Source organism: Trichosurus vulpecula, chromosome 1 (genome assembly GCF_011100635.1).
Source record: "Trichosurus vulpecula isolate mTriVul1 chromosome 1, mTriVul1.pri, whole genome shotgun sequence".
Lineage (NCBI taxonomy): Eukaryota > Metazoa > Chordata > Mammalia > Diprotodontia > Phalangeridae > Trichosurus > Trichosurus vulpecula.
In genome coordinates, this window is record NC_050573.1 from 361358861 (window position 1) to 361647218 (window position 288358).

The 288358-nt window shown below is 39.5% G+C and overlaps 2 protein-coding genes across 2 annotated transcripts; both read right to left on the reverse strand.

The window, feature by feature from the left end:
• Window positions 1-1772: 1772 nt before the first annotated feature.
• LRRC14B (leucine rich repeat containing 14B) lies at window positions 1773-12655 on the reverse strand. The gene is made up of 2 exons (XM_036742058.1): window positions 11576-12655; window positions 1773-4166 (listed from the first exon to the last, which is right to left on the reverse strand). The coding sequence occupies exons 1-2, from the start codon at window positions 12478-12480 to the stop codon at window positions 3521-3523; spliced, it is 1551 nt and encodes a 516-aa protein (XP_036597953.1). The 5' UTR covers window positions 12481-12655; the 3' UTR covers window positions 1773-3520.
• Window positions 12656-17719: 5064 nt separating this feature from the next.
• Window positions 17720-227963, reverse strand: PLEKHG4B (pleckstrin homology and RhoGEF domain containing G4B). Its single transcript, XM_036765907.1, has 24 exons — window positions 227708-227963; window positions 157110-157307; window positions 124381-125755; window positions 105593-105799; window positions 105199-105322; window positions 95258-95351; window positions 77093-77179; window positions 73688-73807; window positions 71733-71831; window positions 67637-67779; window positions 66738-66876; window positions 65222-65338; window positions 62807-62971; window positions 59602-60470; window positions 52303-52555; window positions 41435-41524; window positions 41080-41304; window positions 35842-36012; window positions 32684-32864; window positions 31635-31751; window positions 30432-30701; window positions 29600-29817; window positions 26999-27058; window positions 17720-19233 (listed from the first exon to the last, which is right to left on the reverse strand). The coding sequence occupies exons 1-23, from the start codon at window positions 227762-227764 to the stop codon at window positions 27017-27019; spliced, it is 5361 nt and encodes a 1786-aa protein (XP_036621802.1). The 5' UTR covers window positions 227765-227963; the 3' UTR covers window positions 17720-19233; window positions 26999-27016.
• Between the last annotated feature and the right edge of the window lie 60395 nt (window positions 227964-288358).

The window sequence follows — 288358 nt, forward strand, 5'->3', positions numbered from 1 at the left end:
AATCAGCTTAGTACAGTGCCTGGCACATAGAAGGTGCTAATAAATACTTTTTGATTGATATATTAATCATTAATATTGAAAGATCTATAGAATCATTGCTTCTTTCTTCCCATCCTTATCTTTAATTTTTTTCTTTTCTAATAATAGAATGCGTATGGCCTTTTGCCTTCCACTCCAAGACATACCAAAGCAGCTGAAAATTGACAATAACTTTTAAAAAGATTATATTTTCATAATCCATGTATAGGTAGGTCCCACCTTAAGAAAATCTGAGCAGCGAGATAGAAATTTGGGGCCAGAATGAAAAACTGGAATATTAGGAGATTTTTCTCCTTGTCAAAAGGTTTTCCTACTTCAGGGATGCCCTGGAGTGAACTCAATAGAACCTCATTTGAACTCAGATCTTCTTGACTACAGGCCTGGGCCTCTCTATCCACTGCACCATCCATCAGCCTTTACATCCTGATTAAGCTCCTTTGGATACTCTTCAGCTTATCAACATCCTTCCTAAGATGCATTCCGAACTGAACATGATATTTCACAAATGTGGTCTTACTATATACTATTCCTTTCTTGGGCAGCTGGGTGAAGTCAGGAAGACTAATTTTCCTGAATTCAAATCTGCTCTCATTTACTAGCTGTGTAATCCTGGGCAAGTCACTTAACCCTGTTTGCCTCAGTTTCCTCATCTGTAAAATGAGCTGGAGAAGGAAGTGGCAAACCTCTCCAGCATCTTTGCCAAGAAAATCCCAAATGAGGTCAGGAAGATTTGGACACAAATGAACAACAACAATGACATTCCTTTCTTAATGCCATCTAAGCTCACATTTGATTTTTTTGGTTGCAATAGCAAACTGTTGAACTTGTAGGTGACTCAGTTCCCAAATCTTTTCCTGGTAGATTGCTATCTACCCACTATTAAAGTGGACTTAAATGAATTAGGGTAATTCCAGTATAGATAGTCACTGTACATTTGCAAGAGACATTTCTGAGTTAAAGTTGGAGATCTTGGAGATCTACAAACCGATTGGATGTGGGGAATGAGGGTGAGGGATGGGGGAGAGTCCATAATCTTCAACTGTCAGCTCCACTCTTCAACAGCTTTCATGGGGAAGACTTTCTGCAGCTTTGACCAGAAAGGATCAGAGCATCGACACATTTGGAAAACAAACACTATATTGGAGAGAAAGTGTTTGAAAAAAAAATCGAACTGAAGTGATGTGAATCTAGAAATTTAGAACAATGACACTTACTGGAAAGGGGGACCACGGCTCTGCCCTAGGGGACTGACAGTTAGAGAATGACAGTTTAATCCATACACTTAGCAAGAAGGTTTAGTAAAAATAGGAAGCTACTATTGTTAGTAACACCCCTTTGTGACATGCTAATAGTAACCAATTCCCCATCCCACTCAAATGATTCTGTCCTAATTACTTCTTGTTCCAGTCCCATATCATGAATCACAAAGCTGAAGGCCCATTTTGAGTTGTTTACTCCAGTTTTTTTTTTTTTTTTGCAGGGAGTTCTCAAATCAATACTTAGGACTTTGGGAATTAACCATGGAGACAATAGGCAATTGCTCTAACAAATAATAGGATCCTAAAATCTCAGAGTTGGATAAGACCTTACAGATGATCTGGTCTAACCTTTACCTGAAACATGGATGCCTTTCTGCTCATACAAAAATAAATATACAAACAAATTAAATTTCAGGACCTCAGATGTTTTTCATTCTGAATTATACTAAAATAAAGAAAGAAAACCACATGATATCAGAGCACACTTATGGTTTATTTCCAGGCAGGTTATTTTTTTGTCACTCAGACCTTGATACAAACCGAATCCTTGTGAGATGAGTTCATGGGAATAGGCCTTTTATTTTGTTACCTGTGATGACCATATCTCTTCCCTCTTAAGTTCACGTGATCTAAATAATATACCATGGACACACTGGTATATTATTCTTGTCCTCAGTATACTGTTCTTCATATGCAGAAAATACTGGAAAATCTAAGCAACTGCAACAAATAATTGAATGAAGAACTGGTGGTGGTGGTGGTGATGCATGGTAGTGGTGAATGGGTTGGGTCTACTTGAAACTGATGTAGTCCCCCTGATTGGAACCAACTGCTCTAGAGTTTAGGGCTTCTCAAATGAATCCTAGAAATGCTCAGATGAAAGGGATTTTCTGAAGGACTAAAACTCAGGGAAGGTACCAAACTTTAAGGTATGGTCCTCAAACATTGGTTTTGGATCCCTTGGCTAATTATGAGTGTTGGAACGAAGAAGTATCAGTCAGAATTATGGAATCTCAGAGGTGCAGGGATCTTAGAGGCCGTGTAGTCCAACTTGTTCTTGACCATGAATCCCAACATCCCTGAGAAATGGTAATATATACTTGAAGACTTTCCGTGAGTGGGAACCTGTTATCATCCCATCTCTCCCAAACAAGGTGCCTGTTCCAGTATTAGAAGATTCTAATGGTAGAGCAGTTTTTCCTTAAATTGATTTGAATTCTACCTTATTCTGGCTTCTCTTTGGACTACTGACTCCATTCCTGCTTCTAATCACTGCAAAACCAAACCAAACAAACAAGCAAAACCCCACCACTGTGTTTTAAGAGAACAATGAGGGACAGAATTAGTAGATTATTAATTCAGTTTAGAAATAAAAGTATAAACACTGTCATATTGTACTGCAAAAGTACTGCATGAGTGCTGCAAAAAACATACTTGCGAACCATTTGGAGGACTTGCAAACCATCTATAGATCGTATCTTGAGAACCAGTTCTATAGAGAATTTGTTGCTAAGAATGAAAGTCTGGTTTGCTTTTCTCATCTTTCTTCTTTCTATTCCTTAGTTAAGTTCATTAGCTTAGTGACTAACTCACTTACTCCTTGTATTTTCTTGTATCTCTGTCTCCTTAATTTTTTATCGCCGATTTCCTTCTCACCCTATCTCATTACACCTCTGTTGACTTGGTGTCTGCTACAATCGCCACCCCCTCCAATCACCTACTGCCTTTCCCCATTTCTATGGTGTGGTCTTTTCCCACACCCAGCACCAAGGAAGTTTGCTTTGTCTGTAGCAGTCCTCCAGAGCAGATTGCCTGATTATAACATCTTTTCTTCAGAATATGCTGGACTGCGCAAAGCAGCTTCTCTGAAGATCTCAGGGATTTTCCATTCTTCCTGTTAACTTCAACCCAGACTCTCAGAACCAACTATGAAGAGTAAAAAAATAGCATTCAGGTGTATTTTGAGTGTGAACTCCAAGAGGGCAGGAACAGTACTAGGTATTCTGCTTTATATGGTACCTAGCCCAGTGCCATGCATAAACAGGCATGTAATGAATGCTTAATGATGATGGTAGTGGTAATGATGCTGGTGGTCATGATAATGATAATGATACTTCATCTTGGTTCCATCCCCAACCCAGGAGTGATCTCCAGAAGGACAAGGAAAGTTGATGCAAGAGCTTCTCACTGTGATTTAGTTTCATGAACTTCTTTTAAGGCACTTAATTCATTTTTTTTAGTGCTGTGGTAAAGTTTTCTAGGGCATCTCTGAAAGATTGAAGCAAGAAGGCTCCAAGCTCATTGCTTGTTTCTTGAATGTCTGGGTCATAGCTTCCAAAGAGAGGTGTAGAAGCCTTGATATCTTCCCGATTGGCCTGAAGTAGGATTGTATGAAGTTCTTCTGTAATCTTCTCATATTTCTGGTGATCAAATTTGGAGAGCGTGGCATCATCCAATGGGTAGTTGACACCATCTGGATAGCAGTCCCTTGGCACTGGGAATTCAATGGATTTCATCTTGGGGAGTTGACAAAAAACATTGAACAGGCATTTCAGTGCTTGTGAAGAAAGTGGGTTCCCGAGAAATTTGAAGACTTGCAGTTTCCGGCAGGGGGTCAAGCCCACAATCATCATGTTAAGGTTTCTGTCCTCAATGTTGCATTCTTCCAATATCAGCACCTTCAGGGTACAGGAGGCTTGGCTGAGCAGTTTGAAGAAGGTTGATGGGTACAGGTTGACCACATTGTGTCCGCTGAGGTCGAGCACCTCCAGATGAGGGGCATGGAGGCAGTTTGCTAAGTAGGCCATATCTGCGTAGTTCAGGGAGCAGTTAGACAGGTCCAGAGTTCTCAGGGGAGTTTTCAAGGGACTGTAGTAAAAAATGCAAAGGAAAGTGGTTGAGAGAAATAAACAAAAATAGGAATCTATTTCTAAAAGCTTCAGGGTGAAACTTGGTCATCTGATGACCTCTACTTGGAATAGTTCCTATCAATAGAAATCCTTCTTCCTATATGATGAACTTTAAGAACTCCGTAGTTGTTATCATGCAACATTTCTGGTGGAAGAAAAGTTCAGTTTGGGGGAAAGGGAAAACTCTTTCCCTTTGGAATAAAAGCCCAAACAGTCTAAGCCTGGAGAAGCTGGAGAGAGGAATTCTCAGAGTCTCTCTGCTTCTCCATATTCCATCTCTTGGATTGATTCGGACAGATACGAGGGAAAGAGCCATAGAGGCACATTATGGCTCATATTATGTGTATTAGGAGATTCAATGTGTCTTACTGAGTGCTACAGTTCTGGGAATGAAAATGGGTGAGTTCCAAACCCAGTAAGAAAGAGGTGGGAGAAGGGATGATTAGGAGGGGTTGGTTTTGAAAAGGCCTTTGTCTCTATAAGAGAAATTAAACTTTCTAAGCTCACTAATAAAGACCTCTGTTGGATAAAAGACAAAATGAGAGGGAATGGACTTGTGAGGGTGCCCTCCCCCTACCCATGCAGGGCAGCTCCTTCTCTGCAATTTACTGTCTCAGAGAGTCACCTACAACAGTAGTTTCATTCTCAGAAACAGGGGCTTCTAAACTCTATTTAAGAATCCCTTCTGAGCTGCATATGGACTCAGGAAACCACAAATGTTTATATTTCTTTTTTTATTAATACATCAACACATTAAAATTGGTTAGGGCCTACATTTTAATCTGGTTTGGGTGCATGTGGGAGTGTTGCAGGGGGGCATGTTTCCCTGAGAGGTTCAGTGACTACTCTAAGGTCAATATGTATCAGAGGCAAGATTTTAACTCCTGGTCTTCCTAGTCTTTTTTTTTTTTTTTTTTTGAGGCAGTTGGGGTTGAATGACTTGCTCAGAGTCACATAAACTAGTAAGTGTTTTGAGGCCACATTTGAACTCAGGTGCTCCTGACTCTAGGGCTCATACTCTATCCACTGTACCACCTAACCACTCCTCTTTCTAGTCATGAGGCCAGGTCTCTACTCATTGTGCTGCCCTATCTCTCTAGGGCAGGGCGGTCCAACCTTAGGTTTTTATTGAAACAATAGACAATATATTTTGATTTGCCATTTTAGGGAGAGTCCTGCAGGAGCTTCCTTTACTAAAGCATTTATGTAAATTTGTAGGCAGGCCGCATGGACAGCCCTCTTCTAGGGCATGGAAAAGAATCTAAAATGTTTAGACAGTCTCAAAGCTGGAAGAACCCTCAGAGGTCTTCTAGTTGAAGCCCTAAGCTAAACCATGTATTCCTTCTACAACAGCTCCTATACTTGGTCATCTAGCCTCTCCTGGAAAACTTCCAGTGATGGCATCCCACTAATTCCCAGAGGAGTCATTCTGTTTTGGGGCTGTTCTAATTGGTAGTAGGTTCTTCCCAGTGTCATGCTGTAATTTATCTCTCTGAAGTTTTTCCTCACTTCTTTTAGCACTATCCTGTAGCATCAAGGAAAACAAAACTAATCCCACTTCTTTGTGATAGCTCTTTAAATACTTGAAGACATCAATAAAGTTCTTCTTAAGTCTTCTTTAGGCTAACCATTTCCCATCTGGCATAGTTTCACTTCACCATCCTGGTTACCCTCTGGATACACTACTTTTTACCAATATCCTTCTTAAAATGTGGTGCCCAGATCAGTATACAACATTTTTGATGTGTTCTAATTAGAGCAGAGTATCAGCAGCGCTGTGATCTCCCTCGTTATAGGCCTGGCTTTCTTCTTCTGATACATACCAAGATCATACTTGTCTTTTTGACAACTAGACCATTGGGTTAATTCTAGTCATCTTGCAGTCCATGAAAAGCCTGAAATCTTTTATTCATATGAACATTTGTTTCCCCCATCCGATATTGGTACAGTTTTTTTTTTGTTTGTCTTTTGAACCCAAAGACGGGACTTTGCATTTATTACTGTTACATTTCATCTTACTTCAGCCCCAGCATCCATTGACATCTTTTTGGATGTCAATTTTGTCATTTAGTATATTAGCTGTCCCTTCTAGTGTTGTATCCTCTACGAATTTGATAAGCAATGGTTTCTCTGTCTTCATCTAAGTCATTGATGAAAATGCTTGACATACATAAACGCGCACACACACACACACACACACATTCCAACTTCATAAAACTGGGTAGAAGAACCAGAGGGTCCCCAAAACAACAATAATCATTTATTAAGCGCCATCTGCTATGAGCCAGACATTGAGCTAGGTGATGGGGATGTTAGTACAAAGAATGAAATGATTCCTCCTCAAAATGAGCTTATACTCTAACTAAAGATTGAGGGACAGTGCCCTGGGAGGAAGGAATATAAATTTATTTATGCTAATTTAAATGGTGTGTGTGACTAGGAAGTCTCAGAGTTTCAGTAGACATCAATAAACAAGTTAAACTTGGCCTAGGATGACCCTCATGCCTTGTTCTCTCTTTGTCTGCAAGCTGGATTTAGATGTAACCGTATCCTAGGCTGGCATTTAATTCCAAAACCAAGTTGCAGTTGTTGTTTTAAAAGTTTGTTTTGTTTTCATTACTTTGATTTGGTATTTAATCAATGTGGGAGCTTCTTACAGTAGCCCTTCCATGTCTCAGGAGGCAGTTTATGAATTGTGGCCAAATATTTGTCACCCAGTGACAATTTTGTGGTCAGGAGCTTGTGTTCCCTATGATCTAGGCTAATGTGCACATAAAAGACACATTCTGTCCCAAGACCCAAACCTGAAGTCTTTTTAGCTGGGTAGGACCAGCAATAGCCTTTGAGGACCCAGAATCGGCTCCATACCACAATAGACAACTGAGCTATTGCCTGAGTGGAGAAAACTTTTTTTTTTAAATAATATCTACTAATGTTAACTCTAAGGGGGCTAGTTTGAAATGAGCACAGAGGCGAAGAATGTGCACAGTGCTCAATATATCTCTTTGTTGGTTAATTTTAGACCATACCTTTGGCAATCAGGATTTATCTACATGCAAAGGAATATTGGGTAAGGATGACATCTTTTGGAGCAATTCTGAGAAGGAACATTTGAGCTGTTAGCCTTCGGCCCACTGCGTCAGAATGACACATCATTTAAAACCCAACACGTGTTAAATGAAAGAGGAAAATACATGGCATTGGCAGACAGGTCAGAGAAGTGTCTGGTTTCTCAGGCAGAGACAACTCCCTATGTGAGTTAAATATTCTAATGATCCCAAATATTACCCCAAAAGGGAAAGGAAAGAAAAAAAATTCATAATGCCAAAAGGTGGAGAGGTATATTTTTGTTATTTTCACTACACAAAGCACCAGAAATGTGCTAAGATGACATGATGTTTAATTCATTTCTCTGTGTTATCCTTTTCAAATAATTTCCCTGACCATATCCTGCCTTCCTTTCAGTGTCTGGATCTGTAGGACTAAGGAAAGGACAGTCTGTTGATAACACTTAGCATTTAGCGAGATTGTGTGTGGGGAGAAGCAATCACCGGTGCAGAATGTGTGTACTCCTATACAGGAATTATAGACATTTGTCAGTTAGCCAATCTCTTTGGACCTGATTTGCAACATCTGAAAAATTAAAGGGGTCAAACCAGGTGGTCTCCAAGACTCCATTTATCTCTAGATCTATGAGACTACATAGTGCTTTAAAGACCCTCTTTTGCCTAACAACAATGTTTTTCAGGTGAGTGCATTGCTGGGGGCAGGTGTGTGATGTCTAAAATAGGTAGGAGAAATATGTGCATGGTCATGGAAAAGGTGTCATTTTAGAGTATGAAGACACATGATGAAAGGTGGTCTAATAGAAATTGGGACTTGTCAAGGAAAAGGAATAGTGGGGACAGCTGCCTAATAGGCTGATTTGATGAGAAAAAGAACATCTTGTCATCTATCAGGTCTTACCATAGTTATTATTATTTATTTTGATGGTGTTCATGAGCTTTGCTGATAGTGTGAAGTCTGTCAGAATTCTGTCAGGAGAATGATAGAATTTGTGATAGAGAATCATGCCATGACTACCAATGACTCAACCAGGTTGAATACATCTTTAAGAATATACATCTCCAAAATAGAATAAATGGGGGGTGAGATAGGATGGAGGGAAATATAGTTAGTCTTTCACAACATGACTTATGGGCGTGTTTTGCATAATGAAACATGCATAACCTATATCCAATTTCTTGCCTTCTCAATGAGGGCGGGTGGGGAGGGAAGAAGGAGGAGAATTTGGAACTCAAAGTTTTAAAAACAAATATTAAAAGTTTTTTTACATGCAACTGGAAAATAAGATATACAGGCAATGGGGTATAGAAATTTATCTTGCCCTACAAGAAAGTAAGGGAGAAGGGGAAAAGGGGGTGGGTGGGGTGATAGAAGGGAGGCAGACTGGGGAAAAGGGCAATCAGAATGTATGCCATCTTGGGGTGGGGGGAGGGGAGAGATGGGGAGAAAATTTGTAACTCAAAATCTTATGGAAATGAATGTTGAAAACTAAAAATAATTAATCTAAAAAAAAAGAATATACATCTCCACCTGGGAAGACTTACATGAACTGATATAAAGCAAAGTGAGTAGAACCAGGAGAACACTGCGCACAGTAACAGCAATATTATAAGGATGATCAACTGTGAAAGATTTAGCTACTCTGATTGAGGCAGTGATCCAAGACAATTCCAGTTCTTATGATGAAAAATCCATCTACCTCCAGAGAGAGAACTGATGAAATTTGAATGCAGATTGAAGCATACTTTTTTACTTTATTTTTTTGTTTTTGTTTTTGTCTGTTTTCTTTTGCAACATGACTAATATGGAAATATGTTTTGCATGACTTCTCATGTATAATTGATGTAAAATTGCTTGCCTTCTCGATGAGGGGGAAGGGGTGGGAGAGAATTTGGAACTTAAAATTTTAAAAAATGAATGTTAAAATTTGTTTACATGTAATTGGAGATATTTGACAAAATAAATAAAATGTATTTTAAAAAAGAAAATATATCTTCAAGCTCATTAGTTTCAGAGATTGCAAAGAGAGTTCAGTTCATACAAACACAGGATGTTGGAGCTGGAAGGGATCTTTGAGGGGGTAGTGTGTGGGCTATCTAGTCAAACTCTCTCATTTTATATATAAAGAAACTGAGGTCAAGAGAGGGGAAATGATTTTTTTTCAGTGTCTCGTGGGTAATAAGTAGAAGAGCCAGGTATCGAAGTCAGGTATTCTGTTTATCAACATTTTTGTAAATTTGCTCTATATGCTAACTCTTGTTAACTTTGGTAATTTTAAAAAACTAATCACCTTGTATTCATAAGTTTAGAGGCAGCTAGGTGGCTCAGTGGATAAGAGTGCTGGATCTGGAGTCAGAAAGACCCGAGTTCAAATCTGACCTTGGATACTTACTAGCTGTGTGACCCTGGGCAAGTCAATTGTTCTATGTTTTCAGTCGTGTCTGACTCTTGGTGATCCCATTTGGGGTTTTCTTGGCAGAGATGCTAGAGTGGTTTGCCATTTCCTTCTCCAGCTCTGTGAAAGTGATTTTCCTTAAGTGTACATCTGACCATGTCATTCTCTTCTTCTCAATAAACTCCGTTGGCTCCCTACTGCCTCTAGGATAAAACATAAGCTTCTCTTTTTATATTTTAAAGCCCCAACCTGTCTTAGTTTCACTGGACAGTACTCATTCTCCATCACTTCTCAACTGAGCCAAGCCAGTCTTCCCTCTGTCAGTCACATATAACTCTCTATCTCTGTCTCTGTGCCTTAAGACTGGTCCTCCCCCCATGCCTGGAATGCATACACACACACACACACACACACACACACACACACACACACACACACACACTCTGGACCTCACAGAATCCCTCTCTGGTTTTAAGATGCAGTTCAGACATCATGTATCACATGAAGTCTTTCCTGATCCTCCCAACTGATATCTTGGTCCTTCCAAAACCATCTTATGCTTAACTTACTTTGTTTCATTCATTGCATTTGTATACCTAGGGCCTAACACAGTGCCTGGCACATAGTGCATATAGTCAATTCTCTTCTTTCACAGGGGTAATATTCCTAGAAAATGACACAAAGGTAAAAACCACAAATATTAATACATTGAACCTTTGGAGAATAGTGTGTTATTTTCTCTCGACCACCAAAAACTATAATCTTTCACTAGAGATTGTGAAAATACACTTTGCACCTATTAAGCTCTCAATTTTCTTTACTGCATATAGCCATGAATGTGCATGGTTGCTGAAAGTGCAAACGAGGTTACAAATAAAATCACACAAGTGTGGGCGAATCCTGAGGATTGATTGTGCTTAATTGATTATATTGATCGGTTAATTCATTGATTGGGGCAAACACTTAGCAAGGATTTGTAATACCTAGCAAAGAATGCACCTCAGAAACTATCACATATAGAATTAGAGCCGCAGGTCACAACTAGCCACCACACTCCCCTGCTTTAGTTCTTCCTCTAGCTAGGAGGTGGAAGTAGCCCAGAATTGTTCTTTTACGAGCTTACTTGAGATTTACCAGCCTACCACAATGCTTTTCTCAGCCTGTTTTCCGCTGGAAAATGGGACATCTTTCACTTGCTCAGGGTCTGAGAGGTTATGAGTGTGACTGCTTGAACAGAACACTAATGAGTGCCCAGTGACATCACTTGGCCGAGTATTCCAAAGGAAATCACTGCATCTCTATCATGGTCTCTGTTTGCTCTGGGTGACTTCTTGACCTCTTCTGCCATCCCTTCTCTTAGAGGGAGGGAGAGAGCTCATTGCTCTGACCTCTTGCTTCAGCTGCTGTTGCCTCCGCCTCCAGTTTTTGCTTAGATTTAGACTTGGCAATGTGGTTGGGATGTATCTGACTCAAAACTATGAAATTTTGAACTTGGCCCAAAAGCTTGAAGATATTAAAAAAGATATAGATGCTAAAGAGTAACCTCTTAGGCCTTAATGCCAACATCTGGTAATATTGTCTGGATGGTTTCCTGATAGAAACAAAGCTCCTACTCTCCAGGACTAGATGACTTTCTTCATGCTGGGATACACTGATCTGCCTTTGAGCTAAAATATACTCACAGTACTAAAGCTACCCTTTATTTCTACCTCATCTTCCCTGCCCCAGACTCCTCTGAGCCCTATACCTGCATGGGAGATTCTGCTACTTGAATCATGTTGCTCGACTAGGAAATAATCGTTTTGATTAGTAGGCTCTCCCATTACCTTTTAAATTGTGGATTTCTAGTAATTTTTCTATAACCTGACCATCCCAGGTTATAAAACCTGCCAGGATCAGTATCTCACCTGAGCAGCTTCCGAGTTCTCCCCGTCAGTATGGAAAAGGCCAGGCTTAGCTCCCTGAGCTGGGACATCTGGCTCAGTTTCTCCCCAATGGTAGTGAGGATTGCTTCATCTTCTCCTTGCAGCCGGCGCACATTGAAGGCTCTTGCAGGCAACGTGAGTGAGACCAGCCGGGGGAAGTCCAAGTGGTTGAGTAACACCTGTAGGTGCTCCATCTCCATGTGTACATTGTGGACAATCTCCAGCTTCTCCAGAGAGTCGGGCTCCACCAGGCGCAACATATAGAAGAGCTTCTTGAGGCCCAGGCTGTCAGCCCGGAAGGCCACACAGCGCACCTTCAGTGGGGAGTGGCATCTCACCATCAGGGCTTGCAGTGCACACTCATAGTTGCCCTCTGTGACAAAGAAGTTGATGAAGACATTGATGCTGGTATCCAAGATGCTCGGGTTGAATGGTCTCCTCTGCAGCTCTACCAGCAGATCAAAGCAGAGTCTGGCTAGGAGGCCCGTCCGGCCCCACCTTCCCAGAGATGTCTGGCATTTGCACAGCTGAACTTCCACATCTTGGATGCCCGTGAGATCAGCTGTTCTCAGCCTTTTGGTGTAAGTTGGGGAGTCATTCAGCACATAGTCTTTGAGCCCCACTAGACAGGCCTCCAGGCAAATCTTGCAGGCCCGAGTGCTGAGGTCTTCTGGGTAGTCTGCTGTTGGCCTCAACAGGTTTCCAAGGTTGAATTCTGCTAGTGGCCAATTTTCCAATAGGTCGTGAACCACTTCTCCTTGTTCCAGCAAATAGCTGGCTTTAAACAGGAGGGGGTAGAGGTTATAGGCCACATTTTTCAGACTCTCCCTGGTCACCTGGGCATTGGACACCAGGGCTTCTGCACTCGCAAACCTCAGAGACTTCATGACACTTCTGGGTGCCCACCAGTATGGAGGGTATAACTCCGTGGTGTTGCTCAGACTGTGGGGCTGCCTCTTCTTTCCTTCTATTTTTAGTAGCAGCTGCTACCGGGTCCTGATGGTGCTGGATCTTTGGGACAGGGGTGAGTGAGCAATCACATGCTGCCATCTGAGTTCTATTTTGGTCCCAGCTTCAGATTCTGTCCAGGCTAAAGTACTTGGATTTGTTTGTCCAAAGTATCTCTTTACTTTTGGTTTACTGTTGTATTCAGGCAGGCTATTGCAATATGAAAGCAAGGTTAGTTTACTTTTTGGGTTTAAAGGCCTTTTTAAGCAGAGGCTGCTTGGCAACAATTTGTGGGGCTGTGGTATCAAGAGGGACCTTGGAACTTTACAGAGGCAAGGTCACCTAAGCTGGGCCTCAAGGAAGATAAGGGGTTCAACAAGAAACAATATCAGGGAAAAACGTTCTCTGAAACCATGCCGTAGAAGGAATGCTTAAATTCATACCTGTGAAAGGGCACAAGACCATTAGATTTAGATCTGAAAAACCTGGATTTAAATGAACTGATGCAAGGTGAAACAAGCAGCACCAGGAGAACATCGTACATAGTAACAGCAGTATTGTGTGATGATCAACTGTGAATGATTTAGCTATTACCAGCAATACAATGATTCAAGACAGTTCTGAAAGACTTATGATAAAAAATGCTATCCACCTCCAGAGAAAGAACTGATGGAATCGGAATGCAGATTGAAGCATCCTTTTTTTTTTTAAAAGTTTTTCTTGTTTTTTTTTTCATAACATGATTAACATCAAAATATATTTTGAATAACTGCACATGTATAACCTACATCAAATTGCTTGCCTTCTCAAGGAGGGTGGAGGGGAAGAACGGAAGGAGAGAATTCGGAACTCAAAATTTAAAAAAAATGTTAAAAATTACTTTTACATGTAATTGGGGAAAAAATAAAATACTAAATAAATATTTAAAAAACGATTTGGATCTGAAAGGAACCTCATCTTAAAAACAAGGACAGGTTATGAGTATTTAGGAATCTGGTGAATACAACCAACCAAGGAAAGTATACAAGGACAGAGCCTGAGAAGCATATTAATGGAAGGACGTCATGTTAGGTAAGAGGGTCAAGTGTCTCTTTTTGGTTGAAATTCACTTGGAAGAAGCAGCAATTGGTTGAGTGGAAAAACATGTCCTTATGAACCAACACATGTCTTTCTAATACTGCCAGGTTGGTCTTTGTGTGGAATCAAATCTAAACTCTCTTCACCATCCATAAGTACATTTTTAGCATCTGAAATAGAAAGTAGATGATCTTAGTTCCTACCACACGAGGGAGCCATTGTCAAACTTTGCACAGTGGTGAACAAAACTTCACACCAAGCCCTGGAAAAACTGAGGAATCAAAAACCATAATAGGCTTTGCATGGGATAGGATTGGGTACTCTACAGGTAAGCTCAGGGACTAGCCTGGTGGGCCCAAGTGTGGGCTGGAAGGATTGACTGATGGTGATACTGGGTTAAGGCTGGAGCCAGGGGTCAGCGGCCAGATGAGCTGCAGTTAGATAGCAGGGGATTTGATCCAAGGATAAGTAAGGGAAGGCCAAGATTAGAGGCCTTGACAAGGGAAGATATGGGCTGCGACTTTTAACTGAAAGGGGGGCAAATCAAATGGGCAGAAGTGAATTCATCCCCGGGGTATGAAGCCGGGAGATAGGAAGAATGAGTAGAGACCTGGTCAGTGAAATGTCCAAGCTGGAAAAACTGAGAAATCATGCAGGGACAGGGAGCCAGGCTAATATCAAAAGCAATAGCTGGAACTTTCCTCAGGAAGACAACTCTGTCTTTGTGTATAGCATTAACTTCAAATGAGTAAATGGATGAATGAATGAAAGAAAAAGCATTTATTGAGCAGTTAATATGTAGGAAGCACTGGGTTAAGATCTAGTGAATCAATTAGAAAAGCAAGGCAGTCTCTGATCTCAGTGTGTGCTCCCTCACATTCCAAGGAGGGAGACAACAACCAAAGAAGGTTTTAGCCTTAGATGAAAATTTCCAGTGCAGGGTACAGTGGCATAGCAGACTGTAATTCATCTTTTTTTGTGTCTTTTCTTTTAATAAAACCGTATCTGTTCCTAATTTTGAACCATTTGAGTGTGCCAAGGATTTTTGTGGTGAGACATTTCTTTTTTGGGTCTTCAGAATCTGTGGCTATAATACCTGAGGATGAAGTTACCCAGCCACGTCTTCACAAGGGTTGACTATGACTTGGAGGCCAAGCTGAAGTCAAGGCCAGTGGTCTGTGGGTACTGCCGTTCCCAAGATTAATCTTCGGTTGGTTGGCCAGCAATCAGTATTGGGGAAGGGGATCAGAAGAGGTTTTCTCTATAAGGACTGCTCGCCTTGATGATGGCTGCAGCATCCAAGCTGGAAGCAGGGTTGTTGGTCTGGGCTCTTGGGCTTAGGACTCTCTCTCTCGTGAGGGCCATGAGGTGGTGGTTGAAGTGGTTTGACCCACTTGGTATATGTTATCTTATGTCTCTTCCTAGGCTGCTCCAGCTAGGTTGGTGTGCCTTCCCCACCAGTGGTGGTTAGTCAGTAGTCGGTGTTAGTCAGGATGGTGTGCCCCTTTTCCACAAGGGTTTCTCCCTTTATGATGGCTGCACGAGCCAGGATGGAAGCAAAGCAGTTAGTTGGGGGAGTGCTGTTACTCCCAGTGGTCTTGGACTTACCTGTCCAAGAGATAAGGGGAGACATATAAAAGGGAGACTTCTCAGGTAATTTTGCTTTGGCTATAATGGGGACTGACCATCTGAGAGAACTGAGTGAGGAAAACAGCACCTTTATCTCCCTTATATTAGGACCTATTCATGGCAGGATCAGGAGACAGTATTATAGCCCCAGGACTAGGATAGATGAAGACTTTCCATGCCAGGTCAATTAAATAAACATCTGTAATAGTAACAGTCATGCAATAAATTTCCACTCTGATCTGTCATCACATAGTTGTTTCTCAAACCCTAACAAACTAGAAAGGTTTTGAGGAAAGGCCTATGCATATATGTATGTGTGTATGTTCATATGTGTGTGCAAGTACATACACACACACACACACACACTCACTCAGTGTTAAAAATCTATCTTGTTGTGGTTCCCCTGACCACTCCCTCCCCTGCTAGTCAGTATAATAAATAAGATTATAAGTGGCCAGAGTAGGAAACAAGATTGCAAATGGGAACTTGGAAGTCATGTCCCAACTGTCCCAAAGATCAAAGAAGCATAATTTACAAATTGTATCATATATTAACTAAAATTCACATCCTGATAATATGTGCTGAATAAGGAGAAACCATCTAGGTGCTGCTTGTCAAGGTTCTGGTCCTGAGATACGCAAATTCCAGATATAATCTAGACCTCCACAAATCCGGATCAGCAGAACTTCCAAAAGGTGCTTATAACTTTGGGATGAGGACTTTGAAGTTGTACTGATAACTTTAAGATGATATGGATAAGTTAATGAACTAACCCTGATGTGGTACAGATGGTTGTTGGTCTGTTTCCCCCCAAACCCCTATAAAAATGAGACCTTAAACTCCTGTAGCTCGAGCCCTCTTCCATCTCCTTGGTGTCCAGACTGCCCAATGCTCCAAACTCTAGTCCATGGTTACTTGAGTGATGCTCTCTGCCTCTCCCTCTGGTGATTCTCTTCCCCAACTCTCCCTTCCTTCCCTGCACCACCCCATCTCTTGTCCCCAGGCCATCTGCCACTATATCCCTCTCCATTTTTTGCCTTATTAAAGTGTGATCGCTGCAGTAGTTTCTGCATTTTTCCTCCCTTCCCCTCCCAACAAACTTTCCTTTGTACCAAAGATCAAAAAAGAAAGAGGAACAAAAGGAGCTCAGCAGGAGCACCAACAGACGTAATGAATCTATCTTTAATTGTTTGCCTTGAAATCTATTTTAACTTTGTAGGATAGGGGATAGGGAATAGACTTTGGATATTCTTGGTACAAAGAACTCCTAAATGGGGAGATTCCTTCTGCTGACGCATCACATTTGCTGTGCTGCCTAGAGGAGTGAGAATTTAAGTGACTTGCCCTAGATCACTAACCAGCATATGTCAGAAGTGGGACTTGAATCCAGGTCTCACTGGGCCTACACCAGGCTCTCTTTGGATTATACCATGCTGCATCTACCATTAACATTGTCAACAATCTCACATACTTTGCACAAGTATTGTTGTATAGTCATTTCAGTCGTGTCTGACTCTTTGTGACACCAATTTGGGTTTTCTTGGCCAAGATACTGCAGTGGTTTGCCGTTTCCTTCTCCAGTGGATTGAGGCAAAGAGAGGTTAAACGACTTGCCCAGGGTCACACAGTTAGTGTCTGAGGCTGGGTTTGAAGTTAACTCTTCCTAACATCAGGCCCAGCACTCTATCTACTGAGCCACCTAGCAGCCTCCTCTTCTGCAGAGAAAGTGAGGAGGAAAAGAGAAGGTGAATAGAAGGTAAGGAGAATGAAAACAGAGAGAGCAAAAGATGCCCATGACAGGGAGTGGAAGGGTGCCATCCGCTACGACGTTAGACATGGCTAGCCCTAGGCAAGACTGTAAAATTGAAAGGGCGATTCCCCTCCGCCCCCCCCACCCCTTTCTGAGCCCTTTCCCCCTACTCTGTGGAGTTTCCGCAACACCTAACGTGCTCAATATCCTCATGTTCTATTCCACGTTCCCACTTATAAAAACCCATTCTCAGGCTGATAAACTTCACATAAGTGACTCATAAGGGCTAATGCACGATTCTCTCTCGGGGCATTTATATCATAACAAGGCAAAAGAACTCATAACTTGAGGTATCATCAAGCTGGAAAGCAGGATTTTTTTTTCAGATAGGGATTTTTTTTTTTTTTGAAAATCCCACCATGTGAAGCTGGCCCTGACATTGTGGACCTCGGGTCATAGGTACATTATCTAAGCCAGAGGCAGAGAATGTGAAGAGGAAATGCCTCAGTGGAAGTCAGCCTGCAGTCATCCTAATGCTTGGGCTTCATGTCTTGTTTTATTTCAAGTTCACAGATTCATTTTGCTAAACTTCTTTCTGTGGGAGAAAATACAAGTCAAGTGCAATAGATTCATGAGTAGAAATGAAACTAGGAAGTATGCTAACTCTTCAATGTTCGTAGGTCCCCAGTAAAAGTCATTTCCATTTATACCAGCGAAGAAATGTGATACGGTAGAAAAATGTTCTGTTTATTTTTTTTAAGTATTAAACAAGCCTGTATTGAAACAAAGTAACAAAAGTAAACTGTTATCAACAGCTGACAGGTAATGAAATGTTTTCATATTTGATCTCTGAAAAAGTGGTTGAAAATACTTTTAAAAAACCATTACTAAAATCATTATCATTTTGTAAAATGATAATACATTTCTATCTATACACATTGTCTCTGTGGACCCTAACAGAAGATGCTACTACTTTTAAAAGACAAGACCATGTCCTAGCTATGGAAATTTTAAAAGTGAGGCCCCATAGTACTATTTACAAAAGCTTCCAGCTCTGTTTGCACCTTTTTTGCTTTTGTTCACTCCTTAGGGTTGTCTACCTTGACTGGATTGCAAAATACCAAGTGGAGTCAACTTGAGATTCTCCTAGCATGCATTGTTGGGAGCATGGCACTATTAGTTTGACTTTGCAGGAAAACTGGCCAAGGCAAGTGGAGTTATAATGCTGGCCTGGTTGTGTGGAGTTTCAGTGGCATTCAAACACCTGCACCACTTGGTTTCCTTTCCATGGTGCGGCTAATCAGAAGATGACTGTAACTTCTAATATGCCTCCTAAGCTATTTACATAGAACTTGCTAGAAAAGAAAGAAAAGATTTAAAGTTCTTAGCACCCACACAGACTTGTGCACAAACATACATATTTAGGGCCAGTCTCTGCTCCCTTAACTCAATGGCAAGCATACCTCAAGGTACCCACTCCTTCAGTCAGAATTTAGCCCATGTTTTGGCTCTGCAGGTTAGGTATGCTACTAACAAAGCATTTAAAAATGAAATTAAAACATTTGTTACCAAAACCTAAGCCAATTATCATTTGAAAGATGTGGAAGGGCAAGTAAGTGGGTGGTGCAGGGACAAAAGCATCCCCAGCTGGGACCAAGTCATGATTTTGGTGTTTGTAGTACCTTTGTCCCATGCAATCCTGAAGGCTGAATTTATGTGTCCCTCAGAATAGAGGAAGTAGCTGTGTCTTTTCAAGAAAGAAATATTTCTGTCTCCGTGGTGACTTATCATCACTACTCAGCTCCCTTTGCTTCCATCTTGAAGGGCTGGTTGCCTTTCTTTGGACTCATATTTGGTCAGTCTGGAGTGGGATTGAGTCTAAAAGCTCTTCAGCCTTCTCCCTGACACGTGGGAGCAAAGTCAGGGAGAAGAAAGGTTCAAAATGGTGGCCGATCTGGGGTGAAGTGAGTGTTGAAATGACGTACAGGTCTAAGTTGGAGTGATCATCAAAGAAGAGGTAACTTCTAGGGCTTAAGCAGCTCTACTGATCCTTGTAATGTGGGGACTGTTGGCCCATCAGACATGGCTCTGCCTTGATCCTTTTCTTCCTGTCGTCATGTTGTAGCAGACATGCAGTCCCGGTTTTCTTCTTGAGCATACATTCCCATGTATGGATCAGAAGAGTGTTGAGATGTTTGTTGCGTGGCAAATGTCACCAAGTTCAAATCCATCACAGCTGTCAAAACAGTGACTGTTGTTAATATAATAGTTACTTGCTCTTTTGGAGACCTCAATATTGTAGGAAAACACTGGTGATTGATCTCACCCTCCACTCCCTCTCCTCCCTTCCCTGTTCCCTCTAGATGATAGACAGAACACTGAATCATTTTGACAAAAGAATCCAAAGCCACTCAGAGAGAAAGCCTCAAGAAAAGAGCAGTGTCTTTACATCACATTAAGATGCTGTCAAAGAAAAATGACCACCAACCATGCAATGCAACATGCCTTACCCATGGCCTCCAAGCCTGCAGCAGCCCCTTCCTGGAAGTCAGAGTGCATTTTCCCCAATATCACTATTTTCAGGACCATACACCACTCCCCTTCTTCCTCTCCCTACCAGTTTCTTCCCCCAACGATAGTCATAGAGTAGGGCAGGGGCACAGGGAAAAGGTGGGTAGGTTTGAGAAGGGAGGCCCAAAGCAAAATGGAAAGGAAACTCAGTGGAGACAGAGTTGAGAAGAGTGTGAAGATGTGAGGAAACTGGTCAGGTAACACAGGCAATGGTCTGTGTACTTAATGAACAGGTGGTTTTTCTTAGTGTCAGCAGGGGAGTGCATGAATGGCTTTGCAACATGGCATCTGCTAAAAAAAAAAGCATTGCTATTTCTACCCATTATCCTGCAATATGGCAAAGAGATGCTCATTAAGGTCCCTTCCAGCTCTGAAATCCAATGATCCTCTGATCTTATGAACAGAGAAATATTCAATATTTATACTCCATCTACTGCCCTGGTACCTAATCATCTCCAGATTCCACATGAAGCAAAAGGGAAGCTCTTAGCAGGACCTAGCTGCCATAATGGATAGAGTGCTAGCCTTGGAGTTAGGAAGATCCGAGTTTGAATCCCTCCTTAGACACTTACCAGCTGTGCTGCACTCACTTGGAATCAGGAAGTCTTGAATTCAAATCTTGTCTCAGACACTTACTGGCTGTGTGACCCAAGGCAAGTTGCTCAATCTCTGTCTGCCTCAGTTTCCTCACTGGTAAAATGGGGATCATAATAGCACCTAACTCCCAGGGTTGTGATAAGGATCAAATGAGATAATATGTGTAAAGAGCTTTGCAACCCTGAAGTGTTATGTAAATGTTAGCTATTATTATGATAACATGTTTACATGCACATATAGATATGGCTGCAAATGTATATAGATATAGATATGTGTATACTATACAGATTTATATAGATTGCATGTACACCTAAATGTACACCAAACATCTTTCACTAGGATCTTCCCATGTTGCCTCACTGTGGCATGAAGGTAACACTGGATTCTCAAAGAGCATTCCAACACAGTACAAGCCCTACCAGGTCATACCAAGATGGAAAGACCAGAGTGACTGATGACTGGCTGGAGACAGATGATACTGTATTGCTTAACATAGAAGAAGTTCATCACCAGAAGACTGGCCATCAAGATATGACCCCCCTGCCCCCCGCACCCCCCACCCCTGCCTTTTAGCAAACTATGAAAACACTTAAGTTTGGGTTGGGGGCTGTAATCTGCATCAGTGGAGGGAGTATTCACATGGATGAAGTTCCTTATCTTCTGAAGTATTGCAGTCAGTTAATGAAGTGAATGTTTTTCAGTAACTCTTCCTTTATCATTGTAAGGTCCTTAAATCAGTCTAGGGGCTTAGTCTGAGGCATAAATGTTCACATGAAAATTTAACAATCAGCTCTCATGAGTAGGTTTGAGCTGGCTACAGCACACCCCTGGAGGAATGCCATATGGAACATGTGTCTGAAATTTCATTGAGGTATCTGACACAATCTCTCATGATATCCTTGTGAACAAGATAGAGAAATACAGGCTGAACGATAGCTCATTTAGGTGAATTTTTAACTGGTTATACATCTAGACCCAAAGAGTGGTGATTAATACATTGAGATCAGTGAGTGAAGTTTGTAGCAGAACACCACAGAGTCCTGTTTGTTGATCAGTGCTTTCAATGAAGGCGGCATCCTTATCACCTTTACAGATAACATGAAGGTAGGTAGAAGAGACAACTAACTCATTGAATGACAGAATTGAGATGCAAAGAGATTTCAACAGGCCATAACTATGGGTCAAAGCAAACATGATGAAGATGAGTATAAAGTTTTATATTTGTAGCCAATAGGCATAGGATTTGAGAAATATGGCCAGACAATAGTTTAGAAGAAAAAACCGTGCAGGTTTGAGTGGACTAGAAACTCAATATGAGCCAATAATGTAACATACAGACAAACAAGCAACTGTGAGCTTAGGCTAATAGGAGACTAGGGTCCAGAATGACGGAGGTTATTATCCTACAGGGTCATCTAGGTGGCGCAGTAGATAGAGTGGTGGACCTGGAGTCAGGATGACTTCTCTTCATGAGTTCAAATCTAGCCTCAGACATGTGCTAGCTGTATGACTTTGGGTAAGTCACTTAACCCTGTTTGCCTCAGTTTCCTCATCTATAAAATGAACTGAAGAAGGGAATGTCAAACCACTCCAGTGCCTTTGCCAAGAAAGCTCCAAATGGGGTCACAAAGAGTCAGGACTGAAACAACTGAACAACAATAAATTATCCTACAATCTAGTCCACTACACAACTGGATGGTGCTCTCACTTTAAGGGACCACATCTGGGAAAGGATACTGGTCAGCTGGAGGACATCTGGAGGAGGGCAACCAGGACAGCTACATGCTATACAAGAATCAGCTGTAGGAATGGGAGATAATTAGATTTTAGAAGAGAAAACTCATGGAGAACATGATCATGGGATCAAAGCTCTAGAGCTGGAAATGACTTCAGACATCATCTAGCCCAACTCTCTCATTTTACAGATCAGGAAACTGAGGCCCAGCGAAGTCACTTCCCAATCATATACAAGTAGAAAACGACAGAGTTGAGATTTGAACCTAGGTCCTTTTACTAGAGAGATAGTGTTCATTTCCATTCCACTCTGCTGCTGAAATCTCCAAATATTTGGAGGTTTAGATGTGGAAGATGAATCTAACTTGTTCAGCTTGACCCTAACTAACATGTACAAATAGGACTAATGGATACTGTGGGGAGGATGACTTTGGCCCAATCGAAGAAAAATCTCTTAAGAGAGCCCCTCAGAATTGCAATGGATATCCTCAGGAGGTAGTGATTTCCCCATCACTGAAGCTCCTTAAAGAATTGTTTGGATGACCACTTGTAGAAGAGAAGATTCCTTCCTCGGAATCCTGTCTAAATTGATTGCCTTCTGAGGTCCCTTCCTTGAACTCTTGAGTTTTTATGTTGTTTCCCCCCTCTTTCACCAGGTATAACTTCACCCATAACATCCTCATAGGCTCTCAGTGAAGTCTGCATGCCTCAGGGTCCCAGGCATAAAGTGACATGCCAACATCAAAGGGGAGTTTCAGTGGGCAAAATAGTCATTGCATAAGATGTGGTTCTAGAAATGGTCAAGGGATGTGAACAGGCAGTTTTCAGAGGAAGAAATTAAAGATATCTGTAGTCATTTGAAAAAAAAATGCTCTAAATCTCTATTGATTAGAGAAATGAAAATCAAAACAACTCTTAGGTACCACATCTCTTCTGTCAGATTGTCTAACATGACAAAACAGTAAGATAATAAATGCTGGAGAAGATGTAGGAAAATTGGAACACTAATGCATTGGCGGTAGAGTTGTGAACTGATCCAACCATTCTGGAGAGCAATTTGGAACTATAAAAATGTGCATACCCTTTTGACCCAGCAATAGCGCTTCTAGGGCTGTATCCCAAAGAGATCACACAAGTGGGAAAGAAATCAGTATGTACAAAAATATTTATAGCAGCTCTTTTTGTGGTAGCAAAAATTAGAAATCAAAGGGATGCCCATCAATTGGAGAATGGCTGAACAAGTTGTGCTATATGAATGTAATGGAATACTATTATACTATAAGAAATGAGGAGCAGACGGACTTCATAATAACCTGGAATGACTTATATGAACTGATGCTGAGTGAGGGGAGCAGAACCAGGGAACATTATACACAATTACAGACACATTGTATCTGTGATGACTAACTTTGATAGATTGGGCTCTTCTCAGCAAGGTAAGGTTTTAAGACAGCTCCAAAAGACTCATGATGGAAAAAGCTATCCACATCCAGAGAAAGAACTATGGAGTCTGCATGCAGATTGAGGCAAACTATTTGCTCTCTCTCTCTCTCTCTCTCTCTCTTTTGTTTCTTCTTTCTCATGGCTCATTCCATTGGCTATAATTCTTCTTTACAACTTGACTACTGTGAAAATAAGTTTAATGTCAATGTATATGTAGAACCTATATCAGATTACATGCTGTCTTGGGTGGAAAGGGGGGAAGAGAGGGAGGGGGAGAAAATTTGGAACTGAAAAACTTGTGGAACTGAGTGTTGTAAACTAAAAATAAAAAATAAATTAAAAAAAGATGTGGTTCTAGGTTTGTGATGGTGACCCTACAATGACAGGGTAACTCTATTAATAAGCATGTTTGCAGGAAATGCTTCCCTGAGGGACGTTGTCACAGATCAGCCTGGAGTAACCCCAGGTTGGCAGCGGCAGGCACAGCAGTGATGGCCTCATCTGGCTTCACCTGGCATGAGACTGGATCTCATTGCTCTTAGGATCCTGGATTCAGAGCAGGGACCATCTAATCCAAATCCCTCCTTTCACAGATGGAGAAACTGAGATCCAGAGAAATTAAATCACTTGTCCAATGTCAGATACATGTTAAGTGTCAGAGGTGGGATGAACCAAAGCATTAACATGGATGAAACCATTTGCTTTTATAGTGTTTCAATTCATCGAACTTGGGTTTATTTTTTTTCTAAACATGTGGGCGTATAAATTCCTTAATTAGTTCTGGGAAAGTATCTATGACAAAACTTTGCTCATTTAACAGTACCATTAGTGAGAAGTGAGTCTGTTTAATTTAAAATGTTTTTTGAATGGGTGTTGGTCCAACCTGATTTATTTTTTTTTACACAATAAGTTTATTGTCACTGACTGGTCCACATCAGAACAGTTGGAGCCCTCCAAATTCTCATGAATTTTCTTTTGTTACATACCATAACACTGGTGAAGACCTTGGCTAAGCCAAGTAAGCCATTCTGGCTGCCAATCCCTGCAGATATACCCAGGTCCTGATTAGCGAGAACAACGAATAAGGAATAGAGTGAAGTGGTAGCATTATTTGAATTCACACTATTTAGAGTTATATTACATATAAAATATGGTAATTGTTCCATCCTGATGGAAATAGTTCAAATTCGAATAATTCGACCATTCATGAGATCCATTATTTACACTAATGGGGACTTACCTGTACTCTACTCTTTTGGGAGGGAAGAGGCCCCCTTTCCTACTGAGGAGAGAAGTATGGTGTAGTAACATGGCATTTTAGGAAAAAGCATGGGATTCAGAATCAAGAGGCTCTGCTGCTTACAACCTGTGTGACTCTGGGCACATAAGATCACCTTTCTGGGCCTCAGTCTCTCATCTGCAAAATGAGACATTTGGAGATCACCTCCAATAGTGTCCTCCAGCTCTAAATCTTACAAATCTCCCTTTTCTTTTTAGGAGACTAATTTCTCGGTAATGATATTTTCTCCTTCAGATATCACAGAGAACTCGTATTTGACTTGCATTTCTCACATATTATGTTGTCCTATGGTTATTTGTATGTTATATCCTATGACCAAAGTACAAGTTCCACAAAAGCAGGGCCTGTATTTCATCTACACTTTGTTTATTCTCAGCCTCTAGCCAGGTGGGCACCAGCAGGGTGAGCTAGCTCTTTCATATACTTGGATATAGAAATAAAGAAGTCTCTTTATGTCAGGAGAAATGAATTTAAAGAGATACTATGATGACCCCAATGTGTGCCAGGTATCAGGTAGATTGGGATGGTGCTTTGGGGGTATTATGTCATCAGAGCGTAAAGAGAAGCAGTGTGTATGGAACTAGGGACATGGGCCAGCCAGGGATTCAACTGTCAGAGGAGACCTTCTGTGGAGGCAGAGGGTCCTCTTTTCTCTAAGTCAGAGCACACCCTAGCCCAAGAGCAAGATAGGCCGTCAGTTCATTGTACCACAAAGATTTTCCTGGGGAGGCCAGAACTGTAATTTTAATAGTATAAAGAATTAGCTGTGAGGAAATTCTATCTCCCAATGCAGATCAGCACCTGTTTTGTAATTTATGGGCCTGAAAGGTTGCTTGAGGTTAAGCCGGATCATATAGTCAGTAGGTACCAGAGTAGATACTCAGGTCTTCCCTATTTCCAGCTCTCTATCTACTAGGTCACGCTACCTTTTAGCATAAGGTATGTCCTGAAATTTTATTTTGAGGAAATAAGGGTTAAATGACTTGTCCAGGATCACACAGCTAGTAAATATCTGAGAATGGATTTAAACTCAGGTCTGGCTGGTGCTCTGTCCACTATACCATCTAGCTGTCCCCTGAAAAATGTTTTTTTTTGTTTTAAACTAAGGGATGTACTGGCTCAAGCCGAAGGCCGTGAGAGCCAGCAAAGCTTAGAGATTCTTCATGGATGAAGACACATAAGAATGCCTCAGGGAGCCTAGTTGGGAGTAAGCTTCCAGACGGGCTAAGAATTCTGCTTTGACGCTCTCTTGGTTTGCTTCTTTTCAAAATTCCGCAGTATATTATTTGTGGGGTCTTGCCTTTGATTCACGTGTTGGGCAGCACTGTCCACTATAAATCTTCCTAAGTGGAACTCTCCTCACTTCCTGGGATCAGCTGGCTAGAGGAAGCAGGATGTAGGATGTTCCTAGGGGATCCCTGAATGGAGCAGCAGACTGGGCTTTCCCCTCCTATCAAGGCGATCCCTTTCTATCAGCCTGCTCTGTACAGCATTTGAGCATCTATCATGAAAACTGTGTACTTTAACAGCTGCTGGAAAGTCATTCCTTGAAAAGGCTGGGTGGTCTAGGTAGGTGGATAAGGGAAGAGAGGAGAAGGGAAGAGAGAGTACAGGAAGGAATAGGTGAAATGTAAAGGGAAAGAAAGAAAGCAGTAGGGGGAATAGAACAAAGATGATTGTCCTATTCTCTAATTCCTAGTAATCTCTGAATCCCAGGAGAGTTACTTAATAGCTATTTCTTTCCCTCAGAAGCTCCTTATGTACCTACTATGGCACAAATGTTTGGCAGACAGCTTGTCTAGGCATGCTATTGACTTATTCTCAAAATAAGTCATGGGGCGTGGTGTTTTTGTTATTTTTATTTTTAAACTTCTGGTTGGGTTAACCTATGCCAGGTTCTCCACTCATTCATCCTGGTTGTAGGCAGTTTGTAAAGCTGATGATAAATAGGACAGGATTAGAACTGTCATATTTTATTGCATTTCCTAAGTGAAAATATTGTCCACACTCCTATTGGGTGGAGTTTGGCTGCTATAAAAGTCACCTTTCTGTTACAGTGCAATCCATCCCCCAAGACAAGAAGCGGCCGGACGCACGATACACGGAGGGGAAAATTCAGTGAAGAAGCAGCAGCAGAGAGCAGGGTTACATTACCTTTCTGGCAGGAAGGAAGCATTGTTAATATCAGGCAATGCCATTAAGCTTCCAGTGCTCTTTTAATATGGTTAGACATGCAAATCAGCCTGGAGAAATGTCTGCATGCTCCAATTTAATTGATTGTTAACTTTGACACAGATGTGGCATCTCAAAGCAACCCTCTCCTCCCAGTGTTGAGCTGAAAAAACCAGTTACTTACTGAATGTTTGCCTGCCAGTCAAACCACTGTTGAGAAGCCTAATACATGAGAAGTTTTGTTCTGACAAAAAAGGGAGGGAAATCAACTAATTAAAACCAATATCATTGCTTATCCTGGACATTTTTGGGCATATAATTTCCCCTGAACCAACTGACTATTCCAAGACCTATTGTCCATCCTCTTGACTCAGAGTACATTAAAATGGGTCCTTATGCCTGGCACATAGTAAGTGCTTAATAAATGCTTTTTGGCTGACTGACTGACTTGTAGGTCAATTCATTCCCCCTGCTACCTTCTTGCTAGATCTTGGGAGGGACATGACTATGGAAAAAGAGGTATGTATTATGAGTTAGACAGGATGGGGCCTGAGCCCCATTGGTAACATTCTAGGAAAAGACTCTAAGACCGAATTAACCTTCAAAAGCCACTACATGTTTTCTTCTCCCTGCCTCACCATGTCTACTCACCCTCTTCTCTCACTAGCTCTCATTGTAGCCCCATGTCACCAGGCAGACTTTCTTTGCTGCCATCTTTGTGTTTTTCTCCATCTCTGCTTCTATTTTTGCTTTTCCTTCCTTGTAGGATGTCTTCTTTCTTTTCAGTTTCTATACTTCAAACTGTTTGACATTTGATCCAACTGCTAGGGACCTCCTTTCTAAACTACTTTATATTTAACTATTTTGTACCTATTTTCCATTTATTCTCTCTCTATTTGCAGATGTTCACTCCCATAGAAGGTCCTGGCAAACAGGGATTTTTTTCATTGTTATTTTATTTTATTTTATTTTATTTTTGTGTTTGCATCCCCATCACCTAACACAGTGACTGGACCATGGCTGGCCAAACGAAATGATTATTGACACTCTGATCAGTGTCTTCCTTTGCATTTCTAAGCCCTTGTACATTGTTGGTCTTACATTATCTTAAAGCCTTTATGTCCTGTTGTGATTGCTAATGCTCCTCTTTTTAGCCTAATTACACCATAAGTTCCACTTGAAGGGCCAAATCTGTTACTTCTCTTATATTCCCCACAGCAACTACTACCTAGAAAGGGTAATTAACAAAATCTTGGTGAATGAATGGATTGTTTATTTGCTAATTATCTTTTCTATGAGCATCCATTGTCATCTAAGCTGTTGAGTTTAGTTTTAATACCCCCAATTCTTCACTGCCTAACTATTTAACTATGTTAGTGGTTCTTAATACATTGGAGAGATCTGCTAAAGAGAATTTAGGGAAAAACAAATATTAAATGAGAAGGGGTGGAAGGGTTGTGATCTGTACCAATGGAGGGAGTACCACTCTCAAGAGATCACAGATTCATCGTACCATGAAGTATGTAGTTGGCTAAAAGACCAGCAATGGTAGTGCATGTACCCTATCTCTTGATCTCCCATCTGTCAGAACTGGAGAAGCTACTTTCTCCTCCCTCAGAACAGAACAAACAGATTTTTTAAATCTTTAATTTTTAAATCAACATTAGGGAGGTTTGATAATATTCTGGAACCTTGTGTTTAAGACAGAACAAATTGTTGTACTATCAGAGTACGATTAGCTTTTCTTTGGGAAAAAAGGTGATGCATTACATTTGTCTTTAGTTCATTGCCTTGATTTTTCAATTTCACATTCTTGTCCCCCTTTTTCCATGATCAATTTTAATTTTTAATTCTTGGCATTGTGACATTGCTTCATCTAAGTCTGGTTGCCCCGGCTAGATCGAAAGTCATTTAATTTTTTTAAATCCTCCACGATGAGATTAAGTCTCCCTTCCCAAACCAGTGTTATCATCCTTAACAAGGAGGGATGGTAGTATAAAGGTCAGAATCACATAGTGGGACCTAAGAGACCCAGATTCTCATCTCTGCTCTTCCTTTGCTAGGTAACCTTTGACAAGTACTTTAATTTTCCTGGGACTCAACTTTCCTCATTTAGAAAATAAGAGGGTTGGGCCCAATGATGTCTAAAGTACCCTCAAGCTCTAAAAATCTATGAATCTTGAGGGCAGAGGAAGGAAAGGTCCTATTGTTTCTCTTGTATTGCCCTTAGTGCTCAACTGATAGGTTGTGAATAGACCTAGGCTGAGTTACTGATCTGGAAGCCCCTTCGTGAAATTTCTTCTGAAATTCTTTTGTATGGACTTAGCTGTGTACATGTTTCCCCTGGAAAACTTCTTGAAATTAGGATTATCTTACTTTTATTTGTGTATTCTCAGAGACTAAAATAGTGCCTAATACATAGCATAGCAAGGGCTCAAAAATCCTTATTGAGTTGAAATGATTTTCTCTGAATGTATATTTGTATTAATTCTCTGATTACTAATATTAGTCTTTTCTGATTCCCCTCCACAATCCCTGACTGTCACCCTCCCTCCAAATTATTTTAAATTTACATAATGTATCCCTCAATAGAATGAAAGTCTCTTGAGTGAAGGGAGAATGAAAGGACTGTTTTTTGGCTTTTCTCTTTGAATCCCCTGCACCCACCACAGTGGCTCACGCATAGTATGTCTTTATTAAATGCTTGCTGAATTGAACTAGGATGAATTCAAAGTCAACAGATAACATGGATATCGTATGAATTTATTAAAGAACAAATACTTACTGTTGTAATATACTGATTACTATCATGTTTCAGCCTGGAATTCTTCCCAGGGAGAGCTGGTGATGTGCACTGGGAGGGGGGTTTGGAGCCAGGATTTGAAGCACTTTCATCCGAAAATGTGTCTGGAAGAAGTTGAGACAGCCCAGGGTGGGCTGAGCTGCTAAGGCCACTGATGCTCTCACCAGAGGTGCACTGTGATGACTCAGAACTCTCGGTAACTACAGACCAGGAGGAATAATAATAATGCAGTTTAATCAAACATTAATCAGTTTATTAACTTACAGAACATAAATGCCCCAACTTCTTGTGTTTCAAGTCTAATTTCTTTTGATATTGGAAAGCCTAAATTATAACATTCTCTGCATATTAATTCCCTTTCATCATCATCAATTCTTGCAGTCCCTGCTGGTGGCTAGGAAATACTAGAATAACTGCTAAATTGGAGCTATTGTAATAACTGCCAACTTTCTACTTTTCCTTGGATCTTTATGTTTGATAAATACTTTAAAAATCACTTACAAAGTGAAAAGTTAGGCTATCTTTTCATTGATTTTTGTCATGTCTCTTTCCCTGATTATAAATACTCTATGGTGTATATTTATATTTTTAAATTAAAGTGAATTAACTTTGAGAATTTCATAGCAACACTTGCAATAATCAGAAACACTTCAAGACATATCCAAACTCAATGGTCTAGCCAGCTGAGATATTTCCCTCTCACTCAGTGAGTTGGAACACTTCCGAACTGGTCTTATCAGTAAACTTCCCTCCCCTACTGCACTACTGGCACATCATTTTAACCTTCTTTAGTACCATGTAGAGATCCACTTACTCATTGATGGCTGGCTTCCTGTTTCCTGTTCTAGTTCATCTTCTTCGATACAAGTTTTAATGTCATAAGTCCAGTGATAGAAAGGAGGGCTTAGTAGACCTGAATAAGACGGACTAGAATAAACATGCAGGTTTAGCGACCCCAAAATTGAAGACGAGGACTGGCTGCTTGAGGAAGAGGTGCTGCTGTTGGAGATGGTAGAGTGGGGCCTTTTGAAGGGCGTTGAGTGATCAAATGAAGATACAGCTATAGATGCCCTAGACCTCGACTCTAGAAACAAAAAAATTAAAGGTGAGTCTTGCCTCTTTTTCCTGTTATTATCCAAGCCACTGACAGATTAATCTTATCCCATCTCTTCCCTTGCTCTTCTTTCCCTTCTCTTCCCTTCCATGGCCTTCCCTTTTTTAGGTCTTCTATCTTTCCCTAGGCTAGAAGTGCAGGGGTTGCTCCCTTTTATTGATTGGCAAAGCAGCTTTGACCTGCTTTGTTTCCAATCTGGGCCAGTTCACCCCTCTTTGGTGGCCTGATAGTCTCCAACTCTAGGGGCTCATCATATCAGTTCTGGTCTTAGGGTCAAGTACTACAACTCAGAAAACCTGAGTTCCCTGGCAGCAGGGATTATATCCATACACCATCATGGTCAGTCTCAGGTTCACCTTCATAATGCACAACTCTACTCAAATTATTCACTTGCTCAAAACCCAGAACTTCAAAGTTGGAAGAAACTCAGAGACCAAAATATAACTTGATAGTGATTAGGAAACTCCTCTATAACATAACCAATGTGTGGTTATCACCTTGGATATGAATGCTGTGAGAGGAAGCCTGTTCCCACCCAAGGCAGCCCAATCTTCACTTTGAGATAGCCGCAGTAATTAGGAAGTTTTCCCCCGTTATTTCCCCAGTAAATTTTTAATAATTCCCTATTGCCTCCTAAATAAATGAGTGCTTAAGTGGGATGTGAACATATGAGCCTGGTAATACAACTACCACATATTAGAAAATTCATTATTTTGCTTCTCCCTCATTTTCAATGAGGGGATCATTCATTGACCATGAGACCTTACTGGACATGAGGACTGTTATACAGAGAATCCTTGACCCTAAGCCACCAAAGTTGATACTCCCAAATCTGATGTTTTATTTTTGAAGTCGAATTTCTCCAGAAGAGGAGAGAATGAAGAGCAAAGTAACAAGTGGTACCTGTTCCCTTCATGATATAATCTATTGCCCGGTCACTTATGGCTGCATCGCTGGGCTTGATATCCATGAATGGTTTGTTGCCTATCCCCATAGATACCATTTCTTGCATCCTGAGTTCTAAAATAGAAAAATATGCAACACTTGAGAGAGAAGCTTCATAGAATTATATATTTTCAACTGCAAGGAATGTTAGGAGACATCTTGCCCATTCTGTCTTTTCTCCAAGGACGTCGTGCCTAGAAAGGTCATGTGACTCCTCCAGATTGCAAACAACAGAGCCAAGATTTGATGGCAGATCCTTTGACTCCAAATGCAACAGTCGTTAAGGGAAACTTAACTGACAATTTACTGGGGAATATCTACTGTTTCAGGGCATCTGTCAATAAAGAGCCTAAACAAACAGGAGAGAGGACTAAAGTACAAAGTTGAATAAGGCAGGCTGTCAAAACAAAAAAAAACCCCAAAACTGTTGTCATGACCTGAGAGATCTGTAGGAGCCAAAGAGAGAAGAAACAAGAAAACAGCCCTGCGGCAAGAAGAAGGATGTTGATAACTGAGGTAGCTCTCTGTCTTTGGCTCAGTTTTTGTAGCTCTAGAAACTAATCCCATTGTGGCTCTCTGGGGTGCTGGCAGCAGGAGAGCGTGCAAATGAAATCACCTAGCTGATGGGAAGAGAAAGCAGCAGCTTCTGGCCTGGCAGATCCTGAAAATCAAATGGAAATGAATTCTGGGAAAAGGCCATTAGAACAGGCAAGAGTAGGGGGCAGCCCTGGAGAGGCCAGTTTCATTAAAGTGGACGTTCTCCCAACCACCTATAAAAAAAACCTCCCCTCTAGGTGTAAAATATTTATAGCTTTCAGGTAGGTTATTCTCCATAGCTCCAGAGAATAGTTACTCTGACTCACATGGCTGAATTCTTTATGCTCAAGATGTAATATGACCCATCCTGCATCTCTATCATATTAAACTATCATGTAAAATGAAATTTGAATGAGCCCTCTCCAGTGTGACCTGCTGCTTTTGCCTTGTAACATCCTCATATTCTATACCTCTGTTCCTCAGAGCTTGTCTCCATAGGATTTTCCCTATGATATTTGTCCAAGCAATTTTTACTTCTGCTGAACTTGCTTGAAGGATGTATGTATCCTGGGATTTCCTCCTCCTTCGGAACCAGATCTCAAACCTCAGACCACTGTCTCCAACGTTTTCTGTCATCCCAATTTCAGCAGTCTGAAATCATATCCAGAAAAAAATCAGTGTGTTCAATTTAATCTTAGCATTTTCCACAGCATTGTAAAATTGTTTTCACTGCTAAGAATCCTATGATCCAAATAATTCAACATGGGAATTAATTTACTATACAAATCAAATCTTGATTTTCTATGGCAGCTTCTGAGATCTGCAACCGCTTCACATATTTATGAAATGTTATTTTTCTCAAATAACTTGGGTATATCAGTGTCATCTCCCCAGTCAACATTGTTCATGTTCATTAATCCATTAATCCATGGTTAGGGGAGGAAGCAGAGATTATTCTCTGTACCCTTACCCCTTTTTTATATAGGACAATTAAAATTTTAATTAAATGATTTTCCTAAAGCTTAGTTCTGAGCTTTAGGATACACACACACACACACACACACACACACACACACACACACACACACCCCTCCAGTGGTTCCTTATTTCTTCAGGAGCAAGTATAAAATCCTATGTGGCATTTAAAGTCCTTTATGACCAGGCCTCTTACTACCTTTCCAGTTTCCTCACACTTTACTCTGTTATGTGTACCATGGACACTAGCTTCAAGTGACAATGGTCTCCTTAATGTTCTTCATATGAGATACTTCATCTCCTGACTCCATGCATTTTCACTAGCTGTCTCTGGTTCCTGGAATATTCTCCTTCACCTCTGCCTCCTGGCTTCTTTGAAGAATCAGCTCAGATATCACCTTGTGCAAGAGGCCTTTCCCAGTCTCCACTCCACCCCCAAGCATTCCACTGCTACTGCCTTCCCTATGGGATTTCTGTTGTTGTTTTTAGTCATGTCTGACTCTTTGTGACTCCATTGGGGGTTTTCTTGGCAAAGATACTACAGTGGTTTGCCATTTCCTTCTCCAGCTCATTTTATAGAAACCAAGGTTCAATGACTTACCCAGGGACAGCTAGTAAGTGTCTGAGGCTGGATTTGAACTCAGGTCCTCCTGACTCCAGGCCTGGCACTCTATCCACTGGACCACCTTAGCAGATTACCTTCTGTTTATCTCTTGCATGTACAATTTTTTTTTTGCATGTGAGCTCCTTGAGGGCAGGAATCATGTTTTTGCTTTTCTTTGTATCCTCCGTATTTAGCACAGTGCCTGGCATATAGTAAGCACTTCATCCATCCTTTCTGGTAGGTTAATATGTCTTGTCAAAAAACAGTTAAGGGCAAAGACAGGAGCAAAGGGTGAATTAGCAGAAACCCAGACTGGGGTGACCATGATGTTGGGATGAAATTACCCCAATCTAGCGCTTGACACACGGTTGGCTCTTAATAAATACTCGTTGGGTGATTGATCTTTCCCTTCCTCCCTTCCATTTAATATCAGTGAGGACTCTGCTTACTTTGCTATTTCCTAGATGGCAAATTCCTAGGTAGGGCAGCAGATAGAGTGCCAGACCCAGAGTCAGAAAGACCCGTATTCAAATCTGACTTTAGACTGACCTCAGACACTGTCTGCCTCAGTTTCCTCATCTGTAAAAAGAACTGGAAAAGCAAATGGCAAACCACTCCAGTGTCTTTGCCAAGGAAACCCCAAATGGGAGTATGAAGAGTCAGACATAACTAAAATGACTGAATAACAACAACAAAAGTCTCATAGGAAAGGCACTAGCAGTGGAGTGCTGGGGGTAGAGGTGGAGGGGAGACTGGGAAAAACCTCTTAGAGAAGGTGAGATTTGACCTGAGTCTGAGTATTCAAAGTGACCCTGGGTAAGTCACTTAATGCCATTTGCCTCAGTTTCCTCATTTATAAAATAAGCAGGAGAAGGAAATGGCTAACCAGTCTAATATCTTTCCAAGAAAACCCCAAAATGGGATCATGGAGGGTCAGACACGACTGAAACATCATCAACAACCACAGTCACAGTAACACATTCCTAGTTAGTGCTATGTTTTGAATTAATTAAGCTTCTGTGAAGCACTTTCCCAGGGTCATTCACACTCCGGGATATTCTGATCCCAGGAGTGCTGGCTCCCATTAGGGTGCTATCCCCCCAGACTACCTTGTTCTCTGATGGAAAAAGCCTGAAACCCAATGTTTCTTGTAAACTGAAAGAAGAGGTTTTGTGTTGGCAGTCTCTGAAGCACTGTTGTAAATGCATCCCCATTTGGAGAGTAGATACTGTATGTGTGAAGATGTTATGTTTTTGTATTTCAAAAATCTAAACAGTGGTCCACACTTTCTCTCCAATTTATAGTCTTGGACAATAGTCTAGAGCGCTAAGAGGTTAAGTGACTTGTATAAGGTCACACAACCAGTATGCGTCAGGTTGAACCAAGGTCTTCCTGATTCCAAGACTAGCTCTCTATCTCGTGTACCAATCTGCTTCCTGTGTCCTTGCTGGTGTTCCTAATTGAAGGCAGGTGGTCAGAGGCTCCCAATGAAAGGGGACTGGAAGTTCACAGTCGGTTTGGCCCAACTTGCAGGAGCTTCTGTACTGCCAAGTGTGCCGAGGGGCGTGGTTCAGACAGCTGCTGACTGCCCAATGAGCCCTCATCACCATAATAGAAATGCAAAATAGAATCATTTGCTCAGGAAACATCTGGCTTCCAGTGAGTCCCATTTAGCCAGACATCTCAATGCACCATATAAATAAATACAAGTGGTATGGGGATGACTAACACCTCTGGGGAATAAAGCCGAGTTCACAGTGGTCTGAAGTTTTTGGAAAAACCAGGTAATGGGCATGAAGGAATTACACAGAGAGATGTAAAAATACTGTCATGTTGCTCTCCATTTCATCCCATGAAGTTGAATTTTTGTGCTTTTTTTTGTTTTCTTCACTTACATGCAATTTACGGAATTAGAAAACCAAGAAAGCTGTGAGTTCCTTTTAATCCAGAAATAATTACCAGCCAACCCCATTCAAAAAACTGTACATTCTGTGCAAAACCCTGTGCATTGCATCAATGCCTGGTATAGGGTGGTTTGTTTGTTTTTACCTTGAATGACTGTTTGTACATGTAAATATCATATCCCCCATCAATCTTCTTGGTCTTGCTAAACAAGATAAGATCCTCGAAAAGGAAGACGTGTCTCAGATATTTTTTCCTTCCACAACAAACAATAAATTCATCCTGACATCTCAGCTGCCCTTGTTCTTTTAAATTCACCTAGAGAGAGAAAGAGGAACATTTTTAAAGAGATAATGGAGATCTTGTCTGACCTGAATTAAGTTGAGGGTATTTTTACACAGGGGTCATTCTTCACCTTTAAACATCTCTTTAGCAGTACAAAATTCAAGGGTGTTGGAACAGGCACAAGCTTCTAGCTCAAAAAACAAATGTTAAAAATTATTTTAACACGTAGTTGGGGAAAAATTAAAAAATATATATGTAAAAAAAGAAAATACATCTGGACAATATTTTTGAATTCAACAATTCATTTTTAAGCACTGATTATGCACCAAGAATGTTGCTAGTTGCTGAGGATACAAACATAAAAAATGACAATCTCTGTCCTCAATTGCTTCCTCGGTTGCAAAATGGGGGATAATAACAGCATTTACTTCCCAGCCTAGTTGTAAGGATCAAATGAGGTCATTTTTGTAAAGTGTTTAGCACAGTGACTGGCACATAGTAGGTATTACAGAAATGTTAGCTATTATTATTGTTAGTTTGTTATCTCATAGAGAGAATGTGTATAAATATGTATGACAGATTAAATGAAAAGAGTTCCCAAGAATTTCAAGAAATTTGAGGAAGTTTTGTTGTTTCTTCTTATACGACATGACTAATATGGAAGTGTTTTATATGATTGCATATATGTAATCTATATCAAATTGCTTACCATCTTAAAGGTGGGGGAGGCAAAGAAGGGAGGGGAGGGAGAAAATTTGGAACTCATTTTATTAAAAAAGAGTGTTAAAATTTATCTTTACATGGAGCCAAGATGGCGGCTGGTGAGCACGGACTGGAGTGAGCTCCGTGCCCGAGTCCCTCCAGAAACCTATAGGAGTGGCTCTGAACCAATTCTAGAACGGCAGAACCCACAGAACAGTAGAGGGAAGCAGGGCTCCAGCCCAGGACAGCCTGGATGGTCTCTGGGTGAGGTCTATTCCACACGGAGCTGAGAGCTGGGAGCTGGGAACGGAGTGGAGCAGAGCCTAGCCTGAGCGGCATGGACCATCCAGAACAGAAGCTGGGCGGAGGGGGCCCTAGCGCCCTGAATATGTGACCTGCGGCAGTTACCAGACCCCTTGACCCACAAACACCAAAGACTGTGGAGAAGGTTAGTGGGAAAAGCTGCGGGAGTGGGAGGAGTTCGCGGTTCAGCTTCCAGCCCCGGGGGCAGCGGAGGTGGGGCAGCTACAGCTGTTGTTACTTCCAGCTCCAGGCCCACCTGGTGGGAGGAATTAAGTGGCGGATCAGAGCAGGAGTGCAAAAGCCTGCTGAAGATCTAAGCCCAGCCTGGACTGGGGGTTCTTGGGGAAGGAGTAGTGTGGGTCTGACAGAGCTGGCACCTCCCCCCCAAACGTGGAACATAGAACTCTGTAATCTACAAGCAGTCATACCCCACTGAAAAACTCAAGGGTCAAGTTAGTTGGTTGGGAATATGGCCAGGCAGTGAAAACGTGCCCAGATTCAGTCTCAGACTTTGGATTCTTTTTTTGGTGACAAAGAAGACCAAAACATACAGCCTAGAGAAGACAACAAAGTCATAGAGCCTACAACCAAAGCCTCCAAGAAAGACGTGAACTGGCCCCAGGCCATGGAGGAACTCAAAGGGGATTTGGAGAAGCAGGTTGGAGAAGTGGAGGGGAAATTGGGAAGAGAAATGAGAAGGTTGCGAGGGAACCATGAAAAACAAGTCAATGACTTGCTAAAGGAGACCCCAAAAAATACTGAAAAATACACTGAAGAAAACAACACCTTAAAAAACAGACTAACTCAAATGACAAAAGAGCTCCACAAAGCCAATGAGGAGAAGAATGCCTTGAAAGGCAGAATTAGCCAAATGGAAAAGGAGGTTCAAAAGACCACTAAAGAAAATACTACTTTAAGAATTGGATTGGAGCAAGTGGAAGCTAGTGACTTTATGAGAAATCAGGATATTCTAAAACAGAACCAAAGGAATGAAAAAATGGAAGACAATGTGAAATATCTCCTTGGAAAAACCACTGACCTGGAAAATAGATCCAGGAGAGATAATTTAAAAATTATTGGACTACCTGAAAGCCATGATCAAAAGAAGAGCCTAGATACCATCTTTCAAGAAATTGTCAAGGAGAACTGCCCTGATATTCTAGAGCCACAGGGCAAAATAGAAATTGAAAGAATCCAGCGATCGCCTCCTCAGATAGATCCCAAAAAGAAATCTCCCAGGAATATTGTCACCAAATTCCAGAGCTCCCAGATCAAGGAGAAAATACTGCAAGCAGCCAGAAAGAAACAATTTGAGTATTGTGGAAACCCAATCAGAATAACCCAAGATCTGGCAGCTTCTACATTAAGAGATCGAAGGGCTTGGAATGCGATATTCCGGAGGTCAATGGAGCTAGGATTAAAACCTAGAATCACCTACCCAGCAAAACTGAGTATCATGTTCCAAGGCAAAATATGGAGTTTCAATAAAATAGAGGACTTTCAAGCTTTCTCAGTGAAAAGACCAGAACTGAATAGAAAATTTGACTTTCAAACACAAGAATCAAGAGAAGCATGAAAAGGTAATCAAGAAACGGAAATTGCAAGGGACTTACTAAAGTTGAACTGTTTTGTTTACATTCCTACATGGAAAGATGATGAGTATGATTCATGAGACCTCAGTATTAGGGTAGTTGAAGGGAATATGCATATATATATATATATATATGTTTATATATATATATATAAGTGAATGTGTATGTATGTATATATCTATGTGTATATGTATGTATGTGTATGTATGTGTGTATATATATATATATATATATATATGTAAAAGACAGAGAGCAGACACAGGGTGAGTTGAAGATGAAGGGAAGATATCTAAAAGAAATAAAATGAAATTAAGGGATGAGAGAGCAACATACTGAGAGAGGGAGATAGGGAGAGATAGAATGGGATGGATTATCTCGCATAAAGGTGGCAAGAGGAAGCAGTTCTATGGGAGGAGGGGAGAGGGCAGGTGAGGGGGGAATGAGTGAACCTTGCTCTCATCAGATTTGGCCTGAGGGGGAATACCATACATACTCAGTTGGGTATCTTACCCCACAGGAAAGAAGAGGGAGGAAGATAAAAAAAAAAAAAAAGGCAGGGGGATGATGGAGGGGAGGGCAGATGGGGGTGGAGGTAATCAAAACAAACACTTTGGAAAGGGGACAGGGTCAAGGGAGAAAATTCAATAAAGGGGGATGGGTTGGGAAGGAGCAAAATGTAGTTAGCCTTTCACAACATGAGTATTGTGGAAAGGTTATACATAATAATACATGTGTGGCCTAGGTTGAATTGCTCGGCTTCTTAGGGAGGGTGGGTGGGAAGGGAAGAGGGAAGAGAATTTGGAACTCAAAGTTTTAAAATCAGATGTTCAAAAACAAAAAAAGTTTTTGTATGCAACTAAAAAATAAGATACACAGGCAATGGGGCATAGAAATTTATCTTGCCCTACAAGAAAGGAAGGGAAAAGGGGATGAGAGGGGAGGCGGGTGATAGAGGGGAGGGCTGACTGGGGAACAGGGCAACCAGAATATAAGCCATCTTGGAGTGGGGGGGAGGGTAGAAATGGGGAGAAAATTTGTAATTCAAACTGTTGTGAAAATCAATGCTGAAAACCAAATATGTTAAATAAATAAATTTAAATAAAGTGAGATTGTAAACCGAAAAAAAAAAATAAAGAACAATTCTAAAAAAAAAAAAAATTTATCTTTACATGTAATTGGAAAAATGGAAATACTATTTAAAAGAAAAAAAGGAATTTGAAGAAGATATCAAATTGCATGTCTTTTCAAGGAGAGGCAGAGAGAATATGGAACTCAAAATTTTTTCTAAGTATATTAAAAATTTTTGTTTACATGTAATTAAAAATAAAATAAAAATCAAATATTTAAAAAAAGAAATTCAAGGAAGGAAAGATGCAGGACTGAGGAGTGGAGAGAAGGGATCAAAAAAAGCTTCATGGAAGAAGGTTCACTTGAGTTAGGTCTTGATGAAAAAGAGATTAATTTGAACAGTCAGCTATGGATGCAGGGCTTTCCAGGGAGGAGGGTGGCCTACATGAATACACAGAGGCAGGTAAAGGGTATGACAAAGTCCAGGAAGAGCTAATAATCCAATTTGGCTGGAACACAGGATATGAAAAAGGGGGAAATGTAATTGTAAGGTTTATTGGAGCCAGATTGAGAAGGGTCTTAAATGTTAGACAAATAATAATCATAAAAATACCTAGAATTTACCTAGTATGTGTCAGACACTGTACTAAATGCTTTACAAATATTCTCATGTTGATCTCACAACAATCTTGCAAAGTAGATGCTACTGTTATTATTCACATTTTACATTTGGGGAAACTGAGGCAGATAGAAGTTAAATGATATACTGAAAATCACACAGCTAGTAGGTGTCTGAGGCCAGATTTGAACTCAGGTCTTCCTGACTCCAGGCCTGGCACTTTTTCCATTCACTGGAGGATTTATGGAAGGACAGGGATGATAATCACACACAACAAGAAGGTGTGAATGGTTTTAAACTGCCACCAGTGGAAGATATCAATGACATCTGGGTCTTTTGCAGCACTGACCACTGCCCAGCAGATGGGCTGACTTCTAGAGAGGAGCAAGGAAGAATAGAGTTCCCAGCTTTTGGTTTGCTTTACTTCTCCACTCCCCTTACAGAGAAGCTATCCAAAGCTGCCAGAACCACAGAAGCTGAGGGTTGGAAGGGACCACTCAGCAGCTATCCGATCCAATGATACCGCCAAGGAATCTTCAGTTCTAGAACATCTCTCCCACTCTCCCCATCCTTCTTTCCCTTCAAAGCCCAAAGTGGCAGATTGGAGCAGATGATCAGGTTTGGAGATACGTGAATGTAATTTCCTTCCTCACTTTCCCACACTCATGCAAGGCCTGGAAAGGGACAAATACTTAGCCAGATGGCACTTCTTTGGTCACTCCCTTTATCAAGGACGGGAGAGAGAGACTTCCCACTGACTTACCACATGCCATGCAAAGGTTGTTGGGAGGAAGCAAAGAGAGGGAGAATGCTTACATCACACCCGCGGATGGCATCCATGGCCAGCAAGTCGTTCCCATGGCGAAGCTGGAATTTGACCATCTCCTCGGCAGCTCGGAGGTCACTGAGCTCCTGCTCCTGAGTCTTGGTGCATTCTTTGATCATATCCTTTAGCAGCAGGGCATATTTGCTCATCCTTTGGATCGGTTTAAGCAGGTAGGAGGCTAGGTCCATCTTATCTCCCAGGTCTTGCTGCTTGTTCTAAGAAAATGCCAAAAGGGTGAAGACAGAGGTTAGTTCCATGACTGGCAATTCAGAGCCACTGAAATATCCATCACTCACTGACATTGGGTGAAGGCTTCACTGGATGGAATAATGGAAATATAATTACTTTAAAGAAGGCATTCCCGTGGCTGCTAAGTAAAGCATCAGATTGTGGTTTGTTTTTGCTGTATAGCGCATACATCCCAAACTGTTCTTCCTGAAAAAGAAAAAGAAATACAATTTTTATTCTTTTAGGTGAAGTGAATAAACATTTACATCCATACAAAACATATCTGCTTCTGAACTGGAAAAAGACTAGGCTTTTTCTGTCACTAGAGGGAAGAACTGTCATCATCGTCCGTGAAATCCTCTAGGTGGTAGTCTTGGTTTAGACACATTTGAAAGTGGAACTTCAAGCCCTATGCAAAGTTTTTGTTCTCAGTGGTTCAGCTTAACGTTTCATTTAAAAATGCCCCAGGCATCCCAAATCTAGCAGGGGAGCTTTGGAAACCATCCATTTACCATTGCATACACAATTGCAAGAACTCTAGCATTCTTCTTTAACAACAGGACATGGGAAAAACCAGGGGAAATACAGTACTTGTAACTTAGTGGGGAAGTCAGGGAAGGGAAACTAGTGGTTTATGGTGAAAACTCTCTGACTGATGGCTTGGATACAGAGTCCTCTAGAAATAAAAATTCACATCGTCCCTTGTGATTGTTGTTCAATACAGAAATTGCAATTTGTGGACAATACTACTATTTTTTGAGGAGCTGAAAGGATTTTGCAAAGGGGATTTTATTGATTTAACACTTATTATTAATGTATTCATGTGTATGATAATAATATATCTTGGTTAGTATAGGATGAGCCAAGAGTTTATCTACTTAAGCCATTATCAGCATAGATGCTCCCATATCCCCCCCACCCCAAGAATACTTATTTCTTTTGTATCTTTCTATAAAACCTGGTGGGGCAGCTAGGCAGCACAGTGGATAGGCTGTTGGGCCTGGCATCAGAAACACTTATCTTCCTGAGTTCATATCTCAGTCAGACACTAGCTGTGTGACCCTGGGCAAGTAAGTTAATCCCATTTGTCTCAGTTTCCTCATCTGTGAAATGCACTGGAGAAGGAAATGGCAAACCACTCCAATATCTTTGCCAAGAAAACCCCAAATGGACTCACGAAGAGTTGGACATGAGTGAAAAATGACTGAATGACAAATAGCACCTGGTACAGACAAATATTGGTGAAAAACACGATGTTGGGCAAAATGACATTAAGTGGGGCAAACTGAGTCCACACTCATAATGCTGTAAATGGGCTAGCAGTTAGACGACGTTACAGGAAGTTTTGTGACTTTGCAGTAGGGTTTTGCCATAACACATTAATGCTGTTATTACAAGATGATGTTGGAGCAGCCTCATATTGAGGTGTGCATGTATGGTACTCTGCATAGAAGAGACACAGTACGCACCAGCCAGTTAATTAACTTTCCCTATTCTAAGGTGATAGGTGATGCACAGCAAGTTCATACAACATAGTTCACTGTAGTGCCTGTGTCAGGATAGGATGAGTCTGTTTAAAAAGCAGGGTGTATTCCTTGGAGCTTTTTGTCCTCAGAGAAAAATGATACTGCTTTTCAAAGGGTTAAAATAAATGAGGCTTAAGCCCATAAGAAGACAACTGAGCTCCATCCTCTCATTAGGGAAGAATCCTAGGACTTCTATTGTTTCTCTCTCAGTGGGGGAAGAGGATTCCCTAATTCTTATTATAACTCTGGACTCTTCCCGGATTTGGAAAATCTTCCTCTTAGGCATAGTGCTATATTTGATTCAGGGCAGCTATGTGGTACAGTGGATAGACTGCTGGACCTGGAGTCAGGAAGACTCATCTTCCTGAGTTCAAATCTGGCCTCATTAGCTTTATGACCCTGGGCAAGTCACTTAACCTTGTTTGCCTCAGTTTCTTCAACTGTAAATGAATCGGAGAAGAAAACAACAAACAATTCCAGTACCTTTACCAAGAAAACCCCAAATGGGGCCATGAAGAGTTGGACACAACTGAAATGACTGAGCAACAACAAAATATCTGATTCTGAGCAGCAACCATAGGTGAGGAGAGATGGGGAGCCAGTGTCTTGAGAGTCTTCTTCAGGGGAAATCGTTGCTCTCTTCAGCACATACCTTTACCGTTTGGAAAATGGACCCAAGGAGTCACAGTATAAAATCTTATTACCCCTGTAATCCAATATGATGGTGTGGCCAAGTGGGCTATGCTTGAGTATGGTATGTAATATGTGAGGTATGACTATGAAGTGACATAACTTACTGCAAGTGTAAAGTGCTAGTATGGTGCCTGGCACATAGTAGGAGCTACATAAATGTCTTATTCCCTTTCCTTTATGAATAAATATATTAAAATTCATACATCCAAATGAAAGTTGTTTTTCAAAGGGAACTGTTGTCCTTGGGAAACTTCCTACCTTTTCTTCTGTTGCTGCTATTGCTCAAAATATCTCTGAGACTTAGTCTTTGGCAGTTGCCTTCAGAGTCTATGTTGGCTTCTTTGCAACACACTCCATGGTGGTAAATATACAACATGTAAGAGGATTTGATTTTTGGAAACAGCCCCAAATTAAGGGGAGGGTCAAATCAGCCTGTCTCAGTGCAGAGTTCACTGGCCCTGGGTTTAGAAGACCTGTGTTCAAATCCTCCTACTGATTTCTATCACTTGTGTGTGAGCTTGAGACCCCAACCTCCCTAGACCCCCAGATTCCTCTTCTATAAAATTATGGGATTGGATTATATCTCTATCTATCTATCTATCTATCTATCTATCTATCTATCTATCTACCTATCATCTATCCACATACATAGATAGATACTTCTAGTACCAGATCTATGGTCCTATAAGCTGCTGATTAAAGTGGATGATCAACTTTGCTAGTACTGTCTTTGGTTTAAAAACAAAACACAAACACATCATGGATATAAAATTAAGAGGCTGATTTTCTTGTGGGCTTTCAAAACTAACCGAAGACCATTCCTACTTTTCCCCTAAGTTTTCAGGGACAGCATACTATCTCAGCAGCTTGTATCTATTTGTTGTGGTGAAATACATATTTGTAAAGGCAGAATAATAAACAAATATTCATTATTAAATTCCAGAACCATTGTTCTGTTTATATTTATTTGGAAAGATGATCATTTGTAAGAGCTTACATGGGTCACCTACTCATACATAGCTGAGCCTGGAGTTCTGTGGCAAAAGAAAAGATGTCAGGGAATTCAAACATATTTTCATTTACTCAAAGGCATCAATGATTTGTAAGTGGACTATCTTGTTTACAACCAACTAGAGATACCTGCCTTATAATTGTGGCCCCTCCACTAATGGTATTACCTTAGACAAGTCATTTTACTTTTCTTGGCCTGTAAAAAGAGAAAGCCTTAGAGATGTTTACCCTTGCTCTGTGACTTGATGAAAGAAGTCATTCAATCTGTCCATTAAAATGATTAACTTGGATAATTACAAGCCAGATCTTTTTTTTTTGTTTGGTTTTTTTTCGAGGTAATTGGGGTTAAGTGACTTTCCCAGGGTCACATAGCTAGTAAATGTCAAATGTCTGAGGAAAGATTTGAATTCAGGTCCTCCTGACTCCAGGGCTGCCAGCTAAATCTTAATAAACAAGTGTGCTTATTGTTTTTTTTTCCTGTGGGATGTGGATCTTTCCTCTTTGGCTAGAACATAACTTAAACTTTGCTAGAGCTCCCGAAGTGTGGATCTACAACCCATTCTCAGTATATATCATAGAATCACAAATAGAAGTGAGGCATTTCTAAGGAGAGCTTTTGCACAGTTTAAAAAAATGGTTGTCTAGAGAAGTATAAATTACATTGTGGGTAAATAGACTGTCATTTGTTTATTTTATTTGCTTTAACTCATTCAAATTTATTTTTCTGGGAGGTCAAATTCCAAATAGGAATATAACCTATAACCATTGGATTACACAGTTAGAGAGGTTGAGTCCAACTATGTAATTTTACAGATAAGGAAACCAAGACACAGAGGGGTCAACTGATTTGCTTAGAGTCACACAGCCAGTAAGTGTCTGAAGCAAGATACAACCCCAAGTCTTTCATGCTCCAAGTTCAATGCTCTATCCACTACACCACAATTTAGAGCTAAAGTAAGAGCCAGAGATTCAGAGGCAGATGGGACCTCAGAAGATACCAATTTACTCCCCTCATTTTACAGCTAGATGGTGCAGTGGATAGCACACGAGGACTGGAATCAGGAGGACACGAGTTTAAATCCAGCCTCAGACACTTACTAGCTATGTTACCCTGGGCAAGTCACTTCACCCTCTTTGCCTCAGTTTCCTCATCTATAAAATGAGCTGGAGAAGGAAATGGCAAACCACTCCAGTATCTCTGCCAAGAAAACCCCAAAAGGGGTCACGGAGGACATGGGGACATGACTCAAACGACTCGACACACATTTTACAGATGAGGAAACTGAGGTCTAAAGAAGTGGAATAATTTTTCCAGTGTCACATAGGTGTAGGCCCTAATGCCCTCATACCTGGACTTTTGCAGTAGGCTGCTAGCTGGTCTCCCTGCCACAAGGCTCTCCTCACTCCAGTTCATCCTCCACTCAGCTGTCAGTGATCTCCCTAAAGCATCCGTCTGACTATGTGACCTCCAGTGGCTCCCTATCACCTCCAGGATCAAATATAAAATTTTGACTCCCCCACCTTTCCAGTCTTCTTACCACCCCTCCCTCCCACATAGTCTGGCACCACCTCATAGTTCCTCAAACAAGACACTCTTCCTGACTAGGCATTTTCTCTTGCTGACCCTCATGCTTGGAATGCTCTCCCTTCCGGCTTCCCTGGTTTCCTTCAAATGCCAGCTAAACTCGTACCTTCTATAGGAAGCCTTTCCCAACCCTCCTTAATGCTGGTGCCACCCCTCTGTTGACTATTTCCAATTTATCTGGCACAGGGCTTGTTTTTACAGAGCTGTCTGCATATTGTCTCCACCACCAGATTATCAGCTCCTTGGGAGCAGCAACTATCTTTGGCCTTTCTTTATATTCCCAGTGCTTATCGAAGCATTGGGCACATAGTAGGTGCTTAATAAATGTTCATTGATTGGCTGAAATAGGCAATATGTAGCATCGGTCGTATTTCAGCTCAGGTCCTCTGATTCCAAATGCAGTGTTCTTGTCTCTGCCCTTTTGTGATGCCCATTCCCCAAGCACTTAAAAAGACAGCTTGGTTAATGCTCGCAGTGGTTTTCAGTCACACTTTGCATAGAGCAGATTCTCAATAGACATTTATTGATTTGATTTGATTCCCAGTAAATGCCAGGGCTACTTAGGACCTGCCTCTAAAATCACTTACACCTGGTGATGGGGAAATGAATTCCAAATTCCACATTAAACTGTCTAAATTCTGCCCTTGGGAGGAAGCCTGTATTCATCTAGGAAACAAAGGGAGCTGCCCTTGCAACACTGTATCTATTTTTATAACCAAATGTCTTATTCGGCAACCCTCAAGGGCAGTGGTTTGAGTCTTCTTGGTCACATATGATTCTCATTTTATTCGAGTTTGTAGCCGGGTTTATGCAGCATAATGAAGTCAAGGACTGAGCATGCATCTTGACGATTCTCACTCCAATATTATACTGTTTTCTTAATTATTTGGGTAATTCGGGAAATGTGAAATCTACCTGGTGATTCAAGCTAGGTAGAGGGCATGTTTTTCTGAGGTTTGGTTCACAATGTACATATTCAATTTCTTGGAGAAAGAGTAATGAAACGTGGAAATTATCACTGCCACCACTCTGACAAATTTTCATCATTGATTCTCAGGCACAAGGTGGAACTTGCCCCCAGGTGTCTTGGCCCTTGATGTGCCTTGCTGTCTCTATGGTCAAAGCAGTTAGGTACAAATAATACCTCTCAGTTGTGTTGGTCATCATAGATGCAGAGAGAAGTCATTTATTACCATTTGTGAAAGAAAACCAAATAAACACCTGATTAACAACCACCAATATAGAAGTCCATTAGGACCCCTGAAGAGGAGGGAAATTGAGTTGGTTGAAAATCAGTGCGATTTCTCAAGGATACTGGTTGCTTGGAGGGTACATGTTGAGGAGTTGGAGGATACCAGATTAGGGTAAGTCATATGGTGGTTACTAGGCCTCCTGGCTTTCCTGGTTTCCTTGAAGACTCAATTTTAATGCCATTTTCTGCATGATGCTTTTTTTGAGTATCCATTCCACCCCACCAGCTCCACCTAGACCCTATCCCCATCTTCTAACCAATGCCTCACTTCCGTCTGAGATTACTTTGATTATATACTATTTATGCTGCACATGTACTTTTAAAAATGTGTGTGTGTACGACTTGTTTATGTTTTTATGTACAACTTTTTTTTTCATATTTCCCTCATTAGATTGTAAACTCTTTGAAGGCAGGGGCTGTTTTGGCCTTTGTATCCCGGGGACTTAGCAGTGCCTGGCATACAGGGAGAGTTAAATAAATGCTTATTGACTGTCTTTTCATTCATTCATTTATTCATTCATATGCTTATATGTATATATTGTCCCTCCTAATGGATTGTAAACTCATTGAAGATGGGGATGGTTCTAGCACCTAGGACAGTGCCTGGCCCACAGTCAATGCTTAATAGATGTTTGCTGATCGATTGATTGATTGACAGCCCTACGTGAGCCCTGAATCCTAAACACTTTTCAACTCTAATGGTGTCATAGAGCTAAGGGGATATTGGGCTTCCTTAAGTTTGCCAGACTGCACAGGAACACACACCCAAAGGTCTGGCTACCAAAGGGGCCCAGGATAGGCTGAAGAATGGTCAAAAATGTAATGACAGTTTGCAGAAGAGAGGTTCAGAGAGCCATGGAGGAGGAACAGAATGACCTTTAAGAGATTATGACGTTTTAGCTAAGAGGAAGTGTGAGGTGGAGAATCGAGAGCTTTGTTTGGTCTAACAGTGGTGATGGGCTGAAGATGTTGGGGGGAAGAGTAGCTGGATACCACAGAGGAGTTCCAGAAAGAAAAGCGTCACCCATGGTTATCTTATTAATTCACACTGATAACAATAACAATAATCATAGCTAGTGTTTATTTAGTTCTTTGGGGCAGGTAGGTGATGTCATAGTACATAGAGTGTTGGGTCTGGAGTCAGGAAGACTCATCTTCCTGAGTTCAAATCTGGCCTCAGACCCTTACTGGCTGTGTGATCCTGGGCAAGTCACTTAACCCTGTTTATCTCCGTTTCCTCATCTGTAAAATGAACTGGAGAAGGCAATGGCAAACCACTCCAGTATCTTAGCCAAAAAAACCCAACAACTCCAAATGGGGTCATGAACAGTTGGACGCAACTGAAAAATGACTGAATGACCACAGTAACAACATTTAGTTTTTAAAGGTTTGCAAGGCACTTTTCATAGATTATCTTATTTGATTTTTAAAATAATCTTCTGAGGTAGATGCTATTACTATCCCCATTTTACTAATTGGGAAACTGGTACAGAGATTAAGGGTCTTGTCCAAGATCACACAGTAAGTGTCTAAGGCAGGACTCAAACCCAGGTTTCCTGATTCCAAGTCCAACAGTCTATCCACTACTTCACTAGAGGTCCCTTGGGAATGGAAGAGTTTGGAAATGGAAACTATAAATGGGAGAGGGAAGTCCTAATTGATAGTCATGGAGCTGGGTGATATTATTTTTGAGGCTTTGGGGAGGTCTCGTTGAAGAAGAGAACAATGAGGCCAAGGGGTGGACTTCTCCTAAACCTCATACAGACAGCCCTAAAATGAGAAGAACTAAAAACCTCTGTCCCAGACCATCCTCATTCAAATACCCTCCAATACACGGGTGTGAATGCTTACTTAATCCTAATCATGGTTACTACGTGGCAAGGGCTTGATAAAGACATTAGGAAAGGTAATTATTTTAGGAAAGACTCTCTACTCTATTTATTTCCTTCTAACATTCAGGGAGGCCTGGGCAACTATCCTGAAGTTTCCTACTTCATCATTTTCAGCCACCTTAGAGGCAGTGTGAAGATAGTGTGGCGTGATGGATAATAGAGAGCTGGCATTGGCAGCAGGAATGACCTCAGTTCAAATTCCACTTCAGAAATTCACTAGCTGTGTTTCCATAGGCAAGCTGCCTAACCAATCTGAGCCTCAGTTTCCTCATCTGTAAAATGGATGAATAGAAGCACCTACATCACATGGAGGCTGAAAAGAGAGAATGTATATAATGGATTTCACAAATCTGAGAGTATGATATAAATATAAGCTGTAAACATTATCTGAACCAAAGCTAAACACAGGTAAGCTCTGAGGGTGAATCTCCAGAGTCCAGAAACCACAGTAGTCATGATCAACATTAGAAGATTTCTAGAGATGCCCTGTAATAATGTAATATCTCCAGCAGAAACAGCTATTGAATAGGGTGCTTGGGGCCCCTTCTCCTTCACCTGTAGGAAAGAGGGAATAGAAAGAAAAGAGACTTGAGGGCTAGAAATAACAGAAGTGTTAAAATGCTTAAAAAAGGAAGAAAAATGGGAAACAAAGTTACAAATAAGCAAAAGTGGATTTAGTTTTTTTAAAGAATAGGCACTGGATCTGTGATTTCACTGGTATAGGGCCCATCCTGGCAAGAAAAATTCCTCCTAAAAATGTAAGTTGGAACCTTCTCTTCAACTTAACGTCTTTGAGAGTCACCCAGTGTCACACAGTTACTAAGTGTCTAAAGTCATATTTGAATTCAGGACTTCTTGACTCTAGGCCTAGCACTGTGTTCACCAGGCCACCTAACTGCTCATGTACTACTGATCAAGAAAATATTTTTAGAGGTCATGACTTAGCACTGTTTTGGCCTAGCATTATTTTTTTTTTAAATGGCAAGATGTTAACATCTCAAGCAGCATTTGTTTTATCAGGCTCATGTGATTACTGGCATGGGGAAGGGAAAAGAGGAGATATTAAATTTTGGTTTCCTTATGAAAGCTTCCATTTCGACATTGTATGCATTTGGTCCCTGATGAGCCAGAAACTTTTCTTAATATTGGTAATGTTACCCGGGCCACCTGCTATACTTTATTTATTAATGGGACTTGTGTTGTTCTCGTCTTGCTTGGCAGACCCTGGTCTCAAACATACTACTAAGGAGCTGACAAAAGGACATCTAGTAATTTTCCCTTTCTCTTTCTTTGGCTCTTGGCATTCTCATTAAGCTTTTGCCAGGGGGCGGAGGGCATTCTGGGGATGGCCGTCTCTCAAAGTCTGTTTTGACATTCCCAAGCTCAGCATGATTTTGGCATGGCTCCTTGAGCACTTTCTTTATGGTTCTGCTGTTCAAAGAGTAAAGAAACAATAGTTTCAAGGAGCACATGCCATTATTCTCCTACATCTAAATAGAATGGGTACCCAAATCCCAAAGCAGGACTCTAGCCATCACTCACGGTGGCCTCACTCTCTGACCTATGCAAGCTTCAAAAAAGGCTGCCTGTTTTCTTCGGGAATCACTGGAGGGGAATTTAAGGAAGGTGTATAGTTCTTGACACATTCCATAGCCTGTCCACCATTACTCAAGATATTAGAGAGGGACATTAATAAACATATGCTCATTAATCTTATTATCCTCTTCATTATTCTCTATGGGAACAGGGGAACTGAGTGTATCCACTTGTCTCTACTCACTCTTACCCAGATATCCACCAGTGAGAGCAGGAAATTGCTTTAGAACTTAGGGATAAAGTGGATGAGTTATGGGGGTGGATTGGGGAGGGTAGGAATAGGAAATATGACTTCATAAAAACAAGCTCTTAACATGAATATTCTGATGAAAGGAAAAAAGAGACAAAAAATTTCTAATGTTCCCAAGGTAGAAAATGAAGCCCCTTTTCAGTTTGAAGGACCATGGATAGGGTCATAGATTCAGTGCTGGAAGGGACCCCAAAGACCAAGAAGCCATCTGGTCCTATCTACTGTTTAGTAATGAGAAAACAGAGACCTGGGAAATTAAGCGACTTGACCAGAAGGTGAACTGAATTGAAAGCAACCATTCCTCTGTCACTATCCTGAGCTCTGCAAGACTTTAGCAGCCACATTCAAGCACAGAGACCATAGAGTACAATTCTGGATTGGAAGCAGGTGGTATGTCACTAAGTAGGCTAGCCCACAAAGGAGATGTCTATGAAAGCATTTTGAAAACCACAATGTCCTATACAAATCTACCAGCATTCTTCTTATTTTCATGGACAGGCACTAGGAAGCCAGCAGCAAGAAAATCCAAGAGATTGCATGCCTACTTTTGTCGCTCAGACATTGAGTTTGGGGACTTTACGACCAGAGAGCCTTTGCTTGAGCGCCAGGAGATGAAATGTACAATTGGTTTCATTTACATATACAATCAGTGTTTTTTTTCCATCCCATGTGTATGAAATTCCATCCCTTTGTGTGAAATGTTAATTCTCCAATGATGAGGGAGAGCATTGTGAAGTATTATTTCCTTCCATTGGTACCCTCCCCTCCTTCTTGATTTTAGGATGACCAGGCTAAATAACACTTCAGCTTTCCCCAAAGAGTGTGGAACCAGATCCTGAACAAGCCTTTTGAAAGAACAAGAAATTAGGTTTGGTGCCAGACTTTTTGTTTCACAAATAGCCTTAAAGTTTGCCTCCTGTATACATTTCCTGATTCTACATCCCAAGCAACTGAAAAATTCAAATTCACTGCTGTGGGCATACAGGAGTACTCACCGTCCAGGAGGAATTTTTAAAACTGGAACGGACTCACAGGGCATTCATTAGGTAGAGGCCATTTCCTCAGTGAAACCCAGAACAAGTAAGGAATACAGCAATTCCCTTGGTAATCCTAATAACTTGCTAGCTGCAGACATCTGGAATCTTGGGAGGACCAACCCTACCTCAGAAGGGGAACTTACATGTCTCAGAAAACAGTGGCTGACAGGCAAGGGGCAGTCTCTGCAGTGCTCCAGCTCTTTGAGAAAATACTGACAGTGGAAATCATAGAGCTTCTCCAGGTTCCCAAAGATTATGTTGCGCTTCCCTCGCAAGTCCTGGGGGAGGTCCATTCTTTCCATTTCTGGAAAATAGTTGTCGATGATATATCCTAAGGATCTAACATATTCCCTTTCAGTGGTGATCATTTCATCCATTATATGCTGCACTTTATTGCTGGAAGACACAGAACAACTGTTTTGAACATGGACAGGTCATGACAATGTCTACTCAGCATTCAAACATGGCGAGGGATCCTTGGCTGTAGTCACAGTGGCTTTGCTTCAGGTTTTATAAAAGACATTTTATTTAATGTTATACATGTCATACATAGGAACAAAAACAGGCGTAAAGAACCCTAGTGTTTTTTTAAAAAAAAGCAATTATTGAACAGAAGTGAGGAGGTAAGCTGGGTTATAAATAGATTGGTCACATGATCAAAAAGATAATCTTTCCATTCAGTTCTTCTAGTTTTCAAAGAATGAATAATTCTGAGCAGTAAAATATTCATAGTCTTAGTAGATGGCCTAATACCTTCTTTTCCCTCCCTTCCTCCAAGATAACCTCAGAGTAGAGCAAGGGCAGGGTTTGCAGGTACTTTAAGCAAGGATGAAATTAGCATGACATCTCTGTCTACCTCTCGCCCCACTTGAAAATTTCAATTCCTCTGTGCTACTCAAAGTAAATCATCACAGCTTAAATCCCCATATTCCACAGATAATGGAGTTTTCTGGCATTCAAAATATGCGCATTTATAAAAAAGCATTTGCTGGTGCATCTTTCATTCCCCATCTGGCACTGTTAGTTACATGCTAACTACCTTACCTTCTCTAGTCCTTGGAGTTGCTTTTTTGAGGTAGAGAAATAAGAAATGGTAGAAAAGATGAAAAAAACCTAATTTGGATTTGGAAAGATCTTTCTGTGGCAGGAAAAATTTTTGTATGTTACTTATAAGAGGCAATATTGGCCTTTCCCTACCCAAGTGTAAGGGACCTGTTGGAAATAAAGAGGACAATGCATAATATGGCTGAATTCCCCAGGAGCTCCAGGCATCACCGAATGTTAGATGTGGAAGAGATTAAAGAGGCCACCTATCCCAAACTATCCTGGAGACAGGCTCCTATCTAAACAATATACCTGACAAATAGTCATTCAGCCTTTGCATAAAGACCTCAACAAAGGGAAACTTACTACCTGGCAAGGTATCCCAATTATCCTTTTGGATGCCTTAATTATCTTGAAGCTCTTCAAGCCTAAACTTGCCTCTTTGCAGTCTCCATCCACTTCTTCCAGTTCTGCCCTCTGAGGTAAAAAAGAAAAAAGTCTAATCTCTTTGTAATACGTCTGCCCTTCAGATACGCTAAGACAGCTATCATGTTTCCCTTGAAGTCTTTTATTCTCTATGTTAAACATCCCAGGTTCCTCCAGCGGGTCTCCTTAAGGCATGAACTTGAGGTTTCTCTATCCTGGCCATCCTCCTCTACCCACTCCTTGGTTTATCAATGCCCTGACTAAAATAAAACATGGCACCCCAAACTCCAGATGTGGTCTGACAAGAGCAGATAGCAGGGCTATCACCTCATTTTCCCTGGATCTGACGTACTTTAATGTAACCTAAAGACAGCATTGGTTGTTCTGCCTTCCAAGTCATACTGTTGACTTTTATTGAGCTTACAATCCATTAAAACTCCCAGATTTTTTTCAGATGATCTGCTGTCTAGCCATGCTTTCCTCACTTCGTGCTTGTTTAGTTGATTTTTTAAATCCAAATGTAAGATTTTACCTTTGTTCCTATTACATTTCATGTTATTAGATTTAACTCAATCTTCTAACATATCAAAATCTATTTGAATCCTAACATTGTCTTCCAACACGTTAATTATCCCATCTTCACATTGGGTATGCATGATATCTATGTCAATATCCAAGCTATTAATAAAAATGTTGCATATATTTTGAGTCAAAATGATTTTCATTTCAGAAATAGATCCAATTTTTGGAGTCTTAAACACATGAGTAGTTCTATAATTAAAGAAGAATTGAAAATATTCAACAAAATAAGAAAAATGAAATGAAGTAAATTAGAGAAAACTGGTTTCTGATTCATAAGCTAACTACCCAAACACAAAATGCTCTGAAAAATCTATTTTGTGTTGTCGTTGCAAACTCAATCAAATGCTCTGAAAAATCCACTTTCTCTTGTAGTGATAACCTCAGTCAAATAAAAAAAATTAAGAATATAAACTGTGGATGGAAGGCAATGGGCCTCAAAATAAAATGGACTCAAAAGACACAGGAAAAGAAATGGTTGAGATGAGAACTCAGGAAATAGTCAAGAAAGGTTCACGACACCCAGGTCAAGGAGAAGGAGTTATGGAACTAGCAAGAATATACCTATCCTGGCCAGGATAAATGTCCACAGGAAACCATCCCTGAAATAATCCATCCTAAAATGGGACTGGGAGATAACTTACTACAAAGATAAATGTATTTCCTATCAGGAAGCAACTGCCTTAAAATGTGATAGTGTAAAATGGGCTGTGTCATTAGAAATTATGACATATTTTGAAAGGCTGCTGAAGTGAAGAAATGGGATGTTCTAATCTTAAACATAGAAGGCTCATGGTCATCATGGAGTGGGTAAAAAGGAGAGATAGAGTGTAAGAATTTGTCACGGTGTCTCCGGAGTGAGAAAGTGGGGGCCTGAGCAGCTAAGATGAATATCTCTTCTTTGTGATTCAATGTGTGACTGTCTCCCATCGCTTGATAACAGTACCTAAGACCATCCAAGTGTGTTGTAATAAAAGGGTGCTGGATCTGGAGTACAAGTACTTTAATTATGATCTCAGCTCTGTCTGCCATTTGCTACCCAATGCAACTTGAGCAAATCACTAAACCCCTTCATACCTCAGTTTCCTCATCTGTAAAATAAGGACACTGGCCTCTGTGGCCTCTGAGATCTCTTCTAGCTCTGTATCTATGACTGCGTGACTTTTAAGGGCTCTTCTAATTCTAAATCCACAATTATGTTTGCTGCGTTTCTGTATTCAGGAAATCATCTACTGATTTTTATTTCATTTCCTCAGTTTAGGTATCCTTGCTGGTGAGAGACTATATTGTCCAGTTGCAGTTCTCAAAGTTGAACACCTTGGCTTTCTGGTTTATAAATTTTGTACAAGTTTGGTTAGTATGACTCACTTCACCAGACCCCTGCATGAATTCATAAAGTGGGTCTTCAAACTATAAAACTCATCAAGAAACCCTGGAACATAAATAGAAGGCACACTAACTAACAGGCCAAGTCTATGGGATATGAGATGCGGTGTTCTGGTTGTGTGGAGAAATCAGAGTGCCATTACTTTAAAATTATGCCCCTAACAGATTTAGCTTCTGTGCCCTTTGGCTTAAATCAACATTCAACCATACTTTCAAGAGGAGAGCTGAATGAAGACACAAGGTACACAAAAAAGTGACAGCTTGTTTCATAGCCATGTACAATCCTTTAAAAAACAAACAAATTAAGCACTTATCTGGACCCTTTTCTACGATGCTGTTAAACTAAAAGCCTTCTGAAATGCTCAGTAGTACCTGCAATAATTCAGTAGGGGAGCAAGTTGGTAAGAAGTGGTGGGGATAGATGTTGACTTGCTATCATTTACACAATGTGACGAAGTAAGTATCGACTACCTAATGACAGAAATGATATCCACAATAAGAAAGTCTGATGATATTTGATTTATAGCGTAGCTGGATAGCTGGTTTTGGCTTGCTCACTCAATTGGACAGTGGGTTGTTTTTTTTAAATAATGTGAATTGTTTAAACAGATTCAGATATGACAAATTATTAATAGCACCACTGGGCTATGAGGAGCTGGTCAGGGCAGCTGAAACACATATCTGGCAGGTATCTGTGCTACCAAATTAACTTTATCCAGCAGGCCAACAAAGAAAGAAACTGCTGTGTGAGCAGTAAGGATTTCCTCTGCTGAACAAGAATTAGATTTTTATGGTCAGTTTTAGAAGTACTGTGCCATTACTACTACTGGTAGGGGGGAAGCAAACACTTGTACGGAACCACTGATTTTTGTTCTTAAATTAAAATGGGTTGCTGTGGGAGCAATGAGGGAGAAGAGGAAGTAGGGTGGAATATTGAGAATGAGCTCCTTTTTATGTCTTTTGTTTGTTACAATTCAATCCTAATTTTATCTAGATTGCTAAAATAGTAATCTTTTTTTTCTTGAGGGGGCAGTGGTCTGGTGATTTATTTTAATTTGTTTTAATGTTTTGTTTATGCCTTTCATTTTTCTGTCACAGTTACTCTGATTGAGCTCAAAATAATAATTTAATTAGATGAGGGAATAAAAGCCAGGAATGAAGGGGAGTATGTAATGATTGCATTCCTGACCATTCCTGAGTTTGTCTCCCCTGAATTCCACTGTACAGAATTGCTAATTTTAGAAATTTTGACTTACCGTAAGGATGTTAATGAAGCACTAAAATGAAATAAGGCATGCCCTGCTTCAACAATTCTATCATCAGTATCTGGGTGCCAGGCTTGTCAGACTAAGTTGTTGTAAGGGAGACTTGAGCAAAGTGTCTTCTTTTTAAAAAGCATGGGGCTTTTGGATAAAAACATTTTAGTTAAGTCAATAGTCCACATACCTATCTGAAAGCAATATTTCCGATTTTTTCTTTTTGATTTTTGAAATGAAAAGTGTTCACCTATCTCTGATTTTGAGGAAGGACTGAGTTTCCTCTAAGTATGGGTGTTTCCCCACAAGTGTGACTTCCTTCCACAATTCCTATTGCAGTCCATATATTTCTACTCAATGCAAAATTCCTGAACCTATTCCCCCCAAATCTGTGCTTTGCATAAAGCAAAAAAGCCAACGTATCTTTGAAGTAGCCTATTTATTCCCTATAGGGCAAATTCCTGTCAAAAATAATGCCCTCCTCAAAGGGTGCAGACTAATTCAGAGATGGTCCTGAGTAAAGGATGGTAACCAAAAATGCCTGGTCCACACACAAAGCTCAGGTCCATGGCACCCTAACCTCAAGCTTTCCCTTTCTGCCTCTACTCCCAAAAAAGTTAAGTGCAGTTCACTCATTGATTCAGGGCCTAATTATCAAATTCATGATGAATCAGGCTTTTGGATTCTCCTATTTGTCCACCTTATATTGGCCTCTCTCTTAGCAATTTCAGTACTCCTTGAAACCTCTGGTAAAGAGTAAGAGAGGAGAAATGTGAGTGGGTGTGTGCATGCATGTATGAGTGTGTGTGTCTTTTTCTTTTGTAGGGGGAGAAGAGAAGACACCAAGAATTGATCAAAAGGGAGTTTTGGGATTATCTGTGGATCCTGATAATCTGAGTTATTCTCATTACCAGAGATAATTCAGAATAGATTAGAGGTTACTAGGGATGTAAGACAGCCCAGGAAATAATTATATTTATATTAAAGACCTCACAGAGAAAGATGTCTTGAATCTTATTTGCTTTTATGTTCTGTGTAAGGATAGACATTTAACCTAGCAGGATAAACAAAGAAGGATGCAAGATTGAGGAAAGGAATTAGGACAATTAAGAGACCGTTGGTAACCTTGGAGAGGACAATTTTGGTTGAATGATGAATCAGAGGCTGGACTGCAGAGAGGATTCTGAGAGTGAGAGGAGATAGAAGCACTGAATATCCATAGCTTTTTTGTTTTTGTTTTGTTTTTTGGAGGGGGGAAGGCAGGGCAATTGGGGTTAAGTGATTTGCCCAAGGTCACACAGCTAGTATGTCAAGTGTCTGAGGTTGGATTTGAACTCAGGTCCTCCTGACTCCAGGGCTGGTGCTCTACTCACTGCACCACTTAGCTGCCCCGACTATGCAGCTTTTTCGATGAGTTTAGGTGAGCAGAGGAGGAGGGATGAAGGATGATAGCTGGCATTAGGATGCAATGAGGTTTTGAAAAAAGAGTAGGTAGCCTTGGCCATGTTTGTAAGCAGCAGAGAAGAAACTAGCAGTTAGGGAGAGATCGTAAGAGAACCGGGATGATGATGGGACAATGCTTATACCTTCTTCATAAGGTTGTTGGAGGGAAACACAGTGTCTGGCAAATGGCAGATGCTCAATAAAGGCTCAATGCATTGAACTGAAAGTACTTTGCATACTTTAACTTGCTATAATGCCTCCTCACAAAATTACCTTGAATTAATTTTGCAGATTCTTCTAGGTTTAAATTTCTTCCCCTGTAGAATATAAGCTCCCTGAGAGCAAAGACTCTTGCATTTTTGCCTGCATCCCATGTGCCTAGTATAGTGTATAGTAAGTACTTAATAAATGCTTATGACCAAGTTATTATTTTTAAAAAATTATATACACATTTAGCAATCTTAGGTGTGTATGTGCACGTGTATTTTTGTTTTGTGTTTTGCCATTCAGATATCCTAAAATGTTGGCCTATTGCTATAATTACTGCTCTGACCTCATCATCCTCATTTTGGATTAAGGTACCACTTTAAGCACTAATGAAAAATACCTTCCTTTGGAATTTAAAACCAACAAAACCCCAAACCACATTTAAACTGCTGATAAAGAGGTTCAGACAAGAAAACACTATGATGTAACAGCTGAAATTCAAGTTGAATATGGAGTTATGGTCTAAATTTCTTAGCCACTGGTGAATTATCTTTACCCTTTTTCCAGTAAGTCAGTTTCTTTACAAACACCTTAAAGTTTGACAAATCACAATTCACTCCTTCAAGAGACGTGGTGGAACAGAGAAATTGTACACAAAATTCTCACCTCTTGGCACTTAGAAGTAAAGAAAAATAAGTTTGTTTTTCTAAAACTGTAATTCATTTTCAAATTATGGTGCTGGTTTGCTTACTGTATTTTCTCCATCTGGACCAGAAAAACAACTCTGGTCCAATGTCTGTACGATTGACAATCAATCAGTGCCAGCATTTGTGGGTCTCTACACCACAAGGGAAAAAAAAACAAAGAAGAAATATTTTCACTGATCTCTGTCTTAAAAAAATCAGGAAAATATTTCTGAACATACTCAGTTGATTCAAACCAAACTCATGTCCTTTTTAGCCTGGCCAGGACATTTTGGAGGCCTGGAATTAAACATCTCAGTTTCTACTTTGCAGAAAAGCATGGATACATTTATAGTTTGGGTGTTTCTAAAATCCTCTCCTCCCTAGATTCAGAGGATTAGTGGTGGTCATTTCTCACCTTCCTACTCTCTTTCTTTCCTCCTCAGTATGATGAATCCGGGAAGGGGATGACAAACTTCGGTTCCTACTGACCAGAGGGCTTTTAACATTTGGCCTTTGCCCATGTTTTTTCTCAGTGGCCACGCTGCTGGCCACCTCAAGTCCTTTTATATAAACGCCAGTGTATCCATGCCGGTGCAGCTCGCTGGGGCTGCTGTCCAGCTGAGGAAGTTCAAAACTTTGTGTCTTCTTCATTATCTTTTTGAAAGGGTGTTTCCTGTGGCGGGTGGTTGGGGACTGAATAGGTTCTGAGTAGCAAGTAGAGATGTTGTCCATATCTTCCAAGAGAGGACCAGTCCTGGGGAGCCCCCCCAACAGGGGAGTAAGGCTTGGTGAAGGTGATGTGCTAAGAGGAGAAAACATGCCAGAACTTGGCCCCTCTTGCTCTGAAAGAGCCTGTATTCCAGAGAAGCTGGCTCGCTGGGGAAGCAGCAGTCTATTATTTTCCCAGAGGCCACTGTCAAGGTTAGTAAGTCCAGGAGACTGACCATGTTTCCGCAGACCTTCAATGACAAACTCATGTTCCACTTTTGGACTAGCCTCCAGGGTGAAAGACTGTCTGCCAGAACCTCGGATGGCTTCGGAGAGGACTTCTTCTAAACGATGCTTGGTCTGCTGACACTTCAGCCATAAAATGTTCCACTGTTTCTGTTCCTTCTTGCTACCAAGGCCCAGCACCATCTCATTCACTTTGTGGAAGTTCTCGGCAGATACTTTAGTAGCTTCTTGGTGGTAGCTTTTTAAATACTCTATCACAGATGGAGAATAATTAGTCTCCAGAGAGAGATGTTCAAGGTACTCATTGCAATGGAGCATCCATCCGTTTGCCTGCATCACCAGAAAAGAAGGTATGGATGAATCAGAGCTTCTGTAAATTCCAAGAAAGTAAGAAATATCCCTATTTTCTGAGATGTTTCAAAGTAAAGTGGGCCAATAGGCCAACACTATTCTATGCATTCCTGAGTTTGCAAGGCAGGCAAACGAGGAACTTATATAATGCAAAAAGTATGAATGGACTCACCATCTAATTCTCAGCAATAACTTCCACATAAGCCATTTAAGGAAAGTACTCAGTGAACTGGTCTTTGCTATTGCAGAGCCCATAGGGAACTTACTATCTCACCCCCTATTGGCCAACAGTTCCTGATAGTGGAGAGCATTGATCAGAGAGCATGAAAATAAGGGGATGGTTTCAGAATTGTAGAACTTTCCAGCTGAAAGGGACTCTAGCGGTCCTCTAATCATCTAATCCAAACCCCATATTATATAAATGAGAAAACAAAGACCAAGAAAGGTTAAGTGACTTGCTTATGGTTGTGGTTTGGTAAGAGAGCCAGGGCTAGAACCTGACTCATAAGCCAGGACTTTCTTACTCCTCACTGTTTCTGTTACTTAAAGAGAATCTCTTTTCAAGGCAAACTTTGGCATTAGCAGTCCAGGGAGGAGAAGGGCGATAAATGAGTTGGCAGCTACATATTGTCCACCCAAGGGATTTGGGGCAATAAATGAAATTGTAGGACTTCGATCATTAACAGAAAGAAAAAGATTCGTTTATTCAGGACAGGTTGGCATAAAGTTCCATATGCTTTCTAAAGTTAAAAACATGACACTAAGAAGAAATTATTTCTACCTGTGACTAAATTAGTATCTCTTTTAAGTTGGGAGACTGGTTATATTTTAACTCTACATCAATACTTAGATACCTTTTTATTTAATCTTGCTGATGTGTGGGATACCTCCTCTTTTGGTATCAGTCATAATCCATCTATGCCTTCTCATCTTGATTGATTCTTGTCCATATTCTTTCACAATTCCCACCCCCCCCCCCGCCCAGAGACATCCACCCAACATGCTAGATGTCTTCAGTCACAAGTTCCCAAAGTGGGTGATACTGGCCCCTGGGGGGCACTGGAACGATTGGGGTGGGGACAGTATTTTTTTGAAATGATGCAAATTTCAAATAACTGTAAAAGGGTGAAAGAAAGTAGATTTCCATGGGGGCACTGAATAATTTTCCTTTGAAAAGGGAGCAGTGGGCCAAACAAGTTTGCGTCATTTAACATTTTGTGGTAATATTGATAAGGTTTACAAAAGAGATAAAAAAGCAAAAAGGGAAAGGACCTATATGTACAAAAATATTTATAACAGCTTTTTTATGGGGGCAAAGAACTGGAAATTGAGGGTATGCCCATCAATTGGGGAATGGCTGAACAAATTGTGGTATGTGATTATGATCGAATACTACTGCACTATAAAAGGAAATGATGAGCAGGATGCTCTCAGAGAAACCTGGGAAGACTTGCATGAGCTGACGCAAAGTGAAATGTACTATGTATGAAGTAACAGCAATACTGTAAGATGATCAGCTGTGAATGACATAGCTATTCTTCGCAATACAATGATCCAAGACAGCTCTAAAGGACCTATGATGAAAAATGCTATCCATTCCCAGACAAAGAAGTGATGCTGTCTGTATGCAGATTGAAGCACACTTTTAAACTTTATTTTTCTTGAGATTTTTGTCTATGTTTTCTTTCACAACACGACTATTATAGAAGTGTTTTGCATGATTACATATGTATAGCCTACATCGAATTGCTTGCTTTCTCAATGGGGGGAGTGGGGAGAGAGGAAGAGAGAATTTGGAACTCAAAGTTTTAAAAATGAAAATTAAAAATTTTTTTTACATGTAATTGGGGAAAAATAAAATACTAAATAAAAAATACCAATCAGGTTTAGTTCCTTCAGCAACATACAAACTTGGTCACTGGACAAAGATAGTGTATTTAGATGAAACACAATTAAATTCGTGTTTATAGATGGTTTCAAATTAGTGGAAACAGAAGGAGACTGCACAGGACTGAGGATGATTTTGTTTTTTTCCTTTTTTTCATGGATTGCTGTGACCAAACAATTCATTACACATTGATCGAGATACTGGTGGCATGCCTCTCCATTGTCAGCTAGATCCAAATGGGATTGTATGTGAAGCCTTTCTAACTTTGTACAGCCAGACAGAACTTGGGCTCTGTGGGTATAACTTTCAAGCACCATACCAGGATCTAGAGTAGGACTTTGTGAGGAGCTATGTTTTATCAAGTTAAAAAATATGCTGCCAAAAAAGTCATTTCTGTCACATTTTCAGGGGCTACTGATTTTCTTACCGTTTCATAAAATTCGTAGAGATTGGCCATCTTCTCCAGCTCCCCTTTCCTTCTCTCTGTTTGACTGATGATGTCATTCAGGTATCTTTTGAAGTTCTGAATTTTTTCTTCCATGTTTGGTGAGTTATTATCTTTCACCAACTGTAGTCCTTTCCTACAATATTGCTGTAGCATTAAGAACAAAACATCAGCTAGAGTCAAACTGTGGAATTTATTACTTTTGTTCTCAATAGGCTAAACAAGAAAAGTATTATTGTGACCTAAGATGCCACAGTGCATTTCCTCCCATTCAATCCTGGACAGATACTACTTTCCTCCAAGATAATCAGTGGCTTCTTGCTAAATCTAATATCCTCTTTTTAGTGCTTGTTATCCCTCGACTTCTTGGAAGCTCTTAAAACTGTTGAAAAACCACCCACCCACCCACTCCTTCTGGATACATTGGCTTCTATGACCATACATTCTACTAATCTTCCTATATCTCTAACCCCTTCTTTCAATCTCCTTCCCTGGATCCTCTTTATCTTTCTAGTTCTTTAAGGTGGGGGTATGGTTCCCTAAGGTTCTTTCTTTAGACCTTTTCTCTTCCCAGGCAATTTCATTTATTCTCACATCTTTAACTATTTCATTTAAGGAACTGACTTCTATATCTATATCTCCAGTCCTAACTTTTCTCTTGCACTCTATTGCCACATTCCCCACCAGCTAATGAATCTTTCCACCAGAATGCATCATTCTCATTTTTGAAATATTGGTGTTTGACTTTTCTCCCTCTGTCACCTCCCACTTTCAATTGTGTGGCCAAGTCCATGAATGCCACCTCTACAATGCTTTTATACTTGTTTCTTTCCTTTCCTACCACCGCAGGTTTCACAAATGCCTCCATTACCAGCTCTTTAAAAAACAAACCAAAACAAAACTGGACCTGTGATTTCATTAGTGTAGAGAAATCCTCTATTAATTGGTAGAGACTTCCTTGACCAATTCAGATTGGCACCCTCTCCACAAATTGTAATCTTCAAGAGTTGCCAGGGTTACTGGGAGTTTAAATGAACTGCCCATATAGTCAGTATGCATCAAAGGCAGGGCTTGAAGCTAGATCATCCTTGATGTGGAGGATAGCTTTTTACCCACTCCAACACAATCAGTGTCCACTAAGGAAGTAGAGGAGTGATACTGTACAGCAGAAACAATGCTACATTTGTCATTGCACATATTGGATTCAAATCTCAGCTCTGCACCTGACTTTCTGAGTTAACTTGGGGAAGTCTCTTAATCTCTTTGGACTTCAGTTTCTTCAACTATAAAATGAAGGGGCTGGATTATAGGAACTAAGATTCCTTCCAGCTCAAAATTCTCTAAAAAACATCAGAATCGCAATGTTAAAAAAACAACTTTTTTTCAATAGCCTCCTAACCATCATTAAGAACCAAATGTTAGCTAATGCCAAATCCTGGAATTTATTACTTTTATTCTCAATAGGACAAATGACTACAACTCTTGTGGCCCAAGCCACTACAGTTATGTTCCCCCAACTCTTGTTCTGGGATCTTCTACCATTTATCCCAAAGGTAAACAATGACCACTTGTCAAATCCAGTGGCTCCTGTTTCAATCCTCATCATCCTGGACCTTTCTCATCCATCCAATCTATACAAAACACTATTGCTAGAAATTGGCCTTTCTTGCTATTCCTTACATATGATATTCCATCTCTGGTCTTCCTGCCTTGCTCAGATGTCCTTTATGCCTGGAATATACTTCTTCCTCACTTCTACCTGGCTTCCTTCAAAGCACAGCTGAAATCCACCTCTGGGAAAGAGGGCTTTCCTGATCCCACCTCTCCCACCTCCAGCTTATAGTGGCTCCCCCAAATTACCTTGTATTTATTTCAGATATATTTTGCATATATTTATATGTGGATAACTGTTCTTTGAAGGCAGAGACTTTTTAACTGATATCTTTGTAATAAGGTCTAGCACTTAATAGGCACTTAATCAATGTTGAGTGATTGATGAAATCAGAGAGATGTTGTTTGCGGTGGTTTGTATTCATATCTCTGACGCCCGTTTTCCCCTTGTCTATAAGAAATAAAATAGACTTTGTGCCTAAGGCATTTAGTTACTATAATAGATAATAGGTAAAATTTGATGAATATAAACATACCACTTAAACATCCTAATACCACTTTATCTACATATGTATCTAACAGATATTGTGGTACTAATAATAGAATTAAGTGCATTTCTGTCTTCCAGGAAAAAACAAGATTGAATTACTTCTTAGAGGTACATGCAAATCAGATTTCTACTTAAAGACCTATGTGGGGATATCAAAATATAACAGAAGCATGATAATGGTAGAAAAGAGCACTTGTGAGGACCACAATGGGAATGACCCATTCCATAACACCTACCATCACCATGTCACCAAATACTCGAAATTCTTCTTGCTTTTTCTTCACATTCTCCAGAGAAAGTAGCTCCAAAGGGCCAAGATATTTTTCTCGCTCATTTTCAAACCACAATTTAATCTAAGTAGGAAAAGAAGATTAAAACAACTTTTTAAGTGCATGTAGGACCTCAGCCCAAACAACATAGCAAGGTATGATAAAATGAGGCCTATTTTTATTCCTTGGAAAAAGTCACGCATCATGGTACCTCAGAAGAATCTAGTAATCTCATGTGGGTGAGTCAGTCTCTCTCTCTTAGGAAATAGTCCTTCTTGTTTCATAGTGGAATGAGATCATCATTTATATGCAAATAGGTATTTTTAATTTCTGTTAATTAAGTCTTGACTAGATATGCAACAATCAAAACCAAATTGTATGACGAATTAGACCTGTTCTTTTAAGAAATGAATACTACGTTTCCTAACAGGGTCAAGTGAAAAACAAAAGTTATTGAATCAACAAAATATGCACTGATGAGTTTGCGTTCTTCATTTTGATTTACACAAGTGCTCAAAGCACAAGAAATCAGCTTTGGCTCAAATCTACAAGTTCCATTGTTTAGAAAGGAGACCTTGGAGTAACCTATTAAATGGATTCAAAACTTTCAGGTTTGGAATGTGTGGATGTCATGGGAGGAAGTGTGACACGATGGATAGAAATTTGGGTTCCAGTCCTGTGTCTGACACTTAATAAATGTATGAACAAAGGCAAGTTGCTTAACATCTTAGCACCCTCAGGTATTCCCTAAGAATTTAAGTCGTCAAGCAGGTGCTTTAACTGCATTAGTAGGGGGTGTTTCCTCATTGGAAGTTCCCTACACTGAGGAAATCACAAGTCTAGTCCAAAATGACAAGAGATGTTATAGATGCCATAGGAATGTTCATTAAGCTGCTCAATAACTGTAGGCTTTACTGTTCTCTGGGAAAGGTAGAACTGAACTCCCTTTACAAAGGATGACAAACACCCAGACTGTCCTGAGTTTAACACACTCAGCCATCTTATCTCCCCTCCATGTGATGCCTGATACATCAGCAATTAGAATCTAAAATCGTGGGATTTTAAAAAATTTTAGTAGCAAACCTTTCAGCCCAATGTTACTTAGTCTATTATGAGAAATAGCAAGGTAATCTTTCCAATCTTCAGCAAATAGCTGCCTTCAAGAAGGAGGGGTGATAGCTTACCAGATGCTCAGAGATAGTGGTACAACGGAAAACATAAAGGATGAAGGGAACCTTAGAGCTAGATTAGATCCTCAGAGAAAAGTGATAATTTTAGGAGTAATTCCCTTGGTGATCAGGGCTGGAAGTCTGGGCGCAACAAATCAGCCAAAATAAAATGTTTTAAAAGCAAATATTAGTTTATCAACTATTCTTTCATTTTTTTCTTTCAAATTATAGTTGCTCGGCAAGGATGTAGATGGGTGGATTGAAAGCCAGAGGCTTGGATGCCTCATTTTTTCTGTCTCAGAAAGAGTACTGACCTGGTTACACCCCTCCTCAAGCTTCCTTAATTCCTGCAGGTTCTCCAGCTGCTGAAGGCACTTATTCGATGAGAGGACTAGCCTATGGACCTCTTCATCTACTTGGTTATATAGTCTGGTTATAGCTTCCATAGCATCTCTGATGAAGAAAAGACAATAGCAGTCAGTGCATAACACTATTCAGACAGGCCTGTCACAAAGACAAACAGCTTCTTTGAATATTTCTGGGAAGAGAGTGTTGGAATATGCCAGTGCAATGATGACTCAGAATAATACAAGTCCTAAATTTTGTAAACTAAGTCATGCTTGAAAGCCAGTACATGATGCTTGCACACAAAGCCATGGCTGAACAATGAGCCTTTCACTCTCATATATATGTGCATGTGTATGAAGGAAAATCACCCATCCTGAAATTCAGTCTCTTTGGAAGAGAAACAATGACTGTTGAGCAGCATGGAGCAAAGCTGAATTCCGTGTCTAATTGAAATGGCAAAAGGAATTTAGGTAGGTGGAATGGAGTTTCCCAAGATGAAATCGAGTTAGAATATTGGATAACAAAGGAGAATTCATTCATGATCAAACAGGGCCTCTGACTCTATGGCAAATATGAGGAGTTTTCATTTTTCTTCCATTTGAGTATTTAAATAAAATTGCCCTGTTTTTGTTTTACATAGGCAGATGCAGATGAGGACTGGCCCTGCCAATTCATGGAGATTGTGGCTTCAAGGGGAGGAGAGGTTTGGGTTGCATCTCTCACAATTGCTCTTTTTGGAAAACAGTTTCTAACAGCCATGTATGCCTGAGTGCATGATGATAAGTACCGTTCTTGCAAATTTTCATTCTTGATTAACATGAAATTTTGGCTACCACCCAATGTTGCTTTGAAAGCATCCACTTACCTGTAATCTTCAGTCACACAGAAGTCTTCTTTCCGGAGCCTGGCCAGGACTGTGCCACCTTCTAAGCGGAGAGTTACCAGAAGGACATCTTCCAGAACAAGCTTCATCATTGTCTTATGTTTGTTGATTAGTTCTACCACCTCCTATGGGGAAGGAAAAAAAAGAGATGTATATTTTTAGAAAGATTACATAATGTATTAGTGGATAGTGCCTTGAAGTATGAACCAATATCTAAGACTCAGGTGCTTCTTGTCTAAGAATCTGAGTGACAAACACCATGCCACAGCAACTATCACATAGGAGGAAGGTAACCCCTCTTAATTTCAGTGCCTTCCTTCTGTTACCTATTTCCTGCTTATCCCATACTCAGATGTATTTGTTTGGATGTTGTTTCTTCCCCCATTAGGCTGGAAGCTGCTTGAGGGGAGGGATTGTCTTCTTTTTGTATCCTCAGCACTTAGGATAGTGCCTGACATGTGGCAAGTGCTTAATAAATGTTTATTGGTTCATTGATTTTAGTTTTAGCAGAGCCAGTGCAGGTAAAGAAATCCCAGTATCACCCTACAGGAAGAAATGGCCTGGAATTGAGGCTTATGAATAATAAAGGGGGTGGATGAATGTTAAGTTAACAAATAAAAATAAAAATTTCAAAGCCCTTATGGATCTTGAAAAGAAAAATGAAGAATAGAATAGAGGGGATTGGCTAACCCCATAGCTATTGATCAGTGATACTTAATTTTTGGTCTCCAGACCCTTTGCTGTCCCTGAATGCACTCCACGTTTGGTTTCTTGTAGCATTTTTGATGGTAATGACACTGGCTATGGATTTATTTTTATAATTAATCCATTACTAGTCATTGGATCATTGTTCTAAAAACAATGTTCCAATGTTTTTAGAACTGAAACAGACCTCAAAAAAACAAAACATTTGGTCCATCTCCTGGCATTTACTGATGGTGCAACTAAAGCCCATAGACTTTAAATTACTATATTGCCTCTGATAGTATAAAGGAGAGGCAGAGTGGAGTAGTGGATAAAGGGCTGACTCTGAAACCAAAAGACCCAGATTCCAGTTCTGCCTCTGACTTATATAATGGCTGTGAGACCTTGGGCAATTACTTAACCTTTTAGAACTGTAGGCAACTAAGTCTCAAAGTTGAAAAGAAGGTTCCTACTGATCTTGTTAGAAGTAGTTTTCTCTATGTCAATGAAATCATAGATCTAGTCCCTGTTACTACGTCTAATATCATAAAAATAGAAGCTCTAATCTCTATAAAAAATTGGGGTTTTAAAAAAAATCTGAACCTGTGATTTCTTTTGTGTATAAGAAACTCCCAGTGAGAAGGCTCCTTCTACTAATGCAAACTAGAAACAAGAGAGTTATCTTAACATATTTGAACTTAAATTTCCCTTCATACAAATTTTCTTTCTACAAAAAGTTTAAACTTAAGTAGATTTTTTAAAAAGAAAAAAATAATATTTTAATCCCTTCTGGTTCTGTCCCTGATATTGGGCTTGACAATTGATTGTTTTATGCCTTATTTGGAAAAGGGACAAATGACCCTTTGAAGAAGGCAGGACAAAACTGATGCATGGATAAAATAATAAATAAATTGGTAATATATATTTAATACCCCAAGGCTCATAAACTTTGTAAAGAAGATATTATCTTGTTTGACTCACAACAAATCTGGATGGTAAGTGCTATTATTATCATCATGTTTTACAAATGAGGAAACTGAGGCAGAGAATGTGCCCAGGGTCATGCAGCCAGTAAGTGTCTGAGGAAGGATTTGAACTCAGTCCTTCCTGGCTCCAAGTCCAGTCTGGTTCTTTCCATTATGCCCTCCTCCCTGCCAAATATTAAAGTGCTGCAAGAAACACAATTTTATTGTAATAATAAAATCACAAAAATATCAAACTACTATGCACATAGATTAATATTTTATTTTCACCTTTTTGTAGGGTTGACAAGGAAGCTTGGTCATTGGCTTAGGGCCAAGGAGCGGCCACAGGAAGTCTCCTTTTTCTTCTCTCCTCCTTCCCTTTTCCTCTGCCCTCAGCTGTTACCCTCTTCACCCTCTTTTCACTTCACTGTACACTTTTCCAACCCCAGCACTGCTCTTATCAACCCTTGTTCCTTGTCCTTACTCATCAGAATTTCAGGGACCAGTGCCTATGATAGCTTGAGTGTAGATTTCCACTGAAATAAAGATGAATCTTTATTTAATCCATTTTTAGCCTATATTTGTGAGACTTCATATTTTCTTTTGGTATTGAAGGGAAGGGAAAAAAAGGGAAGGAGACCATTTTTGTCTTCTCTGTTAATAAGATATTTTTTGGGGGTGAAAAATGACAAGAAACCCTTATAAAACTTTCTATGAGGCACATTTTTTTTCTCAGAGAGAAACCCTATTCAGAAGTGATAGGTGATAGTGGTAGAAGGAGAGTTAGGCAGAACAAATCCTGTGGGCTCAGGAGAAAGAGGTGAGTGGAGCCCTGCCCATCATGAACCCAAGTTCCTTCATCCTCTCTCAACTCCAGCGCTGCTTCCAATACCCTCCACCCTTGCCTTGCTGGACACAGAATCAGAGAACTTTAGAGTTAGAAGGGCTCAGAGAGATGGAACTAGCTCAGTCCCTTCTCCCATTTTACAGACAAGGAAACTGGAGTCTAGAAAAGTGACTTATCCAAGGTCCTCCATCTACTTTTGGGTAGACCCAGGATTGACTAGAACCAGGTTTTCTGACCCCAATCTGGTATGCTCTCCTAGTCCATGGGGCTGTGTTAATTCCTAGGCAGTCTCCACATGAAAGGTGCTGTGTTGTGCATTGTTCTGAGGACTTATCAGTCTATCCTCCAACCTGTTCCATTTTTCAAAATCCTTTGCTGCTTTTCCCTGGCCCCTCCCACATAGGGAACTTGCACTATTGGCATCTCCTAGTTAGTTACTTATATGATCTCATGCCAAGTGACTAATCTAAGATTACAAGGAAATCAAAAGCTTTTCATTAGGAAAAAATGTGATCTCCTTTGGGGGAGGCATTCAAGTGATTTTATTAAAAATTCATTTTATATGAAACTTCTCTGGAATACATCTGTAGTGAAAGTCAGGTTCATTTATCGTGTGAGACATAAACCACTATATACATTGCTGTTCAGTCATTTTCGATTGAGTCTGACTCTTCATGACCCTATTTGAAGTTTTCTTGGCAGAGATACTGGAGTGGTTTGCCATTTCCTTCTCCAGCTCATTTTACAGATAAAGAAACTGAGGCAAAAAAGGGTTTAGTGACTTGTCCAGGGTCACATAGCTGGTAAGTATTTGAGGCCATATTTGAATTCATGAAGATGAGTGTTCCTGATGCCAGGTCTAGTACTCTATCCACTGTTTCATCTAGCTGCCCAATATATACATAAGTAGCAGATTAAAGGAAAAGGCAAGATGATAACAGGATTTAGATTCAGATTATTCAATTTTCTTGTGATCCATATTTTGCTAGGAAATGTTGGTGAATTTGTAAATGGTAAAATTACTTATCTTTATAATGTATAGGGGATTTTATAAATGGACAAAGCCATACTACAACTACGTTTAAAAGGATAACAGAGTCCAGACTCATGTGTTAGAAGCCCCAACCAGTGCTTTGGTGTTGGGGGAATATGTATTCTTATCAGCAAGCAGATAAGGAGGGGTCCCGTCACAAGTGATAGGATAAGGGAGGACAATATGGGTTCTGTCTCCCAAGAAATGATGCATTTCCTTGAAACATCTTCAAAAATAGTGCCTTCTTTTTGGGAAGGTTACTTTCATGGGGGTGGTGAGTTGGAAGAGGTATACTAAGTGGTAGAAACAGATGTAGTAAGCTTCTTGCAGAAATTGTTCTACCACTTGAGATGTTCACAAACCAAACACATGTTGAAGACAATTGCTGCAGGTAAGCAAGGGAACTAAAAGCTGGACACGCCATTTCTGATAAACATTGGTTTCTAAAACTATCCTGTTCCCCAAGAACTTATACTTTAATGAATATGTCTCTTTGCTTTTAGAACCAAAAGCTTATCATCTTTCTAAATAAAATAAACAACCACTTACTTGTACTGTACTTAGAGTCCTGTTGGTGTTTAGGGAACAGACAGAATTCTGCAGAAAAGTAATGGCTTCTTTGCAGTTTGTAGCAAATGGTTCCAATTTCTGCCATGTTTTGTGAGGAGGGAGAGATGGAAAGTAAGAGATGAGACTTCAGATGAACAGTCTGGGTTTTGTAGGGTTAAAGTGTCATTTTCAGTTATAAAATCAGTTCAAATTAAATCAATTTGACAAATGCTAAGTACTGACTGTGTGCGAGAACATTGTGCTTAACCCTGGGAGAGATACAAACTTTAAGTAAGACACATTCATGGAGCATAGCTAGGTAAGGCACCACAACCAACTTTATGGACTTTACAGGATAGGAAAGAGATAGGCCACGTATATTTTTTCCTTTTTTTTTTAGTGGACGTATGATTTTATCATTGTAGGATGTTTCGAATAGGGAACTTCTCCTACCATTATAGATTAGCATGCTCCCACCAACTTATAATTTTAGAGTTACCTGAGGCACTGAGAGATTAAGTGACTTGTCCAGGGTCACACAGCTAATAGCTGTCAAGGTAGGGCTTCAACCAAGCCTTTTTGACTCCAGGGCCATTGCTACATCACACAAAATCACAGAATCTCAGGACTCCAGAGACAATCTAAGCTAAACTTGATGAAGAATTCCCTCCACATCATCTCCAAGTATTCATTCAACTTATGGTCAATAAATCTCATGATGGGTAACTCACTCTCCCAAGGTAGTCTATTTCTTCTCTAAATATTATTAGGAAGATTTTCTTTACGTCAGGTCTAAACCCATCTCTGAAACTTTTATTCATTGGTCTTGGTCTTGCCCTCTGGGAGCAAAAAGAAGCAATCAAATCCCTATTTCTAGGTGTTGCTTGTTATTCAGTCATGTCTGACTCTCCATGACCCTGGGGACCAGAGCATGCCAGGCCCTCTTTCGACCTGAGGGGTTCATCTTACAATGCCATAGCTTTTAGCATTTAAATACTGTCCCTGGGGTTTTCTTGGCAAAGATACAGGAGTGATTTGCCATTTTCTTCTCCAGTGGATTGTCTTTTGTTGGAACTCTCCACCATGACCTGTCAGTCTTGGGTAACCCTGCATGGCTCAGCTCATAGTTTAGTTGGGCTACACAAGCCCCTCTGCCACAATAAAGCAGCGATCTTTCTATGTGACTGCCCAGCAGATACCAGAAGGTAGCAATCACGTCCTCTGTCTCCCATCCTCCCAGGGTGATAGATATGTAATTAGAGAAGAAGAGTCAGATGTGACAGAGATTGCAGAGAGAGAATCGAGAGGGTTGGTGCCTTATTCCCCTTGGGTAGAAGTGATCTCTCCCTCTTTATGTTTTCTTATAGGACGTTGACTGTATATCTCCTTTGTTTACCACATTCTACCTCGTTAGAGTTAGGGTTAGGAGTAGTCCCTATGATTTCATCTGTATAAGAAATTCCCAGATGAAGACTTTCTATCTACCAATTAAGGTTGGCACCTTCTCTGCTATTTATAGTCTTAGAGAATATCTAGAACATTGAGTGACTCACCCAGAGTCACACAGCTAGTATACATCAGAACTGGCCTTAAACACATCTTCTTTGCTTGGAGGCCACCTCTCTACACTGTGGCATGCTACCTCCATTCCACCTTGTAGTACACTTACTTGAATGCATGATGACAAGAAGAATAGTTCACATTTACATAGAACTCTAAGGTTTGCAAAACATTTTCCTCACCATGTAAGTTCCTTGGTGGCTGCCATGTCTTTGTATCTCTAGCACCTAACATGTTGTTTGGCACATAGTAGACGCTTAATAAATGCTTATTGTGCGAGTGAATGAATGAACGAATAACTCTATAAAATAATGGGTAGAATAATAGAGCTATGTGTACACTCAGAAAAGGAAAAAACAAGGGAAGGGAGTGTTGAGCCATCCTGCCTTACTTACCCTTCGGAAACGGATCCAGTCACTATGATTGTAGGGAAAGGTCCCATCAAACTCTGCCGTCAGCTGCGTGCTGTCGATGAGCTTATGCAGGGCCTTCAAGGAGGTCAGAACCTCATACTGCTGAGGAAAAGTTGTTTAAAGATCTTTATTATTGCCATGAATCCAGCTACTGGGGAGAAGGGAATCGGGTGAGGAATAGATTATACCCAAGAGGCTTGCTGCCACTCCAAGGCCCTGGGTTTGAGAAGATCCAGGCACACCTTTCAGTTCTGTATTGTTTTTATTGTGCAGCATTAATCGTTCCGTGCTCCTATGGGTCCCAAGACTGACCAAATGCCTTCCCTGGCTTTGCTCTCACGGATTCAAGAATTAGTGGAGAATGTCACCCTGATGAACTGCTTCCTAATATTTGAATTCTGCAGAGTGCCTTTGGAATTCTAAACTTCCTGCATCATAGAATGCTTGGAGATTGAGGGTTAGAAGTCTGGAAATAATTGGTTGAGGTTTTGCTTTCCTAGTGATAGAGTCAGGGTAAACCTTTGAATACCGCATGAATTGGAATACAACAATTAAGACAGAAAGGAGAAGGAGAAGTATATGGAGGAAGAAGGAAGAACAGGAACAGAGAAGTGAAGGAGATGAGAATGGGGAGAGTGAAAGGAAAAAAGAAAAAGAGAGGGAGAGAAAAAGAAGAGAATAGAAAAGGGGAGGAAAAGCAAAGGGACAGAAGAAGTGGCAAAAAAAGAGGAAGGAAAAGAAAAAAGAAAATGACAGGTGGAGCAGAGAAGGTAAGAGGTACTCTAGAACAGAAAAGAGAAATTAGATAAGAGTGAACAGATGAACATGATGTGTTAAGGAAAGGGAGAGAAAGAGAAAAAAGGAAGGAGGGAGGAAAAGGGAATTAAAGATTAAAAAAAAGAAAGAGAAAAATGAAAGGGAAAATAGTAGTGAGAAAAGGAAAAAGACAAGAATATAGAAGAAGAAAGATCTTCCACAATATATCCACTCTGGATGGGGCCAGGGTCTGGGTGCTCCTCATCATCTCTGTTGCTGTGATACTTGGGAACACTTTGGTGGAATCTCCTCCCCAATTCAGTGGCAGAAATTGAGAAAGGGGAGAAAGAAGGTATGAAGACAAGGCATAGAGGACCACTGTGGTCCAGGAAGAGTTGAGCTGAGGTGGCAGCCAAGAAGATCCCTGAAGGACAGGACTTTGTGACTTTGATCCACCATGGACTACTACCCTCTTAACCTCTTCTGATCCCATCACAATGTCAGGGAGACAGCAATGACAGCTATATCTTTACTTTAGGATGCCTGTATCTCCTTCCCAGATACTACAGAAGTGTCAGTGTGGGAGCATGCTATTCACTTGATGCACCAGTAGGGTGCATTGTTCCTTCTGGGGCTGGTGGGCTGTGGCTAAAAAAGTAGTAAAGACCACCGAGCCTCTCTTAGCAAAAGCAGCTGGGCACTGCCTTTGACTGCTGAGCAGCTGTTGCTGTTACAAACAGCTGGCTATGGAGCCACTGTTTTGTCAGGCACCAACATATTCTAGCATCTCTGACAGGAAAAAGAACTATAAAGATAGAAAAGATATGCTACCATTCAACGTGGAGTCATTTCTACTTCCCAATTGTCTATGCCATCATGACCTAACTTTGCCATATCTGCATGATGGCAAAAACAATCATTCGATTCAACTTGGTGAAAAATAACCAGTCAAACGGCTTTGCCACAACTGGGACTTGAGCAGTGCTGGCTTGATTGGGGAAGACCAGCACCAGAAGTCTAGGCAGACCTAGAAAGTGTGTAACACCAGATAGCCCAGATAAGGTGTATTATTCTAGAGAAGGTCACAAGGAGAAATGAGTCCAAAAAGTACACCAGAAAAGGGACATCAGGCCAATGAAGAAAAGATCAATGATCTATGCACGCTGTTGACCAAATTCTAAACAGAATGTAAGATATAAGCTGGCTATCTGAGGTAAGGAAGATGATCAATGAAAATCTCCACTTACAGGAAACTGCTACATGTCTAAGGAGGCATGCAGTTAGTATGAGGGAAACAAAAACAGGTGATGAAGACACTGACCCTGGGGAATATGACAGGAAATCCAGCCACTGGGGAACTGGGATGCTAAGGTCTAGGCAATGATGAGCAGCAAGACCGACATGTAGTATTCTCATTTCAATCTCCTATGGTATGAACTTCTCACAAAGACTTCCTCATGTGGTCCCTTCCTGGGGCAAAGCTTAATTCTGAGTCTGGAGTAGAGCTAAGCTTCCAGGTAGATGTTAAATTGTCATTGCAGCCAAGTCAGTAAGGACATGAGGCCTATGAGTGACATAGGCCATGGCATATTGTGGTATAGAGTAAGATGAAACTACCTGTTCATTAATAGAAATTTCCACTTTTCAAATAGTTTATTTGGTATCGCATCCACACAGCTCCTTAGATTAATTTCTAGGACTTATAAAATTATTACAGTTAGGCTCTCATATTTTAATAATTCAATGAAATCAATGAAAACAAATAAATGGTACAATAGAACAAAAGTTCCTATACTCTTGACTCCTTTTGCTTTAAATAAATATAAACTATTGTTTGAAGATTTTGTTGCTTTCTATACTAATGATCAACAATTTGAATAATAAAAAATAGGATTCTTTTCACTGAGTGACTTGAATGATACATAAATGATTTTACAATTTTCTTTCTAAACTGACTCGGATTTTAATTCAAGAAGGGCAAGAACAATTTGAATTTAGTCTATTAAACCAAGTGAGACTTGTCTTTGTTCTGTTATGTCTGCTTCCCATTTACCCTGTTCAAGCTTAAATGACCTATCTGTATTTTAATATAAGATGTGTTTTTGTCTGCCAAACTGCATCTAATGTCAGTGAAGATTAGGTGAATGTCAGTTCTCAGTTTTTATCATCACAACTGGAAAATAACCTCAAGCTTGTCTTAATGGAAAAAGGAAGATTATATTTGAGAAACAAGATAAATAAACTTACTTTTGAGAAAAGTTAGGTCCATTTCTCAGTCAATAAACATTTATTAAGTGCCTACTATGTGCTAGGCACTGGCTAAGTGCTAGGAGGAGACAAAAAAGAGACAAAAGATAGTCCCTGCCCTCAAAGAGCTTACAACCCAAGGGGGAAGACAACAAGCTGACAAATAGGTACAAATAGCTATATACAGGATAAACAGAAAAAAATTAAAGAGGGAAAGCATTAGAATTAAGTGGGGTTTCTTTTCAAGAAACAAAAAGCTAAGTTTTTAGAACCTTTTTTTACTATATGCCTTATTTTTCTCTGCACAAACAAATATCCGAACATTACATATTATTTTGAGTTTATGCACAGTGCTAAAAATCTAAAACCACTTCTTAATTTTACCTGCATTGCTGTATCCTTGTCAGGCCTGAATGCTGATTCTTTATCCACCAGAAGCAGAATGCTGTGAATGGACTGAGGTGCAGAATTCTGGAATGAGAAAAGTGATATTAGTAATCATTTTGAAATTTCATTTAAAGTTTTCTTTTATTATCAACTGAACAATCATCAATACAAAATTTCCAATACATAAAGAATGAAAAGATTTTAAATTTTGAATATATAATTTGTAATTATATATAATATTACATATATAAAGCATATATTAAATTTAACACATAATAAAATGATCCTTATTGTGTTCCTTTCTGAACCTCTTTTTGATTTCTGCTGTGTATTTTTGTTTTATTAATCTTTTTTGTATCTCTATCACTTTCCACTAACTCAGCTCCCATCCTTACCCAATAGAACCCCTCACTATAATAAATAAGAGTAGTCAAACACTTCAAATCAACCTATTAGCCATACTTGAAAATGTATGTCTCATTCTGCCCTTCTAGCCCATCACCTCTCTGGTAAAATACTTCATTATCACCAATACTTCTGAAGTCATAACATTTTCTAATTTTTTTAAACTGAAAAATAAGTTAAATACAGTTGCAGTTGATTGGCACTGTCTACAAAAAGTAAATATTTGCACAAGCCATATATTTCCAAATTGAAGGAGAGGTAGTGGGGCATAAAATGGAATAAATACTGGCCTCAGAGTCAGAAGACTACCCCAAATGCAAGACTGTTGGATATTCTAATCCTAGCTTTGTTTATCACTAGTTGTGTGACCTTGGGTAGGTCACTCGACCTCCTGAGACCTCACTTTCCTATAAATTAAGAGGTTGGAAGATGACCTCCAAAATCCCTTTCAGTTTGCAACAAACTATAATTTACAGTTTCCTCATTCAACAAACTTTTATTTTGTTGATGGTTAAATTCACTGTGATTAGATAATTATTTGCTATTCTAAGGACTCATTTGTTGTTGTCTTTTGTGCTTGAGGAGGCCTAAAATGACATCCTGATGTCAGGGTCACTGTACAGTATGTCCAATTGTGGATGATCAGAACAATACTAGCTTGGAAGGTTCCAGCACAGTCTGTGCGACTATTTGGGAGGGAGATGTCTCTAAATTTGCATGTCTTGAATTTCTTTTGAGCTAATGCAATCATGCTTTGCTCATAGAGCACAGTGCCTTCTTTGATGTGGACACACCATGCTGGGTGGTCCTCTCTCACAATCTACTTCAAAGTTCTTCAGAGAGACATTGAGTGTTCTTGTAGCTTTTTTCTGACCTCCACGTGAGTGCTTGCCTTGTGTGAGTTCTCTGTAAAATAGTCATTTAAGCAAACATACATTTGGCCCTTGAACAGTGTGGCCATGCCATCAGAGTTGTGCTCTGTGCAGCAGAGTTTGAATGTTTGGCAATTTAGCTTGATTAAAAGGACAAGTGCCAGTACCTTATCTTGCCAGGTGATCTTCAGAATATTTTTAAGACAATTCAAATGGAACTGGTTGAATTTTCAGTGCTGATAGAGCCACACTGATCTGTGATAAGGACAGCTCCTGGAGGGATTGGAACACGTCCTTAATGTTCTCAACAGACCATCATCAACCAGAGCTGAAGCCATTGACCATACACCTCAGGTTGAAGTTAATGCCTCTCTAGCCACACTTCCAACTGAAGAAGGTTTTGAAGGTCATTAGGCTCTTCTCATGTGGCAATGTGCCTGGGGCTGATTCCATTCCAGCAGAGATTGGCAAGGTAGAGGGTCCACTGCTCATACAAAAGCTGACTGAAATCTCTTAAGGACTAGACTTTATTTCTATAATACTCCCTTGCTTATATTTAAAAAAAATAGTTTTGTTGGCTTTTCTTTAGCAGTTTCTTCCTCACCCTCTTTTATTAGGAGAATATTTTGGAAGAGTTGCCTAATTACATGATAGTATTTCATTCCTATGAACTTCTTGCTATGGCTCATAGTTCTGTTCAACGGTCTTGAGAACGAACCAGGCATTTTCAGTTCCTTAAAACTTGATTCCAGTCCTACAACCTAATTCAACCAACATTTTGAGAGCTTATCACATGTACCAAGCTGTGAGTAACTGTTGAAATATTTTTTAGAAAGTGCTTTAAAAGTCCTTTGTGGGTGAATTTTTACCACTAGGACTTATTGACAGAATGTAAGCTCCTTGAGGGGAGGAATTTTTTCATTTTTGTCTTTCTATCCCCGGTATCTGGCATAATTCCTGACACACAGTAAGTGCTTAATAAATGTTTTTGATTGATTGTTCCTGTTGCATTCAAAATTCATCACAGAAAACAGGTTAGCTACAGATAAAACTAATCCTTTAGAGTATATGGCAGTCATCCTGTACGGTGAGTAAGTAAAACAGCAAATTTTTTAAGTGTTATGTTTTATTATCCTAATTCTTCCAGGATCTTCCTTAAGTTTTACGAACATCTCTATCCAATATGGTAACGATTTTCAAACTCCAATGGCTTTTTAGTTTCAAATTTAACTTAAATAATTTGCTTCTCTTCCTCATCAGGAAAATGTGTGGAGTACACGCTGAACAGGAATAAGAAATCAGTCAGAAATAGAATTGAGAGTAAAAACATGTCCAGACTTTCAAATTTAATCCAACTACAATACCATCATGTCTCCCTAACTCTTATCTCCACTTCCTTCATTGGAAACAAATATCTCATTGGAAGCATTGCCAAAATCCCTTCTGCTGCTTTTAGGAGTTCTTTTGGTATGGGATTATGATGTAGTTTTTCTTAAGACCAATACCTGTGACAACTTAAAAATATCCAACACTGAATGCAGCTTGAAAGCAAGATATAAAAAAAGAGAAAAAACCAATTACATCAACATCGACGTAATAGCATTTGGATGTCCTTTTATAAGTGATACAAAGTCTCTTAGACTATCTAGTTAAGACAGAACACTTGAGAAGTGAGTAGAATTCCTTCACTCTCCCCCCCCCCACCCCGACGTAAGTTTAGCTTTTCTGAAAAAAAATGCTTGTCTCAGGGCAGCAGCTGTGCACGCAGGAAGGGAGGCTATCCATATCCAAGGACCACATATGGTGACTGTCACCAGCTGGGGGAAATTAGCTGTACATGACTCAGAATGGATATTAAGCAAGAGCAGTAGTTTGGAGGCACTTGGCTACTCAAATGAAAAACAATAAGTGATAAGGCAAGCAGTACTGTGTCAATTTAGCCCTATCTGCAAAAGCACGCAGACTAGCAATCAGGGGCTATATGCCAATTGACTAAAATCTGTCTAGGTTTGTAATGCTAGAGTAGAGAACATTATCTGAATTGTTTTTCTTGTTTTCCCAGCTCAGCTCCTGACTTTCTGGACTTCAACATGATGTTTCAGCTAGAGTTTCACCCTGGTATCTCCTTTAGCGCCTGGAGCCTCTATATCTTGGAATATCTCTCCATCAGGTGGACCCCCTCTTTCTATTTGTGAGTTCTTTTTGGGGTCTCCATTTTGAGCACAGTTCCAGGCTGGCCAGCCTTCGTTCCCTTCCTGCTTTTGCTCCTGACTTTCCAGACTTCAACGCCATGCCGTTGAACCAAGTATCTTCTTTGTTCCCTGCTTTTCAGCTTCCTTTAATGTGTTGTCTTCCACAATTAGATTTTAAGCTTCTTGAGGGCAGGGGCTATTGTTAAGTTTTCTTATACCTGTTATCTTCAGCACTTAGCATAGTGCCTGGAACATAGTAAATATTTCAAAAATGCTTGTTTATTAACAGTTATTTACAATTATTTTAATATACAAAAACACAAAAGAGGATTATGTATGAAAATGTGAATTTTTGTTACAATTTTTTTCTTTCTTTTTTTTTGGGGGCAGGGCAATTGGGGTTAAGTGACTTGCCCAAAGTAACACAGATAGTACATATGTCAAGTGTCTGAAGCCACATTTGAACTCAGGTCCTCCTGACTCCGGGCCGGTGCTCTACTCACCTAGCTGCCCTGCATAGTTTTTTCAAGTACATGTTACATTTAATCAGGAAATAACAAAACTAACCTACTTCTCCATCCCCATTAGTTTCTTTCTTCTTTGATCTATGTATTTTAAAATATTTCATTAAAGTTCTTTGCTTTTTAATCATACCCCTCCCCACCAATTAGAAGACTTCCCTTGTAACAAATAGGTACAATCAAAGAAAACAAATAAACATACTTGCTATGTCTGAAAATGTGCTCCTCATTCTGCACCTCTATTTCATCAACTCCCTGCTAATAGCTGGGAAAGTCATGATTGATCACTTCAGTCATCAAAGTTTTGACGAGTTTCAAAGCTGTTTTGCTTTACATAATTATTTTGGTCATTGTGTAAATTATTCTCTTGGTCTTGCTCCCTTAACTTGGCATCAAATCACAAAAGTATTCCCAGGCTAGTTTCTCTGAATTAGTCATTCATCATTTCTAATGTAATGCTCCATTAAATTCCTATATGAGATTTGTTCAGGCACTTTGTATTTGATGGGCAGCCACTTTGTTTCTAGTCCTTTGATACAACAAAAAGACTTCCTATAAATATTTTTGTACTAACAGGTCCTTTGCCTCAGTCTTTGACCTCTCTATTATAGGCAGTGGTCCCACATGGTCAAATGGTATGCACTAGTTATGTATTTTTGTGTATAGCTCCACATTGCTTTCTAGAATGGTTGGACCAAGACTTCTAATGATAAATATTTGAAAGTTTATTAAGGGCATTGAAGAAGGGCTCTACCATGATGAGTGGCAAACTTATGGTAGGATACGAACAAGAGTCCCACTGGATGGATAGGTATGGATAGAGTGAGAGCTACATTCTACTGGGAAACATTCCAAATGAGGAGATAACAGGTCTACTTGAATACTTAAGTATTCAGGAGAATATCAGCTCTATTTAGTCTATCTTGCTTGCAAATTCATAAAGAACAGAATTTTTTCTTTTGTGTTTTTGCAGCTCTGGTGTCTGCTTTGAACAAAGCAGATGCTTAATAGATGCTTGTTGAATTGAAATAAATAAAGAAGTAGCTGCTAATTGAAAGATGTTTAGCAGATTCTTTTGGGGGAATGTGAATGAAGGAATTAGCAGAATTGGTTTCATTATCATGTGCCCCAGAGCTATAAGAAATGTCATTTTATGAGACATTTGGCCATCTTGCCTGGTAGTTCTAAGAATAATCACATGTGATAGACCACCATGAAGACACTTGTAGCTTATTGTGATGACATCTGTTGCAGCTGATTAGGAAGCTAAGAAATTCACTGAAGAGCTTGGTCACAGAATTATATTTCAGAGTTAAAAGGAAACTCATTAGCATCTAGTTCAACACATACCTGAAAGAGAACCTGATTTGCAACGTACCTAACATGTATTGATTTAACCTTTGGTTGAAGCCCTTCAATTAAGGAGTACCTCAGGAGCTACTGAGGCAGCCCATTCCAGTTCTGGATAGCTCTAATTGCTAGGAAGTACTTCTAATAGCAAGATTAAACTTGCCTCTTTCTGATTTTCACACAATGATTCTAATTCGGCTCTCCCAGGGTCAAACAAACCAATTATTATCCTTCTTTCATTTATAGCCTTTCAAATACTAGAAGATACCTATTGAATTCTTTTCTTCAGTAGGATAAACACGTCCATTTCCTTCAATCTGTTTCTGTATGACATGAAGCTGAAGTCTTTCACCATTCTAGTTGTCATTTTCTGGATGTCTCCAGACTAAGCCAACATTTACCTTGCTATTCAGTAATTTCAGTATAAAGGTGGACACCCGAAAAGTTGACAAAAATGTATTGGAAGATACAATTTGGAATCAAGAAATAAAAGAGGAAGAAGACGTGCACGCTAATTAGAAACCTTATACCTATGTACCTTGATTACTTTCTTTTTTAAAAAAAAATTATTTTCTTGATATGTTTTGTATTTTTATCACCTAGATTTCTCTATCCTCTTTCCCAGAGAACCATCCCTTATCACAAAGGATTATCTTGACTGCTTCCTTAAAGAAGAGAGGTGGAAAGTACCTGATAGAGCAAATATTCAATGATTTCATAAAAAATGAAATTGGCTATATTTTAGGAATAGGAAGTAGACTTGTGACTTCACTGGCACAGAGAAGCCCAGATGAAGAAACACCCTTTCCCAACAAAGGTTAGCACTTCTTTTACAACATGTTGTTGTTCCTTCTTTGTTCTTGAAGAGGACCAATGACATCATGAAAGTGATGTCCTGACTTGTAAGTGAATTGGATTTAAGTGAGGCAGAACTGTGCCTCAGTCTCTCCTCCAGAGTCATTGTATTCCAGCGGCAACATAGTCCCTTCTGCAACATAAAGTCCTAGGGAGTTACCCTAGCACTCTAAAATATTAAGCGACTTGCCCAGAGGTATACAGTCAGTATGGGTCCAATGTAGGACTTAAACCCAGATCTTCTTTGCTTCAAGGTCAGCTCTTTCTATTCACTATACCATATTGCCTCTCATTTTATAAGAGAGAAGAAACAACTGGTTACAGATGTGGGAGTTATCTCAGTATTGGCTGTCTATATGCAGTGATATCATTAGAGGGTTGGAACAAAGTTGTCAAAGTAAATGTCAAATTAGATGAGATTGAAAAGAATTAAAGTAAGTGCTGAGTATAATCACAGCAGACACCCCCACCCCCTCAGCTTAGCTGCTGACTCAAAAAGAGGGGAAATGGGCAAAAGGAAAGACGTTAGCACAATCACTATTTCTTAGAGAAATTTAAACAATGCAAATAGAGAAGTTTACCCAAGGAAAGTTAGTCACCACAATGAAGAGGATGAAAGAGCTCAGAAACTATCTCAGCTCATAAATGCTTTATGTCCTTTACAAGAAGAACCACATGAAACTATATTCCTATAACCATGATATCTAGAAAAGAGCCATGTGACATCATTAATATTTCATATTCATGGAACCATTTGGAAATCCCAATACTCTGGAAATTTATCTTTAAATACACTGTTGGCTGTAAAATCTTGCCTTTTTGAGATCATGGGGAATTAGGAATTCTTTGCACTCATCACTAGCTTACAAATAGGTTTATTTTCCAGCTTTATATACCTTTCACAGGGGATGTAGGCAATGCTTTGTATTCAAACATCTTTGCTTTTCACATATGACACAATTAATATAGAGTATTCTTAGCTGTCATTGATGGCAATTCATTTATTGGATTTACTGAAGTTATAATGCCCTTTCCTCCAGATCTATGGAATAGGTTGCCATCTGTTAACATAAATCTAACATCAGACACTTACTAGTCAATCAGTCAATTAACAAGCCGCTATTAAGAGTTTACTACGGGCCAAGCACTGTGCTGTGATCTGGGTGGCAAAGCAGATAGAGTGCCAGACCTGGACTCAGGAAGACCTGAGTTCAATTCTTGTCTCAAACACTTACTTGGCTGTGTGATCCTGGGTAAGTCACAATCTCTGTTTGCCTCAGTTTCTCATGTGTAAAATAGGGATAACAATAGTACCTTCCTCCCAGGGTTGTTGTGAGGATCAAATGAGATAATAGCACTGTACCTGGCACTTGGTGATATATAAATGTTAAAAAAGATACAAAGATAAAAACAATGTTCTTGCACACAAAGAGCTCACATTCAAAAAGGGGAGACAACATGTCAAAAACTAGGTAAATGCAAGATATGTACTAACTGTGTGATCATGGGTAATCTTCTTAGTCTTTCACAGCTTTCTTTTCTCATCATGAAAATGGGGACATTACTTGTCCTACCTACCTCACAGAGCCATAGTGAGGAAGCCCTTTGAAAACCTTATGGTACTATGGGGATGACTAAACAAATTGTGGCTCAGGAACATAATGGGACATCACTGTGTTGTAAGAAAAAAGGAAAATGAAAAATGCAGAGAAACATGGGATGATCTCTATGAACTGATGCAGAGTGAAGTAAGTGGAAGCAAGAAAACTCTACGACTAATGTTTGCAACAACACAAATGGAAAGAACAAATAAAACTGAATTTTGTATAATTATAATGACAAATTTGACCTCCAAGAAAATATGAGAAAATGCAACCTCTTCCACTCTTTGAAGATGCGGGGGGACCATGGGTGTGGAACATGGCATATAATAAGGTTAAACTCCTTTGAGGTTAAGCTGAAGTGCATTTTTCTCTTTCTTTTTTATTCTTGGTTATAGGGGATGGTTTCCTGGGGGAAGTGAGGGAACAAGGATATATTTGGAAATGAAGATGAGGTTAAAAAAATTTCAATAATAATTAAGCATTGAAAACCAAAAAAAAAAAAAAAACAAGTTCTCCAAATAAGATAATAATTGCAAAGCACTTAACATAGTGCTTGGCACATAGTAAGTGCTATATAAATATTAGTTATTATTATTGTTGCTGTTGTTGTTGTTATGATGTGCTGACCAAGGGGTGGTTCTTTTATCTCACTTTTCTGCTTTTTTAGGTGAGTAGAGCACAGTTTTCTGGTGCTCAGTGTCAATATACGTTAATAATGCTTCCAGCTTACAGTCTCTGTATCTTCCCCATTTTCTGGGTGAGTTAATTTACGATTCTGTTGAAATGTGTTGCTAGGAAATGCCTTTTGGAAGGGGGGCATGTGCCCCCTTTGCCTCCATACAACATATGTACCTTATGCCTGTGGGGTTTAATGACTCCATTTTCCATCAGCAGCTTGCTCCTTCTCCCTCCCCCAAGTTGATCTCCTGAAATCTCATCACCACAAAGACTGACTCAAGTTTTGATACCCAATACCTTTTCAACTTTCTCTCAGCTGCCTCTCCCATCTTATTTGGAGGGGTGGAGGGTGGATCATTAAACTCCTCCCAAAGTCTTCCTTTGGAAAGGGCTCACAACTTTCCAGGTAACTCCTTTTTTCCATCAGCAGCTTGGTTTGACTTAGACTCCACAAAATACTATGCCCCTTTGCAGGATACCCCCCTGGCAACTTCTTCCCACTTTTCATCTTTCTTTTGTGTGTTGCTTTTCCTTCATTCAATTATTACAACAAATATGTGAGGTAGGTATATTATTATGCCCCCATTCTGTCAGAAATACAGGGTTTTTTTTTTCTCTCAACCACCTCCCCGTTTTTCGTTTTAGACTTAAGTGTCCTACTCTTACTTTGTGTCCTAGATTTCAGGCAAAAGTTGTTTTTTAATTTCTTAATTTTGGAATAACTCAGGAGTCTGTATGAATGAATGAGAAACATTTATTAAGCATTCACTGTGAATTAAGTGTTGATGATTACAAATATAAAAGTGAGATAGTTCCTGCTCTAAAGGGAACATTCTAATAGTTGGATATAGCACTTATAGGGGAGTGTTAGCCAGGGAAGGGTGTTGGGGTCTAGGAAGTCGATGGGATAATGAGTACAGCACTTAGGACAGTGCCTGGGATATAGTTTAGTTGTTTTCCACTTGTATCCAACTCTTCATGTTTCCATTTGTGTCAGCATTGGTGAGTTCTATTAGTATTTATCAAAGATACATACTAAGATCCTAATCAAATTGGTTTAGATAACAGTGCTTTAAGGCATAGACACATTTTTTTTGAAAAGTTTAATGTAAACTGAATTTTAGAATAACAAAGTCAAATCACCAACATCTATTAAATACCTATTATGTACCAGGCATAGGGAATGTACCAGCACAGGGAATACAAAGAAAGACAAAAACAGTCCTTACCCTCAAAGAGTTCATGACCTAATAGAGCAGACAATATTTAAGCAATTATGTACAAACAAGATATATAAGGGACAAATTGGAGATAATCATGGAAGGAAGGCACTACCATTAATAGACACCATGAAAAGCTTCTTGTACAAGGTGGTATTTTAGCTGAAACTTGAAGTCAGAGAAGCCAGGAGGTGGAGATGAGGAAGGAGAGAGTTCTAGGCATGGAGAAAAGCCAGAGAAAATCCAGAGTGTGGAGATGGAGTGTCTTGTTCGAGAAATGGCATGGAGGCCAGTCATTGCTTCTCTTCTTCCAGATTATCCACTAATTCTGGGCATTTGCATTCTGAAGCAGTTATCCTCTCTTTTGTTTCTTTGGTGAAACTTGGTGCCTTGGATTCAAGTTTTTCTATCCTGCCAATTATTTCTGCCATGCAGGCCATACATTCTTCTTTCACAATTCTTCTTTCTCTTTTAAGTCATTCAGGAACATTCACAAATTCTTGGGAATTCACAGGGTCCTCTACCTCATCAGTGTTGATTTATTTTCTTTGGTCTTATAATTTTATTCATAGATGTCATGCTCTTTTACTTGATCTGGAGACCACACTTCCTTCTGCTATTAATAATCTCCCTGTTGGTTTATCTGCTTATGCACAAGATTTCTGAGTTTTTTTTCCCTGAGATCCTTAGTAGTTTCAGTCTTCCCCTACCTCCTTACTTTCCTTTATTGCTTATTTTCTGACTCCTTCCCCTTTGATAGAAGTTTTGCTGGATGGTGTATATCAAAGAGTTTCAGCCTCCTCCCATTCTGGGCAAACCAGCTTCAGTCTCTGTCCCATGTGACTTCTGGTGGGGCGGGGAGGGGACACAACTGGATGCTAGTTACTTTCCTGGGGCTTGGTAGAGCACCACACAGCTACACATATGTGTCCTGCCTCTGTTTCCTCTGTTCCTCAATTCATGAGTTCCTTTGTTCCTCAGCTCTCTGGCCCAGCAGCACAAAATTCTACCATGCAACTGCAGCCTTAGCAAATTCTGTTGTTTAGATCTCTAGGGCACCGGGTTCTAGTGGAGGTTTAGGGGAGAAGAGGTAAGGGTATAGAGCTGGGTTCTGTTGTAAGCCAGTGAGTCAGCTTGTGCAGCCCAGCTATTGGGGGTGTGGTGGGCTGTAGTACAAGGGTACTGAGCAAGCATGCATTAGGGATTTAAGGCCTATTGGCCTATCATCAAATTTTTATCTTGTTTGTATTTTTGGTGTCCTAGGTTGTGGAGATGGTTGAAATTGCTTTATCTCCAGCCATCTTTTGGAGAGATTCAAGAGGTCATGAAAATTGGAGAAAATGTCTAGTTTTCAATCTTTTTGGTAATTTGACCCCATCAAAAAACCCACAAAGATCTCCTATTTGCCAAACTGATGACCTTTTCTCAGTCCTCAAGCTTCTCAACTTATCTGCTGTCCAGTCATTAGAACATAGAGTATGTGGAGGGGAAATAAGATAGAAGTAAGATGACTGGAAAGGTAGAAGGAAAGCCAAGTTATGAAAAGCTTTAAAAGCCAAACAGAGGATTTTACAGTTGATCCTGGAGGTAATGGGGAGCCACTGGAGTTTATTGAATAGAGGAGTGGCATATTCATAGCTGCGCTTTAGGGAGATAGCTAAATGAAGGATGGACTAGAGTGGAGAGAAACTTAAGGTAAGGACATCAACTTGAGGCAGCAGTTACCATGATTACCCCTAGGAGGGCATGACAAGAGGTTCACAGGTTGGGAAGGTATGATCGAGTTGTGATTTGCCTCAGTGGAGGGAGGGGACATTCTCTCTGATAAGATCACAGATCCACGTGAATATTTTGAGTTAAACCCTACTGATATAGCCAGAGATGTGTGATTAGAAAATGAGGTGGGCCAGTCATATAACAAGAGTGACAGTGACAAATGGACAGTCAATGTGCTTTACTGGCATTATCCACACAATGTTAAAGGGTCTTGATGAGGGGTTCCAGAAAGACTGGACTTTTTCTGTAGAGGATTTATGAATAGAACCTTTGTGGAAGATTTAGGGGGGTTGGGGAAGCACAGTGACTTACTGAGCACCTACTATGTGCTAGGCACTGTGCACAATATTATCTCATTTGATCCTGACAATAACCCCAGAAAATAGGTGTTAATATTATCTCCCTTTTATAGGTAAGGGAACCAATGTAGACAGAGGTTAAGTGACTGGCCCAGGTTCACACAGCTATTAAATGTCTGAGGCTAGATTTGAACTTCGATCTTTTTGACTCCAGCTCTAGCACCCATGACTTGTTTCTGTTGGGTTAAATAATAATAATAGATAGTAACTGCAATGACTAACATGTGTATAGCACTTTAAAGTTTGCAAAGCTATTTCTAATAGCTCATTTTGTTCTCATAACAACTGTGGGAAGTAAATGACATTAGTACCCTCCTGTTATAGTTGAGCAAATTGAGGCTGGAAGTGGTTAAATGACTTTCTCAGGGTCACACAGCTACTACATGTCTAAGGCTAGATTTGAACTCAGGTCTTCCTGACTCCAGGTCCAGCGTTCTATCACCTGGTTCACCTACCTGCCTCAGAGAGTTACGAGGAAATAGAATAAGGAAGGAAAGAAATCTTCATGATTTTCTTATGTCTGACACTGGCTAGAAACTAACTGTTGTCCTAAACAGTATGAATCAAAATACTATTTCTCCTTCAATTCACCGTCTCAAAATTATAGTTGGTAGCAAAGGAACAGTGCACATGTGTTTACGCAGAAAGAGCTTTTCTGTGCATGTGGTATGGTTAAGGATGAAATTCAGGCCGCAGCTTTTTGGAATAAAATGATCGTTTTAATGTGCGACGAATTTATGGCTAGAAGAGACTTAAGCAGGCATCCATTCCATTCTCATTACTTCTCCAGCCCTACCCCCTCCTCTTTTTTTTAAATAGATTAGAAAACTGAGGCCCAGAGAGGTTAAATGCCTAGCCCTTTTAACTGGGATCTTCTTCCTTATTTAAAATAATTGGTAATCAATGACATGTGATATCATAGGGCTAGAGGGAGAAGGGATCTCAGAAGCCATCTAATCCAACTCCTCCATTTTACACATGGGGAAACTGAGGCCTTGGGAGGTTCAGTTACTTGCCCAAGGTCACACAGACAGTAAGTTCCAGGGGTGGGATGATGTGTTTGGATTTCCACAAGGATCCAGACTTGGTCCTCACTTTTCTGTAAGGGCCTGCTTAAGCTAACAAGGGATTAGATACAGGGTGTCCCAAAAGTTTTAGTGAGGTTTTAAGCCTTAATAGCTTAAAACCACACTAAGACATTTGGGCAGAATTCCTTAGTCTTGGCACTATTATTTTCTTAATGTAAGGTAAGATTGCATTCTGTTGCCTCATAATATATTCCATTAACTCTTTCTCCCATCTTTTAAAAATGACTTGCTGCTTAGCCACACTCTCCCGAATTTGTGCTTAGGAGGATGATTTTAAAGTTTAATAGCTTAACACCACACTAAGACTTTTGGAAAACTGTATCACTCTCTAACAGAAGTCTAAAGAGGACCTTGATTCATGAATTTTTTTCATTGTTATCCCTTTCTGTGAATATTAGAAAATGTTAATTCTTTAGCTGAAACATGTAAGCCACATATACACTCTCAAACACACACACACACACACACACACACACGAGTTTTTCTTTGTAGAACCTTACATGTAGCCAGAGGACAAGTGAAGGGAACTTTATCTTCTCATAATTCAAAGAGACTGTTGTCCTTACAGATATCAGCACCCTAGGTATTCTACTTGATGGGGCTGGTAAAGTATTTCCCTTCATCCGCAATATAATGTGCAAAATGGCCTTCTCAATGTTTTGCAGCAGTAAATTACAATGTAGTGAAAATGACCAAAATCACATTTTCCCCATGCTTTGAGAATGTTGTGGAAAAAATACATTTCAATGAACTAGAATTGTTTTTTACTTGTTTGTTTTATTGTTGTTTTAAGAGGCCTTGGGGGGTGGGAGAAGGAAGGGGTATCACTCTAGTAAAGCAAAGCAGACTCACAGTTGTTTATATCTATTTTTTTTAAACCACAAGGGAAAAAAAACAAGACAAATGACTTCTCTCAAGGGCTGTTCTGGTTCACTTTTATGTCATTTTCCTTTTGTTTCTTTTCTCTCTGGGATTACATGTTCACAATAAATGAATAAAATATGAATAAAAGACTCTTTAAACAATCTGTCTTTTGAGAGTTACATGAGGTTTCCTGGAATAGCATATTGCCTAATTACACTATAGTTATTTTCATAGATGTTCTCATAAATTCAGCAAGACAAGTATTTTCATTGAGATGGACACTGATTTCCGTTATTTTTTTCATCCCAAGTTCTTCATGTCTGGAGTTGAAGCCCTTCTTACCCAAGACTGGCTATAACACTGGTCTAGGACAATGGAAGGCTAATAAAGGAGTAAAAAAAGAAGTTGGGTCCCATTGAAGAATACATAAAGAGACTGTCCACCAGCGGGAGAATTTGCCAAGGGAGGTGAATCAAGGTATGCTGACAAAACCATAGGTCTATCAAGTGAAAAGCTCAACCATGTTCTGTATTTTAGCGTAGTGAACCCTGATGATTGGGTGATTGGCTTTTAAAAGGTTTCCTCTGGTGAATTTCTAAGGTATTGATAAGTTTTGATTTTCATCAGTAGAGGGAGAATATTCACATTGATGAAATCCCAGATACATTTGAAGATTTTGAGTTGAAACCTTGTGATATAGGCAGAGATTGGTGAATGGAGTAGGAAAGGACTAGTTATGTAACAAGAAAGACAGATAACAAATGGTCAGTTGACTTGCTCCACTGGCATCTATAATATCTCATAAGTTGGAGTGTATCCAGAGGAGGACTATCACCAGTGAAATGGTGATCATGCAATACAAATACTAATTATAATGACAAAACAACAATAATAGCTGGCATTTATATAATGCTTTGGGCAGCTAGATGGTGCAGTGAATAGAGTGCTGCGCCTAGAGTCAGGAAGATTCATCTTCATGAATTCAAATCTGGCCTCAGACACACTTACCAGCTGTGTGACTCTGGGCAAGTCATGTAACCCTGTTTGCCTCAATTTCCTCCTCTGTAAAATGATCTGGAGAAAGAAATGGCAAACCACTTGAGCATCTTTGCCAACACTACCCCAAATGGGGTCACGAAGAGTTGGACATGATTTGAACAACAGCAGCATATAATGCTTTAAGGTTTATGAAGTGGTTTATATACATTACACACCATTTGATCCTCACAAAAATTCTGTGAGATAGGTGCTATTACCATCCCTATTTGACACATGAGGAAACGGAGGCTGACAGACATCAATTGACTAGTCCACAATCAAACAGTTAGTAAGTGTTCAAGGCAGAATTCGAACGCAGGTGTTTTTGACCCAAGGAATTTGGGGAAGAATAGACTTAAGGGGGACTGTGATTAGTTAGTGGTCTTCATGAATCTGGGGAGCTGTCACTCACTATAGAGTTTAGAGTTGTCTTGCTTGGTTCCATAAAGTAGAAGTTACATAGAAACCAATTTCATGTCAACGTAAAGAAAAGCTTCCCAGTGTTTATAGCTGTCCAGAAGTACAACAGACTGCCTCAGGAAGTAGTCATTTTCCCTTTGCTGGTGATTTTCAAATGGAAGTTGGATGACTATTTGTCAGTGATATAATAAAGGAGATCCTTAGGTAAGGGTTAGAATAGATGGCCTGTGAAATCCCTTCAGAATCTGAAATTGTAAGATACTGTGATATAGTAAACTCTTCGATGTTTGTTTATAGAACTGGATGTAATTTAAAAGATAAAAATGTAATTTTTTTCTACTTTTTCCACTCTTTATTTCCCCCATTCTTCTCTAGCCTATTTATTGTGACTCAGAAACCAGACTTGGGGTTTTTCTATTGAATGTGAACAATAACACTTGGCCCTTATCCTGCTGGTAGCCTTGGAAACAAATCACTGAGCAGAGCAGCTATGTTCATGTGCCCCAGAGGCAGAACAGCCTAGGGTAATATTTCCTACCTCTCAAAACACTGAGCATCAGTAAAATGTCTAAATTTGCCACCATGGGACCTCAAGTCTTAGCATTGCAGTCCTGGGCAGGCTAGGAACTAGGGACAGGGAGCAAGCCAGTGGTTCAAAGATCAGGATGCCAAGAGAGGAAGGAGTCAATTTTTTAAATTCATAGGTTTCAAGACCTAAGAACATTTTGTAGTGAGAGTTTTGTTGACTGGTAAAAATTTCCTCTAGGTTAAAACTAGTTTAAGAATCAGAGATGGGGTAACATGTGGTTGGGAGTCTGGAGACTAAGGTTATAGCCTCATCTTGTCCCATTCACTGAGCTGTGTGACCTTGAGAAAGTCAGTCTTTTCATTTGCCCTCAATTTCCTCACCTGTAAAATGAGGAGTTTGGACACTATGATCTCTTAGGTTCCTTTCTAGAGCTCTGTGATTTTTAATATCTTCCCCACTCACCTAGTTTACTGGATGGTTGTATTGATAAAATGATACAACAAATGTGAAAATGCCTGATGAAGTAAGAAAGAACCACACAGAACCACCATTACTACACCACCACCACCACCACCACCACCACCACCACCACCACCACCACCACAACATATAGAATCATAGAATCTCATCAACAGAAGGCACCTCTATGGTCATATGGTCCAAACTATACCTGAAAAAGGATCCCTTTTATAGCATGCAAGACATGCCTTTGCTTTAAAATTTCAAGTGAAGAGACCCTGCTCTCTATAGAGGTAGCCCTTTTGAATGGCTCTATTTCTTAGTAAGTTTCTCCTTACATCAAACCCCAAATTATTTCTTTGTAACTTCCAACCTTTGATTATATCTCTGCTCTATAGAGCAAAGCAACACTTGAATTCTTCATGCACATGGTAGCCTTTCAAGAACTTGAAGACATCAATCCTATATCCTTCAAGGTTTTTCTCTATACTAAACACCTCTAGTTACTTCCAAAGATTCCCATATGGCATTAATTCCAAGCCTTTCAATATCCTGGTTGCCCACATCTGGACACTTTCTAGTTTATCAATGTCCTTCCTAAAACGCAAAACTTAGAATGGAGCATAGGATTCTAGAAGTGGTCCTACCAGGGCATACCTCCATGGTCCTGGTGCCATGCCTTTCTTAATGTAGGGTAAAATTGTATTCTGTTGCCTCAAATGTATTGCACTAATCTGAATCTTATCTTTGATTTTGAAAAATTTTTATGGAAATATTTTATTTTTTCTAATTACATATAAAACAATTTTTACATTTTTTATTTTTACCAATTTTGAGTTCCAAATTCTCTTGCCCTCCCTCCCTACTCCCCTCATTGAGAAGGCAAGCAATTTGATAAAAGTTATACATGTCCAATGCATCTTTTAAAAATGAATTGTTGCTTAGTCACATTTCTCTCACCTGGTACTTTTAGTGTTGGATTTTCTTTAACCTATGTAAGATTTTACTTTTATCCTGATTAGACTATGCCTTATTAGATTAGGCCAAATAGTCTCAAGATCTTTTTGGATCTTGACTGTCACCCAGAGTGATAGCTATCCCTGTCCAGTTTTGTATCCTTTGCAAGTATGATAACGATGCCATCTGTGTCTTTAAGTAATTGATAATGACAATGTTCAACAGCAGAGGGCCAAGCATAGATCCACTGTGCACCCTGCTGGAGACCTCCTTTCAGTTTGACACCAACCAAGGCTACTTTTGGTGTCCAGTCATTCAACCCTTTCCACATTCCAGGGAAAGAACCAAAAAAAAATTCGCGAGTTGCCTTGAAGTATCAGAGAATTAAAGTAAATAAGAAAATGAGGCCAAGAGTCCCAGAATTTTTTAGTTTTTGCATCAACTTGACCCTGATGGAACTTTCAGTTTCTCAGAGCAAACAAGCAGCATTCTTGATGCTCCAACTAGACCACATGCTTTTTCCTCACCAGAGAACTTTCTGACCTGGTGTTTGTTTTTCTTGCAGTTACTACTAAAACCAAAGGTTATCCAAGGGGCCACTGATGAAATCAAATGCCATGGAATCTTTGCAATAACTTCCGGATCTCTTTCTCTCTTTCCAGTAGCTAGGGTTGGCATGATTCCAAGAAGAGAGTTCTTTGGCTCTATTTTGTTCTTTTTAAAAAATCTTGACTTTGGAACAAATGGAATATCCTTTTGGTCTTTCATTCCAATTCTTTGCATTTCACTTCAGTCCAAACATCAATGATAACCTTTCTACCTACCTCCTTCAGAATTCCTCTAATAGTATTCCCCTTGGAGCACAGCATAAGCACAGCTAAACTGCAGAGTCTAATTAATTCTGAAGGCAAAACAAGGGTTTTTAAAACAATAATAAACAACAACAAAGGATAAACAAAGGATAAACAGACACACCTGTAATGCTGTGACAGCTCTGAAGAGAGCAGGGACAGGCTGGCATTTCCGAGCATCCACTAAGATGACCAGTCCCAGATCCCGCACCTCCTTCCTGTAAAAAGAAAAGCAGGTAGACTTTTAACTGGTACATTTAAAATTTCTTCGCAAGAAAGGTTATTGTTTACATTTCCATAAGACTAAGATGATCTCTAAGGTCATCTGTGGCTCTTAAACTTGGTGATTCTACTGATTTCTAGATACTCAAGACCTCATTTCACCCCTCTTTCTTTCCTGAGAAATGAAATTATATTCAAATGAGAATTATTATTCAGGTCTAATCAGTTAATTTTGTCAAGTAGCTGATTCTAGGGCAAGCTGAGACCTTGTATTACACTGATGATTAACAACATTGCTATGGTTACTCTTTAAACAATCTTATCTATCACTGAAAATGCACTTAGCACCATCAAATAAATTAAATATGAAACAAAAAAGCAAAGACTTGTCTTTGGGTTTTTCAAAACAAATAATATATTAACTGAGATAACATATGTAAAGCATTTTGCAAACATTAATATACTATTTAATGTTAGCTATCATTATTATCAGCATTAGTCAAGAAGTATTTATTAAGAGCTTAGTATGTGCCATGCATTATTATTTGGCATTGGACATAAAAGTTTATCCTGGTAGGGCTGAGAGAGAAGATCTTAGCAAGACCTAAGCTTTACTCACTGATTTTTCTGGAGGTATGGAAGATAACAGAAAATAATGCTCTGAGATATAAGACCTTGGGGACAAAGGAGAACAACTCTCATAGCTGATGCCTATATATAGGTTTTCTTAATTATCTCTCTAATGGGTTCTTAGAGTTTGGGGGGTAGGGTGGCCAGTCTTCTCTTTCTCTGTTTTTATTGCTGCCATTATTCCTTGAATAATCTTCTGACTATCATTTCATCTAGACTTTCTTGGCTTTAGCATGGATGTTCTTTATCTTACCCTTAGTTCATCTGAGACAGAGTTTGAGTTTCTCAAAAGGAACTTTATAATAATTCAGGGGAAAATCTGACATAAAAATGTAACAAAATCTTTGGATAAGAGTCCTCTGCTCTGGAACTTGTCAATGTGTTACTCCCTGAGTATTTTTTTTAATGTTACATTTTTTTACTTTTTTTTTGAGGGGAGAAGGCAGGGCAGTTGGGGTTAAGTGACTTGCCCAAGATCACACAGCTAGTAAGTGTGTCAAATGTCTGAGGTCCTCCTGACTCCAGGGCTGCGCCACCTAGCTGCCCTAATGTTACTTTTTTATGTCAGATTTTTGAGTCAGCTAGTACTTGTTAGACGCTAAAACTTAGATTTATACGATGTTTATTTTCTGAGGAGATTCCTTTAGATCCAATAGATAGAACTATAATATCTATAATTATAATACTTTATTGCATTAATAATAGGCTAAAATGATCAATATGAATCAAAAGTTTTATCCAACTTCTTTTTAAAAAAGCCATAATTTTTGGTTCCATTAATAAAAACAGAGTATGCAGATCATGGAGAGTAAGAGGCTTGCTACTCTCAGGGCTTGTTGAACCAAATCTTGGATACTGTATTCAATTTTTGTTGCTAAATTTTAAAAATGGACATTGGACATTGACCAATAGGAGTGTGTCCAAAGAAGTAGGGTCAATATGGTGAAGAGTGGGGAAAATAATATGTTAGGAGAAAGAGTGGAAAGATATGAAGTTGTATAGTTTGTAGGCTGGGAGAATTTTGTTTTTGTCTTTGTATCTTCAGTACCTAATACAGTGACTAGAAAATAGTAGGTACCATATAAGTATGTGTGGAAATGAGCTGAATTAGACAAGACTGAGAGCCATGTTCAAACTGACCATTGTTTTAAAAAGTGTAAAACTTTGGCTGTAAAAACAATGCAACTCAATTATTTATTAAGAGCCTATTGTGGGAACGTGTTCTGTGATGTGGGTTGAAATTATAAGTAGAACAACTTTTTAACAACTGTTGTTCACTTGTTCAATCATGTCCGACTCTTTGTGACCCTGTGGACCACCTGTGTATGTAGCATACCAGTACTGTCCATGGAGTTTTCTTGGCAAAGATAGTGGAGTGGTTTACCATTTCCTTCTCCAGTGGATTAAGAGGTTAAGTGACTTGCCCAGGGTTATGCAGCTAGTAAGTGTGTGAGGCTAGATTTGAACTCAAGTGTTTCCTGACTCCGGGTCCAGTGCTCTATCCACTGAACCTCCTTCTAACAATCAGAGTTATTCAACAACAGAATAGGCACAGTGGGCACACTCGCCTTCACTTGAAGTCTGTGAACAATGACTAGATGGCCGCACTTTTGTGAGGCTGCAAAAGGATTCCTGATTTGGATGAAAGACTGGGGGAATTCTCTGATTTTATGTTGTATCAACAAGCCAGCAAGTGACATTTTGAAGACATCAAGGATACTGGAAAGAAAATATATAAGAACATTGCTCTATTTAAAAGGAAAAATGGCATTTAAGTCTTCAGATCATAGTTTCTCACAATAGAGACATCTCTTCACCAATTACTCAGTGGGCATCTTTTCAGCTGGGGAATAAACAATTCATTTTGTTAGCTTTAAGAGAAGTTTAGTGTTTTGGTGGCCTGTTCTGAGTAATGGAAACATTTCTTTAATGTCATTTTGGTAATGACAGTTGTGAATTCAATAAAAGTATCAATTCAGAAATGCAGCCATGTTACATTGTTCTGGAAGTCACATGCTTCATTCCAATTTTGAAAGAAAGAGGTAGTTGAGCAGAAAGCATCAAAGATGCTGCTGTAGTACATACCTACTTAGACCTGTGTCTATAGCTACATGTCTATATCTATACCTATAGACACAAAATACTAATTGATATTCATAGCTATGAGTTAGGATTTTTGAAAAAAATTATTTATTTTTAGTTTTTAACATTCACTTCTATAAGTTTTAAATTTTCTCCACCTCCCTCCCTTACCCTCTCCCCAAGATGGCATGAAATCCAATATAGGCTCTACATATACAATCTTATTAAGCATATTTTCGCATTAGTCATGTTGTATAGAAGAATTAGAATGAATGGGAAGAACCATGAGAAAGAAAAAACAAAACAAAAAAAAAACAGAACAGAACAAAACAAAAAAAGAGAGCAAATAGTATGCTTTGATCTGGATTCAGACTCCATATTTCTTTCTCTGGATGTGGATCATGAGTCTTTTGGAGTTGTTTTAGGTCCTTGCATTGCTGAGAAGAGCAAAGTCTATCAAGGTCAGTCAGTGCACAATGTAGCTGTTATTGTGGACCGTATTCTCCTGGTTCTACTCACTTCACTCAGCATCAGTTCACATAAGCCTTTCCAGGTTTTTCTGAAGTCCACCTGCTCATCATTTCTTATAGCACAATAGTATTGCATTACACTCATATACCACAACTTGTTCAGCCATTCCCCAATTGATGGGCACCCCCTCAATTTCCAGTTCTTGACTACCACAAAAAGAGCTGCTATAAATATTTTTGTACATGTGGGTCCTTTTCCCATTTTTATGATCTCTTTGGGATACAGCCCTAGAAATGGTATTGCTGGATCAAAGGATATACACATTTTTATAGACCTTTGGGCATAGTTCCAAATTGTTCTCCAGAATGGCTGGATCAGTTCAGAACTCCACCAAGAATGAATTAGTGTTCAGCTGTGAGCTAGAGTTATCCCAAAGTGGCATGACTTCCCTCACAAGACAGTGGGTTTCATCCCAAAGACAGTCCTCCAGCACGATCAATTGTTTTCTATTTTGTAGAGGGGATTCTTATTCAGGCATGGGTTGTAGTAAGTTGCCTCTGAAGTTTCTTCCAACTCAGATGTTACATGAAACTATTGCAGTGCTTCTAGAGGAAGATGCCTAGGATGGTAAAATATGTGGAAACCATGTCATCTGAGAACTGCTTGAAGAAATGAGACAGAAGTTTTTACTTCTAGATGATGGAAGACTTTGGGAAGACAGGAAGCTCTCTTTGAATACTTGAAGAACTGTCTTTTGATGGAGATAATAAAGTTACTCTGTGTAAATCCATTCATTGTATGTAAATCATTGCTCCTAGAACAAGGACCAGTGAGTAGAAATGGGAGGCATACAGACTTCAGCTTGTTATGCAGATGGTTGCTGCTAAGAGAGCAATCATCTTGGGCTTTTTTGTTTGTTTTTGTCCAGACCTGTTATTTCATTTCTTTTTTTTTTGGAAATAGCAATTTTATACTTTTTATTTCTTTTTGGTGCAACATTTTCTTCTGAGAGTTTCATTATGAATTCATTGGATATTCATTCAAATAGCACTGGAAATAATGAAGTCATTTGGTATTCATAGAGAGGCCACATGAACTTCAAAAAAGGATTTCATTGCAATTTAGCATTCGTTAAAGGACATTTAAAATAAATGGTTATCACTTTGTTCTTGACTTTCTTTCTATTTTTCCAACAAGTTATTTTACTTGTATAATATGAGTGAAACATCCTATCATCTTAATCCATATTTCACTTTTTTTTGAACATCTGTTTTTAAAACTTTGAGTTCCAAATTCTCTCTCCTCTTCCCTCCCCACCCACCCTCCGTAAGAAGGCAAGCAATTCAACATAGGCCACATGCGTATCTTTATGTAAAACCCTTCCACAATACTTGTGTTGTGAAAGACTAACTATATTTTGCTCCTTCCTAACCTATCCCCCTTTATTCAATTTTCTCCCTTGACCCTGTCCCTTTTCCTGTCCCTTTGTTTTTGATTACCTCCTCCCCCTATCTGCCCTCCCTTCTATCGTACCCCCTTTTTTATCTTCTTCCTCCTTCTTTCCCGTGGGGTAAGATACCCAACTGAGTGTATACATTATTCCCTCCTCAGGTCAAATCCGATGAGAGCAAGATTCACTCATTCCCCCTCACCTGCCCCCTCTTCCCTTCCTACAGAACTGCTTTTTCTTGCCACTTTTATGTGAGATAATTTACCCCATTCTATCTCTCCCTTTCTCTCTCTCTCAATATATTCCTCTCTCATCCCTTAATTTGATTTTTTTAGGTATCATTCCTTCATATTCAACTCACCCTGTAGTCTCTGTCTATACACACACACACACACACACACACACAGACACACACATTTATATATATACATATATATGTATATATGTATATTCCCTTCAGCTACCTTAATACTGAAGTCTCATGAATCATACACATCATCTTTCCATGTAGGAATGTAAACAAAACAGTTCAACTTTAGTAAGTCCCTTGTGATTTCTCTTTCTTTTTTACCTTTTCATGCTTCTCTTGATTGTTGTGTTTGAAAGTCAAATTTTCTATTCAGCTCTGGTCTTTTCACTGAGAAAGCTTGAAAGTCCTCTATTTTATTGAAAATCCATATTTTGCCTTGGAACATGATACTCAGTTTTGCTGGGTAGGTGATTCTTGGTTTTAATCCTAGCTCCATTGACTTCTGGAATATCATATTCCAAGCCCTTCAATCCCTTAATGTAGAAACTGCTAGATCTTGTATTATTCCGATTGTGTTTCCACAACACTCAAATTGTTTCTTTCTGACTGCTTGCAGTATTTTCTCCTTGATCTGGGAGCTCTGGAATTTGGCAACAATATTCTTAGGAGTTTTCTTTTTGGGATCTTTTTCAGGAGGTGATCGGTGGATTCTTTCAATTTTTATTTTACCCTCTGGCTCTAGGATATCAGGGAAGTTCTCCTTGATAATTTCTTGAAAGATGATATCTAGGCTCTTTTTTTTTTGATCATGGCTTTCAGGTAGTCCAATAATTTTTAAATTATCTCTCCTGGATCTGTTTTCCAGGTCAGTGGTTTTTCCAATGAGATATTTCACATTGTCTTCCACTTTTTCATTCCTTTGGTTCTGTTTTATAATATCTTGATTTCTCATAAAGTCACTAGCTTCCACTTGCCCCAATCTAATTTTTAAGGTAGTATTTTCTTCAGTGGTCTTTTGGACCTCCTTTTCCATTTGGCTAATTTTGCCTTTCAAGACATTCTTCTCCTCATTGGCTTTTTGGAGCTCTTTTGCCATTTGAGTTAGTCTATTTTTTTAAGGTGTTGTTTCCTTCGGCATCTTTTGGGGGTTTCCTTTAGCAAGTTATTGACTTGTTTTTCATGGTTTTCTCACATCACTCTCATTTCTCTTCCCAATTTTTCCTCTACTTATCTAACTTGCTTTTCCAAATCCTTTTTGAGCTCTTCTATGGCCTGAGACCAGTTCATATTTTTCTTGGAGGCTTTTGATGTAGGCTCTTTTACTTTGTTGACTTCTTCTGGCTGTATGTTTTGGTCTTCTTTGTCACCAAAGAAAGATTCCAAAGTCTGAATCTGAGTCTGTTTTCATTGCCTGGCCATGTTCCCAGCCAACTACTTGACCCTTGAGTTTTTTGTGGGGGTATAACTGCTTATAGAGTAGAGAGCACTTTGTTCCAAGCTTGAGGGGATACGATGTTGTTTTTAGAGCTACTTCTACACAGCCAGCTCTGCCACACCAGCTCTCTTCCTCCCCCAAGAACTGCCAACCCAGATTGGACTCAGATCTTCAGCAGGCTCTGCACTCCTGCTCTGATCTGCCACTTAATTCCTCCCACCAGGTGGGCCTGGGGCCAGAAACAAAAGGAGCTGTAGTTCTGTAGCTGTACCACCCCTGCTGCCCCTGGGGTGGTGGCAGAACCGCAAACTCCTTTCACTCTGTCCCCTGCAGCTTTTCCAACTAACCTTCTCTGTTGTCTTTGGTGTTTATGGGTTGAGAAGTCTGGTAACTGCCACAGCTCACTGATTCAGGGCTCTAAGGCCTGTTCCACAGGGCTCCCAGTCTGGTAGGTCCAGGTGTGACTCAAGCTGGGCTCTGCTCCACTCCACTACCAGTTCCATGCGATAGACCTTACCCAGTGAACATCCAGGCTGTCCTGGGCTGGATCCCTGCTTCCCTCTGCTATTTTGTGGGTTCTGCAGTTCTAGAATTTGTTCAGAGCCATTTTTTATAGGTTTTTGAAGGGACCTGGAGGGGAGCTCACACAAGTCCCTGCTTTCCAGCTGCCATCTTGGCTTTGCCCCCTGTTACTTAATTTCTATAGTGAATTACTACTGAAGAATTTTCTTTGCTGTAGATAGTCATGTATTCTGCAACTTACATTATTAGAAGCTGGTCTGGGGATACAGAGAAGTTAAGTGACTTGGCCAGGGTCACAAAGCAGCATTTGTTGGAGGTGGGCCATGAACCCAGGTCTTTCTAAAAATGAATGAGGCCAGCTTTCTATCCACAATACCATGCTGATTGTCAGGTAGCCAGTTTGTCATCACTCTAAGGTCACGCTATGTGAAAATTAAGATTCCTTCTGGCTTAAAAAATTTTAAATACATGTACTTGTAGTTTATACCACTTGTGGAAAGTCTCCTAGAGATCATTCACTAAAGCCATCATAGAAATGGTATGCATTTAAAAGAACCTTCTTTTGTGTTTCTCGGTACTCTAGCATGTCAGACTCTCCCATGGCCATATAACAGCGTTTTTTTTTTTTAGTTAAGAAAAGCTTTTAACCAAACTATAGATCAAACGCTTGACAGAAAGATCCTGGTTTTAACTATAAGGAAACTTTTCTTACACTCCCAAGAAAATAAATTTAAAGTGTTTTGAAAAGGACCTAAGAGAGAGAAAGAAGAAAAAAAAAACTTGGCATTTTAGCAAAGATGGTATCTGGAAGAATGCCCTAGAATCCCATGGAGCAATCTGGCAAAAAGACTAGAAGACTTAGTAAAAAGTAAGTAAACAAAGGAGATCCCAACATGTAAAGTAATTTTGAGGTAGTAATCTCAATACAACAAATCAATTAATTAACAAGCATTTATTAGGCATCTAACACATGTCAGGCACTGTTCTAGCTGCTGGGGATTCAAGAGCAAATAGAACATCATTGAGCATGGAATTTAGAGTCAAAGGACCTGGCTTTGAATCCTGGCTTTGATCCTTATTCTTTGTGTCATTCTGAGCAAATCACTTAATTTCTCAGCCTCGATTTCCTTTATCTATAAAATGAGGGAGTTGTGCTGTCTAATGTTCCTTCTAGCTCTAAATTCTATGATTCTAAAAACAAGGAATTGTCTACATGACCACTGACCCTAACCTGGTTCATAACAATCTTGAGAGAGTAACAAAATGATATCTTGATTAACATCAAGTCTACATATTATCTTAAAAGAACAAGACAGAAAAGACTCATGACTATTTGGCTTCCATCCAAACTGAGATGGAAAGGACCTGAAAGTCAGCCAGAAATTGGATGGTCTACCAATGAGTTGGGAAAATAAAAAGTATGTTAGGATTCTGCCCATAGAAACAAGTGCTAAAGAGATATGAATGGAAAAATACCTAAGATCCCTTACCCAGGGAAATGTATATGTCTGACCTTCACGCATGTATACATATATGTATATATATTATGTATACGCATGTATATAAACGTGTCAGGCATGTATATATTATGTGGATAAGAATCATTAATAATAATAATTTTGGTTTTTGGCCAAGGGGCACTAAGATTTGTTTTGAGAGTCATTGGACCCAAAGCTGAGGTATTTAAGGGGTAGATCAAAGCTCCTCATTGGTTTAAAATCTAAAGTCTTTATAATAAACTTCAAATCTCTTTATTATACTGAGACCCCTTGCATCAAACACTGTCTAAAACAAGTGGGCCATCATACAGGGTCTAGAATTCTGTTTTAATTGTACACATAGAGTTCATTTTAAAGAGATTGACAGGGTATCAAATGGTTAGGCACACAGTGAGACTCCTTCCCACTACAATTGGAGTCTCTAATGTATCTTTCTCATGCATGGGAAGGTTCCAATTGCTTCAACTGAGAAAGAATTACTGATTCAGCACCAGCTAGCTGCTTGGCACTCTCCTGGGGACACTGTGAAGTACACAGAAGTATGAAGTATAGTTCCTTGTCTCAAGGAACTTATAAACTAGTTGGAGAGGCAAAACCAATACATGAAATGGGAAAGAAGGATGCATACACCCACAGAGTTATAAACAACACTCATATATTTCTTTGTATATGGAAATGCATATGCTTGCTAATGTCTAAGTTCACAATACAAAATAAAAAAAATAAAATTTAAAATTATGTGGTAGTAAATACATTGAGTTCAGATAAAAAAGGTCATGGAAAACAGGAGTAGTCAAGGCAGGCTTCTTAGAAGTGACATTGGAGCAGAGTCTTGAAGGATGGGAAGAATTTAGGAAGATAAAAGAGAGGGAAGTAAGAGAAGATAATTGAACAAATCCCTGATGGCAGGAATGGGTGTGTGTGTCATATTTTGCTTATAACTACCTAGAATAATGATTCTCGTCCTCCTCCTTCTTCTTCTTCTTTTTCTTCTTCTCCTCCTCCTCCTCCTCCTCCCTCTTACTTCTTCTTTTAAAAATAATTTTATTTGACCAGATTCTTTTTAAAAATTTAATATATTTATTTTTTCCCCAATTCCATGTTAAACTGTTTCATGTGTTAGCTTTTTCTCCCCAGCTAGTTTGTGCCAGAGGGTAGCAGGAAATAAGGTTGGGGCTAGATTATGGAAGGCCTTGAAACTTAGGCAGTTGGTACCATTAGTAACTTCCTTTTCCGTTGTGCCTGGTCCAAATGTATCCAGATACATCAGTATACTGTAGCAACTCTATATGTAAACCGGGGAATTACACAGACTTTATTAGAAGACAAGACTAAAAGGTTAAATCAACCCAACTACTGATCATGATTTTGAATGAAATTTGCATTTCATCATGCCTGGAAAGGAAGAAAAACTCCATAAATAAACAAAAGACTTTCTCAGACCGTGCCATCACAACTTAATGTGAAAGCAGAAAAGCAAGCTGGCTCTGAGGTGAGGCCTGACCTGGGGATGCTGTAGAGGTACATCAAGAGGCGGGTGAGCTCACTGCTTGAGGACTGCTCCTTTGACCAGAATGCACTTCTGGCACACACCTGTACCACTGCCCTTCCATTACGGTCTCTTGTCCCTGCAAAAACAAAGAGCTACTTTTGAGAAACCTGTGTACCAGATGACAAGGAAATGGAGAGACACGGTGTTGTTCTGGCCCGAATACTGTTCTTGGCTTTGCAGGAGATGTGGTGAGCAACAACAGCAGGGAATTAATCATTCGGAATGTAAATACAAGTGTTTGTAAAATAGTTTCGATAGCATCTAATGTGTGTGACTTGGCTTGAACCAAAAAGACTGGCAGGCTTTAGAAGGTCCTTGTGTGGACAGGGATTTGGATGTAACTTACCAGGGATGGAAATGATTCCAGACTGAAGTAATTCTTGGTTGATTTCAAGTAACTGGTTGGGCAGCTTGTGATAAAAGTCTCCTGTGTTTGTAGACAGCGGTTCACTCTCACAGGGCAGTGATTCAGGGGATATGTTTGAAAAGATGTTGGACTCATGGCTTTGGAAGCTGTTATTTGCATCTCTTATGGTTGTATTCTGAAGAACATCTGGCGAAATGAGAGAGGGGTGTTAGCAAGGAAAGTTTTTTCTTTCTGGTTAAAGACATTTATAAGTTCAAAAACATGCCCAAGGAAATGGAGATTTACAGATGGCTCTCTGGCCAGCTTCCTATCATGCTGCTGCACTCCACGTGCCACCTCTCATAGGCAGGTCCAGATCCTATCTCTGACTGGTGAGAATTCGTGCTACTTATCCTGACCCTGACCCACGGTGCTAGGCCATTTCACTGCAGCTACCTGCCCTGGCTCCACTTCTCACTGTGGGAACGGTCCTCAAATCAATTCTACCCTCCTGAAAAGAAAATTGTCCTATGACTCACCTCGTCATCTAATTTCCTAGATCAAAATGCCCTTCCTTTGCAACCACTTCACTAAATGTGCTGCCTTACCCTATTAAAACATAAGCCCACTGAGGGTGGAGACTGCTGTCTTATTTCACATATTTGTATCGCCACAGCACAGTTCATGGCACATAGTAGATGCTTAATTAATGATTTTTTAAAATTCATTATGATGATCTGGCCCAAATGAAATTTGCTTAATTAGATGTTCCTAAAAGGTTGGGCATAAATAAAAATTTAAAAGCATAGACTATTTTAAGTGTACCATGAAACTCATTGCTCAAAAAAACCAAACCCCACAGGAAAACATTTTGCAAAGTGAAGACTCTTTTTTAATATGAATAATCACCCTCTAATCTATTTTCAGATTTTTATATAACTGACATTTATAAACATATAGCACTTTACAGTTTACAAAATATTATCACATTTGAGCTAATGTTTTCTTAAATTAAAATTTTATTTAAATTCAATAAATTGTAAGTGTGGAACACTCTCCTAGATGCTGGCAGAGATACAAGGATGAATTAAGACATGGTACTTCCTCTCAAATTACTTAGAATTTTGTAAAAGAGATAAAATCTTTAAATAAATACATGTAATATGATGAACACGAGAAGTGCATTAGACATTCAACCACTAAACACATATATTTCCATAACTTTTCCTAGAACATTTTGATCTCTCCCTTGCCCTTCTTCATTCTCTAACTTGTATTATGATTATCTGTACATGTACCAAATTTCCAAGTAGAGTATAAACCTCCTTGGGGGCAAAGAAGATTTCATTTTTGACCTTTTATGCTTTGTAGGGTCTAAGTGAGATCTGATTGGGAAGATCATGGAATACCATATGGAAAAGATGGTCTCTGACTTGGTTAGGGAAGGATGGGTAGAATTTCAGCAGATAGACATACACATGGGACGGATAGGGTGTTCCAGACACAGGTAAATACATGTGTGAAGCCTGAGAGCTAGGGAAAAATAGGGCATGTTTGAGACACAATGGATAGTAGAGTCTGAGAAGAGAGAAAGTGGGGTTGGAAGGAGGTATGTAAGATAATGCTGGTGCCAGATTGTAGATGGCCTTGAATGCCAGGATGAAGGAAGTGGACATTCTTCAATAAGCAGTTAAAGGGTTTTGAGTAGAGAAGGGACACTATCAAATCCGTACAGAAAGATTGGTCTGGCAATATCACAGTATTAATTGGAGGGAAGAAGGAGAAGAATGGTGAACCTGAAACGAGTTGGAAAGATCTAGGCAATAAAGGACTGTACTAGGGTGATGGCAGTAGGGAGAGAGAGAGAAGAGTATCATATTAGGAAGTATATTAAATATAGATATGTATATGTAATTAGAATAAATTATCTAGGAATGGAACCATGTCCAGACAATAACACACAATATCCTACATAATAGAGAAAGTTGTATAAAGACTTTGTTATTATAGAATCATAGACCTAGAGCTAGAAGGGATCTTAGAGGCCATCTCATCTACCTTCTTACAGATGTGGACAGTGAAGCCCAGGGAGATTAAAAGACTTGTCCAAGGACTTACTACTAATAAGCTCTCAAAAGCTGTATTTGAACCTAGGTCTTCTGACTTAACCCTTTTTGTCTCAGTTTCCTCATCTGTAAAATGAGCTGGAGAAGGAAATGATAAATCGCGTCAGTATCTCTGCCAAGAAAACCCCAAACAGGGTCACAAAGAGTCAGACATGACTTGAAAAACAACAGAACAACTTTTGATTCTAGAGCCAAAGTTCTTCTCCCACTCTGCCACAATTCGACAAAATTTGCTGAGTGCCTATTTGGTACAACTTTTCCTTTATTCTTCCTTTTCTGAAGTGCTGTGCAGGAGAAAATAATTTTATAAATTACTGGCTTAACTGAGTTATCGATGATCCAAGGAGAGAAATAAATCATCACATGAAGAATGATGCAGGTTGTAGCAGTAGAAAGAGCAATGAATTTGGAATGAAAGGACCCGTCTGAAGGCAAACTCTGTTGTTGATCCCCTGCATGGTCTTGGGCAAGTCTCTTCACCTCTCCAAACTCCTCATCTGTATAATGAGCGAATTAGGCTCTATGATCTATGAGATCCGACTAGTTCTGCATTCTATAGTTCTTGTGACTATAACACTTTTCAACTAGAGCCAACTCCAGTAGGGAACTGGTCTCCACCAAGAAGTGAAGATCAAAGGTAACTACCCCAACATACAACAGAGCATAGCTCAAGAGCCTGCCTTCCATCATCAGTGTTCTTAAGAGGAAGTCCTACATGGTAGCAGCGAGCTTCATTTAGTAGCTGTAGGTTGGATTTTCTGCTTTTGTTAAGTTATCCTTGGCTTGTGAGACCTGGCTTGTGGGTGAGAGAATACATTGCTCACATACTTTCTCAATCATAAAAAAACCGAAGTGCAGGGAAAGTAGTAAATCTTCATTTGGGTCTTGCCCCATCTAACTCCCTTCTCTTTGTGTGATCACTTTTTGGGTTCAGCCCCTCAGAAAGCATACTTTGGCAGCGGTAAAGGCAGGGGAAGCAGAGCTTCAGTGTGGGGGCAGAAGCTTGTTGGTAGGCATTGTTCTGTACATAAAGCATCACACAGGTGAGACATTTTAGAAATAGTAGACTGACATCAAAAGTCCCTAACCCAGGGGGTGAGAAAGTTCATGAAAACTTAATTGAATCCTTACAACACTACCAAGAACAATGTTATTCTTTACTTATATAACTGGTTAATATTAAGTAGACTTTGCAGACTTCAATGATTCATGCATATATCAGCATTATCCTGCCTGAGGTAACTGAGGTCTTTGGGGTAGAGATTAGTAAACAATAGATTCCCAGAATGGATTAGTAAGATAATGTGTTATTGTTAGGTCCTTTCAGTCCTGTCTGACTCTTCATGCCTCCATTTGGGGTTTCCTGGCAAAGATACTGGAGTGGTTTGCCATTTCCTTCTCCAGCTTATTTTACAGATAGAACTGAGGCAAACAGGGTTAAATGACTTGCCCAGGGTCACACACCTAGTAAGTGTCTGAGGCTGGATCTGAACTCAGGTCTTCCTGATTCCAGGCCTGACACTCTATCCACTGCACCATGTCTAAGTTAGCCAGCTCTAAATTAATAGGGGAGGGGAAACTCTGAAAAGTTACCTGTTTTTTCTTTTGGAATATAGCACATGGATTGGTGTATTCCCTAGGGAAGTCAGTGACAGAAAGGGAGGTCTTATCTATACTAAAATATCCATAACAGAGCTTTTTTTTGTATCAAAAAACTGGAAACAGGGTATCAGTTGGACAACAGCTGGACAAATTATGGTATATGAATTAATAGTATGCTATTTTGCCATAAGAAATGATGAATGTGAGGAATTATGGGAAATGTGAGCAGAAGGGTGGTGTGGCACAGTGGAAAGAATAATGAATCTATAATCAGAAGATCTGGGTTTAAATCCACTTACTACCAAGATGACCTTGGAAGAGTCATTTAACTTCTCTGGGTTTCAGTTTCTTCATCTGTGAAAGAGTGGACTTGGAATAGATGCAGTAGGGGAGTCATGGTCTGCAAATACTTGTAATACCTTCCCCAGAGGTTGGTTGTAAGGAAAGTAAGGAAAGGGAAGAGGAAGAAAGGGAAGGGAGAAGCGTTTGTTAAGCACCTACTATGTATCAGATGTTGTGCTAAACTCTTTACAAATAGTGTCTCATTTGGACATTCGGATGCTTTTCAAACTCCTAAATAAAATGAGCTATTGATGTTGTTGCTACAATAATATATATTATAATTAATATAGTAATAATTATATAAATAATAATTATTTAGCTCCAGGTAAAAGACAAATAGCAGAAGAGAAAAATGTAAAACTTCAAAAGTAAAATGGAAAACTGCTTTCTTCTGGAGAGAATCTGTTTTGAGGAAATTTATATTTTAATTGTGTGGCTCCTTTTTGCGTCTGCTCCACCAAGGGATCTCTTTAATTGGACCTAACAGCCTAAAAGAGACGGCTAGGTGGCTCAGTGGATAGAGCACTACACCTAAAGCCAAGAAGACCAGAGCCACAGAAACTACTAGCCATGTAACCTTGGGCAAGTCGCTTAATCTCTGTTTACCTTAAGCAACTATAGAAGGAAATGACAAATAACTAGAGAAAGCCCATCAACAGTAAGTTCCATGGGGTCACGAAGAGTTGGACATGACTGAACAACAACAAATAGCCTAAAACAGACTGACTACATTCCCTGTAATTGTGTAACTTTTAGACAACAGAAGGAAGCAGTCCAAGTGAGACCCTGGGAGACCAAGGTCCAGGTAGGGTTTGTGTCCCAGATATATTTAGGGTGAATTAAAAAGGAAAATTCCAATCAAAGTCTGAGGATAATGGCAGGGTTGGACTAAATTATATTTTGAGTACTAAGACACCATTTAGGATCTATCTTTAATATTTTTAGTTTTCAATATTCATTTCCACAAGATTTTGAGTTCCAAATTTTTATCCCATGTCTCCCTCCTCCCCCACTCCAAGATGGCAGGCCCAGTCTGCCCCCTTCTATCACCCACCCCTTCTCTCTTATCCCCTTCCCCCCTACTTTCTTGTAGGGTAACATAGATTTCTATACCCCATTGCCTGTATATCTTGTCTTTAATACTTTTAAGAACTCGCTTTTTCATCTTGAAATATTAGCTTTGTTATATTTCCAGTGATTAAAGAATCAGATTTGGCAATATAATCAAATATGTTATCATAAAAAGGATATATATATATATATATGTATATACACATAAACACACACATATGTATATGTATATATGTGTGTGTATCTACGTCTGTATCTATATCTAGATATATGTATCTAAATATACACATATAGAGCTATATCTATATGTTTGCTTGATACCTGTGATTTCATCAATGTTGGGATAATCCTGAAGTGGAAACTCCTTTCAGTGATGCAGACAGCACTCAATACTAACTATCTTATTGAGGTGCCTGGGGTACTAAGAAGTTGACTTGCCCAAGGTCATGCAATTAGTGTGTGTCTGAAAAAGGATTTGAAGGTGGGCCTTCCAACCATTCAGCCATTTTTAGAAAAATATAATATTCCATTACATCATCCTACTATATTTAGTTACTCTCTAACCACTGGAAATATAAAAAACTCATTTTTTATATAACAATGACAGTCACTGTTGTACAGTGGACAGAGAGAGCTGGCCTTGGAGTCAAGAGGTCTTGGGTAGGGTCAAGTCTCACCTTTGATACAAACTGGCTGTGTGACCAAGAGTATAAATGAGAGAGTTAGGAAGGAAGCTAGAACACTGAAACAGATGTAGACTAGCATGAAAAGTGATACAGAATAAACCCTTTTTTGTTTTATTTGCTGTTTTTTAATTCTGAGGATTAAAGATCTAGAGCTGGAAGGAACCTTATAGGAATAGTTTTAGAGGCAGGGATCTGGGTTTAAATCCCACTTCTGACTTTTAGTAACTATGTGACCTTGGACAAGTCACATAAACGTCCTTGTCTTCCATTTCCTCATTTGTAGTCAGTCAATAAATATTTATTAAGCACCTATCATGTGCCAGGTACTATGCTAAACCCTAGGCATAGAAAAAGTGGCAAAAGACAGTCCCTGCCCTCAAGGAGCTCACAATTTAACAAGGACATAAATATGTAGAAACAAATTCTATACAGGATAAATATGAAGTAACTAAGAGAGACAAAGTATAATTAAGAGGGGTTGGGACAGGTTTCCTGTAGAAAGTGGGATTTTAGTTGGGAATTAAAGGAAGCCAGGGAAGCCAGCAGGCAGAGATGAGGAAGGAGAGTTTTCCAGGCATGGGGGACAGCCAGAGAAAAAGCTGGAAGCCAAGAGATGAGATAGTCAGTGTCACTTGACTGAAGAAAATGTGGAGGGATATAAAGTATAAGAAGCATATAAAAGTAGAAGGGGCTAGATTACTAAGAGCTTTGAATGCCAAACAGAGCATTTTGTATTTTATCCTGGCGGTAACAGGGAGGCATTGCAGTTTATTGGGTAAAGAGAGTGACATGGTCGGACCCAAGCTTTCAGAAAAATCACTTTGGCAGCTGAATGGAGGATGGATTAGAGTGGGGAGAGACTTGAGGCAGGAAAAACAGGTTATTGCAGTAATCCAGGCATGAGGTGATGAGGTCCTCCACTAGAGTGATGGGAGCATTAGAGCAGAGAATGGGGTATATTTGACAGATATTTCAAAAGTGAAATCAACAGGCCTTGGTAAAAGCTTGTATATGGTGGGTGAGAGATAGTAAGGAATCAAGGATGACTCCCGGGCGGGGGTGGGGGTGGGGAGGAGGAAGAGCCTGAGTGACCAGGAGGATGGTGTTGCCCTCTGAAGTAATTGAGACAATGGTAGGGGAGGGTGGTTAGGCATAAAGATAACGAATTGGACTTTGGACATTTTGAGTATAAGACGTTTACTAGACATTTAGCTGGAAAGGTCTGAAAGGCAGTTGCAGATGGAGAGATTAGAGGTCAGCAGAAAGGTTAGGGCAGGGTGGGTGGATCTGACAGTCATCAGAATAGACATGGAAATTAAGTCCAAGGGACGTGATGAAATCACTAATGAAGTGGTATAGAAGGAGAAGAGAAGAGGGCCCAGGACAGAATCCTGAAGGACATCTATGGTTAAAGGGCATGATCTGGGTGAGGATCCAGCAAAGGAGCAGTCAGATAAGGAGGAGGAGAACTAGGAGAGAGTGGTGTCCTGAAAACCTAGAGAGAAGAGAGTATCGAGGATGGGAGGGTGACCGATAGTGTCAAAGGCAGCAGAGAGGTAAAGAAGAAGGAAGATAGAGAATGAGTCACCATAAAATGAGGATTTGTCCTACGTGGCCTCTGAGGTTTTTTGCAGCTCCAGAGCTATGGCCATATGATCCAATCCATTATTATATACTGTGAAGGACTTCTACAATGAGGAAAATCTGGCTTATAATATCAAAACTCCAGCTTTTGCGTGATTCTCATTATAACTGATGACTGAAGCACAGAACTTAACTTTGAGGATTTAAACTCAAGGATTTAATAGAACCATCTCCTTTATAGTAGAACAGACATAATTCATTCAACATTCAAATAGCATTTATTAAGTGCCTACACTGTGTCAGGAGCTATTCAAGTTTCATGGAATACAAAGTAAAGGAAAAAAATGAAACTGTCCTGCCCTCTAGGAATTTATATTCTAATGGGGGAGGAAAATAATAGATGCATAGAAAATCAAATGCACATTATACACAAGATAATATTAAGGGAGAGGGCACTAGCAATGGGGAAATCTTGTTGGAGGTGGCACTTGAGCGTAGCTTTGAAGGAGGCTAAGGAGTCTATGAAGTGGAGGCGAGGAGCGAGTATATTCCAGGAATAGGGGATGCTCTGTGCAACACAAGGAAATGAGAGGTGAGAGAAGGAAGGTGGAATGTCATGTAAGGAAACAACAAATGGGCCAGTGTGGGTAAGCTATGAGAGTATATCTGGAGAGAAAAGAGAGACAGGAGCTAGTCTTTAAAGAGCTTTAAAAGCCAAATAAAGGAGTTTGTATTTGATCTTAGAAGCTGGAGTGAACCACTGGAAGTTCCTAAACAAGGTAGTGACATATATTCAGACTTAGGCTTTGGAAATATCAATCTGGCAACTGTGTGTAGGATGGACTGGAGAGGAGTCTAAGATGCTGGATGCAAAGGGTGTAAGTAGGGAGGCATTGTAATAGTGTAGATCAGAAGTGATACGGGCCTGAACTAAGGGGGTAGTTATGAGAGAGAAGGGGATGGATGTAGGAAATATTGTGGAGGTAGACTTGATAAAATTTGGCAGCTACCTGGAGGAGACGGGCAATACACCCGCTTGCTAAAACTCATTCCCTCTGGGAATGGCCTGTGGCATCCATTATACGTTGAACTAAAGATCAAGTATAGAATGAAAACATTTGACTTCAATATTTCAAGGTTTTATGGTTTTATTAGAGACAGGAATATCACTTTGGCAGTGGTATAAAGGTTTGATTAGAGAAAGGAGAGAGGTGAGGCATAGAGACCAGTTAGAAGGCTCTTCCAATCATTCAGGTGAGGGGTGGTGAAGGACTTGACCAATGTGGGAGACAGCCAGGGGAGAGGAAAGAAGATGCTAGACATGTTGTGGAGGTAGGCTTGATAAGGTTTGGCAAACCATTGGCTATATGAAGTGGTGGGGAGAGTGAAGAGTTGAGGAAGACTCCAAGATTGCAAACTAGGGTTGATGGATGGTGGTTCCATAGATAGTAATAGGGAAATTCAGAAGAGGGGGAGTTGAGTGAGGGTGTGTGTGTAAGAAAATGAATTTTGTTTGGATATGTTGATTTTAGGATGTGCTGTTCTTTTTTGCTGATATGATTTTCCTAGACCTGGGACTTGGCTCCACTTCCTGGGCTTCAGTACCCTTCCCTTTGCTAATTGATTTTCTGGCCCTGAAACCATGACTTTTACACTTATACTAACTGCCAAATTCTTTTGACTAGACACTAGACCAATGTGCTGTCTTCTCTACTTTGTTCAGACCTGCTTCCTCCCAGAGCCTGACAATGATGCTATACATGGTACAAAGGCTAGATGATTGGCTGGCATCTCAGAAAATGGGAGTTACAATCCAGTTTTGTAACATTGGTGCTTATATGTGCTCTGTGATTGTTACCCATGAGTACTCAGGTAAGACTTTTCAATTTCATGATACTTTACCATGAAGAAATCCCCAATTGTGGCTCTGAGAGATAGTGCCAGGGGCCGGAGCCATTAATTAATACCTTATTTATACTAATAAAAAAAGAGACTGCCTGGGATAGTCTCATGACATCTTGTTTTCATGAAAGTGCCAAGAAGACAGCAAACACACAGCATTCTTCATACCACACAAAAACAAAGCAACACATTATTGGTTTAAGGATCAAAAGAGCTCAAAAGCTGTCTCTGAGTCAGACCACAAATGAACACTGACTCAACTTGATCTGAAAACAAAGCTTTTCAACCCCAGGAACCAGCTGAGAGGCCCTCCCTGTGTTTGCTTGAGAAGCACTCCTGAGAACCACAGACTGTTTTCAGTCTGGAGTTTCCTGACCTTATCTCTTGTGTTGCAGTAGGATTCCAAGAGAAATGGTCGAGATTTTGTGCTTGCATGGGCTTCTTGAGAGTCCATGCCCAGAGCAGGAGAGTTCAGGCATGCCTCAGGCCTCAGTTCAGACTCTTTAACAAAGGAGGGTGACCCCATAGTTGAAAATAACCAGCTCCAAAAGAAGGACAAAAAACCACTCCCCTGTGGCCATCAGCCTCTAGGCTTTGAGCAGTTTTGTTTAGCTGGGACAGCTGCTCTGACCATCTGGGTTTCTGTCTGTCTCTAGATTCCTGCACACACCTGCTCTTTATGCTTACCCACCCATGCCTAGCAGGGAATATAAGTACAAGACAGAGGACAGCTAGCCTCTGCCCTTGGATCACTTGTAACATCATTGAGGATTTCCTTGTTTACACGAGACATCTGCTTGTCTACTTCTTTCTGCCTGTCCTGAATTTGCCTGCTACCTAGATCAGACTTGTGTTCCCTATTTGCCCACTAGTTTGGTTTGAAGCTCAGGACATTGCCCTTGGCTTGGTTTCTCAGACTCTGCTTGCTGTTTCCCTTCCCTTCTGGCTACTGGTATCTTTGGATGCTGGACACATCCACTCTCAGTATCTTGCACTTCTCTGCTGCTTACTGACTTCCTAGCTTTAACCCTGTAGGTACAAATCTAGAATCCAGGTCTTGACCTGTCCTGCTTAGCCAACAGTCATGACCTGGTGTTGACAGCCTGAACAGATGCACCTTTTCATATTCAAATGAACTTGGGAGCATAAATTTCACTCAGTTACTTATTTCCCTCATTGGAATTGTGAATTTACTGGGCTCAGTGGGTAGGCAATTCATCACAAGTGAAGCGACTAGTGTGAAGAGAAAAGGATGATATGTGAATCTTACACTCAGTACACACACACATATGCAAAGGTTTTTTTAAATGATCATTCTGCAACTAAAAAACCAAAAAAAATGCAGGATTTCAACAGTAGTCAATTATAAGCTTGGAAACACTTTAGGATTTCTCTAATATCTTCAGGTTTACCTGGATCTGTTTAATGCCCATTAATGCATTATAGGGCTTCAAATCAGTATTCACTTCAAATTATGTTAACATTCTGTTTAAGAGGGAATTTCACCAGATACACATCAGCACACTTACATGGTAAGTAAGATTTCTTTGCAATTACTCTTGAAAGCCAATTTGAGCCATAGGAGAAAATCTCACTTCTGTCTAGGCACTCCTCATTTTTGACTAACAATGCTGTTATCGCCCAATTTGATCAACAACACCTTTCAGTTAGGTGGTGGTTTTTAAAATACTTTCACATGCATTATCACATTTGTCAAATAAATAGTTGCCAAACTTCCAGGTGATATAAAGCTAGAAGGGATAGCTGATATGTTAGATAACAGAATTAGGATCCTCAAACAATCTTGATGGGCTAGAGCTATAAGCACAATGAAGTAAAAGGAAATTTAACAGGGATGAATATAAAATCCAACAGGTGGATTCAAAAAAATCACCTTTACAAGCAAAAGATGGGTGGGTGGGTGGGATCTATGGCTAGGCAACAGTTCTGGCGAAAGATCTGGGTTATTTTTGTAGACTACAAGCTCAATGAATTGACTGCATGATCTGATAGTTAAAAGAGCTAAAAGCAAGTATGGCATAATGGACAGAGCACCATACTGGAAGTGGGTATACTTGGGTTCAAATCCTATCTCTGATACTTAATGTGGGATCATGACAGTCTCTTAATCTCCCTGAATATCACCTTCTTCACCTGTAAAAGGGAGAATAAATTGCACCGTTATACTCATAGAGTTTGTTGTAAGATTCAAAAGAGATAATGTATGTGAAGAACTTTTTTATTAATATGCTGAAACAAAGTGTCTGGAATGAGGAAGGGAACAGTTCCATCACATTCCACCCTGGTCAAACACTTGTGGAGTATTGCATTTAGTTCTAAGCACTACATTATGGGCAAAACATTGATAAGATAGAGTTCATCTGGAAGATGGCAACCAGAATGCTGAGAAAACTGATGGGTGTGGCATCTGAGAACTGATGGAACAAAATGGGGAGGTTTACCAAGGGGAAGAGAAGACTCAGGGGAAACATTGCTTTTTTCAAGTATTTGAAGGATTGTCAGAAGGAAAGATTAGACATACCCTGCTTGGTCCCAGAAGGCAGAAATGGGAGCAATGAGTAAAAGCTACAGAGAAGTAGATTTGGGCTAAGCATGAGGTTAAATTTCCCAATAATTAAAACTGTGCAAAGGTGTAATAAGCTGCCTTGGAAAGTAGAGGGTTCCTTTTCACTGGATGTCATGGAACAGTAACTGAGGGATCAATTATTGGTCCTGTAGAAGAAGAAAATCTTACATGGTTTGGGGGAGGGGTTCTCAACCTTTTTTTGTATTGTGGACCCTTATGGTTTGATGAAGCTTGTGAATTCCTTCTCAGAATGTTTTTGCTCTAGAATTAGTTTGGAGAGATTTTCCCTTTTTTTTCTTTTTTTTTTCCAGGGGGAAGGCAGGGCAATTGAGGTTAAGTGACTTGCCCAAGGTCACACAGCTAGTAAGTGTGTCAAGTGTCTGAGGCTGGATTTGAACTCAGGTCCTCCTGACTCCAGGGCCAGTACTCTACTCACTGTGCCACCTAGCTGCCCTAGAGTCATTTTTAGAAGGTATTTGGAGGGGCTTGGGGGAGAGCTCAGGTGAGTCCCTGTCTTTACTCCGCCATCTTGGCTCTGCCTCTCAGAATGCTTTTAAAAGCATAAAATAAAACATATAGGATTACAAAGGGAAGGAAATGTTTTGAAATACAGTTATCAAAATATTTTTTAAAAACCAAATTCATGGACCACAGGTTAAGAACTTCTAACCAGAGATTAGGCTGGAGGACCATTAGGGTCCTTTCTAACTTAGATTCAAAACCTGTGCAGTAAGGGTGGTACTGTCTCTATTTTATAGATGAGGAAACAGTAAGAGATCTCTTAAGGAGGCAGAAATTAAGTGCTTTGCCCAGAGTTACATTGCTTACTATTAAGTGTTGGGCCCTATGCACCAAATTACTTCTGAATAGCAAAATAAATTAATAAAATCCATTGTTAAAGATGACTATTTGCCACTACAGAGGATATTCAAAAGAATATGCCACAGGCTGTGGAGATTGTTTTAAATGAAGCATTTCAAAATGAATTTTGAACAATTTCTGTATTGTTGGATCAAGTGTGAGGTTTTTCAAGGTGATTCCTTTGAAGAGGACAACATTCATTTCACTGAATAAGTTCTGGTATATTTGTTAAAGAATGAGCCCCCCTAATTTATAATGACATTTGGGAGCATAGGCTCACAGACCTAGAGCTAAGGAGGCAGGGCACAGGGGCCCTCTAGGACAGCCTGGCCCTTCATTTTAAAGACCAGGAAATTGAGGCCCAGGGAAGTGAAATGATTTCCTGAAGGTCACACAGGGATTAAGAATCAGGGGTAGGATTTGAAACTGGGTCTTTTATAAACAATATGATTTTCAAAACAAATCTTTTTAGGTTTAACAACTTACACACTCCATAATTTGGTCAGTTGACAAGCATTATTTTTTTTGGAGGGGAGAAGGCAAGGTAATTGGGGTTAAGTGACTTGACCAAGGACACACAGCTAGTAAGTGTCAAGTGTCTGATGCTGAATTTGAACTCAGGTCCTCCTGACTCCAAGGTTGGTGCTCTATTCACTGAGTCACCTAGCCGACCCTAAGCATTTACTAGGGTCCAGGCACTATGCTAATGGATTTATGTTTTCACAGCAATGAAAAGATGATGGTAATTATAGGGATAGACAGTGGCAGATTGGCACAAGATTTCTTCTCTTAAGAAAGCACTGATGCGAACTTTGGAAATGATAACATCATTTAAATCAAGCAACCAGAGGCAGAGTCCAACATAGAAGTTACCTGATCCTTGTTTTTTGAATGAATGAATCAAATCTGAGCATACCTAGTAGCATTGATGAAATTAGGGGCCAAACGACATTCTTGACCCGGTCCTCCAGAATGACACCTCTGGGAAAATGTCCGACCATAAAATTCCATCAGATAACAACCTGACCACCTAAATTCAATATGGCTTGCATATTAGCACCTGAGTTTTTCAGTCACTTTTTTTGGAAACATATTCTATTGCCTTGATGCTACAAGGAAATGCAGCATCAGGGATGGCTGTTACTGGCCTTCTATAGAACTGTATGCTTGCAAATGGAAAGTGATGAGGAAAGGGACATCTTCTAATTCAGCATCCAAAGAGCACAATATTTTGTATTTCAGATTAGAAATAGAGGAAAGGGGAACAAAGGTCTCTCACTTATCTACAATCTACAAACAATACATTGAGGATCCACAATTATATGAATATTGATAATCTTTCTACATTTTGCAAACTATAATGATCAACCTCCTTACAAAACACACACACACACACACACACACACACACACACGCACTCACACATTTCTCTCCTTTCTCCTACCTCGTAAGTTTTATGAGTAACTAGATGGCTGAAGCTGAAATTTTCCTCATTGATGGTCAGATCTCTGGTGGTCAGATCTCATGGGTTTCTTACTCTCTGTTTCTTCATCTATAAAATGGAGACAATACCACTCTTGCTGCACAGGTTTTGAATCTAAGTTAGAAAGGACCCTAATGGCCTTCTAGCCTAATCCCTGATTAGAGGTTCTTAACTTGCGGTCCATGAATTTGGTTTTTAAAAAAATATTTTGATAACTGTATTTCAAAACACCACAGTTTGCAAAGTGCTTTAAATTCATTTTTCATTTGGTTTAAAAAAACCCAGTGCGATAGGTATTGCAAATATTGTCTTTGTCCCTGTTTTACAGATGAGGAAACTGAGGTTCAGAAGAGTGATGGTATCAGTTCAAATTTGGATGAAGAGTCAGTGACAAAGCCAGGAATCAAACCAGTTTTTGTAAGACCAATGCTCTTTGTGTGACACCATTCTGTATTTCTACTACAGAATAAAAAGGATATATATAATACTAATGGTAGAATATCCCAAATTAAAAGTGTGGACTAGTTGGAGAGGTAGTATGATAAAGTGGAAAGGGCATGGGCCTTGGAATAAGGAGAGCTGGCTTCTAATACAAGCTTGACTACTATTAGCTGTGTAGTCTTGAGCAAACACCTTAGCCTCTAAAGAAATTAGTCTAGCAATACACATAGGAAAAATCAAGTGAATGCAGAAAGCATGTTGCCAAGATTTTGACCTAAAGTTGGATAGGCAGCCACTGAGTTACCCGATGAGTTCCATTTATTTTCAACAATGGAAGGGACAATGAATTAGGCCCAGAACTAAAGAAGAAAAGGAATAAGAAAACCAGAATTTCTGAAAAGGAGGTGGGGTGGAGCCAAGATGGCAGAGAAAGGCCAGGAAGTTGCCTGAGATCTCTGTAGCTTCCCTCAGAAACAACATTAAATCAAGCCTTAAGACCACGCAGTCTTCCTAAGTCTAGGCCTGAATCCACTGGGCCACCTAGCTACCCCCTTAGAACCTTACCTGGGAGCAATGAGAAGTCAAGTGCCTTGGCCAAAATCATACCTCTGGTAGGTGCTAAAAGTGAGACTTGAACCCAGGCCTTCCTAATTTCAAGACCTGATCATTATTCAGTACCACTATCAGTGCCTCATTGATGCTAAATGGGTATGAACCATGAAATATTACTAAGGGTTAACATTGTAAATGACCCAGAAGATGATGGAGATCTGTATGGTGGGTGTAAAGAAGTTGTGAAGATTGCCCAAGATGACTTGCAAACAAGAAGGGCCATAAAAGGCATCATGAAGGGAATGCATGAGCGAGATGAGATAAGTGGCCCAAAGCCTACTCTACTTAATGAAAAGCTCAAAGGCCAAAGGAAAGACTTCCAGGATACTGGAAAGTTCCACTATGGAAGATACAAAGGAAAACACAGGAAATAACTAAACAAGAAGAGAAATTAGGGATGATGTACACCAGTAGAGGAAGTGTTCTCATTGATGAGATCACGGATATATCAAAGTAAGCTGAAAAATTAGCAGTGCCATGCCTGTCTAAGCAGCCCTAGTTAGCTCATCCTGAGTGGAAAAATAACTATAAAGTCCACCTCACCCAATTTAGGGGCACCAGAATATCTCAGCTGCTTACTGTCCTTTTTTGATAGAAGAATAAAAACATAGCCATGAAGGTATTAAACATCATGGCAACACCAAGGGCTGATATTGATTATCAGGGTACCAGAAGGAGGCTGGAACCATTCCCAAGAGAGTTGTCCTGATCTTGGTCTACACTACAGCATGTGTTGTTGGACTGAAAGAGCGGGGGACTAGGGTCCAGGAGACCTAGGTTCTAGTATTAACTGTCATTAACTAGCTCTACGGTTGTGGGCAAGCCACATTATCTCTATGAACTTCAGGGTCTGGTCAGGCGTAAAATAAGAGGTCTGGGTTAAATGAGATCAGATGTCCTTTCCCGCTCTAATGTTCCATAGTTGTACTGATTGCAAATAAACTTCTTGAAGATGAACAGCAGACTGAGGTAAAAGGATTAAACCCTTAAGTAATGGATTTATTGGCATAGTCAACCATTTAGCTCAACCCTTACACACCCAAGGCAAGTGAGTCAAATCAATAATTTCATTTCTCTTAACAGGTTCTAACAGGCTTGTATACGTAGTCCTCATTTTTAGTTGGTTATCCTTTTCTACCACTGACTTAATGATAATGGCACAGGAGAATATTGCTAGCCCGGCAGATATTAAAACCATGCAGAATTGGAAATTCCCTTTTCAGAGCTCTTTTGATTATTTTCTATTTAGAAGGAGTTAAATTACCTTGATATGTTCATGGGGGAATGATAGAAATTTTTTTAATATATTGCAGGGATTTTTAACATGGAGTCTATGAACTTAAAAAATATTTTGATAACTGTATTTAGATATAAATGCAATCTTATGCACTTTATTTTACACATTAAAAATATTATTCTGAGAAGGGGTCCATAGGTTTCCTCAAATGGTCAAAGGAGTCCAAGACATAAAAAAGGGTAAGAATCTCTGATATTCAGCAATCATGGTGGCCCTTTCTTGCTATCATAACAAATGAGAAGCAGGAAAGCCTCATAAAAAAGCCTTTGCTTCAGAAGTAAACTCCTCTCAATGTTAGAATAAAGTGACCAGCCAGACTTGGATGCTGAGGGATCTATGCCTTGGGCATCCAAGGTTCCAAAAGCCCTCAAGGGCAGGAAATGGGACATGAGTAATTATGTAGAGATACTATGGACTAAATCTAGTGTCTATTTCCTGAATTAGCTTGAGTATCCTAGCAATAAATATATATTCTACAGTTACTTGAGGAGAAAAAAAAGAATTAAGTGGAATTCCTCTAATTCTAACATTACCCATGATAACAGATTCTTTGAGAAAATTCTGTGCCTATGACTACTGGCAAACACCATCGCTTGAGGCCTTCTCATTCCTTACCCATATCAAGCCAACGTACAGCACAAGGAGTCCAACGATCAAATTCTTTACTTAAAAAAGATCTCATTTACACTTTCTTTTGGAAATGCCAGTCATTTATTTCTTCTCTCTTTACTAGGTCTAGAGGCTTGCAAAATCTGTGTGGGATCCTGGAGATCATCCCATCCAACTCTCTCATTTTACAAATGAAGAAACTGAGGCCAGAGAGGTGCAGTCTATGTTATTTTTATAGGATCACAGAATCATAGTTTTAGAGCTAGAAGGGACTGCAAAGGCCAAACCTCATATTACAGATGACGAGACTGAGTCACATAAGTGGCTTGTCCAAGGTCACAGGGGTTGTAAGTATCAGAGGCAGTATTTGAACCCAGGCTTTCTGATTCTAGATCCGGAGCTCTTCCCACTGTTAGTGAATGGGAATACTTTTGAGTTTCATTCTAGAGACATTTCACAAGGTTCAGACAATATTTTTCATATTAGCGTTTGCAATGAAGGCATAAGGTCTTAAGCTGACAACCGTTTACCATCGATAATAGAAGTGCAAACAGAATTCTAATCAACAAATTTTCTAATCCAGGTATTCATTTTTGTTGTGCCATAAGGAAAAAAATGCACTTTGCCCTAAAAATCACAGGTCAGCAACAGCAGCAACAAACTGAAAAATATAACTTAAGACCCAAGAAGCAGATGCTTTATTTGGACTTATTATAATGCTCCTAAGCATTGCATTTAAAGTTATCAATTGAGATGAAGAATTCAGTAATGAAAAACTTTAATCATAACCCCTAGAATATGTGCTATAACCTATTCTAGCTCCTTACTATCATGCCTGGGACATACATAGTAGATGCTTAATGAATGTTTATTGATTGCTTTTAAATGGGTACAATTCTACTATTTAGAAGGGCCAGAGTCACTTCAGAGTCCTGTGTGACTATCATTTGAGCACCTGGCTAGCTAAAGTTTGGAAAGACTCATCATCAGAATGCTGCTCACCAAGCAATAACTCTGATCTTTACGAAGTCCGTACTGAGGTTGTTTCCAAAGCATTACTCCCCTTTTATCTAAAGGGAAATGGAGTTAGTTCAACATATTGCCGTATCTTGTTTCTGTTTCCTGCCCTGAAAACTCCATCAACATCATATACAGAACTGTAGGGGAAAAAAAGACAAGCGATTCCCAGACTTCTGGAAGAGGCTAAGAGAACATTTATCCCACTGAGATTTTTTGTCTTGGATATCCTTGCTATACATGTGTTGTGCCCAAGTCTGTGAGTGTATATATGTATTTGGTGTGAATAAGGGAGGATCCAGAACAATAATTTACCTGATTGCAAAGAGAACTGTCAAACTGATTTGTAGTCTGTGAAAGGAGTGAGTGTACAAACAACATTGACATCTCAAAGGTCTACTCAGAAAGTTGAATAAATAGGCTAAGAGTTTAAGTGAATGAGTCAAAATTTATATACGGACCTTAGATTTTTTAAAAAAGTTGATTGTAAAATAATCTCTCTCTCTCTCTCTCTCTCTCTCTCTCTCTCTCTCTCTCTCTCTCTCTCTCTCTCATCCACCCCCATTACCTTCATCTTCTTTGGTGCATTTGTGACTTTTATCAGTGATGCAGAAGTGGTTGTTGCGGTCCAATTTTTCAGGGCTTAAAGCTTGTCCATTTAAGAGCTTTTTAGGATCTACATTCGATGAATCATCTGAGGAACGACGGGGGTCATGGCCTTTATCCTGGGAACTTTTGTGGGATCGATCCAAGGATTGAGACCTCCTGGGACTAGCCCTCTTTCCAGATACTAAAGAAGATCCAACAGATCCAAGCTGCTTTTCTGATGGCTGGGAACAGGACTTAGGACTCATGTTTCCTCTTACTTCTTCCTTAGAGAGAAGTCTCTCAGAAAAATAACTTTCCTTCTGAGTTGGTTTAGCAGCAGCCCTGACATCTGCTGTTTGCTCATCATTCATTTTAGGTGAATGAATGATTTGGTCTGAGATCTCCTCTGTTATTGACTCCTCTGAGCTGGAGCCAAGGTGCATTGGGTTTTGTAAGGCTTCCATGTATGATTTTCGAAATAGACGTCTAGTCTCAAAATAGGCAGAATCCCTTAGTGGCCGCCGCCTAGCACAAGGACTGCTCAAGTCTGTGCTGAAAGTAATATTTCTTAGGCCAGTCTTCTTCTCTTCCACTGTGTCAGATAATTCCTCAACATGGAGTGCTCTATCTGTCTCCTCACACATCGCAGGGCGTTCTGAAAGGCCCCTCTCTGAAAGGCTAGGACACTCATGGGCAAATACAGCAAGGTTTACATACTCTCCTTCACAATCTCCAGTAGGGGTTCTGGGGCTTTCTAATTCAGTTCTACATTCAGGGGAATGGAGTGGGCTGGATAGGTCACTCCCCGAGCTTCCACGGCTGCAAGACAGCGAGGCCTCCATGACCGTGCAGCCAGTGTCAATGGAAGTAGAGCTACCTCGAGAATGGTTGCTCTCCATGGTTTGCGTGGGTGACTGGGAATCCAGATTATGGCAACTCAATGGGTTGAGCCCTGGGCTGCCTGAATAATTATGAAGGATGGTTTCAGACGTAGGGACAAAGATGGGGTTCATAATGTTGCTCCATGGGGTGCGATAGACCACTGTGCCTGTGGTCAGCAAGCAGCTTTGCAAGGGGAAGCTGGTCCTCTCACAGTTCACATTTTCCAAAAACTCCGCCGTGAAGATGCATCCATACATGGTTTCAGGTACGGTGACTTCTTCCATTCCTTGTCCATGTTGGGCGAGGCATTTCAGAACCAATTTGGCAGATTGCTTCCCCCCTGCGACAACTTGCAGGTAGAAATCTCCTGGCTTGAGCCGTACTTTGTGGAGGGATGCTAGCTGTACCACCACCTTTTCATGGATGCACAGGGGCCAGCCTTCATGGTAGAAAATGAGGCCTGTGTACCTTGCCTGTAAGCCAAGAAGAGAGAGAAACTTCAGTGAAAACAAAGGTGCTCACCCAGACAGGAAACCCTGTCCATTGTCTTGTGAGGTCGGTATGATTCTTAGGAAACTCTGCTTCCTTCCAAGACACAGTAGTGAGCATGTGTACCCAAGATTACAATGAAAAAATCTGTAAAACTGGTACATTTAGTTTTTTGCTGGGATCTGTGATTTTCTGAGTAATGGGAATTTCTAGGAAGGAAATTCCCCCTAACACCGAAGACTAGCAACTGCTCTCCCTATTTATAGTACCAAGAGTCACCATGTGGCAAAGTGACTGGAGTGCTGAGCTTGATGGTAGGAAGACTTGAGTTCAAATCCTACCTCACATACTTACTAGCTGTGTTACCACGGGCAAGTCATTAATCTGTGTTTCAGTATCCTCATCAATAAGTAAAATGAGTGGATTGAGTCCTAAATCTATCATCAGATGCAACCCCTGGACTCGGTTCTTCCTGTCTCCAGTGCCAGCTCTCTATACACTCTTGTCATGCTGCACAGCAGAACTGGTTTTTTTTTTTTACTGGAACACAGCAAAGTATTTTAAAATTTATTTTCGTTTTCAACATTCATTTCCACAAGATTTTGAGTTACAAAGAGAACTGAATTTTTTAATGAACTTACTAAACTTTTCATTGTTCTTCAGTCGTGTTCTACTCTTTGTGACCCCACTTCAGGTTTTCTTGGCAAAGATACTAAAGTGGTTTGCCATTTCCTTCACCAGCTCATTTTACAGATGGGGAAACTGAGGCAAATAGGGTTAAGTGATCTTGCCCAGAGTCACACAGCTAGTAAGTATCTGAGGCCAGATTTGAACTCAGGAAGTTGAGTCTTCCTGACTCCAGGTCTGACATCTAGCTGCCCTTTAATAAATTTAGATTAGCAAACTGAGCATTTATTGAGTTCCTACTTTTGACCCAGTAACTGCTTACCACAAGATAAAATTTAGGCAATGCAACCAGACATCTTGAGAGTTTCTTGCTCCTTGAATTCTGAGACATTAGAATTCAAAATCAGTGAAACACAAATCCAATGTGTCAATTTTAAGCTCTGGTAAAATGAGAGGTTGGTATTATTGATTAAAGTAGCAAATTAACAGGGCAAGATCACATGAACACCACAAGAAAATGATGCCTCTTCTCAAAATTATGTCAGACATCTTCTCTTGATAGCTTCAGTGGCCCAGGTATGAAATGATATTACTCTACCCATGTTTGGAACTCTTACACTATTTCCTTAGTGTCTGACCTGCAAAAATAAATATTTAAATCAGATTACTGAATACAATAAAGCATACAGAGATACCACTCATGCTAAAAGCTCAGAATATAAATTTTCACTGTGAGATCAATTTGAAGTAGGGCACAATTTCTATGTAAAAGTCTAGCTCACTTTATATGACATATATGAAATATAGGTTTAAAGAATTTGTAAATGCATTTGGAGAGCTGGTCACTAATAAGAATCTTTTGTAAAGAGAAGAATAACTTTTTCCATGATATATTTTGTAACTTTGGATTTTATCAACCCATACTCTTAGATTCATTTTTTTCTCTAACTTGCCTCTATTGTATACCTTTTGTCGATTTTTCCTGGAAGAAAAGTTGGCTGCTAACCCACCTATCTCCTTGAGTATTTAGGGTTGAATAAATGGAAAGGAAGGTGGAAGAAAGTTTATTATATCATAATAACTTTCTAATCATAATAACTGTCATTGTTTTAAAGAGACACAAAGGCAAGGGAAGGGGTGTTCAATTTCTGCCCTCAAAGATGTTGGTGATTAAGGGCAATCATCAGGACTCCATAGAAATTTCAGAGGAAAAAGGTATGGTCCAACTTGAGATACAAGAGAGTAAATCAGAGACCATATGAAGTCAAGCCAAAGTTTACTGTGAAAACCAAATCCAGAAGCAAGGCAGAAGGCAGGAAGCAGTCTGAAGCCCTGCAAGTTAATACTGTTGTCAGGAAGAATATACTACAAAGGCAAGCAGTGGTTGTAAGCAATGTGGCAAGATACACTGAAGCAAGTGAAAAATATAACCTAATTCCCAAAGCATTAACATCTGCTTTTTCCACATCTGGCTACATGTCTACCTTCATGTATTCAGCCAAGTTTTTTTTTAAACTTTATAACTTTTATACTCATAATTTTTGTTTTTATAACACCTTCCTTTCTGAATATATCCCTTCTTCCCTAATCAGTGAGCCATCTTTTATAACAAAGAATAAAAATGGGTGGGTAGGTGATTGAAAGCATTAGCAAAACTAACCAACACATCAAAGGGTATCTGACAGTCTATTAGGTAGTCCACACCAATAATTCCCCAGCTCTGCAAAGAGAGAAAGCAGGTATATTTTCTTAATTATTCTCTTAGGACAAGCTTGGTCATTATTAACTATACAGAACCCAGTTGCAGTTTTTTTTCCTTTTCATTTACATTGTCATAATCATTGTATATACAGTTATCCCTTCTACATTACTGGGGTGGAGTGCAGCCCCTAAGATCTGGAAAATCTGCATAAGATTTCTTGGCCCTCCCTTTGTACCAAAGAAATCTGAATTTTTTCTTTTTCTTTTATGGGGTGTTTACAGTATCTTATTGTAAACTTTGGGTTAAGTATTTGGTCATAGGCTCTGTGTCATCTGCCAGTCTTTGCGTGTCATCTGCTGCTTCTGCAAAACTCCCGAAAAATTCTTATGCTGACCCATGACTTATCAAAACCGTGATGGGGAAAGTCATGATGTGGAAGGGATAATTGCATTATTTTCCTCTCTCCTGGGCTTTAGTTTCAGGTTGCTAAATGCCTACTGGACATTTGAAGCCCAAGGTCTTAAACTCAGAATGCCTAAACCCTTCCTTCTTTCAAACTTCCTGATTTCTGTCAAAAGCACCACCATCCTTTCAGTGTCTTAGGTCAACAATCTTGGCATTATCTTTAATCCCTCATTCACCCTCACTCTGGATATCCAATCAAATGCTTAATCTTACCATTTTTTCCTTCACAATAATTACTACATCTTAATTTTTCTGTCTACTTACACAACTACCATCTTAGTTTAGTCCCTCAACACTTCTCACCTGAACTATTACAACAACTTTCTAATTTATTCTTCCTTTTGTAAGTTTCTCTCACTCCAGCCCATCCTACATAATGCTACCAAAGTAACTTTTCTTAAGCACAGATCTGACCAAGTGACTCTCCTACTCAATCAACTCTAGGCACTTCCTATTGACTCTAAGACAAAATATAAATGCCTCAATTTAGTTTTTAAAACCCTATACAACCTGGTTGCCTAGGCCTGGAAACCTATCCTTCTAATCTCCATAGACTTTACTCCTAGTACTCTGTGATCACATCAAACCAGTCTTTTCTTTGTTCTTCCCCACTTACACCTCATTTCCTGTCTCCACATTTTTTGCCTTGACTGTGACTATCTGGAATTAACTTCCCTCTTACTTCCGCCTCAAAGAGTCCCTCACTTCCTTTAAGAGACACTATCTTCTGCATGAAGTCTTTTCTGATTCTCCCCAATGGTCAGTCTTCTTCCCCAATTACATTGCACTTACCTACTTTAGACATGCTACATGTATGGTTTTCCCCATCAGAATGTAAGCTAAATGAATACAGGAATGTTTTTTTTTGTACTTGTATTCTTAGCATGTAGTACAGTGCCAGACACATAGTAAGTGCTTAACAAACACTTGTTGACTGATTAATTCTGCATACTTCACTCTGCATCATTTCATCTAAGTCTCTGTATGCTTCTCTAAAGATAATTTCTTAAAGGCATAGTAATGTTATTGCTCCAATCTTATACTTACCTGGCATGGATGTGACTGTAGATAAGACAGATTATGAAGGACAAGCCAAGAAGCTGCTAGAATTAACATATTCCTATAATACGGTTTAGTTAGCCATTCCCAAATGAATGGGTAATCATTTTGCTTCCACTTCTTTGCTACCACAAAAGTACTTCTTTGAGTATTTTGGGGGATTATGTAAGACCTTTATTTATACCTTTGACCAACTTGGGGTATATCCCTAGCAATCTCTGAATCAAAAGGTATTAATAGTTACTTTTTCTCAGAATGATTCTAAAATATCTTCCAGAATGGTTGGACCAAATCACAGTTTCACCAACCGAGTATTAATGTCTTCTTATGGCTTCTCTAACAATGGCTGCTTTCATCTTTTGTCATCTTTATTAATTTGCCATATGTGCAAAATTGCTTTTGGTCTGTCTTACTCTTGTTATTAGTGATTTGGACAATTTTTCATACGGTTGTTAATAGCTTGTGTGATTCTTCTTTTGAGAAGTTTGTTCATATTCTTTGGTCACTTGTCCATTGGGAATAGCTCTTGGTTTTACATATTTGTGTTCATTCCATGCCTATTTTGGACATTAGACTCTTATAAAAGATATCTGATGCAAAGATTCACCCCTCAATTGGTGACTTCCCTTGTTATTCTAGCTGCATTGATTTTGTTCATACAAAACCTTTCAATTTCATGTAGTCAAACTGATCTGTTTTTGTCTTTGGTGTTCACCTGTATCACTTGTTTGGATAAAATTTCTTCCCCAGTTATATCTGTTATATTGATCTCTTCTAATTTTTTTTCTATGGTGTGGCCTTTACTATTTAGGTTGTATGTCCATTTTGAGATTATTGTTGTATATGTAGAAAAGTATATGTGCATGTGTATATGTATGTACATATATGCATATGTATGGAGAGAGAGAGAGAGAGAGAGAAGAGAGAGAGAGAAGAGAGAGAGAGAATAGCACAGAGGATAGAATGCTGGATTTGAAGAAGACAAGAAGACATGAGTTCAAATCTTGCCTTAGATACTTAGTAGCTGTGTGACTCTGAGCAGGTCATTTAAAATCACTCAGCTTCAGTTTTTTTATCTGTAAAATGGGAGTAATAATAGCACCCACCTGTTGTAAGGATCAAATGAAATAACATATATATTTTGCAAATCTTATAGGGCTACATCTATATGACCACTATGATGATGATGATGATGATGATGATGATAGTGATAGTGATATAAAATGCTAACATGAACCTGATTTTTGCCAAACTGATTTACCAGGAGTTCTTGTGTAGACAAAGTATTCCATCCACGCAAACACACACACACACACACATCGTAAGTAATTATTTTGGGGTTTACAAACACTGGGTTATTGAATTCAATTACGACTCTTCTTTACCTGGAAAATTCTACCAATCTAGTCTTCTATTTTTCTAACCTAGCACCAAATAGATGGTCCTAATACTCAAACTAGAGAAAGACAAAGGAAAAAACAAACACAATACCTCTATGATATGGGATTCTACTTTTCTCTTGCTCTTGTTTGCATGCACGCTCAGGGGTGGGGAACCTGTGACCTTGAGGCCATGTGTGGCCCTCTAAGTCTACAAATTCAGCCCTTTGACCAAATTCAAACTTAATTGTTCTGTGAAGTTACTATTCAGTCATAGGGCTATACTTGAGGACCTAGAGGGACACATGTGGCCTCATGGCCTCAAGCTCCCCACCCCTGCACCAGGTGATCTCCTCCACTGTCTGGCCCTCCCCTTTCTCCTTCCCAGTGGTTCTCCCAGAAGTAGACTTTTAGTATTTTCCCACTCTCCCACTTACCCCAGGAGCCAAAATTGCTAGATATGATTCTGCCCACGTACAGTGGCAGGATGGTATTTTCTTTCCCCTTCCTCAGCATCAACTCACCATCTATATGAATTTGTTCAGTCCTAATGTGGGGGGGGGGAGGGTGATGAATCAAGCCTGATAATTTACTGAGAATTTCAGTCAATTAGGGAAACAATACAGACTTCACAAATTACATGTTTTCATCCATTCCCATCGGAAGGTAGGTTTTACTTTCTAGGAAGATTTGCTCCAAAGTCATCTTGTAGCAAACTATAGCAACAGTGGGGAGCATAGGAAGGACAGGGAATGGCAGATCAAAAAGAAGCAGCAAAAAAGGAATTGGGACTTTTTTCTTAAATGGAGAGTGTAACATTTCTCACTTCCTCTGATTTCCTTTCACACACTTGACACCTAACATGTGACTACTGTGCGTGTTCTTAGTTCCTGTTACCTGACTGCCTCTTCTTTCAGTGTCAAATTCTTTTGTGATCAGAGTCTATTCACTTTGAATTCCCTACGTCTTTAAGTGGGGTCTAGAATGAGCTACTGAATGCAGAGGTGAAATGCCCAGGAAGACAATGTCACTGGTAGCTTTGTCTGAAAAGAGAGATGTGGAGGAAAGAGGGCACAAAGATCTGTTTGTCTGAGATGCGTTACTTTATGCCTTCTGAAAGAGCCAGGAATTTGATTAGAATACTAGAATACTGCCAGAAACTAAATACTTTCTGTCTCATGTTCCCCATTATAGTGCACAAGTTTTCTTTACACTCAATTATTCTAAGAAATTATGTAGGTCATGAGGAGAAAAAGCAAGTGATTTGGAGTCAGAGAACCTGAGTTCAAAATCTGCCTCCATTACTTTACTGCCTATATGACCTTGGTCAAATCTTTTTTCCTCCTCTGTGTCTTAGTTTCCTCATCTATAAAATAAGGGTTTTCAGATTAGATCACCTTTAAAGCTTCTTCCAGATGTAAATCCTATGATCTTAGAGATAACAAATCTTATGCCTCAGTTTCCTCACCTGTAAAATGGGGATAATAATAGCTTACCTCTCAGGGTTGTTGTTGAATTGGTTAAATGACTGGATCTTTAATGGATCCGTGTCAACCTCAAGAGAGGTTTCAAGTGGAGTGCCCTTAGGAGGACTCCTTTACCCTGTTCTATTTTTATCAATGACTTGGGGAAGCTACCAAACTTTTAAATTTTGAAAGCACTTTACTTATATTATCTCATTTGATCCTCATGAATACATCTGGGGTAGGTGCTATAAATAATTACCTGTTTTACAGATGAGGAAACTGAGGCTGAGAGAGTTTAGGATTCGTCCAGGGATAAAAAGTAAGGTGGAATTTGAACTCAGATCTTCCTGATTTCAAGGCCAGTGCTCTAACCTCAATCTAGCTGCCTCTTGTAAATGATACAACCAAGGAAGGGTTTAATTACTACATTAATTGTAGCAACCAGAATCCAAAATATCAATAGGCTAGAAGGATGGGCTGAGTCTAAAATGAAGATTTTTGGAGAATAATTTAAATGCTTCTATGTAGGTTTGGAAATTTTATTGCATAGGGACAGAATGAGAAAGATGGGACTAAGTAACTGTTTATGTGAAAAAGACCTTCAAGTATTCTTCTAGCTCTGAATACTGTGAGTTGATTTCATGGGAGTTTTAGTTGATTTCAGAGAGTCAGGGATGTGATGTAGTTGCCAAAAGAACTAAAGTAAATTTAGGTTAAATTAACGTCCAGAGGAAGGGGAAGATATATCTAGTTCTGCTGTATTTTGTCCTAGTTTGGACTATATTTGGAATGCTGTATTCAGTTCTAAGAGCCACATTTCAAAAAGGAAATTGACAAACTAGAGCATGTCTAAAGGAAGGAGATAAAACTAATGAGGACACTCAAAAATCAAGCATTATGAGAATGGGTTATTAAAATTTTAATTTCTTATTCTATTAGCCTGGGTATTTTATACTTTTGTAGACATTCATCCATTTTATTTAAATTGTCAACTCTATTGGCATACAATTGGGCAAAATAGTTGCTAATAATTTTCTTTATTTCTTATTAATCCATTATGATTTCTTTTTTGTTTTTAATAGCTAGCATTTATATATCACTTTAAGGTTTGCAAGTATGCAATTTACAATGTATATACATAACGACAATAGCATAAATATATGTTATTTCATTTAGTCCTCACAACAACTTTGGAGGTACTATTATCATTCCCATTTTTGATACTGGTAATTTGGTTTTCCTCTTTCTTTTTTAATCAGACTAGCTAAAGATTTATTTATTTTATTGAGAACCAAGCCATATGAAGGCCAGGTGAAGGTAGACAGAATGTCTACCCTGCAATAGGCGGGATATGATAGCAATCTTCAAACTGATAAGGGCTATCATATGAAGGAGTAATTCTACTGGTTTTACGTGGCTCCCAATTTGAGTACTAGGAGTGATGGTTGGAAATTACAGAAAGGCAAGTTTTGGCTCCCACAAGGCAAACCTTTCTCACAATTAAAGTGTGCCCACAGTGGAAGAAGCTTCTTATGAGATAGTAAGTTTTGCATTAGTGGAGGTCTCTGAATTGTCACTTATTAGGGAAATTACAGAAGATATTCCTGATAGAGTACATGTTTGGACAATGTGACTATTCTAGATCTCCTGCTTGCTACTTAGAACTTTGTATCCTCTACCAACACAGATTTCATCACAGTTCTCCTTCCAAGGTTTCTGCAAAAATTTTAAATAGTCCTAGTAATACTCTCATAAGGACCTCGCTCTTTACATCTTTTTTTCTGTCTGGAGAAGTAGTTATTTTTTCAATTGAATTGCAAAAACATTTGAGAAGGACCTACAAACAACTCTGCTAGGTTTTGAAATACAAGAAAAGATAGACTTTTTGCCCTCAGAAAGTTTGAACATGTTTCATACATGTAGGTAAGTTTAATAACAGGAAGAGTATGATTGGGGCAAAAGAGAGATCCAAAGAGAGATCACGTTGAGTCTGGGGAACCACAAATAAATCATTTTGGCTGGAACATATGGTACATGAAAGGGACTAATATATATGAAAGAAGTCTGGAAAGGTAGGTCAGAACCAAGATGTGAAAGGCCAAAAGGTGCCAAAAGGATATAGAGCCAGAAATGTCCAACAATCAGATGATGGAGTAGAATTCTGAGGACAGATCAGGGTTGAGTATAAAGAACTGAATCATCCTTGCATAAGTGGTAACTGAATCCATGAGATCAGATGAGAAGAAGAGAAGGCTCAGGACAGAGCCTTAGGGGACAGCCATATGTAGAGGGGATGAGGATGATAATGACCCAGTAAAGGAAACAGAGGTGTTGTCAAACAGGCCAGAGAAGAAGCAGAAGAGAATTTCCTCTGGAAGCCAAGGGGGAAGAGAATACCTAGAAGGAAGAGACGTTGAATGATGCAGAAGGGTCAAGGAGAAGGAAAATTCAGAAAAAAAGTCATCAGATTTAGGAGGTAAGAGGATATTGGTGGCCTTTGCTTTTTTGTTTCTAAATAAGTTCCCCATATATGAAAAAACAAGTCCCCAACCAGTGTTTCCATTTTTAATACAGTTTTGTAGTTTCCCTTTCTGTATACATTTTGTTGTGGAATCATTTTTCAGTTGTACCCCAACTCCTTGTCACCCCATTTGGGGTTTTCTTGGCAAAGATACTGAGTGGTTGCTATTTCCTTCTCCAGCTCATTTTACAGATGAGGAAACTGAGGCAAACAGGGTTCAGTGACTTGCCCAGGATCACAGAGCTAGTAAGTATCTGAGGCCAGATTTGAACTCAGGAGGAAGAGTCTTCTTGACTCAGGGGCTGGTGCTCAACAGTGCCACCTAGTCACTCCTTCCGTATACTTTCTACCTGCGTTTATTCCTGCAGACATCATGTTGCCCTTTCTTCAATATGTTATATTTACTTAAGTTATTCAGTGACTGTATCTTTTCTTAGTAATCCTACCAACTTACCCAGTGTGGAAGAGAGGTACCAAAATTTAAATGTTAATCAAAATAAAGGACTCAAAATGAGATTTCTCAAAACTTACTTTTTCCTCCTTATCATCTTATCAATAGAGGCCCCCTCTAAACAAAATGAAATTGGGCTAGGTGCGGAGGATGTGGGTAGGCAGTGATTAATATTAGGTAACATTTAGCCAATCAGCACAGTTGTTAAGCTGACTCATTTTCCTTCTTTATGCTTTCTTTTCCCTTACTCTGTTTCAGTTAAACCTGCTAAGGGGTTATTTATTTCCCTGGATTCTCTTCTATGATAAACTTCTATCCACTTATAGGCAACAAGGAGACTAACCCCCATTGTTCCTTTATTGGTGAGAATTCTTTTCCCTTGGGAATGGCACACCAGCTTTTCCATTCCCACTGACTCCTCTCAAAGGACAGAGTACAGAGCTCTCATGGTCCATTGACTGCAACAATCGAAAGTTGTTGCTAGCTAGGAAGGAGACGTTATGTCCTAAGGAGGAGTGTCTACCAGTCCATTCCAAAAGGACTTCACATTCTTTTACCATGTTATTATGTAAATTATGGTCCATTTCATCCAAATTATGGGCATGCCTTTATGCAAAAAATGAATGTACTCAACAATTGTGTCTCTTAGCATTTATGAGAAATACGGTAAATCCCCGGTGTTTTTCCCACACATTTTCATAAGCAGAACACAAATCTTGAAAGACAAAGCTACACAGTAAAAACATGAAATAACTTGGTCTATAATGCATAAATTGGTCTTGTTCCCCAACCCTATGTTATTAAGAGCATTCTACTGCTTGGAAAGTACAGATAGGATAAATATATAGCATAATGAAAATAGCTCTGAATTTGGAATTGGGAGACATGGGTTAGAATCTCAGCTGTTATGTACTAGCTCTGGGCCCATGGGCAGTCTTAACCATTCTGGGCCCCAGTCTCCTCATCTGTAAAAGAATTGGGCCCTAAATTATCTCAAAGTTTTCTTTTTGCTCCAGATATCATTTTGGGGGGAAGGGCGGTTAATATCCAGACCTATGATTTTATAATTGTAGTGAATCATTTTTATTTATCCTTTTCTCTTTATTCTCTGGCCTTGAGTGAAAAATACTCCCACTACCAATGTAGAATGATTGACAACTTAACTACAGCTGATAGTCTTAGCAAATTGCTAGGTGGCTCAGAGGTCAAGGAACTTTCCCAGAGTCATCCAGGCAATATATATATATATATCAGAGGTGTGACTTGTCTTCTGGACTCTAAGGCCTAGTATTCATTACCACTCACTGGATCTTATCCTTTGATGTGCTCCTATGAAATGCCTTTTCCAGAAAATAGGTGTGGTTGGTTAAGCTTTATTGATGTAAACTGAAAAGGAAAATAAAATCTGCCATGGGTTTACTACAATACACAAGTGATTTGTATCTTGATGGCTGACATTACATGCTGGAGGAAAAAAATAGCAAGTTTTGCCTTGCTTCTGTACTTCTTCCCCATGGGCTATGAAGCAAGGGGCATTTTAGCTTCCAGAAAAACCATTTTCTTGGCTTTGGTTCCAGATTTCAATTTAATTTTAAAAAAAGCCCAATAATAGTGAGTTATCAGGGAACCAAAGAATGAGAATAAAGGGGCAGATAAAAGCCAGTCAACCAAGCCTGAGTTAAAAAGTCATCAAGATACCAATTTTTTCAAGTCACTCCAAGAGCCAAATATATACAATGGAGGCAGGTAGGCAGACAGACAGAGGACTTGAGGGCATCAGAAGGAGACAAAATTATTCCTTATCTTTAGCATGGTCAGGTCCATGACCTCTTTACAAACTTCCTCTTGGTAACCAAGAAAGTTTGCTTCTCCAAAGTTCTGTCTAGGTTTGATCTGAGCCCTCTAGGCACAGGGTGACCCTCTTAAGCATGCAGAACTCTTGTGAATGTGGGATCCAATGACATTCCTCTCTCCTCCCTCCCAAAACTTACACAGGTAGATGGGTAATGAGAGGCTATGATTAGGTTGACCATAAGAGAAGAGGGCAATCATATGATCATGATCCATGGGTTCCCAGTTCTCATTTTACTTTAGAATTCACAAAACTTTAGGCTTAAACATGAACATCATTCAGAGTTGACTTGTCTGAAGGAAGACTTTGTGAGAAGCCTTTAGTTGTGAATGTGATATTTCCTTTCCCAATCATTAGACTCAAGTTTAGTTGTGAACTTGTAGGATCATGGATTCACAGATCTAGGGCTGGAAGGGACTTTGGAGGAAACTCTTGCCCAGGTGACTCGCCCAAAGTCACCCAGGTGGGAAACCTATGAAACAGGATTGAAACCCAGTGTTCTCTGCCTCTTCAAGACCTTTGGGCAACCTGATTTTTTTTTTAATCTTGCGGACTTTAAAAAATGGAGCTCTCAGAGGAGGCCAAGGAATCCAAGGCCAAGATTTGGTTCATTCTTTAACACTGGGTTGGCCAAAGAGAATTTCAAGGCAAAAGAAATTCAGCTTTGTGTTTCACAGGCATCCCGGGGCACTGTGCAAGCAGTTTCTTCAGAGCTCTAAACTAAGCTTCTTGGGAAGAGAGGCAATGATTTCTTGGGGCAGCCAAGTGTCATGTTTCCTTGGTAGACTTGTGGGAAACTATGAGCTAGATGCTTTGGAAACCTTCCTCCTGGTGTCATATGAGTCTTTGTTAAGCTGCGGAAGTTGGTGGCCATATGGAACCATGATTGTCAGATATCTTCACATATCCATTATTTGCACAGAAATGGGATTCAATAATAATCTAGACAACTTTCATCACTACTATTAAGCAGACATAGAAAGAAATGGATGTGATCCAAGCAGCATTGTTTACAATGTATTGTCTATCATTCAATCAACCATCATTTTAAAGAACCTACTCTGTGCCAAGGAGACACAAAAACAAAAGTAAAATAGCTTCTGCCCTCAAGAAGACAGGTATAAAATACATCATAAGTAGTTTTGTTTATTATCCAATTGTGCCTCCCCATTCTTCATTCTTTTGGTAGTAATTAGAAAAGCAAAACAACTGAAAAAAATAGATACCTATAAAAGTAAACTATAAAAAACCAAATCAAATTACTTTTAATCACCATGTGTTTTAAATAATTGTGAAGCACTGAAATGGTTTACATTTAGGGAGCTGGAGGGCATTTCAGAGACCCTTTCATATAGACCAAGTCTGAAACCTCTTTACAATGTCCTTGACAGGACGCCTAATTAGTCATCAAGCCTCTGGAGGAAGAAGTGCAGAGACTAGGAACTCATTACCTCCAGAGGCAGTCCATTCCTTTTTTGGACAGTTTTAATGGTTTTTCCTCACGTTGAGTTGAAATCAATAAAGTTGCCTCCCTATAACTTTCTCACCTATGGCTCTTAATTCTGCCATACAAAACAAATCTAACGCCTCTTCCATGCAATAGCCAGATAGAGCTGGATAAAGAATTTATCTAGGGATTAGTATATGACAGGTACCATACAAATTAAGCACTGGGAATACAAATACAAGCAAAAAGAAAGACAGTTCCTGCCCTCAAGGAGCTTATATTTTAATGGGTGAAGACAACACATAAAAGGGAGTTAAAAAGGAGAGCGAGAGTTGGAGGCTGAGGCAAGTTAGAGGTTGGCATGGCTGGCTGGCATGAGTGGTTCCTCAAATATAAGTTCTTAGGAGGAGCTGGCCCATCAGAGGAGAAGGAGGAGGAAGTCTCAAGAGTGGAGGTATTGCCAGTCTGTGAGTACAGTGGCAGGGAGATGGAAAATGGTTTGGAGGAGTCTAGGGCTAAGGAGGGTTAGACGTGTCAACTCCTTGGCTCCTCAAATTATTGACAATGATCAAGTTTCCTGTAGTTCTCTCTTCTCTGGGCTAATTATCTCCAACTAATCCTTGTTTGGAAGTTTCTAGTCCTCTCAACATCCTGGACATGCTCCTCTGGATGCCCTTAAAATTGCCAATATCTTTTTGAAAATTTTTTTCCCAGTTATACATAAGGATAATTTTTAACATTCATTTAAAAAAATTTGAGTTCCAAATTCTTTACCTCTTTCCCTCCTCTTGCCCCTCCCTGACAACACCTCTTTTAAGATGCATGTCCCAGAATTAAACAGAGTATGACAGGAATGGTCAGATTAGGGCAGGTGTCCCCAATCTAGGGGCCACGAATTTCATTTTTAAATATTTTTTGTAATTATATTTCAATACAATTGGCTTCCTTTGTAATCCTGATCAATATATTTTATATATTTAAAAACATCATTCTGAGAAGAGATCCATAGGCTTTACCAGGAACCTCTGGCCTAGAGCAAAGTAAAGCTGGACTATTGCCTCTCTCACTCTGGATGCTATAATTATAATAATAGCTAGTATTTATATAGCAATTTAAGGTTTACAAAGCTCTTTACAAATATTATCTCATTTTGTCCTCACAATAATCCTGACCACTATTATTATCTCCATTTCAGAGATGAGGAAACTGAGGCAGACAGGTTAAGTGACTTGCCCAGGGTCACATAGCTAGCGAGTGTCTAAGGCTAGATTTGAATTCAGATCTTCCTGACTCCAGGCCCTGTGTTCTTTTCATAGTAATTTTTTGAAAAAAACTTTTATTGATATTTTCTGTTTCTTACATTACCATAATACCCCATGTATCTTACCCTCTGCCCTTCTCAGAGAGCTATCCCATAGAAAAAATAATATTTATTTAGAGAGAAAAGTCAGTACAACTGATTGGTGCATTGAAAAAGTCTGAAAACATGTGCACTGTGTAACACTTGTGGACCTCCCACCTCCACAAAGGAGTAGTAGCTCATATCTCTTCATTTGAATCCCACTTGATTTTTATAATTTTGTTAATTTATTTCTGATTTTTTGGTATGTAGTTCTTTCTACTTACACTGTCATAGTTGTTTATATTGTTTTCTTGGCTCTGCTTACTTCACTCTGCATCAATTCATACAGATCTTTCTATGGTTCTCTGTATTCATCACACATGTCATTTCTTACATCACAGTAATATTTCATTATTTCATGTAATGTGTTTAGCCTAATTGATGGGCATTTACTTTGTTTCCAATTCTTAGCTATCACAAAAAGTAAAAATACTGCTATAAATACTTTTGAATACATGGGGACTTTTTTTTTTTAACTAACGGCTTCCACGGAGTATAAGCCCAGTAGTGGAGTTTCTGATTCAAAGGGTATGGACATTTTAGTTACTTCACTTACATAATTCCAAATTGTTTTCCAAAATGGTTGTACTATTTCAGAGCTCCACCAACAATATATTAGTGTGCCTATCTTCCCACAACCTCTCCAACATTGACTATTGCCATTTTTTGACATTTTTGCCAGTTTGCAAGGTGTCAGATGAAACCTCAAGGTTGCTTTGATGTATATTTCTCTTAATATGAGTGATCTGGAGCCCCTATACTCCTATTAATGTGGGCTAAAAGCACATTAGTGATTTTGGAAGGTTTCTCTGGTTACACTAGGGGCAGGAGTCTGTCATTTACTATGTAGCCTTGAGAAAGCCACAAACCCTCTGAACCTCATCTTCCTTAATTGCAAAATGAAAATGGGACTAGATGAACTCTAAGGTCCCATCAAGCTCTAAAAAATCATTGATTCTATGATGAGAGCTGAACAAATGCAAATTCTTATCATTATCCCTATTAAGTTCAATCATAGCGTTAGCCCGCTAGTCTAGCCAATTTAGTATTTTCTTATTTTAGTTCTGTCATTCAGTGTATTAGACTTTCCCAGCCCCAGGCTTCTGTAATATGAGGTCAGCCACAAATCAGATAGGAATGCCAGCTGTATCTTCAGTCAAGTCATTGATAAAAGTGCTGAACAAAACCAGGCCAAGGGCACCAATGTGAAAGCCACATCTGATAAACAGACGATTTATTTTTTCTTCAAAAGCATAAATATAACACAAACAGTTAATTTAGAGAGACAAAATTTGGATCTTATCTGAAGCCAAAAGGCAGAAAATGGGAAAGAAATGAAAATTTTTATTTCTCTAGATCACTATTGGGGGGAGAGGACAGGGAAGGCAGAATATTGATCTACAATAGTTGCCTCAACTTGACAGAATTGAATCCAATCATTAAGAGTGTCATCTTGGAAGATAAACATTGCTATAATTAATAGATTTAAAATAATGCAAAACTTTTGGCTCTTCATGAGAAAAGAATTAGAGAATACAGAGCCTTCAGTAGATTTTTCCCATCTCACCCTCGCTCTAGCAAATGTAAATCAAATTACTAGGTCTGAGAACTTTTATAACTTGATTTTGGGCTACTTCAATTTTCTACTCTAGATTACAGATTTGTAATGAGACAATGGAAAAATTCATACTAAAATGTCTTTGATAATATCATATTCTCAGATACAAAATATATAAAACCATCCAAAATCTTTAATACTATAACTGAATCTGGCTACACAAACAGTGTCTGTGACAGTGATCAAATTAAGGGCTGACTATTCAGTTTCAGTCCACCAGAAGGATGTGTCTGTAACTCATTGTGTTCCAAAAGAGCTGCTTCTAATAGCTGGAAAGAAGAAGCATACAATTTAGGGATGCTAATAAAAATGAGAGCTCACAATTTATACAGAGCTTTGCTACTGTTGAAGCAGCTTCTCAGTTGATCCTCATAAGAACCCTGTGAGGGAGGGAAGGAGAGCAAGAAATATCATCGATTTTTTTGTGAGAGGAAACTGGGCCTCAGGGTCACAAAGCTAGTAAGTGGTAGGGCCAAAATTTAAAGCCAAGTCTTGAGACTCCTTCTCCTCTAAACCTCTAGGAGTAACAGAGAAAAGTCAAATCCACTTAGAGACCTGAATTCTTTTAAATCAGTGGTTTTCAAGGGATCTGGGGGAGGGAGGAATAGTGAAAGGGGGGAGGTGCCCCCAGGGAGCCATATCAATACTCAACATTATTCCTAGGCTAGGACAAAATGCAAGTCACAAGTAAACAGCAAGTTTATTTTTAAAAGTGCATTTGTCTGATGAAATAATTGGGAAGGCCTGTATGGAGTTGATATAGCGTGAAGTGAGCAGAACCAGGAAAACAATTTATACGGAGGCAACAGCTTTATAAAAGAAAACAACTTTAAAAGCCTTTAGAATTCTGATCAATACACATAATGATGAATCACAATGCCAGAGGACTAAAGAGGAAGCATACTACCTACCTGCTGGCAGGGAAATGATGGTCTTAAAATGCAGAATGAGACCTGCATTGTTGGACACAGCCAATGTGGAAATTTGTTTTACTGGATATGCATATTTATTACAAAGGCTTTATTTTTATTTGTTATTGTGCTATGTGGGAGAGGGGAAGTGAGAGGGAAAGATAATAGATTCACATAAATAAAATGCAAAAAGGTGTATTTTTCATTACAGATTTGAGGCAGAGCAGTATGGTAAGATATTGTGCTGGACTTGGAGTCAGGATGACCTGGGGGTTCAAATCATGCCTCAGACAGTTCTCAGATGTGTGACCCTTGCTAAGTCACTTGATCTCTCAGCCTCAGTTTCCTCATCTGTCAATTGGTGATAATAATAGTTCCTATCTCCTAGGATTGCTGTAAGGACCAAATGAGATCATTTAAGTAAAGCGCTTTTCAAACTCAAAATTATGTGTATATATATATATATATTTATATGTGTGTGTGTGTATATATATATATACACACACACAAAAATATTAGCTTATATTGTGATTGCCAGAAAGATTATTGAACATGTATCCATAATAATAGTTATTTACCCCCAAACACCACAAGACCTTTTCCTATGGTGGTGGTAAGTGAACCAGGAGCACTAAAAGTTTAACACCATTGAGCAGTGAAGATTCCCAAAAGTATTATAAGGATATATTTTCTAAGCATGAATTTTGTTTTTCAAAGTGCCTAACTCCCTCTTTAATCTAATTTAAATACATTTAATGAAAATTTAATGTACAATTTGTTATAAATACGTATTCATGTATAAGATATAAAAGTTTATTTATAATGAATAGATTTAAATAAATCAGCAACCAAAGAGTAAATAGCTCTTCTTCTGAAGTACCCTAGTTCTACCGGTGGCATGGCTAAGCTCCCAGTTGCCTGGCCTTGAAATTTTGTATTGTTTTGTTTTGATTCTTCCCTTTCTTTTTTCTGATATTCAACTGGTTGATGAGTCCTGCCGAGTCTGACAATGCAATCTTTCTCACCCATGTCCCTTTTCCTATTCCCACTGCCACTGTTCAAGCCCTCAAATTCTCATTGCTTTAGAGTGGGAAAGAACTTCAAAGGTCACTTATTCCCACCATCTCCTTTTACAGATGAAGAAACTGAGGCCAGAAGAGAGATTGGTTGCCTAAGGTCATGCAGATAGTAAGCAGTAGAGAATTCAAACTCAGATCCTCTGACTCCAAACCCAGAGCTCTAATGATTACATTAATCTCCTAATAGGTGTCCTGTCTCCAGTCTCTGCTCCTTCCACTTCTTCTAGAGCTCTAATCATGTTACTCTCCAACTCAGATGCCTTCAAAAATTTCCTAGGGAATCATGTACAAAGCGCCCAGTTTGGCATCCAACCACTCTGGGTTCCTATACAGTCTTCCTGGCCTTCCCTTCCACAGAGTGCCAGTCAAGCTGAACTTTCTCTCCCTCTCTGTTTCTGCTTAGGCTATTCTCTCTTCCTGTAACATGTCCCTTTACTTTATCTCAAAATCCTTCCTATCCTTCTGGACCCAGTTCAGATGCCACCACTTGTCAATGAAGCCCCAATCTCCCTTATGATTTCTTGCTCCTCTGAACCATCACTATGCACTATGCCTCTTTGAATATGTGTGTATAATATACATGCATATACATATTTACACATACATATATATATATGCATGCACATATATGCACACATACATATACACATACATATATACACACATAGAGTAGGGGTTCAATAAATATTTGAGTTTGAAAGACTAGGCAGGTATGATGACAAATCTTTGTTACTTATATTACAAAGGAACTAAATGTCACAGTAGTAGAGCACTGGGCCTGGAGTCAGGAAGACATGAGTTCAAATCCAACCTCAAATACTTACTGTGTGATCCTGGGTAAGCCACTTACCTTCTGTCTGCCTCAGTTTCCTGAATTGTAAAATGAGGGTAATAATAGCAGCCAGGGTTGTTGTGAGTATAAAATGAGATAATATTTGTACAGTACTTTGGAAACCTTAAAAACACTATGTAATTGTGAGTTATTATTATTAATTCACAATATATAGCTTCTAAGTAGAAGGCAAGTATCAGGTAAGAAATACAGTCCTTCCTAGTTACAACAGGATTCTATGTTTCAGGGGAAAAACAATCCTAAACTTTTTGAAAACAAATACTTTGATTATCCCTCCCCCTTCACTCCCCAGTTCCCTAGGGGAATTCTAAATTAGAAAGAGCAACCACTATAAATCTTCAAGTCATTTTCTGAATAGTTCCAGTCCTGAGAAAATTCTAGTTTGTAAAGTACAGATGTGGGTAAATCTTCCTCTTTCTCTTCCTGTCCTTGGCTTTGAATGTTTTCTCCAATGCTCTCCTAAGCTTATTTACACAGTGGGTTTCAACAGAAGGTCATGTTGGTTCTTTCTTTTTTTTTAAAAGAAAAGTTGTCTTATTCAAAAGAGCTAGGAAGAGCTTTACTGTTTAAATGCATCACTCAGGTGCTCTTCTAATATGTGATGTCCAGCTTTTTAGCAGGATACTAACAAGGAGATGAGGAATCTAAATTTTTTTTTAATTTTTAAAATTTTTTTATTTTTATTTTTTGAGGAATCTAAATTTCAAAAGACTGCTAAACAGATGCAAACATCCCCAGGGTTGTGAAACATTGGTTTAAGTGACAATAAATTAATCACAGCAACTATGTCAACATTCTAAAAAGAATCATAACTTGGGAGACCCCCAGGAAAAGATAGGAAATGTTGCCATCTTCTCCAGATTCTCAAGAATACCTGCTTCTGAACTTAGATATAATCTTTAAAAAACAGCTGTAGATTTCATAGGGACAATTGCAGCCCAGCTGTACTGGGGGTTAATAATAGCTAATAATAATAACAATATTGGGGCAGCTAGGTAGAACAGTGAGTAGAGCACCGGCCCTGGAGTCAGGAGGACCTGAGTTCAAATCCAGTCTCAGACACTTGACACACTAACTAGCTGTGTGACCGTGGGCAAGTTGCTTAACCTCAATTGTCCTGCCTTCCCCCCTCCAAATAATAATAATAATAATATCAACCATTCCATTGCACACACAGTAGATTTTCACCTCAATAACTGGTGTATTTACACAAGGGGGAAAAAGCTAAAAGGGAGATTAAAAAAACTATTCATATTATGCCTCACTTTTTGGTATTCCATTTTGTTTTCATATATCTTCATTTTAAAACCAATATATTTAGGACAATCAACATCTACAAATGGTCGAGATCTCTGGACCCTTCAGAGGGTGTGTGTTATCTATCTAACCATCCATCCATCCATCCATCCATCCATTCATCCATCCAAGAAAGGTGTGGGACAGATTAACAGCAAGCACATGACACTATGGTAAGGGCTTTCCAGAGAAATTTAGGGCAGGTAGAGCCTTAGGAACTTACCATCACAAACAATCATTAATCCAGTGCTTTAAATAGTTTTAAAAAATAGAATAGTGTGAACAGTGAGAGTCCAAGAGTTGTGAATGAAGAGTCACATCTCTAGGTAGATATTAGAGAAATTTCATCTTCAAGAATCAGGAGTGGGGAGGAAAAAAAGTCAGACAGTAATTCAAATGAGCATTTTGGGTGAGAAGTCATCTGTCTGCCCATAGCTTTTTAGAATGGGAAAATTCAAGTTGAAGCCATTAATACATTCCTGGGCTGGAGGAAGAGATGCCAGACATTACTCAGCAAACAATACTGTACTTTCATGTATCTCGGGCTCAGCAAAGCAGCCTCCCTTGAACTAATGATAATATTTAGCAAGGTTGAAGATAAACATTGGTTTCTCCAAGCTCTTGTGAGGTCATGATAACCCCCTGTCACCTTCTTCTGTCTCATGTATTTTTATCTGTCAGCACAGAGGGGATCAGGTGAATTAAGATAACAAAAAAGAATTATGCTGGGCCTGAGTATCAATTGGATTGTAAATCAGTGCTATGGACTCATTTACATAATATAGTGCTTGAGGAACAAACACTAAAACCTCCCAAATGCGAACTTCTATAATTCAAAATTTGTAATGAGTTGACCAAGGCCTAAACCATGGTTCACCTTTGTTTAGCAAACTCTTTTATGAAAAAAAGTGCAATTAATTAGCAAATACCAGGCAAGAAGTACAATGTTCAAATATTTAAGAGAAGAAAGCTTTCACATTCCACCTCCAATGTCCTTAGACACTTGGGAAGCACCTATTCATACACAATACCTAATTTCAAATCATTCTTTTATTTATATATTCTTAAAATTTAAATATAATTTAAACTTATGTTTAAAATTTAATTTAAAATTACCTTAAATTTATTTATCTTTTATTATTTATTAAAGTAGCTCTCCTATGGAGGCTGCAAAGCAACATTTGTTTCATTTACAATGCGTATTACAATTCTTGTTTATCCATGGGCTATTAAACCAATGAATTAATTCAGTATTAACAGTAGTAGTTATCTAATGTCCAATGACCCAGATGGCTCTGGAGGAGAAAGTGAGGCTGATGACCTTGCACAGCCCTCCCTCACTCAAATCCAAATCAACTCCAAGTCATGTCATCATTCCCTGATGTCATGGTCCTCTTGGAAAACGAAGGACAAATACAACCTGGGTCATCCCTTAACTCACTTCTTGATGAGGCCTATTCACTGAATGGGCATTACCTCACTCAAAGCGGGAACCTGAAAAGACCTTAGCCTGGAAGGGCCAGGGTCTCCCAATGCATCCTGGGCCATCTCCAGTCCTGGTGAATATCAGGCCACTGGACCCAGATGACTCTGGAGGAGAAAGTGAGGCTGGTGACCTTGCACAGCCCTCCCTCACTCAAATCACAGTCAACTGCAAGTCACGTCATTTCCCTGATGTCATGGTCCTCTTCAAGAACGAAGGACAAACACAGCAACAACACAACAACAATGTTCAGTATGAATTAAGAAACTAGAAAATATTTATAGAATCACAGAATTCAAGAGCTGAAAGGGAGCATTGAAATAGTCAAGTCTAGCTCTTCCATATTGAGCCAGAGAACCTTCTTTGTAAAGGAGCCATTGACTAGGGTGCTCATTTCCCTTACTGACCCCAAGTCCCTCCTTCTTAGGGCATTACTCCCCTTAAAAAGCCCTCCCTAATAAAATAATGAAAAACAATAACAGCTCACATTGATATAGTGTTTTCGTTTACAGAATGCTTTGTATATATTATCTAATTTGCTCCTCCCAACAATCCTGTGAGTTAACTCCTAAAGGTATTGTGGCCATCGCCATTTTACGTGTGAGGAAATTGAGCCTCAAAGATTTAGTGACTTGCTCACGTCACATAACTAGTCAGTGCCAAAGTCAGGATTCAGACTCAGGTCTTTTCTGTCCCCAAGTCCAGCCTTCATTCACTTGCAGCATGTTGTGCTCTCAGCCTTCCCTCATTTCATCCAACCCCAAGATATGCCCTTAGCAAACCCAAGCCTCTTTCCCTTAATGGGCTGCCATCTGAGCCTTCCTCCTTAATGAACCTCTCCAAAATGACACAGTCAAAAACTCCATCAGAGTTGAACCAGTGGACCTAAGCTCTGATCCCATTTGCTGTCACTTGACACCTATATGATCTTGACTGAGTCACAGTCTAGGTCTCAGTTTTTACATCTGTAAAATGAGCTAAATCCTTTTCTAGTTATGACTCTTAAGTAACCCATCCAGCCTTAATCATTCCTATCTTACAAATGAGCTTTTCTTCCTTTCTTCAATTCCTTCCTCGGGCTTAGGGAACCTCTCTCATTAGATGTGGGTTATTCCCTAACCCAGTTTCAGAGGCTCTCATTCCCCTTCTGAACCACATGCAGTTTTCCCAAAGACATTCGGCTATTTGCCATATGGCTTGCAACAATTTGAACTTTTATCAAGCTGGGGGAGATAGAGGAAGGCTACAGGAGTTCTGTCAAATGACCTTGAATTTCAGGCTTTTGCCTACTTTTCCTTTGTTGAAAATTTTCTCATCTTGGATAAAAACCAATGATCAAAAATTCTGAAGACCTGTGTTCTAGTCTCAATCCTGCTACTAAGTAGCTGTGTGACCCTGATCAACTAACTTCCCATTTTTGTGACTCAGAGTACCTATCTCTAAAATGAAGGGATTGGACTAGATGGTCTCTGAGGTGCCTTTTAGCTCTAACTAAAATGCTACGAATAGATGGTCCTTTCTAATAGATGGTCTGCTCTAACAACGGTGTGATTATTCTCTAACTCAGAACTAAGTTTCTTCATCTGTAAAATGAGAAGTATGGACTAAATAATATTCAAGGTTCCTTATAGCTCTACAGACTATGAAGTGGAGACCTAGAGAAGATAACTCATCCAAAGACACAGCAATTCCTTTATGGTAGGGATGGGATTTGAATTCGGATCTCCTGACTCTACATCTAAGGCACTTTCACCTACAGGATACTTACACTGAAAAATATAATTGCAAAATTGTGTCTCTCCAAACTGACTTAAGCATTTTACTCCTCAAGGTTGGTATTGTATTTTGATTTACATATCATACTAAGTAGCCCTCCCAGTTACTGTTCAAAATCAGCCTACTGGATCTTGTTATGACAAATAAAGAAATTGGTATTTTAAAAAATTGGCATTCTAAAAAAAAATGTTTGAGAGGCAGATAGGTGGCTCAGGGGATAGAACACTGGTTGTGAAGTCAGGAGGACCTGAATTCAAATTCGACCTCAGACATTTACTTGCTGTGTGATCCTGGGTGAGTTATTTAACTCAGATTGCCTCAAAAAAACATTCTACACTTCAAGCTGTCAACAATTAAGACTGGCTTCCTTCACATTTATCTTGAGGCAGGGAAGCTTGGCTAAAACAGACTGGAAAGAATCATTGCAGTATTCATTTCCAACCTAAAATTATGGATTTGATATGAAAAGAACCCTAACATTCACCTAATCCAACCTTCTTATTTGACAGATAAAGCACCTAAGTCCTTGCAAGGTTAAGTGACTTACAGGAAGATGAGCAAATATCTAGCAGCGATCGTGTTTTGGTTGAGCTTTTTCGGTTGTATCCAACTCTTAATGACCCCATTTGGGATTTTCTTGACAAAGAGACTGGAGTGATTTGCCATTTCCTTGTCCAGCTCATTTTACAGATAAGGAAACTGAGGCAAACAGGGTTAAGGAACTTGCTCAGATTCACACAGCCAGATTTGAACTCAAGAAGACAAGACTTCCTCACTCTAGGCCTGGTACTCTATCCACTGCACTACTCAGCTTCCTGATTGCCCTAGCAGCAAGTGTGGGACTAAAATCCAATCTATTAGGTTATACTGCCTTTATCTCAAGGCAGAAGTTTAGACCAAACCCTTCCAAGTGATGAAAGACAGTGTGAAAATACAAAAACAATTATTTAAAATATTTCTACTCTGTATAGAGAGGGCTAGCAGCAAGAGAGGGTTGAGGCAGGAAAGGGGGAGCTGGCAGAAGGGGTGAGTTGGGAAGAGAACTCCATACACATCATTTGTCGTTATTACTCTTAAGTACTCATTGTGCTTTTTGCACAGGTGAGTGTGTAGTAGCGGTAAATGAACATCATACTAATCATTTGTGTGTGTGTGTGTGTGTGTGTGTGTGTGTGTGTGTGTGTGTAATATATATATGCAGTCCATCATACTCAGTTCCTGCTCTGTTGGTATCATAGAGGTGACTCTGTTCTCAGATGACTATATAAGTTGAGTATAAGCTCTGACATGGCCTACACCAAACTGCAAAGCCTCATATATATGTGTGTGTGTGTGTGTGTGTGTGTGTGTGTGTGTATGCATATATGTGTGTGTGTATATGTGTATATACAGATATATACACATATACACACACACATATATGCAGATATATACACATATACACACACACATATATGCAGATATATACACATATACACACACATATATGCATACACACACACACACACACACACACACACACACATATATTGTCCTAGGGCCAACTTAGTGAAATATGGAGTGGCTCATAACCAGAAGTCCGGTTACCAGATAATAAACTAATTAACAACAACAATAAAAATAATAATAAATAATTAAGTAGTAATTATTTATTTTATCTACCATTAAATGTAATTATTAATGATAAAGTGACAACATCAGCAATAATAATAGTAATAATAATAACACGAATGTTATTTAATTTGACCCTCACGACAACCCTAGAGGTGAGCCCTATCATTATGCTCATTAATTTAAGGCAAAAAGAATTTAATTGATTTGCCCAGGGTTTAGCTAATAAGTGTCTGAACTTTTAATGTCACCAATATGTCACGGAGACCATTCACTAAGGAGAAGAGGGGATTGGGATGACATAAGTAGAAGGGGTGGGGCACCAAGGTAATCAGACATCTTTGAAGTACCAGTGTATGTGTGTACTTTAGAAAAAAGCACACAGATGTTTCTGCCTGCACACAGGTGAACAAAGCTTATTTTCTGTGATAAAGAACAACCCCACCCCCCATCAAATATTCATTTTCTTGAGTCACTTCCTGGGTTAGTTTTGCATCAATTTAGCTTGTTGGAAGATATTTACAACTGGGGTTCTAAACCTTTTTTGTGTCATGGACCACTGCAGCAACATGGTAGAGCAAAGGAATCCCTTTTTAGAATCCTGTTGTTAAATGCATAAAATAAAATAGACAGGATTACAAAGGAGACCAGTTTTATTGAAATATAGTTATTAATATATTAAAAAGACAAAACAAGTTCATGGACTCCAGTTTAAGAACCCCCATTCTATAGGGCTTTAGACAGTAAAAAGACTCGCTCCCATAAACGCTTTTAAGAGGGAAGTCAATATTTGAAATAGGAGGGGGAAAAAGGATGTACTGAAAGAGAAAAAAAGCTTGTTGGGATATCATTTACATTGCAAAAAATTAAAAAGTGAAAAGTTAAATCCATGAGTAGTTTTTATTTCCATCAATTCACATCCATGAGTCCTTTTTAAACAAAGCTCACAAGAGCATAGTTTTAAATCTTCATGGGAAAATGTCTTATATTGCTCTACTTTATCTCTCTCTTTATCTCAGTCCCTTCCCTGACCTGTGATTGATTTTTTAAATGCATAAAAAATAAAACTAAAAATAAGAAAAATTTCTCTGGGTTTAGAATCACCAATTTTCCATAAAAGACAAAACCAGGTCAAAGTTGATTTCCTTCTTTCTAACTCTCTAAATACTGATTGTGAAAAAGTTTAATAGGTAAAAGTAGTGCCATGCTAATAAAACTACATAATTAAATACAAATGGAGCAACAAGACAGGCTGATAGGTAGTAAAAACATTGTTTAAGAACTATGCATAACCTTCCCGCTTCCCTATGCCAATAAACACATAACTTAGCTACTGTACTGCTTTATCTCTACCTCAAAATACCATGCAATAAAAAAAGGTTACAAGAAGAAAACTAAACACATAAGAAATCTATTAAATAAGACTTGTGTACACTGGACTTGCTCCAATAAACTGGTTATATGATGATTAGGCCAGGGAATGATTCACTTCCTTCTTCCCTGGTTCCCAATAAGAGTCCATCAGAGGGGTCAGGGAGAATCAGAGTTTGTATACAAGGTGTACACTTATGACCCTTATCCAGGGCAGCCCCAACTGAGAAGTCTCAATTTTGAGAGGCTACAGAACTATATTTGGAAGCAATGTTTGGGTCAGGAAAGGGAAAAAGGGCAAGAAGAGAGAAAGGAGACAGAGGTAGCAGCATTAGGACAATTATTCCAAATGCATCCCACCTCACTATTCTTGACCTTGCACCCAATATTTCTATGTACTGATTGTACTTCTTTTGGTTACAGTTTTCTCATTTGACAAATCTCATTAGATTAGAATCATTAGATGACATCCATGGTTGCCTCCCACTCTCCTGTTCTATGCTTCTATGATTGCTTTCCCTTGACTGTGCTGAGATTGGATGTGTGACCATGGCAGCAGATAAGATGATCACAGGTGGATAGCGTAGGAATAAGTAGCTACTTTCTCATGATCTGTGCTGTAATAACAACGTCAGGAATGCTAAGGCACAAGACAAGCTGAGGCTGGCAATGATTGCTAAGGATAGCAACAGTGGCTTTTGCAGCTATACTGGGTGGGAGGAGGGAGAAGGGTTGAGACAAGATCAAAGAAAGGCAGAACAGCTATCACTGTCTCAAAAATAACCTATAATCAAAGCATAACAAGAAGCAAATTGAGTTCACGAATTAGACAATGAATGGCTGGTGGCACAATTGAACTATTTTCTTTTTGTTTTTGACACCAAATAGAACTTAGGATTGGGAAGGAAATGATTAAGATGGTTAATAGAGAGATGAAACCCAAGATAAAGTGAGGGAATAGTAAGAAATCATCCCCAGCTGTCCTCAACAAGTCCAGATCCTAGGATAGTAGAAGAATTGGGGATGTGAGTGGGCAGCAAACTCAGTATGAATAACAATGTCATTTAACCACCTACACTCAGTGCTTCTTCTTCCTTCTCCTTTACATCGAAGCCCTTTGTAATCTAGTTTTCAACCTAATCACACAATTGAAGCTCCTCACATCAAAGTTACCAATGTTTGCTTAAAAACTGTCAAATCTTATGTTCTTTTTCTTCATCCTCATCTTTCTTGACTTCTCTGTGTCATTTGGCACTGTCAGATACCTTCTGCTGCATACTCCCTCCTCCTCATCCTCATCGTCCATTTTGGGTTTTCATGATTCCACCCTGTCTTAGTTTTCCTCTTCTGAATGCTCCTTCTCATTTTCCTTTCTTGAATCTCACATCCATATCATGTCCATTAACTGTGGTGGTCCATCAAGCCTCTGTTCTGGGCCCTCTTCCTTTTTCTCTCATATCATTTCTTGCATCGACTCTCTTGGGTTCAAACACCATATTATGAAAATGATTTCTAGATCTTCGTCATCCCCAGATCTCTGTAAACTTTCTCCTGAGCTATGGTCACACAAAGTGAATTAATTATTGGATGTCCCCACAGGCATCTTGAACTCAACATGTCCAAAACAAAACTCATTATCTTTCCTCTCAAATCTTCCCTCTTTTCAACTTCTCCATTATTGTCAAAGGCACCACCATTTTATCAGTCACTCAGGTTCACAACCTGATTGCCATCTTGAGTTCTTCACTCTTACTCACTCCCCTGTCCATATCCAGTCAATTGCCAAATCTCAAAATTTCTTTCTCGCCATCATCCCTCACATATGACCCCATATCTACACTTCCATAGGCACCACGTTAGGTCAAGCCCTCACCATCTCTTGCCTGAATTATTGCAAAAGCCTTCTCATTAGACTCCCTGTCTCAAGCATCTTTCCACTCCAATTTGTCTTCAGCACACCTACCAAAGTGGTTTTCCTCAAGTGTAAGTCTGATCAAGTCAACCCTGCACCCTCAGAGTAAACTCTAATGACTCCTCACCTACAGGATAAAATAGAAGCTATTCTGTTTGGCACTTACAGCTCTTCATAACCTGTTACCTTTCCATCTTTCCAATCTTGTGCTTTATTCTCCTTCACAAACTCAATGGTACAGCAATACATTCTTACTTGTTATTCCTCTCACACAATGTTCCATCTCCAGGAGAAATGCTTTCATAGTGGCTGTTACCCCTCTTCAGATGCTCTCCCTCCTATCTTCTGACCATTGGAATCCTTGGCTTCCTTCAAGTCTCAGTTGCCGCCCATCCTGTAGGAGGCCTTTCCCAGTTTCCCACAGAGGCTACTCTTTTTTCCTCTCAGGTCATCTCCCATTTACTCTATATGCGCAGCTAGGTGGCACAGTGTATAGAGTGTCAGCCTGGAATCAGGAAGACTCATCTTCCTGAGTTCAAATCTGACCTCAGACACTTGCTAGTGGTGTGACCCTGGGCAAGTCACTTAACCTTGTTTGTTTCAGTTTCCTCATCTGTAAAATGAGTTGGAGAAGGAAAAGGCAAACCAGTCCAGTATTTTTGCCAAGAAAACCCCAAATGGGATCACAAAGAGTTGAACATGACTGGAAAAATTACTTAACACAAACACTTAATATCTTCTATGTACCTATTTATGTACAAGTTATCTTCCTATTAAAAAGTAAGCTCCTTGAGGGCAGGGACCATTTTTTTCTTCTTCTTTGTATCTGCAGTGTTTTAGTGAGGCATCTGGCACATAGTAAAGCTCACTAAATGCTTGTTAATTGCTTGTATGATTGAGGTCAGCCAAAAAACCCTAAAGAGGTCTGAGGATGATCAGTGTCCATAACAGGAGCAGCAGCATTCATCCTGTACCCTGCTCTGCCCCCTCTGGAGTATGGTGTTGAATTCTAGGTGCTTTATATTAGAAATGACATTAACAACCTGAATTGTGTCTAGAGAAGAGTGAATGGGCTGGATATTTCTCCATGTTGAAGAAAGGTCTATTGAAGAAAATGGGGATGTTTCAGCTGTAGAAGAAAAGACGTAGAGAAGAAGATGACAGCTGTTGAGTGTTTGAAGGACTCTCAATCAGCAGATTGTTTTTATAGGTGTCCAAGAACAGAAATTAAAGCAAAAGGTGAAGTCATACAGAGGCAGATTTAAGCTTTAGGGGAAGAAAAATACCCCTTAATGATTGCAATTATCCTCAAATGAAATGGGTCACTTTGAGAAGTAGTGAGTTCCCCTATCAATGGAGCAGAGACTGCGTGATCACTCATCAGGGATGCCATGACAACTTCTGAGTTCTCTTACAATCCTGAGAGTCAATGCAGGGACTCTCGTTCCGTTGTGGGAATCACCTCTCTTTTTACCAGAACCTTCCCTTCTTCCCTGTTCTTCCACTTTCTGGTTCCTTGTCTATAGGCATTTCTCTTTGGGGTTGGGGTGGTCCAGAGCTGCTCCTGGCTTAGAAGCAACATCTGCATGCCTCTCTAGGCTTTACCCAATCCAGGGTATGACACTGATGGCCATGTATGAGTACGACCTTGGAGGCAAGCAAAGGAAAAGCATTTTTCCCTCAGTGACTCCAATGGCTATGCTATTGCATGCTGAACCTGGAGGACAGAACTGAGCAGATTGTTGACTGCTGTATGGGCCTTTTTAATCTCTGCTTAGTGCTATCTCTCTTGACATCAGCACACTTTATTAAAAATGCTGTAATGAAATGACCCTTTATTTCTAATGGGAATCACATGGGATTATAGCTTTATATGTATGTGTAATATGTTCATGGAATTATAAACAGGATCAAAGATCTATATTTAATAGGGACCTCAGAGGCCATCTTGTCCATCCCACTCATCTTATGGTTGAGGAAATGGAGGGTCAAAGAGACTGAGGTCACACAATTATTAAGTGACAGACAGGATTTGACCACAAGTTCTCTGATGCCAGAACCAGTGTTCTTTCCATTGTGACACCTAGAACTTAGCACAGCGTCTGACACATCGTAGACCCTTAAAAAATCTTGATTGATTGACTTGCCAGGAGCTTTGCATAAACACTTCACTTATGGGGTTGTCGTGGGGTCAGAGAGGGGTATAAGGTATAGTTCATTAATCTGGGCTTAGGAAATTGATTAGAGGTAGCAGGTAGACTGAGATTGGTATGGGACATGTCACTGGGTCTGGGAGCTGTCAGTCAGGCCTAATCTGTCTAATGTGCAAGAAGCTTAATAAATGCTTGCTGACTTCATCCTTGAACTCAATAAGATATGTTGACAGTGGAGCCAGTTGTGATACAAAAAAGGAATAAGGAAGTAAACTGGTGATAGAACCAGAGAGAGGCAAGATCAGCATCTTCTGCAATAGCATATTAGTTGCCCATAAGGCCAGGCCAGATTTAAATCCTGGATTGATAAGATATGATTAGTTACTCAAGAAAAAGAGGCCTGCCATCCTTAATTGAGCTAGGGATGCCTTAAGCTTAGATTGCTCCACAGTCCATCAATGCTGCACTCTATAAACTTACTTCAAAGGTCTTTACTAGCAATAAACAAATGACCGCAGGGCTAGCACCCCAGTGCAGAAATGACCATGGCCTAGATGCAGGACCAGCTTTGAGAGCTGATTTTCTTCCTGTCTGCCTGTGGATGTTTCTTTAGAGAAATACTTTCTTTTTTCACATCCTGTATGGTTTTCCTTAGCAACATTTAGGAAGCAGCAAATGTTTAAGCCTTATGTGTCAACTCTTATTTCTGGCCCAGTTTTAAAAGGTTAGAAACTGTCTATTGTGACTATCATCAGATGCCTAAAATTTGTACTATTCCCTTATCCAAAACTGGCTTTGCTTGGCTCAGAAATTCTCCAGTTAAGAGATCCTATTCTGTCTTATCTCTATTCTCCCAGTCAGGAACATAGAAAGCCTCTGTTTTGACTAAAGGAGGTAGACTTACGCAGGTTTCTTGCTGAATGCACTGTAAGATCCTCTTGGCAGGAACAAGGAAATCAATCAGGCAACGCAGACCATCTCCTCCATACAGCTTTTCAACAATAGTGAAAAGCTGCCACAAGACAGTGGCAGCTGTTGCCTCAAAGGGGGGATACAGTGCAGAGAGTGTGTTCTGAATGTAGGTGTCAAGGGATTCAGAATCCTGTGGGGAAAAATGAACAGTTGTCAGGGACATTCAAATATATAACTTTCAACGAGGCACATGGAACGCCTTAATAATGGGGCTATTGGAGGAGCCTGCTTTCCAAGTTACCTGAGTAATGTTGGGATTTTAACCTATAGACAAGTCTTATAATATTCAGCCATGTTCAATGGTTTTATCTTCCAACATTCACCGCTCTGTTATACCCAAAATAAGTTGTCAATCGAGCGAAAGTGCATCATAGCAGGATTTTTTCTCTCTGAGATGCAGTTTTAAATGCCAAAGTGAAGGTTAATGTTCACAGAAACGTTTACAAAGTACCCACCGCCATTGCAACAATGTATTTGTAACAAAGATTTCGTTAGCTTGTATTCATTAAATGTTCATTCGACTCCCAAGCAGAGGAGCAAAGAAGCTGTCTATGCGTCCATACACTGATTATATACTTCTCTCTATAACCATCTAGCTCCTGTCTGTCTCCACAAATCACTCTCTTGTGCATGAGCTGGAATATGTTTGTTTTAGTCAGATTTCATTCATTCATTCAGTGCTTATGAAGCCACTTCTATTAATATTTTTAGGGGGGAATTGGACATGTGATTTCTTCAGTACAGAAAAGGCCCTCTAAAGCATCTCCCTTTACCAGAGCATACTAGTACCAGTTCTGCAGTTTACTGTCTTAGAGTTTCCTGGGCCACTAAGAAGATAAGTAATTGCCCACACTTGACACAGTCGGCATGTCAGAGGCAGGACTCAACCCACATCTTTCTGACTCCAAGGTTAATCTTCTATCCACAAGGATAAGATGCTTAAAAGGGAGGCAGTGTTGCATAGTAGAAAGGCTCTGGGATCAGAATAAGGAGCACTGGAATTTACCCTTGGTTCTGCCACTAACCTGCTGTGTGACTTCTGGCAAATCACTATATTTTGTTGTTGTTCATTTGTTTTTCAGTTGTGTCTGACTCTTCATGACCCCATTTTGGGGTTTTCTTGGCTGAGATACTGGAAGAGTTTGCCATTTCATTCTCCAGCTCATTTTTACAGATGAGGAAAATGTGGCAACCAGTGACTTGGCCAGGGACACACGGCTAGTAAGTTGTCTAAGGCCAGATTTGAACTCAGGAAGATGAGCCCTAATGCACTACATCACCTCTCTGCCCACTCTGTTTATTTTTCTCCAAAATTAGGTTAGATTAGATGATCTCTAAAGTCTTTTGGAGAAAGTTCTAGAATTTAAGGATTCATTTTCTTAATGCTGCTGAAGAAGAATAACCTAGCTCTTAGGTGGGGCAGAGGGAACAATTTTATGGATAGCAGTTAGATTTCAGTTGCAGTGGGGACTGATTTTTCCTCTCTCAAAAATAACATTTTTGTTGAAGTAGACAGGAGGCATAGTTCATTAAGGTCACATAATTCTTTTCATAGCAATTTGTTGTAGTAGGTTTTTTTTCTCCCTGTAATGAGGGAATGCTGCTCTCCCAAAATTATAATATGATTTTAAAAGTGCTATTTTTAGAGTAGACATTTCCTGAGGAAATACCATAAGATATATTTTTGTTGGAAAAGAAATGTATGACTAGAAAGCACTGTTTTAAAAAAAGATGGATCAAAAATGAGAAATCAAAATTTAAGAACAAGCATTCCCCCCCCTGAATTTTCAGAAAGATTTTTTTAGGGAAAGTAAAGAGGGGTCATGTATAAAATAAAAATTCACTACTCACTAGATTACTGGCCTAACTTCCCGTCCCAGATATAAGGAAAAGCCTTTTGGCTCAGATAGAAACTAGTAAAGAGGTAGGATGACTTTAGAAGAGAGATATAACAGCATTCCTGGGGAATGAAGAGGATTTCAGAAAAGCTCAAAAATAAATGAATGCCCGTTTCAAATACTAGATCAGGGTCCCCTATGCTCCATAATTCATGAACAGACTCATTCTAGCTGCTCATCTGGACTATAAAATGTTTCTAAAGAAACAAATCTTCCGATCTCTCTCATTAGCCCCAGTAATACCAGGTTTATAAAGACTGAGCAATCTGTTCAGAATTAATTTAGCTTGACTATGCATATTTGACATAAGGGTTTTGTTTTTCTTTTTCTTTTTTCATTGGGGGGGAAGGAGAGGATGAAACAAAATTAATGTTTGTGACTTGAAAAAATTTAATAAACAAAAAGAACTGGAATTCTGGGGAACTATCTACTTAAAATGTTTTCTTCAATATTTTTTCAAACTTCAGTGTTAAAATTAAGAGTTTGAAACAAAGAAAAAGAAAGAAAGAAAGACGGAAAAAAACCCCAGAAGAGTATGGCAATGAAGGAATATTGACCTAACAGAATTCATTGCAGGTCAGAGTGGTCATTTTTATTTGGAGAACACTATTATAATTGATACAGGCAATTTATCTGAAAAGCCCCAAGGTCTCTGGATAAGTTACAGTGGTATGAGAAAATGAAAACATCAAATCTCAATGCCCTTAGAAAAATTAACACATAGAAATGGGCTAGGAGTAATTCCCCACTAGCTTGGGATTTGGTCTTCCAAAAGGTTAAGAAAAACAGAATTCTTCTAAGAACCCACAGACCCTTGTGCTCTCTTCTCTGATATTAGGGCTTTCATTCTCCACTAGAGCCTTGTTTTTTCATGATTCTGGAACATCAAGGACTCAATGTCAGACAAGTCTGTGTTGGATATTGAACCAGGTACTTTATTATTGGAACAACCAGTCATGCATATGATCATAACATTGTTTTGCCAATAATATCATCCCGTGGCACAGACTGTGAGTACTGCAATATGGCAACGCTCCTGCCAATATTCATAAGAATATGTCTCTGTGTGCTTGGAACAAAAAAGATCCACGCCACACCACATCCCACCAACCTGCACATCAATATGTCAAAGAGTCCCACCCATGATTTCTCTCAGAGTAAAATCTAGAGTCAGAATTATATACTGCACCCAGAGAGCCTCCCTTAATGCCAAAGGTGAAGGCTCTGTTAATTAATTACCTTTCCACAAATATCTTATCCAAATTCGGCATCATTACAACTCAGGTGCTGTCAGATTTCTAAAAGTTCCAATATATGAAAATCTTGCCTTAGAAAAAAATGTAAAGGAAGAATTGTCACACATTTTCCAAGGGATTCTTGGCTTTGCAAAACATGAGACTTCCTGTTTCCTTTCAACAGTGAGTGCTAGTGCATTCAAGAGATTCAATCTACTAAAATTTAATCCAACCACAGGCTTTTAAGAGCACATCTATTGTTTCAAGAAGAGCTATCAAACACTTAAACACTCCTGAGTGCAGGCTGAACCCAATTAAAATGTAATTGGAAAATATTTATCAAAATAAATAAAAATACAGTCAAACATAGATATTATATTTTAAAACTAAGTCAATATGTGGCACCCAGGGATGCTTATCTATGGATTAGTGGTCCCCATTTCTATCTGTCCTAAAGTAAGGCAAACCTTTTCAAGGCATCAGCAAATATACAAAGTGGAGGCAAAAGTGTTTGGAGTGGAGCAAGCTAACTTGAGAAATCAAGGACAGAATAATGGTAAAGATAGTGAAAACAGAAGGTTACTCCGGTAAAAACAGAGAAAGTAAACCTGATAAGCTGAAGAAATTTTCTTTGGTAAATAGTATTTTATTTTTTCTAATTACATGTAAAGCTAGTTTTCGACATTCATTTTTAAATAAGATTTTGAGTTTCAAATTTTTTCTCCTCTCTTCCATCTCCTCTCCCCAAGATGGCAAGCACCCTGGTATAGGTTATACATGTGTAATCATGTAAATATATTTTCACATTAGTCATATGGTGAAAGAAGAAACAGAACAAAAGGAAAATCCACAAAAAGCAAAAAACAAAAAAAAAACAAAACCCTGAAAATAGTATGCTTCAATCTGCGTTCAGACTCCATAGTTCTTTCTCTGTGTATGGATAGCGTTTTCCATCATAAGTCTTTCGGAATTGTCTTGAATCACTGTATTGCTGAGAAGAGCTAAGTCAATCATAGTTGATCATAACATAATGCTGCTGTTACTGTGCACAATGTTCTCCTGGTTCTGCTCACTTCACTCAGCATCAGTTCATGTAAATCTTGGTGAAGAAATTTTTTAAGCTCCTAAGCAGGGGCATAGGAGAGTTGTCTATGCAACCATATTCTGATCTACTTCACTGAACTCCCGACTATTGCTTCACAAATTTGTCTGCCATGGATGAATTAGAAATCAGCCATGATTTTACTTCCTTCCTAGACTAACCATTATGTCTGTCCATCTAGAGCTAGGTTGCCTTGTAGGGAGACTCAATGATCTTTATTGCTGTTGTTTTTGTTGTTTAGTCATTTCAGTCATGTCTGACTCTCCACAACCCCATTTGGAATTTTCTTGACAAATCACTGGAGTGATTTGCCATTTCCTTCTCCAGCTTATTTTACAGATGAGGAAACTGAGGCAATCAGGGCTAAGTGACTTGCCCAGGGTCACACATCTAGTAAGAGTTTGAGACCCAATTTGAACTCAAATCTTCATGACTCCAGTCTTGGCACTTTATTCACTATGCCACCTAGCTGCCCCTTCAGTGATCTAGCTCAGTAGATAGAATGACACAGATGCTGCAAATTTTACCTTCACTTAAAGGGATGACTTTGCTAGCAGTATCTTCTAAAGGTTGACTTTTTTCCCCAAGCATCATACCCTTAATTTGTCTGGCACTAGACAAATGGCTAAACCATCTCAGGAACAAAAAGGATAAAAGCTTATGAACATGAAAATATAATTTGCCTATAACATATATCCATGCTGTTATATTTAGTTGATTTCTATCTAGAAGACATAGAAAAAGGTAAGAATGAGAACAAGATTTAAAAATCAATCTTAAGTAAACATTAATACTATCTAACACATATAATGCTTTAAAGTTTGCAAAGTGCATTAAATATATTATATAATTTTATTTTCACAATCACCCTATGAGCTAAATGCTCTTATCTTTATTTTACAGGGGAAGAAACTAAAGCAAACAAAGGTCACATCACTTGCCTAGGTCATACAGCTAGTAAGTATATGAGGTCAAATTTGAACTCAGGTCTTCCTGACTCCAAGTCTCGCACTTTATTCACATAGCTGTCTCACATTAGTGTGGAGGTAGTAGTTGTATTTATTAATTATTGCTTAACTTAATCTTGGGTTGAAGACTTATTCTTATTTGTTTTTTAGAATAAGAGAACTTCTTGGTCTGGGCTTCTAAAAGATGGCTTTCCTGGGTCTGGCTTAACTATGCCTTTAAAAATAAAACAAAGCCAGCTGTGGTGGGGTACACACCTGTCATCCCTGCTGCTAGGGAGGATGAAGCTGGCAAAGCTTTTGAGCTTGAGAGTTCTGAGCTTTAGTGGGTTTAACTAATCAGGTAACTACACTGACTGTAGTGTTGGTGTGATAAATGCTCAAGATCTTGGGTCACCAGGTTGCCTAAGGAAAAGCAAACTGGTCCAGTTTGGGAATGGAGCAGGTCAAAGCTCCCATGCTAATTGGAGCAGGACCAAGCCCATGAGTGGCCCCTGCACTTCAAGTCTGGAAGAGATAGGGAGACTCAGACTCTCAAAACAAAAACAAAACAAAACAAAAGCCACCTGAGAAGCCTCCAGGTGAGCATTTATTTGAGTGGTTGCTATTATCAGAGCAATGGACACACTGACACCTTGAACTCTCTGAAAGAACAGTTGAGAATGGTTTTTCTTCATTCTTTTAGATCTCGTTCCCACCTCCAACCTGGCTTGTTAAAGGGCATTTCCCTTTTTTTCTTTGGGAATCTGTTATATACATTTTGAACAGAAGGCATTTTTTTATTTAAACAAAGCTAGCCAGTAGTCTTTTCACAGATGCTGATGGATTGATGGCAAAAAGCAAGGCTGTGTATACCTCTGCCTCCCAGCGATAGAAAAAACTGAATACCTGCATGGTTCCGCCAACTGTTTTTCCTTGCCCCAATAGGTAGGAAGCTGTGAGAGTCATTCTATTAGGATGATCTGATGCTAGGACTCACCCAGTGGTCTTTCCAGAGTGACTAGAACTTAGATAAATCACTCAATCTGTGCCTCAGCTTTTGCTTCTATTAAACAGCTACTGTAATGCTTGCCCTGCAACCTCACAGGGTAGTTGTAAGGATCAAGTGAAATAATAGACATCAAAAGTGCTTTAAAAGCATAAAGTACCAATATAAACGTGAGGCATCATTATTATATGGGGCCTTTCTCTCAGACCTCATGAAGAACACTCGATTTTGCAATTCTCTACTGCACTTGTGTGATATTATGCATTATAATTATCTGTATTTGTGCCTTATCCCCCTACGACACTGAGTTCTATGACTTATTATAACTTATTAGTTATGTGTCCAGTGGGAAAATCACTAAACTCCCTGAACCTCAGCACTTCTCCTATAAAAGAGATACAAATAACTCATGGGTTACAGCACAGAGCTATAACTGGAAGGGATCTCCGAGGCCATCTAATCCAACCTCCTTATTTTCTAGTCGAGGAAACCGAGACCCACTTCACTTCCCTTCTTGCCCTAAGTCACACATGAAATATCACAGGTAGGATTTGAAACTAAGTCCTCTCATTCCAAACCAGAGCTATGTCCAGTTTCTCCCTTAGATGGTTATTGAGAGGATCAAATAAAATGGTTGTTGTCCTTTGTGTTTAAAGAAATAGGAAATATGTCAAATGAAATAACATATTAGGAGGCATTTATCAAACACTTACTATGTGTCAGGCACTGTGTGAGGCATTGAGGATCTAAAGACAAAAATGAAACAACACCTGCCCTTGAGGAACTTACCTTCTTTTGGGGGCTTATCTATCTAGATATCTATACATACATACATACATACATACATACATACATACATATGTATATGCATATAAAAACATCCACACTTACATATACATGTATATGTATGCATGTTAGTATATAAATACAAAATAAATGCCAGGAAACTCTTTTGGGGGAGGCAATGGAAGCACTAGTTTTTACAGCAATCAGGAAATGCCTCACATAGAAGGTGGTGCTTAAGTGGTCCTCTGAAGGAAGCTAGGCAGTTGAAGAGGCAGAGATGGGGAGGATGCACATTCCAGGCAAGAGGCGACAGGTTGTACAAAGACACAAAGATAGTAGATGAAATATCATGTGGCAGGAGCATCAAGAAAGTCAGTTTAGCTAATAGCATGTATAAAGTGGAGTAATAAACAATAAATCTGGAAAAGGAGGTTGAATCCAAGTTGTGAAGGGCTTAAATAGAGGAGCTTGTATTTGTTCTAGGAGCAATAAGGAGTAGGGTTTGTTTATTGTGGCTTATCTTCCTATTACAGGGCAGCTAAGGCAGTGCAGTAGATAGAGTGCCAGGCTTGGAGTCAGGAAGATACGAGTTAAAATCTGGCCTTAGACACTTACCAGCTGTGTGACCTTGGGCAAGTCATTTAACCCTGTTTGTCTCTGGTTCTTTATCCATAAAATGAGCTGGAGAAGGAAATGGCAAATCACTCCAGTGTCTTTGCCAAGAAAACCCCAAAAGGGGTCATAAAGAATCAGACACAACTGAAATGACTGAACAACAATAAATCCTCTTACTATGTTAAGTTCCACAACACTTACTAGCTATGTGTTCAGTGGAAAAATCACTTAACTCTGAATCTCAAACTCAATAAACAGTAGGAAGGTAACATTGTCAGATCTGAGCTTTAGGAAAATCATCTCAGCTTCTCTGTAGAGGGTGGTATGTTTGTAAATCACTGTGCAAACTTTAAAGCATGATGGATGTCAGTAGATGGTGATGATGATGATGCTGATGATGGTGGTGGTGGTGGAGGTGGTGATGACAAGAACTGAATTTTATCTAAATTTTGCATGTCTCCCACTGTCTAGCACAGTCCTCTGCACACAGCAGGTACACAATTCTGAATGGATGACATTCTGAGTTTTCCAAGTCACCTGAAAACATATATTCTACTGCACAGGTGATCAAGATTTCTCACCACAGGGGCAGAGCCAAGATGGCAGCTGGAAATCAGAAACTTGCCTAAGTTCTCCCCCAAATCCTTCCAAACACCTGTAAAAATGGCTCTGAACAAATTCTAGAGCTGTGGAACCCACAAAATAGCAGAGGGAAGCAGGTCTCCGGCACAGGACAACCTAGATGGTCACTGGGAAGGGCCTATCACATGGTACTGGCAGTGGAGTGCAGCTCAGCATGGGCCACACCAGGACAGACTAGACAGGAGTCAGCCCGAAGCAGGTCTTAGGGCCATGAATCATTGAGCTGTGGCAGTTACCAGACTTCTCAATCCACAAATGCCAAAGACTATGGAGCAGGTTAGTGGGAAAACTGCTAGATTGGGTTAGAAAACGGTCCGGGGATGGCAGAGGTGGTGCAGCAGTGGTGGCAGCAGCAGCAGGAAGCTCCTGTGGCTGCTTCCAGAGCTCCAGCATCAGCTGCTTCTGGAGTCCTTGCTCAAGTGGGAGGAATCAAGCAGTGGACCAGAGTGGGAGTGCAGGGCTTGCTTTGCCCTGTTTGGATCTGGGTAGCGGTCTTGGTTGGTGGTTCTTGGGGGAGGAGGAGCACTGCTGTGGCAGAGCTTGCTGTGACAGTGGAGAAGTAGCTCTTGAAAATAGCAGCACAGCCCCTAATGCTTGGGACAAAGTACTCTGTACTCTACAAGCAGTCATACCCTGATGAAAAGCTCAAAGGTCACGTAGTTGGCTGGGAATATGGCCAGGTAGCGAAAAATGATGCATACTGTGTTGGTAAGAAAAATGGGCTCCTTAGCACTTAGTTCAACAAGTGCCCTTGAAGAGTTTGGCTTTTGTTTGCTTTGATTAATTCAGTGTATTTCATTGAGTCTTACTAAGTGCTAAGCCCCAGGCCCAAACCCCTATTAGGTGTAAAACCTTAGTGGGTGTGGATTGGCAACTAAGGTGGGGCCCAAGGTGGGGCTAACTCCAGGGAAGGCCTAGTTTATATGTCTGGGAGAGCAGAGGCTTTTAGACCACATGGGTTTAAGTCTGCCTCTTTGTGACGATTCTAGGTCACGTGGGTGAGTCGCATGTGTGACTCACCCCTGATGCTGAAAAAAGATATAAAAAACAGGGGTTGGCTGTATGTTCTTTGGAGCTCTTTGCCACAGCAGTGGTGGCGTGTGACTCTGGGCCAGCCCTTATTCTGAGCTCCCGGGCTGAACCTAGATGTTGGTAACTATGAATTGTATTGGGTCTGTCTGTTGATATTTGTAATTCGTTTGTATTTTGTTCTGAAGTTCAGGGTGCTGGTTTTTTCCCCTGAACTGAGTGAATGCTATCTGTATGCTGGATTAAAGTAGACTTGTCAACCCCTTTAACCTTGCTTTCCTTATTAAAGCAGATCAAAATAACCTGTGCTTTCCCAGTGTGCCGGCAGCTTTCTGGGTGCTGGCTATGGATGGATCTTACACCCCCACAGAAGCTGCTAGCCGGATTGTGGAAACACATACTCAGACTCAGACTCTAGAATCTTTTTTTGGTGACAAAGAAGATCAAAACATACAGCCAGAAGAAGTCAACAAAGTCAAAGAACCTACATCAAAAGCCTCCAAGAAAAATATGAATTGGTCTCAGGCCATGGAAGAGCTCAAAAAGGATTTGGAAAAGCAAGTTAGAGAAGTAGAGGAAAAATTGGGAAGAGAAATGAGAGTGATGTGAGAAAACCATGAAAAACAAGTCAATGACTTGCTAAAGGAGACCCAAAAAATACTGAAGAAAATAACACATTAAAAAATAGACTACTTCAAATGGCAAAAGAGCTCCAAAAAGCCAATGAGAAGAATGTCTTGAAAGGCAGAACTAGTCAAATGGAAAAGGAGGTCCAAAAGACCACTGAAGAAAATTCCACCTTAAAAATTAGATTGGAGCAAGTGGGGGCTAGTGACTTTATGAGAAATCAAGATATTATAAAACAGAACCAAAAGTGGAAGACAATGTGAAATATCTCATTGGAAAAACCACTGACCTGGAAAATAGATCCAGGAGAGATAATTTAAAAATAACTGGACTACCTGAAAGCCATGATCAAAAAAAGAGCCTAGACATCATCTTTCAAGAAGTTTACAAGGAAAACTGCCCTGATATTCTAAAGCCAGAGGGTAAAATAGAAATGGAAAGAATCCACAGATCACCCATTGAAAAAGATCCCAAAAAGAAAACTCCTAGGAATATTGTCACCAAATTCCGGAGTTCCCAGGTCAAGGAGAAAATACTGCAAGCAGCCAGAAAGAAACAATTTGAGTACTGTGGAAAAACAATCAGGATAACACAGGATCTAGCAGCTTCTACATTAAGGGATTGAAGGGCTTGGAATATGATATTCTGGATCTCAAAGGAGTTGGGATTAAAACCAAAAATCACCTATCCAGGAAAACTGAGTATAATGCTCCAAGGCAAAATATGGATTTTCAATAAAATAGAGGGCTTTCAAGCTTTCTCAGTGAAAAGACCAGAGCTGAATAGAAAATTTGACTTTCAAACACAAGAATCAAGAGAAGCATGAAAAGGTAAACAAGAAAGAGAAATCATAAGGGAATTACTAAAGTTGAACTGTTATGTTTACATTCCGACAGGGAAAGATGATGTGTGTAATTCATGAGACCTTTCTTAGTACTAGGGTAGTTCAAGGGAATATACATACATACATACATACAAATATATATATATATATATATATATATATATATATATGTATATATATACACATATAGACAGAGGACACAGGGTGAGTTGAATATGAAGGGATGATATCTAAAAATATATAATCAAATTAAGGGATGAGAGAGGAATATATTGAGAGAGGGAGAAAGGGAGAGATAGAATGGGGTAAATTATCTCACATAAAAGTGTCAAGAAAAAGCAGTTCTGTAGGAAGGGAAGAGGGGGCAGGTGAGGGGGAATGAGTGAATCTTGCTCTCATCAGATTTGACCTGAGGAGGGAATAACATACACACTCAATTGGGTATCTTACCTCACAGGAAAGAAGGAGGAAGGGGAAAAGGGGGGATGATAGAAGGGAGGGCAGATAGAGGGAGGAGGTAATCAAAATCAAACATTTTTGAAAAGGGACAGGGTCAAGGGAGAAAATTGAATAAAGGGGGACAGGATAGGATGGAGGGAAACATAGTCAGTCTTTCACAACATGAGTATTGTGGAAGTGTTTTACATAATGATACATGTGTGGCCTATGTTGAATTACTTGCCTTTTTAGGGAGGGTGGGTGGAAAGGGAAGAGGGGAGACAATTTGGAACTCAAAGTTTTAAAATCAGATGATCAAAAGAAAAAGTTGTTTATGCATGCAACTGGGAAATAAGATATATAGGGAATGGGGCATAGAAATCTATCCTGCCCTACAAGAAAGTAAGGGGAAAGGGGATGTAGAGGGAGTGAGGTGACAGAAGGGAGGGCTGACTGGGGAATGGGGCAATCAGAATATATGCCATCTTGGGGGGGGAGGGTAGAAATAGGGAGAAAATTTGTAACTCAAAATCTTGTGGAAATCAATGTTGAAAACTAAAATATTAAATAAATAATAAAACAATTAAAAAAAAGAGTTCTCACCACACTATCTACCATGACTTGGTTTTCCTGGGCATGTTGGTTTTGTGAAGGGAAGAGAAACTTTCCAATGGGCTAGGCAGACTGTATCATATTGACTTCCACCAGCAGCTGTGACTTGTTTATGCCTCTGTTTGCCTTGAAGTTTCTGGGAATGTTTGTTGAAGCTGTCTCCTAGAGAAAATTAATATTCTGTTCCTCTGACAAGGATAATTGCTTTTAAACAAGCTCAATCTCAATTTACTCTGTCATAGATGAAGTAGAAAACAGAATCGTGATTTGATTTCCTTCTCAGAACATCTGGTGCCCAGCCTGAACCAGCCTGCTTTGAAGGAAGACCAGCCAGAGAGAGAAGGCTGGGAGGCTGAGGGAGGCAAAATAAGAGAGAAACCAGCCTCTTGGGAGTCTGGAAAGTAACATCAGAGCAATGTGGTATAAGGAAAGCAATATGGTGTAGGAAAAAACATTCAGTTTATAGTTAGAGGACCCGGGGTTGAGTCCTATCTGCTCCTACTTTGTTATTGTTCAGTCATTTGAGTTGTACCTGACTCTTTATGACCCTATTTGGGGTTTTCTTGGCAAAGAAACTGGAGTGGTTTGCTATTTCCTTCTCCAGATTATTTTACAGATGAGGAAACTGAGGCAAACATGGTTAAATGACTTGCCCAGGATCACACAGATAGTAAGTGTCTGAGGTAAGATTTGAACTCAGGAAGATGAGTCTTCCTTATTGTAGGCTCAAGCACTCTACTCAATATGCCACCTAACTGCCCCAACTGAGGCAAACAGGGTTAAGTGACTTGCCCAGGGTCACACAGCTAGGAAGTGTCAGAGGCTGGTTTTGAACTCGGGAAGATAAGTCTTCCTGATTCCAGGCCTGGTCCTCTATCCACTTCTCCACTTACTTACAAACTGCCCAAGTTTAGAGCCATCACATTTCTTATCTGGGGCCTCAGTTTCCTTATCTGTAAAATGAGGAAACTGAACTTGAATCAGGCATTCTTAATATTTTTTGCATCATGGATCCCCTTTAGCAGTCTAAAGAAGCTTATGGAACCCTTCTCAAAATAATGTTTTTAAATACATAAAATAAAGTATCAAAAAAACCCCAAAACCAAAAACAACAACCCCAAACCAGTTATTTTTAAATAAAGTGGTCAAAAAATTTTTTTTTGAAGATGAGCACAAGGAAGCCACGTTAACTACCCTGGATTAGGTGCTTTCCAAGGTCTCTTCCAGCTCTAAATCCTATGATTCTTCCAGGAAGGCCTGGCTTTTTCCTCTTCTTGTGCCAGTGGAGATGCAGGGGTGGGTCAAGTCAGTTGTACTTCTGGACTATCAACCCAGAACTATTACTGTTGGTCTTTTTTTAAAGTCCATGCCTTCTAGCGATACAACCCTCTTCAAATCAAGGGCTTGGACCAGATGACCTCTACTGTCCTTTGCATCTCTAACTCCATGATCCTAGGTCCACAGAGAAGGGCACCATTAGTTCCTTGCCTGGGACCAGCTCTGCTGTTGACTTTTGAAGTGTCTCTTGCTTCTGTGTAAGAAGGAGAAACCCTATGAGGAAGGCAAAGTACTGTTCTGAGGATCCCCCTTTTTAATGCCTGTTCCTGTCAATAGATTCAAAAGTTTAGCAGGCCAGAGTGTAAGTCTGCCTTGCTTTAAGCAAAATGTGTATGTAGATAGATAGATGATATATAGATACATAGATAGATAGATAGATAGACGGATGGATAAATGAATGGATAGATAAGAAAATGGTCACTCATCTTGGGCAACAATTTGTTATAGAATTTCACAGCCAGAAGGATTCATATCAATCACCTTATTTTACAGAGGAGCAGTTAGACCCAGACAGATTCATTGAAAAACCCCAGGCCACAAAGCTAATGAGATCTAAATTATAATTCCTCTTGAAAACAGAGTTCCTCAATTTATGATTCAGTGTAGTCCTATTTTTTCCCTTCAAGGAGATCCCCTTTCAGGAGTACAGCCTGTATTTGTGGGTGGCCATGCTGAATACTCAACAACCTTCATTTGAATCTGCTCCCATGACTTTTGTCATGGATCAGACCAGTATTAAAATAAGCTGCTTTTACATACAGCTGTGGTAATGGAACTTATGAGTCAATGCTACCAAGGGAATAGCAGATTACACCAGAAAAATTTGCTTAGAATAGTAAGTTTTTGTTGGGGGACAGATTTCTAAAGGGCTATTAGAATAGTTGTTGCTAGCATGACCTTCACTGTCACATCCATTGTCTCTTTGGGCAGCTGTGTGGGCATGTTTCCATGGAATGAATCCTACTATCCTGACCTAGCAGATTATTCCAGAACTTAAGGCTCCATGCTGCCATTCTGGGGTGTGGGAGAAAGATGAAGGGCAGAAAACTGCCTGGTGGTTTTAACCCACAAGAGGGTGAGGATAGGGTGGTTATTGAAGATCAAAGAAAGGCATAAGTAAGGTCCACACCTTCAAGGAGCTCACATTCTAATGCAAACAACCATGTACATACAAGGCATATACTATATAAATGGGAAGTAATCTCAGACTTCTAGCATAAGTATTGGATCTGGGACCTGATACAGAGAGATGTCTTGCTTGAAGGGTGGACAAAAGGGTGGCTACTTCTCACTCATTATTCATTCCCGCAGGGAATAAAACACTCACTGAGAGGGAGCATGGTGAATGGATGGAAAACTGGATTGGAGACAGGAAGACCTGAGTTCAAGTCCTGTTTTTAACAGATATAACTGTAATTGCGGGCAAATCTCTAAACTTCTCAGTATGCAGTGCAACTCTTTGAAGACTATACAACATAGAAGAGTTTTCCAGTTTTCTAGTTTCCATTCTGGAAATCCCCCACCATAAGATCACAGGTCTGGATGAAATAAACAAACAAAAAATCTATTTAAAAAAGACAAGGAAGAGTTGACTGAGTGGATAGAATACTGGACCTGGAATCAGGAAAACCACAGTTCAACTCTGGCCTCAGACACTTCCTAGCTGTGCAGAAAAGTCACTTAATTTCTACCTGCTTCCGTTTCCTTGTCTGTAAAATGGGGATAATAATAGCACCTACTTCCCAAGTTGTTGAAGGATCAAATGAGATAATATTTGCACAGTGCTTCACAAACCCTAAAGCACTATATAAATGCTAACTATTATCATTGCATTGAAAATTTAACATTTGAAGAAAAAAGTGTTAGTACCTTAATGAGTAACCTTCAGTTGTCTGGAAAACGCATTGATAAATAACAATTCATTTCCTGATAAAGTTGGATAGATGAAACATTGGAGACTTTCCTTTGTGTTCATCCCCATGTCATGGAGAATGTTTCTAAGGACACAGTTTGTGCTCAAATAAAAAGCTGTGCAGAGCATGGCTCCAGCTACAGATGGGGTATCAGCAGCAACCCTGCTATCCTGCAGACTGCCTCTCTTAGCTGAAAGGCTAAGGAAGCCAGTGGTAAAAGGAGGGAGGGAGGGAAGTAGGGAGCTATGTTCGTGTGAGCACAGGAGGGAGGCAGCATCTGCAAACATGGTAGGAGCTGAGGAAGCAGTTAAAATCATGGACTAAAATATATTTTTGGACAAAGAAACTTTCAAAAATTAATTACTTCCATTCCCATTTTAGGGTTAAGAAAGAGTCAGTGAAGATATAAATTTAAGACAACAGAGTAAATGTTTCTTGTGCTAAGCCCTTCTATGTGTTCTAATTTATGTCAGCTATATTTATGATTTAATTCCACAGTTTACCAATTCCTGGCATACCACTCAAAGCACCCATCAGAGCAGAAGAATGGCAAAGAACTATGTCAATGGCCCTCTTGACATAAAGAATACGGAGACCTCATATCTCAGGATATTTCTTTCAATTGCATGCATCTGCACCCATGAACACACACACGCAGCCACACATGTGGCTGAGAATTCAGAACTTTTTGCTGTTTACCAGATTGCTAATGTTGCTTGTGAGTACAGTTATCTACTAAACATAAGCTAGAGAAATGGGCTGATAAATGGTTTAAAGAATATTTACCTTACTGACTTGTTCCTTATCACATTTATACTCCATGAATCCACCCACTGAAAGTGTAAGTGCAGCAATTATTTTGGACATACAGATAAAATAAATCCCTCATGATTAAATTTATTGAGTTGAGTTACTTTTCAAACTGAAAACAGCACAAAGGCTAAAAGCCTGGAAAAGTAATTCTTTAAAGCATCTATAGAGTCACCTTAGAGGTTATTTAACTCCATTGTCTCATTTCAACAGTGAGGAAACTTTAATTCAGAGAGGAGTATGCCAAAGAAAAGCTGCATTTTGAACCCAGATCTTTGGACTCCAGATCTGATGCTCACTCCACTTTTCCAAAATGGGATGAATTTTTGGCTTGCATTCAGGAATGCAATTTGAACAAGGGAATTGTTTTTTAAATCCCATGCCTGGTGTGTAGTTCACTTAATTTCCTGTTTGATTAAACATGTTCCTCCCCAATCCTGCCCTCCCCAAAGCAGCTGACACATTAGATCTCTTCCAGGGCTTGAGTGTTTTACAAAATAGAAGGCACTAAATACAAGGAGGTAAGTAGAAAATACTTGGTCTCCCTTCCATGGTATCACTCAGACTGGTTCTATTGAAGTGAGGGGGTAGGGAGAAACACTATTGACTTGTATTGGTGTTCCTTTAGTTTCTCTAAGACTAGCAAGGGACTTCCTTAACGCCAAAGATAACAGCTTTTGCAGACGGGCGGCACTGACACTAGTGAAAAATTAGGCTGGAAAATTCCAGTCCCTTCATAGAATCCCATAATTTCAGAGCTCAAAGGCATCCCAGGGAACCATCTGGTCCAACCCACCCCTGAACAAGAATCAAGAATCATCTTGTCAACATCCCCAACAAGTCATCATCCAGACTTGGTTTCAAGACTTGCCATAAGAGGAGGTCACTGGTTCTTGAGGCTGCGCCTTTGAGATGGCTCTAAATCTAAAGAAACTTATTTTTCTCTCTTTTCATGTCTAAATTTGACTCTTCACAACTTCCACCCCTCCCTCCCCCATTCTGGCATTAAATAGGATGAGTCTAATTCTTTGTTCAGGTGACAGCCCTCCCGATTCTTGAATATGACCATTATATTATCTAACATGATGTTCTCCTATCCATGCTAAACATCCATTTTCTTTGATCAATTAACTCAACATTTCTAAAAGAAAATTCATCATCTTTCCCCATAATCCTACCCTTTTCCTATCTTCCTTTTTCTATAGATGCTACCATTTTCTCTGTCACCTGGGTTCACAAACTCAGGCCCTTCTTTCCTTGACCCTTAACCTTTGACCCATCTTTCAAGCTCATTATTAATCACACTTCATCATGGTTGAAGAAATCATAACAATGTAGCCTGAATCTTGTGGGACAGAAACGGGACAGATTTTCTTTTTTAGTTTTAAACACCCAAATTAACTTTATACCCTGTAACATCTTTTTGATAAGTATACTGCTATAGCATGGAACTTCGGGTGGAACTCTTGATGAGCCCTAAGAGCTATACCTACCCTGAAAAAGCAATATAACAAGGAGAGAGAATCAGAGTCACAAATTCATAGAATTTTAGAGTAGGAAAGAATCTTTAAAATAATCTAGTCCAAATTCCTCATTTTGTAGCTGAATAGATTATTAAGCAGTATATATAACCCAGTAGGAAAAAAAAGTCATTGGATTTAGAATCCTAAGGCCTTAGTTCCATTCCTGCTCCTTCTACAAATTTATCTGTGTAAAATTGGACAAGTCATTTCATCTATCTGGGCCTTAGTTTCTGCACCTGCGAATGAAATTACATTTGTAATCCCTGCTACCAGGGAGGTTAAGGCTGGCAGAGTTTTTAGTTTGAGGTTCTTGGTTGCAGTGGGCTAAGCCAATCAGATGTCTGTACTAAGTTTGGCATAACACGATGAGATACTTGGAGTGGGTTGAGGGGGAGTTTACCAGGTTGCCTAAGGAAGGGAAAATCAGCCCAGGGCAAAAATTGAGTTGGTTTACGTTCCTGTGTCAATCAGTAGTGGGATTAGGTCCACTGCGCTTCCAGTTTAGGTATATAGGGAGACCCAATCTGAGAGAGAGAGAGAGAGAGAGAGAGAGAGAGAGAGAGAGAGAGAGAGAGAGAGAGAGAGAGAGAAGGGAGGAAGGAAAGAAGGGAAAAGAAAAAGAAAAAAGCCTAGGGAGTTGGATCCATTGAACACTGTGATCACTTTCAGCTCTTAATTCTATGCCCCTACCACCTCATACCCATCAGATAAGCCAGGTTGACAAAAAAAGAAAATGACAAATGCTGGAGGAGCTATTGGAAAACAGGTACACACTAATGTGGTGTTGGTGGAGTTGTAAACTGGCCCAACCATTATGAAACCATAGACAATTTGGAACTCTACCCATTAAACCCCTACTCCCTAATCCCTGCCCTACTAGAATCCCTCCTAATTATTTTGCATACACAGTATTTCGTATATGGTTGCTGTCTAGCCAGATAGAACATGAGCTCTTTAAAGACAAGACTGTTTCATTTCTGTCTTTGTATTCCCAGGGCCTTGCACAGTGCTTGGCACATTATAGGTAATTAACAAGTGCTTATTGATTGATTAGTATATACTAAGATGTCAAGGACCAGAAGCAGTTGGATTCTTCAAAGGAAGTTCTCGACCTTTCTACTCTGAGAGCTAAGCTGAGATATAATGCCAAAGAACAGAATATCTTTGTCATTTATGATAAACTTCAATCAAAGAATGACAGTCAAGGCACACACCTGGCAAAGGAGACTGACTGATTGATAATGTAAAGGAAAGCAATATTTAAAGACTTTGGAACTTTGATAAACGTATCACCCAATCATGATTTCAGGAAACTGAGGATGAAGCATGACATGGAGGGAATGGAATAAAGACACAGAATGACACATAAATTACTAGATATGGTCAATGCAACCATTTGTTTTGTTTCAGACACTTCTTAGCTGTGTGACCCTGGGCAAGTTACCTAGCCCTTTTTGCCTCAGTTTCCTCATCTGTAAAATGAATTGGAGAAGGAAATGGCAAACTACTCCAGTATCTTTGCCAACAAAACCCCAAATGGGGTCCCAAAGAGTTGTACGTGACTGAAAAAATGACTAAACGACAACGACTACTTGCCCTTGGAGGGCTGAAGGTGAAACATAGCTCCTCCCTCTTGATAGAGAGGTGGCAGGCTACAGATGCACAATGAAGCAGGCACTGTCGAATAAGGTCAACATATTGATTTGTTCTGCTAAACTATACTTTGTTATAAAGGGAAGGTTATATTGTAAGGGGGAGCTTTTTGGGAAGTGACTGTGTTATGAAAAGTCCAACAACATGAAGAAAGCTTTTTTAAAATGGTCCAGAGTTGTCGTTTTTCCTTTTTGGATAACTCAGATAGAAAACAGTAGGGGAGAGGTCTGATGGTAGAGGAGACCTCCACAGGTATAAACACACATTTGAACCAGGAAGACCTGGAAGGGGACAAGCTGAAACTGCTAATCAGTGACAGAAGTCACAGAGCAACCGACACCTGATGCCTCCTTTGGCCTCTGTTGCCACAGAATCAAGAATGTAATGATGGCAGCAGATGTGGTCATGGGTGCAGTTTTCCAGAGCTTTCTGAGGTCCCTTGGCTATTAGTCAGAGACCTCAGATTCCAGACCCTATAAGCAAATGGATATGAAGAGCTTTTCTCATTCCTTTCCCAAGGCTGTTCCCTTTTCAATTAAAAGCATCTTAGCTGGACAATCACAAAGGTTGGGTGTGAAATCCCATTCTCCCCAGGAGGTTTATCATAGGGCTATTAACTAGGCTATATCCTCTCAGGTGCTATAAACTGTAGTATTTGTTCCTGGGGGACCCTGATGGACCCTGAACGGCAGACAGTACAGGCATTCTTTCATCTACTGATATCTATCTTTGCCATCCTGTTTGCATAGAACTCAAAATCTACTTTTCTTCTTCTTTTTTTTTTAAAAGTAGTTCAGAAACCTGTCTGCCTAGTTGGGCTCTATTTGTCTACTTGTCTATACTAGTTCCTTGTGTTTAGCATGGGCAAGCCTTTTGTGTGTTTTAGACTCTTGGCCACCACAGTGTAAGCAAATTAGGTTTTTCAGGTGGTTAGCCCAGAGTATGTACACAGAGGGGTTTCTAGCTGTCTTTTCAAGGTTTCATTCTTTACCTTTATGTGGACTGGTGACCTGCCTGAGAAACCTGACAACAACAAAAAAAAAACCCTAATAGAATGAATTGTGCAGTTGACACTCGAAATTAATTGGTTTGCCTTAGAATGACTGAGCAAGATCCTTCGAGTAGAAAATCTCACCAAAATAACCTATATGGTCAATGATTTACTCCTCAATCAATACTACCTTGTTTTGATACTTGAATGAATCTAGGATTTCATCAATGGAGGTGCCTCTTGCAAGGGTACAGATCTAGACCTCTACGAATTCACCAGATTCAACATTTCCAAAATTAATATTCTTCTTTCAATTCTGCCTAGGGCCAGTATAGGAATATAAAGTTTGAACTGTAACCAGACACGAAGCTCAAATGAGCTAAAGAGCAAATTATTCACCCCCCTCACCAGAAATGTTTTTAAAAGATTGTTTATATATTCAAGATTAAGGTTTACTCCTCCTGATTGTCCTACAGGTGTTTAAACAGTAACATGTTAGCCTCATTCAGTTGAAACCAAACCTGTTGTGATTAATAACCCAGAAAAAAAGTGTGAATTCATTAAGCCCCTGGGATAACTCCACCCTTTCCTCCCAAATGTCTTAGTAGAAACAAAGGTGAAGGCATCAAGACAGAAGTTGCTCAAGGATCTAATTGGTCCTTAGAAAATCCTCCCCTGGGTGCCTGGCCTGAGTCAGAATTTGGAATTTGTCATTATTCCCTCCTTGTCAACAAAAATTGCCAGGTGGGGTCAGGGAGCTTTTTCTCCTGTGTCCAGATCCAGTTCACTGATGTTCCCATCACTGTGGTCATATCTCAGGACTCAAGATGGCCAAAAGTGCTTTGCCAGCCTGTTCAAGTACCAATAACTTCACAGTGAATGATAGTTTGAACTTGTCCATCCATCCATCCATCCATGCATTCATTTCTTTATTTTTTGTTTTGCTTTTGGCAGGGCAATTGGGGCTAAGTGACTTGCCCAAGGTCACACAGCTAGTACATGTGTCAAATGTCTGAGGCCACATTTGAACTCAGGTCCTCCTGACTCCAGGGCCGGTGCTCTACTCACTGCACCACCTAGCTGCCCCCATGCATTCATGTCTGACCCTAAATCCTATGCCAGTGTAACATAAGGGAAGAGGGAGCACTGGCAGGATAATTTGAGGTGGGGGGCAGTGTAAGGAAAGAAAACGAAGTACAAATTGGGGCACACATAACATGGAGATCCAGATCTTATCTGTGGGGCCCATTTTTGGCAGCTCCTGTCAACATACATACTGTACAGTGGTGACCACCCTACTTGGAGCTTAGTTGTTCCAGCCTCTGATTGGGGAACTAGAGATCAGCTGAAATTGACCCAGTCACTGAAAGAAATTTTAGGGACCTTTTTGGTACAGTCAGTGAGGACTCTAGTAACACTAAACCATTTTCCCACTAGCTGGGAGTCGAAATTAAGCATGCCAGTTTGTAGGAGGCAGTAGTCACCCACCACAGCTCCTCCTCTGAGGGCCACACAGACCCCTTATGTGGTAAGGCAGAAAGAAGCATGACTTCAGAAATCCCACCACACTGAGTTTTCAGCGTACTGTATCCCTAACTCTCTTGTAAGGTCTGGAGGACCCTGACAGGGGAAAAAAAAACCAAACACTCCCAAACAAAAACAAAATCTTAATCCCTAGACCTGGAATGCCTTTCCTCCCCTTCTTTAATTATTGAATTACTACCCACCCTTAAAAGCTCAACTCAAATGTCGCTGTTCCTAATATGTCAGCCTGAAACAAGGTAAAGATCACTTTCTTTTGTGACCCTTTAATGCATTTATCATGCAACAGTATCTATCCCCTCCTAGACAGCAAGCCTGGGGGAGTGGGTGGAGAGCTAGCCTTAAGACTCCAGAACACCTATAGTCAGACACACACCGGCTAAATCAGCCCGGCCAAGTGCTTAACACCCCAGTGCTCCAGGTAACTCTCTAAAGTTGCAGGTGCTGATCTATATTGGGAGTGGGGATTTCCTCATTGGGACTTCCCTATGCCAATGAAATCCCAGGTTTCCTTCCTCTTCCTTCCCGTCCAAAAGAAGCCTCCTCTTAGCCCAATGAGGGCAGGGGCTGTGTCTTTTCTAGACTTTGTATCTACCCCAGCACAATTTCCCCTACCCCATAGATGCTTATTGTTCCAGTGGACAAGAAGATTTAGGAATCACTGTCTCTAATTCTCTTGGGAATTTTATGCCTCAGAGGGCCACTGGGTAGAAAAAAATAGGAAAAAATAAATCTTGGGATATAAATAGAATTGAGTATTATCATATCTTTAAAAAAAACTTTGAAAATAAAGATTTCTGAAAAACATGGGAAAACTTGTATGAAGTGATGCGGGAAGAGAAAGTACAACCAGGACGATATACAAAGGAACTACAATGATTTCAGCAGCAACACCTCTGAAAGGCAACTCGACTCACATAAAATGCGATGACCATCGGGATCCCAGAGGACACCCATGAAACACACTCCTCTCCTCTGACAAGAATGAAGGGAACAAACACTCATTTAGCACCTACTATGTGCCTGGCACTGAGCTAAGTGCTTTACAAATATTATCTCATTTAATCGTTACCTCATTTGATCCTCACAACAAGCCTGTGATGTAGGTGCTATTAATGTCCAGTGTACAGTTAAAGAAACTGAGGCACACAGAGGTAAAGTGATTTGCCCAGGGTAGTAAGTGTCTGAGGCCACAACTGAACTCGCTCCAGGCCAGCTCACTATCCACTACACCCAGTGGCTGATTCTATGGGTGAATAGTGCTTCATACTCTGCATTATACAGCTATTGTGTGGGTTATTTTTGCTCAATTCTTTCTTAATTACAAAGGAGGGTTCTAGAGGGGTAAGGCCAATGAGAGAATGAATGTTGTTGTGCCAAAAACAAAAAGCATCAATAAAACTTAAAAGAAAAAAAGAGACAGGCACTGGAGGGTGATCTGCTACTAGGGATGGCTGGGGGCAGTAGGGGTGGGGGAGAGGAAGAGGGAGGTGAAAGAGAGGGATCTGTTCAGAAATGAAGGTGATATAAGCACAAAAGATATCAGTATAAATTTTAAAAATTGAAAAGCTTCTTCAAATGCTTTGAGTTTTTAAACTGCACTGCCAATAAATTTGACAAATAAAAAAATCTCTTTAGTCTTTCAGGTAATGCAAGCTAAGAACCTGCCAGGTTAGTCATTTTTGAAAATGTATGGGACTCGGAGTCAGAAGATACAGGTTCACACCTGGCTCTGCAACATACTAGCCTGTGTGACCTTCTGGGGGGGGGAAACTTATGGGCCTCAAGGCCACATGTGGCCCTCCAGGCTCTCAAGTATGACCAGTTCTGTGAAGTTACACATGTCATGGAGCCCCTTGGCAGCCTGGTGACATTTATGGTCCTCTTCTCAGAACGATGTGTTTAAAAGCATAAAAGAAAATATTTAGTATTACAAAGGACAACATGGTTTCTGAAATACATTTATCAAAATATTTTTAAAAAATAAGTTCATGGACCCCTAGGTTAAGAAACCATAGTCTAGTAGTTGCTAAGTTTGGGGAAGTCCATAACCAGAAGGAGCCGCTAGGAGATTTTTTTGGGGGGTGGGGATGGTGCTTATGGAGTTCAAAGCCTCCATACTGTGGTATGGAAGGGCTGTAATCTATGCCAGCAGAGGGAGTACCCACACTAATGAAATCATGGATCTTTTGAAGTATTGCCAATGAGGCACTGAATCTGACCTAACCCCAATGGCTATGATGAAAGCTTAATATTGACAAGCCTTATAATGGTCATGATTTCCCTGGATTGACAACTCTTCCTCGAGTGACAAGCAAGACAAGAACATAATCTTGCACTGTGGCAGGCTGACCATTGATAATGAAGCCCATTATGTCTGACTCCTACAACCCACAGGAGGTGTTCAGTGCCTGCCAAACATTCCAAATAGGCATGCTTGAAAAAATCCACACATTCCAGTACACTGCCCACTGTTTGCTCTGCTCCGTGGTAGAAGCAAAATCATCTTGCAACTGTACTGATCATATCAATGGTCACTTTGCTTTTTGTCTTCAGCCCTCCCAAATGCAAACATCTACTTGGCAATGAACAGGCTGCATTTTACACAATCTCTGCTCTGGACCCCCCAACTTCCCCCCCCCCTCCATCCGTCTCTGTTTCTCTGTCTCTGCTTGTCTGTCCCACCCCCTTTCTCTCTCTTTTTCCAGAGCTTCACTTTCTGCTCAGTCTTAGAGCCATCCTATATCCTTCTAGGAGGTTGTATCTCCATCTATAACATGGAGTATGTGCCTTGGTCACTACACTATATTGTGGACACAATATAGGGTATTCACAAAAGCCTGGTGAAGTTTAATTTTTTTTAACTTCTAAACTGCAGTATCTTAATTTATAGGGCTGATAAAAATAATCTATAAGTAGGAACCGTTGTTATTTTTCACAAGATCTGAAAAGAAAACCAACCATACAAAATTGTTTAATGGAGCTGACCTAAACTGTAATAAAATGACACTAAGGTGCTATTTAAAGTTTGTGGCTGTCACACCTACCGTCTACAACCTTCAACACACCTACAAGTCATTATGGTTGAAAAGTTCACAAGGATTTTGTGGAGACCTTATATAATGTGACCTCAACTTTTCTGGGCAAAAGTCTTTACTAAAAACATGATCTAAACAACAAATGAAGTTTTAAGCCAAAGACTGTTTCCCCCTCTGTAAAGTGGGGATGTCAGATAATATGATTCCTAAGACCCCTTCAAGCTCTACCAAACAATGTAAGCTCCTTTATTAGACTAGAAAGTCTTAGAAGGCAGGAGCAGTGCATTACTCACTATTTTATCCTTCTTTTCTCCATTCTGTGCCTCATATCTAGCAGATGCTCAATAAATTCCTTTAAAATGGAAATTTTGTTTTTGTTTTTGTTGTTTGGTTGTTTTCAGTCATGTTCAACTCTCTGCGACCTCATTTGGGGCTTTTTTGGCAAAGATGCTGGATTGGTTTGCCATTTCCTTCTCCAGGTCGTATTACAGATGAGAAAACTGAAGGGAACAGGGTCACACAGCTAGTAAGTGTCTGTGGCCAGATTTGAACTCATGAAGGTAGGTCTTCTTGACTCTAGGCCTGGCACTCTATTCACTCCTAAATTCCCAACTGAAATGAGGAAGGGTAACATGGAATTTCTATTCCTTAATGTATAGAACAAAGAACCTCAAGTCCTCTTCAGGTTTTCCCAAGATTTTAGAAAATCACTTCTGACAAAAACACCTTACTATCCAAGGTGAAGTTGTCATAGATCTTCTTTCTTTTTGTTAAATTCACAAAGATGCTAGATTTGAAGAAAAGATGAGACCAGATGAATGATCCTGTGATATTTAAATGCAATTAGGTTCTCATTTTTAATAAATACATAATAAAAATGAGGCAATATGTATTTCCTTACTGAACTTATCAGAAAAGTTCCCATTAAACTTGCAAAAACATATCAAGTCAAGTCATGAAGCATTTGTTCTGTGCCTGTTGTGGGGCAGGCACTATGCTAAGAGCTGGGGACACAAAAGAAAGAAAAAATGAAAAAAAAATAATCCAGAGCCCAGTCCCTGTTTTCAAGGAGCTCACAGTCTAATGGAGGACATAATAAGCAAACACCTATGAATATGCAAAATATAGATAGGACACATTGATGATAATCTCAAGAGGAAGGCACTAAGATTAAGAAAGACTGGGGAAAGTTTCATGTAGAAGGTGGGCCTTTAGCTGAGATCTGAAAGAAGCCAGGGAAGCCAGGAGACAGACACAAGTTACAGCCATGAGAGGCAGCCCATGAAAATGCCCAGAACCAGGCATCAAGAATAACATTTATCATAATACAAGATCTCTTATTTAGTGAAAGCAGAAGCATATCCATCATTTACGATGCCCTCTTTCTCTTCCTCATGACTTTCCTTGCTGAATTCTCTTTCTTCATCCCTTTGCAAAACTAAAATTCATTCCACTTTCTGAAAGAATGTATGTGTTTCTACTGCCAGACTGGTGGTTTCTAGGAAAAAAGACAAGAACGTGGCCAAACAGCTTCTTTGGAAAAATCAACGATGACAAATCTCAAGATTCCTTTCAAGCCAGAAGTTGGGCTACTGAGATAGTAAAGAACTAGACAGAGGTTAAAAGTATATCACAGGAATCACTGACAACAGATTATTAACCTAAACATTATCTGGAAGAAGAAAAAAACCCCAATCTTTTACTTAAGGGTAAAGAAAGACTTAATAATGTCTGTTTTCTTCCATCTCCACTTTTTACTGTTTACTTGAAATGAATACACCACTGAAGACAGATGCTTAGAGGTACATGGATTGAAGATGAAATATACATACATATACACACACATATATATAATGTATGTGTGTGCATGTATATATATGTAATGTGTGTACATATATGTACGTGTATATGTAATTTGCTTACAAATATACATCCTTCTGGCTCTGAAATTCTATGACAAATCCTTGCCCAAGATGAGTGACCATTTTCTTATCTATCCATTCATTTATCCATCTATCTATCTATCTATCTATGTATCTATATATCATCTATCTATCTACATACCCATTTTGCTTAAAGCAAGGTAGACTTACACTCTGGCTTTGGAACTCCTGACTTGGAGCTGAGATGTCTTGATTAGTACCCGAGTGGAAACTACTATCTTTAGCTGGTCCAAATCCAGGCCATGCTTCACATCCCATTCAGCCATCCACCCAAGGCAGTATTGCCATCTGCCACACTAAACTCCTCCCTCTCCCCCCAGACACATTTTTCTCTTCCTACTCTGGGCACATTTATCAAATCAACACTGCTATTATTTCTAAAAAAGAAAAAAAGTTCCTATCACTTGACTGCTCAGTGGTTGCACTCACCATGCCTATGAATCTTCAGAACAAAAGTTCTTTCTCTTAATACTACCCTCCAGTTCCTATTAAAATGTAAATTCCATCAGGGCAGGGGCAATCTTGGTTTTGTCTTTATAGTTCCAATGCTTTGCACAGTGCCTGGCAAAAAGCAAGTACTAAATAAATACATTTCCATTCATTCATTCACAAACAAACTTTCAAAGATAGATAAAAGAACCCTACAACAAAGAAAATTATTCTTGGCATCACCAGACTCTAGACAATATTGACATCCTGCCATAGTGAGGGGAACCAGGAGCAAGTTCATCTGGTATAATTTGGACAGGTAGGGTAGACAAGATCCAACTCAGCTTGATTCCCACTTGTTCCCTGTAGTGGTATGTGGTATAATTACATTATAAAAAAACTGGCGTTTATATAGCATTTGAAGGTTTGCTAAGAATTACACACACATTATCTCATTTGAACCTCACAAAAACCCTATGGTGGGTTCTACGGCATTATTATTCCCATTATAGAAGTGTGTGAGGTTAAATGACTTTCTTGTAGACACAAAGCAAGTAAATGCTAGAAGCAAAATTCAAATGCAGGATTTCACTTGATTCCAAGTCCAACATTTTTTCCATTACACCATGCAGCTTTCTCAGTTGCAAAACTAGGCCCACTCCCAATAAACACAAACCCACATGAAGACTTCCTTTCCCATCCCCACCTTTGACCATTCCAAGGGAGGAGACTCAAGATCAAAGACTAGGACTACTATACCCCCACTCCTCCAACTTCCATACTCTCAGGGGCTCACCCAGAACGGACTCTTCCTTCTAGTGCTAACCAAATTTGTTTCCCAATTCCAAACCATCAGTCAGATACCAGCAGCCTTCCTACTGCCTGGCATGACTAAAAATCCATTTAGAAATTCTAATGCAATCTCCAGCTGATCTGGTGGCAGGGAGCGTGATGGAGTGAACTCTGCTTTGGAAGGCGAACCAAATGCATCGCAGTGCTCACTTTCAATGCTCCAGTCTGCACGACTTTCATCTCCTGACAGAAAAATGGAAAGCAGAAATGGAAAGATTCCATTTCCATTTCAGAAAGAAGGCTGCATATTTTTTGTAGTAGCAAAAGAATGGGAAACAAAAAGCAAATACCCCAGGATTGGGGAGTGCCGAAACAAATTGTGGTATTATGAATACAATGAAATATTATCACAGTGCCAGAAACAAAGAACGAGACGAACTCAGAGAAGCATGGGAAGACTTACATGAGCTGATTTGGGCTCAAGAAAACAGAACTAGGAAGACACTATATGCAATGATTGCAACAAAGAAAACGGAAAAGCAAACAACAAAATCCACAAAAATGAATGTTGTGTAATTATAATGACCAAGTTTTTCCCTGAAGAAGAGATAGGAAAATGCACTTCCCTCCCTTCTTTGTAAAAATGAGGAATGTGGAATTAGAACTCTGTCTATATGTACATATACACACATATATCTTTATATCTCTTTATTACAAAGAATGGGGAGAGAAGATATTCAGAAACAAAGGTTGTATTAAATCAAAAGATCAGCAAACATTTTCAAAAGATTTTTTTTAAAAGAAAGAAAATAAGGTTTCAGGGAATTCTTTGAGAAATAACCAGAAGCAGAAATTGCCTCATAGAAGAAATTTCTTCCAGAAAACACGGCCTAGAGATGCAGAATGAGATATTCGTTCTCAGACATAGTCTGAGAATGTTGATAGTGTTGATTTTTTTTTGCTGGACTTTGTTAGGTAGGACTTATATTGGGGGGAGGAGGGGAGGTAAGGCAGTGAGCACCAATAATGTAAACCCCTTCCCCCAAACCTAGAGCATCAAAAAAACATTTTTAAGTATATAAAGAAGCAAATAAAAATATGGAAGTAGACACAAACAAGCACAGTGCTACTACTTTGTTAAATTATGTGTATGTATATTACATATGTACATATACAATTACATAAATATTTCTTAAAAACAAATTGCATATAACTAAAGTTCATAGTTCAGTTTCTTATGTTTTCTTTCCTGATGTTCTTTGTATATTGAAATTTGTGTTTGATGACGATGAAGTACACCATAAAAAGGGTGTTTGATTTAAAAAAAACAAACAAGGGTACATTTAGATGTCTCATTAATGGGATTCTGTTCCTAGGAGAATAGTAAATCAGTATGTGTGTAAGTGAGGCCTTTTTTAAAGCCTTAACTTTCTGAGTTACTAAGCTGCGCCTTCAGAAACTTTCCAATCCCCTGTCAGTCAAAAGGAGTTAATAAGTTTCTGAAAAAGGCTAATTTATATCCAAGGAATTGACTTGATAAGATCCAATCCTTGTCTCCACTCAAGAATCAGGAGTCAAGAGGCCTCAGCCTTGCGGTAAGACCTTCTCACCCTAACTCGAAAGAAAGCATTCCTCAACGTTTTGGCCAAGTGGATGAGGGGGTGAGAGAGTGGGGCCTATAAAAGGAACAGTCAGGTCAGCCTCTAGCAGACATAAAAGACTAAATCATCCTTGTCAAATGGACAAGCCCTGACAGTGGTTAAGAAGTAGAAATTATGGAAAAGAGCTAGTCCTCTTTCATCTCCAAGGAAGAGTCGATTTAAAAGCCTTTCCATGCACCACAATTTTTTTTTCATATCCTGGAATACAACTTAAGGTGAACAGGAGAGCTACAAACTAAGATAAGTCTAGCTCGTTGTTGTTTGGTGTGTTTGACTCTTTGTGGCCCTATTTGGGGTTTTCTTGGCAAGGATACTGGAGTGGTCTGCCATTTCCTTCTCCAGCTTGTTTTACAGATAAGGAAACACAGGCAAACAGGGTTAAGTGACTTGCCCAGGGTCATACAGCTAGTAAGTGTCAGAGACCAGATTTGAACTCAGGAAGATGAGTCTTCCTGACTCCAGGCCCGGCACTCTATGCACTATGGCACCATCTAGCTGCCCCTGAACCTAGCTAGAGCATAGCCTTTGCTCATAGCAGGCACTCAAAAAAAATTTGTTGAACGATTGAATAAATGAATGGATAAACGGATTGGGAATGTTGCTAAAGTTGACCTTAACAAAAGAAGAGGGCATCAGAAGTATGTATAGAAAATCCGCAGGCACAACAATGCCAGACAGGAAGCTGATGAATGATTTGGATTCAGGGAAAATGATAGAGGATCAGTTTCCTTTCTGCTTTTTAATCAGGGTTATCGTCAGAGTAGAGACACAATAGGGCCATTACAAAAGGCTGTTGTTGAGTGCAGGTAAAACTGGGATAATGGATGCAGGCTTCTTGGAAATGGTTTTTCAGAAGGAACTTACTCAAAGAAAAGATAAGAGGCTCAAGTAAGCAGGTAGAAAAAAAATACCCAAACTCACAACAGCATTGAAACTCATTGGTTCCATTAGCAAGCAAGGGGATCTGGAAGGATACTCACTGGATTCTGGGTATAACGTGAAGGACTGTGTAGCAGCTGCCCCTTTGATGCCATTTAATCCCCCCCAAACCACCCCCCTCACCTTTTTCATAGAGGATGAAATTTCTACCATCAAGGGGAGCTTTGGTTCTCCTATGTTTGGATAGCTCTGCTTATGCAGCTTAAATGCAGGTGTGGCCTACTTTAAACGAAGTTCATATATACATAATGTATATATGTAATATAAAATCATATTTGTGGAACCTTAGAGGTGATGGTTCTCTTCACAAAGTGCCTTTTCATTTACAAGAGGCTTCCCTTCTACTCTCCTTTTAGTGTTAAGCTCTCCTGCATCAGTTTAAAGTGAGATTTCACTTACTAACATTGGTTAACATATGTACACTTTTCACCTAGCTCTGGGTGGAGGCACCAACAGCGACCATTCTCTAAGAGCCACTGGGACCTGGTTCTGACTGCCTATGTGTTTGGGAGCATGTGTGTATGTGCTTGGGCAAGTATGACAAACACTAACTGTTTATCTACCCTGACGCATCCTTCAGTGAACCTGATCTATCCTGCTCAACTCCCCATGCTCCACCAGTCACATTACTAGACTTATTTCATGCTTTAAGAAGAGTAATGGGTGATCCTTACAGATAAAGAAAGAATCACTGGTTACTGATTAATTAGTAAATAGTAACTGGAATGATTACAAGTAGTTGCAGTTTACACATAAAGCTGTGTAAATTATTTGAAAGCAGGAAGTAGAACCAGAGGGAAGTTTACGGTGTCATCCAGAAATGAGTTACTTCTCTGTGATAATCATGGGCAACAAAGAATTTTGGCATGTTTTAAGTGTCATGTTTCTTGGGAACCTTTTGGTCTACTAGACTGTAAACTCCATAAAGGAATGGATCATTTCATGTTGACTTTGCAGCTTCTTTAGCACAATATTATGTAATGGTATGTGCTTAATAAATGTGGAATTGAACTGGTCATTAGGTGCCCTGCTGGGAATTCCCCAGAGACTGGGTTATTTACAAAAGCCTTAAGGGGAGTTAGAGGAATGCTGGTTCTATCCTAAGTTGGAGCAAATACCTAGGAGGTCCTTGAGGAGGCCACATCCCCAGGGGGGTTCAGAATGACTTAATTTGGAGCGACTCTTCCTTCTTTGATAAGGATCTGAAATTCCATTTGGGCCCCTAAAATCATTTTGCCCTCTTGGAGACCTCTGGAAAACCAGGTGCAACTCAGGATGGCTCCAAAATGGGGGAGATTAGGTCTGATTTACTTTGGATATAAATCCAATCTTCCCTCAGAGACTGCGGATACCTTCGAAACACCCTAAGTCAAAATTTTGCACCATAACTCATAAAGCCTCCCTTGCTAGGGGGCAACAATGAACACTCCTAAGGCAGAGAGACAAGTTAGGAGGACATTGGTAGAAGAGAACTTTGACATTCTGTACTCAAAGAGACGCCATGTTTAGTGAGACATCACTTTCCACTTCCCATGAAAGGAAGGTGGAATTTGGAGTCCCAAGACTTGAGTTCAAAAACTGCTTCTGCTACCTTCTAGAAACCTATGTGACCCCACGGACAAGTCACTAAAACTCACTGGACCTCAATTTTCTCATCTGCAAAATGACCTTGATAATGACTAAGGGCCCTTCCAATTCTAGATCTAGCATCTTATAACTTGATCTGTCACTTACTAGCTATGACCTTTTGACTTCCAAAGGTTATTATCTTTTTTCTTTTTTTAATTTTTATTATGGATTTAGTAGATATTAATAAAGTAGGACATTTCAATAGCCAAAGAAAAACAAAAAAAGTTTACTTATTCAATGCCATACCAATCAAACTACCAAAAATAATTTTATAGAGCTAGAAAAAAGAAAAACAAAAAAAATGATATTGTATTTGACTCAGTGAACTTGTCATGTATAGTTATTTTTCTCCACCACTTGTTTTTTTCCCCTAGGGGTTATTATCAATTAAATGCTTTGTTAATCTTGAAGTATTACACAAATATGAATTGCTAGCAAAAATACCCCAAACTTGCTTGATCCTTGTAACAACCATGTGAGATAGGCAGTATAAATATTACTATCCCCATTTTACAGATAAGGACCCTGAGGCTAAGAGATGTGCTTGTTGTTCTATCCATCAAAGTATTGAATAAACCAGATCACTGAGCCTCAGAGTCCTCATCTGTAAAATGGAGATGCTTACCCTGCCTATTTCATATATCTATTGTGAGGGTTAAATGGACCAAAGTATGTAAAGCAGTTTGTAAAATGCCACACTGTAGTCAGCTATTACTATTATTTAATTGAAGGAGGGTTAGACAAAAGCAAAGTATTCTAAATTTAAACTCTTATGGGGTATTTTCTTAATGTACACATTGCTTATCAGATAGACATAAAGCACTCAAACTGCCAGCATTCAATAACTTTAGAGTCAGTGTTTAGATGACAGTAGATTAGAGAGTGTGGGGGTGCACTGCCAATGATAAATCCGTTAACAGATCTGAGCAGTTCCAACCTCACTCCCGGGCAGCTGCCAATTTCAGCATGCTGGGACTTTTCACTTTGATAATTAAACCGAAGCCGCTCAGCTTTGGACTACTGCCAGGCCAACTTCTTTCTCAAGTTTATAAGAAGGATGAAGGGAAGAAATAGAAATGAGCTTGTATTGCTTTTTTTGCCTTTCCCCCCTCCCTCCCCCAAATTCATTGTTTCTGTGATTTAATCTTCATTGGACTGAAATCCACCTCGAAGCGTGGACTTTCCAGATGGCTTACATTCCACTGTTGGAATTTCTTTTTTTTTTTATTAACTTAAGTTCTTCCTGCTTATATTCTTTATCACAGGCTAATTTATTGGTATGAGCAGATGTTTAATGAACTACCTTTGAAGAACTGATTACAAGTTGGAATAGGAAAAACAGACTTTTGACAGTTCATTTGGTACACCCTAGATGAAGAGCTCTGAATCTGGCTACACGCAGAAGCTCTTGGAAAGTGGAAGGCTAAAGAGAATCTTTCTCCTACTGTCTATCTATCCCAACCCAAGCTAGTTGCTTCCATATGAACAATGCATTACATATGAATGATGTCTAAGAGGGGCTTAGGTCTTAGTTATGGGCAGGTAGATGGTGCAGTAGATAGAGTGCTGGGCCTGAAGTCAGGAAGACTCATCTTTAGGAGTTGAAATCTGGCCTCAGACACTTGCTAGCTGTGTGACTCTGGGTAAGTCACTTAACCATGTTTGCCTCAGTTTCCTAATCTGTAAAATGAGCTGGAAAAGAAAATGGCAAACCACTCTAGTATCTTTGCCAAGAAAATCCCAAATGGGGTCACAAAGTCAGATGTGACTGAAACGACCAAACAGCAACAAAAGACCTTAGTTTGGTTAAATATATATTTATCATGTCCATTGTGAAGCAACTTTGTTTGGGTCAATGCAATGTAAAGATAGCCCTGCCTTACCATTCTCCAGCATCTATATCCTGGTGGCCATCAGAAGTGATTCCATGACTTTTTATGAGAGGACTTCTCTTTGTTCAGGACAGTGTGCTCATTTTGGTCTCCTGAGCACACTGTTCTTCCATCCAAATATAGGCCACGGGCCATTGCTGGAAACCTCACTGTAAAGTAGACTGGCATGGTACCGAATGGATTTTCCCATAGGAGCAACGTTATAATTGAGGGTGGTGTTCCAAACCAAAGGCTCAGCACAAAATAAATCACAGATATGGTCAAAGTGCTGTCAGAGAAGCAAAGATACAACTATAAACCCCCATAATCACCTTGGATGGTAAGTACAGCTCCTAATTATAGTGATAGAATTATAGAGCCAACAAGGCTCTTGGAGACCATCTGGACCAATCTCCTCATTTTATAGCTATGCAAACAAGCCTTAAGAGGTTAAGGGATGTACCCAAGGTCACACGATGAATTTATGGAAGAGCTGCAACTAGAATACCAGTCTTCTGATGACCAATCTAGTGGTCTTTTATGAGTCCTGCCTTCCTTAAATTAAAGTGTCTTATTAATTGATTGTACAGAGGTCTCCCAATGTACTGTAAAATATTTAGAAAGAACATTAAACACTCCTAAAGTTGATCTAGCTAAAATGAATCACACTCTAGAATAAATATTAGACATTTAATTAAGAATAAGCTGGAGAGTTATTTGTTTTTCTGAGAATCTGGGAGGAATTTGGAATGATGGTATGGGCACCTCTTAAGAAAAAAATGCTATGCAGGTGTCCCAGTCCATTATAGATGCTTTTGGGGGAATTTTGAGAAAAAAGCCAGCCTAAAATTCTAAAAAAAGCCAGCCTAAAATCCAATAGGCCTTATATTAAAGACAAATTTGACTTCAAATAAGACAAGGTGGCTAATTATAGAAATTGAGGCTCAGGGTAGGGATGAGAAAAAGAAAGGTAAAAGACAGTGGGCAAAGGATAGAACCACTTGAAGAGTCAAGGATACAAATAGAACTCTTGGGAAGGTAGGGTACATGGCATCTAGGCTGCAGGTATGGTGTTGTGAGGATCTTCAGGTCCAGCAGGAGGAGAAAGGGGACCAATGAATGGCCCAAGCAAGAAGCACTCCCATCTTGGAACCCTAGGTGTGGCAGGGTTTTGGCCACTCCAATGCTTTGGTGCAGGCCACCTGGGCTGTCCCACATGATACTAATATGGAAGAGGGTCAGATATTTTATAGGGATGGAAGGGTCTTGCTTAGGAACATTTGATTTATTTCTAACCCCTGATGTCATAGGCAGGGAGGTGTCAATCAAAAAGATTACATGGGAGATAGAAATTTTCAGAATGGACGATTTCTGATATGTATATGTGTGTGTATGTGTGTGTGTCTGCGTGTGTATTTATGTATGTCTGTGTGTTTGTGCATGGGCACACAAGCAAGCAAGGGAGGGGAAGGTCTCCAGAGAAGGGACAGAGAGTACATACTAGACAGGAAAAGGGGGCAGGAAAACAAATAGACATGATATTTCCAGAAAGACAAAATCCAGAAGACTCAGATCTTCAGGATTACCACAACAAGGAAGTTTAACCATCTGCCTTCACCATCCCTTCATAAATTTCCCAGTAGCAATTGTTTGTTGTTGTTGTTTGTCCTTCGTTCTTAAAGAGGACTAATGACATCAGGAGAGTGATGTCTTGAGTTTCAAGTGAATTGGATTTAAGTGAGGCAGAGCTGTGCAAAGTCATCAGCCCCACTCTCTCTTCCAGAGTCATTAGGGTCCAGAGGCAAGTCATAGATCAGGATGACTGGCGATGGCCCAGGATGCAGTGGAAGACCTTGGCCTTTTGAAGCTAAGGTCTTTCCCAGGTCCCAGCTTGTATGAGGCAACACCCATTCAGTAGTTAAAGGCCAGAGAAGAATTGAGGTAAAAGATGGTAGTGGCAATTAGAAGTATGTAAAGTTATATCATTGATAATTCTCTTACAGAAAAGTGCTGGTAGCATCTAAACACATGAAAGTCTTATCAAAGAATTTAGTTCTGAGGGTGTTTAGAGTAGCTACCTTTTGAATCTGTTCTTTTCTCAATCTTCCTGTCTACCGTCCTTTCCTTGGCTCTCTTCTCCCCCTCCCCCATTCCCCACACGCTTTAAGGCAGTCATGAAAAAGAGTTAAAAAAGGTGATCCAGAAGGGGAAGTGAAGGGACAGCCATTTTGCTAGCCTTGATGGTGTTTACTGCTTGATAAACAATCTATATGATGGTTGTAAGCCTCAGATTTTTATTTTTTTTAAACATCAGCTGGTCAAAAGCATTTTTTTTCTTCCCACTCATTAGGCTCCCATGATGAGGTTACTTGAGAGATGGACATATATAGCATGGGTGACTTTGGAATTATTAGCGTGTGTGGGGTAGACACGAGTGTCTCTTGATAACTTCCGACATTTTTCCCAAGAGACAAAGGCTCAGCAAATGTTTTCAAAGATTCAACTTTTGGTCCTTGTCTCATACTGTCATCCTTGCCAGCCCTTTCCTAAGCCCTGGGACAACTCACAATGCAACCTAACACATAAAACTATCAGACATGCACATACTACAGATACGTAAATAAAGTCACACAGCTACAATGGGCTACTGCCTGGATCTTCTGTTGTTCTTCCTATCAATTCATTCAACAATTATTTATTAAGCTCTTACTATGGTGCTAGAGAAGCAGCTAGGTGGCTCGGTGGATAGAGCACTAGACCTGGAGTCGGGAAGACCTGAGTTAAATCTGGTCTCAGACACTTGCTAGCCGTGTGACCCTGGGCAAGTAACTTAACCCTGTTTGTTTCTGGATCAGATTTGTGTCTTAAGAATATCATTTTGGCAGCTGGGTGGAAGACAGATTAGAGAAACAAAAGAACAGAAAAAAACAACTAGTCTTCTTTTGCATTAGTCCAGGTAAAAGGAGATGAGGGCCTGAACTAGGGAGGCAGCCTGGCAAGTAGAGAGAAATGGAAATATGTATGAGAGATTTTAGGGACAGATAGGTGGTAATAAAGCACCGGGCTTGGAACCAGAAAGATTCACATCCCTGAGTTCAAATCCAGCCTCAGACGCTTACTAGCTGTGTGACTCTGGGCAAGTCACTTAACCCTGTCTGCCTCAGTTTCCTCATCTGAAAAATGAGCTAGAGCAGGCAATGGCAAGCAACTCCAGTGTCTCTGCCAAGAAAACCCCAAATGGGGTCACAGCAAGTTGGACGGGACTGGAAAAACGATGACAACGATGATGATGACGGCATCAGATTTTGGAAATAGAACAGAGACATTCAACTCCGGAGTCACAGTGTCAGGGCTTGTCCTGCTTCCTTCCTGATTCACTGTGCACATGGGGTCCTCATGCAGAAGCCAACAAACGAGTAGACCAAGGCATTGAGAAGAGATGAACAGATGTGAAATAGTTGCTCAAGAAAGGTTACCTGTTCATGAAGAAGGGAAATTGGAATTTATTGTCCGGGGCCATTGTTTGCTAAAAGCCTCCACCTGACTGGGAGGTGGGCGTGGGAGGGGAAGGTTCTCATTCCACTGTCTACACAGGACCTCTGACCTGGAGGTGACTTTAGTTTGGAAGGCAAAACACTGAAAACCCAGGTACAGTGAGCAAATGCGCTGTCAGGTACAGCCCCAGCTCTGTCACCAACTAGGGCACTGGACAAGAGCCCTGACCTTTCAGAGGATCCCAGCATTTAGAACTGGAAAGGATCCTTAGAGATCACAGCCCAACCTTCTCACTTTACAGCTGAAGGAATGGAAGTGTGGAGTATGGAAGTGACTGCCCACGGGCACACAAATAGAATGGTTCGTGTCCAAGCCAGGTTTTGGTCCTTTGAACTCTGAATCTACTTTCCACTGCATGATTCTGTTCCTGTAGCATGTTTCCTCATTTGTAAAATGAGAAAATGACTGCTAACCTTGCTCATGGAACATTCTGTGAGGGCAAGAAATAATTGACCGTCACAGAGATTGCAAAGTTCTTCGTCACTTAAAAACAAACATTTTTTTTTGTTATTTATACAACATAGCCTGTCCCAAAAGTCTGAGTGCAGCTTTAAGCTTTTATAGCTTTATCTATATATGAAAAATGATGTTTAATTCAACATAACCACCTTCTTGTGCTATACATCACTGTAGTTGATTTTCAAACTCTGTAAAAGCTTTCACCAGCTGCCACTCTATGACTGAAAGGGTTGATTTGTAATACTAGCTTTAATATTATCCAAAGATTCAGATTTTGACACATACATGATAGCTTGGATATGACTCCACAAGAAAAAATTCTAATGGGGACAGATTAGATGACCAGGGTGGCCAAGCAAGAGGGCCCTCCTCTACCCACCAATGTTCTGAGAACATGTCATCCAGAAACTGGGCACACATAATCCAAAATGATGGGGTGACCTATTTGTTAAAATTCAAAATAAAAGTCAGTTATTCAAAATTTACAAAACTCACTAAGTATAAAAGAAATTTAAATAAACTTCCAAATCATTTTTAATAAGTATAGCATTTATATTTCTGAAATTATGAGAGCTCAAAGCCACACTAAAACTTTTGGGATATCACATAGATAAGACTGATATTCATCATAGTATTGGTTTCACAATCAGGAAGCAGCATAGAAGACCCAGGTTCAAATTTCACCCCTGATACTACTAAACCTGAGAAAGTCACTTAGCCTCTCTTGGCCTCTGTTTCTTAATCTACAAAATGAGAATGTTAGACTGAAAAACCTTTAGGGTATCTTTTAGGTGTACATCTATTATCTTGTGAATCAATAAATACTAAAGTATAATGAACTGGAGTCAATATTTCTCCAATCCAAAGAGGGTCTCTTCCATCTTCTCCAGGATCAATTCAATAAAACAAAACTCTTTTAACCTTCTACTCAATGATGATAATGATTGACTATTCAAATTAAATTCTGTCTTAAGGATTAGCCCAGTTGCATGAAGGCTCCCAGAGCTGAGAGCTAAGACACTGCAGGCAATCTCAATGAATGAGTTAATTTGAGCAGGTCCTGCATCTCCCTGGGCCTATACTTCCCATCTAACAAAACAAAACTGTGAACAAATGGCTGATTTTTTAAAAAAATTATGCCTAGAAAGCACTTGGATTGGAAAGAAATATGTTCCCTAAGCATATGTTTTCAGTACTCCTTCAGGGCTTTAAAAGGATTCTTTCTAACATCCTAAAGTCGAAGGTGGGGAAATGAACCTTGTTTCCTTCTGGTCCATCAAAGTATTTTGCTTTTGTTCATTCTCTTTCTCTCTTCAATTTCACTCACTTAAATCTAGCCAAAACAAACTAGTTTAAAGAGGAACAAAAATGTCTTTTGTATGAGTCAAACCACCTTGCCAATGTCTGTCTGGTATCCTGTCTTCAAACGACACACCTGGCTTGTTACTCCCTTCCCAGTGGATGTTTCCCAATGTTTCCCAACAATTACTCCTTTCTAGTATTTTTGGATGTTTTAATTTTTCTAACTGGTAACTCTCACTTATAAATGAGAGCAGAGACACTCAATATAATAATTTCAAAATGAATTTTCTTTATTTCATTTTGAATCTAATCACTATAGGCAAGAGTTATGACAATAACTGACAGAAAAGCTAAGTGCAACTATAGCTATGTTTTTGAATTACTGGTGAAAAGTATGTTCTCTAACCTTTTTAGAAATATGCATACCATTGTAGCATTCCAAGGAAGATATTTACTAGTGGTCATATCTTCATGGTGCCTAATGTAGACACACACTGCTTTATATGTGGCTGGTACTCAATAATACTTTATTGATTTGATGTTAATAATGAGGAAAAAAACACGAACAGAAAACAAAGGAAAACTTTTTTGAAACTATATACGGTATATTAGATTGTTTTTATAGAACCACATAATTTAAAATTAGTCTTTCAGGCTGAATCAGACAGTTAATGACTGATATCATGAGTTGTTTCCCCCCCCAAAGAAGTTTTGGATACTAAATGATTTATTAGCAGAAGTTAAGCCTGAGACCAAGCAGGGATATCACTGTGTATATAATATTATGTCTGATGTCTTAAATATATTACTTTTCCAGACTGCATTTTTGTGTAAGGGAAAGAATATTTTTTTTCTTTTCCTATTACTATTTCTGATGAATATTGCATGGAATGAGAGTCCCAGGGCAACTTATTCCTGCCAAAATTGCATTTAAAAATCAATCAACTTTGGCTTGTAATATGGAGAGATATAGTTTTATAAACCACTTGACTGGTAATGACTACAATCCTTTCACGCCATTTTTCATTTGGGCAGAATTTTTGGCATGTGTTGAGTTTTTTGCTTTCCCCACTAAATTTTGTATTCATATAACTAAATTTTACCTAAATTCTGTTCTACATTTTCTAATAAAAATGGAAGCCAAGCTGATCTTTAAAAATACTATCCTCCATTGACAATCGACAATTATTGATGAGAATTGATTAGCTTTTGATTCTAGAGAACTGATGATGAGAAGACACATTTTCCTCCTCAAGGGAGAAAGGTGATGGACTGAAGTGTTGGATTGGTGTTTATGCCATTGGCTGCAGACAGTGGTGATCTGTTTTGCTAAACTGTTTTCTATATTATGAGAGAAAGTTATAGTGGGACATTGATGTAAAAAACAAGAGGCATAAACAAAACCTGTAAAGCAAACAAGAAAGTTCACTTCCTATCTAAACAAGAGTTGCAGAATAGAGTGGAGAAATCGCTAGACTTTTGGACCCAGGAAAAGTATTTTTACTGAGTATTTCCTGGTATTCTGGTTAAGACATTTACCAGTTGTGTGATGCTGGGCAAGTCACGTAAACTCTCAAAGCGTCAGTTTCTTTATCTGAAAAATGTGGGCAGAGGCAACATAAACGTCACTGGAATATTGTGATGTTTAAATGGTGATATATGTAAAACATCTGTAAATCTTAAAGTAATATTTAAATGCCAGCTTTTTTTCTGAGAGAGACAGAAAGACTTAGGGGCAGCGAGGTGGTGCAGTGAATAGAACACTGGCCCTGGAGTCAGGAGGACCTGAGTTCAAATCCAGCCTCACACACTTGACACTTACTAGCTGTGTGAACTTGGGCAAGTCACTTAATCCTAATTGCCTCACCTCCCCCCTCCAAAAAAAAAGAGACAGACAGAGAGTTCTGTCCACTATTCAGTGGACGTGGCATTAGACTTAGAATCAGGAAGATTTTGGCCAGAATCCCATATTAGACACTTATGTGACTGTGTGTAATCCCAAGCAAACTACTTGATCCCTTTCAGCCTCAGTTCCCAGATTTGTTAGTTGGGGATGAAAATAACTCCAGCATGTATCCCATATGTAGTTATCCGAATAGAAAAATAACTGCACAGGACCTTGCAAACCTTAAAGTGCTAGTCAATATCAATGCTTATGCCCCAGTTTTTAAAACCTGCTTTAAAAGTGGGATTTTAGCATGAGATCTTAACCTCATATAAGCAAATACAGGATTTTGACATCCATTCCTCGATCACAGAACGACATTATTCTAAAGGGGTTTGTAAGTTGGCAGCACTTCCTCAAACCTCATGTTCCTCTTGGTCAATGAGGACGGGGACACAGGCACCCTCTCCTGTTCTAGATTCTGTGGAGAGCAATCCGTTTGCCCTGTTCCCTAGTTTTATTCCTCACTGTCATTTTTCCTTGAGAAGCAATGCTATGTAGTTCATAGGATTAGTTCAAAAGGACTGTAAGAGACCATCTAGTCCAATCCCTCATTTTACCAATTTGGAAACTGAGGCCCAAGAGGTGAAGTGACCTATTCTGTGTTACACAAGTAGCAAGCGTCTCTGACTGTAGAAACAGTGCTCTGTATACCATACTGCAAACCAAGATGTTGTAATAGAATGGATATATAGTACTCTGCAAACCTAAAAGTGCTTTATAAATGCCCTTTATTGTTGTTATTATTAATATTATTAACTAGCTCATAGTCACCAGACTTCCAACCAGGTATTCCCTGAACTTTCTATTGCCTTTCTGCTGAGCTCAAGAAATATTGATAGAACATTACAGGGGTGACATCAGGTCAATGTTTAACAACAGGCTCTCCAGGGGGAAAACATATGTACCAACACTTCAAGTTAAATCTGCATTATTGACACTTTTTTACACCTTGACAGGGGCAGCTAGGTGGCATAGTACATAGAGCACCTAGCCTAGAGTCAGAAAGATTCATCTTCTTGAGTTCAAATCCCACCTCAGACACTTATGCTTGCTAGCCATGGGATCCTGGGCAAGTTACTTAATCGTATTTGCCTCAGTTTCCTAATCTGTAAAATGAGTTGGAGAAGAAAATGGCAAACCACTTCAGTATCTTTGTCAAGAAAACCCCAAATGGGGTCATGAAGAGTTGGACATGACTGAAACAACTCAGCAACAAGTCTACATAAGTAACAACACAAATAAATCAATCCCTGGTTTTTAGAAATTGCCGATTACTGTTCACACTGAAACTGAACACTTGCCTCTCAAACAGGTTAGAGCTGGCTCCAGCACACCACAGCCACACACTAAACTAGGATTCAAGGAGAATCAGGTTCATGTCTTAGCTTTGCTAGTAACTTGCTGAGTGACTCTCAACTCATTTTATTTCTCTTGGTTTATTTATTCAATCACATTAAATCCTACAACTTCAACCACCATCTCCATACAGATGATTCCCAAGTCACTATCTCTAATTTGATGTCTCTTTTAATCAATCCATAACATTTTCATATGGATGTTCCACTTATACTTAACATCAACACATCCCAAACTAATTTCATTATTTCGTTTCTCCTTTTGCATCTATTTCTTCCTATGACACCACTATTTGCCACATCTCTCATGTTTGAAACCTTGCGGTTATCTTCAAATCTCCCTTATCTTTCATTTCTCCAATCTAAGTTACCACATCCTATCAATTCCAGCTCTGCAATGTCTCTGTATCAGTGTCATCATTATTCCTGGTGGTGCCACCCTATTATCGACTTTCATTTCAACCTTTTTTTCAATACTGTAATAGCCTCCTAACAGGTCTTCTCATTTCCATTGGCTACTCCCTCCAATACAACTTTCTTTCTGTCTGATTTCATATATGTACACACACACACACACACACACACACACACACACACATATATATATATATATAATATACATAAATGCACACATAAATGTATTTCCATTGGCTACCCCCAATACAATTTTCTTACTCTCTGATTATACATATGTATATATTTCTGTTATATAACATATAATATACTATATATAATGCATATAATAATTTAATTATTAATAATTTAATATAACATATACAATATTACAATTATATTATGTAAAAATAATATAATAATAATGTATATTATATATATAATCAGACAGTAAGAAAGTTGTATTGGAGGGGGTAGCCAATGGAAAATATACATATGTATGTGTATATGTGTATATATGTATATTTATGTATATGTGTGTGATATTCTCATTGTCTGATATATCTGTCAATAAGAATAATTTTTATTTTGAACTCAACATTAAATAAAATTACCATTTCCATATACATAATAGAATAGAAAAAGAGGATTGTAAATGAAACTGAGGAATCTCTTATGTACAGCTTGCTTTTCTTTTTAAATATATAATCAGTTAAACATGTAACTCTCAAAGCTGAGCTACTTGTCTGTGATTCTTTTTGGCCTTGCTTCTGTTGTCTTTTGTGCATTAAAACATGGTTCAATAGCCTTCTTTTCTTTTTTTTTTTGGCTGATTTCTAATCCCTCTTTCCTTCCATTTCCCTAAGCTGGAAAAAAGAAGGAAAACCAACATAGAATTACTAGACTATTTCAATTATATACAGACCTGGCCTTATTACTCCTCTACTTAGAAATGTTTGGTACCTCTCTAATGTTTAGAAAGTAAATTTTAACTACTTTGCTTGTTATCCAAAACATTCTATAAAATGTCGCCACCCTATTTTTCAGCCCTATTTCATATTACACCCCTCTATGTATTTTACCCTTCTGCTAATTGGACTATTCATTACCCACAGGAATCACCTTGGTCCTTGTGACTGAAAGTCAAATGCCACCTCCTCTACAGAGATTTTACTAGTCCTGAATTTTAAAGAGAACATCCTCCATGGACACTACGCAGCACCTTAGTTCACAACTTTCTCATGCATTTAACGTGTTATATGACATTGTAGCTGTATTTATGTCCCAACTTCTACTCAAGTGTAAACTCCATGATGGCAGCTGCCTTGCCTTATCTAAACTTTGCATTTTCCTCATTACCTTGCACAGTGCTTTGCAGAGTGGTTAATTGCTAATATATTTGTTGAATGAATTTTCAACATATTAAGGAAATAAGACATATAACAATAGCACATGAGAAGCACGTTAAATGCATTAAAAGTTAGATTGTATCCATAGTGAACATTGGAGTTATGTAAGCTGGTAAGGGTTTCTCAAGTTGCATCTACATAGAGAAATGTGTTTTGACAACATTGCATTATTAACATTTTCTCCACCATTTTCCTAGGTCTAGATAAACAATGAAACAATAAACCAAGCCCTGATTTGTAGCAATTGTCAATTGCTGAGGTGTAAATGCTCACAATGAAAATTTGGCAATTGGCTCTCAGGAGCCAACTCAAGCTGACTCCAGCAGTACACCCGTGGGTGGACTAAGGTTTGGAAAGGAATTCACCTTGAGCTCTGACTGTTGTCATAAGCAAGAAAAAAGTGCAACGATTTCTTTTGTGCAGTGTCATATCTAAGCTGAGCCAACAAGGTTAAATCAACAGAGGATTGGCACTTTGCCGGTTTAACCCAGGTTGTGTCAGGGTGTGGAGGTGAGAGATGGAATGTCATGGGTGAGGAACTGGAAGAAGGCCATTTTGGCTGTAGAGTGTAGAGTGGCTGTAGAGTGTAGAGTGACTGTAGAGTGAGTGAATCAGAATAACTCATAACAAGACTGAGAAGGTAAATTAGAACCAAGTTGTGAAGGCCTTTAAATATCAAAGAAAGGAGTTTGCATTCGATCCTAGAGACAATAGGGAGCCATTGAAGGTTATTATGTTGCAGAGAGACATGATTAGATCTGTGCTTTAGGAATATCACTTTGGCAGCTATGAGGATGGAGTTTTGGAAAGAGGAGACTTGAGGCAAGGAGACCAATTAGGAGCTATTGGTGACCGATTATGAAGACCTGAACTAGACCTTCTAGGATGCTGGCCATGCTAGTGAGGACCTAGGGACTGATGGATGAGATACTGTGGGGGTAGAATTGACAAGATGGTGACTTACTGGTTATGCACAGTGAGAGACCACGAGGAGTTATGGATGGCAACAAAGTCATGAACCTGGGTGACTAGAATGGTTGTACAGGTTCCTACAGAAAGAGGAAAGTTTAGAAAATGGCTATGTTTGGGGAGGAAAGATAAAGAGCTCTGTTCAGGAAATGTTGGATTTGAGATGTCTATGGGACATCCAGTTTAAATAATCAAATAGGGAGTTGATGATTCTAGACTGGAGCTCAAGAGTTCAACCAGGGCTAGATATAGAAATCTGGATGTCATCTGTGTACAGGTAATGACTCATCCCATGTTACCTCATGATGTCACCAAGGGAGATAATAGAGAGAGAGATGAGCAGGGCTTAGGCAGAGACCTGGAGTACACCCACAGTTTGTTCAGACATTTAGAAAGAGAAACAAGTTAGAGCAGTGTGACCAAGAACCAGAGAGAAAAAAGGAGGACAGAGCAGTCAGTGTCCTCAAATGCTCAGACAGGTAAAGAAAGATGGTAATTGAGAAAATACCATTGTATTGGGTGCTTAGGTGATAATTAGTAACATTTGTGTTTATAGGTAAATATTTGAACAAGATGGAACCCATGTATGTCATTTATTTAGACTTTTGGGATTAACAGGGCACTGTAGCATGCCCTATTTTTAAAATATTGAATCACCATGGGATTAGGAGTAATATTTTATACAGACAAGGAACTGGCATAGAGACAGGAAATAGAGGATAGGGATAAATGAGTACTTCTCATTGGTTGAAAAGGTATAAACAATGAGGTCACCTGGGGATGAATACTGCGATTAGTCTTATTTAACATTTTAAAAAAATGTTCTGGAAGGAAGGATATAATGAAGTAATGAAGTCTTCAAGCTTAAAGATGATGCTAAAACTCTTTTAAATTCTGATACACTAGCCAAGCTGACAGATAGAAATTTTAGGAAAACCTCTCTTGTTAGATATGTGGGCAGAAAAAGGGCAGAGAAGTTTCAATGTGGTTAAGTGTCAGTATATTTAGGGAAAGATAAATCCAAACCATATGTATAAGATTGAAGATAAAATATTATACTTGTTTTAAACCACAATGTGTCTGCAGGTACAGTTCCATACTTCAGGAAACTTTAAATGAGAGCAACTAAAATGACCTAAGGATGAAAGTGTTGGAATAATGGGGGAGGGAAGTAGAAAGATGCTCTCTGAGTCAGAAAAAAGAGTTAGAAACCTTCAGTCCAAAAGGAGATAATTGAAGTCTCTAAAAAATACAAGACGATTAGGAGTGGAGTAAATATAGGGTTTTTTTTATCAAATCCTGGAAATCAAGAGCTAGAGTGAAGCCCTTAATGCATGTAATGGCAACCACACTGGCATACCCAGGATGGCTGCTAGTGCGGGTTCTTTTATCTGCTTTTCTAGGAAAGACAGCTGTTTCAGGGGTCAACAATATTCTTTAATTAAACAGAAAAAATACAGAGAAGAGAAACAAAGACCAACAGACAGGATTCTACTGCCTGAATCGAAACAATACTGCTATATACTTTACATCCACCACTGAATCAAGAGAGCCTTTACCTCTGAGCAGTTGGAGAGCTCTGAACATATGGCCACTCAGAGTCTCAACCAGGGAATCGCAACATCTTTCCCATAAGTGAGCCCCCAAAACAAAAGCTCACCTCTCAGAATATATACTCTTTAGGCTCAGTGCCTAATTAGAAATTGACAAAAGGTGTGTAAGACTTCCTACAAGCAAGTAAGCTTCCCTTAATGTGCTCCACATGAGGCCTACTGATGGGCAGGGAAGATCTTATTCCCCATTAACCTTACAATGCACTAAAGAGGTAAATTATTACGGGCAAATGAATTATTGCTTTATTAGGCAAGTAATAATTAATGAAACTCATTATTCCAAAAAACATTGCAGAGTCAAGGCATAAACAGATTGAAAAAGAGGATTTAGATCAATTCGTTAACATTTGTTTGTAGTATATGCCTTACAGCTAATACAGCTAATTTGGGGCTGGATAGAACATTAGGCTGACCAACTATGGATATAAATTAGGTTCTATTAAGTTCATATACAATCTAATGTGATGTGGGTGCTTTGTGAATGAACACATCTGAGATAAACTGGATAGTACAAGCTATCAGTTTATCTATTCTTTAGAGCCCTGGTTAGAAGGAAAGTCACCTTCCGTCTTGGTCAGTAGGAGAACATTCACAGCTAGTGAAACCTGTCTGGGGTGGGACTTTCTAAAATCTCTACTCAATTTACTAAGCTCCTTGTCAAAGCTGTCACCTCATGACTCTTTTTTCCCTCAGTTTTTACCTCAAAGAATGGTTCAACTTTTCAAAAAGCTACATTTAGAAAGGCTGCCATCAGAGCACTGCTGGGTCTACAGTCAGCCTCATGGTTTTAAATACAAGCTCTATCTATTTTCCTTGAGACTGGAGATGGTAGATCTTTATTCATGCCCCTACCAATGTATAACCATTAATGACTCCACCTTTTTTTAAGATAAAAATACAACTTTATGAAAACAGCTAAACTCAAGCAAACATTAATGCAGATAAAGCTTTGAGAGCAAAATATTTATTTTCTCAGACACCCTCTGGCCTGTATTCCTGGTTCCAGTTTCTGTCTTACACACACAGGCTGACCAGAAGTTGGTTCAGGTTACTCTGGAGCATCAAGAAATAAGCTCAATGGCACTGGTGCCTGTAAGTCACAAGAACCAGGTCAAGAAAGGCTCTTCTCCATTCTATGCCTGAGAAGGTAGACAACAATCATCTTTTTTAGATGCAGAGGGATAAATAGTATTACATATAGAATTTCTGTATTACTGAACAATGATGATAGGTTGAAGGAACTGAGGATCTTTCATTTAGATAATAAGACCTAGGAGCCATGTTAGCTTTCTTTAAATAATTTTCTGGCCATGTGGAGGAGGGATTAGAATTTATACTACCTGAACTGGAGGTCAGAACTAGAATCAATGAGTAGAAGTTGCAAAGAGGAAAAGTTAGGCTTAATACAAGAAAAAACATGCAAAATTAGAACAGGCTAGCTTAGGAGGTAACCATGTACTAGACCCTTGTCTTTCTAAAGAGGACAGAATTTTAGGGAGAAATGGTGCTCCCTAGTGGAATGCAAGGAGGAATCCAGGAAGATCATAGAGGGTAGAGGCATGGTGGGTTATGAATGGTTTAAGATGAAGGGATGGGATAGTGATAAGGTGGGTGAGATGAGAAGATGAGGGCAATGGGAAGTTGTAGCAATCTCCTTCACCTTTTGCCATTCCACAATGCTACATGTATGGAATGTAGGTACTTGCATGTCTAGAATCACAAAATCTTAGATTTGGGAGGAATCTTAAAGGTTTTATTTTATCCAATCTACCACCCAATACAGAAATCATTTCTGCAATATGCTTGTCAGATTTCATCCAGCCTCTCTCTAAAAACTACTAATGAGAGGGAGCTCACCGCTCAATAATGAACTCTATCCCATGGTAAGACAAATATAGCAGTTGCAAAGTTCTTCCTTATATTGAGCTGGAATCAACCTCCCTATAAATTCCAACCATTCTTTGTCTTGCTCTTTCTCTGGAGTAGTGTGAAACAAATTATTCTCTGATCTCCTTAATAATTCTTCAAATACTTGCAGACATCTATCATAGCTCCCCTAAGCTTTCTATCTTTCAGGCAAAATTGCCAAGTTCTTTTAACAGGTTTTAGAAGAACACTTCATATGATGTTCATATGGAGTCAGATATCCAGATATCCTGCCATCCTTATCACCTTCTCCTAGACAAATTCTAGTTTATCTATACACTTAAAAACTGAATGCAATTTTACAAAGGTGATCAGAACAAAGCACAGTACACTGAAAGCATAACTTTCTATAATCTAGAAGGTATAGTCTATTGATTCAGCCTAAGATGCATTGGCTTTTATTTTTTAGTACCTGAGTCACATGTTGGCTCATTAGATTGTAGTTCACTAAAACCGCCAGATCATTTTTACAAACTGCTGGCTGGGCTGAACTATGCAATGTTGAACTTGTACAATTTATTTTTTAAATTTAAATCTAAGACTTTACATTGAATTCTTTTAAATTTCATCTTCCTGCACAAATTTATATTCTGAAGCTTCACTGTAGTATGAAAATGACCTGGAAGTTTGTGAAGGCTAGACTTGACAAAGCTGGAAAACCTTGTAGATGTTTAGCTACTGCCTTAAGAGCAGCCTACCTAAATGCAGAACAGGCTCATAAATAGAATGGTAGCTGCTAGCTGATTCATTTTTTGGGCTAATCCATTTGGTATATAAAATAGACGATAAAAAGGTCTTCAGTCCTAAGAACTATTTTTAGATCACCTATAAATATTGATTCAATTTTCCTGACTCCTTAGTTATTGCTATTTTACCTCCATCCTTGAAACTGCCTCTTACTTGCTGTGTATATATTGTGTATGATTTTATCATTGTACATATTATATTCTCCTAGGCGGGAACTGTTCCATTTTTTTTTGCTTTTGTAACCCCAGAGCTTGGCAGAGTTACAGTGGTAGGAGCCAAATAAATGCTCATTGAATTGAGTGGCTCTATCACATCCATGTTTTTGTTCTCACTATAAATAAAACCGGAAAGCAAATAAATTGTAGTCAAGAAAAGGAATGACTCACAGGTTCACCTCAGAAAGAGGAACGGAAGAATTGGTTTCATTATGAGCACAAAGATAATAAGAAAAACCATGTCATAGAACTTGGTAATTTCACTTCTCAGTGCCCATGATAAGCAAAAGCAAACAGACAACTATGAAAATAATTGCAGCTTATATAATCCAATATTTATTCCAAAGAATGAAGGAGGAGAAGAACTCTATGAAGAACTTAACAAGATCCTACAAAGTTAACATTACACCTTGTTAAATTTGGTGACTTCAATGCCAGGTGCCACAAGAAAAGATAGAGAAAATTGTGTTGGTAAATAAGGTTTAGGATCAAGAAACAAAAGATGTCAAAGGCTTATAGACTACTCAGAAATCTTATGCCTGTTGATACATTTTTTTCAAGAAGAAAGAAATATCTTGCCATGGTGAATACCCGATGATAGTACAGACACAAAAACAATTAACTGTTTTTATAGAAATGAAATGACTTGTTACAGATGTAGCCGTTGCTTCAAAAATCAGTTTCTCTTTGGAACAGACAAAGCACTGGGCCTGTAGTCAGGAGATTTGAGTTCAAATCTGGCCTCAGACACTTAATAGCTTTGCGACACTGAGCAAATCACTTAACCTCTGTTTGTCCCAGTTTCCTCGTCTGTAATAATGAGGATAAGAATAGCACCTTACTTCCCAGGGTTGTTGTGGGGATCAGATGAGATAATAACTGTAAAGTGCTTAACACAATACTTGGCACAGAAGAGGTGCTATATAGATGTTAGCGATGATGATGATGATGCCGCCAATGATGACTATGATGTCAGATATCATCAGATCTGCGTAGGCTAGTACAAAGGTCCAAGCATGTAACAGCTTAGAAGTTCTCACTGCATGTGAGCACAAAAGCTCCAACCTTCCTTGTTTAAATATGCTATTGACTGTAAAATGCAAAACGGATGAAAACCATAAATTATCACCATTGGAGTAATACAAAGAGTACTGGATATGGAATCAGAATTCCTGGATTCAAAGTCTGGCTCTGTTGTCTTTCATGATTTTGGAAAAGTCATGTAACTTCCAAGGTCTCAGTCTCTTCATTTTAAAAAAGAAGCAGTTGGACTAGATGTCTGGGGTCCTTTATGACTCTAAATCCTATTTATTACAAAAATTTACCTCTTGTAAACAGTGACCACAATGAGAGAGCCCAGAAATCCTCTTCACTAGCTAAGACGTGGTCTCCTCATTCAACAGATAACCATGGCAGAGCAAGATAACATTGTTTTAGAGTAAAAGTTCTCCAAAAAACATTATAGATTAGAAAAATGAAAGATTAAAAACACTACTGCCCAATAAGAAAACAAAATAGCTGCAAAGAAAATGAGCCTTCAGGGATTGATATAAGATCTAGGTAAGTCAAGTCATCCTGAAAAAAGTTATTGATGATACAAGGACAACAAAGAGATGCAAAAACAGGACAGATCTTTCACTATCTTTATGGTGATCTCTTCTCATCGGTGGCTATAGTAAAACTACCACATTGACTTCTACCATCATCAAATCCAATGCACTATGTGAGGAAGTGGCAGTCACTTTAATTCAATAAGCATTGATTAATCACCTATGATAATATTAGGTTATGTGCTAGAGATATAAAGACAAAAAAATTAAACAGTCCCTGGTCTCAAGATGTTCACATTCTACTGGGGAGATACAGCATGTATACAGATAAATAAGTCCAATGAAATTTTTCAGAGAAGTGGGAGAGGGAACTTGTGCTAACAATGTGAGGTTCAGGAAAGGCATTTTGGGGTGAGTTGCTTGAGCTAAACCTTGACTTGATTCCGAGAGGAAGGGGAGAGGAGGGAGAACAATCTAGGTATGAAAACATATGTACAAAGGATAGTAGCAGGAAGTGAAATATCACATATAGGGGAGTAATGCAATCAGTCTGGAAAGACAAGAAGGGGCCAGCTTGTGAAAATCTTACCTGCTGAACAGACAAGTTTGCATTTTATCTAAAAGACAGTCAAGACCTCTTGAAATTTCTTGAGTGGGGGAATAATATGGTCGAACCTGAGCTAAAGAAATAGCATTTCAGCCTCTGTGTGGAGGACAAATTGAAGAAGGAAGAAGCTATAGGCATAGAAATCAATTAGGAGGAGGGCCTGAATGAAGGTGGTGACTATGTGAGTAGAAAGAAGATAGTTGTGAGAGATGTGGAGGCAGAATTAACACGGAGGTGAGGGAGAGGGAGAAAACAAGGATGACTCTTAGGTTGAGAACCGGGAAGATTGGAATTATATTAATATGCTGGGTAGAAATAGGGAAGTTGAAGGAGGAGTGACTTTAGGGCAATAGCTCTTGGGTTCTGTTTTAGACACATTGAGTCTGAGATGACTATGGATATGCCAGCGGAGCTGTCCAGCAGGTAGCTAGTGATTCAGGTTCAAGAGAGATAATGAGAGATATGTACATGGTACTTAAAGATGACTTTGGGAAGAATGCTTAGATCTGAACAAATATATATAGACAAACAATCCATACTTGGGGCAATATATGTTACGGGTGTTCAGGGACTGATTTTCAAAGTCTTAAAGAGAAAAGATTCCAAAAGAATAGAAAAGGTCATAGATGGTGCTATTACAAAAAAATTAAAGATGAAAATAATCTGCAAATACCAAGCCATGTCTAGTATCTCATATCTATAAAGCAGGGGTTTTTAACCTGAAGTATATGGACACATTTGATATTTTGATAACTGTATTTCAATATAGCTGATTTCCTTTGTAATCATAAATACTTTATTTTTTTAATTAAAAAGAAATATTCTGAATAGGCATCCATAGGATCAATCAGATTGCCAAAACAGATACTCTTGTTTCTCTAATTTGGGGAATGTATGTGTGTAGGTGTAGGGGTGTGTGTGTGTGTGTGTGTGTGTGTGTGTGTGTGTGTGTGTGGACTGGAAGCAGCTAAGTGGCTCAGTGCATAGAACACTGGGCCAGGAGTCAGGAAGACCTGAGTTCAAATCCAGCCTCAGACACTTAATAGCTACATAAGCCTGGGCAAGTCACTTAACCTCTGTTTGCTTTAATCCACTGGAGAAGGAAATAGTAAACCACTTCAGTATTTTTTGCCAAGAAAACTCCACGGACAGCACTGGCGTGCTATGGTCCACAGAGTTGTGAAGAGTTGAATAGAGCCGAATGACTAAACAGTAACAAAATGTACTTAGACAAGCACCAAAGTGGAATGATGAGCAAATGCTGAATAGGAGAAAAGCTCAGATTATATTGAATTTAGGGAACTGGGTAGTGTTTTTGATGATCCTGAGCTGCTTTTCACTGCAAATACCCATCTCTCCAACACCCATACACTCACATCGATGCTATATGACTACGAATTATGGAACAAAGTGATCTCAGAGGAAACAGACTTACTTGTGCCCCAGAGGGCAATGGAAATAATGATGGTGAGTATATATAGGCTGTAACTTTACCAAAAATGGTTTTTGCACGAGAGATAGAACAAGAGATCAACAAGAACATTTATTTCCATAAAAGCAGGTGGCCTGGTCATGCAGCAAAGATGAGAGACAATATCTGAGTAGCCCGGATGTTGTTTTGTTACACTAAAAGAAACCAGAGAAAGTCCTCTAACACATTAGTTGGATTCTTAATGAAGAATTTGTGAAAGGTCAAGGACAAAAATCCCATGAGATGGGAAGGTAAAGCAAGAGTATTTCCCCACTGGTGGCATCACAAAGCAGAAATACATATATCGTAAAATACTCTGGAAAATCAAGGTACAGTGTGTCTGTGATATTCTGCCAATCCAGCAACTTCATAACAAAAAAGGAACTTATTAGTTTGACCCGATACTCTTAATGAGTCTATGCTGGCTCCCATTAATAAGCATACTCTCATTCTTTAGAAGTAGATGATTCTCAAAAACTACTTACCAGTCTATTCTATAATTTTATGATCACTATTAAGCTCATTATGCTTTCATTTCTGGATCCCTCTTCTAATTTTTTTGAAAGCAGGAAATTCTTTTCTCATGATTCAAAGATTGCTGGCAATGGTCTTCAGTGCCCTGAGGCGTAACTCATTTTGGCCTGGAGACTTGAAATTGCTTGAAGTAGGTGAGGGCTTTCGTAATATTTGCCTACCTATACTGGGTAGCAATTCCCTCTTAAGGTTGTTTAGCCCTTTCAATGAGAAGACCAGTCTCTTCACTGATGAAGACAGAAATTCAAGAGAAATCGTAGTTTTCTATCTTCTTTCTGTCACCTGATACCATTGCATTATAAACCCTGAGCACTGGGACCTCTCTTTTTTATTCTTAATCTACTGTATGAATAGGTGAGATATGAGGCAAAAGGAAAGAAATTTTCTTATGGTAAATGAGTCTGTTTTGAGGCGGGGGGTATGATAAGACTGGGTCAGCATAAGGTACTTGTTGGGAGCATTCAACTTTTAAGTCTCCAATATTTATTTCAGACCAGAATTTTGAAAAATGACATGGGTCAGACTAGATGGCTCCCAAGTCCCCATTCCAACCATGACAGCCTATGATTCAAAGGTTTTTAGACTTTTCTTACACAAAGTAGGCACTTAACAAAAACTCCTTTATAGGATGATAATCACTATAAAACTTCTTTTCTGAAAGGTCTTCAAGGAAAGGACAGTGATGTCACTTGAAAATATTTCAGTTATGGCATCCATCACTCTTGAGGTGGTTAATTCAGCTTGAGTACTTGGCTGTATTTAGGGTCCCCTGGCACAAGGGAATGCAGGTGAGGGGGCAGTGACTGTGTGGTCCATGGTCCAAAAGGAACAGGGCTTACTATGCTTTTACTATGTGTGAGGCATGGTGCTAAGCCCTGCAAATACAAATGCAAGCAAGCAAGACATTCTGACCTCCAGAAGCTTATATAGGGGAAGACAATACACACCACAGGAGAGCAGTGACCAGGTAGGGGGGTTGCTATAGATTTCTGTTCTCAGCTAGAGTACAGTAGGAAAGTGGAGTTAAGATGGGAGGGGACATGTCCTCATTGATGTGGCACGAAGATGCCTGGGGAGTGGTAAGATGGATCTTGACCCAGGCTACATGTGGTAAAAGCTCACTAATGAGAAGCCAGGGTCCCAGAGTGGTAGTTTGGAAGGCCATACTGGCCAAAGCATATGTTTTCATTTAAGAGTGAGATGAGCACATTTTTCTTTTTTTTCTTTTTTAAATAAAAATCTAAATCTCTTTTAAAATAGCTAAGTACAATAAAGTAAGACAGTATCGGAATCATAAAACTATATGGCACCAAAGAGAGTGTCTAGTGTAACCCTTACTTGAAGCACAGACCACTCCCAAACAACACCATGTGGACATCACACTGATAAGGTTGTATTGATCATCACCATTCCACAGTATGTTTATTTAGACATTATAAACAAATCCCAGTGCCTTACTGCAACCCATTGCTGTAACCTTTTTAGCTGATCACTAAAAACATCTCCTATAACATTGCTTCTTCTCATACTGTGTTTTCACAAAACCAAGTAATGATATTGGGTATGGCCCATGTTTTAAAAGATAATATATACTTATTTATAAAAGAAAAAAAGCATACATCTGGGTATTAGCAATACTTACATATGTAAACTTGTAATATTTATACACAAATGCCTGAACTCTTTTACCTGATCTGTAAGCTATATTCCCTTTTCTTTATTAATATCCTCCCTGTTGGTTTATCTAATTATTTTCAAAGTTTTGGGGGATTTTTCCCTCTTGACATCTTTGGTAATTTGAATCTTTTCCTGTCAATTTTCTCTTATTGCTCATTTTCTGACTCCCTCATCTATGGAGGTAGTTTCCTTGAGGGTTGGATCTCGAAGCTTTCTCAGCTTTTTACCAAATAGGCAAAATTCACAGTTTACTAGCCTCAGTTTCTGATCCAAGTGACCAGCCTAGCCCTAGGTATTCTTTCCCTCAGGCCTAAGATAGTCTCTCTCTCCCTCCCTCTCTCTCTCTCTCTCTCTCTCTCTCTCTCTGTCTCTCTCTCTGTCTCTCTGTCTCTCTCTCTCTGTCTCTCTGTCTGTCTCTCTCACTCACACAAACACACACACACACACACACACACACACACACACACACACACGCACCCTGCCAGAATTCTTTGTGTTCCTCAGTTCTTAAGATGAACTCTGCTGTGGCACAGAATGCTGCTGTACTGCTGTGCCAGCAACAGAGTCCTGCCCTTTGGATCTCTGCAGCTCTTGGGGGTGAGGGGGCTGTACAGTCAAGTTCTGCTGCAAGACTTTGGCTCAGCTTGTGCATTCCTGCTGCCAAGGGGTGAGGTGGAGGAGATGTTATGTTAGATTAGGGATTACTAGCCATCTCTGTGGTTAACTCATTGGATTTTTACTTAGTTTTACAGATGGGGAAATTGAAGTGGTACAATGGATAAATAACTAGGCCTAAAGTCAGGAAGACCTTAACTTCAACCCTATCTCAGACACTACCTATATTACTTTGTGCAAGTCGCTTAACCTTTGTATGCCTCAGTTTCTTCAACTGTAAAATGAACATAATGATATCTCCCAGGGTTGTTGTGAGGGTCAAATTGCAAAGCACCTAGTATAGAACCTGGCAAACAGTAGGTATATAGAAATGCTATTTATTATTATTGTGAAGTTCATTGTCATCAGCGGGCAGGGGGAAAAGCCTTAGACTCCTAGGCTGTTGAGATGTTAAAACACACAGGCATGGATTCCAGGAAGTACCAGGAATTGATCCCACACTGCAAAGGTGATAATTAATTTATTTGTGGATTGATGTTGGTGGTATTAACTAGGCTAGTGGTACCCTTATGAAATACAGTAAAATCGTAAGAAGAAATTGGAAGGTGTATGGGAAACAACCAAAACATAGAATGGTCCTCTGGGGTTCTGGGTTCCCTTCCTCCTGAATTGGTCTTCTGTAACTCACTGTGGCATCCTTCTGTTCAAAAGGATGCTTTCTCTATGGGTATGACTTGTGCATGTGCCTCTTGGATATTTGAAAAATACTATCTGTCATTTTTCTGGTGTTGCAGAAGCAAGTGTTAACTGATATTTGGGTGGAGAAGGCATCAGGGCTGGACACCCATTTACAGCATTACTCGGCTCAAGTTTTGTACCAAGGCCTTCCCCCTTCCTTTTAAGAACATGATCCCTTCAAAGGTTTTAACACTAAAGGGTCACATGATCCCAGATTAGAGATGGTCATTAAGTCAAAACCCCTTCATTTAGAGGTGAGGAAATTGAGATTAAGTGACTTGTCCTCAGTCACATAGCCCTTAAGTGTGTAAGGCAGGATTTGAACCTGACTTCAAGGCCAACACTGTCTCAGTGTGACACTGCGCTGGCTCTCAGTTACCACCTTGTTAAATGATGTGACCATAGGTAGTAAGAGGTGTATGTGGGGCTCTAGATATGTATATGAGCAAATTGGATTGAAGCAAAAACATTGCTTATGAGTTCATAAAAGTTTGGGAAAGAGAAATATTTCTTAAGTTTCAATTAATTCTCTATATTTTCTGATTAATCAAATTGAAATCCCAACTCCTTTGAGGTTTACCAGAATCTCCTTTTATCTACTCATTTGTCCTTGTTTTAACGATACAGTTTGAGACCAAGTAGAAAACCAAATGTATGCAATTGGGAACAGTAAAACATGTCATCCTGGGAAAAAAGGCAGAGGCAGACAAATGAGAATAAGGTGCCAAAGAAAAAAGTCAGTTCAGCCAGATTTTAGTTTTAAAGGAAACACCTGGTTATGCTAGGCACTGCTTCAGTATATGAGATGAATAATACAAAGGTTAACCATGATGATGTAAGTTACATATACATGTCTATATATGTGTGTGTGTGTGTGTGTGTGTGTGTGTGTGTGTGTGTGTGTATACATTTCCCTTGTCCTCATACCCACTGAAGAATTTAAATACTTAACAGGTGAGGTTGTTTTTAGTGGCCTACTGTTACCTTTCTAAACCTTCTTCCACCCCTGTAAATTCGCAAATTAAAAAAAAATAGACAGTATGGTTAAAACTGAAATCTCATATTCCTTTACTCTGGCATACCAATAAGTAATGTTTCATGATAGTTTTGGAATAAATTGTGGCAAACTGTTCATCACTTTATTCCAAGACAAAACAACAGATATAAATTCAAACCCGTGTGATGAAAATGTAGAAAAGTATTGGAATAGAAACCATATTGTTACATTACAGCAAAGGTTCTTAACCAAGAACCCCTTTGGCAGTCCAGTGAAAACTATGGACACCTTTTTAGGATACCATTTCTAAATGCATAGAATAAAATACTTGGGATTACAAAGGAAACTGATTATGTTGAAATAGTTATCTATCTATCTACCTATTTTAAAAGTACATGGACCTCAGGATAAGGATCCCTGCATTAAAGCAACAGCAATTTTTTTCAGCAAACATATTGAAAAGTGTGACACGTTCTTGGTTTGTGAGTGGTCCTTCCCTTACTCTAACCCTAGTTAAACTGAACTCCACTATGAACTTTTGCTCACCTATAAGGCTCCCAAGCACTGAAGGTGATTCCAGGTCTCAGCCTATCAGTGGTTTCTGCCAGCTCTCTGCAAGTTGCTGCTATTTTGGTGTTAGAAGGGCTATGGCCACTTGGGGTTCAGAAGCTCACAGCCATGACTTATATTAGAAACCTAAGTCTTGAAGGAACTTCTGCACTCCCAGAGGGTGCTTCTTTCTCTACCCATGTAGTAGCTCCTCTGGGAATCTGGCTGCTGCTTCCTCCATGATAAAAATGTTGTTTTTAAGTCAGGTCCAACTTTTTATGCCCCCATTTGGGGTTTTCTTGGCAAAGATATTGGAGTGGTTTGCCATTTCCTTCTTCAGTTTGTTTTACAGAAGAGGAAACTAAGGCAAGCAAGGTTAAGTGACTTGCCTAGGGTCATACAACTAGCAAGTGTCTGAGGCCAGATTTCAACTCATGAGTCTTCCTGACTCAATGACCTATGCACTATCCATTGTGCAACCCAACTGCACCAATGGTGGGGACTAGCAAGACTTTAAAGAAGACAAAATCCATGAAGATGATGTTTCTTCCTGGAAATTCATATTCTAATCATGAAATCTGGGTGCAAAAAGCATATCCAAAATCAATCTTGTCCAACCCTTTTCCCCCTTAATCCCTAAATCTTGCTCTTCCTGTTTACTTCCTCATGTCCCAGATACTGGCTGTGTGACCCTAGGAAACTCATTGAATTTCTCAGGGCTCTAGGCATTCTAAGACTCTAAGTTGCAGAGAAGGTACAGAACTGTACTGGCAAAGGAATTTTTCTCACTAGGGACTTAGTTCCATATATCAGTAAAATCCCCAGTCAATATCTTCCCTATCCTTTCCTGGGAGTTTCCTAGTTATCCACACTCAAAACCTTATAAGGCACTTTTCTTCACATCTGGTCATCCACAGTAACCTAAAATCACATTATCCATCTCAATTTTACCCCATTTGGTTGGCAACGATGCCCATTATAATGCATAGAATTTGACAAATGTAAATTCTAAGATCTCATTGTCAATAAACATGTTCTTAGAACTACCTGTTAGTTTCATGAAGTATTTCAGAATATCTGGGAGACTGAGCTGATCTAGGGAAAAAAGAAATCATTCCCTAAATTTTACCAATGAATTAATAAATTGTGGTTTATTAAATGGCACACTTTGTAACCAACACTGCCACTGCTGTTCTCTATGGTGTGCGTATTTGTGAAAAGGCATGACACAAAGCAGATGCCATACAGATCCTATGATACTCCTGAACTATAGGTACTAATTTAAGGAATACAACTTGTCAAAAATCATCAGAACCCTTAAGCAAAAGAATACATTTCCCCCCAACAGTAAAATGATTTTGTTATACCTTTAAAAGAGCACATAAAACAATGGCCTTTAGGCCATGCTTTCAGAAGGAAGTCTCCTTTAGCCAACACAAATAAAAACAATTTAATCTTGTTTTCTGTTTTGCTATAGAAACAGAATGGAATGATTGCGTGTGGGTTGACATTTTTGTAACCCCAGGGGACACAGACTCTTCAGCTACTTCTCACTGAAGTGCTAGTCACAATGGAACAGTCCCAGGTTTTTAGGTGTCCCCTTAAGTCTAAAGACCTCTATGACTATCCTGAACCTAGAAAAGATTACTTTAGAGAGAGATAATAGATTCCTTAGGCCTTTCTTCATTCCAAAGGTACCCTCAAGGTCTCAAAGAATTTTTTTTGGAAGCTACAAAATTAAATCTTCCTATCATATACTAAAGGACCTACACAGACCCATAGATAGCTTCATTATTGTTCTAAAGAAAAGATATTTCTACCTTCATCATGGATATGAAAGGAATCTTACAGAGAAAAAAAGTCATACGTGATCACTTAAGTAAATTTTCAACCACTGGGCGTAAAGCCTTATAAGCCTAGTAAATGCTATATTTAATAAGTATTATTCAATACACTTAATATATTCAATAAACAATAAAGATTAATTGTTGATTGAAAAATAAAGAAGTAATTGATATGTGAAGAAAAGACCTTCATTTAAAAGTTGCAATCAGTAAAGCTCCTAGAGACCCTATTAAACACATACAGATATATGCAGAGGCATGAAACCTAACTTGGGAAATTCCACAGGAACACAAAGATGCTACTGCCATCATTGCCAGTAGAAAGAACACTGGTTTTGAAGTCAGGAGACCTGAATTCATATCCTGCCTCTAATGCTTATGACCAGTGAGACCTGAGGCAAGTTTCTCAACCTCCCTGGGCCTCAGTTTCCTCATCCGTAAAATCATTGGGCTAGGCTTCCCACTCTAGATATATGATCCTATTAATTCTGACTATAGCAACAGCCATAGTATCTCCCTACTCCCCCGTAGGCAAGTAGGTGGTGCAGCTGATCTAGTATCAGGCCTGGAGTCAGGAAGACCCGAGTTCAAATCAGGCCTTAGATATTTGCGAGCTGTGTGATCCTGGTCAAGTCACTTTGCCTCTCTCTGCCTTAGCTTCCTCATGTGTAACAGCACCTAGTTCCCAGGGTTGCTGTGAGGATGAAATGAAGTAATAATAATACTAAGTGCTATATAAATCATCACCATCAGCATCTTCATCATCAGCATCATCACCGTCATCATGACTAGCTGGATCCTTGCCACGTTCCTTTGGGATGAAAGGCAAGACTGGTAGGGATTGTGATTTTATTAGTATAGGTAACTCCCGAGTGAGGAACCTTGCCACCTCCTCTGCAACTTTGGGTTCTTAGAGATTGGCACCAAGAGTTCAAGTGACTTGCCCAGGGTAACCCAGACAGTAGGTGACAGAGACAGGACTTGAACCCAGGCTCTCCCAGCTTTGAGAATGGCTCTTGATCCGTTGCCCTGCTCTGCCTGTGGGATTAGCCAACAAAAAATATAGCGTGATCATCATGCCCAATGAATTGTAATGGGATTTTAAGCAGTCAGTCTGCTAATAAACATTTATTAACCACTCATCACATGCCGGGCTCTTTGCTAAGTGCTGGAAGGAGATAAAAGAAAGAGAAACTTTGTGCTTTGTTGGGTACAGGAGAAAGGCAGAAACGTATTAGGTAGATTGCATTCTGTGAATTGATGAAATAGGAGGGAGGGAGGGAGGGAAGGAGGGGGGAGAGACAGAGAGAGAGAGAGAGAGAGAGAGAGAGAGAGAGAGAGAGAGAGAGAGAGAGAGAGAGTATATCAGAAAACCTCAGCTCTGATGGCTACTAAACATGTTTGTCTGCTCAAAGGGTTCACCACAAGCCTAAAATCTTGGCATAGCTGTATGATACTGTGATGAAATGCCCCCAGGATATATGAAATAGCTTCTGTTGGAACTCCAAAGTCCTTTCCCAAGGGGGGGGAGAGGTTCTTCCTTCTTTTCCTGTTGCTACCATCTACTGCCTGGCCTCTGCTGGAAAGTGGACTTGCCCCTGAATCTTGTGGTCAGAGAAACTTTCTTCTCTAAATTCAACCAAGAGAAAATTGCAGTTAAAAAGCTTTTCTTGGAGGAAAAGTAAAACCAAATAGGCACAAAAGCATAGAATCGTCAATCATGCAAATACATAGAGACAATTGGATCATATATTTAGAGATGACACAGACCTCAGAGATTATGTAGTCCAGCCTCCCAATTTCACATCTTCAGCTTAATCTTATGTGAATCTCTAGATCTCCAAACCCATTTCTAATTCCAAGTTCGGGAGTATCTGCACAGCTAAGAACCTGTTTCATGTGACCAGAAGCATCTTCAATAACCATATTCAGGGCAGGCTCTTCCCTTACTTGAAATGAAACTCCATTTCTTTACTTTGTGTTGATGGCCTCAAGGCCACCCTAGGTCCCATCAGTGTGGTCCTTAATAGCTTTAATCATACAATTCCATGAGCTTCCCCTTGCACAGGGTGGCTCTTTCCTCCAGAGCTCGTAACTTACTTGCTTGTCATAGTTTCAAACCTGACACTTCTCACAGCCTTCTCCCCAGCTTACACTTCTGGGTACCGTTTATCTCAAAGTCATTTGTAGAAGGGGAATGATAGACATATTCTTCAGTTTAGAGCTTAGTAGTAGAAGCAATTCTCTCTTTCCTAAGAACATCAAAAACCATACATCTATCAGACTAGGCTTGTCATGTCTGCCCCCTTCCTCACATTAATGACCTGTGGATGAAATACACTCAGTAAAGTGGTCTTTTCTTAGAATTGTATTGGACACTTTTACAATATCCCAAATACTTTAAACATAGTGTTAGGTGTCAATGAACAGGTTCGAAGTATTGTGGGTCCTTTAATATATTGTGGTGGTTATATAGGTGCAGCTATGTGGTTCAGTGGATAGAGCACTGGGCTTAGAATCAGGAAGACTCATTTTCATGAGTTCAAATCTGGCCTCACCCACTCACTAGCTGTGTGACCCTTGGCAAATGACAACCCTGTTTGCCTCAGTTAACTCATCAGTAAAATGGGCTGGAGAAGGAACTGGCAAACCCTTCCAGTATCTCTACCAAGAAAATCTCAAACGGGGTCATGAAGAGTTGGACATGACTGAAATGACTCACTGACAATGGTTATAGAGCAGCTCTGCCCACCACCACACCTCCAATCCAAAGGAGCCCCAAATTCATTCAATTCTGACATTCAACAGCTGGTCTTGGAAGAGAGGCATTCTGCAGTTCCCATCTAGGTAGTTCCCAGTTTTCTTCCTTATCTGTCCTTTTTATTCTTTTTGTTTGTTTGCTTGTTTTTGTTTTTTTTTTCTTTTTAAGGGGGGAAGGCAGGGCAATTGGGGTTAAGTGACTTGCCCAAGGTCACACAGCTAGTAAGCAAGACAAGTGTCTGAGGCCGGGTCTGAACTCAGGTCCTCCTGACTCCAGGGCTGGTACTCTACTCACTGTGCCACCTAGCTGCCCCTATCCTTTTTATTCTTACCCCTTTCCTTTTCCTTTCTTGGCATTCATTGCATTGACTCAAACTTTGGTAATTCACTATAGTTTACCTGCCCACCATCTCTGATACTTTGCTTCTCCTGCATTCCCTGGTCAGACACTCCTGTATCAATCCATACAAACTAATTCGGCTCCCCCTGAGCTTTGCAGTAGCCCAGTGGTCAGCACCACTTCTCAGCTCAAAGGAGATTGTCCTGAAAGCCAGGACTCAATTGGCCTCTTGGTAGCTCCTGTAGCTCCTGTGAGACAGGTTAACCCCCTGCCTGCCTGCAACAAATGATGTTCAGTTTTGAAAATAGCAAAGAAAAGAGCCATATAAAGCAGTTAGTCAGCCAAGAAACATTTATTAAGCATTTAGTATGTTCTGGACGCTGTACTAAGCAATGGGTCAGAGAGTTAGAGTTAGTGTGATTGGTCGGTCACATCAGAATTGTTACTATTCTATCTGAATCATCCATCATCCCCAATAGAGCCAAGTGGCATGAGGACAGGTTTGATTTTATTTCACTTAAAATGTAACTGATGACACAGTAAGGGAACAGGAGGTTTCAGAGTTTACCTCTGGCCATTTGGGAAATTTCTTGTCTCAGTAGATTATGAAGATCATCAAAAGTCCAGGAGCATTTGGAGTAACTTAGAGGCATATGTTCTATATGAGATTCTGAACCACACCTATGATTATGGACATCTAGATGCAATGAGTGCAACTGAAACAGCTACTTTCTACACGTATGAACTTGGATAAGTCATTTCACTCTCTAGGGTCTCAGTTTCCCCATTTGTAAAATGAATGGGTTGGACTAGATAACCTCTGAGGTCCCTTCCAGACCTAAATCTAGAATCTGCTGATCTCAACACCAGGTGAAGTTGTGCCCTAGTCGTTGTTCAGTCATGTTTGACTCTTCATAACCCCATTTGGGCTTTTATTGGCAAAGATACTGGAGCAGTTTGCCATTTCTTTCCCCAGCTCATTTTGCAGATAAGGAAACAGAGGCAGACAGGGTTAAATACACAGCTAGTGTATGCCTGAGGCCAGATTTGAACTCAGGAAGATGAGTCTTCCTGACTGACTCCAGGCCCAGCACTCTATCCACTATGCCACCTAATTGTAGCAGAAAACCTTTAGCCACTGACAAAAGCTGTCATTAGCTATTGACAGTTATGGTGGCAAGCATCAGGATTGTCTGGCAGTTATTTTCACCTCAGAAGTTTAGCTTTTCAAGGCCAGCCTTCACGAGATAGTCCATTTCCTTCCAGGACCTTTAAAAGCCATTAGGAGAAGTATGACCACGGGAGGAGCCTCAGTTATGGCCTTGTGATCAGAACAGCTAGTCTTCCCATTGCTTTGTTTTCTGTCCTTGTGTTTGCTGTTTGCTTTCCTAGATTTTTGTGTTGGCACTGAAACCTTTTCTATTCGAGTTTCAACTCTTCTTATCTTGAGCTCAGTTCCTCCCATCAACTCTTGGTTCTAATCTTTAACCACTCCAAGTGTTGACTGAAGATGTTCAGTATCATGAGAGGGTCCAAAGAGTCCAAATGAAAGCAGCCATTATCTGCTGCTGAGACAGACCTTGAGAGGGAGGAGCTGAAGATTCGAGACAAGAGAGGAAGACAAGCTTCTATGGAGGAACACAGCTTGTCCCTAGATAGAAGTGCAGAAACCCAAGGAGTAAGAGCTTCAATGCCACATAAAGTGGCACTAGGGAAAACTCCAACAGAAGCAGTAGGGAAACGAAACAGAGTGGTGACAAGTCTGGCTCTGTGGACTATGAGGTCCAGGCCCCCCCATTCACCAGATGGCAAGGCATCCTAATTAAAGGCAGGACACCAAAGAGGAAACAAGAAGCCCTTTGAGGCTGACATTGCTAATCCACATCCTTTGATGACAGCTAGCATCAGAGTAATAACAAGCCAAATGTTGTCATTCAATTTTACTACATGGGCAGAGTTTTGTTCAATGATATCCTAGCTGATGAAGGGGTAGAAAATGGATTTAGAAGGACGAGTGTGTCCTTTGGGAAACTGGGACATGTCATGTGATGCCAATGTAACATTGTACTCCAAAGGAAAGAACTAAGAGAAAATAGTTTACAATTGTCTTTATTGTTGTAAAGCCACTGCCTACTTCAGATGTTACACCTAGTTTCTCTATCTGTTTCATAAGCATAATCTTTATGCCATAATCAAATTGGATTGATTAGGGCTTGGACCTCTTGTCCTCTCAACCACTAGGCCCTCAGTTGTCAATGCCAGCTGATACTCCTCAATACTGTGTGGATGAGGCAGGCCCGAAAAACAAACTATACTCCCAGAAGCTGGGTAAATAAAGCCTAAGTCTCCTGCTCACAAATCCAACAAACCCCTCCCTCCAATTGTTTCATGAGCAAATTCAAAGAATAGGAGGACATTGAAATGATCCCTTTCATTCTGAGCACAAGTTGTCTACATGCTCATTTCAGCCAGCTTCAGGATAACTAGGAAAATTCCCACTGCAGCTACTTACATAGGCATATTTTCATGTTCCCTATATGTTACTGTGCACCATATCCTTCACCCCCTCCTAAGGAGAGGTGTATTTTCCAGTTTCTCTCTCTCCTCCCTCCTCTCTCTCTCTCTCTCTCTTCTCTCTCTCTCTCTCCCCCCCCGCCTTCTCCTCCCTCCTCTCTCTCTGTCTCTGTCTCTCCCCCTCCCCCCCTTTCTCTGTCTCTGTCTCTGTCTCTCTCTCTGTATCTCTGTCTCTTTCATAATACAGGTCAATCTGGATCTCTTAAGTCTTGACTATTAAGAAGGATGGAACTAGGGAGGGGGTTATGGTAAGAGAAGAAGCTACACATTTCTTCCTGGTGAATATGCCTCCTTTCTTTTCTAGTAGTCTTGCTCAGGCTCAATCTGCAGTTTCTGGCATTTCTGGCATTGCACTGGGTTCTCAAATGTATGCCCTGGCTGTCTTCCCACAAACCCCATGCAGCCCTCATTCCCTGGTTGGGAGTCTCAATAGAGCACCCTAGCCTATGCCAGTCACTCCCTTCTCTGGTCTATCCTTCATACCACTGCTGGATTATCTTCCTGTAGTATATAGCTCTGGTCATGTCCTCCTACTTTACTAGCTACCCATTTTCTATTGCATTAAGCCTAGACTCCTCAAACTGGAATCCAAGACTTTTTTGTTTATGTTTCTGATCTATTTTTTCCAGCCTTATTTTAAACTTCTACAAACACTAAGTTCACTCTTCACTGAATCTGTGATCTCATCAACATGGGTACTCCCTCTAACAGTACAGACTACAATTCATCCACACCTTTTCATTCTGTGTGACTCTTGTGCATGGTCCCTTATAAATCCTCCATATGGGGACCACCCCATATAATGAAGGTCTTATTTTTTTTCTTTTAACATTCCCTGGGTGCCAGCAATATTTGAGCCATTCATCTAATATCCCTTGAGCTTGCCATACGATCTTTTCACCTCCTTTTCTGATCATACATATCTCAGAAAATGTATTTTATGCTACTTCTGAAGTGAAAGTCATTACTGATCACATTGCTGAAGCCTATTTTTACAACCATTATATGTTTCTGTTCTTGCTGGGTCACCTGTAATTTCTGACTCTGGAGATTTGGGTGTCCCTTAACTTATAGTGGTATAGCAAGAATATTAGGGCAGGTAGGTGGATAGCATGCCAGGCCTGGAAGTCAGGAAGACCTGAGTTCAAATCCAATCTCAGGCACTCACCAGTTCTGTGACCATGGACAAGTCACTTAAACCTGTTTGCCTCAGTTCCCTCATCTGTAAAATAATCTGGAAAAAGGAAATGGCAAACTCCTCCCGTATCTTTGCCAAGAAAATCCCAAAAGAGGATCACAGAGTTGGACACAACTGAAAATGACCGAACCACAACAGCTACGATATTGGTGTCAAAAAGGAGGGGGTTTTCAGAGATCAGTTTGGAATCATTGAAAGTACTATATGATTTCACACTGTTGTGTCATACTTTACTGTAAAAACAACAACAAACCCCACATCTTCATTTTTATTATTCTCTCCACTTGAGATGCCCTCTCCCTATACTTATACCTGTTGAAATTTTACTCATCCTTCAAGACTAAGTCCAAATATCACCTCTTTTGTGAAGCTTTCTGTGATCCCCTCTGCTCAGTGGTTAAGTGCACTCTCTCCCTCTCTCTCTCTCTCTCTCTCCCTGTCTCTCTCTTTCTCTCTCTCTCCCTCTCTCCTCTGTCTCTCTCTCTCCCCTTTCTCTCTCTCTCCCCTTTCTCTCTCTCTCTCTCTCTCTCTCTCTCTCTCTCTCTCTCTCTCTCTCTCCCTCCCTCCCTCCCTCCTCTCTCCCCCTCCACTTAATTTATGCCTTTATTATAGTATTTATAAGTATCGTTTGTCCAATTGTTATTTGCATGCCTATCTTCTCCCCTGCACCGGACTGTATGCTCCTCCTCTTCTGTGTGGCTCCTCCCTGCTTTGCACCTAATTGAGGCAGGGGGAACTCCACTATTTCCAAGGTAAGAGCTGACCTTTCTCCAGAGAATGGCTGTGGATTGAGTGAGATGAGCACAAGAATGGAAGTTTGAATAATCTATCATCATCCTTATCATCATTAACAGCATCGGCAAATGACAAAAAAATTTTGTGTGGACTCGTATCTTCGTCACTAATTAGTGCCCCCAATAGTTTGCTGCAATTTTTATGAAGTCACTCACATATCTATACTCATTCTTTTTTTCCTTAAATGGGGATAATACACTTTGTTTTTATATACACATGTGTAGGTTACTAAGAAAATGAACACAACACGCTCTAAGGTCTATGAATTTAGGGCTAGGTAAGGATCAAAACTATTATTGCCTTTGATTTAATTATTTTGTCTTGTGGTCACTTCCTAATTAAGCTTGGAGTTGCATTCCTCAGCCTTAATTTTTCTGGATATTATTCAAGTAACCAAGTATTCCTTTGAGAGTACCAAAAATCATATGGATATTAATTCATCCGCCAGTCCGAAATTTAGGAGTTTAACATGTATGGCATTAGGTAACACTGAGCTAAAAACCACTGCAGCACCAAAACTTGTCCCTACATCCATTTTAAGGAAAAAAGCACTTATTAAGCACCTACTATGTGCCAGGCAATGTACTAAAAGCTTTACAAACTTTCTCTCATTTGATTGTACAGGGGAAAGAGTTCAGGCTCTGGAATTGAAGGCCCTCATTTAAGTTCTATCTCTGATGCTGACTGTGGGGTGTGTGTGTGTATGTGTGTATGTGTGTGTGTGCGCGTGTGTGTGTGAGAGAGAGAGACAGAGAAAAATAGAGAAACAAAGACAGAGGCAGAGACAGAGACAAAGAGAGACAGAGACAGAGAGACAGAGACACAGAGACAGAGACAGAGATAGAGAGAGAGCACTAGGACAAGTCACTTAACTTCACTGATCCTAGTTTTTTGTGGGGAGTGAGAGAAGGCAAAAGAAAGAGACTCAGAAGAGAGACTGGATGGTCCTTGAGGTCTACTTGCAATCTATCATCCTATGACTCTTTGAAAGGAGGTGCTACAATGATGTAGAAGGAGGCATATCAAGCTAACTAAATGCCATCCAACCCATAAGAACCTTGATAGAAGCTAAATTCACTGTTCTTGGCTATTTCTCGCTCCATAAGGATGCTTAAGTCTTAACTATTCAGCATTTGCTTACATAAAGCAAATACCAGTTTTAGGAGTGTGATACTTTACCCTACATATGTTCTAAATATATTGGTGTTTTCTTAGTAGACAAAAGAAGTTAGCAACCCTAGTGGTTCCCTTTAAACAAAGAGCAACTTCGTAAGGGTGGACGCTAACCTTGCTGCCAATTCAGGGAATAAAATCCCATTACAGACAGAAATCTGTTACTATTAAATGCCTTATAAAATAGAGAGTGCATGCCTCTGTGAAGAAAATGTTTTCCTAGAGAGGCAAAGTAGTTTCTTGGAAAGAGCCCTAGATCAGGACTGAGGAGCTTTGGGTTCAAGGTCCAACTTTGTCACTATTTAGCTTGGTAATCTTTGGGTAACTCCTTCCTTCTCAGGGGGCTGAGTTTCCTCATGTGTAAAATGATGGAGTTGGACTAGGTGATCTCCAAGGTCCTTGACAGCCGGGACATTCTATGACTGTATCTTATACTAAAGTAAATCCCACTGTAATCCAAAACCTCAACTGCCTCATATATGCCATAAAATCTTACTTGAAGTAGGGGATACTTATCTTCCCCTGAGCAGGGTCATCATTTAGTATAAACAACTTTTTTTTTCCACACTTGCCTCACTTACAGAGAATATTTCAAAATTCAAAAAAAAAATCATGCACCAAGTTTCACTCATGCTTCATTTAATTTTTTAATTATACACTTTAATTCTTAATTAGGCACCTGAAGCAACCAACTAAATGTGTGTTAACCTGCTTTTGAGCAACAGAAGTGTAATTAACTGCCGGAAAAGCAGTCTTTAATTTAGCTTTCACAGGAAAAAGCAAAGACCAGATCAACTCATTTTTGCAATTCACATGAAGAAATATAAAACAGCTTCTGTCACGTTTATCCAAAGCTGGAAAGATCGCCTCGTTTTACTAAGCAATGCCCATTATTTAAGCCAACAGACATTCCTACATCAAAGCCAAGCCCAGTATTTTTAAGGCGACAAATTCCTTTTCTTTTCCAGTCCGATGCAGTTCACGGGGTTCATTTTACATGCTTTGGACTGAAGACCCACTAGGGCTCACTACCCATTCCCGGCTTGGGAAGCCTGAAATATAGTATAGGCAAAATGTTCCTAAATGCCCCCTTTGTCCCCCATACCCTACTCAGATGCTGAGGGTCTAAATATCCCTTGAAAGGCAAAGCTTTTGAGTTCCTTTTCTTTTAAATATTTATGAGCTGCCGGGCTTGAATTTTCTAAACCAGTTTGATGTCAAAGAATCAAACCAAAAAAGTTATCAAAATGTCAACGCTTCCTCCTCCCGCGAACTAACAGAGGAAGAAGGTAACTAGAGTTGTCTCTCCATCTGCATCGGAGACTTCCCCATGAATGTGGCACTTTCCTCTAATCCCAACATACCTTTATGCTCAAATAGTTATCACCTCGGGTCTTGGGAGCAGGGGCTCTGGGATTCATGTTGGCACTGCCTTTGTTCCAATCTCAATGTCAAAAATGTTTCCATAAAATCCACTTTGTCAACAGAGCCCACACTGTGCAGAAGTCCCCGGTACCCTGAAAAATTTCATCTGACACTTCCCCGCCGCCCTCATAGCTCTCCGCTTTAGCCTGCGGTCTGTCCCGTGCTACGTTTCTTAGGGGAAGAGTCCCAGGCTGCACTTAGAAAAAGTCGCCCACTTGTTAGACCGTGAGAAAACGAGAGCTCCCACCTCCTGAGGCTCACGGGCTAAAGGCTCTGGAGCTGCTTAATTATGCAGGCTGATGTAACTTCCTCCATCGGCACAGAACAGAGACCTTCCCGCTCAACCACCAAACAAAGCTATTCTCATTGCCCCTCAGGGAACCAAGGGTTCTTCATCTCTCATTTTACGCTGGGATGGGGGGAAATAAAAATACTGCGAAGTTCTTTCCAAGATGAAATTACAATCTCCTTTCCATATCAAAGGACAATTGCTCCAAAAGTTGGCTTAGCACATTAGTAGATTTGCCGTAGCCCTGGTGTGCTGATTGTAGGGATCCAGCAGACAATGAGGAATGATGCCTTTGGTAACATGAGAACAGCTACAGCTGAATATGGATTCCTCAGCCTGAGTTTAAGGAGCACCTGTAGTTTAAGGAGATTTGAAATTTACAGTGAAAGGTAGAGCAGAAGAGGGTCCGCAGGATTTCCCCCTCTCTATTTAGATATGAAAGACTGCTCCTACATAAAAAGGGAAAAAACCCCCATAAGAATCAGAATTTAAGAATTTTAGTCCAAAAAAGACCCTAGGGACCATCTAATCAAAGTATCCTAAGTCTGAAGAAGAATCTCGTTCTTCTTCAACTGTAAAATAAGGGGGTTGTGCCAGATGTTCTCTGAGGTCCCTGACAGCCCTAAAACTATACCCTATGATCCTACAACATACCTCCAAAGTAGTCACTCAACTTTTTTTGAATGATTTCCAATCAGAGACAACACAAGGCTTCCCAAGATAGCCCAGAGTCTTCCAAGACAATCTTTCTAAATAATGGAAATTCATTTCAGCAAACATTAAGAGCCTACTTGGTTAGATGTACTGAGCTCAGAAAAGACGAGTGGCATGTGGCATACAAAGCAGATGGCTTAGGATTCCAAGCTAAGGAGTTTGTACTTTATTTAGTAGGTAATGAGAGCAACTGAAGGCGCTGAGGGGAGGGGATGCCTGTGATTGGAGCAAAACATTAAAACTATTACCCTAGAAACTAGGTAAAGGATTTACAGTGAAGGAATTGGAGGGCGCATCACCAATTAGGAAACTGTTATGCTTCTTTCAGATGAGAGTTGATTGACACCTGAACTTGGATGATTGGTTGTGTGAATGAAGAAAAAAGAATGAATGGAAGACAAACTATAGTTGTAGGGATTATAAAAAAAGAAAATTAAGATTAAAATTTTTAATCCTCTTAATCTACATAAATTTTTGCTTCTTTATCCCATTAGGCTCCAGATAGCTCAACGTCTATTAAGACTATTTGATGTTTATAAGACGTGACGATTTGTACTTTGCTTGATTTTTGTTGTTCAGTCGATTTTCAGTCATGTCCAACTCCTTCTTCTTCTTCTTCTTCTTCTTCTTCTTCTTCTTCTTCTTCTTCTTCTTCTTCTTCTTCGCAAGGCATTTGGGATTAAATGACTTACCCAGGGTGGCCCAGTTAGTAAGTATCAAGTGTCTGAGGTCACACTTGAACTCAGATCCTCTGGACTCCAGGGCTGGTGCTCTGCTCACCCATACCACCTAGTTGCCCTCACAATTCTTCTTAACAACAGTACTGGAGTGGTTTGCCATTTCCTTCTCCAGTTCACTTTACAGATAAGGACACTGAGGCAGATAAGATTATGTGACTTGCCCAGAGTGACAAAGTACAAATTTGAACTCGGATATTCCTGACTCCAGGCTCAGTGCTGTATCTACTGTGCCACCTAGATGCCCTTACTCAGTATGAGAGTTCTAGTTTTGAGTCAAAATGGGTTCATTGATTCCATTTTCTTGTCTCTCTGCAATGCCTGAAATTTCCCTTCTGTACATTATAGAAAATCTGTACCATCTCCCTTCTTCGCTGGGAAGTGGAGACATGAGAAAACAGAATGGGGTTTGCCTTGGTTTAGGTAATACAGTTTACATTGAACTTTTCCCTTTGAAAAAACACAAAGCTGTTTCTACATATATGTGCTGTTGTATTTCATCCTTGTAATATACATAAGAGCTCAGAGTAGTTAAATGGCTTGCCTGAGGCCATAATTCACGGCACAACTGGGTTTAGGATCCAGGTGTCCTATCTTCCAGCCCAGAGCTGTTTCCAGTAGGCCACCCATCTCATCGGATCAAAGAAACATGAGTTTTGGCTCCTCCTTCTCTGTAACCTGCATAATTATGGGTAACATTAATTTGGCACACACATTTTGAAGCCTTGGTAATTTAAAAGAAGAATGTATATGAGAAGACAGCTCCTTCCTCCTTCCTTTGCAGAAGCGGGGGACCATGGGTGTGGGATGCTACCCTCAGACTTTTTGTTTTTCTGTTTTTTTCAGACCTTTCCTTTGTCCGCTTCTTCATACTTAGCTATAAAGGATAGCTCTCTGAGAGGGAATACAGGAAGCATGTAATGGAAAACATAGGTTGTAAAAACAAAACATAATAATTTTTTAAAAAGAACAATCACAAAATTTGGATAAAATCACATATGTGGATTGGGCAGGAATAAATTCTTTTTCTTCCCCGCTACTGAAATCCTATGTCCACATGTGAACTCTGCTTAAATATCCTATGTATCCCTGTCCTATCTTCCTATCTTCCTCACACCTTGTTTGCTTTCTAAAACTTCCCAGTTCCCAATACATGACCCTGCTGCCCTCCCTCACCCCAGATCTTTCTCACAGGGTGGTGGCAGCTCCTTTGTCTCCACTGTGGTTTCTGCCCTCAACATTATGGATGTGAGTATGAAAATATAAATATGTAGCCCGTAGGTGCAGATTTGGATTGGAAACTCATGAATGCAGATCAGATGTGGATAATGAAAAGTAAACACACACAGTTCTGGTTGTTGCCATGTGTTTGTTTGGCTAACCTCATAACAGTAATTGGAGTCTGAATAATTACCCTCAGTTCAAGTCCCATTTCCTCCATAAAAACATTCTCTAGGACCACCTTATCCAGAGTGTTCTCCTCCTCCTCTGAGGCCTGGTGGCACTTAACCTTTTATGTCACTCATCTGTCATAAAGCATATATAATCTCCTACTAGTAAATTTGTTTTGCTCTCAAACTAAACTTTTGGCTCCTCGAGATCAGAGACTGTGTCTCATTTTTCTGACCCTTCCCTCTGCACTGAGGGCTCTGGTTTTGCTTTTTCGTCCTTTTATGCCTCATGCTTAGCATAGTGCCTTGAGTCTAGTTGGTCCTTAATAATATTACGGAATAAATATTAACAGTGTCCTGCATATTCTGAAATAGGTGCTCTGTCAACATCTCTTGATTTAGTATGTGACTCCAGAGCAGAAAAAGTGTAAAATGTGGAGTTAACTGGGGCTGAGTTTTGTCTGCCCTGCCCAAGGTCAGGGGACAGTAGTCTCTGGCTCAGGACAAAGTTGTTTTGTCCACATTCCCTGGAGATTGGGTTTCCATCATCTGCTCTCAGGGGTGGGTGGTCCTGGAGAAGGAGTGTTCTTGTGTGGTCCCCTGGCGTGTCACTAGTCTGTGATGAGCCTTGGCTCACAGACTCTTGTTGGAACGGAGTGATCATAGACCCCACCTCTAATGTTAGCAGCAGTGAACAGAATGGGGGAGCCAAGTAATTGGTGACAGCATCCTTGGAAGAAAGAATCAAAAGCTATATGATTGTAGCTATAAAATCAAAGCAGGGATCCACCTTTACCATAGGGGGACAGGTGCTATGGAAATGATGTAAAACATCTCTAGATTTCTCAATTCTATTCCTCCCTTAACAAAGATTTTATCTTTGTTTTTAGAGGGAAGAAAGTCTTTTCTTGGGAACTCTCACTACCACCTACTGCGTCAGACTGTCACCAGGTGTTCCTATCTAGAGATAGGGGTAGGAACTGGCTGTGTGATTTCATTGGTACATGTTGTTCCTGATGAAGAACTTTGTCTACCAATGTAGGCCAGTCCTCCTCTGCAACTTAGATTCTTAGAGAGGTAACCTCAAGCCTTGAGAAGTTAAGTGAATTGTCCAGGGTAACTCAGACCATATATATCCACAACAGGCTTTGAGCCCAGAGCTTCCTACTCAATATCAGATCCCCGGCGCTTTAGTTCCAGGAGTTAAGAGCAAATATATAACAATGCATCAGGCCTCTTGCATTGCCCTCAATCCTCTCTAAGTCTGTTAACCTCTTTAAAATATGTGACCAGCTGAAAAGTTCTTTCCATGTACTTTTATGATGTTCTTTAAACTCCCAAGAGATTAGTGGATTCTAAAGAATTCAAGATATACCTAAAAATGTCAGCCACAGAGTAAAATTTCTTTCCTTTCTGGTTTGATATAAATATGAACAATTATCCTTTGATTTTTTTCAGAGATGTACTGTATTCAATGTTCATTATGGGTTATCTTGCAAACCACGTTTTTGGGGTTTAGGGGAAAACAGATGTTTACATCTTAGAATAGACCCTTGACAGTAAGGTGTCATTCTCACAATACTGACTGGTCAGTAATTCCAGCCCTACTCCAAGATTAGAAAGAGAATTTCTTTGTTAACCTCTGGGTCATGTTGGCTCTGTGTTTCTTCTCTAAAGATGAAATTGGTTACTTAGGGAAAGAGGAATGTTCAAAACAGCAGTGTCTTCCTAGTCTTTGAGGGAAATTTCTCAAGTTTATCATCATAGGAACTGGAGCAAACAGTCACATAAAGCTGTGAGATGAAGAGACTCCATGTCAAGGTTAGAAAGCGGGCCACTATTACTATGTGTTGTCTAAGCACCTCCAATTTCCTCATTTAAGACAGAATTTGGACCTCGAGGAAAAAACCCAAATGAACTCTATTCCCTATGTTTATTTTCAGTCCTAATTTTTGAAAAGAATTTGAATTCTCTTGTTACTCTGCCCCAGTTAAACCTCATTTGGGAATATGATATACAATTTTAGACACTACATTTCATAAACAGAGGAAGGTCACTAAGGAATGAGGGGACTCAAAGCTATGCAATGTGAGGATGGGTTTAAGGATTTGAGGAAGTTTAGCCTATAGAAAAGAGAAGAGAAGCCCTGGGGAAACATTTTAAGAGTCTAACTATTTAAAGGGTGGCAGACTTGAGCTCAGCACAAGGGAAAAACTTTCATATAATTTAGAGTTCTCCAAAAGTTGGAGGGGTGGCTCAGGAGACAGTGACTTCCTCATCACTGGAAGTCTTTAATCAGAAGCTAGGATGATTCATGATCTCAATAGATTATGATTTAAATGACATCTGGTATCTTTTCCAATTCTGAGTGAAGATTTCTCCCTGAAAGAACTAGGGAAATAGCTGTTAAAATTTTTCCCTTTCACAAAATGCTATCTTTAAAGAATAAAGATTTTTCTCTGTGTCCGAGATGGGGGCAGGACGAAGAGCTTGGGGCTGCTTTTTTCCCGTTGCTCCCACTGAGCCAGCCTGAAAGATGGGTTCATTGTACTAATTTTGATTCTTGCTCTAACAAGTTGATGGTATGCAAATAGCTGCTTCAGGAATAACCCCATATCAGTAACAATCTGTTCCCTATCTGTTAAAATAGAATCAATTTCTTTTTCTGCATGTGATGTTATTCAGCACTCACCAGTTCTTTCCTTAAAGAAGAAAGTGTTCACAATATGGAGGCATGAGGTTCCTCTCGAGTCTACAAGTCTTTGGTTTTTCTAATTACCTTTTCCTGATCCATATTTTCTCATATATGACATCCTTACATATTCCCACCTTTGTACTGATGTCACCAAGTATCAAAATATATGTTGATTTAATTTGGTTTTTTTTTAATCAAGGTCATTAAGTTTCTCTACTACTTAATCATATGCGACAACTTGTAGTGCTTAAGCTGTAATTATTTTCATGGCAATTCCTCCCCGCCTCCCCAAATACTTACCAGGAGCACTACAATATAAGACCAAATATCCCATGAAATGATGTTTCTTGTTGCCTTTGAACACAAAATAAATTCAATTCTGCTAAGCCTCTTCAAGGCAAGTCCTTGAACTGTTAGTGACAATTTGCTTCTTTCATATAGTATCATTTATTTTTATCATATTTATTATCATTTACTTTATTATCATTCTTTCACATATAATCATTTATTTTAGGACTTTACTGATCCAGATTGAAAGAGTTCAGTTTCTCCAGTAGATCCACTCATTGGTCAGTTGCGATGGCTCTTACTTAAGAGTACTAAGAGCTAAATTAAATGGGCTAAAAACTATGCAATTCTTAACACCCTCTGCCTCCTCTGCTACTCTTCTCTATCACTGCGGAAGGGATTTACACAGGACTAAGGGTCATTTTTAAATTTCCTTTTTTTTTAATGTGCTGCCAGTCACCAAACAATTCATCACCAAATGGCCTGCCTGCTGGTGATGAGCCTGCTTAGCCAGACTGGCCCTCTTAAAGCAGACTCAGTTTATTGATAGAACCAGAATCAAAGCAAAAAGAAAACAATAAACAAAAATTATTTTTAAAATCTTTCTTAGTATGAGGCTTAAGGACCACCGAGTATTTGTCACTGGTGGCAACTTGTCAGAAATCTCTGAAGATTGTACATTTTTTTCATTAATGTGGTGATCTTTACAGAGCTTATTGACTCTGTTAAGTAGGCATTGGGCATCAGGACATGTGTTGTCCCATACTTAATGTCACTAGATTTTGTTTTACTGCAAAGGCTTTTTTTTTTTGGTTTTTCCCTGTTCAGTTTGCTCAGTTGTTCCTCCTGCACTAAGCTTGACAGTGAGTGGGGCCTGCTCCTGGTGAGCAGATCATTAGGCAAAGAGGAAGAATCTAAGCCCCTCTGGAAGATTCTGCAATGTTGAGGCATCAGTGACCCACATTGGATTGAGTTCAGCTTTCCCAGAAGATAAGAAGGAACAGAAAAAGAGTGGAGCTAAATGCCCTGGAACACACAGCCCTGATCAGTCACAGGAAAAGGAAACTAGTGATAGGGAGGTCCCTGAAAAATCAGGATACATGAAAGTTCATTATGGTTAGCAGATACCAGGCACGTTACTGAAGAAAAATGAAAAAGAAAGCTACTTGGGGACAAAAAAGAGAAGATTTTAATTCATCAGCCTTCAGAGAGCATTTTTATGGGCTAATATACTACATTAAGTCTTTGCTCTGATAGTATTTTCTTTTGCTTTCTTTTTAAAATTAAATTAAATTCATTTATTTTTGTTACATTTTAAGTTCCAAACTGTCTGCCTCTCTCCCTCCCCACTCTGTACACACACATTTGTGTATATTAGCACACATGCCATATATAACGTGTACACACATATATGCGTATATATGTGTAGTAAAACCATACTATGCATACTTCTATTTATCAGTTCTTTCTCTGGAGATGGATAGCATCTTCCTTCATAGGTCCTTTGTAGTTCATCTGAGTATTCATAATACTCAGAATAACTTAGTAATTCACAGTTATTCTTTAAACAAAATTGCTGTTACTGTAAACAATGTTCTCTTGGTTCTACTCATTTCACTCTTCATTATTTCATGCAAGTCTTTCCATGTTTTTTTTTAAAATGAACCAGCTCATCATTTCTTATAGCACAGTAATATTCCATCACAATCATATACCATAGCTTGTTTACCCATTCCCCAACTGATGGGCATCCCTTCAATTTCCATCTGTCACTGTTTTCTAGAAGGCACAATTCAATGCAAAATAGGTCTGTCTTAGACTATCCAAGGGGGTTTAGCCCCTAATGCACCCCAAGGGCTTCGTTTATAAGAAGGCTCTAGTGAATACTTTTGATGAGCCATTGTACAATTTTCTCTGCACAGAGCACCTTCTCCCAAACTTAATTTCTTAAAGTTAAACCAGATGCACATCTTAAAGCCTACTCTGAGGCCTAACCATAGGTGTGCCATGAAATCTTCCAGGAGGTCTAAATTCACCTTCCCTCTAGGAAGTAAGCCAATGTTTGCAAAGGGCAGGCTTAGAAGCTGGTAAGCATCTGTATTATAATAACAACTAGGTTTTTCAGGTTTAAAAATCACATTTATATCATTTTCTTAAACTTATTTGCCATTTAGCAACCATAACTCAAATGACCAACTTTCAGAATGAAAAGGGAAACAACCATTTCTCTAAAAATAACAACTTTGGACTTGGTAAATTCTAACTGACCCTTGGAAATGAAAAACAACGCTGATACCAGAAACACCTGAATTTTTAAAAAGAATATCTTTTTATCTCTGCCTTTGTTATTTCCTTCTTGAATCAGGAAAAATCCTTCTCCCAAGGAGAGCTGGGCCACCAAACTGACAAGCAGTTCACTGTCACATTTCTAATTATAGGTGTTCTCTTCACATGAACAATCTGCTGAGAAGTGCAAATTATAGGGAGGGAGGACATGATTCCAAAGCAAAAATATCAAGGAATAAACTCTAGTCCAGAGATAAAGGAGGAAAAGTGTTTTATAAATTCAGGAAGTAAGTACATAAATAAGTTGCCTTTAAGCATGTGAGAAAGAGAGTTTTATAATCATCCAGAGACCTGATAAAGAGCCAACTTCTCTGGTCCAAGGGTTATTTATCAGTCCCAGGGGATTTTCAGCTGGAAGGAACCTTCGTGTTCAGCTCCCTGCTTTTGTACTGAGGTTTAGAAAGAGGAAGTGATTTGCCCAAGGTCAGAGGGTCAGTAAGAAGCAAAGCCAGGATTCAAACCCAAGGGCCGCCAAAGCCAGGGCTCCTTCCATTGTAGACAATTTAAACAACCTTTAGGTATAAACCTCAAGAGGACAGCCCTTTAGAGAGTTATGCTTCTTTGAATAAGCTTATGTGTCAGGGGCTCGAGGTATTCTTCCAAAGCTTCAGCAATGAACTTTGATGCTGGACTCCATGGGTTTGGCTGGTTTAAATGGATTGCAGAGCATGGGGGCATAGTGCCCGATCTGCTAAGAACAGGCTTGGGGGAGCCAGATTCACTTGTGGATCTTAAGAATAAGGGCAGGAGAAGAGCCCTCTTTCCTCTACACTTAGAAAAATAAGTGTTTTCTGATGAAGGGACAACAGTCCAGCTCTTTCAGTTGTTTTTGTGCAACACAATTTCTAGTGGCAATAAAAGCTCGTAACTGTTAGCTCTGGGATTTTAGGTGAATCATTTAACCCCTGTGTGTCTCAGTTCCTTCCTCTGTAAAATAGGGATATCAATACCACCTACCTCATAGCACTCTTGTAATGATGATAGGATCATAGATTGAGAATTAGAAGAGATCATAGAAATCACTTAGTATATTCCCTCCATTTTATAGGTGAGGAAGCTGAAGCCAGGAGATGTCATATGACAAAATCACACTGATAAGACTTAAACCCATGTTCTCCTTTGAATCCAGTAATCTTTCCAATGCATCGTGCTTTGTAACTAAAAAATACTACACAAATTTGAATTTTTATCATGGTTACGATAAGCCTCATCATAACACAGTTTGGGATGTTCTTTGCATCAAATTGTGCCTCAACCAACCTCTTTCTCTACTACATGAGACCACTATGTAACAGTAAAAATCTGATATAACATGGCATGCCAAATATTCTCTCACAGTATCATAAAAGAGCTGGTCTATAAATTAGTTATTTTATACAATTGATCAATGAGCATTTATTTAGTGTCTACCATATGCCAGGCACTTTGTGGAGATATTTGTGAATACAAATATGAAAAGGAGGAATGAAGAATTTACTTGGAGAATACATTTCTGGCAAAGTAGATTCCTTAGCCAAGTGTTCACCCACAGGCACCATATATACACAGGACAGTATACTCAGACTCACTGAGGATAGAGGGTAGATTTCAGTCTTTCCTCAGTGCCATGCTGAATCCTCAGGGTTTCCCAGTGCTTTATAATACTTCTTGTAGACTTTATTATTATGAATTGTGGGTGGGGGTGGGGCAACGTTTGGAGGGTTTTATTTAGGATGGGAGAAGAGAAAGAAAGAGTAAGTAAAGGACTACAGAAAAGAAAATTAAAAAGAGAATGATGCCAACCTCAGGCAGAAACCACAAAAGTTAATTACATGGCATATATTCAGGAGACACAAAGACAAATTGGCATCTCTTTCAAAACATCTATCTTTTTTTTCTGGAAGAAAGTCTGGATAAATGCTTTCTCCTAGCTAACAAACAGGACATCCTCCCTTTTTCACTTGTAGTTCATTTTCATAGCCTGGATTGGTAGCCATCATACAGTCAAATTGCACTAATTATGGGGAAGGCTGGTAGAAATTATTATAATTGTCGATAACAATACTTTACATTTGTGTAGAGCTTTAGCATTTCCAAAGCACCTTTTAAAATAGCATTTCATTTGATCCTTACAACAGCCCTGTCTGGCAGGCAGAGTGAGCCATTATTATCCTGTTTTACAGATGAGAAAACTGAGCCACCATAGGTAAGAGACTTGTTGAAGGTCACATAGTTAGTTGATGACTACAACAAATTTAGACCTTAGGTCTTCAGACCACTTGCTCCCACCATGCAGCCTCCTATAGATAATCTTACTAATGCAGCTCATTGATCATAACACTCAGAAAATGTCAATGGCTGCTTACGAACTGAAAAAAATAGAAATCCTTATCCCAGCATTTAAGGCTTTTTTGTAATCTGCCTCCAATCTACTTCTCCCTCCTTTTCTTGTGTCTTTTATAGACGTTATCTTTCAGACACATTATATTGGCTTCTCTCCTCCATTCTTATCAGCCTTTCCTTCTCCAGACTATTCTCATGCCATTCCTGGATCTGGAACGGATGCCTTACCACCATTTTATTTAAATATCTCTCTTCAAGGCTAAACTCCTGCTTGGAGCCTTTCTTGAAACACCCCTTACCTCTCATCTCCATTCAAAAGCAAGCTCTCTCTTACTTTTATCATAGGACTTTGCCTGGACTATTGCTTGCTGCTTATCTCACTCCCTCTCATCATGGTCGCTCCTTTCCCCCCAGCCCATTAGATTATAAACTCCTTGAGATAAGGTTCTGTATCGCTGTATCCCCAACTCCTTGCACATATTAGGCATTTAATAAACATTTATTAAGTCAAATTGAATGGACTCCCAGAATTAGTGGAAAGCCTGAATCTGATTTTTCTTTGAAAGAAGTGTACTTTTGTTAGTTGCAAGGACACTAAGCTAAGAAAATATCAGCAAGTCGAGGTCCTTGGAGACGCACTGAAATGAAGAGATAAGATTTATTGTAAATTAGGCTAATGGGCTGTTTGTATCAATTTTTTTTCTCCAAATATAGGTTAAACTTGCCTCCTACAAATGAACATACGCTGCTAGGCAATTTTTTTTATCACGCGCTAGACAAAGGCAAACTTCAGTCCAGAATGATTAACATTTCTGAAATAGTGAGATTCGTATTAATAAGATTTATAGTAATTTAAATTTTAATTTTAAATTTCATCTTATTTTCACCCCATTGGAGTCTGTAATCACAATTTGTCCCCCTCACCCTCCAAGATCTCCACACCCCTCATTAGTGAAATCACATTGTCTATTTGGGCAATGCCCTCTACCTCATATCCTACTGGCCAGCTCACTACCAGTGATGACTACTCTAACCAGGGATGTAGTTAGTCTTTCTTCTATATCCTATTTATGAGTTTGGGTTTCTTTCTCAGAAGTCAGCGAGAAAAGGCCACTATGAGTACAGAGAGGCCACAAAGAACATTCAGAGCATTTCGCAATATACCCAGGAGATTCTTCTGAGATGCTTCCCACAGCGCCAGAGCAACAAAAGACAGCTGAACCAAGTGGCAGCTGATTGTACCAATACTGTCCAAGGCATATTTATGGGAAGCAGATAAGGGGAGACAGGCTGGTGTGTCTTGGACTAAAGTGGCTATTACACCTGATCAATCCCTCAGATACAGTAATACCATATGTTTACTATATGGCAGACACTGGATGATACAAAGAAACGCAAAAGTAGTTCTTGGCCTCTGAGAAGCTCGCCTTCTAATGAGAGAGAAAAATATGTGAATAAACAGATATAAGCAAGACACAATAGACTAGATGGAAGGTAGCCTGAGAGAGGAAGGGGCTAGCATCTGGGAGCTGCAGGAAAAGTCTCTAGCAGCAGATGACACTTGAGCTGAATCTTGAAGGGAACCAGGGATTCTAAGAGGGATGAGAGAGAGCATTGTAGGCATGGGGGGGGGGGGGCGCGGGCTGCCAGTGCAAAGGGCCCAGAGATGGGAAAATAGGAGCTAGAGTGTCATGATCAAGGAATCACAAGAGGCCAGGTATGATGGCTCAAGGGGAGTCAGTGTGCTAAAAACAGACTGCTTTAGGCGGAAAGACATTTGGTGACTGTGACATTCACGCTGTTCAGACCTGGGTCTCCATTTCTCCACCCCTACCCTACTACCCACAGATGTTCACAGGTGTATGTGGTAGTCCAGAGTTGTGGCTTCTATTGCTACAAAGCTCATGAATAGCACACAAAACTGGGAAAGTAAGTGACGATGCAGGCTAGGTTCAGATCCCAGTGTAGCACAGCTTATCTGATTAATACTAAATGAATTTACACCCAATTTACACCCCTGGAAAGGAGTACATAGTACAGAACATTGATCATATGGGCCATCAAGCATACTACCTTACCTTTGTCCTTACTAAATTTCATCCTGGTTGTTATCACAGTCTGGTCATTTGGTATGAATAACTATTGTTTTTAAAACTAGGATTACAAGTAATCTTCTTCCACTACAGCTAATGCCTGTCTGACTGCTAATATGCCTGTTCTAAAGCTGTCATTAAAATAGCACTAAAAGGTAGTTCTTATTCCCACATTGTGGTTATTATATACAAACTATGCTTACATGGACCCTTTCATTTTAACAAGCTGTGTATCTGTCTTCTCTGACTGAGGCAATGTTAACCCTAGTGATAGAATCAACCTCACTGTGTAGTTCAGGTATCACACCAACCCTAACTCTCACCAGTATCTCCCTATCCCTGAGCTTTGGTTGACGTGATCACCCCAAACTTGTACTCATGCTGATGGGTTGTGGTTGTGTCCCTGGAGGGGTGGCCATATGGACACTATCCTCTCTCTCTCAGATTCCTAGGGGTAACCCTGGTATACAAGGATAGACTCTTACTACTTATCATTATAGTTCTTGATCCCCCACTGATGTGCTTCTCCTATGTACAAAATCAATCACAATAATGCCATATACTCAAACATAAAAGGCTTACTTATTGAGAAAGCAAAAGTAGGAATAATGATAATATTTATTCAGTATAAGGCAAAAGCAGGAATAATCACAACGTAAAAGGTCATCCATAAACCTGGGTCACATTTGCCCAACAATACACACAATGCTTATGTGGGAATAGCAGGTGTACACTTCCAAAAACCTACTTAGGAGGCACACGAGTAAGGCAATTCATATGCCCAGGGTAACTCATGACTCTGGAACAGATGTTACTGATCTCTCTTACAGAGCAATTTAAACAATGTCACCTGCTCCTTCTCTGAATCCCTTCAAACTCCTGCTAAAAGAAGGTACTTCTCTGTTATTCTTGGGCCACTAAAACTTAATCTCTATTAGTAAAGATGCTTTAAAACTATGTTTCTATGATATATTCAACAAACACATATTAAACACTTATTATGTGTAAGGAATTAGATAATATATGAACATAAATGACCAATAGTCCATTCCCTCAAAGAACTTACTACTTAGTTCAGGGAACAAGAGCCATACACAAATAGATACAAGTTAGAATATAGTAAGTACTATGAGATCATACTCTTTTGGTGAACTGGTGTTCCCTCTATGAGAGAATCTGCCAAGCTAATCAGGCCTGTTCTTTATGGGTTATGAAGCATTTTCCCTTATTAAGTCATAGAGGGCAGTAAAGATGGACTAAGGCAAGCCCCTGAGGGGCTGCCCCTTTCTCAAGCTATAAATTGCAATAGGACAATATATAGTCTTTCCCCAGACATCTTCTCAAACAGCTGTGAGTTCTGTTTTCTCCAATCATCTCTCAGCAAAACGCCTCTTCTTCATTAAGCACCCCAAACGCTAACACTCATTTCTTTCCCTTTCGAGGCACAGAATGCAGTAGAAGACAACACAAGTCCCTAAGAGATTTTTTCTTTCAGACTATAGATGGCACTAAAGGGCAATAAGCCCAGCCTGGGATTCTGCTTTTCTCCAATCATCTTCTAGCAGCTACAGAACCTGTGGGATTCTAACTAGCTCTCTCAATCAGTTCTCCCTCAAGCAACTATTCTCAGCTTCTGATTCTACTTTTTTCAAGGAATTAAGGGCAGTTTCTACCATCAGCTTCTTTCTTTAGGTGACTGCTATGTCTTTCCCTTCCATCTCCTTAACTTCTCATTCCCTTGTCTATTATCTTCTAATCCTCAAGTCAATGCTTCTTTTCGAATAGTGATCCATCATGACCCAACAAGTCAACAAACATGTATTAAGAAGCACCTACTATGTGCTAGGCACTGCATTTAACTCAGGTAAAAAAAAAACCTCAGCTCTACATTCCTATGAGGTATATAAACAATAAAACCATTTCCTTATAGCTCTCCAAAAGTTCTTTGAAATACAGTCTCTTACCTATATATTTCAAAATCTTGGAACAGTCATATGTAAATGAACTTATAGACAATAGGCCTTGAAGCCATTCCCACTTTCAGTCATTACTTGTGACTTTGATCTGCTTGCAAATAGATCCTCTGAGTTTATCAAAGTACTGGTCTTCCTCAGGTTCTCAGAACTGTCCTAAGCTGTTTATGTTTTCATAAGAATGTCCTTTTTCTGCCCCCTTTGGCAAATAAAATGTCCACATAGAAAAGGGACAGGACCTTATATTAATACCACTTTCTGATGTTCATATTGGCACCTCAGTTTTCTCACTGCTAAAACCAGGGAGTTGAACTTAGATGATCTCTAGGGTTCCTGCCATGAATCTAATGTTCCATGAATCTAATAACTTTGATTTCATATGATGAAAGTTTAGTGTCTTCAAAAATGTTGTTTTGTAATCTTTAGAATAGAAACCAATCACAAAATCCCAAAGTTTCTCTTTACTTGTTTATTTGTTATTTTTAATATCAAAATCTGTATGGGATTCATGGCTTCCCTAATTTTCAATGGTAGGATCAGGCCATCTTACTTCACCTCAGCGATAGTCAGGGATGTATGGTTGTGTGTGCTGCCCTCTTCTGGAGGCAGTGAGTCATATCACATCGGGTGCTAGTTACGAGGCTGGGAGGCAGAAGGAAAAGACGGCTTCCTTCTGCATCAGCTTGGCAGTCCACCATATTCAGGGACACTGAGTTGGTGCTGGAAAGGGCAGGGGTCTATTTATTGGCACTGCATGGTGGAGAGAAGTCTGGAATCAGTCAGTCAAAAAATGTTTATTAAGTATATACTATGTACTAGATACTGTTCTAAGGGCTTTAGTCAGTAATAGTTGATTAGCAATATGTGGATATATACATACATACATACAGATATAATATGCATATATATGTATATATATATATATATATACACATTCGATAAGGATTTATTAAGTACCAACTATCTTCCAGGTACTATGCTAAGTGTTTTAATCAATAATAATCAACAAACATTTATTAAGTGCTTACTATGGGCCGGGCACTGTGCAGAAAGAGACAAAAAAACAAACAAACCAGTCCCTGCCTTCAAGGAGCTCACAATCTAATGAATCAGAATATCTGGCTCTGACACTTTCTGTGTAACCTTGGGCAAAGCCCTTCACCTCCATGGACCTCTTAGTGTCTCACCTATAAAATGACAGGGTTGGACAAGAAGACTTTAAAGGTGTCTCCTTGTTCTAGATCTAGAAACCTACTATCCTGGTTATTCTCCCTGCCTCTTCATTCATGGTAGTGATTGTAGAGCCATCTGCTTCTGGAACATCGACTCCAGTCTAACTTAAAGAAGTAGGAAAGGAGATCACTGTCTTCAAATATCTGCAAGGTTGTCATGTGGAAGGGAGATTGTATAAGATAGATAGATAGATGGATAAATAGATGACGTATGTGTGGATAGATGGATGGATAGATAAATAGATGATACATGTGTGGATGGATAGATAGATAGAAGGATGGATGGATGGATGGGTGAATGGCTGGATGGATGGACAGATAGGATAAGATAAGATAGAGAGATAGATAGGTAGGTAGGTAGGTAGATAAAATAGAGAGATAGATAGCAATTATATAGATATATTCCAATGGACCTCAGAGGGCAGAATGAGGACCAGAGGGTGAAAGCTGCAGTGAGGTAGATTTTAGTTCAATATCAGGGCAAATTTTATAATCATTAAAACTACAAAGATAAAAAGGGCTGTGTTGATAGGTAGTGAGTTCCCCATCATTGAAGCAGAGGCTGGATGATTATTTGCTGGGGATTTTGTAGAGAAGATTTAAGGGGAAAATACTAGATGGCAACTGCTGTTTCATTCTACTGTAAGAGGATATTATTCTAATCCATTCATCTTCAGTTTTCTCAGGAAGATATCCTAGGGCTCATCAAGGACACCCAAGTACACCTACCTCATAGGACTGTGATGAGGAAAATGCTCTGCAAATCTTAAACTGCTATAAAAGTTTTAGTTATTTTTATTCATTCATCTATTCATTCAATATTCAGATATCGTTTAGACAACTAGATCTGTAGCGCAGTGAATAGAGCATTGGACTTGCAGTCAAGAAATGAGTTCAAATCCTGCTTCAAACACTTACTAGATGTATGATTCTGGGTGAGTTACTTAACCATTCGGTGCCTCAGTTTCCTTCTCTGTAAAATGAGGCTATTTGAGGCTACTCTGAGGTCCCTTCCAGCTTTAAATCTATGTTCCTATGATGACAAACACTTGTTAAATACCTTTTGTGTGTAATGGTTTGGGCTAGATATTGGAGAACATACAAAAATAAATGACCAATAGTCCATGCCCTCATGGACTATTACTTAGTTCAGGGAACAAAAGTCATATACATTATGTACATAACATAACTTAGAATATAAATACTATGAGATAAGATGAAAGAGCCTAAAAAGGAGGAAGGTGTGCAAAGGAGAGGTAAAGGGCCCATTTAGAAATAGACAAGGTGTGAATGATGTTGAAAGAGAAGAAAAAGTTGGGAGGAAAGAAGGCAGTACTTTGTCCCAGGTTAGTTATGAGGAACAACTATCTTCTTCTCTCCTCTTCCTTGTAGGGATGTGCATTACAGGACTGGAAAGTAGAGGTTGGTGAAGAAAACATTTGGAAGAAGGAAAGAAAAATTTATAAAGGGATAGAATGCCTTTTGTCATTCTTTGGGTTTGTGGTTGCCTACGATACAATGGTGTATTTGACTTCGAAGAGACAGAGGCGCCACAGTAGGGCTCAGGAAGGAAGAAGGAAGGAGCAGGCTACTTCATAGTGGTTTCTCTGGGACTATTCTAGACTCAGGGCACTAAGACAAGGAGGACACAAGACCAACCTAATTTATTAGGGTAGGGAAGGAGAAAGGGACTCAGGACAGATACTACCTAGAAATAAAGACCATACGATTGGTGAGCACTCCCCGTGTGCTCTGTCTCTTAGGAGTCAGGGAGTGGCAAATTTGGTAGAGTAGAGCAGTGGTTCTTCAAGGTTTTGGTCTGAGGACCCTTTACACTCTTAAAAATTATTGAGGATCCCAAAAAACTTTTGTTTATGTGGGTCATATCTGTCAATATTTACCATATTAGAAATTCAAACTGACAATTGAAAAAATACATTTATTTATTTATTTGAAAACAATAACAAACCCATTACATATTAATATAACATATATAATGAAAAATAACTATTTTTCAAAACAAAAAAAATAGTGAGAAGAGTCCTTGTTTTGCATATTTTTGCAAATCTCTTTCATGTCTGGCTTAAAACACTGCTAGGTTCTTATAACTGTTTCTGCATTCAAACTGCTGTGATTTAGTTGGTGTATATGAAGCAAATACAGTCTCACACAGAAATATAATTGGAAAATGGAGGTATATTTTAATAGACAAATAATGTCTTAGTATTATTAGGAAAAGTTTTGACATTTGAACCCCCTGAAAGGGTCTCCAGAACTCCTAGGGTCCTTGGACTACACTTTAAGAACTGCTAGAAGGTAGAGGATAGTTAGGGGCCCAACAGATAAGATGAACTCTCAAAGAAAGGTGATACAATTCTAGGAAGTATAGTTATCCCTTCCACATCACAGGGGTCAGGGCACAATACCCCTTGATCTGGAAAATCCATGTAAAAATTTTTGGGCCTCCCTTCATACCAGAGAAGAAGCCTGGATTTTTTATTTTTCTTTAAGGGAGTGTTTACAGTACCTTATTGTAAAATTTGAGTTAGGTATTTGGTCATAGGTTCTGGGTCATCTGCTGGCCTTCTTGTGTTACTGTCAGTTGCTGCAAAACTCCCCCCCAAATTCTGCTTTAATTTCTTATGCCGACCCTTGATATATCAAAACTACAATGGGGAAAGTTGTGATGTGGAAGGGATAACTGCACATCCAACATCACAAAGAATGTGCCTGTCTGCTGACTCCCACTTCACTTTCTTTCCTCCCTAATCAAAAAGCTTGTTTCTTCTGACCTCTTGTCCTAAAAGAGAACTTATCTCTCCTCCCTAAGGATTATGGGACCTCATGACAGGTGGAGAAGATAGGAACATATAAGAGAAGTAGGAACCATTCTCATGTGGAAGATATATTATTTCTAGTTCTTAGGATTTCTATGAAATTTCTTAAAATTTTGTTTTCATTGAAGACTATAAATTTTGTCTCAGTTTCCCTCACATAATATTCAACCACATGGAGGAGGGGGTGGGGCAGGATTAACTGGAAAGGACAAAGCAGACAATTTAAAGCCATTCTTAACAAAAACGGCAATAATAAATAAATAATCATTTATTAAGAGGGAAAGCATTTTAGGTGTGGGGAAATGCACTGAGATAGGAGATGGGGTATGATGTATGAAAAAACAGCAAGTAAGCTGGTGTCACTGGACTGTAGAGTGTTGAGAGACTGGGGTATAAGAAGACTGGTAAGATAAAAAGGGACCAAATGTCAATAGAGGGATTTATGATTTTATCCTGAAGGTAACAGAGAGGCTCTGGTTTCCTGAGTGAGGGTGGTGGGATGACATGGAAAGTCAAACTTACACTTTAGGAAAATCACTTTGAGAGCTGATTGGAAAATGGATTGTAGAGGTCAAAGACTTGAGGCAGGAAGACCATTTAGAAGGCTATTATAATAGTCCAACTGAGAGGTGATGAGTTGAAGGAAAAACAAAATGGTTTTCTGCGCTTCAAGACATCCATTAATTATATTATTCATGTCAACTTGTCCATGCCACTCATATATGGGACTCACCAGGCTTCAGCCCTAGCTTAGATTATTCAAACTCTTTCCTTCCCTCTTTCTAACTAATGCTTCTACCCCATCCTCTACAAGAAAAGATGAGTTAGAAATATTCCAAGTACTTCTTTTCACTCAGAATTAGGAAATTGAGTTTGCATATTCACTGACCCACATTTTCTATAGCAGACAAGATAGCAATGTTTATAAATCATCTTTTTAAAAAAATGCATCAATCAACTATACTGTTTGATTTTGTAATTGCAATTTTGATAAATGTAATGGAGCCACGAGGATCATAATACATATCATCTTCATTTTGGCACATTTTATCAAAAAATTTGGTCATAAATTACATTGAGCTATAGGAGGATTTCATGGTTACACACATGGTTAACTGGCTAACCAAGCTTCTCTAAGTCTATTTGGGGTTAGCTCACTCCATCTCCAATTGGTAATGCTTTAACTGTGTCAACTTGAGGTGGTTTTCTTTATATCATCCTCTAGTATAGTAGCCAGAAGGCTGATCTTAATGTCAGAGAGAGCCAGGTGGGAGTCCTGCCTCTGACACACACTAGCCCTGAGACTAGGGGCATATCACTTATATCCCACAGTGCTCTGGGTTATTCTTTAAAACCAAGTTACAGATGACTTGTCAATTTATATTAGCAGAAGTAATTTCTAATCAATCAACAAGTAACACTAAGTGTTAGAGCAATAAAACCAGTGAGAGGTAGTAAGGCAACAGTAGAAAGAGCAATGGTTCTGCAGACAGAGGACCTGGGTTCAAATTTTACTTTTGTCACTACCTGTGTGACCTTGAGGAAGTCACTTAACTTTTGCAGGCCTTAGTTTCCTCATCTGTAAAATAAGGAGGAATAGATGACTTCTAAGGTCAATTTGCGATCCTACAAAAGGACAGATCCCGATAAAAACAAAAACAAAAAAACAAGCAACCATCATCCTAGCCTAACTAGACTATACTAAACTAGGCCATACTAGACTAACCATAGTCTAATGGTTCGGTAAATAAATATCCCTTTAACATTCTTTTAGACTTCATATTTAGCCTAATAGAATTTCCAGGAAAGCAAAGATTATTCTCCTGTCTTTGTGTCTTCAATACTTACTACAGAGCTTTTCACATTACCAGTGCTTAACAAATGTTTGTTGAATTGATTTGAACTGAGTGACCACGAGACCAAAAAAAAGTGCCTTTCCCTCAAGTTTTTAAGGAAGTTCACAGCGGTACTTTCGAAGCAATAGTTGGAAGTTGCAGAGGGGCAAAGTTAGGCTCAAGAGAAGTAAAAGCTTCTTAATAATCAGAGCTATTCAAAATAGGAATGGGCTGCACCAGAATATGGCGGCTTCTCCCTCATTAAAGGTCTTGAAATGAAGGCTGAGTGACTACTTGTTGGGGATGGTGGTGCTGGTGGTGGTGGATTTTACAGGAATGGGACAGGGTAGGTAGCTTCTGAAGTTTCTTTCAGCTCTGAGCTTTGATGATCCTGGTTAAAGCTGCTCAGATGCTATGGTGGAGCTGGAGCAATGTATGTGTGCTCCCTCCATTGGAGCAGACTTTTAGACTTCATATTTAGCCTGCCCACCTATCAGGTACAATCAGTTTGATGACTCATTGGCATATTGGCAGATTTCCTTCCAAAAAGATTGCACTCCACCAATGCAGTGCCATGTCTGTTTTTCTCCATACCTACCAGTATTGAATTTTATCACGTAGGGTTATCTATCTCTGACTATTTGACTGGTGTAACATGGTAGCTCAAAGTGGTTTTCATGGCTGGGCACAACATAATAAATTCCAACCCTCTGAAAGATTCCAAATCAAAGAAATGTGACAAACATTTACTTAGCACAATATCTGGCACATACTAGGTGCTTAATAAAAGTTTAATGATTGATCGATACTGTCTGTATGCTAATATAATATGTGATTTCAAAATAGATTTCACATCCAGCACAGATTCTTTGAAGGGGAATTATGTTTGATAAGTCTCTTTTATAAGGTTGCAGTTTCCAAGGCCCACTTATACATTTCTCACTCAGCCTCTTTGATGTTGTGGTTTTGTGGGGCAACATTGATTTTCCTCAGACCTTGTGGCTTAGAGCCTCAACCTTGAAAAAAAGTCCAAGAACCAACGTGGAATTTGGATGGTATGTTTAAAATAGAACTTAAAATAGCAAAACAGAGACAAGATTTAACAGATACTGTAAAGATTTTTTTCAATAACTTTCAAAGGTACCTTGCTTCCTTTCTTCCATCTTTTGAGTTTTACTCCTAGACATTTCCATCTTATTTCTTTTATGACGCAAAACAGCAAATTTTTGTCTTCTCACCTACTAAAACTTCACGTGTTGCGCACAGGTTCCAACTTTAATTGAATTTAAAGTGTCCATAACTTCTTTTACGGCTTTGGGATGTAACTTCATTCTGAGCCTCCCCTCTCTCACCTAGTATGGAAAGAAGATGCTTGGGAGACTTCATAACAACCTGGAAAAACCTACACAACATAATGCTGAGTGAGCGGAGCAGAGCCAGGAGAACGTTGTGCACAGCCACAGATATATGGATTCCGTGAGGACCAACCCTGACATACTGCGCTTTTCTCAGCAACCTAAGGGGCAAGGACAACTCCAGGGGACTCACGATGGAGAATGCTATCTTCATCCAGAGAAAGAACTGCGAAGTTTGAATATAGATCTAGGCGCACTACATGCTCGCCTTTTTTTGCTTCTTTTTTGTTTTTGTTTTTGGGTTGTGTTTTTTTTTTTATTCTGTTTCTTCTTTCTCATGATTCATTCCATTGGTCAAAATTCTTCTCCACGACTTGACTAGTGCATAAATTAATTCAATGCGAAGTTATACATGACAGTTATATGAGATTCCATGCCGTCTTGGGGAGGGAGGGGGTAGGGAGGGGAGAAAAACTGGAACTCAAAACTATGTAGAACCGTGTGTGGTAAACTAAAAATAAATAAAGAAATTAAAAAAAAAAGATGCTTGGAGGTCTGATGCAGAGCTAAAGGGACAGAGCAGTAAGGAGGGAAGAATGTTAGGTCTGGAGCCAAAGGATGTGCGTTCAAATCTCAGCTCTACTAATTTCTTGCTAGCTGTGATGCTGATATTGGACAAGTCACTTATCCTCAATTAAGACCTCAGTTTCTTCATCTGTAAAATTGAAGGGCTAGATGAATTCTGAGATTCCTTCCAGATCTAAGCCTTTATGATCCTTTCTAATTCTGAGCTTCTTGGCCTCAAGTCCTTTCTTTCATGAGGCAGAAACAGGAAGAGAAGTAATAGCTTTTAAAGGCATCTCTTACTATTTTAGGTGGCCCGGTGATAAAGCACTGGGCTTGAAATCAGGAAGACTCATCTTCCTCATGAGTTCAAATCCTGCCTCAGCTACTTAGTAGCTGTGTGACCATGGGCAAGTCACTTAACCCTGTTTGCCTCAATTCCTCATCTGTAAAATGAGCTGGAGAAGAAAATGGCAAACTACTCCAGTATCTTTGCCAAGAAAACCCCAAATGGGGTCAGGAAGAGTTGGACGTGACTGAAATGACTCAACAAGTAGCAGCTTTTGCCCAGTCACAACATCATCATCAATAAGCATTAATTAAGCACCTCTATATGCCAGGTACCATGCTAAGCACTCAGAATGCACAGAAAATAGATAACATTCCACTTCACTTTTTTTAGTCCTTTCCTCTTCCAATCAGTTACTACCTTACTCAGCTTAAAAGAAGCATAATTCAATCTTCACACAAGGCTTGTTTTCATTTATAAAGTTTTTTTTTGCTCTTAGAAAGCCTTGAGTTCACAAACTGTCTCAGTTAAAGTGGCTGTATCCCTCTATACAGTTTGATTCAACAAGCATTCGTTAAGTTCCTACTATGTGCAAGGCACTCTTCACCAGAAACTGGGTTAGAAAAGAAATTTAGGCTGGGTTTGAATTGATTAGATCATGTGTGGTTTTGGAGAAAATGAATAGTTAGAATTCATTGTATTATAAATTTCAGACTATAGATGTCACATATTGTAGGAGACAATTCCCCCACACTGATCTACTGGCCCAGCCCTTGACAAGATTGTAAGGTTGCCAAAGTTTGTCTTTGTTTCTTGTTTATCCACTTTGAATGATCCCTTCCCTTCCCTTCCCTTCCTCCTTCCTCCAGCATAACCCTATAGTATTCTTAAATAGTCGTGCTGTTTCATTCTTCTGTGCAGACATCAATTTAGCAAATTAAAAGAAATGAGCTATTTAACGTGTTTTTTTTAACTTGTCCCAGGAATATTTGAATTTCAAGAGAATCAATAGGTAAGTTCAATGCATAACACAAAGGAATGGCTCTCTACCAATAAGATTTCATTCAACAAACATTTATTTCATATACTTCCAATAGGAAAGTATTTCTGAACAGTTGGGGCCTTTATGGGGCACTTCAAATAATGCCACAAAAACCACCACTTATCTATTTGCTATTCCATAGTCATCTAACACCTGGCCTAGAGCTAGTAGTGGAAGATAAAAAAGTCTGAGACACAGACTACACTCTGAGTATTTATAATCCAGTTCCCCCCGAAAGATATATGACTTGAAAAAATCACTATGAAACACGGTAGTGCATGATAAATCCCAAATGAAAGGTGTGGACCAGTATTATCAAATAAAAATTTGGCCATTGAACTTATGTAAGAATCCTTGAGGGCCACATACTGACTTAGTTTTAAATGTAATGTCATCTGTGTTTTATTGTATTTTTATTTCTTACTTTACATTTTTCCAATCACATTTTAATCTGGTTCATCCACACCCCAGAGTGTCAGGAAAGCCAGTGAGCATTGTGCTTGACACTTCTGGTATGGACAAAACAAGGTTAGAGATGTTCGTGGGAAGGAGAGGCCCTTTTAGTGGGAAGGAAAGCTTCAATGATCTCAAGAGGAAAAAAGTAAGGTGAAAGTCCCTCAAGCAAGGTTGCTGTGAGGGAGGGAAGATATAAAAGTTGCCAGACTGACAAAGACCTGCAGGCAGTGAGCAGAAGGTCTATTCTGCAAATAGACCAGTTTGAGCAGAGCAAAGAGTTCATGGATACGTGTAGTAAGGCTGGAAACATCAGTTGAGGTCAGACTGTAAAGAGCCTTGAACACTAGACTAAGAAATTCGAATAGTATTCTGTGAGAAAGTGGCATTGATAGGGTTGGGTTTTTTGTTTGTTTGTTTGTTTTTTAGGTTTATTTTTTAGGGCAGTGAGATAATAATAATGATGTAAAATCAATTTGGCATTTTTCTGCAGGATAGATTAGAGATGACTGAGGTCTTCAGCTTGGATGCCTGGAATAATGGTGGTTTTATTAATAGAAATGGAGGCATTTATTAATAGAAATGGAGGCATTAGACTTTGCAGGTGTGGGGAACCTGTGGCCTCAAGGCCTCTAGGTCTTCAAGTGTGGCCCTTTGACTGAATCTAGACTTCACAGAACAAATCCCCTTAATAAAAGGATTTGTTCTGTAAAACTTGGATTCAGTTAAAAGACCTCACCTAAGGACCTAGAAGGCCACATGTGGCCTTGAGGCTGCAGGTTCTCCATCCCTACATTAGAAAGAGAGGAGGTTTGGGGATTAGGAGGGGGAATGAATTTGGCTTCAGACATAATGATTTGGGGATGATAGAGGGTTTACATCAGTATTTTCAGGTATAGATATAAAAGAAGAATGATAGAAAAATTTGGGTTGGCTTAAACACTTTTATCAGTATGGGACCTTTCACTAGTACAGATCATAGCTTCTCTACCTCAGTGGATAGTTTCATGAATGCTGTTGCCAGAAAATCTGTCTACTTATGAACAACTTCTCATGATGAACACCTTACACTCAGACAAGAGTCCATCACTAGAGCCACATTTGAAACTTTGCTGGCCTGAGGGGAATTCTCAGAGTTTGAATTTTACCAACATAGCCTTCAAAAACCCAGAGTCAGCTTGATATCTTATCAAATGCCAGGCTTTGAGGGAGCAGATGGAAGAAAATGTCTAACCAGCAGTCACAAGTGAGGGACTAGAGAAAATGGTAGTGTACATGTAAATATGGCAGACATCTGCATAGATGTGAGGTTATGGAAATGGATGTGATCTCCAAGGGAGAATGCCAAGGACAGTACCTTGTGACACACTAATATTTAGGAAGTGAGAAGGAACTAGGAAAGAGAGAAAAGACAGGGTGGTGAAGGGTTGTGGAAGTCAACAGAGGAAAGAATAGCTGGGAGGACAGAATGGTCAAGATTCAAGGACTACAGAGACACCAAGGAAGATGAAACTTGAAAAAAAGATCAATGAATAATCTGGCCAACAATTCCCTCTTCCCCCATTCCTGGTTGCTCATACCATTTGTTTTGGCATTTGATTCTTTTGTTCAATTCTTGGTTATTGATTGTATTTTGTCTGTCACTACTTGTTTCGTGTATAAAACTTATCTCCAAAAGAAGAGTGTGAACTTCTTGAGATTAGCACTCTATGCTGACTTAGCATTTCCACAATGCTGGGTAAATAATAAGTACTCAATGAATAACAGTGGAATTCACCTTGAATTTAATTGTCATTCCTTTAATTAAATGAATGAATTAACTTTAAAAAACATTTATTAAGTGCTGATTATATACCAGACACTCCAAAAAGTGCTGAGGATACAAGTATTAAAAAGAGCAACCATCTCTGCCCTTGAGGAGCTTATATTTTAATAAAGAAAGATAAAATATTTTGGTCGTGGTGACAAAGGAAGGGAGTTTGGACCTGAGGAGTCACAGAGAGGGTGATTTGATGTATAGAACAATCAGCTGACATGCCCTTTCCAGAAATGATAGTATTATTAATTTGATTACTACTTCCAGAACAAAAGGTGGAAAGGAGTAGTGGAGCAGAGGTTTTGCTGACCAAGAGGGTTTGTCCATGGTGGCAAGCAGATCACAAAATGGCCTGACCGGATTGCATAGGAAGGTCAAGCTTGTTCCGGTATCTAAAGCCAGCTAGTAGAGTGGGCTAGTTTGAACTCACTCAATCACCAATTAATTAGGCTAGTTCCTGGTGCAGGAACTCCAAAGATGAATGCATTAACCTCCTTAAAGAATGGGGGCATTGGGTGTAGTAGAAAGAGCTCTGACCTTGAAATCAAGAGACCCAGGTTTAAGATCCAGACTTTGACACTAATGAGTTGTTTGTGTCATCCCTTTAGCAGGCTATTTCTCTTCACTGTGCCTCAATTTTCTCATCTGTAAAATGAGGGGCGGTGAACTAGATCATCTGTAAGGCCCTTCCAGCTCCATGATTCTATTCTGAACTTGCTTCTGTTTTAAATTTTATTAAGTTTTAATCGGAGACCATCTTGGGAAATGTCTTGACCACAGAAAGTAGAATTTAATGTGAAGCAGCTGAATGGGAATGAAAATGAGAGGCACAGAACCAAAGAGAAAATGAATAAAATAAGAATTGAATTAAAAAAAACACAACTACTCAGACATTTGACTGTGTGGGCTCCATCTGGGTGTGTGTATGTTGGGGAGAGGCTGGGCAGCTCCTCTTTTCCCAGCCTCAGGAAACCACGAGAACTAACCAGGCAAAGGGACCATGGTCAAGATGCCAGCTATCTGAGCTTAAAGGAGAGAGCCAAACACCTCTTTATTTCTCTTTTATAGTCAGTAGTGAAGTTTCTTTTAGGCCTGAACAAAATTAAGGACATGCTACATTCAGGTACAACTGGTGCAAGTTTGATGTCCTGAAACCCGCTTTTGTTGTGAATCAGCAGAAGTGTGGTAGAACTAGTAACGATGGGGTTTAAAGTGGGGAGCCGTGGATTTGGAGAACGATGACTTCGGTTCAAATGTCAGCTCTATCACTTGCTATCTGAGCGATCCCGGAAAAGTCTGTGGGCCTCAGTTTCCTCAGTGTTCAAGAATAAGCAGTTTGGACTAGATGAACACCAATAACCCTTCCGATAGCAAATTACAGCAATTGTAGTAACTGATATTCACAATATTAATCGAGCATTCACCAAAAAATAAAATTGTGTTCAATCTACTCTTATTAAAGAGGCAAGGAAATACCTAATAAAATAATTTCATAAAAAATGTTTTGGTGCTTAAGTGAGTTTCAGTTACATGGAAAATTTGCTTAAGTGGAACATAAATAAGATAATAATATTATTGGTCAATTCAGAAATCTTCCAAACCATATCCCAGCTTTACCTTCTATAAGGCAATGACCTAGAGACAGGGATGGGAACTGGACCTGTGATAATGAGAGTTTCTGGGGAGGAACTTTCTCTAGCAATGTACCTTCTCTGAAATTCATAGCCTTAGAGAGCTGCCTAAAACACATAGAGCATCAATATTTGCCCTAGGTCACATAGCCAGTATATATCACAGGCCATACTTGAATCTAACTCTTTCTGGCTTCAAAGCTAGTCCTATACCCATTATGTCATATAGAATCAGGAATACTCATGAACTCAAATCTGACCTCAGACACTTACTAGCTGTGTGACCCTAGGTAAGTCACTTAACCCTGTTTGCCTCAGTTCCTTATCTGTAAAATTAGCTGGAGAAGAAAATGGCAAACCACTCCAGTATCTTTGCCAAGAAAACAAACAAACAACAAGAAATCTCATCAAGCAAAAATTATATGGTTTATATTTGTATTCTAAATCATAAGTGGGTTATGTGTATAGGATTAGAGGCATAAAAATGCCATATAATAATAAAAGTAACATCAGATCATATTTGTATGGTAATTTATCATTTACAAAGTGCTTTCTCACAACAATACTATGAAGTAGGTTGTGGAAATATTGTCATCCCCATTCTACAGGTGAGCCAGCTAAGTTAGTTGGCTTGTCAGAGGTCATACAGCTAGACAGAAGTTCCACCTTATGAAGAAGGGGTGATGGTGAGCATTAAGGACTGACGATGAAGCTTAAAGGCACAGAGAGAGGAGTAAGGAACTACCACAGAAAGCATTTACAGATGAGGAAAAAAGAGGTTATGGGATTTGTCTAAGGTCACACAAGTAGCAAGTGGCCATGCTGTGCTCTTTCTCTTAAGTCACAATGCCTCTCAGTATAGCAGGCCCTATACACAATCTAGAAATGTTATCGAATCTGGAGTGGCTTTTATAATTTTTTTATATTATTGCTTATTTACCTAGAGATTTCAACAAAATGCTAGTGATTATCTTGTCCTTCGGTCTTTCTTTTTAAAAAATTTATTTTATTTTTAATTTATGGAACAAAACAAGCATCTCCACGAAATAGTATAATTAAAAAGGTAATTGCACATGAAACTGCAAATCTACTATGTACAACTTTCTTTTCCTTTTAAATATACAACAAAGTTATCATGTAAACTTTTTTCCTTTTTTCTTCCCTTCCCTCCCTCTGCCCTAGAGATGGCCATCATTAGATACAAAATAGGTATGTCTGTGTGTGTGTGTGTGTGTGTGTGTATATATGTTACATATATATACACAAACATGATATATACATGTATGCATGTATATGTATATGTATATGTATGTATATATAATGTAAAATTACTCTATACATACTTCTATTTATAAGTTCTTTCTCTGGATGCAGATGGTGTCTTTCTTCATATGTCCTTTATAGTTAATTTGGGTATCATATGTCCTTTATAGTTAATTTGGGTTAATTTGGGTAACAGTTAAAATAACTTACTCATTCAAAGTTGTTCTTAAAACAATATTGTTACTGTATACAATATTCTCTTGGTTCTGCTCATTTCTCTCTTCATTATTTCATGCAAGTCTTTCCATGTTTTTCGAAGATCACTGAGCTCACCATTTCTTATAGCACAGTGGTATTCCATCACAATCATATATTACAACTTGTTCAGCCATTCCCCATTCTTTCCATCACATTAAAAATCCATAAGACAGTTATGTCAGTAAGCTATGCCCTACAAAGACTTCCTCCAAGAAACCTGCCTTTTTTCCCTTGTCATGCTTTTTACCTCCTGTCAACCTCCCCTAGATGCCACCGTATTTAAAGGGCTAGGCTATCTCACTCTCATTTCAAACACCCTCCATTCCCATTCCCATAATTAATAGAATGCTTTAAAAGAGATTAGGTTTCTAGGCACTGGTACGAAATTTTTTTCTGAGCCACTGAAATGCCAGAAATCTGCTTTGTCAAATTGAAGTAATCAATTGTTATCTTGCTGAAGCTGCTCATCAAAGGGGCAATGTTTTAGGAATCTTGGACCGAGAATTTTTACTCTGAATTCATCCCCATCTCTAGTATTAAAGGCTTGACCCTGCACTAACCCTCAGTTCACAGGTCACTGAGCATGTGTGGGCTTAGAATGTGCCTAGGTATACAGCTTTGTCTTTCTGTCAGTTCTTTTCACAAAACACAACACTTTTAACTGTGAATGAAAATCCTTATGGCTTGTGTTATCTGATGATTTTTTTTAATGCAGTTCTTGTTCTCACAGAAAACGAAAAAAGGGGGGAGGGGAAGAGAAGATGGGTACATCTAGTTCTTGGTCCAGCCAGCTAACTAAAAAGTTAACAAAAGAAACCAAGAAAATATACTTGTTGAAAAATGAGCTTAAGTTAACTAAAATACTGGCATCATCCCAATTATGATTAAAAAATCCAAGGTCTGAGAACATTAAGTTCGAACTTCCTTAAAATGTCAAAGGTACATATTTCTGCTGAACTTTGAACAGAAGCAAAATCACCCAGTCACTAGCAATGGCTCACATGACTTGAGAGTTCAGAAATTAAATCCATTTATTTATAAAAATGTATAAAGTATGGCCCCAAGCTAAATGCTCCTAATGTTATAGGGAAAACCACCCAGTTCTTAAATTTAAAATCTGTAAACTCCTCTAGGAGAAAAAAAGACAAAAAATTGAAAACATAACTTGCATCACATCCTATCTTACAAAGTACCACATAATTTAATTCTGACGTAACCCAGAGCAGTTGAGTCAAGTGATTCAATACAAGTGACAGCCACATAAAGAGCAGCACAAAAAAGACAAAAGAATTTGTTGGTGAGGCTGTTACTGGGAGTCCAGTATACACAAAGGCATAGGCTCAGACCCTAAAGAGTTGGCAAACATTCCACCGTGTCATTAGCATGTCAGTTGACTTAAAATAATTCAGTTTATTTCTTTTGAATAACTGAGAGTGTGGCTAGATGTTATACCTTATATGTAGAAACCTACCCATTTGCAGACAAGAGTGTCCATTTGTAAACAGCCAGTTGGGCAAAGAATGATTTAGGGTTAATCCAAAATAAATAAAATGGTAGACACTTGGGGGAAAATGGCTTTTTAACAACACTACCATAAGCAAAAGGGAGCTATGAAACACGTAGACCCTTAGAATTTAGCTTTAATCACATGGAAAAGCAGAGAATAGTTAAAAGGGGATCAAGAAATAGAGCCTGCCCTGCCACACATCACTAGGCATTTCTCTCCAAGTTTACACTGAACTTTTAATGACTATTCCTTTGGCGTGGTCATTCAGTAAGTCCTGAACCCACAAAAGATTCCATCATGTAACCGGGGTGTGATAATAAATGTTTAACAACCAGCTCTCCCTTCTTTCTCCTCGATGTACACAGGACACATTTTAAATTTTAATATGCATTATTAACATTTTTTCTATTACTTTCTTAAATCAAGACAAAAATCAAAACAATAAATGAAGACCATATTTGTCATTTGCCAGTTTCTGAAATGTAAATATTGACACTGAAAATTTTGTGAGCTGATATGAGCTGGCTCCAGCACACCTGTGCATCTCACCCATAATTCTCCAGTACATGCATCAGGCTAGCATGAAAGAATCTGTCAAACGATTTTTTTTTGCCAAAATCTAGTTCTAGGAAGACTGCATTATTCTGCTGATATACCAATTAAGTAACCCTGTCAAAAAAAGGAAGTGGGGTTAGTCTGCTACGAACCATTTTTTTATGAAGTCATACTGGTTTGTGAGCATTACCATTTCTCTTTCTAAATGCTTACAAACCATCCCTTCAATAGTATATTCAAAAATGTTTCCAGAAATAGAAGGCAAGCCTGGTAAGCCCTACAGTGCCTTTCATCTGAAATCACCTCTCCCCCATTAGAATGGGAGCTTCTTGAGGGCAAGGATCACAATTTTGCCTTTATTTTTATCCCCAGTGATTAGCACAGTCCTTAGCACATAGTAGGCTCTTAATAACTGGTTGTTGTTGCTGTTAAGGATGATGCTAATGATACTTACTTCCCTTTTTTGAAATTAAAGGCATTATTTGTCCATTTCAAGTTCATAGCATCTCCTCTTCTCCAAGGTCTTTCAAAGAACACTTAAAATAGTCCAGCAATGACATCAACAACTTCTGTCAGCACCCAAGATATTGCTTCTAAGGGACCTGGTACAACAAAGTGTGCTCTCATTGTTTCCTCCTTTATCTTGGGAATTTAACTCCCAATGCACCATTTTCGTTCTATTGTTTTAAGACAGTAGATCATGCTCTTTGAGGGGGAAAAGTAGCAAAATCAGCATTGAGCAGTTTTGCATTTTCTCCAATTATCATCCACCTCACCCAGACCAGTAGTCCTATTCCTTCTTTTGCCTTCTCTTTTCCTTGATATAGCCATATGAAAAAGGCTTCCTTTTTGTTCCCATCATGCGTTGCTGGCTTCTGCTCATTCTGTGCTTTAATATTTTTGATACAGTCCTTTCAATATCCTCCCACTGCTTTGAGTTCATTCCCTTGCTTACATCTTCTATCGATGTTTTTTGGAAATCTAATGATCACAGACATGTAGATTTAGAGTTAGAAGGGATCTTACATATGAGGAAAATAAGGTCCGAAGAAACTAAGTGACTTGTCTAAGGTCACACAGATATTATCCAGGCCTTCTAACTTCAAATCCAGCAGTCCTACAGCTGCAACATGCTGCCTTCTTATTTATTCTCTCTTCACTCATATCTATCTTTTTTATCTCTTTTTCTAGATTAGTAAATTTTTTCTCATTTGTGCTTTTAGAATTTAATTCCTGAAAGCTTCCTGAAACATACATTTTCAAACATATTGAATATATTTGCCGTGAAGGAAATCAAGAGACAACTCCTCCCTCTTCCCTGCCCCCAGCCTCCACAAATCTTCTGAACTAAAATACTTCCCATGGATCTGAGCTTGTGCTCTGACTCTTTCTTTTAATTTTTTTTTTGGATATTTTCATTTAAAGTTTTGAGTTCCAAATTTTATCCCTTCCCATCCTCTTTCCTGAGATAGTAAGCAATCAGATATAGGTTATACACGTGCAATTATGTAAAATATTTCCATATTAGTCATTTTGTACAAGAAGACTCAAATAAAAAATGAAAGAGAGTGAAAAATAGCATGCTTCAAACTGTAGTCAATCAATATCAGTTCTATCTCTGGAGGCAAATAATATGCTTCACCATTAGTCCTTTGGTATTATTCTCTCGGATCATTGTATGGCTAACAGTTAAGTCATTCACAATTCTTCATTGTACAATATTGCTGTTACTGTGTACAATATTCTCCTGGTTCTGCTCACTGTACTATGCATCAATTCATGTAAGTCTTTCCAGGTTTTTCTGAAACCATTCTGCTTGTCATTTCTTACAGCACAATAACATCCCATTACAATCCTTCACCACAGCTTATTTAGCCATTCCCCAATTGATGGGTACCCCTTTGATTTTCAATTCTTAGCTACTACAAAAAGAGCTGCTATAAATATTTTTGTACAAATAGGTCCTTTCCCCGCTTTTTTGGATGTCTCTGAGATATAGACCTAGCAGTGGTATTGCCGGATCAAAGAGTATTCACAATTTTACAGCCCTTTGGGTATAGTTCCAAATTCTTCTCCAGAATGGTTGGATCAATTTGCAACTCCACCAACAATGCAGGAGTGTCTGACTCTTTCTAGTGGGCCACGTGATTTGGGCCTCTGCTAAATAATAAACATAACTAATGACTCCTGTTTAGTCTTCTATGTCATCATGAATAGAGATTGTGTTGAAGATAACTGATGACTGAACCAGGAACAGCTACCCTGTCAATAGGCTATTAGAAGCATACAAAAACTCTACCCCTCTCTCTTTTGGAGCCCCTCTTCTTTGGAAACTAGCTCTCTTATGGATTTCTGGTGGGGAGTAGATGTCTCTCCCCTCCCCCTCCCAGCAGCTACAGAGGTTAAGAGTACATGGCAGTGAGAATATGTACTTGCATATATGATCCTAAGACTAGACCTCAAGTCTCTGCCTACTTCTTCTGTTTTGTGTTGCTTTCCCTGGGTTTAGGTCACAGATTCTGGATGTTTCTATCCCTGTCAATCGATTATTTCATGAGTCTGAGAGGTTGAGAATTTCTGAGTCAGAAGCTGGTGGTCCAATAGGAGGTGATTTCCACAGAATCTCCTTAAAGAATAAGATGATTACTGCCAGGAAGATGTTGGATTTGAAAGAAGGAAAGCCCAAGCTCTGCTCTTTCTGTTTAGGCAGGGGATCTGAGCTTGTGAGGAACTTGCCATGTATGGATTTGAGGTAAATGTGAAGTATCTGTTCAGCAGTCTTACAAAGTTGTCTTTACCTCCTGAGTGAGTAAAAGATGGCCAAGAGTCCATTTTTCTTATCTTTGAAGTTATAGTCCAGAAATCCAAATCCCATTCTCAGACACCATCTTCTTAAGCAGTTATTCATTTACCAGATCTGCCCATCTCTTCTGAATCCTCACTCATCTCTCTTTTTAAAAACCCAAGTCACAGCAGAGCCTCCACAAAACCCTGAGTATTTCTCCTTTTCCAAAGTCTCCAGAACAATGAAAATGAAGATTGACTCCAATTAAAGTGACCTGGAGGCACATACGTTGTGGAAGCTGTCCTCCATTTTGTATCTGCCACTCTGCCTGGTTTCAACGCCATAGAACATGATGCCCCTCCCAGGATAAGCTCATCACTTCCAGTCTGACCACTGTGCTACTAACTGAAGTGTTGATTGACACCAACACCCTCAGCCTCCTCTCCCCTCTGATTGGACAGTTGGAGGCTGTAGTACCAACCTTCTCAAAGCAGTCCTTTGTAGAAAGTAGAAACTGGACCCTCGACTCCTCCACTTTGTATCCATCGCTCTTGTTCTTATTTAGTCATTTTTCAGTCATGTCCAACTCTTCATGACCCCTTTGAGAGGGTTTTCTTGGCAAAGATACTGAAATGATTTGCCATTTCCTTCTCCAGCTCATTTTACAGATCAGGAAACTGAGGCAAACAGGATTAAGTGACTTGCCTAGGGTCACACAGCTAGTAAGTGTCTGAGGCTGGATTTGGACTCAGGTCTTCCTGTCTCCAGGCCCCCACACTCTACCTACTGTGCCACCTAGCTGTCCATCTGTTCTGCCTTGCTTTCAACTGCACAGAGGAAGATGCTGTATACTCCCTGGTGTCTCTCTTCCCCGACACACACACACTTTTCTTACCCCCTTTTGGGTACTATCTCCCCCCACATTAGACTGTAAGCTCCTTGAAGGCAGAGAATTCTTTTCTCTCTGTCTCTCTCTCTCTCTCTCTCTCTCTCTCTCTCTCTTTCTTCCTTCTTTTCTTCTTTTTCTTTCTTTCTTCCTTTCTTTCTCTCTCTCTCTTTCTTTCTTAGCACAGTTCCTGGCACATAGTAGGCACTTAATACCTGTTTATTGGATTGGACTGACTGCTCTCCTGGTACAGTTCAGCACACTCAGTCTCCTATAAGCCCATAGCTTGTTTGCTGGCTGCCTCTCCCCTTTTCCCGGAAGTGAGAACACTGTATTTTCCAACTGTGTAGAGCAAGGTTTATTTAGTCTGTGGAGTCAGTCTGCACCTTCATCCTGGTACTGCAGGTAATTCGTGAAGTGTATGTAGTATATTTATATGGTTTCTTTTTTGTACATAGTCATAAAGACTGGTCAGACTGCCCATGGGGTTAAAATGATGTAGTTCTAAATGACCTTTTTCTTGATGCCTCTTATGAATTTATGTTATTATTCCTTGGAATGAAAGAAGTTGTTTCCTTCTGAAATAGTCTGGTTTCCTCACTATGGGAAAAGCATAATGTTGATTACTTTGCTTCCAGTTATTCAGTGGTCCTGCTTCTTCCTCTGTTACATATGTACTTCCAGCCACCAACCTCTTAATAAGACGTTAGGATATATTTCCTTCTAGCTCTTCATAACTTTCTTATTTCTTTTTTATACTGAAGCAGTTATTCCATTCTTTCATGGAATATTTTTTCTACCTAATTAACTTGGAGAGTAGAGAGGTATTCTTTTATCAAAATTTTCTTTTTCTTAAATTACAAACTTACAATCAACAAACATGAATGTCATACTATATAAAGAACAGAAAACAATGTTATAAATGAAATCACAAGCTTCTGTGTACTTTGATTTTTTTTAAGTGCATAGTAAATTTAGCGTGATAGAAACAAAAACTCCCCAGCTTGTCTGGGTCCCTTCCTGAACCATGGAGATATATTACTCCAACTTTTTCATTCTCTTCTAGGATGAAGAATAATGGAAATTTTTTTTCCTTTTTATACACAGCAGTTACTTGGCACTAACAAAAACACAAGCATATTGTATTCTCTTCAAGTCACTGCAAAATTTTCCTAGCCATCAATATTTCCTGGGAGTGAGTTTCTTCACTCTTCCTGTTGGTAATCCTTGAAGCCAATTTGTCACGCCTGCATGCTTCTGGAGGTTTGGTTACAGCGAGCTGCTGAGGCTTTATTTATTTATACCAAGTATTTGTAGAATGAGAGGGTAGATACTAGGTGACTCTTATAGTAATAAGGGTCCTTTCAGCTCTAAATCTATGGTCTGACTTTTTTTTTCTTTTGGTTATATTGCTACTTTGTTCCGCTGCCTTTGATGGGCAATTAGTAGCTTCCTGCTGAAGTCCTAATGCAAAGAGAATTTCTGCATAGTTATCTATGGAGATTTTCAATGGACTCCAAACATCACCCCCTTACCACCTCTCCTACTCCATTCCCAGTGATCAAATTTGGGAAGCTTCCAAGAGTTTTGTCCTTCTCTGAATGGACGCTTCTGGGCTTTCACTGAGCTCAAGGGGAGGTGATAGAGAAATTTCCTTCTAGGTTCATGAGACCAAGTGAAGAAGTAAAAGTGAAGGTCAGGGCAGGTAGTTTGTCCAAATGCCGAGGGACATTTTGGAGCTTCTCTTGAGTAATACCTCTTAGCAACCAGGCCACGGTAGAGAAGGGTGAGAGATGTCAATTGTTCTCACTCTTCTAGGGGTTTATTTATTTTGCTTGGTTCAAGTCCGAGTTGCAATGGTTTTGAATGGCTCTTTTTTAAAATATCAGAAAAAAGAAGAAACATGTAAAAAATCAGATGTCATAATCAGAAGGAACTGAGAAAGGAATATAAGATTGTAAGGGCAGTACAGACTGACCAGAACTTCTCAGTTACATTTTCAGCTTTGTACAGGATTTGCTATGTACTTTTATATAAGTCCTATACCACAGTAACGATAGTAGGCTAATCTGTCAATCAGGAAGCATTTATTAAGTGTTCACCATGTGCTAGGCACTGTGTCAGGCACTGGGGACCCACATACAATAAATGAAACAGTCTCTATTAGTAAGGAAATTACATCCTAACAGAAGACACAACAAGAATATATGTATAAATGGGTACCTGTAGGTATATACCTATACATTCATATATATTCAGAATAAAAGTAAAGAGATCAAAGAAAGGCAGTTAGGCGTGCAGTGGATAAAACAATGCAGTCAGGAAGACCCTGGATTCAAATCTGGCCTCATATGCTGACTAGCTACATGACTGTAGGCAAGTCACTAAACCTCAGTTTAACTCAGTTTCTTCAACTGTAAAATGGGGATCATAAAAGCACCCACCTCCCAGGGTTATTCTGAGGATTAAAGGTTTTTAACAGAGTGCCTGGCACATAGTAGGCACTTAATAAATGGATGTTCATTTCTTTTGAAGAAGGTGGCAATTGAGCTGACCCTTGAAGACAGTTTAGTTTCCTCATCATGCAAAACGGGGATAGAAGTGACTTTGACTTCCTCAATTGTTGATAACATCTGTAAAGTGCTTTACAAATCTATTGACTAGAAATAAAAACAAAATAGTTGAATACAAGGTAGTTTGAGAGAAAAGATCACTAGTAATTGAGAGGATCAGGAAAGATTTCCAAGCAGGTGCTGCTTGATCTGCAGCTTGAAGAAAGAGAGAGACAGAGAGAGAGAGAGACAGAGAGACAGCAAGAGAGACAGAGAGACAGACAGAGACAGAGAGACAGACAGAGAGAGGCAGAGAGACAGAGACAAAGACAGAGAGACAGAGAGAGACAGAGAAACAGAGAGACAGAGAGTCTATGAGGCAGAGCTGAGGAGGAGGGCATACCTGGTATGGGGAACAGCCAGTGCAAAGGCAGTGTACAAAGATGGGAAATGGAGGGTTCTACGTGAGAAACAGAGTAGTCAGTTAGTTAAACCAAATGGAGTGAAAAGCTGGAAAGGGAGTAGCTACTGCCAAAAGGTGGAAGAAGACAACTTCTTTCCCACCTGGGGAGGAATAAGCATCAGGTGTTCACTGACGGCACCCATAAGGTGACCAACTATACTGTGGCTGCAGCCCTGGTTATCCACGGAGGGGGGAAACAGACAGAGAGAGTGAGACAGACAGAGACACAGAGAGAGATGGAGACAGAAAGAGATAGAGACAGAGAGATGGAGACAGAGAGAGACAGAGACACGGAGACAGAGAGATAGAGACAGAGACAGAGAGAAAGAGACAGACAGAGGCAAACAGAGGGAGACAGAGAGAGAGAGAGAGAGAGAGAGAGAATCCAAGCCAAGCCAGTACAGTCGCAGGGGTTTGTTGTTGCTGTGTCTGCATTTTCTCCGTTTTGTGTGTGTGTATGTCTTTGGAGAAGTGTCCTGCTCCATGCTATGAATTACTCAGGTCTTGGGCACAGAGAACACCAAAGGATTGGTGGTGAATCTGTGTTACAAGATCAGCAACAGTTGCCTCCTTGACACTACCTCTTTAGACATTTCCTCTTCTCTTGGGCGTATCTGGGTCATGAGTTGCAGAACTCTGATACTCTAAACTATAAACGCATTTTGAGTTCCTCCTTAGTCAGATACGATCCTCCCCCAAAACAATGGGAGTCTGGGTTGAGTCTGGGTCAGGGAAAGGAGAAAGATCAGTGATGAGCTACTGAGGTGACAATCCTAAACTGGGGGGTGGTTTATCTACATCAAGAGAGATCCAGAGCAGAAGAAAAGTCAGTGTCCTCAGAAGTTTGTATGGGAAATTGCAAGGAGGCAGCCAGTTCAAAACTGAAAATTTAAGTAGAAGCCCAACAATGGCGGTGGTGGGGGGTAGTATGGGGGCGGAGGGGGAGGTGTTGATCTGTATTATCTTACAGAGTGAAATATGTTAACATTATGTGCCTTGGTATGGGTTTGCACACTCACACTTTGTTCAAGATGTTCCTTGCTCTGTGAACACTAGGCCCTGGGCAGCTACAAAGCAGAACAAGGAGAGCAGATAAAAGCCAGGGCCATCCAGAACCTAGGGCTGTGTGCCACTGTAGGCATGGAGGACTGCAGAATTGGGAACTGCTTTAAGAAGAAGGCTGCCTGACTGCCACAGCCTCAGGAGGAGAAAGGCACTAGGGGAACTTGGATTAAATAGTCCAGGAGTCAGTGAGATAACTAGGTGGCACAGTGGATAGAGCACTGGCCCTGGAATCAGGAGGACCTGAGTTCAAAACTGGTCGCAGACACTTGACACTTATTAGCTGCGTGAGCCTGGCCAAGTCACTTCACCCCAACTGCCTCTCCGAAAAAAGAAAAAGAAAATCAGACAAACTAGAAGGAAAAGGGAAGCAGGTAGATTTCAAGGCAATAGGTCAAGATGTGAGAGATGAAATAAAACAGGAAGGAGTAGACAAAACAGGGTGTAGATTCTGAGTAACCATAGCTGAGCTAATAAAAAAGTTAAGGATTTGATTAAAAGAGCAAAAAATGTGGAGACAGGGGCAGCTAGGTGGTGCAACAGGCAGAACACCCATTCTGGAGTCAGGAGGACCTGAGTTCAAATGTGACCTCAGGTAGCTGTGTGACCCTGGGCAAGTCATTTGCCTCCCTGTCAAAATAAAAAATGTGCCAAAAATAGAAATGTGGAGACAAAAACAAGATGGACACAGATGTGGTGGCTATCTGTTTCAGGAGAGTACCTCCAACACTTTCACTCCTGCTTACTCTAAAAGCCAATAGTAAAGGCAACACAGACACTGCAGGTGTTTTTGAGACTAGCTCTCATGATTCTCAAAAGACAAATTAATCAAGTTTAGGAGAGGATTTAAGAGAGGGAAGATGAGGACATGGTGGTGATTTGGCAGTTCTTAAAAGGTACTCCTCTTCCCACCCCTGCTTCATCTAACCATTGGTCTGGAGGTGGCAGATCATGGAGAGCTGGATTTTGATGTCTAATGAGTCAAGAAAAATCCTCCATAGAAGAACACTGAACTTGATGGGCAGCACCTGAAAATTGCAAGCCTTGGATTAAAATCCTGGTTCTTCCTTACTGCCTATAAGATGCTTGGTAAGCCATTTAACTATCAGATTGCTCATTCAATAAGTGAAGGGATTGGACCAGATGACATGGGGCAGCTGGTGACCCAGTGGATACAGCACTCCACCTGGAGTCTGTCAGACTCCAGGCCTCAGATGCTTAGCTATGTGACCCTGGGTGGGTCATTTTATTTCTTCCCACCTTGGTTTTCTCATCTGTCAAATCTTCCTCACAGGATGGTTATAAGGATAAAATGAGATAATATTTGTAAAGCACTTTGCAAACTTCAAAAGTGCTATATAAATACTATTATTTTCATTACTATTGTTATTATTATCAAAAGTACCTTCTAACACTAAATCTTTGATTATAGATCATAGAGTAACCCATGATCCATCAGAAAATCCAGCAGTCTGACTGTAATGTCATTTATGATATGAGAAAAAAAACTTCCTGAGAATGAGCGCTATCCCCAAGAGCAATGGACTGCTTCAAGAGATAGTTGGTTCTCCCTTGATGAAGACCTTCCAGTAAAGCCTTGCTGATGGCTTACTTGGTATGACAAAGGAGAACTGCTATCAGATACAGCCTCCTGAGGTGCTGCCCAGCATTGACCTTCTGGGATCATGACTTCCAGTCATCCAAAGGATTCCACATGGAATTCTGGAAACTACAGATTAATGAGTCATCCTTCCACATTAGAAAAAATAATAGAATCTGTAATAAAAAGGCAGATCACTGAATATTTAAGCAAACGTAAGGGCTCTGGAGGAGAAAGTGAGGCTAGTGACCTTGTACACTCAAATCAAAGTCAACTGCAAGTCGTCATCATTTCCCTGATGTCATGGTCCTCTTTGAGAATGAAGGACAAACACAACAAAGCAAACATAATCTATTGGGCAAAGACAACATGGTTTCTCTAAAGAAACATCAATGCCTGACTGATCTTTTAGAGTTCTTTGAGGTAGTAAAGAAAGAGGTGAACAAGAGGGTTCTACTGGATGTAATTAATCTTGCCTTTCAAAAAGTCTCTGACAAGATTCCATAACTAAAATCTATGAAAAAATTGATTAACTTCACCATGGAATCGGGGCTAACATTTCTTTTTCCTTTATAGAGTCCTGGCTTAGATCCAGGCACTAAAGGGGACAGATGGACTTATCTGAATGGAAAAGGGATAATGGTGGAATCTATGAGGAATCAGTACTAGCACGGGTCTAATACAATTTTGTTGTATTAGAGGCAGTGTAATTGTATTAGGGTTGTATAATTGAGTTGGTGAAAGGAGGATATAATGAAATGTCCACATTTTCAGGTAATACAATACACTTAAGGGGGCAGTAAAATGCTAAACTTATGGAACATTCTCTGGAAAGAGCTTGTCAGGATATAGTATGAGCAGCCGGGGAATCTTAGCAGGGAAAACAATAGTAATTCACATTTATATAGAACATTGGGGCAGCTAGGTGGCACATTGGATAGAGCCCTGGGTCTGGAGTCAGTCAGGAAGACTCATCTTACTGAGTTCAAATCTGGTCTCTGACACTTACTAGCTGTGTGACTCTGGGCAAGTTACTTCACCCTATTTGCCTCAATTTCCTCATCTGTAAAATGAGATGGAGAAAGAAATGGTAAACCACTCCATTATCTTTGATCAAAAAAAAACCCAAATGAGGTCAGGAAGATTTGTACACCACTGAAAAGTGACTGAAGAATAACAAACAACAATATAAAGCATTGTTTTGCAAATTACTTTATATATAATATATATATGGTACCTTATGGTATGGAAACATATATATATAATGTTATTTGATTCTTACAACAATCCTCTGAGGTAGGTAATACGCTTATTGATTCCATTTTATAGATAAGGAAACTGAATGGCTGAGGTTAAGAAACTTGCTTGTCAACAGAGGTGTGCTGATAAATATTTAACACAACCAGGCTCTCTACAAAAAAAAGGTATGCACATTTGCTTTTAATTTGCATTATTAACACTTTCTTAAGTCTAGATAATCAGCAAAACAATGTCAAGCCCTGATTTGTAGCAATTCTGATTTGTGAGGTATAAATGCTCACACTGAACACCAAACAACTCTCAAGCTGGTTAGAGCTGGCTCCAGGACACCCTTGCGCATCCTCATACAGTCAGGAAGTCTGTGAGGCAAAAACCGAACATAGATCTCTTAACCGTCACTCCGGTATTCTATCCATTTAGCCTGCTGACAAGATTTTGGTAATTTAGGGAGAAGCAATTCAAACTATTAAAGGCAACACGGGATAGTAGGGGGATGACCTTGGAGTCAGGGAGACCTACATTCAAACCCGGCTTCACACATTTACTAGCTATGTGACCTTGGGTAAGTCATGGACCTCTGCCTGCCTCAGTTTTCTTATCTATAAAATGGAGATAATAGTAGCACATATCTCGAAGGGTTATTGTGAGGATAAAACAAAATAAAATATTTTGCAAACCTCAGAAGTGCATGTACATGCTAGCTGAAATCAATAGGCTCTTTAATTTAGCAAATTGAATGGATAACCATTAGGTTTAACTGGAGACACCCAAGAGAGCATAGGCAGAAAGGCAGGGAAAACAAAGGGAGGAAAATGGGGCAGAACCCACTCCTAAACAGAGGTAGAAGCCAACACCTTCAAGGTGGCACAGGAAAGGGATAAAATTAAGAAGGCTGTCAGAGAATCTCAGCCACAATAGTGTTGGATCTGAGACAGAAGGCAGGGGTCCATGATTGTCTTGGGAAAGGCTATTTCTGGGAGTTGGCACATTGTTACACTACGTTTTGGCCAGTCCCACAGGCAAGACTCCTGGGTCCATCACCACTCCATATATCAGGGCAATTTGGATGCAGAATCAGGTCAGGTGTGCTATAGGCTAAGTCTCATTCTGTTAGATCTACGTGGTTTCCCTTTTCTGATGGGAGATAGGCCAAAGGAATCAATCAACTAGAAATTTCTAGCTTATAAGCTTCTGAGCATAGAAGCTTCTAAGTACTGAAAGAAAGTATAGGGATGGAGGAGGCAGCAAGTAAGAAATAAGGGGAAAGCTGTGGTAAGGTCAGAGAGAGTCTCATGAAAATCTACTAGGGTCAAACTGACACTATGACACTACTGCCTATAAAACATCAACTTGTGCCCCAATTAGAAACAAAATACTGGCTAGCTTGTAAAGTTGGTGCAAATACATACGCGTTGTCTGCCACCCTAGTTTTTTTTTTCTTTTTTTAAGAACACCCACTGTGAGTGTTCTCTTCCTATGGAAACAGTAGCTGCTGTGAGCATCTGTGAGAATAATTAAGTCCCGCTGCTTTTTGTTGTGAGACTAGGTCTCAATTTTGCATGCTCTTTCTTAGTGCACAACCTCCCCTACTTGGGCAAGGTATGGGTTTCAGAGTTTAGGAACCAAAAAACAAAAACCAAAAAAAAACAAAACTGAGAGCACCATCCCACCCCTCTACCTTCTCAGAGTTGAGTTTTTCTCAAGTAGGGGAAGGAAAAGTAAGACACTGAGTCTACTCCGTAACATATAGACACATATACACATCTATATGTTACAGAAGGATACACACACATAAATATCACACACACATACATAGGAGCATAGCCATTCCTATATAATTTTTATGATCATAGTAAAATTAGGTCCGTTATTATTATTTCTAGGTCAAAATGCAATAGCATCATCATGATAAATGAATGTGAATTCAGCAATTATGGAGTGCCAGACACATCCTGTCTTTAGCCTTCCAGAGGAGAGTTTAGTGGTGAATGTATTACCATGCACATCCCATTAAAATGCCAAAAAGAAGAAGGATTGTAATGAGACCATTTGTTAAAGGCTCTCTGGGCTTCTCCGTTTATTTAATGGATTTAGTTTCTTATTTCCTAATTAAGCAGATTTTAAGAGTTGACAAATCTGACGCAAGGATTTGGGTGTTCCCACGACCTGTGTGTTCATCTGTAGATGATAACATCAATAAATTTAGTTGAAACTAGATTTGTTTGCATCATTACAGGAAGGGTTACCTTAGACATAAACTTATTTGTAGCTGACACCAAATCTTCCAGATGCCAATTTTGAAATATCCTCAATATTTTTTTCTTATGGAAACATAGGTTCTGAAGAAAAATAATGACTTCTTTTTTTTGTCTCAGGATTACCTGTGACAGCTGAAATCTGAGGCTGGATCCCTGGACAATGCCCTCACAGTAAAAAGAAATGTTAGCCGTACTGTCACAAGGGAGCTGCAAGATTGTTCCCACACTGGAGAGCATTAGTGTCCCATTTGGCTCCCGGGAAAGGAATTGATTTGTGTTCTTTGATCTGCTATCCTATTATGATCTCCTATTGAAACTGTTTAGACAAGCTGAAGGGATGCAGGGGGGAAAGTTTCAGATTCATCATAGTTTATTCCATTTGTTCTGCTTTTTAAATTAGATCTTTGAAAAGGGCTATGTAATCATACACAGAAGATGCAGGAGTAGGGGAGAAACTGGATCTTCCCATCTATTTATATATTTCGCTTAAAAAAATAAAGATGCCTCCTTACCACGAGCCACAAAAAGCCTTGCCATCTGCCCACAAAAATGAAGTGGCAAATTAAGCCAATTAACTAGAAAATCCATACCACAAATGATCGTGAGCAGAAACATCCAGATTATTGAAGCCAAAGTGTTTCATTTTTTCTTAAACTAATTGAGTGCCTCATTCAAAAATCCAATTACCTTTGCAGATATAGCTCCAGTTTTCCCAAAGGAAATGGCTTAGAGATCATAGGTTCATAGGATTTAGATCTGAAAGGGTCAGGAGAGATTTTCTAGCCTAACCCCTTTGTTTCATATGTGACAAAACTGATGCCAAAAAGAGCTAAAATGAGTTGCCCAAAGCTACATGGGTAGTTTAGTTTAGTATCAGAGCCAGAATGAGAATTCAGGGTGTTGGACAGAGGGCTGAAGAACTCTATTATTCAGCCTCTGACAGCCCTGCACTCCACATTACAAAAGAGCATCTGCTCTCCATGTTAAGGACACATTTCCCTCTCTCCCATCCCTTGTTTGTTGGTGGTCTTCTTGCTTTCCTACATCCTTCTGCAACTTCAGCCCAAATGCTTTCCTAGGGTCACTTAACATTCTATGCTTTGCTGACTTTCTGGCTTAAAGAATCTTTCTCCTAGTCTTGATTATCCTACCTTGATCAAATTGCCTTTAGCATGTGGACTACCTCTTGAATACTCATCTTCTTTTGAAAGCATTTTATTAAGCACTGAACCTCAGGGAGGACTGTCAGCATGGTACCTTCCAGACCCCTGCTGCTCTTAGCAGTTTTAAATACACAACATAAACCTCCCACCAAAAGTTTGACTGGTTTATAATAGTAAATTCCTCATTACCTGTATTATCCCTATATCAACAGGATAACTCAAAACAATGGATTGTCTGAAAATAAATTTCTTGGCTCTGGAATGCATTGTGGAATTTTTTTTGAATGTGGGTATATCTGATGTTCTGCAAATTCATGACATTTCAAGCAGGAAGCTTATAAATATGGAAACCAAGGAAGGGGATAAGAAACCTGGGAGTTGAAAGTGAAGAGCAAACTTCCCAGTTTCCCACTGCACTAGTGAGAATTTAAAGATTTATCCACAAACAGGTGGCACAATTTTCAGAAGAAGGGAGTTCTGTGTTTGGTTATCATAAAGAATCTATGAAAAATGGCTTACTTTCTAGTGTTTGCTTTTGTGTTGAAGAGCAAATTGCACTGAGAAATGTCCAATGATCTGTCTTTTCTTGTTCTCACACAGTATATGTTATTTATAAGGCATAATATGGAGTTGTTCTCCCTGAGCAATGGGGCAGTCCAGGAAATCCAGTTACATTGAATAAAATAATCTTTGGGGAAACCATTAGTACTATGCCTTATGTAGAGTAAGTCAGTGGATTTTAAATACATGAAGAAATGGGTATTCCCTAGGTTGATTTGTTCATTTGTCAAAGCAATCTTTGAAATAGTCTAGGAATACTGTTACTTTATGTGAATACTTAACAACCATCTGTAGAATGTGACACATCTTCCAAATATCGGTGGTGAATGCTATGACAGAGGGCAGCTGGTAACTGCAGGTTCATTAAAGGTATGAAATGTTTTGAGGATGTACATATGAGACTTTTTAAAAAAATTGGTCCTACCTTGCATGTGAGGAAAGTCATATTTGATTTTTAATTTTAATCAATAAATTGTATATTACCAATTCTATTAAGAATAAAACCCCTAATATATTTGACTAATATGATATCTTTAGGGCAACTAGGTGGTACAGTGAATAGAATGCCAGGCCTGTAGTCAGGAAGACTCCTCTTCCTGAGTTCAGACTTGGCCTCAGATATTTATTAGCTATGTGAGCTTGGGTGAGTCACTTGACCTTTTTTGCCTCAGTTCCTCATCTGTAAAATGAGCTGGAGAAGGAAATGGCAAACTGCTCTAGTACCTCTGCCAAGAAAATCCCAAATGAGGTCACAAGGAGTCAGGCACAACTGAACAATAACAACAATGTGATGTGTCTAATCAAGAATACAGCTGTGGGAAAAGAAGCATACTAATACACCCTTTGTAGATCTGTTTATTATTCCAACACTTCTGGAAAACAACTTAGAATTATGTGAGAAAAGCAATTAACTGTTCATACCCTTTGTTCCAGTGATCTCATATATGACATATACCCCAAGGAAGTCCATGACCAAAAGATCCTATACATAACAAAAGCACTCTGTGGCAGAGAAAAAAAAAACAAACCTGGAAACAAAGCGAGTGCCCATCAACTGGGAAATGGCTAAAGAAATTATTCTGTATGAATATAAAAGGGTTTTCCCACTTGTTCTCTTGCTACAGTTTTGACCGTTCTGTATTGCTTCAATTCAATTGAAAAAACATTTTTAGTTCTTCCTGTATGCAAGACGCTGTGCTAATTGCTCAAGTTAGAAAGATAACATCACTAAAATATGTCCTATACCTTCACAGAGCTAACACTGCTAAGAGATCCAACTTATACAGAGATGAATAAATATAAGGAAATTTGAGGAAGGAGACACTGACAACTGTGTAGGGTAGGGGAAAGAGGGTAGGGAGGAGAGATCAGTGAAAGCATCATGAAGAAAGTGGTGTCTAAGCTGAGATCTGAAGGAAGATAAAAGTTCTGAGAGGTGGAGATGAAGTGCGGAGATAGTATGCTCTAAGTATGGGGAATATCTGGTAGAAATGCGTGGAGGTGAAAGATGGGATGTCACAATTAAGCCAGTTTGGCTGGAATGTAGAATGGACAAATAGGAGAAATAGGAAATGAGACCGGAAAGGTAGGTTGAAAGGAAACTATGAAGGGCCTGAAAGATTAGGATTTTATCTTAAAGGCAACATGGAGGTAAGGAAGGTTTTGAGCAGGGGAGCAACCTGGTCAGAACTGCGCCTTAAAGGAACTTGTGGTCATCATGTGCAGGGCAAACTGGGAATGTGCAGAGGAGTGTAGGGAGACTGACCTACATAATGCAGTCCTCAATTTCTCTGGCACATTTTTTTAATGTTTGAATCTTCTTAACCCATCTCTCATTATATGCCATATGTGTAAGCCATCATAAAAATCTTTTTTCTGACCATGTTCTATGCCTCAGGCTGTGGAGTGGACAATTTGTATCTCCCTACCCTCCACTTTTTTTGGACATCTTCCCTTTCCTTCAGACAGATACCTTCATGTTTCCCCTTCACCACTATCAAAACCTGCTCTCAGAAAGGATCTGAACTAAGTCCTATACTCCTTAGTTTCAATTTACGTTAAGGTATTTTCTTAACTAAGAGTATCTTCATTTTGTCTCAGTTCTAAATGTGAGTCATTTGGCCTTGATTAAAGAATATTAAGCATCATGTACATGTAGGAGAGTTCATTTTCAGAGACAAGAGGCTTCTTTGGGGATCTCTGAGCTACGTGCTTAGTATAGCAACAGAAGGAATGAGCTTATGTCTTTTGCTCTGCAGGTTCTTAATGAGAGGGTCATGGAAAAAAATGACTAAATCCCAAAGACCTAAAGGTAGTTAGGAGTCCCGGGCTTGATTGCCATATCTGACAGTATGTGACTTTAGTCAAGTCACTCCTCTTATTTGGTCCCAATTCCTCACTTCTAAAATGAAGGAGTTAGAATATATCATATTTCAAGTCTCAAAGTCAGTGATTCTTTCTGATTCTGTGGGCTCCCATGGACAGAGTAACTTGATTGAAGAAGTAATTTCCTACCAAAAAAAGGTAAGATTTCTCCAACTCTCACCTGATTTCTTCTCTTTAAGCTGATTATATCCCAAATTGATACAATAAAGGACCCGCTCAAAAACATGTGACATGTGGGAGTACAAGTTCCCTTCACTGCTAAACCTTCTCCCCATGCTCTCATGGCTGGAAAAATTGCAAAAATCACAGAAAAGAAGGAAGTATTCAGCATATAATAAAAAATAACTAATGCTGGCCTTCATGCAAGGCCAGAGAAAGGGTCAGAATATCATTCTGATGTTTCTTCCATTCTCTTAAGGGGTTACCTGCATGGGTTTAGGAGAAGAACTAAAGTGGGTTAAAGATAGAAGGAAGAGATTGATCCTTCCATATAATGGAGACCATTCACAAACTTGTTTGAGTATATACAATATAACTAAGAGTTTTCTTCCCCAAACGTAAGCTGCCTGAGGGCAGGGACTGTTCCATTTTTGCTTTTGTATCTTCCATGTCTAAAGGTGCCTCGCACATAGTAGGAGCTTAATAAGTATTTGTTGAGGTGAACTGAATAAAACCTAAGTGGATAATTTGTACAACTGTCCAAATAATTTGTGCCCAAAATAAAAATTTGCACTAATTATCCAGCGTATTCAGGTAAAGTTGATAACAAGATCTGAAATTAAAACTTCGAAATGGATGATGTAGAAGTTTGTATCTGGATTTTTTTAAATGTAAATGAACTCAATCTTCCCATACAATGAAAGGCTGGTAACCTCTGGACCACAAAGGAATAAATTTGCTATTAGTGGGAATCTGGTACTATTTCTGCTTTTCCCCACCTAATGCTACACATCTACTTAATGTAATTTTCAAAGTACTTTAACTCAGATTTTGGTTTTTGCCCAAATTCTAATTATTAACTTGTCCCTATATTGTAATAAATCAAGGACAAAACAAACAAATATGTACAAACAAGCTGTATACAGGATGAATAGAAAACAAGAGAGGGAAGGCACTAAGAATTAAGAGGGTTTGGGAAAGACTTCTTGTAGAACATGAGATTGACAAAATCAGCTCTGTATTCATATCTTATTAATATTTATGGTATCAATAAGATCAGCATGGCAGCAGTATGCAATACAGTAAGGGGGCAAAACTGGATCATAGGATGGTAGGATCATTGGTTGAGGGCTAGAAAGGACCTCCAACACCATCTAGTCCAAGACCCTCTGTTTCCTTCTCCCTGCATAGGGGCAATCCTGGATTCCTGAAGATTATACCATTGAAGCAAAACATCTGGGCCAGTCCTACTAAGGTGAAAAAGCTCCTGGTGCAGTTCTGCTGACAGAATTTGTATTGCTGAACCACAGACCAGCTTAGCTATTTTCACCAGAGAATTAGCCGCCAGGTGATAACACAGCAATTCATGAAAGCATCTACTAAGGCATAGAATAGAGAGTGTACTCATCAATGAAATCATGGATCCTTGAAATATTGAGGTATAAGCAATGAAATTAATAGCAGAGACTTTTTAATGTTGTCCAGTTGTGGTATTAATGTGATTGAAGCTCTTAACCCCACCCCGCCAACCTGCCCATTCAATAGGCTCCAGGTGGAGCCAGTTTAGGGAAGCTAGATTAGGAAAGGCTTGCTTGTAGGCAGGCCCACACCCTTTTGCTATTAGGTGCTAAGCCCCAGGTCTACACCCATTTGCTACTAGGTGCTAAGCCCCAGCCCTATATAAGGTATATATACCCTGAGTGTAGCCATTAAGGTGAGAATTCAGACAGACTGGAGAGCTGCAGAGTAGAGTACTGTGGAGAGTAGAGATGAGAGAGCTGTGAAGAAGACAGAACTGCGAGGAGAGAAAACCGTGTGTGTGTGTGTGTGTGTGTGTGTGTGTGTGTGAGAGAGAGAGAGAGAGAGAGAGAGAGAGAGAGAGAGAGAGAGACAGAGAGAGAGACAGAGAGAGAGACAGAGAGAGAGACAGAGAGAGAGAGAGAACACTGGAAGGGCTCTGAGAACTACAAGGGCTTTCAGAACTTCAAGAGGAGAGGACACAGGCAAGCAGACAGGATTTGTGAGTGAGTGTTTACAGGAAGGCCCCAGCAGAGGGGAAGGTTACAAGATGGCTTAGCTCTTTGCTGTGATACTGTGTTTTAATCTCCTTGCTTTTACATCAAAGTGGACTTATGGTTTTGGAATACAATTATTGCTATGTCGAATTGGAATTATTGGTTTTGGGATTTGATCCTCTGGTGGCTAAATAAATGTTTTATTTCTTCTGCCTTCTACATATAGAATCTTTTATACTTTGCAATTCTGAACTATACAGCATATTCATGGTCACTATCAATATCACGAATCTTGCCTTACTGATACACCAGTTCCAATTTATTCCAGCCTTCATGTCCCAACTGATTTGTCCAATCTCATCTGATACGACTGCCCTTAGTATACTTTACTTTGAGTGAAAGTGAAGTACAGGCATAACTCATCTTATTGCACTTCACTTTACTGTACTTTGCAAATATTGCATTCTTTACAAACTGAGGATTTGTGGCAACTCTGTCAACCTAGTCTATCTGGGCCATTTTCCCAAGAGCATGTATTCCGCTCGTGTCTTTGTGTCTCATTTCAGAAATTGTCTCAATATTTCAAACTTTTTCATTATTATTATATCTGTTATCATAATCTGTGATCAGTGACCTCTGTTGTTACTCTTGTAATTGTTTTGGGGGCACCAAAAACTGCACCCGATAAGACAGTGAACTTAATTGATAAATGTTGTATATGTTTTGACTGCTCTACTGACCAGGTTATCTGGTCTCTCTCCCTCTCCTCATATCTGCCTTTTCCCTGAGACACAACAATATTGAAATTAGGCCAATTAATAACCCTACAATGGCCTCTTTAGTATTCAAGTGAAAGGAAGAGTCAATTGATTGTTGTCTTATTTTAAGAAATTGCCACAGCCACCTCAACCTTCACCACGCTGACCAATTGTGGGCAACCATTAACATCCAGGCAAGATTCTCCACCAGCAAAAAGACTGTGACTCAATGAAGGCTCAAATGATGATTAGCATCTTTGAACAATAAAGTATTTTTGAATTCAGGGATCTATTTTTTTTAGACAAGATACTATTGTACACTTAATAGACTACAATATAGTGTAAACACACCTTTTATATGCACCGGGAAACAAAAAAAATTGTGCGACTTGCTTTGTTGCAATATTCACTTTATTATTTTATTCTGTCTGGGACCAAATGCACAATATCTCTGAAGTAGTCCTGTGCTAACTACATCTGCCCTCTTCCTATTCTCATCTTGCCCTCTCCATGTCTTTCCTCATGCTTCCTCTCTTGCCTAGAGGACACTCTTTCCCTCCTCCATTCACTAAAGTTCTCTTTTTTTCATGGCTCAATGCAGATGCCTTCTGTGACCAGCCCCTTCTCCCCTGTTGAAAGAGATCTCTGCCTGAAATCTCTCATGGAACTTTGTATGGAATTTTCCTTCGTAAATACCTCACTCTCCCTTGTAGCATAGTTTTTTTTTTGGTATATTTGTCTTTCTTGCTATTAGACTGTAAGCTCCTTTAGAGCAGGACCTGTTTCATTACCCATCACTTCATACCCAATATCTAATACTGTTTTCCACATATATATGTAATAAACATTTGTTGAATTGAATTTTAATAATGAAATTGCCTTCTATTACAGTTGTGTTCTTATTATATCCCCTCACTAGATTGTGAGCTTTCTGAAACTCACTTATTTTCATATTTCCCTTTGTACCCAGTATTACATTACAGCCTTACATTCAATAAATATTCATTTGTATTAAATATGAAATTCACCTCTTACCTTTGAATTTCAACTACCAGCAATCTGATTTACATGTAACTCGGCTCCTCTAATTCCAGTCTATAAAAGAGACAGAAAAAATGAGATAAACTGGGACAGTAATGCCACCTAAAACACTTCAGTACATCAAAAATATTCACATTTCTAGATTAAAACTCATTTCACTTAAATATCTCAAATCATGGTTAGAAAGTGTGAAAGCAAGGCACTAAATACAAAAGTTATCTCTTCTCTTATCAAGGTTTCATTGGAAACCTTGCACTCATGGTGGTCTATAGGGGCCACATGTGACTATGAGGCACATGTGGATGTGCAGACGTCTTTCCAGGTCAGCATGGAACTTGGTATCTCTGGCCTTTGATACTGGACTTAGCAAAACAGTGATAGTCAATTAGTAGTCAGTTAATAAACATTTATTGAGCACCTGCCATTTACGAAACACAATGCTAAATGCCGGTGATACAAAAAGAGGCAAAAGACAGTACCTCCCTTAAAGGAGCTCACAGACAACAAGCAAACAAAATTTGTACAGACAAGCTACATACAATAAATAGAAAATAATTAAAAGAGGCACAAATTATTAAGCTTAATTAATTAATTATTAAGGCACTTATTATTGAGAATTAAGAAAGGTTGGGAAAGCATTTCTGTAGAAAAGGGCTGTCCAACCTTAGGTTTTTATTGAAACAATAGACAATATATTTTGATTTGTCATTTTAGCGAGAGCTCTGCAGTAGCTCGGCTTCCTTTACTAAAGCATTTATGTAAATTTCTATGCATAAATCACACTGTGGGCCACATGCGGCCAGCAGGCTGCATTTCGGACAGTCCTGCTGTAGAACATAGGATTGACATGATCAGCTCTGCATTCATATCTTATTAATATTTGTGGTATTAATAAGATCATTACGGCAGTGGTATGCAGTATGGTAGGAGGGCAAGATTGGATCACAGGATTATAAGATCTGTATCTAGGGCTGCAAGGACCTAAGAGATCATCTAGTCTAAGCCCCTCATTTTACAAATGAGGAAACCAGGGAAGTTGAGTTATTTTTCAAAGGTCACATGTAAGTGACTGAGCCAGGTTTTGAACCAAGTTTCTCTGACTTCAGAGTAAATGCTCTTTTGACTATATCATGATTGCAAGAAAACAAGTCGTGATATTAAGAAGTATAGGCAGAATCCATCTTCTACAAAACAATTTTTCACATAAAAGAAGACGGTTATCATGTTTCCCCTAAGCTTTCTCTTTTCCAGGTTCCATGGAACATTTTCATTTTCTTCATCAGAGACAACATAGCTTTGAATCCCTTCCTGGTCATCCTCCCCTCCCCCCCATTTTGTCAGTAAACATTTATTAAGCACCTACTATGTGCTAGGCATTGTGTTAAGTGATGGGGGAGACAAGCAGACATTTACAAACAAGCTCTATTACAGATTAAATAGGAGATAATTAACAGAGGGAAGGTACTAGAATTAAGAGGTGATTGAAAAGGCTTCTTGGAGAAGATGGGGTTTTAGTTGGGATTTTAAGGAAACCAGGCAAGCTGGGAGGGAGAGATGAGAAGGGAGAGCATTTGAAGCATCTGTCAGTTTCCCTCTTAAAATGTACTACTCAGAAAATACACCTTCTTCTCTTCTTTATAGAGGTCATAGGCTATGATTGTGGAATACTGCACAGACTGCCAGACTTGGTGGGTGTGTCTGCAAGTTTTGCTGAACTGCGTTTTTTCTTTTAAACTCATTCTTATGAGATATAGCTCTCTAGATGGAAAGGGTGGGAGGAGTGGAATGCATTTGGAAGTGAAGGTGAAATAAAAACAAACATTGTTAATGTGGTCAGAGCCGAACATAATACTCCAAATGTTACCTCACCAGGACTGAGTATGGGGGCGGTCTACAATCTTCCTTTTTCTGGATACTACACTTCTGTTAATACAGCTCAAGCAAGATCAACTAAATTCTTTTGGCCATCACATTACACCACAGTTCTTACTCAGTCTGTAAATCCATTGTAACTCCCCAGTCTTTATCACATGAACTATTGTCTATCCACATCTCCCTTATTCTATATCTGTGCAGTTGTTGGTTGTTGGGTTTTTCTTTCTTCCTCCTCCCTCCCTCTCTCCCTCCCTCCTTTCCTGCCTCTCTCCCTCCCTCACTTTCTCCCTCCCTCCCTCCCTTCCTTCTTTCCTCCCTCCCTTCCTTCCTTCCTTCCTTCCTTCCTTCCTTCCTTCCTTCCTTCCTTCCTCTCTCCCTTCCTTCCTTCTCTTATTTCCTTTCTCTATCCTTCCATTCCCCTTCCTTTCTTTCTTTCCTTCATTCCTTCTTTTTCTTCCTTCCTTCCCTTATTTCTTTTTTAAATGTAAGAGCAGGACTCTACATTTATCCCTGTTAAATTCCCATCATATTAGATTTAGCCCACACATTAAACTGTCAAGATAGTTTCAGATCCCAATTCCATCATCCAATATACTTTACTAGGTAACAAGTAAAAAAAAATCTATACTAATGGGAAAGGAAGAAAGGAACAAGAATTTACTAAGTATCTACTATGTGCCAGGCTCTGGGCTAAGCACTTTATAGATGTTTTTCACTTGATCCTCACAACTCTGGGAGATAGGCACTATCATTATCAATGTTTTACAATAGAGAGAACTGAGGCAGGCAGAAGTTAAGTGACTTGCCCAGGGTCTCATAGCTAGCAATGTCTGAGGCTAGATTTGAACCCAGATCTTCTGACTCCTGGGCCAGCATTCTATTCACTGCCTTGGGGGCCATCTCCAGGCATCCTGATCTATGTCTTGCCACTGGACCTAGACATCTCTGGAGGAGAAAGTGAGGCTGGTGACTTTGCACAGCCCTCCCTCACTTAAATCCAATTCACTTGCAAGTTATGGCATCACCTTCCTGATGTCATGCTCCTCTCCAAGAACAAAGGACAAGCAACAATAGCTGCCTGAGGACTGACATGGGAGGGGGGCAATTACCTAATGACAGGTATTCAACTAGTTCAGCATGAAAACCATTTTATAGGATAGCAATGGCCCAAATCCTTTATGCAGTAGAGGTCTGGGGCCTAGAGAATATAGAAATTACACAATTTAAAGAAAATTAAAACAAACAAAAACCCCAACCAAATCCACCTCCTTGGTATCCCCTAGCAACTCAGAAGTTCTGATTTGGGTTGAAGGTTGTAACCAATAAAAAAACAAAAGGGTTTCCATGGTAAAATACATGACCTAAATGGTTAAATCAGTAATTTTAATTTAATGCAAAATTTCAAGTCAGTGGACTCTGACCCAAAAGTAGCTTTATCCTTCTTCTACAGAATAATTAATTGTAGATCTAAGTTTGTGAATACCGTTTGTCGCTGTTATTGAGTCATTTAAGACATGTCTGACTCTTTATGACCCCTTTGGGGGTTTTCTTTGCTCAGACTCTGGAGTGGTTTGCCATTTCCTTCTCCAGTTCATTTTATACCTGAGGAACTGAGGCAAACAGGGTTAAGTGACTTGCCCAAGGTCACACAGCTAGTAAGTGTCTGAGGCCAGATTCGAACTCAGGGAGATGAATCTTTCTGTCTCCAGGCCTGGCACTTGATTCACTGTACCACCTAGATGCCCCTGTGAATACCTTAGATTACTTGCATTCCATTCTAGCCCATGGACTTGGGTTTCATTTCAAGTGGTCTATAATCTATGTTACTAGATTTTAAAAAATCAAAATACTATGTCAAATGGCAAAGGACTAATTCCCCTTCCCCAAATTGCCTTGCATTTATTTCTATAGTCAGCATGACATAGTCAATAAAGAATTTCCATATCAGCTCTTCTATTTCCTAGGTATTGACTTTAAATAAATTCCTTCACCTCTGTCAGCTTCAATTTCCCCACCTATATAATGACAATTGTGGACTAAGAGTTTCAAAATGCCTAGCCATATATCCTACGATCCGATAAGAGCCTTTGGCCTTAGATAACAAAGCTTTTGTTAGACTTACCAGAGGCTGATGAAGTTAAGGGGTACTGTCATTTCTGGTTTTAGGAGTTCACAGGCCTATGCTCTGCCATGGTTCTCCAGCCCCCAATAAGAGCTATACTTTGTACCTCCACGAGATCAATCATTGTCACTTCTTCCATTGGTACAAACTAGTTGTAGCTCTAGATAGGATGTTTCAGAGACATCCTCAACTCTTTCTCTTCACATATTGTGAAGAGTGGTGTGGGGACCCAGCCTGCCAATTCAAGCAGAAGTTGGGGAATGGTGCTATCATCATCATCATCATCTTCTTCTTCTTCTTCTTCTTCTTCTTCTTCTTCTTCTTCTTCTTCTTCTTCTTCTTCTCTTTCTCCTTCTTAATTTTATTTATTTGTTTGTTTTTATTATTTTTTTCAAAAAGCTGGGACAATTTACTTTTTGTTCTGTGGGGTTTTCATTTTGATTTTTTGAAATATAGCTCTGAAAAGACAGACTTTTAAAAGCCCATTGTATCTTAAATGGAGCTACTTGACTCCAGAGAAGATATCAACCTAACTGGAGCAAAAAGTTCACCCTGCAGTGTAGCAGGAGGTGAGGATGGAGAGTCAGGGCTAGTCAACTGAAAACCTTGGAAAGAAGGTGGAGCAATTTGCACTTGATCTCTTAGATGGCCGTTGTAAATTCTGAAGCAGGGAAGTAACGTGATGAAAACAGCGTTTTGAGAAAGATACATCTGGGAGTATCGTATAGCAGTAGTGTTAAACTCAAATAGAAAAGTGGAGGTGTATTGATTTAGAAAACCAAAAATTAACATTATCTATGCTGTATTGTCCAAGGCAGGCAGGTGGCACAGAGGATAGAGTGCCAGGCCTGGAGTCAGGAAGTCTCATCTTCCTGAGTACAAACCTGGCCTCAGTCACTTACTAGCTGTGTGCCCCTGGGCAAGTCACTTAACCCTGTTTGCCTCAGTTTTCTCATCAGTAAAATGAGCTGGAGAAGGAAATGGCAAACCACTCCAGTATCTTTGCTAAGAAAACCCCAAAAGGGGTTGTACATGACTGAAAAATGACTGAAAAAGCAACCCTTTCCAATAACATGTTTACACTCTACAGATGCCCTACCTAAGTTAATTGGCCCCATAGAAATACCACATTGGATGAAAACATTGTAGACCCTCCATCCTATACTGAATGATAAATATAAGATACATTCCAGAGTGGTCAAAGTTCAGCCTATAAAAACTTAAATTAGGTCTTTATAGAGGCCCGAGACTATATAATCTTTATAATAATAACAGTGATTCCCCCAAAGACCTGAGACTATATAATCTTCATAATGATACCAAATCTCCTTTCCTCAAAACTTTTCCCTTTGCTGCCTTAATAGACTCAGGATTTTTCACCAGAGGGCAAAGATAAGGGAAAATTAGATGCCCCCTGCTGAGTCCATGGCAAGCTTGAAAGCATCCAAAGGGGCTCCCTTGACAAAGGGTGACTCCTGTTAGAAAACCTTATGCCTTTGCCCTGCAGGTTGCTGAAAGGAGGGAGGGAGGGAGATGCTATGGGCAAATAATACCCATTCATTCTCTCTTTTTGTTATAGCAAAGAGCTAGAGTTTAAGGGGTATCCATCAATTGGAGAAGGGCTGAAGAAAGCACCAGGTATACAGGAGTCCCTCGTATTTTATTTCTGCTATACCAGGTCCCCAAAGCATAGTTTTCTGATTGGTCTGAGTGATGAAGGCGGCTGGGTGAACTACTCTGTGCTTCCTGCCAATTAAAATATAGAAGGGACTTGCATGTCCATGGATCAGTCACCTTCAAGTAAGGTTTTGTTAAGTCATGGTGGGGCTATGGTGAGATTATGTTGGCCTAGAAAAGCTCATGAGTGTATATGTTTTTAACAATTTTAACAATATTTTCTAATTTAAGCCACACAAGCGATCAACCAATCATCAAGCAATATTAAGTACTTACTATGTTCCAGACATAGTGAAGGCCAATGGGGACACAAAGGCAAAAGTGAAATCCAAAGTGAAATGGTTCTAGACCATTCTTACATTCTATGGGGGAGATAACATGTACGTAGACAAGTAAATAAAAAGTAGTGTACGCAGCTATTGGAGAAGGGACTTGGAGGAAGAGATCAGGAAAGGTCTCCAGCAAGAGCTGGAATTTTAAGAGTCAGAGATGAGGATGGAGTGCATTCAAGGCAGGGGGCATATTGGGTACAAAAGTACAGAGATGGCAGATGTGTTGTTGTGAAACAGAAACAGTAAAAAAGCCAATCTGGCTGTTCTGGACAATGTGTGAAGGTGACTTAAGGGATAACAAGGCTGGAAAGGTAGACTGGAGCCCAGAAGTAAAGGATTTTAAGGACAAAACAGAGGGATCTGGCTTTGGACCTAGAGAAAATATGGAAACACTGTAGTTTACTGAGAAGGAAAGAGACATGATCAGATCTTTGCCTTTGGGAAATTACTGCAGCAGCTGTTCAGAGGACAGACTGTGAAGGAGAAAGACTTGAGGCAGAGAGACCAATTAGGAGGCTGTTGCAATAATCCATGAGAGGTGATGCTGGCCTGTACTATGTCAAAAGAAATAAGAGAGGTCATGAAAATGGAGTCCTTCAGACCTGGCACCTGATGAGATACATGGGGTAAGAGAGAAGAAGATTATGAACATGTGTAACTGGATGGTGCCCTCAACATCAATAGGGAAGTCTGGAAGAGAAAGGGTTCTGGGAGGGGAGGGAGGAAGGGGAAAAGGTAATGAATTCTTGTTTGGACATAGTGAATTGAAGATGCCTATGGGACATCCTGTTCAAAATGCCCAACAAGCAGTTGATATGGAACTAGAGGTCAAGAAAGAGGGACTAGTTTTAAGCTTTAGTAGCTTAAAGATTTTTGGGGCAATTTGTATAAAATCTGAGAGTTATCTGAGATAATAGAACCCCATAGGAGCTGATGAGGTCAGCAAGAGAATGTTGAGTGTAGAGAGAAAATAGAGCCCAGGGCAGAGCCTCAGAGTATACCCACAATTGGGAGGTTGGCATAAGGATAATAATCCAGGAAAGATCAGGCAAGCAAACAGTCAGATAAGTCATAACCAACCTAGGGTTAACAGGATAAGCTAAATGTCAAATGTTACTGACATTTATACTAAAGATGGACACACAATCTTTTGCATAGTGTTTATCTCACAACATGCCAAGGACACCCAGTGACATGCTTTTGATAAGCATCTGGGACACTCTAAAATAGCATCTTGTTTGGTTAGCAATACAGATTAAGCAAACTCAATGCTGCATTCTCTACAGTGATAAGCAAATGTTTCTTTCAAAAGTATCAATCCATTCCAATTTTTCTAAAATGATCCTTCTTCCTAATGCAGCAGTTACCTCTTTCACCAATGAATTAATTTTTCCAGTAAAGTTCAGTGACTAAATTGAGGTTGATAATCAAATCTCAAAGTAATCTGGAAAAAAGACAGGGAGACTAAATGGTTTCTAAGATCCTTTCCCGATCCAATGTTCTATGATTCTACTATCCAAATTAAGATTGAGACTGATGAACATTGGACAAGTCATTTAACATTTCTCGGCTTCTGTTACATCAGATATAAAATGGGGACCATGATAGCTCTCAGGATCCAAATGAGGATCAAATGACATAATATATTAAAGTGCTTTGCAAACCTTCACATGATGTATAAGAGCTATATAATAATAATAGAGCCAACTAGGTAGTGCAGTGGATAGAGCACAGAACCAGGAGTCAGGAAGAACTGAATTCAAATCCCACCTTAGGCACTGACTAGCTGTGTGCTTAACCTCTCTGTGTCTGCCTCAGTTTCCACAGCTGTAAAATGGAGACAATAATAACATCCCCTATCTCCCAGGATTGTTGTGAGGATCCAATGAGATCATATTGGTAAAGTACGTTGCAAATCTTAAAGCACCATATAAATGCTAGCTATTAACACTCATATTATTTTATGGGGAACTTGAAGGAAGCTGCAACATGCAGGGCTGCTGGAAGGATTAAGTGAGGTACTGTTTGCAAAGTGCCATATCAGTGTCAGTGACTGTTAACAGGGCTAGCATCTTGGCCAGTAGCGTTTTCTTTCTGTGTAGTGCTTAACAGAATACTTTTGCCTGGTATTAAAGTAGCTACATGTGATCC

Excerpts from the sequence above, each read along its gene's own strand:
- LRRC14B (XM_036742058.1), bottom strand. The coding sequence starts at position 12,480 with ATGAAGTCTCTGAGGTTTGCGAGTGCAGAAGCCCTGGTGTCCAATGCC. Across the intron at positions 4,167-11,575 it reads AGAACTCGGAAGCTGCTCAG|TCCCTTGAAAACTCCCCTGA; the intron begins GTGAGATACTGA and ends TTTTTACTACAG.
- PLEKHG4B (XM_036765907.1), bottom strand. The coding sequence starts at position 227,764 with ATGAATCCCAGAGCCCCTGCTCCCAAGACCCGAGGTGATAACTATTTG. Across the intron at positions 77,180-95,257 it reads GAGCTGTCACAGCATTACAG|AATTCTGCACCTCAGTCCAT; the intron begins GTGTGTCTGTTT and ends TTCTCATTCCAG. Across the intron at positions 71,832-73,687 it reads ACTGGATCCGTTTCCGAAGG|AAATTGGAACCATTTGCTAC; the intron begins GTAAGTAAGGCA and ends AAAACATGGCAG.